General features: G+C 33.8%; 4 protein-coding genes, 4 long non-coding RNA genes and 1 pseudogene across 8 annotated transcripts; 3 read left to right on the forward strand and 6 right to left on the reverse strand.

Annotated features, from left to right (window-relative positions):
- Positions 1–5,907: 5,907 nt before the first annotated feature.
- On the reverse strand, positions 5,908–6,552 carry LOC142241209 (uncharacterized). The gene is made up of 3 exons (XR_012723530.1): positions 6,384–6,552; positions 6,200–6,298; positions 5,908–6,113 (listed from the first exon to the last, which is right to left on the reverse strand). It is a non-coding gene; the product is annotated as an uncharacterized LOC142241209 (long non-coding RNA).
- A 17,890-nt stretch (positions 6,553–24,442) lies between these two features.
- On the forward strand, positions 24,443–48,336 carry LOC142241279 (acetylcholinesterase). Its single transcript, XM_075313011.1, has 4 exons — positions 24,443–24,816; positions 24,889–24,981; positions 45,584–45,751; positions 46,053–48,336. The coding sequence occupies exons 1-4, from the start codon at positions 24,688–24,690 to the stop codon at positions 47,772–47,774; spliced, it is 2,112 nt and encodes a 703-aa protein (XP_075169126.1). The 5' UTR covers positions 24,443–24,687; the 3' UTR covers positions 47,775–48,336.
- A 13,763-nt stretch (positions 48,337–62,099) lies between these two features.
- Polr1A (RNA polymerase I subunit RpI1) lies at positions 62,100–74,524 on the forward strand. The gene is made up of 16 exons (XM_075313620.1): positions 62,100–62,575; positions 62,633–62,999; positions 63,063–63,417; positions 63,476–63,834; positions 63,890–64,230; positions 64,287–64,510; positions 64,635–64,718; positions 70,365–70,535; positions 70,672–70,997; positions 71,058–71,343; positions 71,403–72,126; positions 72,197–72,418; positions 72,474–72,672; positions 72,730–72,959; positions 73,026–73,207; positions 73,906–74,524. The coding sequence occupies exons 1-16, from the start codon at positions 62,233–62,235 to the stop codon at positions 74,464–74,466; spliced, it is 4,974 nt and encodes a 1,657-aa protein (XP_075169735.1). The 5' UTR covers positions 62,100–62,232; the 3' UTR covers positions 74,467–74,524.
- On the reverse strand, positions 65,148–66,217 carry LOC142237704 (innexin inx5-like; annotated as a pseudogene).
- Positions 74,504–75,737, reverse strand: LOC142241793 (splicing factor YJU2). The gene is made up of 3 exons (XM_075313621.1): positions 75,625–75,737; positions 75,000–75,568; positions 74,504–74,938 (listed from the first exon to the last, which is right to left on the reverse strand). The coding sequence occupies exons 1-3, from the start codon at positions 75,646–75,648 to the stop codon at positions 74,560–74,562; spliced, it is 972 nt and encodes a 323-aa protein (XP_075169736.1). The 5' UTR covers positions 75,649–75,737; the 3' UTR covers positions 74,504–74,559.
- A 23,658-nt stretch (positions 75,738–99,395) lies between these two features.
- Positions 99,396–233,653, reverse strand: Ptp52F (Protein tyrosine phosphatase 52F). The gene is made up of 19 exons (XM_075309066.1): positions 233,474–233,653; positions 165,348–165,496; positions 162,143–162,281; positions 161,957–162,069; positions 132,764–133,039; positions 131,891–132,070; positions 131,675–131,830; positions 129,177–129,446; positions 128,672–129,099; positions 128,428–128,584; positions 119,184–119,501; positions 118,768–119,106; positions 118,555–118,712; positions 114,714–114,960; positions 114,466–114,649; positions 113,216–113,415; positions 100,491–100,561; positions 100,301–100,435; positions 99,396–100,245 (listed from the first exon to the last, which is right to left on the reverse strand). Exons 2-19 carry the CDS (start codon positions 165,469–165,471, stop codon positions 99,595–99,597), a joined length of 4,146 nt encoding a protein of 1,381 aa, XP_075165181.1. The 5' UTR covers positions 165,472–165,496; positions 233,474–233,653; the 3' UTR covers positions 99,396–99,594.
- Positions 170,806–171,199, forward strand: LOC142241607 (uncharacterized). Its single transcript, XR_012723725.1, has 2 exons — positions 170,806–171,063; positions 171,157–171,199. It is a non-coding gene; the product is annotated as an uncharacterized LOC142241607 (long non-coding RNA).
- Positions 233,654–277,035: 43,382 nt separating the features above from the next.
- LOC142241437 (uncharacterized) lies at positions 277,036–277,509 on the reverse strand. The gene is made up of 2 exons (XR_012723637.1): positions 277,307–277,509; positions 277,036–277,249 (listed from the first exon to the last, which is right to left on the reverse strand). It is a non-coding gene; the product is annotated as an uncharacterized LOC142241437 (long non-coding RNA).
- A 10,202-nt stretch (positions 277,510–287,711) lies between these two features.
- Positions 287,712–288,218, reverse strand: LOC142240730 (uncharacterized). Its single transcript, XR_012723367.1, has 2 exons — positions 287,983–288,218; positions 287,712–287,925 (listed from the first exon to the last, which is right to left on the reverse strand). It is a non-coding gene; the product is annotated as an uncharacterized LOC142240730 (long non-coding RNA).
- Between the last annotated feature and the right edge of the window lie 140 nt (positions 288,219–288,358).

Raw genomic sequence — 288,358 nt, forward strand, 5'->3', positions numbered from 1 at the left:
ATCTTTTCTTATAAAAACCCTATTTTGATGTAATTTTTCAAAATACTAATCCAAATAAGAGAACTGCAGAAATAGACGTACAAAATTCATACCAACCAATATTATGTAAATTTAACGTTATCTTAAACTTCCTTTTGTTACTTTAATGAAAAATGCGTCGAAAATTAGCTCGAGAAATTAAATAGATGAATTCCATTAGATTAGTGATGTGTTTTTAATCACAATAGACTTTATATTCGAATACAATCCGGTTCGATTAATACTAATTTTGATACTAACATATTGACTAATTATAAAATGATTGTATATTGTGAGTAATGCATTCTGTATAAATTAATTTAGCCTGGAAAATTATGTTTCGCCACAAAATCATTAAAATGTTGAGACTTTGTTTTTATTAAGATCAACCGGTTATAATTCGATCTTCATCACTACGATGAATATGACAAGATGTAACGACATGTGTTGCCACCTTATCACTAAAAACGCATGATAACTATAATAGTGTTATTAATGATTAATGAATACCTATTTTTATATAAGGCTTATAGAATAAAAAGAGCGTAATAGCTATCACTGGTTTAGAGTGGACGTTAATGATTTTTTATGAATAAGGCCGTAAGAATTTATAAAATGATACAAATTATTTAAATTTTGACGAAAAAAGAGCTCACTCTAGAAAACTTGCGAGTGTTCGAAAATATTTGATGTCAAACGTTCCGAAACGCGTTAGAATGCATTAAAAATCATGAAAAATTTTAAAATTTATTTAAATAAATTTGACAAACATTATTTCCCTCTGTTGGTTAAGCTACACTTGTAGTTTGGTCAATGCATGGTTTTAAGCTGAAATCAAAAACAACAAAATGTATTTATTTTTATTATTATCACATAATTTCTTAATTCACATCCAAAACACTGAATTCGCATCATACCTTAAGAAGTTATGCAAATTAAGTGCAACAGCTGTTGAAATGATGGACATCCGTCCTATGACAAGCCTATGTTAAATTCATCGCTTCTGCGTCAATTTTGCAACACTTCCGGATGCAAAAAGAACATTTTCACTACTTTTTTGGCGACGCTTTTTTTGCTGGGTAGTTCTACTGTGTGGTTAAAATAGTCATGATTTGGGGCAAATAATTTTCTGATTTACTTTTAATTTATTTTTTCTTCTATGAGAGGGTGTAATTTCGTGAGTTGTAGTTGAAAAGTACAATAGGGCATTAAATTTTCCTGGTTTTAAAAACGCTTTGTGGAAATCTCAAAATGTGGAGTATAATTTAGTTCAATTTTCGTACGACGTAGGTCATTCTTGCTATTAAACAGTTTACTTTTTTTTCTGTGTAATAGTTCACATTGAAAACTCTACGTTGAAGCGGGTTGATAATATATAGAATTTCAGGGGGGTTTGATGATAGATATATTTACGAGAAGAAAAATCTGAAAATGTTACTATCGGTTTTAAGAAATTTTCATGATCAGTGTGTCTTTATACCCTCAAGAAGTGAAATCGGTCTAAATGCAGGTCCTACGGTTTACGGTTTCTAGAAGCCTAAGAAGTAAAATCGGGAGATCGGTCTATATGGGGGCTATACCAAAGATGGACAGATACGCCCCATTTTCGCCACACCTATTTACGGTCCTAAAATACCTCTAGATGTAAAATTTCAGGCAAATCGGATTGAAGCCCTAGAACTAAAATCAGGGGATCGGTCTATATGGGGGTATACCAAAACATGGACCGATAGGTACCATTTTCGGCACACCTATTTCTAGTCCTCAAATACCTCTAGATATCAAATTTCAGGCAAATCGGATAGAAAATACGGTTTCTAGAAGCCCAATACCCCAAAAAGGGGTTCAGTTTATATGGGGCTATATCAAAACCTGGACCGATATAGCCCATCTTCAAACTTGACCTGCCTGCAAACAAAAAACGAATCTGTGTTAAATTGCAGGACGAGATATCCATTATTGAAAGCTGTAGTGTGATTACAACTGACAGACAGGCGGACATGGTTATATCGTCTTAGAATTTCTCCCTGATATAGAATATATATACTTTATATAGTCGGAAATCGATATTTCGATGTGTTACAAACGGAATGACAAAGTTATTATACCACCATCACCATTCTATGGTGGTGGGTATAAAAAGTAACATATGTTTCGCCAGCGAACCATAAACCAATGGGTTTAGTCTTGCGCGAATTTTATAGTGAACGTGGTTTTTGCAGAGCTTAAATTTTGTCCTGATAGTGTTTTTGGAAAAATATTACTCATACACACTCACCCACGGCCTCCCAGCAAAAAATCTTCCTAAGTCATTAATTTTCTTTTAGAGGTGATGTATAAAAATTCTTTATTTTACTCAGTTCTCGGGTATAAAATACAGTAAGGACAAACAAAATAATGAAATTTCCAAAAAATATTTAAAAATATATCTATTTCTCGGCCGACGTGGAATTTGCTGTCAAATATTTGCTAGCATAATTAAAAACGCCTTTACGTACACTTAGAAAAAAAGTGACCCCTTCTTTAACTAATTAACTAATTTTAAAGAAAGTTGAAAGTAATTTTCGTAGAAATTAGGAAAAATGCATTCTATATACTATTTGTTAGCAGTTTTCTATATTTATTTTTTTTTCTTTTTCGAATTTTCCTATATTTAACAAAATTGAATTCATATATTGAACTTTTCTCACTCATGTGGACAACTCTTACATATTTGTGGTAAACCTTTTACTTCAAAATAAGAACTGCTTACTTACGTTTTTAAATACAGTTTTATTTATTTATATAGGCACATATTTTTCAATAAACGACATGTGTTATCAATATATTTAATATATTTATTAAGAATCAACCGCACCGAAAGGCCTTGAAATATTAGTTTATTGTTCCAGTATTTCCTTCTAGTTTTAATCACCCAGAAAAATATGTGTTCGAAACTAAACGAAAAAAATGTTCATCAATTTAGTTTAGCCATTTTCTATCCATTAATTAAATTTCTGTTTAAAATAATACAATTTACTTGTTAAAGTAAAAAAATCCTAAACAGAAAGCGGTTTGAAATAGTTCATTAACTAGAATAAGGTATGGAATTTTACTAATGCTGATTTCCCCTCGTGGTATAAAACCAATATTTTTTTCCACAAAAGGTTAGCGTCACTGAATGTTACCTGATAAATGAAGATACCAAAATGAAGTGGTTGTTAGTCTGCTGGTGTTCTCTTTTTATAAAGTTGCTTTATACACCATCACGCACATTGATAGACTTATATTGATTTGTTATTGATTTTCAATAATTTTCAAAAAACGGAAAATTTACACTAAACATGCACACAAAAAAAGTGAACTCTCTCTTTCACTAAAGCCAATTTAACTTTATTTTAGTTCATGGAATTATTATGTTTGGAGAAAGTTTCATTTACTCTAATAATTTTTTGCGTATGTTAGTTAAATGAACTAAAAAACGGGAAAAAATTATCCTCAAATTAAGCAAAAGGATTTACTAAATTCGCGCTTCCCACAAAATATTTCATTATTTCTTTAAATTTGTAAATTTTACCAAAAATGCGTTCATCATGAACTTCGTATGTCACTAAAGACATTCTTGCATTTTTTAACTCCAATTTTTCCTTCAAACTACAAAATGTTCTTTGACAAGTGAAAAAAATTAATTATGTCTAATAAATTTTCTTGCATTTGTCGAAAAATATTTACTTATTTTTGTGATATCGGCGACATGTCAGCGTTTGTAATACTGTTAAGTTAAAATTTTCTAAAAATATTCAAAATTTTCTAAAATTGACCAAAAATTTTCTTCCTGGTGGGTTCACTGTTTTTTCAGTGTGAGTACTATGTTTTTGAGTTGAAAATCAATTTATTTTCGCGATTACTTTTCTTGAAATAATAAAAATTATAAATGAAAACTAAAATACTTCTGTAAAGTCTTGCCGAAATCTAGAGGAACAAGAAGCTGCGCACCAATTGAGTTCTGCTTTATATTGAACTGTTTTAATAAAGTAACCGTGAAAATTTCAACGCGAACATAGTACTGACCTTAATTTAAAACAACAAATATTTTATTTGTATTTTCCAAACACGATTCCAACTGAAACAGAAAACAACCCACGCGCAAACATATCGATTACATCGATAACAGGTAGATGAAAGAAATATAGGAAAATTGTCTTTACTCTCACAAGTGTGTTTCCTTAAGTTTTGAATGGATTGAATACTTCTTAGTACGAGTGAATTAAAAGATTTTTCTATGCTAAGTCTTATTCACATATATGATAAACTTTCTATAATAAAGAAAGTCAGATTTCAGATGTGGACCACATATCGTCCACATCCATATCTTCCAATTCGGGCTATAAAAACTGCCTGATCGGCCTCATTTTGGAAAAATACTGCCCGATGATGCCGCCAGCCCATAAACCGCACCAAACAGTCACTCTTTGTGGGTGCATTGGTTTTTCGACAATCACTCTTTGATTCTCATTCGCCCAAATGCGGCAATTCTGTTTATTGACGAATCCAATGAGGTGAAAATGTGCCTCATCACTGAAGATGATTTTCTCCGAAAATTGATCATCCACTGTTGCCATTTCTTGGAACCATTCTGCCCATTCACGACGTTTGGATAATGCATAATGTTCATCAACGACGAGCGTGAGAGGTGCAATTGTTGGGCACGACGACGAGTTGAGGTGGACGGCTCTTCAGCCACACTATCGCGAATAGCAGCAATATTTTCTGCAGTACGAGCTGTACGAGCATGCACTGGTGTTCTCACATCTTCTACAGACCCGGTTTGCTCGAATTTTTCCACGATTTTTGCGATTGTACGCACATTTGGACGATCAAATTGAACAAAAAAATCACGAAGTGCACGATATGCATTGTGATTTGAACGCCCATTTCCATAATAAGTCTGGATAACTTTATCACGTTGTTGGATTGTGTATCTCTCCATGGTTCAAATTGAGTAAGTCTGAAATAGAGAAATGTCAAATAAAATTCGGAAAAAAGACTTGGCGTTTAGGTGTGGTTCACATTCAACATCGGCCCTTACAATTTAACCACCAACTAAAACTAAATGGAAATAAAATGGGTAAACTAAATTGATTAACATTTTCCCATTAGCTTCGAAGACACTTTTTTGATTGTTGGGATACCACTAGGAAAAATTAAAAAGAATTTTATTTTTTGTTTGTCTTATTTTTTAATAAAATCCGAAATACTGAAATATCATCATACTTTAAGAAATAATGCGAAATCAATGCTGCTTAAAAAATATGAATTCTGCCCAATGACATGTCCATGTAAAATTTATTGCAAACATTTTCATACGCTTTTTTGCTGGGAAATTTTAACTTTTTTAATTTGTTTATTATGGAACTTGGTCTCATGTTATTGCATTTGAGACATACACCGAAAAAAAAGTTTACTATTTTTTATGAAAAATGAACTAACCCATAGTAAGAATGACCATGATTTGGCGCCAAAGATTTTTTTCATTTAGATAAGTTCATGATTTTCTTATAAATTAGTTCATGTATTACATCGTATTTTAGTTCATTATTACTATGCTGTGGGAAGAATATAGTTAAACTCATTCAAAATATTCCTGCTATCCGGAAAAATTAACAATTTTTTGGGAAACCTGTATTAAGAAATTGGTTTGAAATAAACTGTTTGTCGGTATAATTTTCAAAAAAGTAGAGAAATTGAGGAATCAAAAGTACAAAAAGCCTGTATACAACTAAGAAATTTTTCGTACAAAACAAGTCAATTTTCTATAACCACCAGTATTTTATTTCAAAGAATTATTATTATATTACACAAAACTATGGCTTATGATATACAACAAAGGAAATATTTTTATTAGTACGTTGGACGCATTTACTTGTCGGTAGTTAGTAATTGCTTCTTCAAAAGAGTAATATTCTATGTTATTAGGACTAAACTAATTAATTTAAATTTCCATGTTTTCTATCCATATGAAAGATATATGTGGCATAAGTTGCTATATTCAATTGAATTGTCCAATTTCATCGATTTTGGCTAACTTTTGTTGGGCGGATTTGGCTTATAAGCATCTGAAATTGCAAAGTTATACAAAATATAAGAAAAATATTATTAATTAATTAATTAATTCTATCGTTCATATTGATCTCTAACTTACGGTTTTCAAGAGTATTTCCTAGAGTCAATAAGGATATCAGCTTAATTAGTATTAAACAGTAAGAATATTCAAAAAATTACCATTACGAGACCTGTCTACCTGCAAGTGAAAACAATAATTTTTAATAAATTGAAATTTTGGTTTTATTAAAAACGGACAAAATACCGTTTATAGAAAAACTTACCACATTGAAAAATCCATCCAGTAGGTACATTATTGGAATCATATCCATGGACAAATGGGACGTTATTGAAATTATTCTCAGAATATATTTGAAATAAAAAATATTATAAAATTAGACATAATTTCCACTTGTCAGTATAGCATTTAGTATTTAAGGTGGATATTAAGTTCGAGTTTAGCGGCTAAAATTACAATTTCCATGATAAGTTTTCTTTAATAATCCATTATAAAAAATAATCTTTATAAAAAACTTGATTTGGGCTATTCTCCATCAAGTTATATTTAAATTTGTATCGAAGACGTATAATTTTAAACTTTGCTTAGTGATTTATTTTTAATTTTAGCGGCTAAACTCGAACATTGTACTCATCTGTAGGAATTGCTGTAACATAAAAAATATAGATTCAAAAAAATGGTTGCTTCTCAACCTGTGATCCAGATGTAGAATAAATATAAATCATCCTATTACCACTCATATTGTATATTTTTTATGTAAATCAATTTAAAATCCGCACTAATTTTAAACTAACATATTAACAGAAATATACAGTTCCTTAATCTGTTATTTGTATTTATCAATAAAAAGCGTTTTTGATTCCTCTAACATCACATCATTCACTTCTCAGTTTCTAAAATGTTTCGAAATAAATGTATTTTCATTAATAAACACCAATACCGCACGTACAATTTTGCAAAATTAAATCCACGTGTGCACTTCATAAATGCATCAACATAACTGAATGCAACAATAAAACTCAAAGACACAAATAGTCATAAGGGATACATACCTGCCGTAAAGAAAAACAACTCCACACACACGATCCCTTTCTGATCTTGCTATTGCAAAAAAACAACTCTCACCACAAAAGATACCAACAACACACAAGGAACATTCCATTGTCTCTAGAATCAAAACAACCAACAACAGCATAAATGACGCAATAACAAACACAAACAATCATACGAGATATACACAAAATGTCTCTAAAAACTCCCTCGCATGATGCACTCACATTTTCCAGTAGCACGTTTATTGATTAGCAGGAATTCTATCTATAAGTTAAGGTAAAATATATACCAAATCTATGAGGAATCTATAAAAATTATATACACCTGTCAAGGATTATATTAAATAATTTTTATTCTATTTTAACTAAAATTTTCAATGTGAGTAAAAACACTCCAACATATAATAAAAAGGGAAATAATCTGTAGGTAGTCATCGTACGAATCGGTAATGTCGTTAAGTTCATTTTTACTAATAAATTTTTTTTCCATACAAAATTTTGTCTTAGTAAATTGTCCACATTTGTAGTAAGATTTTTATATTGCCCATGTATTTTTATAATAGAATCAACGATGCATTAACTACTGTGTTGGAAATTTATTTAAGGAAAAATCATTTCCATTTCGTAGTTAGTGAACTAAAAAACATTTACTGAATTTTTATAAGTTTTGCTTTAGCTAAGTTAATTTTCGTTGTGGTTACGAAAAATGAACTATATTACAGTAAATTTGTTGAACTATGTGGAAGTCAAAATGGTCCTTAAATTTACAAGACACTTTTTTTTCTGTGTAGGCTAGCGATTATTGCTCGCCATATTCATCTAAATCAAAGATGTAACATTTTCAAACTTCTGTTACTGCAAAAAAACTAAATCGACTTAATACGTAATAAAATTATGGTATCTACGTATGTGACTTTTGCCACTTTGAGATGGTTATTGAATTTAAGAAAGAAGAATTAAAGAGTCGAGAGAGAGCAAGAAAAGTTTCGAAACAACTGTCAAATTATAAGAAAGCCTCAGACGAGACCACTTTCAAATGAAATTAAAATGTGCATTGCGCTCCACAAAGAAATCGAAACTTTAACGGAGCAATATTCAACATGTTTTCTCCTAGGAGGATAACAAGCACCAGTTAAAAGATATGCTTGCAGTTAAAACATCACACTCAAAAAAAAAAGTGAACTCACTATTTCACTAAAGCCAATTTAACTATATTTTAGTTCATGAACTTATTATATTTGGTGAAAGTTTCATTTATTCTAATAATTTTTTGCGTACGTTAGTTAAATGAACTAAAATACAGGAAAAAATTATACACAAGTTAAGGATAGAGATTTACTAAATTCGTATTTGCCATAAAACAGTTCATTATTTCTTCGAATTTTAAATTTTACTACAAAAGCGTCCATGATGAACTTCGTATGTCACTAAAGACATTCTTGCAATTTTGAACTCCAATTTTTTCCTTCAAACTACAAAATTTTCTTTAAAAAGTGAAAAAAATTACATGTGTCTAATAAATTTTCTTGAATTTGTCGAAAAATATTTACTTATTTTTGTGATATCGGCGCGATGCCAGCGCTTGTAATACTGTTTAGATAAAAATTTCTAAAAATATTCAAAATTTTCTAAAATTAATCAAAAGTTTTCTTCCTGGTGGGTTCACTGTTTTTTCAGTGCACAATGCCTTATATTGCATATGCAAATTTAAACGTGCGTGGAAAGTAAGACAGTTAGTGAAATTATCTTTACGAAAAACACAGAAGTTAATAAGCAAATCATAATTAACTTTTAGTTTTCTAATACACTAAAAAAAAGTGAAAGTTTCCTTTACTCTAATAATTTTTTGTGTACGTTAGTTAAATTAACTAAAACCGAGAAAAAAATATTCTCAAATGAAGCATAAAGATTAATTAAATTCGTGTCTTCAACAAAATAGTTCTCATTTTTTTTTAAATTTGTAAATTTTACCAAAAATGCGTCCATCATGAACTTCGTATTTCACTAAAGACATTCTTGCAATTTTGAACTCCAAGTTTTTCCTCCAAACTACAAAATTTTCTTCGACAAGTGAAAAAACTTAGTTATGTCCAATAAATTTTGTTGAATTTTTCGAAAAATATATACTTATTTTTATGACATCGGCGTGAAGCCAACGTTTGTATTACTGTTTAGTTAAAATTTTCTACAAATATTCAAAATTTTCTAAAATTAACCGAAAGTTTTCTTCCTGGTGAGTTCACTGTTTTTTTCAGTGAATCCACATGAGAACGTTCAATTGATTTCATTACATAATTGGTTGATTCGTGCAAAAATTGTATATTTGGGTATCAATCTCTAAAAAAAATACTCAAAGCGAAACGCATTACAAACATTACATGTTTATGACACATTTTTGTAATATTGGAAATTATATTATCATATTAAAATGTGAGTTTTAACGATGACATAATTCAGCACATTAACACTATAGAATCTCAATATGTCTTAACGTCATCGATTGTTTTCTTCACACACAGAAAATATCGTGAACGTCTCGCAACATACTGTATCAATCTAATAACTATAACCATGTGTTGTCAAAACAACAACCAACGTTCATGATCTGAAAAAGTAATGGTTACGAATTTGTAATCAGACATGCACGATTTTACTGTTAATACCAAACAAGAGCTATGAAGTCTTTTTTTAATCCTATTATGAATACTAAATAACACATTTTAATTTTTACCCCAAATTTATATTACAAATTAATCTATTTATACATCTAAAATTGTTTCTGCTACAGTAACCTAGATTGTCTCCTACATACGCGTTAACAGTCGGCTTTGCACATTGTACCACCGACGGAGTTGTCATAACAACGCCTAACGATTATTTCAAGACTTTTCGAGCCAAAGAAAACCAAACGCCGTCCATGAAATCGTGAACGCCAGTGGACGAAACCGTGGACATTCCATTTTAATTTTTCGTGAACACCCAGAAAAAATCGATAAACTTTTCAATGAAGTCGTTTTGTCTTTATAGTTAAGTAATTCGAATTAAAACTAGGTATCTTAACAAGAAAGGAAATTGTGTTTGGCTACAATCAATTCAAAATTAATGAAATTCTCTTTAAATTTGTGACCTTTTCTTTTTCAACACTTTATTCTCGTTTTTTACTTGAAACATAGCATAATTTCCACTTAAAATCGAGTCTGAATTTGGAAATTTAAGGTATTAAAAAAACGAATAAATTGTGTCTTAAATGTATCCTTACTTCACTTCCTTTGAATAAATACCAAAATGCTTTCTTTTTCAGTGTATATGTATAAATTAGGTTTTTAAACTGGAATTTATTTGCACGCGAATATATCGCAAAAAGGGAAGAAAATTCAATAATTCAAGTTTTCATCCTAATTTCAATTTTATAGAACCTAGATTTAGATTTAAAGCTAACAATCTTCTTAAAAATGTCTTAATATTAAAAATGCCGCATTATTGCCCGGAACCAAAATCCTTAATAGAAGGTCAAAATCTTTGAATGCAAGTAAGCTTTTTATTGACTGTATTAGTTCTGAGCTTCCTTGGTGGATTCAAATTATAAAAAATACTTCTAGTAAAAAATGTTTTCCTAATTTCAAAGAGACTTTATGCCAAGGATCCAAAATTCTCAAAAAAAGTAGTGGCTTATTTTTGAAGCCTTTTTATCTTTAATCCAAAGATTCAATATCACAGTAACTTTAAAGATTACGTTAGTTTACAAAATAATTATTTTTCATGTACATTTGATGAGATGTGGCTTTTCTTATGTATTCTGCTGAATTCGAAAACATTTTTAAAAATTTTTTTATGGAACAGTTTTTTACTTTTTCGTTCTTTTTTCACTAATCAATTTATATCTCGAGTTAGAAATGCCCGTAAATTGCGTATCCTAAAATTTAGGTTTTCATTGAGCTAAAGATACACTCAAAAAAAAGTTTACTTGGTTCCATAGATTTTGACCTTCCGTTAAGGATTTTGGTATTGATTCCAAGCCAAAGATGCGGCTTCCTTAAAATAAAGACATTTTTTACGGACCTCCCTGGATTTAAATCTAGGATCGATAAAATTAAAATTGGATACAGATCTCATTCATCGAATTTTTATTCTCTGTTTGTGATATATTAATAAAAGTATTCATGTACAATCAAATTCCAGTTTCAAAATCCAAATTATGCCAAGTACTTCAAAGTAAAAACTTTAAACCAAAGATGCAAATCCTTAAAATAAGTCTTAGCCTATATTTGAAGCGTTTTTATCTTAAATTTAAAAATTCAATATGTCAGGTGAGTTAAAGAATGTTTTTCTTTATTTTAAGGAAAATTTGCCTTACTTCAAAGATCTACAACTTCAACAGAGTGACACAAAATTTCAAGATTTGTGTCCTAAATTTAATGAAAAAAATTTTTGAGGCAAGGATTATAAACTTTCTTTTAAATAAAATGTCATTATTTTAAAGAATTTTGTTGCATAATCTTCGATATTAGATCAATATTTTTTCAGTGTAGAATCGGGTAACACTCACTAGGGAAGATCACCTCATGTGGTATCACAATGGACTGAATAGTCTAAGTGAGCCTAAAATAAGAAGCTGTCACTATACTTATTTTTTCGAAAAAAATCTTGTAAATTCAAGATTTGCTTGAAAACTAAAAATTTCCTACATTAGCCACCGTGGTGCAATGGTTAGCATGCCCGCCTTGCATACACAAGGTCGTGGGTTCGATTCCTGCTACGACCGAACACCAAAAAGTTTTTCAGCGGTGGATTATCCCACCTCAGTAATGCTGGTGACATTTCTGAGGGTTTCAAAGCTTCTCTAAGTGGTTTCACTGGAATGTGGAACGCCGTTCGGACTCGGCTATAAAAAGGAGGTCCCTTGTCATTGAGCTTAACATGGAATCGGGCAGCACTCAGTGATAAGAGAGAAGTTCACCACTGTGGTATCACAATGGACTGAATAGTCTAAGTGAGCCTGATACATCGGGCTGCCACATAACCTAACCTAACCTAACCTAACCTACATTATATATTTGTGGTGTTTTGGTTACAACCCCCGGCATACTCTTTACAAATTGAGTAAATTACTTAACAAAAGCCAATAGAGTCATGGACTTTGGTTTTATAGCAAAAAGAATTCAAGTACACAGAAAAAAAAGTGTCTTGTAAATTTAAGGACCATTTAAACTTTCACATAGTTCAACAAATTTACTGTAATATAGTTCATTTTTCGTAACCACAACGAAAATTAACTTAGCTAAAGAAAAACTTAGAAAAATTCAGTAAATATTTTTTAGTTCACTAACTACGAAATGGGAAGGATTATTCCTTAAAAAAAAATCCAACACAGTAGTTAATGCATCGTTGATTCTATTATAAAAATACATGGGCAATATAAAAATCTTAGTACGAAATGTGGACAATTTACTAAAAAAAATTTGTATGAAAAAAAAATTTGTAGTAAAAATTAACTTAACGACATTACCGATTCGTATAATGGCTACCTATAGATTATTTCCCTTTTTATTATAAAGTGGAGTGTTTTTCCTCACATTGAAAATTTTAGATAAAGTAGAATAAAAAGTAGTTAATATAATCCTTGCCGGGTGTATATCATTTTTTATAGATTCCTCATAAATTTGGTATATATTTTAACTTAACTTATAGATAGAATTCCAACTAATCAATAAACGTGGTACTGGAAAATGAAGTGAGAAATCATTGCATCATGTGAGGGAGTTTTTGGAGACATTTTGTGTATATCTCGTATGATTGGGTTTGTTATTGCGTCATTTCTGCTGTTGTTGGTTGTTTTGATTCTAGAAATGGAATGTTCCTTGTGTATTGTTGGTATCTTTTGTGGTGAGAGTTGTTTTCTTGCAATAGCGAGAGTAGAAAGGTACTTAAAGAAAGTACCAAAAAGGTATTTTTTTGAGCGAAAAGGTACTTTTTACTAAATTTCAATAAAAACTTCACTGGAAGATTTTTGTCAAGAGCTCCTTTAGACTGAATTTTAAAGAAAATAAAATATTTGATAAAATATTCTATAGAAATAAAATTTTGCAAAACATTTTTATAGAAATAAAATTTTGCAAAAATGTTCTATAGAAATAAATTTTTGCAAAAATTTTCTATAGAAATAAAACTACGGTACACTATGTGTACTTCGTACAGACAACCAGTCTAAATGCGCATCACAGATGATATATGCATTTAGAAATAAAATTTTGCAAAAATTTTCTATAGAAATAAAATTTTGCAAAAATTTTTCTATAGAAATAAAATTTTGCAAAAATTTCGTGTAGAAAGAAAATGTTTACAAAATTTTCAATTGAAATAAAATTTTGACAAAATTTTCTATATAAATTAAATGTTTCAAAAATTTTATATGGAAATAAAATTTTGACAAAATTTTCTACCGAAATAAGAAATCGATAATATAGAATCGCATGCTTTTTTCGACTAAAACATTCTTGAAATCCAATAAAATCGTGTTTTTGGCTTTTACAAAATCAAGATTTTCTTCCCGCATGAACTTGTCTGTTTTGCCATATTTGTAAAATACTATTAGCAAATAAGGTCGATAAAGACTTTCTCAAAATATTAAAATATTTTGTCAAAGCTATTGTACCATAAATCTGATATCGACTCGAAAATGTCTACACAAAAGGTACTAAATCATTCGCGGGGGTACTACGGTACTGACCGGGTTGAAAAAGTATTGAAAAAAGCACTATAGTACTGTATCTACATCTGGATCATAGGTTGGAGATGCAACCAGTTTTTGAATCTATATTTTTTATGTTACAGCAATTCATACAGGTGAGTACTAAGTTCAAGTTTAGCCGCTAAAATTAAAAATAAATCTCTAAGATAAGTATAAAATTATACGTCTTCGATACAAATTTAAATATAACTTGATGGAGAATAGCCCAAACCAAGTTTTTTATAAAGATTATTTTTTTATAATGGATTATTAAAGAAAACTTATCATGAAAATTGCGATTTTAGCCTCTAAACTCGAACTTAATATCCACCTTAAATACCAAATGCTATACTGACAAGTGGAAATTATATCTAATTTTATAATAATTTTTATTTCAAATATATTCTGAGAATAATTTCAAAAACGTCCTATTAGTCCATGGATATGATTCCAATAATGTACCTACTGGATGGATTTTTCAATATGGTAAGTTTTTCTATAAACGGTATTTTGTCCGTTCTTAATAAAACCAAAATTTCAATTTATTAAAAATAATTATTTTCACTTGCAGGTAGATAGGTCTTGTAATGGTATTTTTTTTTAATATTCTTACTGTTTAATGTTAACATAGCTGATATCCTTATTGGCTCTAGGAAATACTCTTGAAACCCATAAGTTAAAATCAATATGAGCGATAGAATTTTATAATATTTTTCTTATATTTTGTATAACTTTGCAATTTCAGATGCTTATAAGACAAATCCGCCCAACAAAAGTTTGCCAAAATCGATGAAATTGGGCAACAATTCAATGAATATAGCAACTTATGCCACATATATCTTTTATATGGATAGAAAACATGGAAATTTAAATTAATTAGTTTAGAATAGCAGGAATATTTTGAATGAGTTTAAGTATATTCTTCCCTCAGCATAGTAATAATGAATAGCAGGAATATTTTGAATGAGTTTAAGTATATTCTTCCCACAGCATAGTAATAATGAACTAAAATACCATGCAATACATGAACTAATTTGTAAGAAAATCATGAACTTATATAGATGAAAAAAATCTTTGGCGCCAAATCATGGTCATTCTTACTATGGGTTAGTTCATTTTTCATAAAAAATAGTAACCTTTTTTTTCGGTGTAGATGGTATGTTACAAAAGATGCAAAATATAAAGAACCAAACTGTGGTAAATTTGAATGGTATTGACAACTGGATTACTGAAAATCGCTATTCATCCCTTATATGTTATGCTAGTTCGCATAGGTCAAGGCTTGTGGCCGTGGGCATATCAATACAAACAACAATTAAGTCATTGGTAATATGCAAGCTCATGAAAACTCAGATTTCAATTCTATTGTCACCCGCCAGCGAACTCAAAATCTTACCAATTGACAATCATGCATTTCACTTCCATATCATTCCCTTATCGCTTGTATAGCAAATGAAAACCCACCAACTCTAACTGCGCATTAGGAACCACGCATGAGAGATTTACAACTGACGAGAAAACGATATTCACCACTAACAAATTATTGAAAATTCCCATATCTATCTACCAAATGTTGGAACTTTCTATCATGGGCTACAAGTGCATAAAATATGTATGTACGCTCATATAAATAATCCATCATTGATGTGCATATTCAACGTTTATAATTTCTAGTGGAGTCTCATATAGCACTGACATAACCATGTAAAGCATTTCAAATAAAAGTGAAAACAACATCTGTGGCCGATTAAGACCAACAATAATTGAATGATCGTAGTCCCCATTGATTCACATCTGCACAACCACAACATTATACTACGCTACACTCAAAAATGTTGTTATTCATAACAGCGAGAATTAGCTAAAAATAATTTTTTGTCTGCCGAAAAAGGGAGAGGAGGAGTCATTGTAAAGGGTGATACGGTCAAAATTTGGTCAATATAAACTTGACGTATTTCTTTCAATTTTGCATTTAAAAAACCTGAACACCCCTCATTTTGAAGGTGTGTGTGTGTGTGTAGAATGTTGCTCCTATTTTGATTTTGGAATTCACTCTTCAGTTGTCAATATGCCGTCCAAGAAAGAAGAGCAGCGTATCAAAATTTTCCTCGCGCATCGCAAAAATCCGAGCTACTCGCACGCAAAGCTGGCAAAATCGCTAAAAGTTGCCAAATAAACCGTTACAAATGTAATTAAAGTGTTTGGGGAACGTGTGTCGACAGCCAGTAAGTCTGGATCGGGGGAAATCGAAAACCGGAAGCCACTGAGACGACAAAGAGAGTTGCAAAACCCTAACATCTCTCTCCGAGATGCCGCAAATAAGCTGGGTGTATCGTCTACAACCATGCATCGAGCAAAAAAACGAGCCGAACTATCGACTTACAAGAAGGTAGTGACTCCAAATCGCGATGATAAACAAAATACGACGGCCAAAGCGCGATCCCGGAGGCTGTACACGACGATGCTGACGAAGTTTGACTGCGTGGTAATAAACGACGAAACCTACGTCAAAGCCGACTACAAGCAGCTTCCGGGACAGGAGTTTTATACGGCAAAAGAAGGGGAAAGGTAGCAGATATTTTAAAGCACATAAAACTGTCAAAGTTCGCAAAGAAATATCTGGTTTGGCAAGCCATCTGTACCTGTGGCTTGAAAAGCAGCATTTTCATAGCTTCCGGGACTGTCAACCAAGAAATTTACGTGAAAGAGTGTTTGAATAAACGTCTGCTGCCTTTCCTGAAGAAACACGGTTGTTCCGTACTGTTTTGGCCGGATTTGGCATCTTGCCATTACGGTAAAAAGGCCATGGAGTGGTACGCCGCCAACAACGTGCAGGTGGTTCCCAAGGACAAGAACCCTCCCAACACGCCAGAGCTCCGCCCAATTGAGAAATACTGGGCTATTGTCAAGCGGAACCTAAAGAAGACCAAAAAAACTGCTAAGGACTAGCAGCAGTTCAAGGCAAACTGGCTTTCTGCGGCGAAGAAGGTGGACAAGGTGGTTGTATAAAATCTGATGGCAGGTGTCAAGCGTGAGGCCCGGCAATTCGGATTTGGAAAAGCGAAAGCCTAACTGAATATTTTTCCTGAATTTTATACTAATTGAACTTGAAAAAGAAATTTAATTTGATTTTTTAAATAAACGATTTCACCGATTTACACGCGTTTTCCATTGACCAAATTTTAACCGTATCACCCTTTATGTGTTTCTACTAACATCCTTTTAGCTAAAGCAGCAAACAATTTTCTGCTGGGATTAAACACATACTGCTAAATTTGTAAACATGTTTATTAAAAGTTTTCTTTTTAACAAATATAGCTGCTGTAATAGCAAATGTTTGTTGTTTAAGTAACAAATTTAATATTTTTCAGAAATTTGGACATATAACCCATAAACGATTTGATTAACTGATATTTTCGATATTATGAGGTAAATGGTGATGATCAGTTTGTAACAATTTTTAATAAATAATTGAGGAAATCGGGCCAAATTTGGATAAGCTGCATTTATGGATCCCATTTACGCAAATTCGACAGACAGCCCCCTGGCTTCAGGATTAGCCTTTCTTGTTGCTATTAGCAACTTTTTTCCAATCCAATATCCGACCTTTCATTATCAATTTAGTCAATGAAAATTTGTACAGGCGCACCCTAAGATATAGATCCCGCAGACTTGGCAACCGAAACCATATTTTCAATCTTTATTTTTTGCTACTAGAGGTTTTGGTAGTCAGCTTGGTCTCGTAGGTACTAAATAATACGATATCAGAGTGTCAGGTTTTAAGCCTGTTACATCAATTTGAAGTTGGCTGTTCGTACTTCTAAGACCATCTTTCCGCCAAATGTGAGGAAAGCTGTTTGGAACAAGTGTACACTGAAAGCAGATTTCTTTTCTCTGGAACGAAATTTTCCTTTAAGAGCAACCGAAACATCTTAAACACGCATACATCTCTTGTTATAAAGTTTGGTAAATTTGATCTTAGAGATAAAATTTAATACATCGTGGTAAAGGGGAAAAAACTAATAAGGGCACTGTGCACTGTGATATTGAAGATGCTGTGAAAAGGATTACAAAAGCATTCCGCATTTCACTGATAGGTTACATTTAAGACACAATTCTTTTCTATAATTGAGTTCGGTTTACTTGGTTTTAGGAAACAAATTTCAACTTCTTAGTTTTTTCAAATCCTTCAAAAATGCGTTAACGACAATTAAAATTTCCAAATTCAGACTTCGACTTCATGTGGAAATTATGCTATATTTCAAGTAAAACGTCTTTAAAATAAAGTATTGAAAGACATTTCATATTTTTGAAGGCGTTTTTGCTTTGTAGTCAAGATACAAAACGTGAACAAATTTAAAGACTGTTTTCGAAAATTTTTTCAGAATTATTAAAGCCCAGTTGACCTTACCCGGGTATCTTTTGGTATCTTTTCATGTAAAGATACCCATTTTAAGACGAATCACTTAACAATAAGGACAAAATGACTTAATTGAAAAGTTTTTCGATATTAGAGAAGTGTGTTTTCTACGTTAAGCCAAATTAGTATTTGCATTTTAAGGAAAAGAAATCTTTGGCCGACAATATTTTTTTCAGTGTAGGAAGGTTAAGAGGGTAAAACTCGACTGCTACACGCAGAAATAATAATTCTTTCCTCTCAAACGAAATTTTAGACAAACAAATATCGATAATCATTTGCTTTTCGCCGTAAAGGCCGGTACTATGTTCATTCTTGCGAAAAAAAATTTTATAGAAACCATTATTTCGCACATAGAAAGCGGCGTTTATTTAGGTAACAGGGAGCGCTATTTAAGAGGGAGCTATTTTGAACTAACTTGGTGGTTGCTGCTTGCTATTACAAATTTAACATTTTATTTTTCCTTGAGCAACTAATCTGCTACTCCTTTGATCCTTTGTATATTTTCGGAACAAAAATATGATTCGTGTTTGCGTTATAAACCCACACAAATAGTTTTAATAAATAAACAATTTCTTAATTCACATTGCAAATGGCGCCATGCTATAAACATCAGTTTTTCAACTCGAAAAAAAAACAAAGTACCACAAATGGAAAAAATTTCGCTAGTTTTTCGCATTTTATGGTTTTGTATGGAGTTTCAACTCGAAAACCGAACAGAGTACCGGCCTTACGGAAGTACTGACTTTTTGTGACAAATGTTGCCATATTACATGATGTGAAAGCAATTTAATACAGCCCTGCCAGCATTTCAAAGTTCCATTTCATCCTCATCGCTACCACAGACTCGTATGTGACACTGCAACAATCGCCAACTGTGATAGTATTTTGCCATCACTATTCGCATGAAAGTATTTTGCCATCACTATTGTTACAGGAGCCATTTTATATTTTGTGAAACACCAAGCACAACTAGCTTCTTATAATTTATTTAAATAAAAACGATAATGAAGTGCTGAAAACATAGTTATTTCGCTTAAAATTGTGAAAGGTATATTACTGAACAATTTTTGACTTTCCAAATGGAATAAAGTGATAGTTTTTCAAATATTTTTCCAGACACGCTGCCTCCATTGGGAATAAAAGCACTGGCTGATAGACGCTACAACATGTAACTTGGAACTTGAAACTCAACTTCAATCTTTTATTAAAGCATAAAAATATGTTAAATGTGATGTGATAGTCGTATAATTGTTATATTTATGAGAATTTATAAATGTTTAATAAAATTAATAATCATCTAAACAATCGTGTTTTACTTGACCACAATGATTCTTTTACAACTATCTTAAAATGCACTTTCTCTTATTGTTTGAAGGGGCTCTTATTGGCGTCTTTCTAAATGTATCCAGAAGGGCACCTAATAATTGCACTCATGCGATACTTTTTTGTAGTAACTTGATGTGGTACAACTTCTCAATAGAGACGGCGCTTTTCCGAGGAGTTTTGGATATCGTATACGACTGTTTTCGACGTAGTGGGGATTCTCAGAAGCGCCCCCAAATTCAACAAATATTGGCAGGGAAATTACAATTTTTTCTTTTAATTGCATATCTTCCCTCATATATTTCTCATGTTGTTGTTTATTTAGTTCTCAGCACTGTAATACAAACATTGTAGAAGCAATTATTCGATTTTATAAATTTTTAAAATTTTACCTCTCTACTGGGCTACGTACCTGTTATTGTCCTCAAGATATAATTATCGCTGTAGAAAAGTAACGCATACAGTCAAACAGTTGTATATATAAAGCACAGATTTGGGCGTCCACAAGCCGATGCAAACAAACTATGTTTACCCCTAGACAATCGTCCTTCGTCAAAATTACGACGCTTATTTTTATTTTCGATCTAAAGTGTTTTTGGTCGATTTGCAAATTGCAAATTTAAAGTTATTCTAATTCAAAGATTTTATGAATTTTTGTTTAATATTAATTAAAAATTAACTGAATAAAAAATTAAACTAGATATTGGTTCTCATGTTCGCTCATGATAAAACGCCTTAAAATAGGCCGTAGTCAAAATGACGAAGGATGACGTTAGTGTACACAAAATAAGGATGACTTTCCAGGGTTAAGAGAAACATAACCTGTAGTCGGTTCAGACAAGCTATGCAAGCTTAGGAAACAGAAATAATTTAAAGTTACACACATACCACGCTTTACATATAGTAGATATCAGATATTTATAACGAAAACTCAAAATTTTAAATTTTGTACCAATTGATTTTGGTGACAAAGGTTTGGTATTTTAAAAAATACAAAAAACTAAAACGAAATAACAACGTTTGGAAAGAAACGTTTTATATCTTTGCGTGTAGGTGTTATTGATGTAGGTCGGATGGCATTGCAAATGCGCCATACCGGACCACTTTTCCTCCGATTTGGTTGAAATTTGGTACGTGAGCTAAGTATATGATTTCTCACTACACTGAAAAAAAAAGCTTACTAGGTTCCAAAGATTTTGTCTTTACTTTAAAAAATTTGGTATTGATTCCGAGCCAAAGAAGCGGAGAATACAAGTAAGGATACTTTTAAGACACAATTCTCTTTTAAATTTAGGTTTTGTGTACTTGCTTCTAGGAAGAAAATTTTAATTTTTCGCTTTCTCAGCTTTTTTTCTTCATATCCCAGCAAAAACTCTCATTACCCGGTAATCTTGTAGGTAAGCCTATTTAAAAATTAATAACCACTTATTAATTGGCATCACTTCGGATTACATTTACATACGCATGTCCTAGAAGGAAAGTACTTCTCCCCAGGCATACTTTCGGCCATAAAATAAGTAGTGCATTTAAAGCATATAATCACCTAATATGTAATGACTTATTCGTAGATACACCAAAGCTTGCAAAATAGCCACTTATTGTCTCAGGCAACCAAATCTCGAAAATATTGATTTCTATCGCCGATTACAATGAATCAAAATATGGCGAGTGATGCTGTAATAGAAGAACTACTTGAATAGAAACGAATATTGTATAAATAAAAAAATCTAATAAATAATCTAAATAAGATGCAAATTAATGTCACACTTAAAATAGAAATAAATGTAGGTTGTTTAAGGGAGTTGGATTCGTGAATTACGTTATAATATATCCAATAGCCAATTCACATAAGGTTCAAAATCTACTAAAAGTGGATTTTAAGTCTCTTTTTTATAAGGCAAATGGCATTCGAAATTTAGTTTAAGCGCATTTTGGAAGTGTAATGCGAATGAGGTATAAGAAAGCATTTATTTTATAACATAATATGACAATGTCATTAAACACAATTATTATGAAATATTTGTGATAAAAATTTCTTAACGGAAAAATTTTCAGAATTACCGTTATAAAGGGTGATTCTTTTGAGGTTAGGATTTTCATGCATTAGTATTTGACAGATCACGTGGGATTTCAGACATGGTGTCAAAGAGAAAGATGCTCAGTATGCTTTGACATTTCATCATGAATAGACTTACTAATGAGCAACGCTTGCAAATCATTGAATTTTATTACCAAAATCAGTGGCAGAAAATCCGCTTTTTTATCGACAAATTTTGTTCAGCGATGAGGCTCATTTCTGGTTGAATGGCTACGTAAATAAGCAAAATTGCCGCATTTGGAGTGAAGAGCAACCAGAAGCCGTTCAAGAACTGCCCATGCATCCCGAAAAATGCACTGTTTGGTGTGGTTTGTACGCTGGTGGAATCATTGGACCGTATTTTTTCAAAGATGCTGTTGGACGCAACGTTACGGTGAATGGCGATCGCTATCGTTCGATGCTAACAAACTTTTTGTTGCCAAAAATGGAAGAACTGAACTTGGTTGACATGTGGTTTCAACAAGATGGCGCTACATGCCACACAGCTCGCGATTCTATGGCCATTTTGAGGGAAAACTTCGGAGAACAATTCATCTCAAGAAATGGACCGGTAAGTTGGCCACCAAGATCATGCGATTTGACGCCTTTAGACTATTTTTAGACTTGACGTAGGTCAAGTCTAAAGTCTACAGAAATAAGCCAGCAACTATTCTAGCTTTGGAAGACAACATTTCCGAAGAAATTCGGGCTATTCCGGCCGAAATGCTCGAAAAAGTTGCCCAAAATTGGACTTTCCGAATGGACCACCTAAGACGCAGCCGCGGTCAACATTTAAATGAAATTATCTTCAAAAAGTAAATGTCATGGACCAATCTAACGTTTCAAATAAAGAACCGATGAGATTTTGCAAATTTTATGCGTTTTTTTTTTAAAAAAAGTTATCAAGCTCTTAACAAATCACCCTTTATTACATATTCTTTTTGATTTTTTTTATGTAAGCGCTCGATTATGTGAATAATTATACCTAATGGTACTATCATTTATTCTATTTTATTAATTCGTTAAATACAACTGCATAACATTTGAGAATAACAATTCGAAAATTACCGAGAAGTATTTATTTTTGTCATTACAAGTTAGTCATTATAACTCGCCGCAATGTAATGCAACGTGTAATGACAGCTTTACTCCTGGCAATGTCAATTGTAATGAGATGTGGTTACCTAGTTTTTGCTGGGATGCTATCAAAGTCCTTTAAAAACGAGTTAACGGCAACTTTATTTTCCAAATTAGGACTCGACTTCCAGTAGAAATAATGCTATGTTTGAAGTAAAAAACTTCTTTAAAATAAAGTTTTGAAAAACATGTCCTATATTTGAACGATTTTTTGCTTTGTAGTCAAGATGCAAAAAGACAACAAATTTAAAGACAATTTCATTAAATTTAAAGAATTTTTCTGAATTATTAAAGCCAAGTTGACCTTAGCCTATACATTTTTTCTTTCATGTTAAGATACCCAATTTTAAGTCAAATCACTTAATTATAAGGACAATACGGCTTCATTGAAAAGTTTATCGACTTTTGGACAAGGAAAATAACTTTATTTTAGAGAAATGCGTCTTCTATGCTAAGCAAAATTTGTATTCGTATTTTAAAGACATGAAATCTTTGACCTCACGACAATATTTTTTTCAGTGTACCATTCTAAAATTAGTCCATATGGATCAATAATTATATATAGCCACTATATAAACCAATCTCCTCTTAGGAGAGCAAATTTCATCCGATCCGGCTGAAATTTGGTAAGCGATGTAAACATATGCCTCTAAACAAGCTGCAAAAATTTGCCCATTATTATATATCGACCCCATATATTCCAGGCCCTCTAATTACCATGCGAAAATTGGTATTATTTGTAGACTCCTCTATATAAACCGATCTTGAACTAAAGAACCATTTTTAACATAAACCCCATATGGACTAACTTGCAATTTAGAAGACAATGAAAAGAAATACAACTATACTTTGTCATCGGCAATTGTTACCACAATCCAAGTAATTATATTGTGGGTGGCAGTCTTGATTAGAACTTTTTACGCAAGCTACTGTGGAGGGTACATATGATTCGGCCCGGCCGAACTTTCGGACGTATGTTATATCCATGTTTCATTTTAGTAAAGAATTCTTTTTTATGAGGGTTTAAGGTGAATCTTTTCTATTTGACATCATTACAATGAACTTTTATTGAATTAAAAATTATTTAATATAAAGAAGTTTGCCCTTAGTATAGTGTAAAGTGTGTGTCGTAAATTTTAGATTATATAATCTTTCATATGAGGTTAATATCTTTATCAGTTTTGGAATATCTTATACGAACAGCTTGGCCCAACTAACCACTGACCTACCTTCAGTTTTTCAATGCATCTTTATGTATCCCAAATGCTAAACTAGAAGTTTCGAGTTAGAACTTTTCAAAAAAAAGTTTCGAACATTTTTGCGTCATCATAACATATAATGGATGAATGAAAATTCCTCTTTCATTTCCATATCAGTCCATGGCAAATGAATGTGCCACCACCTATCGTAACAAATGACCAACCACGTTCAAACTTCTGTCACTTCAGATTAGTTTGATTTTGGATTCTCATGAACGATTTTTCAATAACATCATGTGTGGGGAGTTTGCTTGTTTGGTTTTCCCCTCATCAACACTGCTCCACCATGATGTGATTGCCATCTGCAGTAAACCAACGTCCAGAATTTTTCATTTGAAATTAGTTTATGGAAAACCGTCGAAGTAAAAACACCAAAGTCACCGTCATCCCTATCAACCACAAAGAGTGTCACACCACTTGTCCCGCTCGCTAAATTTTACCCACCAACCTTAGTATCTGAATTTTAATTAAGCGTAACGTTTGCCGTCTAACTCCACGCTCGGAGAACAACGCAATATGAAAGTAATTGAAAATTCACAACAAAAATAGCCAGTATAAAAGAATTTCCATAGCGATGTATTTGAAAATAAAGCAGAACATGTTCATTGGATTACTCATAGGCTATGTGGTGATCGCAATATGGAGTCCTCTCACGGTGGCTCAACAGACCCATATAAATTTGAGACAGGGGACCTTAGTTGGGGTATAAATCTAAAAAAGTTTCTATTTAGCTGACCTATTCTAATGATTCTCTATCTTTCCACAACACTTATAGTTAAAAGTATTTCCTGATTCTGCACGCTCTGCAGTATACGCATTTTTGGGAGTACCATATGCTCAGCCTCCAGTTGGTGAACTTCGTTTTGCTGTGAGTATATTCTTGATAGATTTCTTCCATTGATTCGTAGTAGATTTCTTAATCACATTATGCGAAATTATTTGACGATACGATATTGTGTTATAGTACACCCTACAAAAAAAACTTTTCTCTGGAACGAAATTTTAGACAAACGTAAAGTATGTTATTTTCCTTCAACGCAAATAAACCCCAATTTGTGACAAGTGATACAATAATTGTCTCTAATCTGTTTTATTTGTGTTTAAAGAACAGTGTTTAGTGTTAAAAGAAACATTTGCTTGTGTAGAATTTCGTTCCTCAGAAAGAAACCCCTTTTTCAGTGTATAAAATAAGATTTATGTTCGACCAACAAAGTATACTGCAAGGGTTTTTTCCCTAGAACGGAATACCGGGAATTTGTTATTTTTTCGCTCCGGGAAATTAAGTGCGGAAATTCCCTGGATTTTTTCTTTACAATATTTTTTTTTTATATAATAAGGGTTTTATAGCCCATTCACATTAACCTCGAAATCTACAAAAGTGGATTTGAAATCCCTTTTTATATTTGGATTTTGGAAGTGTAATGTAAATGACTATGGTATCAAGTAGTAGTAGTTGTCTTGTGCGACATACATAGTTGTGGGTTCTAGCCCAGATTCCAACGGGCTCCCAATTGTTAAAAAGAAGGTTGCTCTTCCTAATTTATGATTGTCGTATTTCTGTAAACCAACGTTCCGATAGATTGGTAGACTGAGTAAACCTTTATAAACAACGGGACATTTTACCTTATGTAACCCACGTTTGAAACTGCATAATTTCATAATTATTGCAAGGATGTTTTTATGAAATATGAAAACCTGAAAAATGAAAAACCAACCTTTATTAAAATAGTGCATAAGTGACCCCGTTTTACGATGATGAAATCGAAATAAGTTTCTTTCATTTCCAAATTTTTTATGTTACAAAAACTCCCCCATTAATTAATAAACCGGAAAAGATAGTCTTAACCATTGTATTTTTCGTATTTTAGTATGATTTACGGCTGATGTAAGATATCAAAAAAAGAGAACCCTCTATTTCACTAAATCCAATTTAACTTTATTTTAGTTCATGGAATTATTATGTTTGGAGAAAGTTTCCTTTACTCTTTTTTGCGTACGTTAGTTAAATGAACTAAAAAATGGGGAAAAAATTATACACAAATTAAGCACAAAGATTTACTAAATTCGTACAAAGTAGTTCACGATTTCTTCAAATTTGTAAATTTTGAACTTCGTATGGCACTAAAGACATTCTTGCCATTTTACACTCCAATTTTTTCCTTCAAGCTACAAAATTTTCTTTAACAAGTGAAAAAATTAGCTATGTCTAATAAAATTTCTTGAAGAATATGCCTTAACAATGAAATGCATATAGAATGCGGCTCCATGGTTGTCCATGTGGGATATATCTAAGTAAGATGGAACTTTAAACTAAATTTCAAAAGCACGCTCTGAAGCTCAAATCTGACGATCGCCTGATATTATGCTATTCCAATTACTCTGAGGTTGAAGGAAACATATAAACTTTAATTTTTGTAAACATTCTTTACATTGTCAAATTTGGATCTGTCTGTATTGTGTCCGAATAAAGATCTATATATCCACATTTGCTAGCTTAAACCAGCTGTGGCACAAATAAGCTTACTTATGTGGGCAAAGAATAGTAAGACTTTTAAATGTAAATGTCCTGCGAAAATCAATATGTCGTTATATGGTATGGAATGACTGTCAACGACATCTGTGCCAAATGTCCGCTCAAAGTAATCATTATTATTATACCCACCACCATAGAAAAAATTTCTTGTGTTTGTCATTTCGTTTGTAACACATCGAAATATCGATTTCCGACTATCAGGGATCAGGGAGAAATTCTAAGACGATATAGTCATGTCCGTCTGTCTGGCTGTCTGTCTGTCTGTTGTAATCACGCTGTCTGTTGTAATTTCGCACAAACTCGTCTTTTGTCTGCAGGCAGGTCAAGTTCGAAGATGGGCTATATCGGTCCAAGTTTTGATATAGCCCCCATATAAACCAACCTCCCGATTTGGGGTCTTGGGCTTATAAAACCTTAGTTTTTATCCAATTTGCCTGAAATTGGAAATCTAGAGGTATTTTATGACCACAAAGAGGTGTGTCAAAAATGGTGAGTATCGGTCCATGTTTTGGTATAGCCCCCATATTGACCGATCTCCCGATTATGTTTCTAGGGCTTCTAGAATCGATAGTTTCTATCCAATTCGCCTGAAATTGGAAATCTAGAGGTATTTTAGCACCATAAAGAGGTGTGCCAAAAATGGTGACTATCGGTTGATGTTTAGGTATAGCCCCCATATAGACCGATTTCCCGATTTTACTTCTTGGGCTTCTAGAATCGGTAGTTATTATCCAATTTGGTTGAAATTTGAAATCTGGAGGTATTTTAGGACCATAAAGAGGAGTGCTAAAAATGGTGAGTATTGGTCCAGGTTTTGGTATATCCCCCATATAGACCGATCTCCCGATATGGGGTCTTGGGCTTATAGAATCCGTAGTTTTTATCCAATTTGCCTGAAATTGGAAATCTAGAGGTATTTTAGAACAATAAAGAGATGTGTCGAAAATGGTGAGTATCGGTCCATGTTTTGGTATAGCCCCCATATAGACCGATCTCCAGTTTTTACTTCTTGGGCGTCTAAAATCTGTAGTTTTTATCCAATTTGCCTGAAATTAGAAATCAAGAAGTATTTTAAAACCCTAAAGAGGTGTGCTGAAAATGATGAGTATCGGACCATGTTTTTATATAGCCCCCATATAGACCGATCTCCAGATTTTATTCTTGGGCTTATAGAAACCGTAGTTTTTATCCAACTTGCCTCAAATTGGAAATCTAGAGGTATTTTAGGACCATAAAAAGGTATGCCGAAAATGGTGAGTATAGGTCCATGTTTTGATATAGCCATCAGATAGACCGATCTCCCGATATTACTTTTTGGGCTTCTAGAAACCGTAATTGTTGTCCACTTTGCCTGAAATCGAAAATCTGGAGGTTTTTAGGAATATAAATAGCTGTGCAAGAAATGATTTTATTTTTTAGGCTTCTAGAATCCGTAGTTTTTATCTAATTTGCCTGAAATGAGAAATCTAGAGGTATTTTAGGACCTTAAATATGAGAGCCGAAAATGGCGTGTAGTGGTCCACGTTTTGGTTTATCTCCCAAATAGACCGATCTCCCGATTTTACTTCTTGGGCTTTTAGAAACCATAGTTTTTTTTTCAAATTTGCATGAAATTTTAAATCTAGAAGTATTTTAGGAACATAAAGAGGTGTGCCGAAAATAGTGAATATCGGTCCATGTCCATGCACTGATAATGAAAATTGCTTGAAACTGAATTATAGTTTCCAGATTTAATCATTTAAATAATGGGGGTAAAAATCTACAGATGTTACATTTTAAATCAAGGCGTTATTTCATCGTTTTCATGCACACGATGTTTATGATTCCTCTAAAACTCAACAAATATGGTTCTTATAAATCCAGAATCTGATCTAGTCTTCATAGGTAAAATGTACAATATAGAGGGTCGAGAACGCATTGACGACGTCATGTCATGATCAAATCGAAATAGTTTGGAAATAAAAAAGTGATATTTTATCATGATACCATGATGTATTGTCACATTATATTTGGCTACTACAGGTGTGCTCGTAAGTAATATTTTACTCACGCACACTCACAACGGAAAAATCTTATTCACGCACGTTATTGTTTCGTAGGAAGAAAATTTTTACTCACGCATACTCTCGAACGAAAATGTCGTGACTCACGAAAAATACCATGACTCATGTAAAGTATCGTGAGTCACGAATAATTTTATGAGTAATTTACCTTAGCGCCGTGTCTGAAAACATGAACATGATTAAAATCGAGAGCGTTCTTAACATCCCAGATGTCACTAAAATTGTAAATGAATGCAATTCGAAAGCGTTTTATGTTCGTGGGCGGGATTATTTTCTTTAGCGTATTTTTCCGAAATTCATTACTCACGCACGCTCACGAAGAAATTATTTTCGTGAATCACGCTCACGAACAACATTTGGTTTATTAATCACGCACACTCATGCTGTTGCCATTCGTGAGTCACCACAATTTCATGTCCTTGCACACCTCTAATCTCTACCATATTTCATATACATGAGAGACATTTCTATAGAAATGCAAAAATTTAGAAATTAATTGGGAATCCATTCATGAGTGTGTGTGAGTAATTTTTTAGTAAATCATGCTAACCAGCATATGCCCTTGAACTAACGCATAGCTACAATCAAACTCGGACTTGCGAAAAGGGTTAAAACATAAACATGATAAAAATCATATCCACGAAAAATCATGTCGCCCTCATACGAAGTTCATGATGGGCGCATTATTGGTAAAATTTACAAGTTTGAAGAAATTTCGAACTATCCCTGCCAACAATTTTTGAATTTGACGGCGCTTCTGAGAATCCCCACCACGTCGAAAACAGTCGTATACGATATCCAAAACTCCTCGCAAAAGCGCCGTCACTATTGAGAAGTTGTACCTCGCCAAGTTACCATAAAAAAGTATCGCATAAGTGCAATTATTAGGTGCCTGTTTAGATAAATTTAGAACGACGCCAATAGGAGCCCTTTCAAACTATCAGAAAAAGTGAATTCTAAGATAGTTGTAAAAGAATCATTATGGTCAAGTATAACACGTTTGTTTAGATATTTTTTAATTTGATTAAACATTCATAAATTCTTATAAATATAATATTTATACTACTATCACATCACATTTAACATAATTTTTTCCAGCGTGTCTGGAAATATATCTGAAAAGCTATCACTTTATTCCAAGTCAATTTTAAGCGAAATAACTATATTTTCAGCACTTCATTATCGTTTTTATTTAAATAAATTATAATATCTAGTTGACCTTGGTGTTTCACAAAATATAAAATGGTAACAATAGTGATGGCAAAATACTTGCATGTACATTTCATACTTTTTGATACGCTTCCCCATCACAGTTGGCGATTGTTGTAGTGTCACTTACGAGTCTGTGGTAACGATGAGGATGAAATGAACTTTGAAATGCTGGCAGGGATTTTGTGGGAGACAGGAATTTTGTAAATATTTATTCTTCATTTGTGTATAATGTTCACCCTTTTTCAGTTCATTTAACTAACGTACACAAAATATTATTAAAGTCAAATTAAAACTAAAATAAATTGGCTTTAGTGCCATATAGGGTTCACTTTTTTGAATGAAGGCATCAGAAAATGAAGACTTAGGTGTAATGTTATAACAGTGTTTCATTGCAAACCTAAAAGTGATGTTTGATTGTTACTATTACAGTAAATATATACTTGGATGTGCCCGTGAGTAAATTTCACTCACGCACATGTGCGTGTGATTTTTTGTGTCTCTGTTTAACCGTGAATGTGAATTTTACCGTGAAAGTGCATTTTATTGTGAACGTGAATTTTATCGTAAATGTAATTTTTTACTGTAAGCGTGATTTCGAAAAAATGTTGCTCACGCACAATCACGAACTCAATTTGATTTTCACTCACGCTCACGCACGACATATTTTGGTCTGGTCCAAATCAGGAGATTTAGTTTAAATCACGCGTTATTCACGAAAGTGTTTTATTTTTATGTTTTGGACCCAAAGTACCAATATTTGTGCTCAATATAATCAACCAGTATATGGTTAAGAAGGCCGATATCTACGGTTTTTCTCTATTTTACGATTCGTTCATCGCCGCATTCCTCATCACTGAAACATCCCGATCGAAGTTCAAAATGCATTCAATATCTTTAAAATGTTCATTGCCCAAAGTTGCCCACAGGCAACTTGACAACTTTAAAAATTACTTACCTGCTTTTTTGATTTGACTTCCACAAATATTTTACTTGCACCCAGAAAAAAGTGCCTACGGAACTAAAGGAAAAAATTTTCATCAATTTAGTTTGGCCAATTTATTTTCATTAAGTTAAATTTTTGTTTAAAATAATGTTTTCTTGGCTGGGTATAAGAATTTACTACTGAACAAAAAAATTTTATTCACTGAGAACATAACAAAGCATTCGTAAAAATAAACAAAAAACGAACTAAAACCAAGTTTCCTCAAATTTAGTAAAATTTATTATAAAATGATAATTCTGACTTCCTTTATTATAGAAAGCTTATCATACATACGAATAACACTTGGCATAGAAACATATTTTAGTTCATTCGTACTAAGAAGTATTCAATCCTTTCAAAACTTAAGCAAACACACTTTTTAGAATATATGTTAGGAAATGTTCCTATATTTCTTTTATCTACCTGTAATCGATTCCTGTCATCGATGTAATCGATATGTTTGCGCGTGGGTTGTTTTTTAGTTGGAATCGCGTTGTTATGGAGCGATTGTTATAAAATAATTACTATATTATATAATAATATAATAAAAAACAAATAAAATATATAAAATATTTGTTATTTTAAATTAGTGAGAAAAATTTTGGTTTTTTGAAAATTGGTTTATAAAAAAGAAAACACCAGCAGAATAACAACCCCTTCATTCGTCTTTTTTGGAATCTTCAATTATCAGGTAATATTCAGTGACGCTAAGCTTTTGTTAAAAAATTGGTTTAGGATTTTTTTGTTTATATTTGTAGGTATTGAAATTGTAAAAAGTGGACAAAATTGCTAGGCAGCAACTTATTCAAAGTGAAAGGCACTAGAAGAAGAAAAAAATATGTTTTAATATTTCAATGCCAGTCGATGCTGTTGATTCTAAATAAATATATTTAATATATTAATAAAATATGTCTTTTATTGAACAAAATGCTTATATAAATACATAAAATTGTATTTAAAAACGAAGTTAAGCAGTTTTAATTTTGAAGTAAAAGGTTTACCACAAATATGTAAGATTTGTCCAAATGAATGAAAAAAGTTCAATAAAATCATTCCATATGAGTTAAATTTTTTCATTCTGTAGTATAGTGTTACATAAATATAGGAAAATGTTAACTAATATATGGAATGCATTCTACCTAATTTCTACGAAAATCATATCGTTCAAACAAATAAAAATGTCTTTGGCGCTATACGAAGTTCAATTTTCTTCACAATGAGTTCATTTTAACTTAAAGAAAGGGTCACTTTTTTCTGGGTGTACAAGTTATATTTATATAGCATAGTTTACGGCGTCCACGAGCCGATGAAAATAAAACATTATTTAACAGAAACATACATTTGTTGGTCAAGTGGAGCAACAGTTAGCATGTCCGCCATACATTTAAAGAGTCGTGGGTTCACTCTCTGCTCCGACCGAACACCAAATATTTTCTTTTACATTTATTTTTACATATATTCCAAAAATTCCAAAAAGATGTTCGACATTACATATTACTATCTTAAAATTTTACAATGAAACTTCGAAATGTGGGTTATTAAAGATTTACAGCCAGAAAAGAACAGTGCTTGATTTTTTATTGCAAAAATAACAATTTTGTAACCAAAAAAGGTTTTTGGTATAAAAGTTTGAAATTTTCGAAAAAACTCAAAAACTCTATCGAAAGAAGAACGTGAGGTTGAGTATAAACATACATAATTTTACAATATACGCATAAATTTATTTAGGTGTGAACTATTTTTAACTAGCATTTAACACCATTTTAAATGCATTTACAATTTATAGTATTTAGAAATACAAATAAATATGAGATTAACGAATAATTTTGCACTTAATTTCATTTTTACCTTTAAGGCCGGCATTAAGTTGGCATTATCGCCCCAAAATGACCATGTTTTCACGTTTACTTTTTTATACCCTGCGCCACACTGTGGAACAGGGTATTATAAGTTAGTGCATATGTTTGTAACACCCAGAAGGAGGCGAGGTAGACATATGGAGTATTTGGCAATAATACTCAGGGTGGTTCCCTGAGTCGATATAACCATGTCCGTCTGTCCGTCCGTCTGTCTGTGAACACATTTTTGTGATCAAAGTCTAGGTCGCAATATAAGTCCAATCGCCTTCAAATTTGGCACGTGTTCCTTTTTTGGGTCAGAATAGAAATCGGTTCAGATTTAGATATAGCTCCCATATATATCTTTCGCCCGATATGCACTTATATGGACCCAGAAGCCAGAGTTTTACCCCAATTTGGTTGAAATTTTGCACTAGGAGTACAATTAGTAGTGTAGTCAAGTGTGCCAAATTTTATTGAAATCTGTTCACATTTAGATATAGCTCCCATATATATCGTTCGCCCGATTTACACTCATATGACCACAGTGGCCAATCTTTTACTCCGCTTTAATTGAAATATTGCACAAGGAATAGAAATATCATTGTAGCTATGCGTGCCAAATTTGGTTGAAATCGGTTCAGATTTAGATATAGCTCCCATATATAGCTTTCGCCCGATTTACACTAATATGACCACAGAGGCCAATTTTTAACTCCGATTTGGTTGAAATTTTGCACAGGGAGTAGAATTAGCATTGCAGCTATGCGTGCCAAATTTGGTTGAAATCGGTTCAGATTTAGATATAGCTCCCATATATATGTTTTTCTGATTTCCACAAAAATGGTCAAAATACCAACATTTTCCTTGTTAAATCGCCACTGCTTAGTCGAAAAGTAGTAAAAATGACTCTAATTTTCCTAAACTTCTGTAACATATACTCCCAAACATATTTTGCTTCAAGCATATAAATTTTAGGGTATTGCTCAAACATTTATATGTTTGATTTCTTCCAATATATAATATGTTTGAAAGCATATTGGTCTAAACAATATAATATGTTTGGGTAGTCTAAGTTCCAAACATTTTGTATTTTTCCATCCAAATTCAATAATGTTGTCTTCCAAAAAACTATACATTCTTATGTGAACATATAATATGTTTGGAAACATTTTGAACCCAAAAATATTATATGCTTAGAAGAATTTTCTCCCAAAGAAGATTGTGCTCAATTTTTTTTCTGCCTAATTGTATATTCCCTCACATTTTTCTCACTTTTTCTGTAATACAAACATTTTAGAAGAAATTATTATATTTTATTTTTTTTTTAATTTTACCTTTTGCCGGACGGGGATTCGAACAGCGGACCACACAGTTTGTAAGCCAGCACACTAACCACTGGCCTACGTAGCTGTTATGGTCATCAAGAGATAATTATCGTTATAAGTTATATTTATATAGCATAGCTTGCGGCGCCCACGAGCCGATGCAAACATAACATGGTTTAACAACATAACATTGTTAAACATACATTTGTTGGCAGCGTGGAGCAGAGGTTCGTCCGCCTTGCGTGACAGGGGACCTGGGTTCGATCCCTGCTTCGACCAACACCATTTTTTTTTTAATATATTTTTTAACATATATTCCAGATACGTTCGGATGTTCCCGAAAAGGTGTTCAGCATTACATACTATTATATTAAATTTTTACTACGAAATTGTAAAGTGTGTTTTATAAAAGACTTAAAGTCAGAAAAGAAAAGTGCTTGATATAAACGAAATGGACTGAGTTCAAACCAAATATTATTTTTTTATTGCAACAATACACTGAAAAAACAGTGAACCCACCAGGAAAGATAACTTTCGATTAATTTTAGAAAATTTGGAACTTTTTTAGAAAATTTTAACTAAACGGTATTACAAGCGCTGGCATCACTCCGATATGGCAAAAATAAGTAAATATTTTTCGACAAATTCAAGAAAATTTATTAGACATAACTAAATTTTTTCAGTAGTTGAAGAAAATTTTGTAGTTTTAAGAGAAATCTTGGAGTTCAAAATTGCAAGAATGTCTTTAGTGACATACGAAGTTCATGATGGACACATTTTTGGTAAAATTTACAAATTTAAAGAAATAATTAACTATTTTGTAAGAAATACGGAATTAGGAAATCTTTATGCTTTATTTGTGTATAACTTTTTCCCGTTTTTTAGTTCATTTAACTAACATACGCAAAAAATTATTTGACTAAAATAAACTTTTTCCAAACATAATGATTCTATGAACTAATATAAAGTTAATATGGCTTTAGTGAAATAGAGAGTTCACTTTTTTTTGAGTGTAAAAATTGTGTAACAAATAAAGGTTTTTGTATACAAGTTTAAAATTTTTCGAATAAATTCAAAAACTTACAAAAGAAGAACGTGAAGTCGAGTAATTTTAAGACAGCACATAAATTTATTTTGGTGTGAACAATCGTTTGCTAGCATGTAACACCATTAATTTAGAAATACAAATAAATATGAATTTTTATTAACGAATAATTTTGTACTTAATTTAATTTTTAAGGCCGGTATAAATTGGCATTATCACGTTAAAATGGCCATGTTTACCCTTTTACTTTTCTTTAATAATTTCTTTTAAGAAAATAAACTTATTCAATTGTTGCTTTGGATCTTTCCCCAACATGTTATAATACAATTTACCGGAAAAAGTTGTAATGTTATTCTGGTTTTGCCGCTAAAATGAGAAATAATTTTAGCGGCAAAACTCGAACTCAATGCCTGCTTTTATTTTCGAAAAAATCCGTCAACTCTTCTTGGACTACTCATTAATAAAGAGGAACCAATCTTTGTTTTTATAGATCTTACTGTTTAATTTTTCACTGTTTCCCCCTGTTTTCATTTTACTTTCACAACTCTCAAATCATTAAAAAAAATTATTAAAAAATAGGATATGTTTTCCAATACTTTATTTTAAAGACATTTTTTACTTGAAACATAGCATAATTTCTACTGGAAGTCTTGTTTTTAACGGACATTTTATAGCATATGAAAAAAAGCTGTAAAAGCGAAAAATTGAAATGTGCTTCGTAGAGTCAAGTACACAAAACCCCATTTAGAAGAGAATTGTGTCTTAAAAGCATCCTTACTTGTATTCTCCGCTTCTTTGGTTTGGAATCAATATCAAAATTGTTAAAGTGGACACACAATCTTTGGAAACGGACATGCTTTTTGTTCAGTGTATAGTGCCCTTTCGTTAGTTTTTATGAAGATCCCTTTAATTACCTTTGTTTGAATATTTTGACTTACTCGTCCTACGTTCCGATTTGTTTTGACGAAACAAAAAAATTGTGCCCGTAATGCGAAAATGATAAACAAAACTCATTCTCTTTTTATACCCTAAACCACATAGTGGTCAGGGTATAATAAGTTTGATCGGCCAAAAAATGTGCCTACCAGAAATATTGATTTTAGACCCCATAAAATATATACCGATCGACTCAGAATCACCTCCAGAGTCGATCTAGCGCTTGGTGTCCGTCCGTCCGTCCGTCTGTCCATGTATTTGTTGTTCACAGGATTCCGGTCGCAATTATTAACCGATTTTGATGAAATTTGGTACAGGGAGTTTTTTGGGCACAAGGACGAACGCTATTGAATTTGGAAGAAATCGGATCAAATTTAGATATAGCTCCCATATATATGTATCGCCCGATTTCAACAAATGGGGTCACGTTGCGCGTTTTTTCAAACGGATCGTCACCAAATTTCGGTTCAGATTTAGATATAGCTCTCATATATATGTATCGCCGGATTTTCCCAAATTTGGCCACAAAACCTTTATTTATCAACCGATCTTACTCAAAGTTGGCTAAATATAATCTTCTATAGCACTAACGATATGTGCAAAAAATCATCGAAATCGGTTCAGATTTAGCTATAGCTCCCATATATATGTACCGCCCGATTTTTCTAAATTTGGCCATAAAACCCTTATTTATCAAACCGATCTTACCCAAATTTGGCTAAATGTAGTCTTCTATAGCACTAACTATATGTGCAAAAAATCATCGAAATCGGTTCAGATTTAGATATAGCTCCCATATATATGTATAGCCCGATTTTCCCAAATTTGGCCATAGAACCCTTATTTATTAACCGATCTTACTAAAAGTTGGCTAGATCCAGTCCTCTATAGTACTAACTATATGTGCAAAATTTCATCGAAATCGGTTCAGATGTAGATATAGCTCCCATATATGTATCACCCGATTTTGAAAAATTCGCCCCTAATAACCTTATGTTTGACCATACAGGCCTCATTTCTTAACTGATCTTACCCAAATCTTGCACAAGGTAACCTTTCGTGGTATTAATCAAACCCGCAAAATATTATGCAAATTGGTTCAGATTTAGATATAGCTTCCATATATAGGCATCGCTCGATTTTCCCAAATTTGGCCATAGTACTCTTATTTATTAACCAATGTTACCCAAATTTTAAATTTTGATGTACTAGCCGATCGCACTTATACGTACTTGTAGCTCTTACATAAGAATATTGCTCGATTTTTACAAATTTGTATTTATTACCCACACTAATTTAACGATTTTCTCTTTTTTAATAATGGGCTCAATATTAGTGGCATACTAACTCCGTAGGCGCAATATCAACACAGCCAGTGTTGCTAGAAGTGGGGGAATTCCCTATAAGTAGGGTTTTTCTAATATATAGCGTCTTGTAGGGACGTAGGGCCACAATGTAGGACATTTTCACTCAACACATTTTGTAATAATTTTTACATTTTGGTGGCTCTAGAGGAGGATATTAGAAGCCGGCAAGGCTTGATCTTTAACAATGTGTGGTAAACTTTATTCCTGTAGAGAATTTTGTCAACATTTTATTTCTATAGAACATTTTGTCAAAATTGTATTTCTATAGAATTTTTTTTCAAAATATTATTTCTATAAAAATTATTCTCAAAATTTTATTTCTGTGGAATATTTTCTCAAAATTTTATTTCTATAGAATTGATTGTCAAAATTTTATTTCTATAGAAAAATTTCTCACAAAATTTTGTTTATAGAAACTTTTTCCAAAATTTAATTTTTATAGAGATTTAACAAAAAGATTACTAATTTGGGTAGAATTCTACCAACTGTGGCAACCGTGGTGGTAATACAAATTTATATGCTAAGTTATATACGTTGCATATTCATGTATTAAGATAATAAAGTACTGAGAACCATTTTTGTTTTGTAAAATTTTTTAAATTTAACGAAAAATATAGTAGGGAAAATAGTTTGGGAATGTATGGGAAAGTAGGGAACTTTTTTTGTCCTTGTAGGGTAAACCGAACATTTTCCGTGGCAACATGGACTATGAGCTATAGTCAGATTGACACAAAGCACCCATAGACATGTACCCCTTAATTTTTTTAAATATGCAACTGCGGTTTATCTCCCAGACCTATATGTTACCCCACAAATGCTTATGACTTACTAATTCTGTAATGGTGGTTTAGGGTATGATATAGTCGGCCCCGCCCGACTTTCTACTTTACTTACTTGTTTTCAAATATATTTTATCTTGGTTCCGAATGAATTTTCTCTCCGAATACTCATTTTAATATTTTACTTAAGCATATACAATTTTTGGCGAAGTCTTATATCACAACATATATATGTTTACTCATAATATGTAAATTTATACTTGTTTATATTCACACATAGTATTTTTCCTATATTTAATGAAATTTTCTTTGTGTATATATATTTGTAATGCGCCAATTGGTTACTTTCATTATTTTACTTCCAGCATACACTTTGTCTCTCTTTGTAAACACATATATGTTTATGGGCTATTTCTAAATTAATATATGTTTGCATCCAAGCATATTATATTTACAAACATTTTATGTCCCAAACATAATATGTTCTTACATATTAACATATATGTCCCAAACATATTATGCTAGTTTATGAACATTATATGTTAGCTCTCAAAAATATTGTGTTTAAAAATTTGAGTTCCAAACATATAATGTTTATACCCAAACATATGAAAAACAGTCTTTTTCGTCCGTACAAAGACATTTTTATTTGTTTGAACGATGTGATTTTCGTAGAAATTAGGTAGAATGCATTCCATATATTAGTTAACATTTTCCTATATTTATGTACCACTATACTACAGAATGAAAAAAATTAACTGAATTGAATTCATATATGGAATGATTTTATTGAACTTTTTTTCATTCATTTGGACAAATCTTACATATTTGTGGTAAACTTTTTACTTCAAAATTAGAACTGCTTACGTTCGTTTTTAAATACAGTTTTATTTATTTTTATAGGCATTTTTTCTTCAATAAAATACATGTTTTATTAATATATTAAATATATTTATTAAGTATTACCAGCATCGACTGGCCTTGAAATATTAGTTTATTATTCCAATATTTCCAATTTCCATGTAATGTCATCAACTGTAAAACGCATTTTTCATTCTTCTTGTACCTTTCACTTTTAATAAGTTGATGCGTAACGATTTTGTCCTCCTTTTACAATTTCAATATCTACAAATAAAAAAAAATCATAAACCAATTTTTTCACAAAAGTTAGCGTCACTGAATGTTACCTGTTAATTGAAGATTCCAAAATGAAGACGAATGAAGGGGTTGTTATTCTGTTTTCTTTCTTTACACACCATCACGAACATAATTTTTTCTAATTTAAAATAACAAATATTTTATATATTTTATTTGTTATTTATTATTTTATTTTACTATATTATTTTTTAACAATCCCTCCGTATACCATAACAACGCGATTCCAACTAAAAAACCGTAGGTTCAACTTTGGTGAGTTTTGAGGCAGTAGAAACCTCCTCTCGCATACGGTTTCTATCCATGTCTGCATCTTTGGTATCTCCCTCAACTTCGCAAGAGGATCCGCTTACTTCTGATTCAGACAGAGGTATGTCCATTTCTGAATCCTTTAGCTGATCGCTTTTATATACCTTCATTTGGATTTAATGAAAGCCATAACATACACGGCCCTGAGACTTTGCTAGATGTGGCAAAGACTGAGTGTTGAATATAAACACTGCATGCCGTCTTGGCCCATCCACTTCATCCAAACGGCCAACCTTCCAATCATCTGTTGGAAGATCTGGATTGCATTGTTTCAGTCTATTTAAAATAGATTCAGGGCCAGGAGGGTTTGCAGGTATCCACGAATGTGCTCTAGGTCTAGCCGGTATGTCTTTCTTCTCGACTAACTCTAGAGCAGCTCCTTCCCAAACTTCACCAATTGGTGTCGAGGATCTGGGTCGGGCATTCTCAATTTCCCCCCATTTTTGCTTTGGAACCATGCCGTCCAATGCTCCTTTATTAATGATAGCCATCACAAGGCTATCTATAGCAACTGAGGCAAACGATCGTTGATCCCTTTTGGAGGATGGCATCTCATCCGGTGATCGTTCCCTTTTTCCAGCCTCAAGAATTCCTTGAACCCATTTTAAGGAATCGCTTTGTTTAGCCGACAACGTTCTTGGGTCGACTGATCCTAATTTCTTTAGGATAAACAAAGCATTTCTGCGTTCCTTCAATCTCTTTCGTGAGGGATTACCTCCTTTTGATGTCGTTACCTTGGAAAAGGTTCGACTTTTCAAAGTGTCGCCACTTGTCGACCCGTCTACAGGTCGACTAATTGGGCCTCACTCTTGTTCATTGCCCAAATTTATAACTCCAGTCGATACCCGTCCACTGGGCCCTCATGAGTATATCAGCTATTAAAAAAACACGTCCGTTCCGTTCGACGGTTGAATGATGATCGGTAAACAAAAAACGAATGTGGTAATATACACAGAGAGTATTAAGAAAACAAGAGAACGAAACTGTCAAGCGCCAGTAGGTGGCGTCATGAGGAAAATGTATCTAATAGCATGCAGGTTTTGTCGACGCTTCTCTCAAATATATACAGTTTGCGTCGGCGTCACCCAGTTCAGTTCTCTGCCGGCTTAATGAAACTTAAGGAAAATATGATTTAGAACCTAATTTGTAATAACAAATGTTCTTTTATATAAATCTTTTCATTCTATTAAATTTTTTGGCAGACAAATTGAAATTATAACTGCCGATGCCTTAATAAAGAATTTATCAAAAAAGTGCTTCGACCGCAACGTCGGTTATACCAAAGCTGCAGGCATTGTGCGACATCTACACGGTTGACATTTGTTGTTTTTTTAGAAGAGAAATTTTCGTCCTCTTGTTTGCTTAATACTCCCTGGTATACATACACTCATAGACAATATAATGTACACACAATTTTTTTTTTTAATTTTTTAATTGAAATGTCTTTAATCACGAAAATGATGGTATCAATCACCCATTTTGATTGAAACCCAACACGATTTTCAATTAAAAATTAATTGACGTTTGTCACGGAATCAATTAATTGTGTGATTGAATCAATTAAAAGCAAGATTGATTTTTAACATAAAATTAAATCAAAATTTTAATTGAATCAATTAAATTTCATTCAAAAAATTTATATATTGCGCCCCCAAATTTAGTTTTATCTGAAATAAAAGAAAATATGTGTTTCTTATAAAACATATTCTATATTTTATTATTTTTTGAATTATGCAATAGACAAGTAAATTTGGTTTTTCTCATTTGTGTGTTTTATTCTAACATAACTTATACATACAATTACTATCAATAACAACTATAGGGTGAAAAAATAAACTATATAAATCATTATCTTCCTTATCATAATAACCATGTCAGCATGTTCCTTCTAATATGTAGATGCGCCTAGATTTCCAATAAATCAGCTAAATTAGTTTTTCTGAAAGTAAACAGAGTAATTCGAATTGAATTTTGTTCAATTAAAAGTTAATTTTATTAAACATTACCTGCATAGAATATCATGTTCAATTCTTAGTTCCAGGTTGCAGATTTATAACCTTATTTTGCAGTTGTAGTCTTTTAGCATAAAAAGGTGTATTAAGATGCTCGGTAATTTAATTTTAGTAACAATTCCTTTCCAAAATTTCCACACATTGAAATCGTCTATTAAAATTTGAACCAATTAAAGACAAAAATAATGGGAAAGCAATGCAATATTTGGTATTATATTGATGATACTTTGCAAATTCTGAAAATAGAAAAATATATAAATGGAAAGTACATATTTTTATTATTTTCGGATATTTTTCATATTTTTAAATCCGAAAGAAAGAACTTTTTTACCATTACATAATTCAGCTCATTAGTTTATAAATCAGATATACTGCTCTCTACTTGGGTTCAAACTGAAAAAGGCAGGTAAAACAAAAATGCAATTTAATGCCTACGCTACTTCGCAATTTGAAGGTGAATCTTCCAACAAACCCATACCGCTCTAGTTTTCTAGGAGTGAAAAAAAATTTATAATTTTAAAAGATCAATACGGTACCCACCTTTTGATTGCAAACATATTCTTATATATTATTTTAGTCCGTTTAATGTAAACAGGCTTCAATGGAAAACGGTATTCACATTTCACAATTTCTTACCTTCAATAAACGTAGATTGTTTTCCATTTTTACAATACCACAAAACACAAACACAGGTAATTTCAAATGCGTTTTGTCATATATTTTTTCAAACCTTTACCACGTGGCCATTTGTTGTTGCACACTTTATTTATTTCAACCCTTTGCTATGATTTGTTGTTGCATTCAAAATATTTATGCACACATTTTGAATGCAGCAGTCAGTTACGAGTTACTTCCACAGACTGATCCAGTGATGCCAGGAAGTTTTTTTGAAAATTCCCTACGCGGCTCCTAAAAATTCCATTTTTTCCCTACGCCCAAAATTTTTTTCCCTACATTTTTCCCTACGGTACTAAATTCAAACAAATTTGGCAAGAAAATGGCAAATATTTTATATTGATTTCAATTTCTTTAAAATTAATAGTCAGAGATTATATCCTTCAATAAAGGGACCAACTGTTTAATAATATGAATATTGACATTTTTATTCGGATTTCGAGCATTGCAACATCATTGCTCATTTTTAACACTACCAACATTTTTCTTGTGGACTTTAATGGCCGCGTGTTTCTTCGGGTCAGATTTCTGCAATTTACGAACTTTCCACGATTTTATTTTCCACGGTTTTATTTTCTTCACTAGACGACATTAAAAACTGTTGTGAATGTAACAGTTGTAAAACAGTTTTTGAAGATATTCCGGAATAAAAATCCTACATTTACTATTTTTATGTTAGCCTGACACCAATGCAGGCCGGTTTAATGTCCAAGTTATTTAAACTACATATTATTACAATACTTATTCGAGCTTATTGGACAAGTTCTTTTCAGTAATAAGGTGGGTATTAAGTTCGAGTTTAAGGTGAGTACTATGTTCGGCTTTTTCACCAAAACACTTAATTAAAAGTACAAATATATTTATGAAGACTATTATATTTTGATCGAGTCTTGCCAAATAATGGATGGAAAAGATCCAAGGAATTGATTCCAAATAATTTTATCTTTCTAAATTAGTTAATTAAAAAAAGTAACCATGAAAACAAGCTGGTTTTCAGCTTGAAAACTGAACATAGTACTCAGCTTTAGCCGCTAAAAACGTAATTTTTTCACGATTACTTTTTTTTAATAATCCATTTTAAGGAATACAAACTTTGTGAAAATTTGCTTTGGGCTTTTCCCCATCAAGTTATAATAAAATTTGCAACAAATATGTATAATTTCATGCATTTTTCTTACTGATTTAGTTTTTACTTTAGCGATTTTAGCGGCTAAACTCGAACTTCATTAACGGTGAATTGCGTATTCCATTCGTTGAAGCTTTGACTACCATATATTTTGGATCTTCAAACATCTGGAATATTAAGGAAAAGTACTCTTCTTGTTGCAAAATGTAGTAAACTCTGGAAATTGGAAAAATGCCCTACATTTGTAGAAAACTGAAAAATCTGTCCTTTTTTCCCTACAGATGTAATTTTAGGAAAAAATCCCTACAAAAAAGGATTTTCCCTACGCATGGCATCACTGGACTGATCTCTCCATCATACATTATTGAACAAATACCCATTCTCTTGTTCTCTTTTCGCTCTTTCCATTGCTCAAAATTACTCAATTTCAATCACAAAGGTGATTGAATCAATCACATGTGTAATTGGAAACGGAAAATTTTTCAATCACGTTTGTAATTGAAAATTATTTCCGAATCGATTAACAAATTGATTGAATCAATTAATATTTTAATTGGAAACGTAGCAAATATCAATCATTTTTTAAATTGGTTTTTATTCGGATTTGATTAAATAATTAATTGAATCAATTAACATATTAATTGAATCCGTTTCCAAATTCAATTAAGTGTTTAATTGAAAAAAAAATTTTGGTGATAATTTCTTGTGTGTATAGATGATCCACTATTCCCTTTAAAAAATGTGTCAGTTCCAAAAATTAATTTTCTGACATTTCGTTTTGATTTTTTTCGTATAGAGTCAGTCCCAAACATTAATTTTCGTGCATTTGCTTTTGTGTTGTTCGTAAAGAGCAATGCTGCTCAAAATTGAATTTCGTATTTTCGCGGTTTTGGTCACAATTTTTTATTCAAATATGAACTTTTAATATATTAATTTATTTATAAATCCTCTGGTGCATCATGAACGTTCTAATTTTGTGTAAAATTGACAAACTACAAAAAGGAAAACGAAAGAGAATGCAAGTGTGCTCTTATTTTCTTCGTTTACTCTTAATCTTCGAACAGTCAAACATAGTTTGACACCCACGGCTCATCTATATGTATTATAATGTCTATGGAGATATGAGGTAACCAATTTGAGTGATTGTTATTTTAAGTTGTTTTCGAGAGACCAACACTCATACTAACAACCACCGACAGCCGTCGGCTGCGATGGATTTTAAGATTGCAAATATTAGCGTTTACAAAATAAACTGGTCGGTCGCGGTAAATAGCAGCCGTTCTCTGATACAGATCTCATTTATCAAATTTTCATTCTCTTTTCCCGGTTTATTAATAAAGGTACTCACGTACAAATAGATGTCAGTTTAAAAAATCCGAATTATAACGGATAATTCAAAGTAAAAACTGTTTTCTTAATTCAAAAAAAAAACTTTGGTTTAAAAGATGCTAAATCCTCAAAATAAGTCTTAGCCTATATTTGAAGCGTTTTTATCTTAAATCTAAAGATTCAATATTTCAGTTAATTTAAGGACAATTTCTTTAAATCAATTTAAGGAAATTTTAAGGAAAATTAGACTTAATTCAAAGACATGGGACTTTAACTGAGGGACGCAAATTTACAAAATTTTTGTCCTAAATTTAATGGAAAATTTTTTGAAGCAAAGATAAAAAACTTTATTTTAATTAAAATTTCATTATATTAAAGAAATTTAGGTTGTGTAATCTTTAATATCACGTAATATTTTTTTCAGTGTATGAATGATGAACATTTAATGTGTTACCCATCTTAAAATTAACAAATATACGGAATAGAAAATTAATTTTGAAATGTGGAAAACTCTCAAAAGTCACATTAAAACTACCTCCCTTAGTTTAGGTTAGGTTAGCCTGATTTGATTCGGGCTCACTTAGACTATTCAGCCCATTTTGAAACCACATTAACTAAAAGTACATATTACATAAGTACCTAAGTGGACACGTCACAATTTTGGAAAAAATTTAGGTGATCATTGTTGTCCCCTTCTGAGAGGTTTCATTGTATTTATTTAGTTCGGAGTATATCACAACTTTGTATTTTATAATACCTTCATTATTTGAATCAATTACAGTCGCCCAAACCACATATGGGATGGAACAGAACATTGCAAGCCATGAATATGAAACCCATATGTCCGCAATTGTCGAATACTATTTATGACGAGACTCCGGATGAATTGATAGCCCGACCAGCGGATATGAGTGAGGATTGCTTGTATTTGAATATTTGGGTATCAGAGGTAAGTTATGGATATGTTTACTATAAAACCAATAAATTTGAACGTCCTTCGTCTTTGTCAATAACTATAAACTCTAAATTAAAAACAGTCTTTTTCAAAAGAGAAATAAATATAAATAAAATCTAATAAATATTAATTAAAATCTGTTGATAATAAGGTATACTCATACTTATCTTTGAAAGGGTCATTCTTCCGTTATAGACGCTTGTCTAACTAAAACAAATTGCCTTCGATGTAAAGAAAAGCAATATGAAGGCCATATTCTATCGTCAATTGTAATTTTTATTCCATTTCATTACAGAATGGATTACGCTATGGAAATCTCCCCGTATTGGTGGTACTTACCGGCGAAGATATGTCTTACGATTGGCCACGCAACAGAGTTACTGGTCTAGATATAGCAGCAGAAGGATTCGTCGTAATTACTATTCAATATCGAACTAACATTTTCGGTTGGATTAATGCTCCCGACAATAACGGACTCAATGGAAATTATGGTTTACAAGATCAAACCTTAGCTCTAGAATGGATACAAGATAACATTAAAAGTTTAGGTGGTAATTCCAATCAGATAACATTGATGGGCCATGGTACCGCTGGAGCCTCCTGTGCATTCTTGCACTTTATACAAAGTCAGCAATCGTCATATCCTATTGCCCCTCTATTCACCCAAATGATTCTCATGTCGGGAGGAAATATTGAGAAACAAGTACCAACATATTCGTCGGTGCAAAGCGCTTCACAAGTCCTAGTTCAGAAATTGGGTTGTCAATTTGAAGGAAATGGCAAGCAGATGGTGTCTTGTCTACGCTCCAAAAGTGTTAGCGATGTTTTAAAGGCTTTCGAGAGCATCTATGATCATGGTAATGGTACCTTTCGCCTGGGTCCAAGTGTTACATACAATCTAAGTGATATTCTTTTCAATTCGACAATAATGGCCAAATTGCCTGCTACCATGATTGGCATAACTTCAAATGAGGGAGCTTTCATGCAAGATTATTGGCTAGAATTAGCAAGAGAGAGCTATGCGAACTTAAGATCCTATGTGAACTACACACTTTTGAAAAGCTTCGTAGACACAGGGGCTCCTCACAATGACAACATCCGCCATATCTTGGATGCATTAAATTGGCGTTATTTTAACACAGACACGGACGAAGATCGCATTCAATTGCTGGCTTCAATACAAAAATTCATGTCGGAATATGACTATGAAATACCATTCTATCGTCTATTGAATCAAATTTCCAATACTTCCGTGGCTAGCGAGGTCTATGCCTATGTCTATAATTTTTCTAATTCAATGGATATGCGTGGCAAGGTAAATCTCTTTGGGGGAGCTTCTCACTCTTCGGATCTGCCTTTAGTATTCGGTCCTTCATTATTTCAACAAATATCGCGACGCCGTTTCACCATCGACGAAGAAAAAATGTTTCGCAAAATTCGAACTCCTTTCATTAATTTTATAAAGAGTGGCAACCCCAATCCTGCCCGCATCTATGATGGCTGGCAACCTTATACGCAAAGGGTTAAAACTATATATAGTTTGGGAGAAATATGGACAGCACAACAAGGGGACTCTGTGGTTGTGGATGTACTAAATATTCCGAAAATTGAACAGCTGCTGGACATCGAGAAATCCATATCGATTCGATCGCGCCCAAATCGCAATCAGTTTAGTAATCCATATCAAATTCCAAACGATAAACGTTCCACACAAAATTCAACTCTGAATGCGATTTCAAATCGAAACTCAGAGTATGCTATACATTTGAGGAAAGTCTATGGCTACTGGCAGGTTTTCTTACCGCAAACATTCTCTGCAAGTGGCACTTATTCGGACGACATGGTCACCCAACGTCTTCTCTACATGGAAGCCTCAGCCGATGCGGCCCGTTATAAACATGGCTTCTTTGTCATGTTAATCTTGGTATCGGTTCTCATGGCCCTGTTGGGCCTATGTATCTACTTATTGAAGCGTGATCCCTTGGATTCTTCACCTCACTTCGATTGTGATTTATGACATAAGTGGTGGCTTCGGCAAACATTTTTCAAATGTTGCACCTCCATACGAAGAAGCTCAAATTCTGGCATGACCCATGAGTTCAGCCAACCTGTAGCATCTGGAAATTGGTGCAGAGAATCTCGCTTGCCGAAGCATCCTCCACAACCAGCCCCGAAGCCTTTCGATTATAGACACCGTCAAAGACGACAATCCATTGAGATTCCAACCACAACCAATAACAACAACAGAAGGTCGACTCGGAGCGTAGTAAAACCAGTAGTTGAGATTGCCAAAACTACTCCAACGCCAGCATCAAAGTTAAAATCGATAACCACAACGTCGATAATTGTCCAGCAAAATGAAAGAAATCTTCCACATTTCACCGATCCCGAAGGTATTCGTAATTGGCAATATCAACTGACATGCGAAAAGCTGTAATGTTCAAAAACAAATTAAAGATATTCCTTAGATCATACATTTCCAAAGAGAACACCAAAGAATAGCTTTAAACAAATCTCTTAACGACGAATAACTGGTAAATTATAACGTTATTCACCAATAAAATTCAATTAATTGTAAATTCTGCTTTTTATTCGCACACAGGTTTAATTCAAATTTATTTCTATATTGGCTTCCCTGAAGTAATATGCTTGTTACGTTAATTAACTTGAAAAATATAAATTTTAATAAATAATTTATATAAATGAATTCAATAATTCGCTTCTCTTTAAGGGAAAGAGTGTAACTAAACTAAGTGTACCACATTGTATTTCGATGGTCATTCAAAACGCAACCATAGACATTAATATAGTACATAGAGGATCCACTATTCTCTTTAAAAAATGTGTCAGTTCCAAAAATTAATTTTCTGACATTTCGTTGTGATTTTTTCGTAAAGAGTCAGTCCCAAACATTAATTTTCGTGCATTTGCTTTTGTGTTGTTCGTAAAGATCAATGCTGCTCAAAATTGAATTTTGTATTTTCGCGGTTTTGGTCACAATTTTTTGTTCAAATATGAACTTTTAATATATTAATTTATTTATAAATCCTCTGGTGCATCATAAACGTTCTAATTTTGTCTAAAATTGGCGAACTACAAAAAGGTAGTTCCTAATCTTCGGAACTGTCAAACATAGTTTGACACCCATGGCTCATCTATATGTATGTAGAGTGGATACTAGGGCTGTCACTCGGGATAAATCCCGTCCCGAAATCCCGGGATTGATAAAATTGTGGTTTTTTAAGATTGTTTAGTAATAAATTGAAGTCTTCACTCAGTGTAAACGGCCCTTAGATTTCATAACCGACAAATTGAGTTAATAAACATCTTGAGTAAGAATTTATTATACATGAGGTATACTAAAGAGCACAATTTCATCAAAAATCGAAATAAACGAGAAGGACCTTTGAATAATGAGTTCATGTGAAATGGAATTCGTGCCACATAAAATAAAAAGCAATGATAAAAGGTCCGTCGAAAATATGACAAGATCGCGATTATCTGACAAAAATTTGGATGCTGCGATATTTTTACTTAAATCGAAGTACAAAAGGATTATCACAAGTATACGAAAATACGCCTAATCTAACCTAATCCTTAAAATGTTTGCTGAGTAAGATTGCGATAAGAAATGGCTTTTTTCATTTATTTTTTTTTCGCTAAGTATGATAGCAATTTAAAATTGCTTTTAAATTTACTCTTATGTTCTTTTGTTGTTAATAAAATTGAATTAATTAAATAAATTGGTTTAATGTACAACAATTTTTTGGCGCTGTAAATTGTAATTAATTAATATATTTAAAGAATCCCGAAAATTTCGGGATCCCGAAAAAAATCTCTAAAAATCCCGGGATCCCGGGATTCAATATTTTGAAATCCCGAATCCCGGGATTTTTAAAAATCGATCCCGAACGACAGCCCTAGTGGATACACTCAAGTTGTTGTTAGTCGCAGTCGGAAATGATTTATTTACTTTTTAAGTTATTCTTTTAAGCATAGTTGGCCTTGATTTTGAAGAAGAAAATAATAGAGACATCAAAGAGGAAGTTGCTGTGTGAAAGTCGTTCAATTAAGAAGTGCCTGAAGTCGGTGACATTTTCTTGAATTTTCTGTCACAATATTTTATTTTCATCATTTTGTAATTACATTTTTATACGTCAATAAAGGATATTTAAATCCCATCTTTACATTTGGGGCTCAACCGAAATAGAAGACACAAAAAAGAAGACAATTTGGAACTTTTTGGAGGTAATGTTCCTAAGAAGTATGACGGATCCTAGAAGAGACCCAGCATTAAACGAGGCTAATTCATTTACATCTACCACGTCGGATACAAAAAAGAATGAAGGGAAGAAGACTGCTAAAGGCGTTGGTACCATGAAAATGCAAATGAATCAATTGTTACAGCTGTTATCTTGGAAATTCCAACAAGATGAGAATAGGGAAAATCCTATTACTGCGGACAATTTTGAAAAGGTGGTATGTTCTTTTGATGGATATTCGATGCCAGTAAAGAAATGGTTTGATATATTTGAGAGTAACGGGGATGCATATGAATTAACCGGCAAACAATATGTGCAAGCTAGAGGTAAAATGTGCGGAGCAGCACCAGGGCTGTGGAGTCGAGCCAATTTTGCTCGACTCCGACTCCGACTCCGACTCCAGCATTTTTCATCAGCTCGACTCCGACTCCGACTCCGGAGTCGACTCCGGGTAATATAACTAAATCTCATTTTAGTACCACTAATTTGTAGTTCTATTGAGGGGATTTATATGGGGTATATATATGGATCGATATAAAGTATCGTATTTATTTATGTGTGCAAGAAAGGTCTTAATTTCGCATTTATACCAATTAAACTCTTTATTTCAAATTTAGGGCAATGTTTAATAAATAAAATAATGATATAAATACCCATCATAATATGAGAAGATACCGACAGTATATGTATTTGTGGACGAAAATTATTATAAAGGGTTATATTCCCATATGCATGAATTTGAATCTGAATCGATTTAGACAAAATTGTATATACTTCTAGAAAATCTTTGTACCTAAAATTTAAATCTAACGTTATGGGACGTAATACAATTATAGCAAAAAATAAAAATGCAAAGAAAGTCTAAAGTCGGGCGGGCCGATTGTAACATACTCTGCACAACTTTGTATTTAGATCAACATTTTGATAAAATCTGAAATCAGACTTCTACAAAATCTCGTGCAATATTTGGGAAACATTCATAATTTTTTATATAGCAAAATTTGAGTCACTTTTACCAGTTTTCGACTTAGCAGTGAGTATCAGTAAGAAAAAAAATTTGAGAAAATTTGCTACATAAATAAAATCTTGACAAATTGTTTTATAGAAATAAAATTTTGAAAAAAAATATAAATAGAAATTTTGGAAAAATTTTTGTGTAGTAAATAAAAGTTTGCAAAATTTTCTATAGAAACAAAATTTGAACTAAATTCTCTATATAAATAAATGTTTGAGAAAATTTTCTATATAAATAAATTTTTACCAAATTTTCTATAAAAAGACTATAGTAAACAAATTTTGACAAAATTTTCTATAGAAATAAAATTTTGAAAAAAATATCAATAGAAATTTTTGGAAAATTTTTTGTGTAGTAAATAAAATTTTGCAAAATTTTCTAAAGAAATAAAATGCTGCAAAATTTTCTATAGAAAGAAAATTTAGACTACATTTTCTATAAAAATAAAATGTTGACTAAATTTTCTATCGACATAAAATGTTGTATAAATTTTGTATAAAAAATCTATAGTAACAAAATTTTGGCACAATTTTCTATGGAAAAAAATTTGAAAAAATTATTAATAGAAATTTTGGAAAATTTTTTGTGTAAATAAAATTTTGCACAATTTTCTATAGAAGCAAAATTTTGGCTAAATTTTCTATAGAAATAAATTTTTGACAAAATTTTCTACATAAAAATATTTTTATACCCACCATAGAAGAATGGTGACAGGGGTATAATAAGTTTGTCATGTCGAAGATGAGCTAGATCGGTCCAGGTTTTGATATAGCTCCCATATCAGCCGATCGCCCGATTTGGGGTCTTGGGCTTATAAAAACCGTAGTTTTTATCCAATTTGCCAGAAATTGGAAACCTAGAGGTATTCTAGGGCTTTAAGGAGGAGTGCTGAAAATGGTGATTATCGGACCATGTTTTAATATAGCTCCCATATAGACAGAACTCCCGATTTTATTTCTTGAGCTTCTAGAATCCGTAGTTTTAATCCAATTTGTCTGAAGTTGGAAATCTAGAGGTATTATAGGACCATTACAAGGCGTGCCGAAGATGGTCACTATCGGACGAAGTTTTGATATAGCCCCCTTTTAGACCGATGTTACGAGTTTACTTCTTGGAATACTACAATCCGTAGTTTTTATCCAATTTGCCTGAAATTTGAAATCTGGAGGTATTCTAGGACCATTAAGAGGTGTGCCGAATATATTGTGTATCGGTCCAGTTTTTGATATAGTCCCCTTATAAACCGGTCCTCCGTTTTGGGGTCTATATTCTAGAACTACAATAGATGTGCTGAATACTGTACGTATCCTTCCATGTTTTTGGCGTAGCCCCATTAGTCCGATTGACCAAAATAGACCCAAAAAATTATTGAAGTTGGTCCGATGGTCAGACCAAATGGAATTTTTCTGCAGAAATAACATTTGGACAAAAATTTCTATAGAAATAAAATTTTAACAAAATTTTCATAGAAATAAAATTTTAACAAATTTTTCATAGAAATAAAATATAGAAATAAGCTTCTTAAAAAATTTTGGGATACAATATTATGCAAAAATTTTGTACAAATTTCTGCTAAATATGTAATAGAAATACAATTTTGGCTAAATTTTTTACAGAAATTAAATTTTGGCTAAAGGTTCAATAGAATTAAACTTTGGCTACATTTTCTATAGAAATTAAATTTTGGCTAAATTGAAATTTTGGCTAAAATGAAATCTATTGAAATAAAATTTGGACCAAATTTTCTATAGAAATAAAACATGGACTAAATTTTCGATAGAAATAGAATGAGGTCAACATTTTATATAGAAATAAAATTTTGAAAAAAATTTCCTTCGAAGAGAAATTTTAGAAAAATTGTAACTTTTAAATTATTTTAATTTAAATTAGAAAACTGGTCCCCTGGTACGAATTTTGGAAAAATTTGGTCCAAAATAAAAATTCGTTGTTGCAACGCTGGTAAGGCCTCCATATAGACCGATTTCAGATATTGAGGGTACAGAAGGTGCATTTACCATAAATGTAAATTTGCCAGATATTACTTCTCGTAATCATAAAACAGTTGGTGTACTATAGATTTTAGATTTCAAATCAAGGTATTTTTTCTTAATTTTCTTGCACATTTACAGGATATGTTTATGATTCCTTTAAAACTCAAACAAAAATAGTTCTTATAAATCCGGAATCTGATAGGTAAAATCTTTGCATTTATTTTCGGGATGCGAACTGGTTAAACTGATCTGTCATCAAACCCCCATGAAATTTTCTAAGGAAATTAGTATATTTGATTCATGGTGGTGGGTATTTATGATTTGGCCCGGAAGAACATACTGCTGTATATACTTGTTTTATTTTTTATTTTCTATAGAAATAAATGTTGACTTAATTTTCTATAGGAAAAAAATTTTCTATAGTAATAATATTTCGAATAATTTTTTTATAGAAATTAAATTTTGACAAAACATTCCATATAAATACAATAGTGACAAAATTTTCTATAAAAAACAGCTTTGACAATTTTTTCTGTCATATGTGTGTAGGTATATAGCCTTAAAATAAAATTAAAAACAATAAATTCGAATTATTGTTCGAATTATTTCAAATAAATTGATATGGGGATTAAAATGGATCGATCCAGCCCATTTGCTAGTCTAACATTCTAGGAAACATAAAATGATAGCCGTAATTGGAAGTTGATTTTTATTTCCAATCGTGGTGTACATTGATCGAATGCATAACGCATTGGAAACTAATTTGCGTAAAAACTTTTTTAGTTACAAAAATGTGAAGTGTTTTAAAAAATTTGGTTTAGCCGGAGTCGGAGTCGAGCAAAATTTTTACGACTCCGACTCCGACTCCGACTCCAGCCAAATCTTCAGACTCCGACTCCAAGACTCCGACTCCGACTCCGACTCCACAGCCCTGAGCAGCACAGCTATTTCTGGAATCAGAGCTAGTGAGTAACTATGAAGAGCTAAAGAGTGCGCTTATGGCCGAATTCGAATCCAGTGCAAATAGAGCGGATATACATCAGCGATTAAAAGAACGGAAAATGAAAAATGATGAGAGTTTCCATGAGTATATTTTGACTATGAAGAAGATTGCGAGTGTCGGAGGAATAGAAGAGGCTGTAGTTTTGAAGTATATTGTTGATGGACTGAACATTAAAAGTGAGTATAAGTATAGCATGTATGGATGTGCTAACTACAAGGATTTAAGGAAGCTATATGAACTTAATGAACATCTGTTGAAATCGGACAATGAAGAGTCTTTGTCAACTAAGAACCTTTTTGTTGCGCAACCAAAACCAAAAAAAGAATACTGCTTCAATTGTGGATCACCCGATCACAAGCGAAGATACTGCGATTATGGTATGAAATGTTTCTCATGTAGTGAGTCCGGACATATTTCAAAAAATTGTCCAAAAAAATCTGTTGGAGATGTTCGTTTTGTTGCTAGAAATAATCGTGCGAAAAAAATATTCAAAGCTTGGTGCATACAGGATCGGATGTTACATTAGTAAAAGAGTCAATTGTAAAGCAGCACTCTGTGATAAGGGAGAAGTTCGCCAATGTGGTATCACAATGGACTGAATAGTCTAAGTGAGCCTGATACATCGGACTGCCACCTAGCCAAATCAAACCAAATCAAAATATATTTAGATAATTCGGTTGCTACTCTGCGGGGCTTTGGTAGAGGCTTAAGTAAGCCTGTTGGGTCTTTTGTTGCCGAAATATGAGAGGATAATTTGACGACAACTCAAGAAGTTATGGTCATCGAAGATGGTTACATGGACTATGATGCTATATTAGGTTATGATTTCATCCAAAAATTTAGTGTTTATTCTGATGTCAATGGATTTAAATTTAAAATGAATAATACCGAACAACTTCAGGAAGATATTGATATGCCGTAATAAAGACATTTATGTGTACTATTGAAAAATTTGAAATTTGAGTAACATTGGTTATTAAATAACAGTATTATGATCAAATTTGGGAAAATTGAGTGCTGCATATATATATATATAGAAGCTATATCTAAATCTAAACCGATTTGCATGCTATTTTGCTGGTTTGGTTAATACCAAAGAAAGTTAATTTGTGCTAAATTTAAATAAGATCGGTTAATAAATAAGGCTATTATGGTAAAAAATAAGATTAGGGGCAAATTTTGCAAAATCGTACGATAGATGCGATACATAAAGGGTGGTTAAAATTTCAAGGGCCGATGTTAATTTTGAATAAAACACAAATTATTTAGGAAATTATTGTAATTTTATTTTATTATGATATATTGGTATTACTCAATTATGTATGGAACAAAATATCGGCCAAATGGGCGCCGCGACCTCGGTGGCACACCTTCATCCGATGGTCCAAATTTTCGATGGCGCTGAGGCATAATGGAGGTTCTATGCCGTTAATGTACCGAATTATCTCATCCTTTAGCTCTTGAATTGTTGCTGGCTTATCGACGTACACCTTTTCTTTCAAATAACCCCAAAGAAAAAAGTCCAACGGTGTCAAATCACATGATCTTGGCGGCCAATTGACATCGCCATTACGAGAGATAACACGGCCATTGAATTTGTTGCGCAAAAGAGCTATTGTTTCGTTAGCTGTGTGGCAAGTGGCACCGTCCTGCTGAAACCACATATCGTCCACATCCATATCTTCCAATTCGGGCCATAAAAAGTTCGTTATCATCTCACGATAGCCAACACCATTTACAGTAACTGCCTGACCGGCCTCATTTTGGAAAAAACACGGCCCGATGATGCCGCCAGCCCATAAACCGCACCAAACAGTCACTCTTTGTGGGTGCATTGGTTTTTCGACAATCACTCTTGGATTCTCATTCGCCCAAATGCGGCAATTCTGTTTATTGACGAATCCAATGAGGTGAAAATGTGCCTCATCACAGAAGATGATTTTCTTCGAAAATTGATCATCCACTGTGGCCATTTCTTGGAACCATTTAACACGTTGTTGGATTGTGTATCTCTCCATGGTTCAAATTGAGTAAGTCTGAAATAGAGAAATGTCAAATAAAATTCGGAAAAAAATTTGGCGTTTAGGTGTGGTTCACATTCAACATCGGCCCTTACAATTTAAGCACCCTTTATATATAAAACTAGAAGTGCCGTTATGTAATAGGTACTTTTAGTTAATGTGGTATCACAATGGACTGAATAGTCTAAGTGAGCCTGAAACTTAATCGGACTGCCACTTTAACCTAACCAACATATATATGGGAGCTACATCTAAATGTGAACCGATATCCACGATTTTTTGCACGATTAGTTAGTACTATAGAAGATTAGATTTGGACAACTTTGAGTTCGATCGGTTTATAAATAAGGGGTTTATGGCCAAATTTGGAAATATCGGGCGATATACATGGGAGCTATATCTAAATCTGAAACGATATGGATGAAATTTTGCACACTTAAAGGGTGGTAAATTAGATTATCTTGTTCCAAATTTGACGCGTCCACTGCGTTCACCTTCCTCCGTGCTCATTTCATCACGCTTGAATTGTGCATACCAATAAATTATTGTTGATTTCCCTGGGGCAGAGTCCGGAAACTCATTATCAAGCCAAGTTTTTGCTTCCACCGTATTTTTTCCCTTCAGAAAACAGTATTTTATCAAAACACGAAATTCCTTTTTTTTCCATTTTTTTCACAATAACAAAAGTTGCTTCACAAAAGACGCTCTATCTCACAAACTAAATGACTTACAGACGTCAAATTTTGACACGAATCATTTGAAGGTTGGTACTATATAAAAATAATATGCATTTAATACTAGCGACGCCATCTATGTGTCTGACCGGGGATTTATCAGCCAACCTGTTAGGAATACAAACTTTGTGAAAATTTGCCTTGGGGTATTCCCCCATCAAGTTATAATAAAATTATGCCTTTTCTAACTGATTTAGTTTTCAGTTTAGATATTTTAGCGGCTAAACACGAACTTAATACCCACCTTAAAGGAAAAAAATTATAAATAAATAAACAATAAATAAAATAAACAATAATCAATTGTTTATTTCTTATTATTATAGTATTTGTTTATTTCTAATTAATTCTGTGATTTATACTATAATTTTTGTGATTGGAGAAATTTCAATTAAAAAAATAATTGGTATATATATATACCAATTATTTTTTTATACCGGGATTTAAAGATATTTAAGCAACCAGAACTAATGCTTTGGTTTGGTCTATTTGCTGTGTCTACCAGTAAATTTATTTGGGTGTATAACTGTAGTTAATAAACAAACAATGAACTTTTGACAAGGGCCAACTATTGATGATAATGTGTGGAACAATACCGAACATTTCGAAACATCGTTACTTTTACTTTTTTATATAAGGCGGATGCACCTCTAATGAAATTTCCGCTACCCATAAGAAACGCATTGCCACATTCACTGGCGAAAATTAAATGAGGCGATGTTATTGGCACGAAAACGAAATTTCCGGTAGAGGTGCATACCGGGCTTTAATAGCAAACAGCCATTATATTTTAAGTTGGTAATCGAAACGGTAATAATTCTAAAACTAAATGGTATGGATGGGTTTACATCAGACTAGCATCTCTATGAAAATGAAATATATGTCGATATATTTCATATAGGGCTGTCATTCGGGATCGATTTTTATAAATTCCGGGATTTGGAACTCTTAAATATTTTATGTAATAACAATCTACAGCGCCAAAAAATTGTTGTACATTAAACCAATTTAGTTTAATTAAATTTTATTAACAAAAAACAAAAGAACATAAAAGTTAATTAAAAACCAATTACAAATGCTATCATACTTAACGAACACTTAGTTCAAGTGAACAATGTAAAGAAAAGAAAAACAGAAAATAATGAAAAAAATAAATTAAAACCCAATTTCATATCGCTATCTTACTCAGCAAACATTTTAAGGATTTTGATTAGATTAGGAATATAGTCGTACACTTGCATAAATCCTTTCGTACTTCATCGTTTTAAGTACACGGTTGAAAAAGACTGTTTTTCATATGTTTGGCTATAAACATTATATGTTTGGAACACAAATTTTTAAACACAATATTTTTGAGTGCAAGCATATAATGTTCATAAACTAGCATAACATGTTTGGGACATATATGTTAATATGTTAGAACATATTATGTTTGGGACATAAAATGTTTGTAAATATAATATGCTTGGATGCAAACATATATTAATTTAGAAATAGCCTATAAACATATATGTGTTTAGTAGCTTGGAGCGCTATTTAACAGGGAGCGATATTGAATTAAGTTGGTGGTTGTTGCTTGTTATTACAAAATTAACATTTTATTTTTCCTTGGGCAATTGATCAGCTACTTCTTTGATCCTTACAAACTGTGTGGTCCGCTGTTCGAATCCCCGTCCGGCAAAAGGTAAAATTAAAATAAAAAAATCATACAATTGAATAATTTCTTCTACAATGTTTGTATTACAGAAAAAGGTGCTAAGAACTAAAAAATGTCGTGGAAGTGAGAAAGATGTGGGGGAATATACAATTGGGCAGAAACAAAATTTTGAGCATTCAGGTCGAAAACCTATGTTGTCAGCACCTATATTACCTGTTTATTTTCATAATTCATTATGGTTGTAAATATATAAATAAATAAATAAAATTTTGAGAATTTTTTTTTAAGCATATAATAATTTTGGGTGCAAAATGCTTCCAAACATATTATATGTTCATATAATAACATATTGTTGTTTTGGAAGACAACATTATTGAATTTGGATGCAAAAATACAAAATGTTTGGAACTTAGACTACCCAAACATATATTGTTTAGACCAATATGCTTTCAAACATATTATATATGGGAAGAGATCAAACATATAAATGTTTGGGCAATACCCAAATATGTATATGCTTGAAGCAAAATATGTTTGGGAGTATATGTTACAGAAGCGATTTTTTGTGAGCGTGTAGCTTCTTAAAAATATCAAGGCATCCGATATTGAGCTCCATGATGATGTATAGGCTAGTTTGTGGGGTATTCCATGCTCTGAATTGATATCTAGGATTAGGATAAATGTTCCTTTTAGGGCATCTAGGAATTACCAGTTTCTTTTCATTGATTTTCAACGTTCGAATTATGCTTCTGTGGGGCCTATTCGTAGGATGTGCACTAATTTTAATTCAACCTATCATCTAGTTGACACTAACTTAAGTTTTGAAATGGTGAAGTCCACAATTTTAGCATATTTGGATAACTAACATTTGTTTTATTGAATAACCTAATATTTGGTCTTGTGTTGTAATATATCCGGCTGATGAGTCCTTCTCTGTAGCTGGTTAAATCCCTCTGCCTCCACCCCGCTACGGTCCGGATCATGGTGTTACGCTGTCCCTACGTCATGGGGACGAGGCCCTCACGGTCGGAAGGGGCGGGAAAGTGGGCGGAAAAAAATACAAATTTTTATCAGATAAACGTGATCTTTCCATATTGTCGACGGACCTTTTATCATTGCTTTTTATTTTATGTTGCACAAATTCCACTTCAAATGAACTCATTCTTCAAAGGACCTTATCGTTTAGTTCGATTTCTTGATGCAATTGTGCTTTTTATATTATACCTCATGTATAATACATTCTTACCCAAGGTGTACCATAAATGTTTATTAACTCAATTTGTCGAGTATGAAATCTAAGACTCCAATTTATTAGCAAATAATGCTAAAAGCCACCACCCTGCCAACATTTTTTGAATTTGGGGGCGCTTCAGAGAATCCCCACTACGTCGAAAACAGTCGTATACGATATCCAAAACTCCTCGGAAAAGCGCCGTCACTATTGACAAGTTGTACCACGCCAAGTTACTACAAAAAAGTATCGCATGAGTGCAATTATTAGGAGCCCTTCTGGATACATTTAGAAGGACGCCAATAAGAGCCCCTTCAAACAATCAGACAAAGTGCATTTTAAGATAGTTGTAAAAGAACATTGTGGTCAAGTAAAACACGATTGTTTAGATGTTTATTAATTTTATGAAACATTTATAAATTATCATAAATATAACATTTATACGGCTATCACATCACATTTAACACATTTTTATGCATTAATAAGAGATTGATGTTGAGTTACAAGTTGTAAGTTAAATGTTGTAGCGTCTATCAGCCAGTACTTTTATTCCCAATGGAGGCAGAGTGTCTGGAAAAATATTTGGAAAACTATCACTTTATTCCATTTGGAAAGTCAAAAATTGTTGACCAATTTACTTTTCACAATTTTAATCGTAATAACTATGTTTTCAGCACTTTATTTTCGTTTTCATTGAAATAAATTATAATAAGTCAGTTGCGCTTGGTGTTTCACAAAATATATAATGGCTCTTGTAACAATAGTGATGGCAAAATACTTTCATGCGAATAGTGATGGCAAAATACTATCACAGTTCGCGATTGTTGCAGTGTCACTTACGAGTCTGTGGTAGCGATGAGGATGAAATGGAACATTGAAATGCTGGCAGGGCAATAAAACAAATTGGAATTAGTATTTCGGGATCCCGAAAAATCCCAGGCGGTATCACCTCTAGCGAACATTTTACTACTCATATTTGCTAGAAAAAATTTCCCTATGACCACGGTATAGATTGTTCGCTTTTTCTCCCGTAATAAATACATGGTACATGATGTACAGTATCGACATGTATCCATAGACGTTACATTTATTGAATAATTAACAATAAAAGGGGTGTTGTTTATGTTGGGTAATTCTTCATTACATCTAAGAAAGTGTTGTCTTTGATTAACTGTTTTATCGATACACAAACGATCTCGAGCACCGATATGGACTTCTACCTAAAATTTCGCTACCCATAAGAAAACTGTGACTATTTATGCATTCGATAAGATAATGTTATAAAGGGTGATTTGTTAAGAGCTTGATAACTTTAAAAAAAAAAAAAAACGCATAAAATTTGCAAAATCTCATCGGTTCTTTATTTGAAACGTTAGATTGGTCCATGACATTTACTTTTTGAAGATAATTTCATTTAAATGTTGACCGCGGCTGCGTCTTAGGTGGTCCATTCGGAAAGTCCAATTTTGGGCAACTTTTTCGAGCATTTCGGCCGGAATAGCCCGAATTTCTTCGGAAATGTTGTCTTCCAAAGCTGGAATAGTTGCTGGCTTATTTCTGTAGACTTTAGACTTGACGTAGCCCCACAAAAAATAGTCTAAAGGCGTCAAATCGCATGATCTTGGTGGCCAACTTACCGGTCCATTTCTTGAGATGAATTGTTCTCCGAAGTTTTCCCTCAAAATGGCCATAGAATCGCGAGCTGTGTGGCATGTAGCGCCATCTTGTTGAAACCACATGTCAACCAAGTTCAGTTCTTCCATTTTTGGCAACAAAAAGTTTGTTAGCATCGAACGATAGCGATCGCCATTCACCGTAACGTTGCGTCCAACAGCATCTTTGAAAAAATACGGTCCAATGATTCCACCAGCGTACAAACCACACCAAACAGTGCATTTTTCGGGATGCATGGGCAGTTCTTGAACGGCTTCTGGTTGCTCTTCACTCCAAATGCGGCAATTTTGCTTATTTACGTAGCCATTCAACCAGAAATGAGCCTCATCGCTGAACAAAATTTGTCGATAAAAAAGCGGATTTTCTGCCAACTTTTCTAGGGCCCATTCACTGAAAATTCGACGTTGTGGCTCGTTAGTAAGTCTATTCATGATGAAATGTCAAAGCATACTGAGCATCTTTCTCTTTGACACCATGTCTGAAATCCCACGTGATCTGTCAAATACTAATGCATGAAAATCCTAACCTCAAAAGAATCACCCTTTATATTGTTTACATTATTATGTACGTTTTGAAACTTGTTGCAAAATTTTTGCCACATATACCGGGCTTTTGCTAGAAATGATGGAAGACAAACCATCGAATTCAAATCGTTTTCAAATAGATCTGTAGTGTAATATTTCCACCCCAAGTTCCATCACTGTTAAAATCGATAACATAATAAAATCAGATGTGATTTACCATCACTAAAGTTGTTGCACGTGTTTAATTCATCGATTTACTTTTGTTTTGTTAAGAGTTCTCCTTTGTTTTTCTTCAACTTTTCAATAAAATTCTTTCGGAATTAGAATTTCTTGTTTTAAACTAGCTCAATTGGCTGAACGATCAGAATGGGGACCATGAAAACGTTTGATATCGATATGTTTCCATCTGATTTGGAATTCTCCGTATTTACCGGCGATGAAATCAAGCGGTTGAGTGTGGTCAAAGTCATCACCGGACTTACATTTGATCCATTGGGTCATCCACTGCCAGGGGGATTATATGATAGTCAAATGGGTACGTTCGGTAAACGCATGGAGCCATGCGCTACCTGTTTAAATATACAGGCATGTCCTGGACACATGGGCCACATTGAACTAAATGCATTGGTGTATAACCCATTTTTCATTAAATTCGTCCAAAAAATATGCAACGTATCCTGTATGAATTGCTTTAAGATGCAAATAAAACGTGAGTATACAAGTGTATACTACACAGGTTGGTCGTAATACAAAACTTTAATTTCAGAACACGCCATGGATATAATAACCCTGCAACTACGTCTTATAGAGGCGGGATACGTCGTAGAAGCTCAGGAATTGGAAATTTTTAAATCAGAAATTGTATTCAATAGTGAGGAGACCAGAGTTAAGTCCGAGGATGGGGAGTATGTGCACCCTCGCATAGCTGAAATGCAACAGCTCTTAGCCAAGGGACAAAGCAATCAAGTGAATGTAACGAAAACATCGCGAGCTGTGCGATCTGCAATAGTAAATGCTGCCTTGCAACGTCCAGGCTCCAATAAATGTCACCATTGTCACCAGAGCCTAAAAACAGTTAGATATATGCATCATAAACTTGTGTATTATATAAGTATGGCGGAAATGAAAGCTAGGTAGGTAGTATAACTGCATTGAAGACAATTTACACTAAGAAACATTTATCGCTCTTGGTTAAGGTTCAATGATAAAGAAGATGTTTCTGGCCAACATAAGGTTATATTAGCTGATGAATGCCGAAAGTTTTTGCGACAAGTTTACGAAAACTATCCAGAATTGTTGCATTTATTTTTCCCCGTACTCACAATGGTTGGTAGATCGAATGAGAGTGGTTTCTGCCCAGTGGATATATTTTTCATGGACACAATACCAGTGACCCCACCTAAAGCTCGCCCATCAAATATATTGCACGACCAAATTGTAGAGCATGCCCAAACAGGCCTATACAGGGGTATAATTGAAAACAATGCTGTAATGAGGATAATAATGAAGCATATTAAAGGCGATACATCAGATATTCCCGAAGAAGCACTGGTATAGGAATCATGATATACTATTATAAAAAACTTTGATTAAAAATGTTTTATTACAGAATGTTTTTAATGGGGCCAAAGGATCGAACGCTTATGAAAAACTCTACAATGCATGGCAAGCTTTACAAACGTCTGTTAATGTTTTGCTTGATGTTACAATGTCTCGAGATGCTCAAAATTCGACTGGCCTAAAACAAGTTTTGGAAAAGAAAGAAGGTCTTATACGCAAACACATGATGGGTAAACGTGTTAACTATGCCGCCCGTACCGTCATAACTCCTGACCCTAATATAAATGTCGAAGAGATAGGTATACCGGATATATTTGCACGCAAATTATCATACCCTGTACCGGTAACCCCATGGAATGTAGCCGAACTACGTAAAATGGTTATGAATGGGCCGGATGTCCACCCTGGGTATATAACAATGCCTGACATTGTTGCAAATTGTTAATTCTTCTTTATATTACAGGGCAAATTACATTCAAGACGAAAGAGGCTATACAACATACATTCCCGCTAATAATCCCTCAAAAAGAGAAAGTATGGCCAAACTATTGTTCAACTACCCCGAGAAGGGTATAAAAATAGTTCATCGACACGTTTTGAATGGTGATATTTTGCTCTTGAACCGTCAACCCTCGCTGCACAGACCATCAATAATGGCACACAAAGCTCGTATCTTACAAGGAGAGAAAACTTTCCGATTACATTATTCGAATTGCAAGGCATACAACGCTGATTTTGATGGTGATGAAATGAATGCTCATCTTCCTCAAAGTGAGGTAGCAAGGTCCGAGGCTTATAACTTGGGTAAGGTTACATATAAATCCCGAAGTATTTTAAATTAATTCTCTCTCCTCTACTAGTAAATGTGGCCAGTAACTACTTGGTACCCAAAGATGGTACACCTCTTGGTGGTCTCATACAAGATCATGTCATTTCAGGTGTCAAACTTTCCATACGTGGTCGTTTCTTTAATCGCGAAGACTATCAACAGCTTGTGTACCAAGGATTGTCTCACATAAAAACAAATATAACTTTATTGCCACCGACTATTATTAAACCGATACAATTGTGGTCTGGGAAACAGGTAATATTAACATCGAAATAACTTTTAATTTTTAATTGAGAAAACTAGAAGATACAAATTAGAGATTATAGTGCATAAATAAATTAGGGGTTTCGTTTAACCGACATTGTTGTTAATATTTCAGATATTGTCTACAATTATCATTAATTTAATTCCTGATGGATATCCGGCCATAACTCTTAACTCCGTGGCTAAAATTGCTTCAAAGGTAAGAGAAAGCGTATTATTATTTTGTAACTCAAATTCGTGTACTATTGGCTTCAAACAATTCTTGAAGGGTATTCTTCTTTTCCAAAATAATGCAAATTGACTGAGAAAACTTTTTGCAGTGTTTATTGTCGCTCGGTGCGGTCATCATTATTATTAGATTTCCTAATAAATGGGTTTATTTTTGTAAAATAGTTGCTTCAATGAGATTTATGGTTACAAAGAGATATATAACAGAAAATAGTAGATCTTCTTATAGTTCACTGATCTCGAAATATTTGAATTTTGATGGAATGAAATGGAAGAATATGTAATACAAAAATAGTAATAGATATCTATCATATTCGTAAGTCCAGTTTTTTTTGGAAAATAAAAAAGAACGTAATCAAAAATCAATGAAGTAGTCTCAGAACAGCTTCAACTTGTATATAATACTTATAGTTTAATATTTAGTTACTTAAATTATAGCACTCAAATGCATGATAGTCTTCTAGTTAGTTCTCTACATACATACTTAGCACGTATGTAGGAATATTAATAACCTAGGCTATCATAGATCTTACATCTAAGAAACAAAAATATATTTATTAACTTCAATACCAAGTAGTTCATTTTTACAAAAAATAAATAACGAGAAATCAAGAGGGTATTTTCCTCAGATCTTTAAATCCATAGGCTTTTTTGCATTACATTTTTCGTAAAGATCTTGGATAAGGTCTCGGAATACAACAGGATTTATATTTCTACTCACCTTGAAGAGAACAAACCAGTCACCAAATGAAAAGTCCGAAATAACATTCCTTATGTAAGATCTGGGCATGAAGCGAGCACGACAATGTAACAAATGTAAACGAAAGGACGTATTGTATATCTATACATAACGATAAATTAGATTAATACCCGACATAGCACACATTACAATAAACCAGCAATACAATAAAGTGAAAATTTGTTCATTCAAAATATTCAGTGGTAGTAGACACAAACTATCAAAAGTTGTCTTGCCTCCAGAAGGTCCAGTTTTGGCCATCATACATTTAGATATTTTCGGAAATACATTCGATGTTGTGGCATTCCAACGTTCCCAATTGTATTGTGGCAAAGCAGCAATAGCAAGGCTATATTTTGCCCAAAATCCATTAAGAAATAGATCCAAGAACAATACGTTGATTATGCTTATAGCAAAAGTAAGTGTCTCGCAGAAGATATATCGAGCAATATAACATAAATGTACATGTTTATAATCGGCACTGAAATATGTAAGCAAACTTTTTCTCTTTGATAATTATCATCGGGTAATAAAGAAGTTCCTATACTAGAGCATAATTCATTTAATCGCTGACCCTCCCAAATTTTCCATAGGAACGATGGAAAATAAAAGACAAATGACTGGATAAGCAATAAAATAGCAACCCATTGATAGTAGCGCATGTATACACGTTCAGATTTATTAATAATTTCTGGTCCAACTCCTTCTGCTGTTGTTGTTGTTGTAACAGTTTATTGTGATCTCATCCATTTCATGTTATACGCTTGGTACATCAGCTTGTTGGCAGATCAAGGAACTCTGCGACTAAGATGGGGTGTGTCCAGAGTGATCTGGTGGTAAGTCGGGTTGGTTTGGCTGGGCAAGAGAAAAGATGGCGCGTGTCGTGTGGCCCTTGGTTGCAAATTGGACAAACGTCAGCTACGCTGCTATCAATCACCGATAAGTAGGAATTGAGGCGGCTGCACTTGCCTGATCTTAATTGGGCCAAAACTACCCTAGTCTGCCGTGGGAGGTCTCTTTCCTCCGGTGCTATGGGCGGTGGTCGGACTCCAAGAACAGGATTAACCTTGTAGCTTCTCACCGCTTCAGCTACAGTATCCTCATGAATCCTGTTCAAACCTGCCTGGTACGCTGCTTGATCTAGAGGCTCTCTTTTATAGCGCTGGATCTCGCGCTCTAGATTATGTATATCAACCCTTACGTTCCTGGGTGGTGGTTGTGTATCCATAAGATGGTGGTTTGGATGATTACTGCGATAACAACCCAGGAGATACTGCTTTGACAACATGTAGTTGTGTCTTCGCACAGGGATGATCTTTGTCTCCACATAAAGGTGATCCAGGGGTGTGCTGCGGAGACACCCAGTCGCAGTTCTAAGAGCAGCGTTCTGGCAGGTTTGTATGTTATTCCACTGCGTATCACTGGTCTGCGGTGTCCACACTGGCGCTGCATAGTTTACCACTGACCGGCCAATTGCCTTATAAGTAGTTAGCAAGGTTTCTTTGTCCGCACCCCAAGTACTGCCGGCTAGTGACTTGAGGACCTTGTTTCTACCACGGAGCTTATTACAAATTGCAGTGGCATGGGCAGATGACCTAAAAAGGCTGTCGAATGTGACCCCAAGAATCTTGGGGTAATTTGTGGTCGGAATTATTACTCCATCGACTCTGATATTCAACTGCCTGCGCACTTCTGCCGTCCGTGTAGTAAATAGTGTGGCTGAGGATTTGGTGGGGGATATCCTCAAGTTTCTCGCAGTGAAATAACTGGTAAGATTAGCTATGTAGACGTTCAACCGATCGCAAATGTCATCAACATTGGGCCCAGATGCCAAGATTGTACAGTCATCCGCATATGATACAATCTCGACGCCGTCAGGAGGGGGTGGAATCGAGGACATGTAGAGGTTAAACAGTGCCGGAGATATCACCCCACCTTGGGGAACTCCCTGTTTAACTCTACGCGGTCTTGACTTTCTGTCCCTGAATTCCACGTACGACTGGCGTCCACACATATAATTCAGCACCCAACGCTTCGCTCCTGCCGGTAGGGACGTATTTTCGATGTCCTCAAATAATGTGGCATGGTTGACCGTATCGAATGCTTTCGATAGGTCAAGCGCCACGAGGACCGTCCTGTGACACGGCCTGGGCTGGTTAAGTCCCTTATTAATATGTGTCGAAATGGCATGTAAGGCTGTTGTCGTACTATGTACCTTACGGAATCCATGTTGATGGTGGGCAGCTGGAAAATTCTCCACAAGGCTGGGGAGGAGTAATGCCTCAAGTGTCTTGGCTACTGGCGAAAGAAGGGATATCGGTCTGTACGATTCACCTTTGCTCGAATCTTTGCCCGGTTTCAGTAGTGGAATCACCCTTCCCATTTTCCAGACATCGGGTATAATGTGTGATTCCAAAGACAAATTGAGGAGTCTGGTCAGGTACTCAACTCCCAGTATTCCCAGATGCTTCAGCATTAGCATTGAAATTCCGTCAGGGCCCAGCGCCTTAGAAGGTTTCGCGCTGTTGATGACATTGGTAACTTCGGCTACAGTAAATTGTGGTGTGTCATCGGCTCGGAGACCACGTACACGACGGGTGGCTCTCCTTTTCGCTCTATCACTCTCGGGATGCTCGACAAACTGTCGGTTGAAGTATTTGGCGCACCTCTTCGGATCAGTCACAGTCACGTCGCCAAATGTGACTGAAATCCCATCATCCCTTGTGGAGGGGTTCGAGAGGGCTCTAACTATTGACCACAATTTACCAGTTCCTGTTCCTAAGTTACATTGCTTCAGGTGCTCTAACCACGTGTTCCGCTTGTGCTCGTCGACTATCTTACTAATCTCTAGATTTAGTTCTCTGATTCTAGGATCAGCAGGGTTAGTACGACGGCGTTCATCACGCTCGTCTGCGAGTCCCGCCGCTTCGGCTGGGAAGTTGGGCCTCACCTGGGCAATTCGACCAGCGGGTATGTAGCGAGCGGCTGCTGCGTTGATGATGTCCCGGAACTCCCTCTGGGCAACATGAACATGTGAGGGGGACGGGAGCTCACTGAAGCGGCGATCGGTGTATTCTCTGAAGCCTTCCCAGTTGGCTTTCTTTTGATTAATAAACGTCCGGCGTTCAGAGGTTATGAAATCGGAGGGTCGGTTGATGGTGAGAATTATGGGGAGGTGGTCCGAACCCAATGAAATGACGGGTTGCCAGGAGACGTCATTTATCAGACCAGGCGATGCTAACGATAAATCTGGCGAACTGCTGCAGTCACCCATAATTCTCGTGGGGGCCTCTTCGTTCACCGTGCAAAATGTGGAGTCGTCTATCTGCTCTGCCAAAGCTATGCCCCTCTGGTCATTACCCAGGAGAGAATGCCAAAGTTCATGGTGGGCATTAAAATCTCCTAGAACCAATCGGTTATGCCCGCTCAACAACCACTCAATGTTTGGGCTATAACCAGGAGCACAGCTACCAACCGGCGGTATGTACACATTGTATAGCTCTATCTCGGCAGCCCCACACTTAACTGCTACCCCCATACATTCCATGTACGGGTCATTAGTGTCTAGCACAAGCGTGATAGGTCTATACTGCACGGAACGGTGTAATATGAAAGCCAGGCCACCACCTCCATTTCTTGTGCGATCCTTCCGTAGGACATTGTACCCATCACAATGTCGTAGGCTGCAGGTGGGATTCAGCTTTGTTTCCTGGATCGCCGCGACCCTTATCCTTTTCCGATTCATAAAGTCTACGATCTCACTAATCTTACCACGGAGCCCGTTGCAATTAAATTGCAAAAATGATGCACTCTCCGGAACTGGTACAACAATATTCGGTGTAAGATGCTGCGGCGGAGAATATTGTTGTGCGGGAGAAGTCGGTGGGGTCACATAATCAGATGACCCACTGCTGCTGTCATTGGCACAGCATCCTGCCACGAAGTCAGTTTGACTATACTCCCGCAGCGATGTTAGGCCGGAGCAATTCCGGAAGTGCACCCATTCCATGCACCGGTTACACCTCACCGAAACCGAGCGATGGTGAATTCGATTTCGGCAGACGGCACAGTACCATGGTCCGGGGTTTTCCTCTATCCCGGCTCGGACCAAAAGCAGGCGGAGAAGGCTCCCCGGGATGCACCTTCTCCAACACGAAAAAATGGACGAGACAACACGTACACTGAGGTGGCAGCCGCTGGCCGATGGCTGGTATCCATCGGGTCAATCCGGTGCGTAGAACCCGCCGCCGTGGGATTGACTCCTTCTGCTATTTCCATTGCCTTCATCCGAACTTCGAGTTTGGTACTGTTTGACAAATACGCAAAATATTCTTCTATATCGTAATAATTCAAAATATATGTTCCCATAGTCCAGCAATAGGAATTCACATAATCCAACTGCTTCTAGTCACTAATACAATTGATTGGTTCTCCAAAATATTGTTTGGCCGAAAGGAGTATGGTACATGTCAGTAATATGACCACCCTGCATTTGGAATGCAACGTAAAGATCAAATCATATGTTCTCACAGACTTAAATTGTAAATATTTTGATAGAGGCTTCACTGCGTCAAACATGGTCTTTCAAAGATTTGTTCAGGAAAAATTATATTTTCTAATGAAAGACAATTTTTTAAAGAAAAAAACCGTGTTTTGGCGGACATTCCGTGCAATAAACAATAAAACTTCAAAATTATAACGGTATCAATAGGATAAGAAGATCTACTATTTTCTGGTATTTTTACTCGACTACTTTGCTTAAAATTGGCTTAAAAACAAGATAAATGTGAACTAAAACAATAATAAATAAATATTGTAGACAAAAAAATATACCCGTTCGATTTGATTTTCACAATTGTATGTTTCTTTTGTGTTTAGCATTGGAATGTTAATAAAGGACGCATGGCCTTGGCTGGAGGCACCCAATTAACCGAAAATCAAATGTCTGAGAGCCAGGTAATAATACGGCACGGAGAACTTTTGGCCGGTGTATTGGATAAACAGCAATACGGTGCTACAACGTATGGTCTAATTCATTGTATGTACGAGGTGAGTGTTTGAACATAAAGTATATGTAGTAAATATTCTTTTAATTTAAAAAAAAAAACACTTAAATGGTCAAGGGTATCAATGAATGTAGCCTCATTCTATTTTCAATTACTTTAACAAATTTATTCGTACACAGCTCTATGGTGGCAATATATCAACATGTTTGTTGACGGCATTTACCAAAGTTTTTACATTTTTCCTTCAATGGGAAGGTTTTACATTGGGTGTAAAAGATATTCTCGTCACTGCTGAAGCCGACGAGGAGAGACGAAAAATTATTCAAGAAAGTAGAGAAATTGGCAATGCCACATTGGCATCCGCTTTGGATTTGGAAGATGTTCCTACCCTAGATGTTCTCTCAGAGAAAATGGAAGAAGCCTATATTAAAGATCCTAAATTTCGAGTAATTCTTGATCGAAAATACAAGTCTATGTTGGACAATTATACCAATGATATTAACAAGTAAGTAGAGCTGTTCTTGAGTCATATGTTAAAAAAAAATTAATTTGTCAATTTTTAAAGAACATGTCTGCCAAATGGATTGATTACCAAATTTCCCGACAATAACTTGCAATTAATGGTGTTGTCTGGTGCTAAAGGTTCTATGGTCAACACGATGCAAATTTCTTGTATGTTGGGTCAAATTGAATTGGAAGGTAAACGTCCACCTCTCATGATATCCGGAAAATCGCTACCCAGCTTTACCTCATTTGAAACCTCCCCAAAGTCTGGAGGTTACATTGATGGACGATTCTTGACAGGCATACAACCTCAAGACTTCTTTTTCCATTGTATGGCTGGTCGAGAAGTAAGTTCGAATAAAAAATATACCCTGACGAATAAATAAATGGTTTTGATTTCTTGCAGGGTCTTATCGATACAGCTGTAAAAACATCTCGTTCGGGTTACCTTCAACGTTGTCTAATTAAACATCTGGAAGGTTTATCTGTGAACTATGATTTGACTGTACGTGACAGTGATAATTGTATTGTGCAATTTCTATATGGCGAGGATGGTCTCGATATTCTAAAATCAAAATTCTTCAATACAAAGTTCTGTACAGAATTTCTCACGGAAAATGCTTCCGTTATTGTTCGTCCTCAAGAAATTGCAACTATTAAGATAGAGGAGGAAGTACATAAAGTTCATCGTAACAATAAGAAAATTCGATCATGGCTGAAGAAGCACAATGGCTTAGGAAATTCTAGTGTTAAACATATCTCTCCATTTACTCACTTTTCTGCTGAGTTACGCGATGAAATCGAAGTTAACAAGCCTAATAAAATAAACTCAAAAACTGGCCGACGCCGTATAGATGACGCTATTATAAAATTGTGGCGAAAGGCTGATAATGATAGCAGAACTTCATATGAAAAAAAATACTCCCGTTGTCCAGATCCCACCAATTCTATTTATCGACAGGATTCAACCTACAGCTCAGTTTCGGAGAAAGTGGAACAAATTATAGCCGATTATGTGGCAAAACATCCTGAGCGCAAAGACGCTGTTACAGATGTAATGTATGTAAAAAACGCTAAAGCTCTGGCCGCTCCAGGCGAGCCTGTTGGCTTACTGGCTGCCCAATCTATAGGTGAGTGCTTTGGTTCTTGGTCTTTGATTATTATTTAATATTCATTTTAATTTAATCCTCTTTTTCGAAGGTGAACCCTCCACTCAGATGACATTGAATACCTTTCACTTCGCCGGTCGTGGTGAGATGAACGTTACTCTTGGTATACCTCGTCTGCGTGAAATTCTTATGATGGCATCGGCAAATATTAAAACTCCTTCAATGGATATACCCATCAAACCTAATCAGGCAAAAATGGCAGAAAAGTTACGTTTATCATTGAATAGAGTAACATTGGCAGATGTTCTGCAATGTAAGTTTGTCGTTCCGTAGTCCTAAACTATGTTCTTAATCTTATTAACCATCAGATGTCAACGTCAAGACACAGTTAGTTCATAAACCTACAAGAGCTCAGAAGTATGAGTTAACTTTCCAGTTTCTTCCGCGAGAGGCCTACAGTGATGATTTCTGTGTGAAGCCAAAACAAATAATAAAATTTTTGAGTAAGAAATTCTTCTCCCTACTCTTCCGGTCGATTATAAGATCAAACACGTCGAAAGCTTCTGTGTAAGTATAACTTTTTAGCTTTTTATAATATTTTATTATGTACTATTGTTGTTTTAGTATTGAAATGGGTGAAACACAAAAAGATGATGCTGCCCATGATGACAAACTCGATGCTGGCGACGATACGACAAAGTCTCAGAAAGAATCTCTGAACAACAATGACAATGACTCATCGGATGATGAGCAAGGTGAGGTTGATAATGACGCGACTGGTGTCAAACTAAAGTCTAGGAAAATGGACGAAACTGAATACGATGATCCCGATGAGGCCGAAGAAATCAATGATGGTATTGTATTTAAACAGCACTACATTGTAGAAGATGTTTAACGCTTCTTCTTCTTTTTTGTTATAGCAAATGTGGAAGATGATAATGATGATTCCTTAGAAACAGTGACTAATGAAAATAAGGATGGGGAGAATGAGGAAACATCCGATAAAACGGATAACCTAACGGAGAAAGTTTTAGATAACTCTATGGTGGAGAGTTATGTATATGACAAAAAACATCACCTGTGGGCAAAATTGACTTTCAATGTAAGTTGATTCAAAAGATAATAATTATGACAAGAATGTATTAGTCTACTGCCTAAGGAATGGAGAAACCATTTTATACCATTTCATTACTATAAATAGTAAGAAAGGACTAAAATCGATTCTAGCTCAAAGTAATACTGTGCCCAATTGTAGCACTTATTAATTGAAGAAAATTGAGCATGGAAGCTATAACTGCACCGACATTTTCCAAATTCGCCAAAAACGTAAAAACAGAATTTCATTTGGATCGGATAAAACTGGGATCTCCATCTTGACAGCAACAAATGGATGGGATATTAATATATCTCACCAATTGTGATTAAACAATGGTTCTGTCTTGGCTAGGTTATAACGGCAGTTTGCTTCCGGCTCACTTAACCATTAAGAAAAATTTTGATACTATATTGACTAGAACTACAGATTTCTACTTTTTCATCATTAAACCTACTAATTTAAATCTTATGTTGGACAAAAATTAAGATCTGGCAGTTTTCTAAAGCGATACATTTTCAACGAGCTTACTTGCCCATCTGTATATAAATTTAATTTTATTTCCGGGATTCCATGTATACCATAATTCACTATTGGAAATCTATTTTCCAATCCTCGCTTTTCCGACAGCGGAAATTGCGCGTACCAAATTTCGCTCATGTTTTTCATTTGTTTAAACAATTCTTAATTTGCTATTTTCTTTACAGTTGGAAATGAAATACCGGCAGCCAAATATTTCGACAATTATCAAAGATCTAGCTGCAAAATCCGTTGTGCATCAAGTGGACAATATAAAACGTGCCATTATCTACAAGGGCAATAATGACGAGTTGACTCTTAAAACTGATGGCATTAACATTGTGGAAATGTTTAAGCACAACAAAGTGCTCGATATAAATCGTTTCTATTCCAATGATATTCATGCCATTGCACGCACATATGGAATTGAGGCAGCCGCTCGAGTTATTGTTCAAGAAGTAACGAACGTGTTCAAAGTTTATGGCATTACAGTGGATCGTCGCCACTTGTCGCTGATTGCAGATTACATGACATTTGATGGTACTTTCCAACCTCTGTCCCGTAAAGGAATGGAGCATTCAGCATCTCCCTTACAGCAAATGTCATTTGAGTCATGTCTACAGTTCCTAAAAAATGCAGCGGGAACAGGATGTGCTGATGAACTGAATTCACCATCTAGTCGTCTTATGGTGGGTCTTCCAGTGAAAAATGGTACAGGTGCCTTTGAACTCCTGACTAAAATTTGCTAAATGTGCTGTGCATAAGTTTTGAACGTTTTAAAATAAATTTTGTATAGGTAAAGAATAAGATTTTATTTTCATACATAAGGCTTAGAAATGTCATCAATTTGAGTCTTCCGAGCTGTCTGAGTAGGTGGATAAAAGGGACAAGCCGCCGCCAGTATTTGAACTGCTTACTTGCTTGCTACTTGTGGCGGCTTCTTCCGCTTTATTCAGTACTGTTGGCTCACCAGTCTCTGGTTGAGATTTCTGTTGGGCTTGTGTCATTTTTGGCTTTATTACCACAAGAGGTTGTTTGCGTTTCACTAAGTTATTTAAAGCATTGTTGTTCCCCGTAGGTTTCTTAAATGTTATAAATGATTCACTAGCCTTTTGTACTTTGGCGGGCGTGGGACCATCCTCCTTTATTTCTTCAATTATTTCCTCTGCAACAATTTTCTTGCTAGCACCATCGGGCATTTTATTCTTGAAATTAACTGACCTGGAAATATACATTTGTAATGTTCATGTTCGAAGCTTACAAGAGTATAACAAACACATACTTTATATATTCTTCATCCTCTCTTTCTTGCCTTTCCAAACGCTCCCTTTCTGTTTCTTTATTGCTATATTGTTGCAACATTGTTGCATAGTCAACGGTTTCTTGTCTACGATTCAAATCACGCAACTCTTCCAGTGATTCCAACATTTCTATCTCATTCCTTGATTGTTGGGTTCGGTTTTCTAGCATCTTCATCGGGTTACTGGCTTCTTCTTCGCGAAGTTCCTCTTCTTCTCTACGGGCCTGTTCTTCAGCCATTTTCAGTGCCATGAAATTCCTTGTTGCTCCAGCCTCTATTTCATAGTCGGTGTTCTTGGGATCAGTCTTGAATGAAATTTCCTGCAGACATCGGGTACATTTTATGTAGAATCGGTAAATTCGAATGCCCAGATAAGTTTCGTGTTCCACATCTTCCTTCCGGGCGTTAAACTTCTTACCCTTGTAAATGTATTCACCGCATGTTTTGCAACGCATATTGAATGGAGCCATCAAACGAACCGTGTATTGCCGATTTTTGGACAATTTCATGCGCGGAATTTTCGATGGATCGAAATCCGGGGGATAGTATTTCTACATGGAAACATGATTTTAAATAAGCAACATCATTTCAAACACTCCATACTTACATTTAAGACTTTTCGTTCCGACATTTTTACAAAACAAAAACGATGAAATACAAACGAACAACAAAACAACCAAAATAATTGTGAAGGAAAATTGCAGACAACTTTGTCCGCAATCGATGACAATAATAAGTCAGTTATCGGACATTCAATTATCGATATATTACGCTGTGTGTGAAATCTACTATTATGCAAACCAGTGCTGCGGCTCAATCGAAGTATTTTGCTTCGTTTTCACTAAATTTACTACGTCACTCCTTCTTCCAAAAATCTGCTTCACTTTTTGTTCTGCTTCAAATTTTTAAATTTTTCCCCATATTACCTAATTGTTTTTCCTATTCCTTTAATTTCGATAAACATAGTTTTAATCATTGAATTATTAACCGATGTGTACCAATTTTTGCATAGTTTTTAGAGACCATATACTTACACCATGTACCAAATTTCAGCCGGATCGGATGAAATATGCTTCTCTTAGAAGCTCCGCAAGCCAAATCGGGGGATCGGTTTATATGGGGGCTATATATAATTATGGACCGATGTGCACCAATTTTCGCATGGTTGTTAAAGATCATATGCTGACACCATGTACCAAATTTCAGCCGGATCGGATGAAATTTGCTTCTCTTAGAGTCCCCGCAAGCCAAATTTGGGGGTCCGTTTATATGGGGGATATACGTAAAAGTGGACCGATATGGCCCATTTGCAATACCATCTGACCTACATCAATAACAACTACTTGTGCCAAGTTTCAAGTCGATAGCTTCTTTCGTTCGGAAGTTAGCGTGATTTCAACAGACGGACGGACGGACGGACATGCTCAGATCGACTCAGAATTTCACCACGACCCAGAATATATATACTTTATGGGGTTTTAGAGCAATATTTCGATGTGTTACAAACGGAATGACAAAGATAATATACCCCCATCCTATGGTGGAGGGTATAATAAAATGAATTCTATTGTTTTGTTTTCAAAAATGTATGCTACTTCAATTTTATTCAATCTACTCCACTTTTTTCCAAAATCTACTTCACTCAATTTTTCACTAGCGGCAGCACTGATGCAAACCCATGCAATCAGTGGTGCCAACTTTGGGCTGGAAATCGTCAATTTGTAAACTATTTTTCGTCAAAATCGTCAATTCGTTCCAAAAAATTCTTCAAAAAATCGTCACCCACAAAAGAACCGAAAACAATTATTTAGGAGCAAAATAAAAGTTTTATTCAAACAAAAATAAAAGAAGAGGCCAAAAATTTTGCAAAAAATCGTCACACACAAAAGAACTGAAAACAATTATTTAGGAGCAAAATAAAAGTTTTATTCAAACAAAAATAAAAGAAGAGGCTTTAATTCATGAATAATACCATTTAAATCTCTGATTCAGTAATGTAGCTTCCAGTTTTTTTAAACGTAGATTACGTTTTAAGATATGACCAGACTATACTATATTTCTGATTGTGACTACATTTTTCCTTTTTCCATGCGAATCTAAATCCTTATTACTTGCTGATGTATAATTTTTATTATTATTACTATTTATGTGAATAACTTGGCTTATGCGCTTTACAGATTATCAGATATTGCGGACGACAGTGCTGGTGTCGAACATATCCCATATATTGTGAACATTATAAGTTAAGTCCGAAGGCACACCCAAAGAAATTTGTTAGTAGGGACAGCATAAAAGTATGCTAAAACAGCAGAAAGTCTGCTGAAAAAGGGACAGCAGTCACTGTTTGCTGAAATAGCAAACATTTCCTGCTATTTTTGAAGCTCGATAAAACTAAAACATGATTTATTTTGGCTAAAACAAATAAAAATGTCAACTTAGGAGCTATCCTAACAACAAGGCATATTAAAGAGGTAAAGTCATGCAATCAGGTGACTAATATCGACATTCATCTTGTCAAAGGCTTTGTTTACGTTTTGTAGGTTTGTTTACATTCTTTGTGTACATAAATATTGCTCTTATTTACATTGTGTTACAATACAACAACACTACACATACACAAAATGTCAACTTAAGTGACCTGCCATTTTAGTTTGACTTTCTAAATATCATGGGGTGTACACACGTTTGCTCGTGACTTTACCTTTAATTAATATGCCTTGTCCTAACAATTAAAACAATGTTTTATGAATATCTATAGTATTTGACAAAAAATCTGAATATTTATCGAATTGAGGCATAACAGCAAACAAAATGTTTGCTGATCGTATTTAGGCAAGGCATATTAATTAAAGGTAAAGTCACGAGCAAACGTGTGTACACCCCATGATTTTTAGAAAGTCAAACTAAAATGGCAGGTCACTTAAGTTGACATTCTGTGTATGTGTAGTGTTGTTGTATTGTAATATTTATGTACACAAGGAATGTAAACAAACCTACTAAACGTAAACAAAGCCTTTGACAAGATGAATGTCGATATTAGTCACCTGATTGCATGACTTTACCTCTTTAATATGCCTTGGTATTTAGGAGCTTGTAAGTATATTACAGTGCAACAACCCTACCAGCATTTCAACGTTCCATTTCATCCTCATCGCTATCACAGACTCGTAAGTGACACTGCAACTATCGCCAACTGTGATGGGGTAAATATATCAAAAAGTACAAAATGTACATGGAAGTATTTTGCCATCACTATTGTTACAAGAGCCATTTTATATTATGTGAAACACCAAGCACAACTAGCTTCTTATATTTTATTTAAATAAAAATGATAATGAAGTGCTAAAAACATAGTTATTTCGCTTAAAATTGTGAAAGGTATATTGGTGAACAATTTTTGACTTTCCAAATGGAATAAAGTGATAGTTTTTCAAATATTTTTCCAGACACGCTGCCTCCATTGGGAATGAAAGCACTTGTAACTCAACATCAATCTTTTATTAATGCATAAAAATATGTTAAATGTGATGTGATAGTCGTATAAATGTTATATTTATGAGAATTTATAAATGTTTAATAAAATTAATAATCATCTAAACAATCGGGTTTTACTTGACCACAATGATTCTTTTACAACTATCTTAAAATTCACTTTTTCTGATTGTTTGAAGGGGCTCGTATTGGCGTCGTTCTAAATTTATTAAAAAAGGCACCTAATAATTGCACTCATGCGATACTTTTTTGTAGTAACTTGGCGTGGTACAACTTCTCAATAGTGACGGCGCTTTTCCGAGGAGTTTTGGATATCGTATACGACTGTTTTCGACGTAGTGGGGATTCTCAGAAGCGCCCCCAAATTCAAAAAATGTTGGCAGGGAATATACCAAAAACTACTTTTGGTTCTTAAATATGCTTTGGGGAAAAATATATTTAGAACCTAAAAATTATAACCTAAAAATTTTATAAATTGTTGTTCATTTGGCCCTAAAGTACAAAAATATAACAGCAGACATCGACTGCTGTTTTTAGCAGACTTTTTTCTATGAGTGCATCATCGATACTGCTGCATGTTTATGGGATCGATAACACATTTACCGATTATTTAGTCATCGCCGACAAGTCGTATCGATCCGACACACTGTAAGATTCTTTACAAACTGATAGTCTTTAAAGCGCATTATCGGCAATAGCTTTAAATAGTTTTTTGGACAAAAGGATACCTTGTAAAGTTGAAGTTTCAAAGGAATTCCGAATTTTTGTTTTATTTATATTATTTGCTGTTAATTTCTTTCTACATTGGAGACGAACGAGAGCAAGCTAGACACAAATTGTCATAGCATTGAGACTAAAAAATGATTGTTTACTTTACAACTTATGAAAAATCGTCAACTTGTAACTACGTTACTTTGAAAAAATCGCCAAATCGCCATAAAAAACGTTAAAGGAAACACTCGAGTCGAACATTTTCAAAAATCGTCAACTCATAACTACGTGTCTTAAAATCATCGTCACATCGTCACAGGGAAAATTTACCATTAAAAATCGTCAAAATGACGAAAAATCGTCAGAGTTGGCACCGCTGCATGCAATACAGTGATTTAAATTACAAGCGTTCATATTTAGTATTTCTGTTTGACCCCGATATGTAGTTTTTACGAAAATTCCAATTGTATGCCAGTTAGGTAGTTTGGCTTAAATCTACTTTAGAACAAGTGGTCCGATTGGTCCAAGTTATGGCCAGCATGTAGACTTTTCGATTCTAAACACAACCACTTTGGGTTCGCGTTAGCCTTCTGTAGACCCTGTCCATAGGAGAAAGTCTCAAACGCCGGTTGAGGGCCAGCCACCTATACCCCAATTTTCAAGGGAGATACCTCGAAAACTACGCTCTTCCGACAAAATTTTTACTTAATTTTTCTCTTTAAAATATACAATTTTTACCAAAAACGCAATTTAATTTATCTCATGAAAAATTGTCAGACTTAACAAATATATAAAGGAAAATACCGATTTTTTCTCGATAGCTCGAAAGCTAGGCTTTTCCGACAAATTTTTCACATTTTCGCTTTAAAATCCCTTTTCCCACACTCAAAAAAATTTTGGTTTGTTTTAAACCACTTTTGCTAAAGTAGATTTGTTCCGATAGTTTTGCCGTAAATTCTAAAAAAATGATGCATTCAAACAATAGTTTTGCCATTTATTACTTATGAGAACAAAATGTAAAAATCGATAACAACGTCTCACGAAATTTTGATTAGCAAATATAGCAATGCATTACTTACCCAGCAAAAAACAAGCAAGTAAAGTCTAAAGTCGGGCGGGGCCGACTATATTATACCCTTCACCCCTATGTAGGCCAACATTTGTGTTACCATCTCAACTACTTCAAATTTGCTGGAGACAATTTTTTTTACTTCTACAAAATCTCTAGCATTAAAATTTAAATCGGCTAACGCTATCTAGTTAATTGCAGGAAACTTCTACTGAAAATGGGTCTAAAATGTGTAACAGTCTACCATATTTCCCCAACTCTGGTGTACGTATATATGGGAGCTATATCTAAATCTGAATCGATTTTGACCATATTTGGCACGTACAATAGTATCGTTAAAAGTACCGCTTGTGCAAAATTTGAAGTATGTCAGGGCAAAACTCTTGCTTTTGAGACCATATAAGTCCAAATCGGGCGAAAGATATATATGTGAGCTATATCTAAATTTGATCCGATTTCAATCAAATTTACCAAGCATTGGTAAAATGCCAATTCTACCCTCTGTGCAAAATTTCACGAAGATCGGTAGTAAACTTTGGCCTCTGTGGTCATATGAGTCTAAATCGGACGAAAGATATATATGGGAGCTATATCTAAATCTGAACCGATTTGGCTGATATTTTGCAAGATTTTCGAGATGCATAAAATATTTGGATGCACGGTATTTCAAGAAAATCGGTTGATAAACACGCTAACTATGACCAAATCGGGGATAAATATATATGGCAGCTATATCTAAATCTGAACCGATTTTTTCCAAAACCATTAGCGATTGTCTCTGTCCCAAAAAATGGCCCTATGCCAAATTTGAGGACGATCGGACTTAAATTGCGAGCTGTACTTTGTGCACAAAATTACACCCAGAAAAAAGTGACCCCTTCTTTAAGTTAAAATGAACTCATTGTGAAGAAAGTTGAACTTCGTATAGCGCCAAAGACATTTTTATTTGTTTGAACGATGTGATTTTCGTAGAAATTAGGAATAATGCATTCCATATATTAGTTAACATTTTCCTATATTTATATACCACTATACTACAGAATGAAAAAATTTAACTAATTTGAATTTATATATGGAATGATTTTATTGAAATTTTTTCATTCATTTCGACAAATCTTACACATTTGTGGTAAAACTTTTACTTCATAATTAGAACTGCTTACCTTCGTTTTTAAATACAATTTTATTTATTTCTATAAGCAATTTTATCTTCAATAAAAGACATGTTTTATTAATATGTTGAATATATTTATTAAGAATCAACAGCATCGAATCTCTTTGAAATATTAGTTTATTATTCCACTATTTCCAATTTCCGTGTGATATTATCAACTGTAAAACGCACTTTTTCTTCTTCTTGTGCTTTTCACTTTTAATAAGTTGCTGCCTAACGATTTTGTCCTCCTTTTACAATTTCAATACCTACAAATATAAAAAATCATAAAACATTTTTGTTGCAAAAGGTTAGCGTCACTGAATATTACCTGATAATTGAAGATTCCAAAATGAAGACAAATGAAAGGGTTGTTATTCTGCTGGTGTTTTCTTTCTTTATACACTATCACGAACATTGATAGATTTATTTAAAAAAACGAAAATTTTTCTCACTAATTTAAAATAACAAATATTTTATATATTTTATTTGTTATTTATTATATTATTTTACCATATTATTTTTTTAACAATCTCTCCGTATACCAAAACAACGCGATTCCAACTAAAAAAAACAACCGACGCGCAAATATATCGATTGCACCCACGCGCAAACACATCGATTACGATGACAGGTATCGATTACAGGTAGACAATAGAAATTTAGGAAAATTTCCTATATTCTAACAAGTGTGTTTCCTTAAGTTTTGAAAGGATTGCATACTTCTTAGTACGAATGAACTAAAATATTTTTCTATGCCAAGTGTTGTTCGTATGTATGAAAAACTTTCTATTATAAAGGAAGTCACAATTATCATTTTATAAGAAATTTTACTAATTTTGAGGAAACTTGGTTTTAGTTCGGTTTTTGTTTATTTTTACGAATGCTTTGTTATCGGTGAATAAAATTTTCTTTTTCAGTAGTAAATTCTTATACCCAGCGAAGAAAATAGTATGAGTAAAATTCCATGCCTTATTCTAGTTAATGAACTATTCCTAACTGCTTACAGTTTAGGATTTTTTTACTGAAACGAGTAAATTTTATTATTTTTTAACAAAAATTTACCTTAATGGAAATAAAATGGATAAACTATATTGATGAAAATTTTTTCCTTTAGTTTCGAAGGCACTTTTTTCTGGGTGTACATATACAGACAGACGGACGGACAGACAGACAGACGGACATCGCTAAATCGACTCAGAATTTAATTCTAAGCCGATCGGTATACTAAGAGATGGGTCTATGGCCACTATTTCTTGGCGTTACATACAAATGCACAAACTTATTATACCCTGTACCACAGTAGTGGTGAAGGGTATAAGAATAGAAGTTGTTCCACAAACATTTCTGTTTAAGAGCATCACGGGCTCCTCCATCAAATTTTTTCACTTCCTATGAAGTTCTATCCCTGCCAGCATTTCAAAGTTCCATTTCATCCTCATTGCTACCACAGACTCGTAAGTGACACTGCAACACTGTGATGGGGAAGCGTATGAAAAAGTATGAAATGTACATGAAAGTATTTTGCCATCACTATTGTTACAAGAGCCATTTTATATTTTGTGAAACACCAAGCGCAACTAGCTTCTTATAATTATTTAAGTAAAATCGATAATGAAGTGCTGAAAACATAGTTATTTCGCTTAAAATTGTAAAAGGTATATTGGTGAACAATTTTTGACTTTCCAAATGGAATAAAGTGATTGTTTTTCAGATATTTTACAGACACGCTGCCTCCATTCACAATAAAAACACTGGCTGAAAGACGCTGCAACATGTAACTTGCTACTTGTAAATCAACATCATTCTATAATTAATGAAAAAAATTATATTAAATGTGTTATTATAGTGGTATAAATGTTATATTTATAAGAATTTATAAATGTTTAATCAAATTAATAAACATCTAAACAATCGTGTTTTACTTGATCACAAGGATTCTTTTACAACTATCTTAAAATGCACTTTTTCTTATTGTTTGAAGGGGCTCTTATTGGCGTCGTTCTAAATTTATTAAAAATGACACCTAATAATTGCACTCATGCGATATTTTTGTAGTAACTTGGCGTGGTACAACTTCTCAATAGTGACGGCGCTTTTCCGACTTTGACTTTTACACTTCCATGGAAGTTTTTTTGAGAATGTATTACAACTTACGAAAATTTTCAAGTTTTAGTTAGTTTAAATCCAAAAAATATTTCTTCAAAAATATATGCCGAAAATAAAAACGATGTAAAACTTGAAAAAAAAATCTTTTGAAAAAAATATTCGATAAAAAATTACCGCTGGTGAGTGTTACGTTAGGTTAAAGTGGCAGCCCGATTAAGTTTCAGGCTCACTTAGACTATTCAGTCCATTGTGATACCACATTAACTAAAAGTACCTATTACATATGGGCACTTCTAGTTTTAACCGCTGAAACTTCTCGATTATTTCCTTCTGTTGAACCAACCAGATTGTTCCAAACACATTAGAAGACTGCTTAAGTTAACGTTTTTCAGGTCCGCCAGTAATCTAAAGCTATATACACCCTAAAATTACACAAAAAGCAGGACACTCACACAAGAGGTGTTTAATTGATTCCTTTTCCTCCGCTTCATGACAGCTCATACCGTAGTTAATATTCTTCGCGCCAATAGTTTTTGCAAAATCGCCTATCAGGCAGCGACACGTTATATAGAAGTGAAATCTGACGTCTTGAGAACACTAGCACATCTAGTGCGCGATTCAAGTTTAAATGTGGCCATATTGGCTTGCAATTCTCCCATCGAACATTTGCCATCATAACAGCATTCTCCATTGCACCACGGAGCCACCGTGGTTAGCATGCCCGCATTGCATACACAAGGTCGGGGGTTCGATTCCTGCTTCGACCGAACACAAAAAAGTTTTTCAGCGGTGGATTATCCCACCTCAGTAATGCTGGTGACATTTCTGAGGGTTTCAAAGCTTCTCTAAGTGGTTTCGCTGCAATGTGGAACGTCGTTCGGACTCGGCTATAAAAAGGAGGTCCCTTGTCATTGAGCTTAACATGGAATCGGGCAGCACTCAGTGATAAGAGAGAAGTTCACCAATGTGGTATCACAATGGACTGAATAGTCTAAGTGAGCCTTATACATCGGGCTGCCACCTAACCTAACCTAGCAACATTCCAAAGAAGAGGTGATAGAACTCCTCCTTGGGGAGTGCCTTTGTTCACATACCTTTGTATGCTTGCTTGTCCTAGTGTGGCTGAAATACGTCTCTTTATTAGAAGTTCGTCTAACAGCCTAAGTATACCTGGATCAACATTCAGATTTGCCAGTCCATTTAATATTGAGTTCGGATGGACTTTATTGAGTGCCCGTTCGATGTCTAGAAACGCCACGCTACCAGTTATTAGTGTCACTACTTCCCCAAATACTATGTTGTGCATTTGCATCACATCCCATAATGAGTTTTGTGTTTGTTTTAAGTGACTCCTCCACCAAGGTCTTAACGGCACATGGAGGCATCTCCCTATCATGTCCCATGTAGACCGAAGATACCCAATATTTGCATTGGCTATCTCTAGACTGGCTACGACAGTGTATACATTGCTCAATGAAGAAAGCAGAAATAAGTTTATACCTCATTCACATTATACTTCCAAAATCGACTTTACACAGATTTCAAATATCATTTGCCTTATAAAAAAGGGATTTCAAATCTACTTTTAGTAGATTTTGAGCCTAATGTGTATAAACTATTAGTTAGTTTTTGGCAATTACACAGGCTCGATTTATATCTTTATTATTCTTATATACATATGGTTCTTAAATAAGAACTATATCTACGTCTCCTTTCATCAGGAGAACTTTTAAGGCAGCACAAGCAGCCTTACAATGTTGAAGATTTATCTGGAGGAACCTTAGAACCATCCAAATTTTCAACCACCATCACATCAGCCGTTTCGATTGAGTCATCAAGGGCTTCCTCTTCACAGTTCTCGTTGACTCTCGCAACAATCCGCGGTTCAGCTTTGGAGAGGTTTGAGCCTGTAGAAGCTTCCCGCATACGATGTTCGTCAATGTCTGCAGTTTTTGTGTGTCTTTTGGCTTCGCAAGGAGACTTTTTCACTTCTGACTCTAACGGAGGCTTGTCCGTTTCAGAATCCTTTGACTGATCGCTTTTGTATACCATCATATGGATATCATGATAGCCATAACTTATACGTCCTTGGGTCTGGGCTAGATGTGGCAGCGACTCATTGTTCAATATGAACAACGCATGTCGTCTTGGTCCATCCACCTCACCCAAACGACCAAACTTCCAATCGGCAGTTGGAAGGTCTGGGTTACATTCCTTTAGTCTGTTTAATATTGACTCAGGATCAGGAGGGTTTGAAGGAATCCATGCATGAGCTCTAGGTTTATCCGGTATGTCTTTTTTCTCGACTAACTCCAAAGCAGCTCCTTCCCAAACTTCATCAATTAGCATCAAAACAGCAATCCATAGACCTCTGGTCCTCAAATGCGATTAACTTAAATCGTCCTTGATACCATCCAGCATCTTGCCGTCGAGGACTTTTTTCGCACCTCTGAGTAGACACCAGACATTGCGTTCTCAATTTCCCCCCATTTTTGCTTTGGAACCATACCGTCCAATGCTCCTTTATTAATGTTAGCCATCACAAGGCTGTATTTAGCAACTGAAGCAAACGATCTTTAATCCCTTTTGAAGGATGACAGCTCATCCGGTGATCGTTTCCTTTTTTCAGCTTTAAGAATTCCTTGAGCCCATTTTAAGGAATCGCTTTATTTAGCCGACAACGTGCTTGGTCGACTCATTCTAATTTCTTTAGGATCAGAAGTTAGCAACCCAGTGGATGACTTTGAATTTCGCTGCATGATGGCTTAATATCCAACCACACTTGAAATTCTTAGTAGATATCTGACGTCTTGAGAACACTAGCATGTCTAGTGTGCGGTTCAAGTTTAAAAGGGGCCATATGTGCTTGGTGCCGTTACAACCCGTCATGATGGCAAATGTTCGATAGGCCTTCTCACGCATTAAGAGCTTGCAGGTTGCCAGAGACATACCAAGAGATTCTAGTTTCCCTGGAATATGTAAGGTAGTTCCTAGCCTTGCTAACTCATCTGCTTGACAGTTCCCCGGTATGTTCCTATGGCCAGGCACCCATATTAGGTGAATAACAGGTTGGCTGATAAGTCCCCGGTCTGACACATAGATGTCGTCGATAGTATTAAATGCATATTATTTTTATATAGTACCAACCTTCAAATGATTGACGTCTGTAAGTCAATTAGTTTGTGAGATAGAGCATCTTTTGTGAAGCAACTTTTGTTATTGTGAAAAAAATGGAAAAAAAGGAATTTCGTGTTTTGATAAAATACTGTTTTCCGAAGGGAAAAAATACGGTGGAAGCATAAACTTGGCTTGATAATGAGTTGCCGGACTCTGCCCCAGGGAAATCAACAATAATTGATTGGTATGCAAAATTCAAGCGTGGTGAAATGAGCACGGAGGACAGTGAACGTAGTGGACGCCCGTGGTCAAGGCCGTATTCAGGGGGGGGGGATGAGGGGGATCAAACCCCCCCGAAATGAATGAATATTTTTATATAAAGAAATATATATTTTTAGCTGCATAGGTTTTATTATATTACATGTTAGCCTGATACCGAAACAGGCAATTGACGTCCAAATGCATTATATCTAATTATACAATTATTATTCGAGCTTTATGGACAGATATAGATTAAGGAACATGGTTAATAGAGCCATTGAAAAGAAAACGCCAGATACAAATCTATACACGCCTGGACTGTACATGTTTCGGTTCGGGCGAATGAACCTTTCCACAGCCTTTAGTATAGATCTGGCTGGGAGAGATAACTCAATTTTGGGCCCTTTATGCTAACTCCTTATGGAGAAAACATTTGGGAAATTTCCTCTTACAAATTTTGAAAAACGCTTACCTATAAAACTTGCACAAATCATAGAATACTAGTTGAAAAGCCCGTCAAACGACGGTCGAAAAAAACAAATTGTTTTTTTTTCTCGCGCCACAAATTTCATTTTTGGAAAATGTATTTCTGCTTTTTATGTGTGTTTGTTGTTCTTTTTGTGCACATGACTCGCTTTGGTTGGCCATAGCAACAACAACGAAACAGCCAAACACACATGTGTAAATGAAATGGCGCAAAACCTGCGAAAAGAACCTGCCTAATTCAGCGATGGAAGCACTTGGAGAGTGCAATAAAGAGATATTTCTAAACGTGCATATTCTTTTAAAAATTTTGGTCACTTTGCCAGTTACTCAGGGATGGAAAATACAATTTTTAAGAAAGTACAAAAAAGGTATTTTTTGAGCGGAAAGGTACTTTTTACTAAATTTCAACAAAAATTTCACTGGAAGATTATTGTCAAGAGACTGAATTTTAAAGAAAATAAAATTTTGACAAAATTTTCTATATAAATAAAATTTTGCAAAAATTTTCTATAGAAATAAAATTTTGCAAAAATTTTCTATAAAAATAAAATTTTGCAAAAAAATTCTATAGAAAAAAAATTTTGCAAAATTTTTTCTATAGAAATAAAATTTTTCAAAATTTTCCTATAGAAATAAAATTTTTACAAATTTTTCAATTGAAATAAAATTTTGACAAAATTTTCTATAAAAATAAAATTTTGCAAAAATTCTATATAGAAATAAAATTTTGACAACATTTTCTACCGAAATAAAAAATCGATAATATAGAATCGCATTCTTTTTTCGACTAAAACATTCTTGAAGTTCATACAAATCCTGTTTTTGACTATGTCTTTTACAAAATCGAGATTTTCTTCCCACATGAACATGTCTGTTTTGCCATATTTGTAAAAGATTATTAGCAAATAAGGTTGATAAAGACTTTCTCAAAATATTAAAATATTTTGTCAAAGCTATTGTACCATAAATCTGATATCGACTCAAAAATGTCTACACAAAAGGTACTAAATCATTCGCGGGGGTACTACGGTACTGACCGGGGTGAAAATATTGAAAAAAGTACTTTCGTACTGCATTTTCCATCTCTGCAGTTACTACACACAAAAAAAATTTTTTCTGATTCAATCACGAAATTAATTGATCCAATTAATTTTTAATTGAAATGTCTTCAATCACAGAAATGATAGTATCAATTAAAAAATTAATTGAAGGTCACTTAAAAAGTTAATTGATCCAATTAAAAAATTAGTTGATACTATTATTTTTGTGATTGATTTTTGTTTCAATTAAAAAATTTGTTATATCAATTAAATTTTTAATTGAATATTTTTTAAAACTCAATTAAAATTTTAATTGGAAAAATTTTCGTGAAATTTTTTTGTGTGTACGTGCTTGTTGTGATTGCGAAATAAAACACGGATAGTTTTGCTTGATGTACTTTATTGTTGAAGAGTTATAAAAAGAAGAAAGGATATGATATGTAACGGAAGTTATTATTTGATCGAAAAGATAACGTCAAAAAGCATACAATGTAAAGCTGACAGTATTGCCAGATTTTTCTTATTTCAACACCTCCACTAAAAGCTGGCTATATGAAAGTCAGCCCTAACATCGTTGCACACATTCTATGCCTTTCTTTTGTTAGTGGTTTTGTTAAAAAATCAGCAACCATTCTCTCTGTGGGCTCAAACTGCAATTTTATATGTCCATCTTGAACCCTTTCTCGCACAAAATGATGTCGCACATCGATGTGTTTTGAACGACTATGATACGCTGTAGTCTTTGCCAAATTAATTGCACTTTTATTGTCACATCGCAATACGATTGAGTTATCACACAGATCCGCAAAGAATTCATTTTGAAATTGCCGTAGCCATTCAGCTTCTTGCACTGCAGCAGCCATTGCCATGTATTCGGCCTCTGTGGTTGAAAGTGCCACTGTTGTCTGCCTTTTGCTATTCCAGCTTATGGCTCCTCCTTGCATGAAAATATATCCAGTGCACGAACGTCTGTCTAGAGTATCGCCTGCATAATCCGCATCACAAAAACCATTTATTAAAAGACTGTCGGTTTTCTTGAAGACTAGAGCAGCATTTAGTGTTCCCTTTAAGTATCTAAACACTCTCTTTACTGCTGACCAGTGACAACTGTCATGTGAATTATTAAACTTGCTCAAGAAATTGACTGCATAAGCAATATCAGGACGTGTACCTTGAACCAAGTATAACAAACAGCCAATTGCTTCCTGATAAGGCACATTTTCTAATATTTTCGACCCAGTCTTGGTATTTTGCATTTTAACATTAGCATCGAAAGGTGTAGAGATAGGTTTGCAATCTGACATGTTGAAACGTCGAAGAAATTCCTTTGCATGAATGGCCTGATTAACATATATTTCGCCTTTTTCACGATTCCTCATTATGTGTAGGCCAACACAATTACTTACTGCACCCAAATCCTTCATGGCAAATAGTCTTTGTAACTCTGTTTTAATCATGTCCTTCAATTCGTTATCATTTGAGAAAATCAATATGTCGTCGACGTAGATTGATATGAAAAATATTTTGATACCATTAATTTTGTAATAAATACATGGATCCATTTTTGATTGCTGCAACTTTAAATCTTTTAAGGCAGCGTCTAATTTTTTGTTCCATTGGCGACTCGCCTGCCTTAGGCCATAAATTGCTTTATTTAGTTTGCATACCTTGCCTTCAAAGTTGCCAGACAATCCCTCTGGTATATCCATGTATATTGTTTCCTCAAGATCACCCTGCAAAAACGCTGTAACAGCATCCATCTGTTCGATATCTAAATCGAATTGAACAGCGATTGATAGTAAATATCGAATTGAACTATAGCGTACTACAGGTGAGTATGTTTCTTGAAAATCAATGCCAGGTTTTTGAGAGCAACCTTTAATTACCAAACGGGCTTTATGTTTAACGATTTTTCCATCACCATCTCGTTTCCTCTTAAAAACCCATTTATTTTTTATTGGCTTTATGTTTGGTGGCATCTCTACTAAATTCCATGTGTTATTGTCCATTAAAGATTGATACTCACTATTCATGGCTTGCCTCCACTGTTTCGCTTCGACATCATTGAGGGCCTCTTCTACAGTTAATGGGTCATCAACGCCACTGGCCTCCACTAAATATAAATGGTAATCAGTCATATTGATTGGCTTCGGAATACGTGATGAACGTCTAACTGTGCCATCACTATTTGATGAATTTATCTGATCAAATGCGCTGCCATCACTATCTGTTGTGCCATCAGGTTCATAAAATTCAGCAGAATCATCACTTTCGTTATCCGTTGTGGGATGGTTACTTTCTCCATTCGTACTACTACTCGTCTCAGCTGTTTCATTCTGCACATATCTCATGCCATCACTAGTATCATATTCAATGATATTGCCATCACTTTGTATTTCAACGTATTGTTTATAAAAACAACCCTCATTGTTTGTCTCAACATTATTAAAGCAGAATTCATCTTCAAAAAATACAACGTCTCGACTTTTTATGAGACAAAAAGTGTTGGGATCAATAAGACGGTATCCTTTTGTGTCGTCACAATAACCAGTGAAGATGCACTCTTTTGATTTTGCGTCCCATTTTCGCCTTTTTTCCTTTGGCACATGACAAATAGCGCGACATCCAAATACTCGGAGATGAGATACATCAGTTTTAACACCGCTCCAAAGTTGTTGAGGTATATTTTTTGCAATTGCGGCAGAAACGGAGCGATTGACAACATGAACGGCATTTGCAACAGCTTCAGCCCAGAACTTCTTTGGCAAATTGGCATGTAACAACATATAGCGCGCCCGCTCCACAATTGTGCGGTTTGTACGTTCCGCGACGCCGTTCTGTTGGGGGCTGTATGGTACCGTGGTTTGATGTTGTATTCCACTCTTTTTCAAAATAGCCAATAGCTGCCTGTTGCAATACTCGGTGCCGTTGTCTGTACGCAAGCATTTTATATGTTTACCAGTCTCATTCTCTACTCTGGCCTTGAACTGTTCAAATAATGCTGGTACCTCCGTTTTTGCCTGCAAAAAATATACAAAAACTTTGTGACTATAATCATCTATAAATGTCAGAAAGTACTTAGCTCCATTTATTGACGATTCCTCCATCGGTCCACACAGATCTGAATGTATTAGCTCAAGTATTTCACCAGATCTGCTTTCGGATGTTTTAAATGGTTTTCTGGACATTTTCCCCTTTAAACATGATGTACAGGTTTTTGTATTTTCTTGTCGTGACGTCTCCATTTTCATACCATCGACTTGTTTTTCTGTCCTCTTCATGTCAGCTATGTTTAAGTGGCCCATTCTCGAATGCCAAATAGCAACGTCGTTTATACTGGCTACCATACACATATGACTGGTGTTGCATTCCAATTTAAACATATTGCTTACAAGCTTAGCTTTGGCAAAAACCTCGCCATCTCTTATTATCTCACATTTGTCATTTAGAAACTTCACAGTGTAGCCTCTTTTGCTGATCTGACTCACGGATAACAGATTTACGGTCAAATTTGGGACATAAAGAACATCGTGAATTGTTATATCAGTACTTTTGCCATTCACATCCAGACTGATTTTTATATTTCCAACACCTTCAACAGTCAATTTCTCTCTGTTGGCCACAAAAATCTCATTCACGGTTGATCTTCGGATCTCACTAAACCATTCTTTACGCATTGACATGTGCATACTTGCACCAGAGTCAATGACCCAATCCTTCTCATTTATGGCACCTGCTGCATAAACCGTACAAAATCCGTGTTCTTTTTTATTTACTGGCTTCTTTTTTAAGCAATCGGCTGCTATGTGGCCAATACGATTACAATTATAACATCGTATTTTTTTCTTGTGATTCTTCTTCTTCTCTGCTGCAAAAAATGCGCCGTCGTTGTTATTAGACTGTTTTATATCTTGAAGAAGTTTGGTTTTAATGGAATCACAGGAAATCTTGACTCCAGAACTCTCTATGCCCATAATCATTGGAGCATATTCTTCGGGAAGACCCGCCAAAAGAAGAGTTCCCACCCACTCGTCACTGACAGGCATGTCCACTTCTTTTAGTTTATGAGCCGTAGATACGATTTGACTTACATATTCCTCTATACTCGCACACGATGAGAAATTCGTTGTAATGAGTTGACGCAACAATCCAACTCTACGTGTAAGTCCGGAATCTTGAAAGGCAGACTTAAGCTTGTCCCATACCTCCTTTGATGTCTCCGCATCCTCAATATGAACATAATTTATTTTGTCCACCAACAAAATAATTTTTGTCTTCGCCTTCATGTCTACTTTTGGGTCTATGCCAGTTGTGGGATACTTTCCCTGGACGGTGTCCCACAGCTCTTCATGCTGCAACAGATTTTTAACAGCAAACGCCCATGTTGTGTAGTTCTCACGACCAATTAATTTTTCAACTACAAAATTTGTGGATGCAGCCATCGTTTTCTTCCAACAACTATTTATAACTCTTTTTACTTTTAAAACAAAACTATTGAGCGCAATCTGGGCCCATAACCTGTTGTGATTGCGAAATAAAACACGGATAGTTTTGCTTGATGTACTTTATTGTTGAAGAGTTATAAAAAGAAGAAAGGATATGATATGTAACGGAAGTTATTATTTGATCGAAAAGATAACGTCAAAAAGCATACAATGTAAAGCTGACAGTATTGCCAGATTTTTCTTATTTCAACACCTCCACTAAAAGCTGGCTATATGAAAGTCAGCCCTAACATCGTTGCACACATTCTATGCCTTTCTTTTGTTAGTGGTTTTGTTAAAAAATCAGCAACCATTCTCTCTGTGGGCTCAAACTGCAATTTTATATGTCCATCTTGAACCCTTTCTCGCACAAAATGATGTCGCACATCGATGTGTTTTGAACGACTATGATACGCTGTAGTCTTTGCCAAATTAATTGCACTTTTATTGTCACATCGCAATACGATTGAGTTATCACACAGATCCGCAAAGAATTCATTTTGAAATTGCCGTAGCCATTCAGCTTCTTGCACTGCAGCAGCCATTGCCATGTATTCGGCCTCTGTGGTTGAAAGTGCCACTGTTGTCTGCCTTTTGCTATTCCAGCTTATGGCTCCTCCTTGCATGAAAATATATCCAGTGCACGAACGTCTGTCTAGAGTATCGCCTGCATAATCCGCATCACAAAAACCATTTATTAAAAGACTGTCGGTTTTCTTGAAGACTAGAGCAGCATTTAGTGTTCCCTTTAAGTATCTAAACACTCTCTTTACTGCTGACCAGTGACAACTGTCATGTGAATTATTAAACTTGCTCAAGAAATTGACTGCATAAGCAATATCAGGACGTGTACCTTGAACCAAGTATAACAAACAGCCAATTGCTTCCTGATAAGGCACATTTTCTAATATTTTCGACCCAGTCTTGGTATTTTGCATTTTAACATTAGCATCGAAAGGTGTAGAGATAGGTTTGCAATCTGACATGTTGAAACGTCGAAGAAATTCCTTTGCATGAATGGCCTGATTAACATATATTTCGCCTTTTTCACGATTCCTCATTATGTGTAGGCCAACACAATTACTTACTGCACCCAAATCCTTCATGGCAAATAGTCTTTGTAACTCTGTTTTAATCATGTCCTTCAATTCGTTATCATTTGAGAAAATCAATATGTCGTCGACGTAGATTGATATGAAAAATATTTTGATACCATTAATTTTGGGGACTTCCCGAGTACGATGTTCGTCAATGTCTGCAGTGTTTGTGTCTCCTTCGGCTTCGCAAGATTTTTCTTCTTCTTACTCTACCGGCTTTTTCGTTTCGGAATCCTTTGGCTTATCGCTTTTGTATACCTTCATATGGATGTCATGAAAGCCATAACTTACACGTCCTTGGGTCTGTGCTAGATGTGGCAATGTTCAATATAAACACCGCACGTCGTCTTGGACCATCCACCTCATCCAAACGCCCAACCTTCCAATCGGCGTTTGGAAGATCTGGGTTACATTCCTTTAGTCTGTTAAGTATTGACTCAGGATCAGGAGGATTTGCAGGTGTCCATGCATGTGCTCTAGGTTTAGCCGGTATGTCTTTTCTATCGACTAACTCCAAAAAGGCTCCTTCCCAAACTTCACCAATTATCATCAAAGCAGCTTTAAAGCAATCCATAGACCTCTGGTCCGCAAATGCTATTAACTTATATCGTCCTTGATACCATCCAGCATCTTGCCGTCGAGGACTTGGTCCGGGAAACTTTTTTCGCACCTCTGAGTAGACACCAGACATCGCGTTCTCAATTTCCCCCCATTTTTGCTTTGGAACCATACCGTTCAATGCTCCTTTAATAATGATAGCCATCACAAGGCTGTCTTTCCCGTTTAGAGGATGGCAGTTCATCCGGTGATCGCTCCCTTTTGCCAGCTTCAAGAATTCCTTGAGCCCATTTTAAGGAATCGCTTTGCTTAGCCGACAACGTGCTTGGGTCGACAGATCCTAATTTCTTTAGGATAAACAAAGCATTTCTGCGTTCTTTGAATCTCTTTCGTGAGGGATTACCTTCTTTTGATGTCGTTACCTTAGAAAAGGTTCGACTTTCCAAAGTGTCGCCACCTGTCGACCCGTCTACAGGTCGACTAATTGGGCCTGACTCTTGGTCACTGGCCAAATTGATAACTTCAGTCGATAGCCGTCCACTGGGCACTGAAGTTAGCAACCCAGTGGATGACTTTGAATTTCGCTGCATGATGGATTAATTTTCCACCACACGTGAAATTCGTAATAGGTACCTATTACCATGAAATAATCCGCTATTAAAAAACACGTCCTATAGTCGCCATTAATATTCCCTTACGAGGCGCGTCACGGTAATCAGTGTATATTACAACGAGTCACCACCAGGAACACCAACCCGCAACAAACGAACCCATACCGCTCTTGGTTTTAAGAAAACTAGGAGTAAAAAATTACAATTTGAAAAGATTAATACGATAACCCACTTTTGATTGCAAAAATATTCTTATACGAGTACTAGATGATTTTTTATTAAAATGATGGATTGCCCAATTTCAAGAAATAAAATTGATTTCTAAAGGAAATGAATAAAAAAATGTATTATTTTAGTCCGTTTATTATAAGCAGGCTTCAATGGAAAACTGTATTCACATTTTACAATTGCTTACCTTTAATAAATGTAGATTGTGTTTCATGTTTATAATACCTCAAAACATAAACGCAGGTAATTCCAAACGCATTCCTTTACCGCTTGGCCATTTGTTGTTGCACACTTTATTTTTTTCTACCCTTTTATTTGACTTGTTATTGTATTCAAAATATTTATGCACACATTTCGAACGCAGCAGACAGAATCTCGCCAATCATGTTTTTCAATTTACGCGAAAAACAAAAACCCCGAAAAAAACGTTCGTTATGAGTTACTTCCACAGACTGATCTCTCCATCACGTGTTGTTGAAAAAATACACATTCTCTTGTTCTCTTTCTCTCCATTGCTCAAAATTATTCAATTTCAATCACAATGGTGATTGAATCAATCACATGTTTAATTGGGAACGGAAAGTGTTTCAATCACGTTTGTAATTGAAAATTATTTCCGAATTGATTAACAAATTGACGGAATCAATTAATATTTTAATTGGAAACGGAACAAATATCAATCAACTTTTTAAATGGATTTTATTCGGATTTGGTTAAATATTCAATTGAATCAATTGACATAGTAATTGAATCCGTTTCCAAATTCAATTAAGTGTTTATTAAAAAAATCGGTGATAATTTTAATAATTTTTTGTGTGTACCATCAAAGAAAATGTGAGAAATATCTTGCAAGTGGCTACTTGATATTTTTATTCTAGTTGAAGAAAAATTATTAAAAATATGTAATTTTTACTGTTGTTTCATGTTTCGGAGGAAAAATTTTAGTTAATATTTGCAAAACTATCCTTCGCGACATGCAAAGGTCACAATTAATGTAAAATTTACTAATTTTAGAAAATGAGAAGGGGCAAAAAATAATAAAAAAAAATAATTACAAAATAATTTCGTAATTTCCATTTTAGATCAAATATTTTATTAATTAAATGGACTATGAGATTTTTATACATATTTGTGCTGGTATACAATCTGTAGTGTGTTCGTAAAAATATCCGAAAGTTTATTTGGTAGTCGCATATATTGTTGATATACAAAAGGCTGATTTTATTTCATATTCATTTAAATGGTAGTAATAATAGCCATAGCAAAGCCAAACTCGATGGAGTTCTTCTAAAAGGAAGAACTGCGCCGAATTGACAACCACAGTTGACAAATATTTTCGAGAGATATCCCCAAAATTTCGAAAGAATATCCCCCAAAAATCCCCAACCGAAATATTTTTTCCCATGAAAAATGCTTATAATAATTTTGTGTGTGTAAGTTTCATTCTACAAGGTTAGGTTAGGTGGCAGCCCGATGTATCAGGCTCACTTAGACTATTCAGTCCATTGTGATACCACATTGGTGAACTTCTCTTTTATCAGTGAGTGCTGCCCGATTCCATGTTAAGCTCAATGACAAGGGACCTCCTTTTTATAGCCGAGTCCGAACGGCATTCCACATTGCAGTGAAACCACTTAGAGAAGCTTTGAAACCCTCAGAAATGCCACCAGCATTACCCACGACCTTGTGTATGCAAGGCGGGCATGCACCAAGAAAAAAGTGCCTTCGGAACTAAAGGAAAAAATGTTCATCAATTTAGTTTAGCCAATTTATTTCCATTAAGTTAAATTTTTGTTTAAATAAATAAAATTTACTTGCTTCAGTAAACAAATCCTAAACTTAAAGCAGTTAGGAATAGTTCATTAACTAGAATAAGGCATGGAATTTTACTAATACTGTTTTCTTCGCTGGGTATAAGAATTTACTACTGAACAAGAAAACTTTATTCACTGACAACAAAGCATTCGTAAAAATAAACAAAATATGAACTAAAACCAAGATTCCTCAAATTTAGTAAAATTTCTTACAAAATGATAATTCTGGCTTCCTTTATTATAGAAAGCTTATCATACATACGAATAATACTTGGCATAGAAAAATATTTTAGTTCATTCGTTCTAAGAAGTATTCAATCCTTTCAAAGCTTAAGGAAACATATTTGTTAGAATATAGGAAATTTTCCTATATCTCTTTTGTCTACCTGTAATCGATATGTTTGCGCGTGGGTTGATTTTTAGTTGGAATCGCGTTGTTATGGTATACGGAGGGATTGTTAAAAAATAATATAGTAAAATAATATAATAAATAACAAATAAAATATTTGTTATTTTAAATTAGTTAGAAAAAATTATGTTCGTGATGGTGTATAAAGAAAGAAAACAGAATAACAACCCCTTCATTCGTCTTCATTTTGGAATCTTCAATTAACAGGTAACATTCAGTGACGCTAACCTTTTGTGAAAAAATTGGTTTATGATTTTTTTATTTGTATATATTGAAATTGTAAAAGGAGGACAAACTCGTTACGCATCAACTTATTAAAAGTGAAAGGTACAAGAAGAAGGAAAAATGCGTTTTACAGTTGATGACATTACATGGAAATTGGAAATAGTGGAATAATAAACTAATATTTCAAGGCCAGTCGATGCTGTTGATTCTTAATAAATATATTTAATATATTAATAAAACGTGTATTTTATTGAAGAAAAAATTGCCTATATAAATAAATAAAATTGTATTTAAAAACGAAGGTAAACAGTTCTAAGTTTGAAGTAAAAAAGTTTACCACAAATATCTAAGATTTGTCCCAATGAATGAAAAAAGTTCAATAAAATCATTCGATATATGAATTCAATTCGGTTAAATTTTTTCATTCTGTAGTAAAGTGGTACATAAATATAGGAAAATGTTAACTAATATATGGAATCCATTCTACCTAATTTCAACGAAAATCACATCGTTCAAAAAAATAAAAATGTCTTTGGCGGTATACGAAGTTCAATTTTCTTCACAAGTAGTTCATTTTAATTTAAAGAAGGGGTCACTTTTTTCTGGGTGTGCCTTGCATACATAACCATTGCACCACGGTGGCAAAAACATCCTGATATTATCGAATTCTTCAATAGGGACTTTAACAAGTCTGTCAGGTGGTCAACAGTTGATGTGTGTTTTGCTATAAAGATGCCCATTTTATGTAAATATTCTTTGAAAAGTTTTTCTTTAAAAACTCACTTGTAATGAAAACTTATACAAGTTTTACTTATAAAAGGTTTACTATGTTTTATTGAAAACAATTAACATAATTACCGTATTTTTATATTTATGTTTTATTTCTTCCCAATTTATTTTTTTTATTTTCTGATAACCAACAATAGGAACAAAGGAAAGCGAAAACAACACTCAAGAAACAGTGAACTCAACAGGAAGGAAAATTTTTGTTAATTAGGATAATTTTAGAAAATTTTACAAACGCATATGTCACACGGATTTAAGTAAATATTTTTCACCAAATTCGAGAAATGGAAAATATCGGATAGAGTATCCCTGGATGTGCTCAAAAAGAAACCAGTTTTTTGATGCTTCGATATTCAACTGTCATTTAGAATACAGAAGTCATTTTATTTGGAGAAAAAACTCGTATTGAAATATGAACTGTTCATTTAGCAAACTACAATGTTATTAGCAGCAAGTCTGATGTTCACAAATTGCAAATGTAAATAGCAAAGATATTTCTATGAGTGTATAGAACACTAACTGAAGACATATTAAAATTATTACCCGAAAATCCGACTCCATTTTCCATTCATCTAACCTAAGCGTAGCACGGTTGACAAGCATTTCGATTGCAGTAGAAAATTAGTTTTCTCGTTGTTCCACCAAGAGAAGTGTTGTACATGTTTGAGGTTTATTGGGGGCGGATCATTGAATATCTTTCAATCAACCAATAATAAATCTTGATAAAATTCGCTTTATATTTCTTTTTATTATTTAACATAGACACAGTAAAATACGAATAAATATTTTTGTTTTATATACACATTGAATTAGAAGAATTTGTATATGTTTCCTTGTATATAGTGTTATATAAATTTATGCATATATGTACATTTTATCACCAAGAAAATACTTTATTGTTTATGCTTTCATTATGCGGCGAAATTTTTACATAAAACTTTCGCTATTATCTTCCATGATCACTCGCCTTTCGACAGCATTCTGCCGGTGATTACTAAGAGAACTCATATCGGAAATATTTCGTGAGGACTGATTTGCATTTCTCAAAGTAGTCCCAATAGTTTCGGGATCACTATCCACACTGGTATTTTGTGCATCAATACCTTTCCGAATGTTTCCTTTGTTATCTTTGTGTTTGACCAACTCGTAAGTACAGGTGTATAGGAAAGTGTATTGAGCTAAGCTCTGGACCATTTTCATACGCTGGAAACGTAATTTCTTAACTGTCTCATAGATATTGATTTTTGACTCATTTTTGAGACGTTGCATGATAATATCGAGACCAATAAATGTCCCCGTACGACCCACACCGGCACTACAATGTACGACGATTGGAGAATAACTGGGGATTTTTTCAGCTTTGACCTTCCGCACAAATGTTATCAAATGCATGGGATCCGTGGGACAACCATGATCAGGCCATTTCTTGAAATAGAAATGAACTACCTTCTGTTTGAGACCAAACATTTCGTGAACCACCGACAGTTCAGTGCGATCATAGAGATCAAAAGAATCCTTTTTCTTTTCGGTCACATTGATACCCTTCGATTTGAAGGGATAGTATTCATGACATTTTACCTGAAAAAAAAACATCCTTAATATTGCATTATCATTACATCTTAGGCATACTAACCACATCGCCCTCTCGGAATTGTGTTACCATAACTATAACTCGCACATTATGCTGTAATACCATACGCCAAAAATCTGTAGCACTTTCAGGTTTTGGTCCTTGTGTTGCGATATATTCCTTACGCCTTCTATAGCCCTGCAAATGATATGATATTAGTGAATTATATCGTAGATAACTAACCTATACTTACATCGATGAAGGAAGCATTAATATAATCGGAACCATCGGCATCAATATCCAATATAACGCGATTTTTATCATCTGAAATTAGAGGAATACAATGAAGTTAGTAGTTAGTTAGATTGTTATACTTAACATATAGCTATATGACTAACCTAATGTATACTATCCCGACTGCTCTAAACAACTGATGACTTTCTATCTAAAGATATTGTCAGACACAAATAGTGGAAATAAAATCACGTAATATGTCGGGGAATATTGAATGAGTGGCTAATGGTGTGGGTCCACCAATATCAGATGGTGTGGAATTACTTGTTTTGTGTGAGCATGAATTTATAAATGTGTAAACGGTTAAACTTAAAATTTTAAATTGTAGCAAACACTGAAAGAATAGTTTTCTTTTCTGAGGAACGAAATTTTTAACAATCGAAAGTTTCTTTTGACCGAAAGAATTTTTTTTTAGAAACAAAAAATATTAGATGAAAAGGGAATTCAGTTTGTCTAAAATATCGTTCTGGAAGAAAGTATTTTTCTTTGGGTGTGCGTTTAGAATTCCAGCAAAATGGAATTTCTGAGAAAAACTTTTAAAGAAATTATTGATATAATTGCTATTTTGTACATCAAAAATTAAAAAAAAAAATCTATTAGCTTTCTAGTTTGCACAATTTTATATTATCTGATCTCCAAACATAATATATTATAGTGTGACAAGCATGGTCTGGCCAGAACCGGAGGCAGTGGAGAAAGTGGGTGATTCCGGAGGAGACAAGATACTTCTCCCAAGAATCCGAAAATACTTTCGCCATGAAGCTGAATACCACATTTTCGTTCAACCATTCCTGGGTGGCTCACCTATCAAACTTGCTAAATTCAGCAAGGAACTATATGGTGCGCACGCCGACATTGAAATTTACTACATATCAAAGAAAAAGTTACGAATTACAACAAAAGCTTTGGAAACTACCAATAAAATCGCCGCTGACCCTACATTAAGAGCAAATTATAGCATATATATCCCCACGGAACTATGTGAAGCTCTAGGAGTCGTTAACATACTTGCACGGATGAAAAAGACTGTTTTTCATGTGTTTGGCTATAAACATTATATGTTTGGAACACAAATTTTTAAACACAATATTTTTGAGTGCAAGCATATAATGTTCATAAACTAGCATAACATGTTTGGAACATATATGTTAATATGTTAGAACATATTATGTTTGGGACATAAAATGTTTGTAAATATAATATGCTTGGATGCAAACATATATTAATTTAGAAATAGCCTATAAACATATATGTGTTTAGTAGCTTGGAGCGCTATTTAACAGGGAGCGATATTGAATTAAGTTGGTGGTTGTTGCTTGTTATTACAAAATTAACATTTAATTTTTCCTTGGGCAATTGATCAGCTACTTCTTTGATCCTTACAAACTGTGTGGTCCGCTGTTCGAATCCCCGTCCGGCAAAAGGTAAAATTAAAATAAAAAAAATCATACAATTGAATAATTTCTTCTACAATGTTTGTATTACAGAAAAAGGTGCTAAGAACTAAAAAATCTCGTGGAAGTGAGAAAGATGTGGGGGAATATACAATTGGGCAGAAACAAAATTTTGAGCATTCAGGTCGAAAACCTATGTTGTTAGCAGCTATATTACCTGTTTATTTTCACAATTCATTATGATTGTAAATATATAAATAAATAAATAAAATTTTGAGCACAATATTGTTTGGGAGAATTTTTTTTAAGCATATAATATTTTTGGGTGCAAAATGCTTCCAAACATATTATATGTTCACATAATAACATATTGTTTTTTGGAAGTCAACATTATTGAATTTGGATGCAAAAATACAAAATGTTTGGAACTTAGACTACCCAAACATATATTGTTTAGACCAATATGCTTTCAAACATATTATATATTGGAAGAGATCAAACATATAAATGTTTGGGCAATACCCAAAAATATATATGCTTGAAGCAAAATATGTTTGGGAGTATATGTTACAGAAGCGATTTTTTGTGAGCGTGTGTGGATGATGATCTCACTGAAGAATTTATTTTCAATAACCTATACATACGCCAATCTGAAGAGTATCAACCTCTACCAGATTACGCCAAAATCACTGAAATAAGACGTTTCACAAGAAAACACAAAAATGGATTACAACAACTGGACACCGTCACTATTACGGTAGCAGACAGAACACTCCCATCGCACGTCGTGCTCCTTGGAGTAATTTTTGTTGTGAAACCATACATAGAATCGGTAGTGCAGTGTAAAAAATGTTGGAGATTTAACCACTCTGAAAAAGTTTGTAGCAGAATTACCCCCATTTTCAAGAAGCTCCGTTAGTGTTACGTTAGCTAACGAACTTTTAAACCGCTCTATGAGCATATCTGCCATCTTTCCTATATATTCCATATTGCAGTTAGGAACTTAACAGTTGAAAATTGTTCAGTTAAAGTTAACGGGAAAGAAGATATTTGCAATTTAATTTCTGTTAACTGGCAGTTAAAGCCTAACGGAGCTACATGAAAACGGCCGTTAAAAAGGTATGCCACAACTGTGGCAAAATACATAACGACGCCTGTACTGAAACTGCAATGTGTGTAAATTGCAAACAATTACATGGAGCAACCTCCCATATCTGTGAAAAAAGAGTTCAACTAAAGAAACTAAACATTGAAAAAGCCAAGTCTATGGCACCAAAGAAAAAAGAAGTGATATTAAACTTACCAACAACATTTGTTTTCAACTCCAATGATTTTCCAACAATAGGTAATAAAAGACGTAGAGCTGAGGATCCTAAAACACCAAATAGTGTTCAACCAAACATTCACTCAACCCAAATTGAGGAAACGGTTTCACCGACCCTAGAAGCTGGAAACATTCCAGAAATCCCTGATACGCCGCAGGCTACAACAGCTATCAATAATAATGACTCAAGTCATACTGACTCAGTATTACACTCTTCCCTAGAAGAAGAATCTAATTTAGATCTCAGCCTTAACTCTGATATGTCTATTGACGCCCAACTTATTGCCAAAGAGGTAAAACTAATTGCAAACAACCAAGACTTCGAACAATTCCATTCCACATTTATTTCAGAAAATTCAACAATAGATAATGGACATAAAGATCCTGCAATTTAACTCCACTAGCGTCAGATCAAAACAACATCAAATAACCAGATTTCTAAATGACAATAAATACTCAATAGCCTGCATTAGCGAGACATTTCTACAACCAGCTGACACATTCAAAATAGCTAATTACAATATCCTAAGAAAAGATCGCCCATCCTCAAATAGGGGAGGTGGCGTGGCAATTTTCATTCATTCTTCAATAAAATATAAAACCGTTCACCAACACTATTCGCAAGCAGGTGTCGAATACCTAGCTTGTGAAATTTTCTTCCAATTAGGTTCAATACTAATACTATCTTTCTACATTCCACCAAATATTAAATACAAAGCGGATGACATCAAAAGAATTATGGACAACTACACCAATTATGAATATATACTTATATGTGGCGACTTTAATGCCCATTATCAAGATTGGGGTAATTCTTTCAATGATCCAAAAGGCCGAGAGATGAAACAGTTTTCAGAAGATTATAATTTTGCAATTCTGAACGATAATTCACGGACTTATTTCGGATCTCGCGGACATTCGGCAGTAGATTTGACATTAACTTCCAGCAGTATTGCAAACATAACATCATGGAAAACTCTTAGAGAGACAATGGGCAGCACCCACTGTTGTATCGAAATTAAAATACACGCATCGCAAGCAGAAAAAATGGGATATGAGAAATTCTACTTGCCAAAAGCTTTAAACAAAGCCACTATTAACAAAGCGGTCTTCGAGGTACTTCAAGACGAACGATTTTTAGCAGCCGAGGAACATGCAAAATGCGACAAATTTGCGCGATTATTATTTGAACGATGTAAAAAAATGCGGAAGCGGAAAAACAGAAAACATACTGTCTGGTGGAATAGTACATGCAATAAAGCTGCAGCAAAGCAACGTCTCGCGGCCTCCAAATTCCAAAAAGAACTATCACGTCAAAATCTTAAACATTTAGAAGACTCTCGAAAAGAGTATTTCTATATTATAAGGAAACAACGAAATCTTGTATGGAAACAATATTGCGAAGAAATAAATTGCGACATCACAGCTGCTGAACTGTGGAAGAAAGTGAAACAATTTAAAGGATGGAAGACGACGACACATCTAATAAGCGAGCATATACTCTCGCAATTTATGGACTCAATAACAGGACCCTCGGGACCTACAGGAGAGCAGATTATGCTACAACATATACCAGATATTAATTACGATCCACCAGTGAACTGGAATTAGCTATAATATCGTCTAAGAACTCTTCACCCGGACTTGACGGCATACGCAATGATCATATTAAGTCTCTTAATGCAAAAAATAAAACAGCCCTCCTTGAAATATACAATAAAATCTGGAAAACGGGTGTCATTCCTGATAATTGGAGAAAATTTAAAATAGTTCCTATTCTAAAAAAGAATAAACCACCACAAGAACCATCTTCATATAGATCTATAGCATTAATATCATGTTTAAGAAAGATATTTGAAAAAATGATAAAATCCCGGATAGAACACTTCCTAGAACGAAATGACAAACTCATGACACAACAGAATGGTTTTCGCGTTGGTCGTAGCACGGCTGACAACATCGCCACTCTGTGGTCCCACATAAAACTCAAAATGGAAGAAGACGAATTTACTGTTGCCGTCTTTGTAGACATTAAAAATGCATTTGAAGGTGTAAACATCAGTATCTTACTAGAAAAAGTAGAACAAATCGGTATATCAAGACACACTAAGCTAGTACTACAAAATCTACTATTATTTAAAGAATTGATGATAGAATCTTCGAACGAATGTTACAGCAGAAGATCTTACACAGGAACACCACAAGGGTCTATCATAAGCCCTCTCCTCTTCAACATATACGTTAACGACATCACCAACAACTTGTCTGCATTTTCCCTCGCATATGCAGATGATGTTGTTATTTATACGTCACACACAAGGCCGTAGCCAGGATTTTAATTCGGGGGGGGGGTTCAACTTTAAAAAAAAAATTATCATATAATCTCATGTGTAGAAAATTTTATTTATGCATAGGTATGTATACAATATTTTTATACCCTCCACCATAGAATGGTGACGGGGGTATAATAAGTTTGTCATTCCGTTTGTAACACATGGAAATATCGATTTCCGACTATATAATGTATATATATTCTTGATCAGGGAGAAATTCTAAGACAATATAACCATGTCCGTCTGTCTGTCTGGCTGTCTGTTGTAATCACGCTACAGTCTTCAATAATGAAGCAATCGTGCTGAAATTTTGCACAAACTCGTTTTTTGTCTGCAGGCAGGTCAAGTTCGAAGATGGGCTATATCGGTCCAGGTTTTGATATAGTCCCCATATAAACTGACCTCCCGATTTGGGGTCTTGGGCTTATAGAAATCGTAGTTTTTATCCAATTTGCCTGAAATTTGAAACCTAGAGGTATTTTATGACCATAAAGAGGTGTGCCAAAAATGGTGATTATCGGTCCATGTTTTGGTATAGCCCCCATATAGACCGATCTCCCGGTTTTACTTCTTGGGCTTATAGAAACCGCAGTTTTTATTCAATTTACCTGAAATTGGAAATCTAGAGGTATGGTCCTACAATACCATACAAATACGTGTGCCAAAAATTGTGAGTATCGGTCCATGTTTTGGTATGGTCCCCATATAAAACGACCTCCCGATTTGGGGTCTTGGGCTTATAGAAACCGTAGTTTTTACCCAATTTGTCTGAAATTGGAAATCTAGAGGTATTTTAGGACCATAAAGAGGTGTGCCGAAAATGGTGAGTATCGGTCCATATTTTGGTATAGCCCCCATATAGACCGTTTTCAAGATTTTACTTCTTGGGCTTCTAGAATCCGAAGTTTTTATCCTATTTGCCTGAAATTGGAAATCTAGAGGTATTTTCGGGTCATAAAGAGGTGTGCCGAAAACGGTGAGTATCGGTCCACATTTTAGTATAGCCCCCATAAGAACGATCTCCCGATTTAACTCCTTGGGTTTCTAGAAACCGTAGTTTTTATCTGATTTACCTGAAATTGTAAATATTCACAATACACAAAAACGTGTATCGGATTAAGTTTTTATCGATACATTTAGTAATGCCTCCATATAGACCGACTTCACTTCTTGAGGGTGTAGAAGGCGCACTGATCATGAAAATTGCTTGAAACTCAATGTAAAATTTCCAGATTTTACTTCTACAGATTTAAGATTTCAAATCAAGACTTTATTTTATAATTTTCTTGCACACTTACAAGAGATGTTAATGATTCCTTTAAAACTCAAACAAAAATGGTTCTTATAAATCCAAAATCTGATATAGTCCTCATAGGTGAAATCTTTAAATTTATCTTCGGGAATATCCTCAAGTCCTCAAGCCCTCCTGAAATTTCAAAGGAAACCCTAATATTTGGTTCATGGTGGTGGGTATTTAAGATTCGGCCCGGCCGAACTTAGTGCTGTATATACTTGTTTTAATATTAAATTGAGCCGACGGGCTTTTTGGGCAGCAAATAAATCAATGACTTCTTCAGTCGGCACATTTATTCGGCGATGAACCGACATTAATGCCAATCCTTTGAGTCTACTCTCGCTAGTCGAATTTCTAAGATACGTCTTTAATCTCTTCATTGTTGAAAATGAACGTTCGGATGAGCACGTAGTAACTGCAGGGATGGAAAATGCAGTACTTTAGTACTTTTTTCAAACCTTTTTCACCCCGGTCAGTACCGTAGTACCCCCGCGAATGATTTAGTACCTTTTGTGTAGACATTTTTGAGTCGATATCAGATTTATGGTACAATAGCTTTGACAAAATATTTTAATATTTTGAGAAAGTCTTTATCAACCTTATTTGCTAATAGTCTTTTACAAATATGGCAAAACAGACATGTTCATGTGGGAAGAAAATCTCGATTTTGTAAAAGACATAGTCAAAAACAGGATTTTATTGAACTTCAAGAAATTTTATTTCAATTGAAAATTTTGTAAAAATTTTATTTCTAAAGGAAATTTTTGCAAAATTTTATTTCTATAGAAAATTTTGTCAACATTTTATTTCAATTGAAAATTTTGTAAAAATTTTATTTCTAAAGGAAATTTTTGCAAAATTTTATTTCTATAGAAAATTTTGTCAAAATTTTATTTTCTTTAAAATTCAGTCTCTTGACAATAATCTTCCAGTGAAATTTTTGTTGAAATTTAGTAAAAAGTACCTTTCCGCTCAAAAAATACCTTTTTTGTACTTTCCCCCTCATCCCCCCCTGAATACAGAGATATTAGTGTTGCATTATCTACAATACAAAGTAACCTTGATATTCTGACGGAAAATCTAAAACTAATTAATCTGGATCTCTCACCAACAAAATCTAAAGCGGTAATTTTCTCCAAGAAATCGAAACAAATACCTCCATCAAACGATATATACGTCGCCGGAACACCAATAGAATATGTTTTATCGTTCAATTTTTTGGGATTTACCCTGCACGAAAATCTTGACTACAAACCACACGTCAAAAGCGTTAAAAATAGCTGCAATAATTTCACAAATATTTTGAGTACATTATGCGGAGTTTCCTGGGGTTCTGATCCACAGAACTTGCTAAAGATTTATTCAGCTGTCATACGCCCTAAAATTGAATACATGGCTTTTATCCCTCTAGACTGTCCAAAAAATGTACTTCTGACACTGCAGAGAATACAATACAAGTGTCTACGCATCTGTCTAGGGGCAATGTGTTCCACACATGTTCTTAGCCTTGAACAAACCGCCAATACTATTCCCATCCCCGACAGAATTTCGTATTTAGGAGAACGTTTTGCAAATAAGTTATGCTCCCAGCCAAATCATGGGACAATGGCTAACATACGCACTTCTCTGGACAAAGGATTCACAAAAATTCCGAAATGGATGGTACAAGTAAAACGTAAAATGGAAATAGATAACATGATATCTTACTGTCCACATCCAAAATTTCAGATAGATTTTGAAGCAACTCATAATAAAGTAGTTGTCGAATTTCTCAAAGTGACGAAGAATTTTACTTCTCACGAAGAAATACGAGCTAAGTTTCTACAGGTCACAAATGGAAGATGGAAAGACTTCGAACAATTATACACAGACGGTTCAAAAACTACAGAACGGGTCACATCAGCCTTTTGGCATCCAAATGGTGGAGAACAAATATCAGCTCAATATTTACTGCAGAAGAATTCGCAATACTCAAAACACTAGAATATATAAAATATTGGCCGAGCAACAAGTTTCTTATAATGTCAGACAGTCGATCTACACTAGAGGCAATAAAATCTACTACACGGAATAAACACCACCCATTCATCTACAAAATAAAACAATTAATATTTGATTTACACACATATGGCAAAAGTGTTCACCTATTATGGATTCCAAGTCACTGTGGTATTACAGGAAACGAAAGAGCCGATCGTATTGCAAACAACGAATACGTACGGGCACATACCAGACAGGTATTCCACAGGGATATTTGTCAGTCTGACAAGATAAACGCAATCGCTTCATGGCAACACCGCTGGGATACAAGTGTATTTGGAAGAGCCCTCTTTCAAATGGAACCAAAGGTCAACAAAAGTCCGTGGTTTAAAGATACCCAACTGCCAAGACACACAATCACAACAATCAACAGACTAAGATTTGGACATAACCAACTAAGATCCCATCTTCACAGGATAAATATATCGGATACTGACCTATGTGACTGTGGTCTTATCCAAAATATGCATCATATCGTTTTTGAATGTGAACTGATAAGTGACGACATAAGAAGTGAACTCCGGAATGGCCTAACACAACTCGGGATGAACACTCACAATATCGGCGACATTTTAAAGACCCGAAACGTAGAAGCATATAAAAAACTTTACAAATTTTTTACAAGATCCAAGATACAAATATAATATTATATGTATACCTTTGTATAGCTATATAGATATGTATTATAATTGTTATAGAACTAGACGGTAATGTCAACAAAACAAAAATAACGATTCGATTAAGTGTCTCATGTTATTTTTTACTTAAATCTGACATTGCATCGGAAATGTCAGCAATAAAGAAGAAGAAGAAGAAAATGGAATTTCTTCCAAAGGCATAACTTTAAAAACACTTCCAAAAATGCCCTCCCAAAGATGTTCTTTATATTAACTACACAGGAAGTTCTTTTGATCCAATTGTCTTAAAATTTCCTTTTTTCATATTTTTAATAAGAAATTTTAAATTACTTTTTTCAAATAGGTTAAAAAGAGAGTAAGAATTAATAAAATTGTACAAATTATTTAAATTTGTCGAAAAAATTCTAAATCCATTGTAGAAAAATTGCAAAATTTTAAAAATATTTGAGGTCAAACGTTTTAGACAAGCCATAGAATGCATTAAAAATTATACAAAATTATAAAAATTATTTATTTGGCAAAATATCACACAAATTTATAATTCACATCAAAAACATTAAATTCGGAATACACCTTAAGAAGTGATGCAAACTCAGTGCAACGACTGCTGAAATGGTGAACATCCGTTCTATGACAAGCCCGTGTTAAATTCATAAGTAAGCCTTAATTAATTAAATAAATTGTATTCATACGAGTATGTTTCTAAAATTAGTAAATTTTGCTTAAATTGTACCAGTTTGCGAGGTTTAAGCAAACTTGGGCATTTTGAAAACCGAACACCTATCAAAAGTGGAATATTGTCGTCAGACGTTTGCCATATTAACACATGAAAATTAATCTCTTATAACTGAAACCTTCTGAGAGGTTTCACTTAAAGTGTCCAAAAACCCGTTTTTTCAAAAGTCGGTCTTTGGTTTATCCAAATATCCCAATTTTTAAAATACCGGTTTTCGGTTTTTATTTTGCTCAAATAACAGGTTTTGAGTGAACATGAGTTTTAAACACACATTTTATTCTAAAATAAGTAAGGAAAGTCTAAAGTCGGGCGGGGCCGACTATATTATACCCTGCACCACTTTGTAGATCTAAATTTTCGATACCATATCACATCCGTCAAATGTGTTGAGGGCTATATATAAAGGTTTGTCCCAAATACATATATTTAAATATCACTCGATCTGGACAGAATTTGATAGACTTCTACAAAATCTATGGACTCAAAATTTAAGTCGGCTAATGCACTAGGGCGGAACACAATGTTAGTACAAAAATATGGGAAACATTTAAATCTGAAGCAATTTTAAGGAAACTTCGCAAAAGTTTATTTATGATTTATCGCTCAATATATATGTATTAGAAGTTTAGGAAAATTAGAGTCATTTTTACAACTTTTCGACTAAGCAGTGGCGATTTTACAAGGAAATTGGCCTCTGTGGTCATATGAGTGTAAATCGGGCGAAAGCTATATATGGGAGATATATCCACATCTGAACCGATTTCAACCAAATTTGGCACGCATAGTTACAATGCTAATTCTACTCCCTATGCAAAATTTCAACTAAATCGGAGCAAAAATTGGCCTCTGTGGGCAAATGAGTGTAAATCGGGCGAAAGCTATATATGGGAGCTATATCTAAATCTGAACCGATTTGGCTGATATTTTGCAAGTTTTTCGAGACACATAAAATATTCGGATGTACGGAATTTTAGGAAGATCGGTTGATATACACGCCAATTATGACCACATCGGTGCAAAATATATATGGGAGCTATATCTAAATCTGAACCGATTTTTTCCAAAATCAATAGGGATCGTCTTTGAGCCGAAACAGGACCCTATACCAAATTTTAGGACAATCGGACTAAAACTGCGAGCTGTACTTTGCACACAAAAATACATCAACAGACAGACAGACAGACAGACAGACAGACGGACAGACAGACAGACAGACAGACGGACATCGCTAAATCGACTCAGAATTTAATTCTAAGCCGATCCGTATACTAAAAGGTTGGTCTATGATTACTCCTTCTTGGCGTTACCTACAAATGCACAAACTTATTATACCCTGTACCACAGTAGTGGTGAAGGGTATAAAAACAAAGAGTTAACAGTTCATTGTAATTAAGTGAATACTTTAAAACAAGCTAAGGATTAACACATCATAGTTTGTATCCCCAATTTGTGATTCGGAAGTATTGCAAACGTGGATCATCTCCAATGAATTTTATATGGGCTTGTCATAGGACAGATATACTCCGTTTTTGGATCCTTGCATTGTTTTAGAAATTGTACCTTGGAAATTCATTTGAATGAAGAAATTCAAAAAAAAAAAATTGTTTCATTTCAATTTTATTCATTACACTTTTATTTTCTTATTATCTAATTTTTACAATTTGATAATCTTTTTCGCTCCCACCAAGGGTTAAACCTGGGCTTTTGGCACCATGACAGAAATATTTTTCGATTTCAACTTGCACTCAAGAAGTTAATTAGGGAGATCGGACTGTATGGGGGCTATACCAAAATATTCACCTTGTATGTGTGGGGCCAAAACAATAATGTGTTATAAATTTCAGGCGATTCTGATGAAAATTGGGGCTTCTTTACCGTCAGGAAATCAATTCGTGAAATTGGCTATATGGGGGCTATACCAAAAAATGGACTGCTACAAATCTCAATTGACGCATCTATTTGTGGGCCCAAAGGATTATATATATAGCTCTTCAGGCAATCTACTAAATATTTAGGCTTCTATGTCATCAAGGAGTAAAATCAAGAGATTGGGCCATATGGGGGTCATATCAAAACATAGACCAACTTTTAATACAGCCTATACATTCAAAAGCCCGTTACTTAACGGGAAACAAACATTCAGTAAAAATTAACACGCAGCGAAAATATATTAAATTTACGTTTTTTTTAACTGGAAGTTAAAGCGTAACGGATTTACATGAAAATAGCCGTAAATTGATTTTGTTTTATCGGTACACATTTTTTAGTCTTCATACCTTTCAGAATAACTTTAATTTAAGTTTTAATTCATTTATTTATTTCTTATTTTTGCTTGAGGCCCTTTTCTAATTTTTAATTGTCAATTAACCTTCTTTAGGAACGGAGGAAAATTTTCTCTTTTTTCTTCTTTTTGTTAATGTTTAAAAAAGTTATGTTACGTAAAAATTTAAATTCCCCGTCAGAAGACTGAAAGATTGAACAATTAAATTTTACATTTAATCAAAACTCATAAAACTATTTAAAAAGACATCAAGCCGAAATAAGAACTAAACAAAAAAAATAAACTATATAATTTTTTTCTGCTTTTGCTGATTCATTTTTGATTTTAGCTGCTAAGCTTAAGGAAAAATACTACACTGAACGAAGAGTTTTTTTCTGAGGAACAAAATTTCAGACTTCAAAAACAATACAACATTTTAGAGACAATTGTTGAATCACTTATCATAAATTCGGATAAAAATGATTTTGCATTTTTCCTTTTCTTTCTTCTCTAATTATTGCCACATTTTTGTCTAAAAAAGCCAGAGAAATTTCCTAGCTCCGCCAATGATTGGAAGAGAAGAAATTTTGCTTTAGATCTCCCGTAAATATTAATACTTTCCGGCATATATATGCGTTTGTAAACTACAGATACAAATGACTTACATGGAAATATATCAGCATAACGATTTTTATTGTATCCCATTTCAGATGCAGAATAACTAAGATCTAAAGCCACCGCAGTGAGTTCTTTAAATTCTCTAGCAATTTTTTCTGGTTTCGATAGATCATTATAAAATATTGCAAACTTTTTGGATGCAATATCACCAAAGGAGTCTTCGATACCATGACCAGATTCACGTTGCCTACAATAGCAAAAACATTACGTATGAGTATATTACAGACAGTGTTGCCAGTATTGGGGATTTTCCCCCAAATTGGGGATATTTTTTTTGTGAATGGGGACGAAATTTTTTAGTTGGGGACTTGGGGATTTGGTGGCGAATTTCCATAAATTTGGGGATTTTTGTGGGGATTTTTTCGAGAAATCAGTTTAATAATTTTTAACAAAATAGTATTTCTATAGGAAATTTTGCCAAAATTCTATTTCTATAGACAATTTTGTCAAAATTTTAATTCCATACAAAGTTTTGTCAAAATTTTATTTCTATAGAAAATTTTGCCAAAAGTTTATTTCTATATAGAAAATGTTTATAAAAATTTTATTTTTATAGAAAATTTTGTCAAAATTTTATTTGTATAGAAGTTTTTATCAAAATTTTATTTTTGTAGAAAATTTTGGTAAAAATTTTATTTTTATAGAAGATTTTATAAAATTTTTTTTTTATAGAAAATTTTGTCAAAATTTTATTTTTATAGACAATTTTGACAAAATTTCATTTTGATAGAAAATTTTGTGAAAATTGTATTTTTATAGAAGATTTTATGAAAAAATTTATTTTTATAGAAAATTTTGTCAAACTTTTAGTTTTATAAAAAAATTATCAAAATTTTAGTTTTATGGAAAATTTTATTAAAATTTTATTTCCATGGAAAATTTCGTGGAAATTTTATTTCTATAAAAAGTTTTATTAAAATTTTATTACTATAGAAAATTTTGCCAAAAATTTTGTTTCTATATAGAAAATTTTGTCAAAATATTATTTTTATAAAAGATATAATCAAAATTTTATTCCTATAGAAAATATTGTTAAAATTGTATTTCTATTAAAATTTTTGTCAAAATTTTTTTTCTATATATATTTTTTTGTTTTTTTTTTTTTTTTTTGGGGATTTTTGTGAGGAATTTAACTTATAATTGGGGATTTTTGGGGACGAAAACACCATAATTTGGGGACAAGAGCCAAAAAAAATACTGACAACACTGATTACGGACACTGAAATTAGATTCCTACCATTTAATGCGCTTGGTAATCCAAAGATAAACGAAACCAGCCACAAATGCCAGTAATAAACAACTGGAGACTCCAGCTAAAATGATTGTCAACTCTATCAAAGCTTCTGTTCGAAAATCTAATAAGGCTGCATCATTATAACCCGATTTGGTGAATAATCGTATAACCAAATCATACTCAGTATCTGAAAGAAAATAAGTCGGTTAATTTTTTTTTAATTAAGTTAAAAATTCATGTAGTAGACTTGCCTGGCTTAAGAGGCCCATTGCAAATTCTTGTAGTTCCAGCACAATCGTCTGTACCAATGACAAATTCTATTTCGTTTGTAGATCTGCTGTTTGAATCTGTTGGCTTCCAACGCACCGGTGTCGTCTGGTATTGCTCAATGCAATCGGAATTCCTGTTTCCATAAACTTCACCCCAAGACTTTACGTTTGGCCAATTCATTGCAGTGTCCATAGCACCAAACTTTAGTTCTGGTTCTTGATTGCAGTTCTACAAAATGAGATGATAAATTCAAAGGAATTGGACACAAAAAATATCACCAAAATTTTCCCAATTAAAATTTTAATTGAATTTTAAAAAATATTCAATTAAAAATTTAACTGGTTCAACAAATTTTTAGGTTTATACAAATTTGAATCACAAAAATGATTTTTTAATCGGAACAATTAAGTTTTTAATTGAAGTTGGTGATTGATACTATCATCTCTGTGATTGAAGACATTTCAATTAAAAATTAATTGGATCAATTAATTTGGTGATTGAAGATAAAAAATATTATTTGTGTGTAATTATTTAATTGTTGGAAAAACTATTATAAAGTATAGCACTGCCGTTCACAATCAAACACTCATAGACGAATTACTTAGAAGTTTGAATTCTTTCAATGGCATACCAATTTTCCGCTAGGATATTAATAACTTTGAAATGTGTCCAAAGTTGTGTACTAAACAATTAGGATATATAATCTTATATGTCAATATTTTTCAGTGTAAGAGCAAATATGGTGGAAATTTGGTTAAATGGGAAAAATGAGCAATTCAGATCAATTTATATATATTTGTATATCTATATCTAATTTTATCTAATGCTTTAGGAAACATAGGGTCTTTTCGGAAACGCAGTGTTGCGCTGCAACTGCTGCGCACCACATTCATAATTGCAACATATGTTCTAAAAGCGTCATATGTTCTAAAATGCAGTAGAGGTGGATTCCAAAAGCACCAAATTAAATTAAAGTGCACGTTTGGACATGGAGGGAGAATTTGCGTCAGGGAGAAAAAATCTGTATTATGTAGCAAAGTTGAAGAAAAATTAATGAACAGAAACCTGATTTCAAGCTCAAGAAGGAGCAGAGAAATAGAAAATTCATAAATTCGCAAACAACATATAAAAGAATAAAAAAGTGAAACAAGGAAACCAAAAGAAAAGCGATATTGATTGACGGCTTCAAAGTATTTTGGAATTCTTCGTATCGCCCTGCAAACTTGTGGCAATAATAAATTTCGCTTTTTATACCCTCCACCATAGGATGGGGGTATATTAACTTTGTCATTCCGTTTGTAACACATCGAAATATTGCTCTAAGACCCCATAAAGTATATATATTCTGGGTCGTGGTGAAATTCTGAGTCGATCTAAGCATGTCCGTCCGTCCGTCCGTCTGTCCGGCTGTCCGTCCGTCTGTGGAAATCACGCTAACTTCCGGACGAAACAACCTATCGACTTGAAACTTGGCACAAGTAGTTGTTATTGATGTAGGTCGGATGGTATTGAAAATGGGCCATATCGGACCACGTTTACGTATAGCCCCCATATAAACCGATCCCCAAATTTGGCTTGGGGAGCCTCCCGGAGCAGCAAAATTCATCCGATCCTGTTGAAATTTGGTACGTGGTCTTAGTATACGGTCTCTAACAACCATGCAAAAATTGGTCCATATCGGTCCATAATTATATATAGCCCCCATATAAACCGATCCCCAGATTTGACCTCCGGAGCCTCTTGGAGGGGCAAAATTCATCCGATCCGATTGAAATTTGGTACCTAATGTTAGTATACGGTCTCTAACAACCATGCAAAAATTGGTCCATATCGGTCCATAATTATATATAGCCCCCATATAAACCGATCCCCAGATTTGACCTCCGGAGCCTCTTGGAGGGGCAAAATTCATCCGATCCGATTGAAATTTGGTACCTAATGTTAGTATATGGTCTCTAACAACCATGCAAAAATTGGTCCATATCGGTCCATAATTATATATAGCCCCCATATAAACCGATCCCCAGATTTGACCTCCGGAGACTTTTGGAGGGGCAAAATTCATCCGATCCGGTTGAAATTTGGTACCTGATGTTAGTATACGGCCTCTAACAACCATGCAAAAATTGGTCCATATCGGTCCATAATTATATGTAGCTCCCATATAAACCGATCCCCAGATTTGACCACCGGAGCCTCTTGGAGGAGCAAAATTCATCCGATCCGGTTGAAATTTAGTACGTGGTCTTAGTATACGGTTTTTAACAACCATGCAAAAAGTGGTCCATATCGGTCCATAATTATATATAGCCCCCATATAAACCGATCCCCAGATTTGACCTCCGGAGCCTCTTGGAGGGGCAAAATTCATCCGATCCGGTTGAAATTTGGTACCTGATGTTAGTTTACGGCCTCTAATAACCATGCAAAAATTGGTCCATATCGGTCCATAATTATATATAGCCCCCATATAAACCGATCCCCAGATTTGACCTCCGGAGCCTCTTGGAAGAGCAAAATTCATCCGATACGGTTGAAATTTGGTACATTTTGTCAATATATGGCCTCTAACAGCCATGTAAAAATTGGTCCATATCGGTCTTTAGTTATATATAGCCGATGACTTATTACACAAAAATTGGTCCATATCGCCAAAAATAATCTACCAAAACTTTATTTCCATAGAAAATTTTGTCAAATTTTATTACTATAGAAAGTTTTGTCAACATTTCATTTCTATAGAAAGTTTTGTCAACAGTTTATTTCTATACAAATGTTTGTCAAAATTTTATTTCCATAGAAAATTTTGTCAAAATTTTATTTCTATAGAAAATTTTTGTAATCTACCAAAACTTTATTTCCATAGAAAATTTTGTCAAATTTTATTACTATAGAAAGTTTTGTTAAAATTTCATTTCTATAGAAAGTTTTGTCAAAAGTTTATTTCTATAGAAATGTTTGTCAAAAGTTTATTTCTATAGAAAATTTTGTAAAAAATTTATTTCTGTAGAAAATTTTGTCAACATTTTATTTCTATACAAAATTTTGTCAAAATTTTATTTCTATACAAAATTTTGTCAACATTTTATTTCTATAGAAATTTTTGTCAAAATTGTATTGCTATAGAAAATTTTGTCAACATTTTTCTTCCATAGAAAATTTTGTCAACATTTTATTTCTATAGAAAATTTTGTCAAGTTTTTATTTCTATAGAAAATTTTGTCAAATTTTTATTTCTATAGAAAATTTTGTCAAAATTTTATTTCTATAGAAAATTTTGTCAAGGTTTCATTTCTATAGAAAATTTTGTCAAATTAGATTATATACGTATTTAATCGGCCTTTTTTTGTTTAATATATACCCCGTATGGGCTAACTTACAATTTAGAAGACAGTGTTAAAAAGTTTTACGATACCTTGCCATTGGCAAGTGTTATCGCAACCCAAGTAATTCGATTGTGGATGACAGCCTTTAGTAGAAGTTCCTACGCAATCCATGGTGGAGGGTACATAAGATTCGGCCTGGCCGAACTTACGGCCGTATATACTTGTTATACTTCAGATGTCTTTTTTCTGTAAATAACATAGCTTTGACTCATTTGAAGAGTCATTTAATTTATAAATAAAATTTATTATTTTTGCGTTCTAAATTGCAAACAAAATATGCAACAAAAAAGCAGATGCAAAATATGATCGGCAAAAGCTGCGCAACAAAATCAAAGTTGCAAGCAGTTGCAGCGCAACCCTGCGATTCCGAAAAGCCCCATACATGCATAGCCTTCACGAGCAAAACTTATAGAATAAAAATTAGAAAAATATTTACCTTTTGTGATAATAACAAAGCCACATAGAGTATGGTACCATAATCGGAAGAAAGTATTTCAGCAGGAAACCTTACAACGGCTATTTTCGATGGATTGCTATTCTGGTGAGCTTCCACACGTGCTCGTTCCAATGTTTCATTATCCATACTTCGTGGAACTAAATGCTTCATATTTAAGATTAATGTGTCCAAGGAAATTATTTTGTTACTCACTTCCGGCAGGGGATTCAAATGAGACGGATGCATGGTCACTGTAAGCATCCACACTATTAATTTTCACCGATACATTTACTGAGTAATTGTATTCAGGTTTCAGTTCCGCTTCATTGTATGTTATAAGACCTTTCTCATTAAAATGTGGTTCGACTGTGCGCTGAAAGATGTGATCATCGAACCCAGGACGGATGCCATTGAAATGGACAAGAAAATGAGTAATATCTCCATTTGATTTACATGGTGATTTCCAGTTAAGTAACACATTCGCTTTGTATTCCAACTCTGTCTCAGAAGGCCCTTCAGGTTTAGATCTCAACTCTGTCACGGGATCGGAAACTTTGTACACAAAAAATGAGGAAAACATTTACAAAAGGATCTAGACTAGTTACTACATCTATTTTTGTTTTTCTTACTCCATGGCTTAGTGGTAATCATGGTGGGGGAGGTACATTCACTGATTCCAAATTCATTTTTAGCTGCCACTTGAATACTGTATTTAGTATAAGGTTGTAATTCATTGAATGACATCTCCAGCAAGGATATTTCTTGAGATTTCAAATCGGGACTGGAAACACTACAATCTTCTGGTATGAAGTATGCTGCTTCAACGCGTTGGAAATATGTAATGTACAAATTAATATTGCCATTTGGGTATTTTGGTGAATTCCAAACAATGTGTAAAGAATGGTTTGTCCGTGAACTAACCATAACATTTTCCGGCTTGTCAGGAACTAATCAAAAAGAAACATTGTGAGATAATGTAAAGTTCGGGAAGATTAAGGGCATAAACAAAATATTTATAATTTTTATTAGTTTATTTAAAATCAATTTGCTATGATGATGAAGATACATATGTAAGGCCAGGAGAAGTATGTCATATGGGATAGTCAGGAATTTTAAACGTTCGTCGATATATTAAAAGTACAATTCCAGGGGTTGTAATTGTTGTTGCAATTTCATTTCATTACATTTTTCTGAATTACTTAAAACTCTATATATCTAAAAAACGACGCAATATATTTGCAAAATTTCTTTTGTTATATTTTATGAATAAACTGGGGGAAAATGGGTTACATTGCTAAACAAAAGATTCTAAAATATTCTTGGAATAAAACATAAAATAATGAATTTTGCAAAGTTATTGACTCCCTAACCCATTCTGCTTCAAGCTTATATGTTCGCAGAATTTGTTCGCCTAAAATGTTGTTTGTACTCTATTATGTTGGAAAATATTTGTAGTAGATCGTCCAATAAAGGGAAATGATGATGACGTGGAAATCCGAAACATATGTCTTCCCAACCATTTTGGACTAGAATTTTCTAAAATGTTCCTAAAATATCATAAAATGTTTGGGACACATTTGTATGTTAATATGTATATTTGGAACACCTACACACTCAAAAAAAAATCGCTTCTGTAACATATACTCCCAAACACATTTTGCTTCAAGCATATACATTTTTGGGTATTGCCCAAACATTTATATATTTGATTTCTTCCAATATATAATATGTTTGAAAGCATATTGGTCTAAACAATATAATATGTTTGGGTAGTCTAAGTTAAAACATTATGTATTTTTCTATCCAAATTCAATAATGTTGTCTTCCAAAAAACTATATGTTATTATGTGAACTTATAATATGTTTGGAAACATTTTGAACCCAAAAATATTATATGCTTAGAAGAATTTTCTCCCAAAGAAGATTGTGCTCAATTTTTTTCTGCCTAATTGTATATTCCCTCACATTTTTCTCACTTCCATGAGTTTTTTTAGTTCTTAGCACCTTTTTCTGTAATACAAACATTGTAGAAGAAATTATTAAATTTTATAATTTTTTTAAATTTTACCTTTTGTCGGACGGGGATTCGAACAGCGGACAACACAGTTTGTAAGCCAGCACACTAACCACTGGGCTACGTAGCTGTTATGGTCATCAAGAGATAATTATCGTTATAAGTCATATTTATATAGCATAGCTTGCGGCGCCCACGAGCCGATGCAAACATAACATTGTTAAACATACATTTGTTGGCGACGTGGAGCAGTGGTTGGTACGTCCGCCCTGCCAAGGGTCCTGGGTTCGATCCCTGCTTCGACCGACACCATTTTTTTATTTTTTTTTTTACATATATTTTTTTACGTATATTCCAAATACGTTCGGAATATCCCAAAAAGGTGTTCAACATTACATACTACTATATTAAATTTTTACTACGAAACTGTAAAGTGTGTCTTATAAAAGACTTAAATTCAGAAAAGAACAGTGCTTGATATAAACGAAATGGACTGATTTCAAATCAAATATTATTTTTTATTGCAAAAATAAAAATTGTGTAACAAATAAAGGTTGTATACAAACAAGTTTAAAATTTTCGAAGAAACTCAAAAAACTCTTACAAAGGAAGAATGTGAAGTCGAGTAATATGTAAATATTTTTCCATCGAATCCTAAAGTTAACGATAACCATTCAAAAACACATTATATTTAAATTCGAAACAATAATTTTACAACCAACACATAAATTTATTCAGGTGTGAACAATTTTTTGCTTTCTTTAATAATTTATTCTAAAGAAAATAAACTTATTCAATTGTTGCTTTGGATCATTCCCCACCAAGTTATAATAAAATTTGGCTAAAAAAGTTATAATGTTATTCTGGTTTTACCGATGCGGGTTTTGCCGTTAAAATGAGAAATAATTTTAGTGGCAAAACTCAAACTCAATGTCCGCTTTTATTTTCGAAAGTATCCGTCAACTCCTCTTGGACTACTTATTAATAAAGAGGAACTAAACTTTGTTTTTATAGAACTTACTGTTTAATTTTTCACTGTTTCCCAATGTTTTCATTTTACTGTAACAACTCTAAAAAGAGTACACTGAAAAAAATATTGTCGTGTGGCCAAAGATTTCATGTCCTTAAAATAAGAATACAAATTTTGCTTAGCTTAGACGACGCATTTCTATAATATAAAGTTTTTTCCATGTTCAAAAGTCGATAAACTTTTCAATGAATTCGTGTTGTTCTTACAATTAAGTGATTTGACTTGAAAATAGGTATCATAACATGAAAGAAAAAATTTTGAACTAAGGTCAACTTGACTTTAATAATTCAGAAAAAAATCTTTAAAACAAATTAAATTGTCTTTAATTTTAAAGACGTTTTTACTTGAAACATAGCACAATTTCTACTGTCTTGTTTTTAACGGACTTTTTATAGCATATGAAAAAAGCTGAAAAAGCGAAAAAATAAAATTTGCTTCATAGATACACAAAACCCACATTTAAAAAAGAAGTGTGGCTTAAAAGTATCCTTACTTGAATTCTCGGCTTCATTGGCTCGGAATCAATACCAAAATTTTTAAAATTGAGACACAATCTTTGGAACCGGACATGCTATTTTTCAGTGTATAGTGCCCTTTCGTTAGTTTTTATGAAGATCCCTTTAATTACCTTTGTTTGAATATTTTGACTTACTCGTCCTACACTCAAAAAAAAGTGAACTCTCTATTTCTCTAAAGCCAATTTAACTTTATTTTAGTTCATAGAAATATTATGTTTGGAGAAATTTTTCTTTACTCTAATACTTTTTTGTATACGTTAGTTAAATTAACTAAACCCGAGGAAAAAAATATACTCAAATGAAGCATAAAGATTAACTAAATTCGTGTCTTCCACAAAACAGTTCAGAATTCCTTTAAATTTGTAAATTTTACCAAAAATGCGTCCATCGTGAACTTAGTATGTCACTAAAGACTTTCTTGCAATTTTGAACCAGGGATCCGGAGCGGAGCGGAGCGTGGAGCGGAGCGAAGCAAGCCCTTTTTTTGCCGGAGCGGGAGCGGCATTTCTAAAATCCGGAGCGGAGCGGGAGCGGAGCGGTTTCCAAATGAAAAACCGCTCCGCTCCGAATAAAATATTACTTGAATGAAATGTGTAACTTTGAAATTACACTGTGTAGGTAATTTCAAATTTAGCTAGTACTTAGCGTAGTGTGAGTAAACGTTTAAAATGTCCCTCCAAACATTCTGAGAGTCTTAGTATGATTGATCATTGGAATGACTATTTTAAGACTCCAACTGATGTTCAATTATGGATTAATTATAATCATGAGTAATTTTTTACTCTTTAGTTATTCAAAAATGTGACGTTCTCACTTTTATAACTCATTTTGTAGAATATTTTCTTAATCACTCAAGATTGTGTGATGAAACTCATTAAAAAGTAAATTCTTAATCATTTTTGTTTCAATATGCTGATTTCCATATGGGCGAAGCCTAAAAGAATTATTAAAAAGTCATACTTATGATTGATAAATCATCGTTTGTTGTTTCCTTTGGTTTGGCAATTTGTATGTCTGAGAAATAGAATACATATTTTTTCAGTTGAATAAAATATGCTAACACAATAAGACTATATAATTTATGATGCATTTTACGGACATGAAACAAAACAATAATTACCATATTTCTTCAATTTTTTTTCTTATTTTATTTGTAATAATACAAAATATTAGATAATATAAACATTAAAAAAAAAGAAAAACAGAATACTCATATTTGACTCCCAAATGTATATAGGGAAGGAGTGCTAAATCAATCACAAAAATGATTATTTAAAGAGTCACTGAGGCAAATCGTTTTGAAAGTGTGCCCTCTTTCTTTATGCAGAATACTCATATTTGACTCCAAAATTATATCATATATGATTGATTTAATCAGTTGGAAGAATCATTTTTGAGTCAAATGTGATTGCAAATGTTTGAAGGGGTACGATATGTATTTTTGTACGTACGTACATGGGGAAAACACAACGTGTTTTTTTAGTAATTGTTTTCAAAAACGGCAAATGTCAAAATATATCTCTAGTATGTGTTGTAAAAGTAACAACAGTACTTTCGATCAATTTCATCCCGTATTACTACAAAGATGTTTGTAATGAACGTCAAATAAATGCAATTAAACGATCTTATTTATATTTAATTTTTTAGTTTTCTACACTGAAAAAAATATTGTCGCGAAGTCAAAGATTCCATGTCCTTAGAATAAGAATGCAAATTTTGCTTAACATGGAAGACGCATTTCTCTAAAATAAAGTTTTTTTTTTCTTGTCCAAAAGGCAATAAACTTTTGAATGAAGTTGTAATGTCCTTATAATTAAGTGATTTTACTTAAAAATGTGTATCATAACATGAAAGATAAAATTTTTGAGGTAAGGTCAACGTGACTTTAATAATTAAGAAAAATTCTTTAAAATTAATAAAATTGTCTTTAAATTTGTTTCCTTTTTGCATCTTGCCTACAAAGCAAAAAATCGTTAAAAAATAAGACATGTTTTTCAACACTTTATTTTAAAGACGCTTTTTACTTGAAACATAGCATAATTTCTACTGGAAGTCGAGTCTTAATATGGAAAAAAATAACTCGTTAACTCGTTTTTAAAGGATTTTGATAACAACTGACGAAAAAAATCTAAAAAAGTGACAAATTAACATTTGCTTCCTAGAAGCAATTACATAACCCCCCAATTTAAAAGAGAATTACGTCTTTAAAGTAAAGGGTGATTTGTTAAGAGCTTGATAACTTTTTTTTTTAAAAAAAACGCATAAAATTTGCAAAATCTCATCGGTTCTTTATTTGAAACGTTAGATTGGTCCATGACATTTACTTTTTGAAGAAAATTTCATTTAAATGTTGACCGCGGCTGCGTCTTAGGTGGTCCATTCGGAAAGTCCAATTTTGGGCAACTTTTTCGAGCATTTCGGCCGGAATAGCCCGAATTTCTTCGGAAATGTTGTCTTCCAAAGCTGGAATAGTTGCTGGCTTATTTCTGTAGACTTTAGACTTGACGTAGCCCCACAAAAAATAGTCTAAAGGCGTCAAATCGCATGATCTTGGTGGCCAACTTACCGGTCCATTTCTTGAGATGAATTGTTCTCCGAAGTTTTCCCTCAAAATGGCCATAGAATCGCGAGCTGTGTGGCATGTAGCGCCATCTTGTTGAAACCACATGTCAACCAAGTTCAGTTCTTCCATTTTTGGCAACAAAAAGTTTGTTAGCATCGAACGATAGCGATCGCCATTCACCGTAACGTTGCGTCCAACAGCATCTTTGAAAAAATACGGTCCAATGATTCCACCAGCGTACAAACCACACCAAACAGTGCATTTTTCGGGATGCATGGGCAGTTCTTGAACGGCTTCTGGTTGCTCTTCACTCCAAATGCGGCAATTTTGCTTATTTACGTAGCCATTCAACCAGAAATGAGCCTCATCGCTGAACAAAATTTGTCGATAAAAAAGCGGATTTTCTGCCAACTTTTCTAGGGCCCATTCACTGAAAATTCGACGTTGTGGCTCGTTAGTAAGTCTATTCATGATGAAATGTCAAAGCATACTGAGCATCTTTCTCTTTGACACCATGTCTGAAATCCCACGTGATCTGTCAAATACTAATGCATGAAAATCCTAACCTCAAAAGAATCACCCTTTATCTTTACTTGTATTCTCCGCTTCTTTGGCTCGGAATTAATACCCAAACTGTTAAAGTAAAGACAAAATCTTTGGAACCGGGCATGCTTTTTTTCAGTGTAAGGACATTCATATTTGCTTTACTATTGTACTATATCCTAGCATTCTCTTATTTCTGATATTAGTTCTCGAAAATTTAATTAAAATTATGGATAGTTTCAATTTTGGTTGAAAAATGTGCGCATATACATTTATTATACAATAAAGGGGAAAAAAGCGAAATTAGGTAACACTAGATCTGGGTAAGAATATTCGTAGGTATACCACGGACTGATGTCGATGGAGGTTGTTGCAAACATAAACATACACACACACATTACAAATATAATAAAACCTCTTCTCTACGTCTGTTGCAAAACAAAAAAAAACTTTCGGAGAGTAGTTACTTCTACTCTGTGTATAGACTTTCAATTCCAATCAGCGTTGCCGTTTTGGTCCGATCGGACCAAAATTGGTCCAAAAGATTTCTAATTTTTAAATTTGGTCCGATGGTCAGACCAAACAGAATTTGGTCCATTTTGGTCCATTTTGGTCCATTTTGGTCCATTTTCATAAATTTGGTTTCTATCACATATTAAATAGTAGATGGTGCACCGCAAAGAATATTGTCGGGAGGCCAAATATTTCACATGCTTAAAATACGAATACGAATTTTGCTTAGAATAGAAGACGTATTTCTCTGAAAAAAAGTTTTTCCTTGTCTAAAAGTCTCTAAACTTTTCAATGAAGTCTGTTTGTCCTTATAGCTAAGTGATTCGACATAAAAATGTGTATCCTAACATGAATGCAAATTTCGTTTTAATGAAGTCAAAATGGATTTAATATTTCTGAAAAAATCTTCAAAATTAATAAAATATTTCAACACATTGTTTTAAAGTCATTATGCCCTAAACCACATAGTGGTTAGGGTATAATAAGTTTGATCTGCCAAAAAATGTGCCTACAAGAAATATTGATTTTAGACCCCATAAAATATATACCGATCGACTCAGAATCACCTCCTGAGTCGATCTAGCGCTTGGTGTTCGTCCGTCCATCCGTCCGTCTGTCCATGTATTTGTTGTTCACAGGATTTCGGTCGCAATTATTAACCGATTTTGATGAAATTTGGTACAGGGAGTTTTTTTTGGGCACAAGGACGAACGTTATTGAATTTGGAAGAAATCGGATCAAATTTAGATATAGCTCCCATATATATGTATTGCCCGATTTCGACAAATGGGGTCACGTTGCACTTTTTTACTAACCGATCGTCGTCAAATTTAGCACAAAATAATCTTCTGTATCACCCTTTAAGTCTGAAAATTTCATCGAAATCGGTTCAGATTTAGATATAGGTCCCATATATATGTATCGCCCGATTTTGTCAAATTAGGTCATAAAACCCTTATTTATCAACTGATCTTACTCAAAGTTAACGAAATGTAATCTTCTATAGCACTAACTATGTGTGCAAAAAATCATCGAAATCGGTTCAAATTTAGCTATAGCTCCCATATATGTACCGCCCGATTTTTCTAAATAAAATAAAACTCAATTGAACAAATAATACAATGTTTGTACTATAATTTTCTCGAAGAGGAGCGGAGCGATTTTTTTTTCTCGGAGCGGTTTTTTTTTTTCTCCGGAGCGGGAGCGGAGCGGAGCGAAAAAAATGGACCGCTCCGGATCCCTGTTTTGAACTCCAAGTTTTTTCTTCAAACTACAAAATTTTCTTTAACAAGTGAAAAAACATAGTTATGTCTAGTAAATTTTCTTGTATTTGTCGAAAAATATTTACTTATTTTTATGACATCGGCGTGATGCCAACGTTTGTAAAAATGTTTAGTTAAAATTTTCTACAAATATTCAAAATTTTCTAAAATTAACCGAAAGTTTTCTTCCTGGTGGGTTCACTGTGTTTTCAGTGTACGTTCCGATTTGTTTTGACGAAACAAAAAAAAAGTGCTCGTAATGCGAAAATGATAAAAAAAATCCTGCTTTTTTTTTAAATGTCTTTTCTCTTGGTTCCGAATGAATTTTCTCTCCGAATAATCATTTTAATCTTTTTACTTAAACATATACAATTTTTGGCGGTCTTATATCACAACATATATATGTTTACTCCAAATTTGTAAATTTATACTTGTTTATATTCACACATGGTATTTTTCCAATCTTTAATGGAATTTTCTTTGTGTATATATATTTTTAAGGCGCCAATTGGTTACTTTCATTATTTTACTTCCAGCATACACTTTATGTCTCTCTTTCTAAACATATATATGTTTATAGTCTATTTCTAAATTAGTATATGTTTGCATCCAAGCATATTATATCTACAAACATTTTATGTCCCAAACATAATATGTTCTAACATATTAACATATATGTCCCAAACATATTATGCTAGTTTATGAACATTATATGCTTGCACTTAAAAATATGTTGTTTAAAAATTTGAGTTCCAAACATATAATTTTTACACCCAAACATATGAAAAACAGTCCTTTTCGGCCGTGTATGTTTCATAAATATCATATGTGTGGATGTAAACATATACTAATTTAGAATTTTCAAGTTAGCATATTTATGTTGCGATATCTTATTAAGAGAGGAAGAAAGAGTATAGATAAAGAAATAGAGACGGAAACCGAAAAAGTTGGTAAAGATGTCAACATTAGATGTTGATGTGAGATGCCTTGTATATTGTTGCGGAAAACTGTGCTTGCATGAGTGTATTCGTTTTGGCTATGCGCTTGACTTGTTAATGATATGCTTACGTCCAAATATTATTTCATTTGAACTTTAAAATGTGTATTCGAAGAGAGTATGTGTTTTTGTATTGAGAGCAGCATTTGTAGTGTGCGTGTTTTTTTTATCTACATCGGCATTATATTTTTCTCCATGTGGCGTCAAAACAAAACAAGATGCCTGTGAAGTAACTCATAATTTTCTGACAACGAAAATAAAAACAAGAGAATACAGAAATTAAATTTTGGGGTGTCGGTTTATATGGGAGCTATATATAATTATGGGCTGATATGGAAACATTTTTGTAATTTGCTCTTCTAAGAGGCGGTGGTCCGATATGACCCATTTACAATACCTATTCTTAGTTTCAATTCACATAATAAATACTTACAATAAGCCTCAGTCCTCTTCACAAATGTTTTATTTGGTGACCATCCGCCGATGTTGTATAAAGCAGCACTGCAGAAATATTCAGTGTAAGGCGATAAAGGTCCAATGTCAGTGTTGAAGAGGATCACTAACTGACCTTTGACATATTTCTCAGCTTTCTGAAAGAGCAAAGCGTAAAATATATTTACCCGAACAAATTAAATGAATTTTCAATAAAATGCAAACGAATATCCTGTTAATCCTACCTTGATTGGAGCATCACTGCGAGCTTCGCATACAATCCTCGCAAAAATTGTTTCACATTTATTATTCTTATCCGATTCTCTGGCACTAATGGCAAAACGATCTGGATATGTGCCTAATACATCAACATCGGGAGCTTCCGACGCCTTGGATTGAGTTTCACTTTCAATATGCAAAAAATTGCCATCATTCATGGATGCCGTAGTGGGTATTATTTGTATGGTGTATGTGACACAGGCTTTAAGTCCTTCGATTCTTATACTGGTATTGGTGGTCTTTTGATCAAAAGCCGTCACCACATTATCTTCATCATCCCAACCGGACAAGCGGTAACCTGTCACACACAAATCGGCAAATGTAGGTGGATCCCAGGATATATCAAGGGCAAACGGTTCAGCTTTAACTTTTTGATTACTGACGGCAGAAGGTTCTTTTCAAAAGATAAACATTTATGAAAATGCCAATTTGTATATTAATTTTTACAAGGCAATCTAAAATCATACATACTTCCCTCTTTCATATTGAAAGTATTACTGAAGGCATCCCCTCTAGAACCATTAAGTGACTGAGGAACAATAGTGTAATTATATACTCCACATGGTTGCAGGCTATCAAAGGTTGCATCAGTTCCAGAAATGTTATACGATGAATTATCTGGTCCCTTAATTTCCACATAATAGTAGTTGACACATTTTGGATTCAATGAAGGTGCATTCCACACAAGATTTACCGTTGTACTTTCCGTATCAGTTGAATTTATAGTAATTGCTCCTGGAACTAAAGAGTACACAAATTGAAAATATAAAAAAATCTGTGCTTTCACTTCAATTCCAAAGCGAAATATAAATAGATGTGTTGCAGCACGCTTGTATGAATTATCCATTTTTTATACCCACCACCATAGAATGGTGATGGGGGTATAATAAGTTTGTTAGTCCGTGTGTAACACATCGAAATATCGACTTCCGACTACATAAAGTATATATATTCTTGATCAGGGAGAAATTCTAAGACGATATAAGCATGTCCGTCTTTCCGTCTGTCTGTCTGTTGTAATCACGCTACAGCCTTCAATAATTGCGCTATCGTCCTGAAATTTGGCACAGATTCGTTTTTTGGTTGCAGGCAGGTCAAGTTTGAAGATGAGCTATATAGGTCCAAGGTTTGATATAGTCCCCATATAAACCGATATCTCGATTTGGGGCCTTGGGCTTATAAAAAACGTAGTTTTTGTCCAATTGGCCTGAAATTGAAAATCTAGAGGTACTTGAGGGCCATAAAGAGGTGTGCCGAATGGTGCCCATCGGACCATGTTTTTTTTGCTTCTTGGGTGTCTAGAAACTGTATTTTCTATCCGATTTACCTGAAATTGAAAATCTAAAGGTATTTTAGGACCATAAAGAGGTGTGTCGAAAATGGTCCGTATCGGTCCATGTTTTGGTATAGCCCCCATATAGACCGATCTCCCGATTTTGCTTCTTGGGCTCATAAATTCAGAATCTAAGCTGGTCTTCATAGGTAGAATCTTTAATTTTCTTCGGGAATCGTACTGGTTGAACTGATTTGCTTGGGAGAAGATTTGTCATCAAACCCCCTAAAATGCTATATATTCAAATTCAAAGTAAACTATTATATTTGATTCATGGTGGTGGGTATTTAAGATTCGGCCCGGCCGAACTTACTGCTGTATATACTTGTTTCTAATATTTTAGTTTTTTTATTGCAATTCAATAGTATTTCAAAAATTATGCGATTTATACTATTTCAATCATCTACCAAATGAAATCTTTTAATTACCATTGTATGAAGTGAAAAGTTGTTGAGCTATATGAGAGGTACCCAAAAAAAAAAAATAATTCTTTCCTCCCAAACGAAATTTTAGACAACCAAATATCTAATTATACAATTATTTTTCGAGCTTTATGGACAGATATAGATTAAGGAACATGGTTAATAGAGCCATTGAAAAGAAAACGCCAGATACAAATCTATACACGCCTGGACTGTACATGTTTCGGTTCGGGCGAATGAACCTTTCCACAGCCTTTAGTATAGATCTGGCTATACTCAATTTTGGGCCCTTTATGTTAACTCCTTATGGAGAAAACATTTGGGAAATTTCCTCTTACAAATTGAATCATCTTTTCTCCCACTGTACATCATCTTTTCATATAACTTACAAGTCCCTTAATCTTTATTTTTATTTCGTTTTGTTACATAGTAATGCAACAACACGAAATTTATTTTTAGAAAGCTAATTTGTTAGAATTCACCTAAGTGGCGAACAGCCGAACAATGCTTATTGTTTCTACAGTCAACTAGGTTAGTCAACTAACCTAACCTAACCTACAGTCAACTACAACAACATGTGACAACTTACAGAAACTGGTTTCCAGGATACAACATCAATTCTAACGCGTACAGTAGTCGTGTTTTTCCTAGTTAGAATTGTTGTTGTATCCTGGAAACCAGTTTCTGTAAGTTGTCACGAAATTGGTAAAAATATTTAAACCTTAATTGAAACAAAAAAGTTAAAATTATATATATATATATATATATATATATATATATATATATATATATATATATATATATATATATATATATATATATATATATATATATATATATATATATATATATATATATATATATATATATATATATATATATATATATATATATATATATATATATATATATATATATATATATATATATATATATATATATATATATATATATATATATATATATATATATATATATATATATATATATATGTATAAAAACAAACAAAAAATATATATAAAAAATTACAGTAACGACAAAAAATTCGAGATGCTGTCATTAAAAAGTTAAACAAACATGCCTGATTATAAAATGCAATGAATGCCAATATGGAGAATATTTGCTTTACTAGCTTTGAAGGCATTTATAGTAACTTTATCATTTGGATGAAAGAAACCAAATCTTAAAAAAGCACCCCCCAATGATATACTCACCTTTTTCAGGTGATACAAAAGTTTGATTTGTTTTCGCTATATCCACATTGTTTATATACAACTCAATGTCATATGGTTCGCAACCTTGAAGATCACTGATGATATAGTCCTTAGCCGTCGGTTCCGTTAAATTAGTGAACCACACGCATTGGGAAACTGAAAAATAGACAAAAATTATGAATGAAAGGGCATAAAATATGACGACTGTTGTCTTACTACGTCCTTCAACTGGTTCAAGTGGATCGTCAGAGATATCTGCATCATCCAAATTACAGTCCAGAAGTGTCCATTTAAGGTAATAGAAATTAACGCATGTCGTTGGAGATTCCAACTCCCAAGAAACTTTCGTCTGTGCATTTGTATGCTCGGAAATATTAAGTTTCGCATTCCCCGGTTCTGAGTAAGTAAAAATCAGTTGCTATTTATTATCAAAATTTTAGAAAGAAATTTTATATAAAGCTTTAGATATACACAAAATACACCTGGCGTAGCGAGTATGAGCATAGATGATCCGATGTGTCAGGTCCAAAGTTTAATTTTTTGACATTTAGTTTTGATATGAGATTCAAATAGTTAAATAGCTTTTGTGTCGTTCGTAAAGAGCAAATCCAATCAAAATTTAATTTAATGTTTTCGCGGGTTTGGTTGCAATTTTTTAACCATCTATGTGATTATAACCTACGATTCAACTCAATGTATATCCCAATATGAGCAACTATTGGGATATATTCTCTCGCTAGTACTCTTTCTTTGATAACTATTACAACATGTTAAGAACAATCAAGCTTTAGATTAAAACTTAAGCCCATGATTCATTCCTTGGGGCTCGATTAGATTACACAGTCTCACACAAGTTTACATACGATTAAAGAATTTGTATTTTATTGAAATAATAAAATATTATAAACTATGCATATACATGCTTTAATTTTTGTAAAATAATTTGAAAACATAGTATTTGTTAATTTTTAACAATATTTTTTTAGTGTGGTTTATAAAAAACAACAAGAAAGATGTTTGGTTAGTAGGTTAAAAACTCAGGGGTATGTAAACTTGTGTAAGACTGTGTACTTGTAAATAAGAAATTACCCTTGTACTCAGTTCGAGCTGCCTGTGTGCTGTTGGAAATTAAATTATTGCTGACATTGTACGTCTTCAATTGGATGGTGTATTCTTGACACGGATGTAATCCCTCCATTTCAAGGAAATTATTTTCATTTGTTACTGTCCATCTCAGTGTCTGGGAGTTGTCAGCAGATTTTGCCTCTATTTGAAAATTCAAAACACAAGATCGATGTTCAGTTTCCCACGTCATATTAATCGATTCAGTGAAGTTTTCAATGTCTGTTATTATGGTGGAAGGCTCTGAAACGAATAAAGAAAATAGGTGATTAGAATATATTTCCATAGGGCGTATTGAAATATTTGGTCCGCAAATTACTTCCACGGAACATAAAGTTCTTTTCTGATAACACGAGGGTTGCCTTTCATATTTCTGGATTGGGCAACCCTAATGTTGCAATCTGCCAACTGACAGCTCTATCGGAAAGCTCAAAATTTTTGAGGTTATACGTACTCAGAACGTTTTGCCACACAAGTGCTATTTGTGCTGGTTTCAGCAACATAAAATATTTCGGAATATTTCGAACACCAATAAAGCGTTTCTCGATAATTTATATTTGTTCTCTAATCCCGAAATATAAATGGCAGCCCTCGTGTTTACATTTACCTTTGTCGCACAGCAAAATAATTATTTGGTTTAGTTTAACTTTATTATTTTTTTTTCGAAATTTTCCACATTCCAATGCAATTTTACTTATTCGAAGTATATATCAAAAATTTAATTAACTAAATGTGGGTATAAAATTCAATGACGGTACAAATAATATCAATATAAACTAAAGCTGAAGAAAAAGAAATGGTACGATTGTCAGAAATCGTAAGAATGAACTACTACGAATACGATTACCTCCTAGAGCAAAATGTTTTTATTGGAAGGCACAGGCGTAGAAATGTCTCCGGGGAGGGGACTGAGCGTCGCCAAATAAGTAGTGATAATGTTTTTTGGATCCGGAAGTGGTGCCCAATTGGCGCAGAATTGATGAATTTAACATGGGCTTGTCCTAAACTGGATGTCATAATTTCAACAGCCGCTGCACTGAATTTGCTTCACTTTTTATGGTGTGATCCGCATTCAGTGTTTTGAATGTGAATTAAAAAATTTTGTGATATTTTGATAAATAAATAATTTTTAGTTATTTTTATGATGATGTTTGCCCTGATTTTTATAGAATGCATTTACCATTTTTTTGCAGTAAAACTCGAATAATTTGTACCATTTTTTTAATTCTTACTATATATTTAATCAATTAAAAAAAAAAAACAAAATATTACCCATAAAAATATGATAAAAGAGTTATAAAAATTGAATTAACAAAAATTCCTGTATAGTTTAAATAATGACCTTCTTTGTGAGGACATTTTTGGAAGTGATTTTTAAGTTGTGCCTTTAGAACAATTTCCAATATTTGTTCCTGGGAATATATGATAAAGTGTGTAACTACTTTCAGTTGCTTTATTATAAATTAATTGTGTGGTTATGCTGAAGTATGATTTTTTTGTTCTGTTTTATTAAATATAACATTAATTGAACTCGTAACTTCACTCTATAAATTTTTAGCTAGGGGGACTATAACCCCCCTAGCTATATGTTGCAGAGGCGATTTTTTTAGGGTTGTGCACGGCTAAAACGGAGAAGGTGTAATTTCGTAAATGGTAGTAAAAAAGATTGTCCCATTATTATATTGTCCTTGTTTTTACAACACTTTGTGGAAATCTCAAAAATTGGAAAACAATTAAGTTTAATTTTCGAACGACGTAGTTCATTTACTTTTTTCTGAGTATTAATAAAACAGATGCAAACAAATTCAAAATTATTCGAAAATTCAGGTTTTATGTAGTGATAAATTTTCGTTGTCAGTACTAAAAGTTATTTCAAACGTTTATTTCCAAATTAGTACGAACATATTTCATAAAAAATAATGTAAGGGTATGGTCATACTAGGCAAATATTTTACCAAAATGAGTGTGAAACTTATTTCCAGGACCATTTTCGTAATATCTGGATAACGTTATTGGAAAGTTCACCAATGTGGTATCACAATGGACTGAATAGTCTAAGTGAGCCTGATACATGGGGCTGCCACCTAATCTGACCTGACCTAACGTTATTGGAATATACTCCCATCGCGATGTTATATATCGAATATGAGCTAAAAATATTGGCTGGTGTGACTGGGGCAACGAATTAATTTTTGATTTCTATCAAATAAGTATTTGCACAATGTAACCGGACCGTAGGAAATAATTTCATAGAAAGTACAAATAGTATTTGTTAAAAGTATGAAAGTTGTTCATATCCAGCAAAAGTGAATTTAGCACAAAAAATATTTTCACACCAAACATATGTTATTATTGGTATGTGTAACACTTTGTGTCAGCTACTCTATAATTCATAGACACGAGATTAAATGACAAAAATGGGAGAGTAGCCACAGTTGGCAAAATTCTACCAAAAAATGGTACACCAGTAAAAATACTGTTTGGTAGATTGGTAGAATTCTTTATGTTTTGGTAGATTTTGCAAAGAGGAGAAATAAACTTTTGACAAAATTTTCTATAGAAATAATTTTTTACAAAATTTTCTATAGAAATAAACTTTCGGCAAAATCTTCTAATATATAAAAATAAGTCGTGTTTTCCTTCCCGACACAATAACTCCAGAACGCACGAACCGATTTCCACGGTTTTGCATTCGTTGGAAAGGTCTCGGGCTCCTTGAGGTTTATAGCAAAGAAAATTCAAGAAAAGTTTCAACGGAAGGGCGCGAAAATATTTTTTTATATACAGCGCACATTACAAAAATTTATAATTTGAATTCATCACCGTTGCTTTTGTTATAAAATAATTTTATTCTTTCACATGAAAAATATTCGGAGAACGTAGAGAGTAATCATGTGGTGAAAATGGGGTACCTCATTTTTTGATATCTGATGGGGGAGGGGGAATCCCCCTTGCCCGACTGTTTCAAAATTGGGCCATAGTTCTCCGATTTGGGTGAAATTTTCAAGGAAGATTAGGTGTGATGTCTAGACCCGCTACTTTTTTTAGTTTTGTTTAAAGTACAGTAAAAAAAACAACAATTCTGATTTACTTGAGATTTACAGAGAACACGCCGCACAGACAGGTATTTTACCAATCTGGGCGCCCAAAATTCGATTTTTCAAAAATCGATGTTTTTAATAATTACCGATTGTATGGTAAAGAGAATAGAATGCTTAACTAAATTCCGTTATTTTTTCATTCCTTTTTGCTTACATTCGTTTTCTACACGCTTTCAACGTTTATAGTTGCAGTGTTGCCTGGTTAGTAAGCCCGCTTTATAAATTGATATACATATTGTATTATTACATCCATAGAAAAAATAATTTCCTCAGGGATGAAATTTTGAACAAACGAAAATTTCTTTTTTTTTTAAGTATTTTCTTAAATAGCAAATTTTATTTTTTATTTACTTCAAACGAAAAAAAAAAATTAGCATCAAAAGAAAACTTAGTTTTTCTAAAATTTCGTTTCCCAGGAAAGAAGTCTTCTTTCAGGATATATATTTGTGTTAAATTTAATTTTAAAAGTGTATCACTACAGGATTTTTTTCACGTAATTTTGGGACCACTTTTTGTACTTTTATACTCTGAAATTTTTTGGGGGTTTTTGAAAAAAGCTTAGACCAATTTAGGGGTTTTTTTCTTAAGATTTGGGTGGAAGAATCAAAAATCACCTGGCAACACTGTCTAGTTGCTAATTGTGCATTTACTATTTTGTTGCGTTCAAGTAAAGTAAACGTTTAAGCAGGCTGTGCGAAGGCTGTATTCTTTCAACTGATATAAATATAAAATATAAATAAAATGGAAAATTGTAAAGCAGGTAAATATTATTTAATCCAATTAGCTAAATAAAATTAGAACTAGTAAAGCAGCATTGAAAAATATGGTATTTTAGTAAATTTCAATGGGTACCAAAAGCGAACTCTGGTCAAAAAGTTATGCCCCACCACACGGACGAAAAAGACTGTTTTTCATATGTTTGGGTATAAACATTATATGTTTGGAACTCAAATTTTTAAACATAATATTTTTGAGTGCAAACATATAATGTTCATAAACTAGCATAATATGTTTGGGACATATATGTTAATATGTTAGAACATATTATGTTTGGGACATAAAATGTTTGTAAATATAATATGCTTGGATTCAAACATATATTAATTTAGAAATAGCCCATAAACATATATGTGTTTGCAAAGAGAGACAAAGTGTATGCTGGAAGTAAAATAATGAAAGTAACCAATTGGCGCATTACAAATATATATACACAAAGAAAATTTCATTAAATATAGGAAAAATACTATGTGTGAATATAAACAAGTATAAATTTACATATTATGAGTAAACATATATATGTTGTGATATAAGACTTCGCCAAAAATTGTATATGTTTAAGTAAAATATTAAAATGAGTATTCGGAGAGATAATTCATTCGGAACCAAGATAAAATATATTTGAAAAAAAGAGCATGAGGTTTGTTGACCATTTTCGCATTACGGGCACAATTTTTTTGTTTCGTCAAAACAAATCGGAACGTAGGACGAGTAAGTCAAAATATTCAAACAAAGGTAATTAAAGGGATCTTCATAAAAACTAACGAAAGGGCACTATACACTGAACAAAAAGCGTGTCCGGTTCCAAAGATTGTGTCTCCACTTTAACAATTTTGGTATTGATTCCGAACCAAAGAAGCGGAGAATACAAGTAAGGATGCTTTTAAGACACAATTCTCTTTTAAATGGGGTTTTGTGTACTTGACTCTACGAAGCACATTTCAATTTTTCGCTTTTTCAGCTTTTTTCATATGCTATAAAATGTCCGTTAAAAACAAGACTTCCAGTAGAAATTATGCTATATTTCAAGTAAAAAATGTCTTTAAAATAAAGTATTGAAAAACATATCCTATTTTTTAATGATTTTTGCCTTGTAGTCAAGATGCAAAAATGCAACAAATTTAAATACAGTTTCATTAATTTTAAAGAATTTTTCTGAATTATTAAAGTCAAGTTGACCTAAGTCCAAAAATTTGTTCTTTCATGTTATGATATCGACCTTTGAACATGAAAAAAAAAAAACTTTATATTAGATAAATGCGTCTTCTAAGCTAAGCAAAAGTTGTATTCTTATTTTAAGGACATGAACTCTTTGGCCTCACGACAATATTTTTTCAGTGCACTCTTTTTAGAGTTGTGAAAGTAAAATGAAAACAGGGGGAAACAGTGAAAAATTAAACAGTAAGATCTATAAAAACAAAGATTAGTTCCTATTTATTAATTAGTCCAAGAGGATTTAACAGATTTTTTCGAAAATAAAAGCGGGCATTGAGTTCGAGTTTTGCCGCTAGAATTATTTCCCATTTTAGCGGCAAAACCAGAATAACATTACAACTTTTTCCGGTAAATTGTATTATAACATGGTGGGGAAAGATCCAAAGCAACAATTGAATAAGTTTATTTTCTTTAAAAGAAATTATTAAAGAAAAGTAAAAGGGTAAACATGGTCATTTTAACGCGATAATGCCAATTTATACCGGCCTTAAGAATTAAATTAAGTACAAAATTATTCGTTAATAAAAATTCATATTTATTTGTATTTCTAAATTAATGATGTTACATGCTAGCAAACAATTGTTCACACTAAAATAAATTTATGTGCTGTTGTAAAATTACTGTTTAGAATTTATATATAATGTGCTTTTGAATGGTTATCGTTAACCTTAGGATTCGATGGAAAAATATTTATATATACTCGACTTCACGTTCTTCTTTTGTAAGAGTTTTTGAATTTCTTCGAAAATTTTAAACTTGTATACAAAAACCTTTATTTGTTACACAATTTTTATTTTTGCAATAAAAAAATAATATTTGATTTGAACTCAGTCCATTTCGTTTATATCAAGCACTTTTCTTTTCTGACTTTAATTCTTTTATAAAATACACTTTTCAATTTCGTAGTAAAAATTTAATATGATAGTATGTAATGCTGAACACCTTTTCGGGAACTTCCGAACGTATCTGGAATATATGTTAACAAATATATTTAAAAAAAAAATAAAATAAAAAAATGGTGTTGGTCGAAGCAGGGATCGAACCCAGGACCCCTGTCACGCATGGCTGACAACCAACCACTGATCCACGCTGCCAACAAATGTATGTTTAACAATGTTATGTTGTTAAACAATGTTATGTTTGCATCGGCTCGTGGGCGCCGCATGTTATGCTATATTAATTTAACTTATAACGATAATTATCTCTTGATGACCATAACAGCTACGTAGCCCAGTGGTTAGTGTGCTGGCTTACAAACTGTGTGGTCCGCTGTTCGAATCCCCGTCCGGCAAAAGGTAACATTAAAAAAAATTATAAAATTGAATAATTTCTTCTTCAATGTTTGTAAAGGGTGATTTGTTAAGAGCTTGATAACTTTTTTTTTAAAAAAAACGCATAAAATTTGCAAAATCTCATCGGTTCTTTATTTGAAACGTTAGATTGGTCCATGACATTTACTTTTTGAAGAAAATTTCATTTAAATGTTGACCGCGGCTGCGTCTTAGGTGGTCCATTCGGAAAGTCCAATTTTGGGCAACTTTTTCGAGCATTTCGGCCGGAATAGCCCGAATTTCTTCGGAAATGTTGTCTTCCAAAGCTGGAATAGTTGCTGGCTTATTTCTGTAGACTTTAGACTTGACGTAGCCCCACAAAAAATAGTCTAAAGGCGTCAAATCGCATGATCTTGGTGGCCAACTTACCGGTCCATTTCTTGAGATGAATTGTTCTCCGAAGTTTTCCCTCAAAATGGCCATAGAATCGCGAGCTGTGTGGCATGTAGCGCCATCTTGTTGAAACCACATGTCAACCAAGTTCAGTTCTTCCATTTTTGGCAACAAAAAGTTTGTTAGCATCGAACGATAGCGATCGCCATTCACCGTAACGTTGCGTCCAACAGCATCTTTGAAAAAATACGGTCCAATGATTCCACCAGCGTACAAACCACACCAAACAGTGCATTTTTCGGGATGCATGGGCAGTTCTTGAACGGCTTCTGGTTGCTCTTCACTCCAAATGCGGCAATTTTGCTTATTTACGTAGCCATTCAACCAGAAATGAGCCTCATCGCTGAACAAAATTTGTCGATAAAAAAGCGGATTTTCTGCCAACTTTTCTAGGGCCCATTCACTGAAAATTCGACGTTGTGGCTCGTTAGTAAGTCTATTCATGATGAAATGTCAAAGCATACTGAGCATCTTTCTCTTTGACACCATGTCTGAAATCCCACGTGATCTGTCAAATACTAATGCATGAAAATCCTAACCTCAAAAGAATCACCCTTTATTACAGAAAAAGGTGCTAAGAACTAAAAAACTCATGTAAGTGAAAAAAATGTGAGGCAATATACAATTAGGCAGACAAAAATTGAGCACAATATTCTTTGGGAGAAAATTCTTCTCAGCATATAATACTTTTGGGTCCAAAATGCCTCCTCCTATATTCACATAATAACATATAGTTTTTTGGAAGACAACATTATTGAATTTGGATGGAAAAATACAAAATGTTTGGCACTTAGACTACCCAAACATATTGTATTGTTTAGACCAATATGCTTTCAAACATATTATATATTGGAAGAAATCAAACATATAAATGGTTGGGCAATACCCAAAAATTTATATGCTTGAAGCAAAATATGTTTGGGAGTATATGTTACAGAAGCGATTTTTTTTTGAGGGTGCACTTCAATCTGTGATTAAATGTTATGGTGTTTTCTTTTCTGAAAAAAGTGCTTTGCCTTCATTTTGTCTGTACAGAATGCGCATTTTTAAAATGTTACCAGCAACCTAAAAAAATGCTATCATTTCAGCGGGCAGAAAAGAATTCAAAGGAGGAAACAGGGCAATCGCAGCACTCTCGTTTGTTGGCAGTGCTGAAAATGCCCGTAATTTGCCTCTAATGGTGGCGCTATTTTCACAACAGAATTCGAAGCCTTTTCGCACTTTTGCCTGTTTTTTTAGAAAAGAATCTAAAGAGTACATTTTCCGGGCAAAATGCAAAAAAAGTGTGCATTTTTTACAAGAAAAGAAAACGCCATTAAACATTGTATTGGGCACATGGGGAAAACATTGCGGGTGTTTGCGGTTTTGTATTTTATAGCCATTTAACATACCTTCTGCGGAAAAATATATCATAATTTCTGCTGCTTTGCAGTATATTGTTTTGTATATTGAAAATACTTCATGCTCAAGTGATGACCATATGTCCGAATAATTAAGTTAACTCTGAATAACAATTATATTTAAGTTGTAAGTTCTTGTATTTTTGAAAATATGCCAAACACTTATTTAAAATAAACGTACACAGAAAAAAAGTGTCTCGTAAATTTAAGAAGATTTTTACAATAATTTATTACAAGAATTTTAGTTCATCATACGATGGAAATTTCCTTAAAAAAATTCTTAACTGGTAGTTAAAAATTCGTTTGTCATGCTATAAAACTACTTGTGAAATGTAAAGTACTTTCTAAATAATAAATGCAATTTACTATAATATTTTTTTGTATGAGAAAATATTTTTTTACGAAAAATGAACTTGAAAGTGGATAGAAATTTCTTACTGACAATGCCTATAGTTACTAATTGTTGGTAGAAAATTACCCAATGAAATATTTTTAGTTCACATGTAATTAAATTTATAGACATTTTCGTCAAAAATGGTAGATAACATTTCATGAAGTTTTTGCAAATTTTAAGCTAAACGTTTCATCGTTCATAAAGTGGTGTGCCTTTACGAATATTATTCTTAGAGTAAATTGTCAGCAGATGCGATGAACTAATGCATAGTACAGAGATCTTTATCGGCATAATGGAATTTGATTAATGTTGTTACTTGAGTTTTGTTGTGTATACATGAGCGTGGGGTTGTTTTTATTTTGGTTCATTTAGTGGTTTGTGTGCGTGTTTGTTATTCGCGGATGGTTTATTTGGCTGGATGAGGTGCTGTTTTCAATAAAGACACATGTGTTTTTGTTGATGTAGGAATGTTTTGGCTTTGCTTGGTTTTGTTTGGCATGCTTCAGTTGTATAGTTGGCGTTGGCGTGGGCTGTTGCATCTTTTAGGCAGGTATGCAACAAGGGAATATTTTGGATTTTTGAGACATATATTGTTGTTTGTTTATTAAATTTATCGGTAGTGTATTGCAATTGTTATTATTCAATGAAAAAATTAATATTCAATTCCAGATGAATTTGGAAAATTTTTGTTATAAAGGGTGATTTGTTAAGAGCTTGATAACTTTTTTTTAAAAAAAACGCATAAAATTTGCAAAATCTCATCGGTTCTTTATTTGAAACGTTAGATTGGTCCATGACATTTACTTTTTGAAGATAATTTCATTTAAATGTTGACCGCGGCTGCGTCTTAGGTGGTCCATTCGGAAAGTCCAATTTTGGGCAACTTTTTCGAGCATTTCGGCCGGAATAGCCCGAATTTCTTCGGAAATGTTGTCTTCCAAAGCTGGAATAGTTGCTGGCTTATTTCTGTAGACTTTAGACTTGACGTAGCCCCACAAAAAATAGTCTAAAGGCGTCAAATCGCATGATCTTGGTGGCCAACTTACCGGTCCATTTCTTGAGATGAATTGTTCTCCGAAGTTTTCCCTCAAAATGGCCATAGAATCGCGAGCTGTGTGGCATGTAGCGCCATCTTGTTGAAACCACATGTCAACCAAGTTCAGTTCTTCCATTTTTGGCAACAAAATGTTTGATAGCATCGAACGATAGCGATCGCCATTCACCGTAACGTTGCGTCCAACAGCATCTTTGAAAAAATACGGTCCAATGATTCCACCAGCGTACAAACCACACCAAACAGTGCATTTTTCGGGATGCATGGGCAGTTCTTGAACGGCTTCTGGTTGCTCTTCACTCCAAATGCGGCAATTTTGCTTATTTACGTAGCCATTCAACCAGAAATGAGCCTCATCGCTGAACAAAATTTGTCGATAAAAAAGCGGATTTTCTGCCAACTTTTCTAGGGCCCATTCACTGAAAATTCGACGTTGTGGCAGATCGTTCGGCTATTCATGATGAAATGTCAAAGCATACTGAGCATCTTTCTCTTTGACACCATGTCTGAAATCCCACGTGATCTGTCAAATACTAATGCATGAAAATCCTAACCTCAAAAGAATCACCCTTTATCTCAGCGTATAGTTTAGTCATAAATTGGTAAGCATTTTTTTAACCCTGGACAGTCATCCTTATTTTTTGTACATTAACGTCATCCTTCGTCATTTTGACTACGGCTGATTTCAAGACGCTATAATTTTCATCGTGAGCGAAAAAGTGAACCAAACTTGAATTTATTTTCTTATTCAATTTGGTTTTAATTAGTATAAAACAAAAATTCATAAAACAGTCTAATTAGCATAACTTAAATTTACCATTTCCCAATCGACTAAAATGTATTTTAAATCGATAATTAAATTACGTGTCGCCATTTTGACGAATGATGACTTTCTAGGGTTAACCACAATATTTTTATGCATATTATTATTTTTTTCATTCTTTGGAAACCTATTTAATAATTTTAATTAATGTAAAAAATAAATATTTAATTTCAGAGTAACCCAAATAAATTTGGACAACTTTTTATATTTCCCCTCAGCGTACAATTTAATAGAGAATTTGTAAGTTTTATATTAAAACTTTGTCTTTCTTTCAACTAGAATATTTATTTTATTATATCCTTCATATCGATAACAACACAGTTTTATGAGTTTATATAGAATACTTCATTATTTCTCTAATTGTTTCTGGTACAAATTTTATGAGATACGTTTTCCAAAGAAAAGTTGAATTCCTGACACCATTTGATAAAAAGCCCCCAAATATGGTAAGTTACAAGCTAAAATGAAGAATTAAACCAGTAAGGAAAGTCTAAAGTCGGGCGGGGCCGACTATATTATACCCTGCACCACTTTGTAGATCTAAATTTTCGATACCATATCACATCCGTCAAATGTGTTGTGTACTGAATATATAGAGGTTTGTCCCAAATACATACATTTAAATATCACTCGATCTGGAAGAATTTGATAGACTTCTACAAAATCTATAGACTCAAAATTTAAGTCGGCTAATGCACTAGGGTGGAACACAATGTTAGTAAAAAAATATGGGACACGTTTAAATCTGAAGCAATTTTAAGGAAACTTCGAAAAAGTTTATTTATGATTTATCGCTCGATATATATGTATTAGAAGTTTAGGAAAATTAGAGTCATTTTTACAACTTTTCGACTAAGCAGTGGCGATTTTACAAGGAAAATGTTGGTATTTTGACCATTTTTGTCGAAATCAGAAAAACATATATATGGGAGCTATATCTAAATCTGAACCGATTTTGTTGATATTTTGCAAGTTTTTCGAGACTCATAAAATATTCGGATGTACGGAATTTGAGGAAGATCGGTTGATATACACGCCAATTATGACCAGATCGGTGAAAAATATATATGGCAGCTTTATCTAAATCTGAACCGATTTTTTCCAAAATCAATAGGGATCGTCTTTGAGCCGAAACAGGACCCTATACCAAATTTTAGGACAATCGGACTAAAACTGCGAACTGTACTTTGCACACAAAAATACATCAACAGACAGACAGACAGACAGACGGACAGACAGACAGACAGACGGACATCGCTACATCGACCGCATGTTATGCTATATTAATTTAACTTATAACGATAATTATCTCTTGATGACCATAACAGCTACGTAGCCCAGTGGTTAGTGTGCTGGCTTACAAACTGTGTGGTCCGCTGTTCGAATCCCCGTCCGGCAAAAGGTAACATTAAAAAAAATTATAAAATTGAATAATTTCTTCTTCAATGTTTGTAAAGGGTGATTTGTTAAGAGCTTGATAACTTTTTTTTTTAAAAAAACGCATAAAATTTGCAAAATCTCATCGGTTCTTTATTTGAAACGTTAGATTGGTCCATGACATTTACTTTTTGAAGAAAATTTCATTTAAATGTTGACCGCGGCTGCGTCTTAGGTGGTCCATTCGGAAAGTCCAATTTTGGGCAACTTTTTCGAGCATTTCGGCCGGAATAGCCCGAATTTCTTCGGAAATGTTGTCTTCCAAAGCTGGAATAGTTGCTGGCTTATTTCTGTAGACTTTAGACTTGACGTAGCCCCACAAAAAATAGTCTAAAGGCGTCAAATCGCATGATCTTGGTGGCCAACTTACCGGTCCATTTCTTGAGATGAATTGTTCTCCGAAGTTTTCCCTCAAAATGGCCATAGAATCGCGAGCTGTGTGGCATGTAGCGCCATCTTGTTGAAACCACATGTCAACCAAGTTCAGTTCTTCCATTTTTGGCAACAAAAAGTTTGTTAGCATCGAACGATAGCGATCGCCATTCACCGTAACGTTGCGTCCAACAGCATCTTTGAAAAAATACGGTCCAATGATTCCACCAGCGTACAAACCACACCAAACAGTGCATTTTTCGGGATGCATGGGCAGTTCTTGAACGGCTTCTGGTTGCTCTTCACTCCAAATGCGGCAATTTTGCTTATTTACGTAGCCATTCAACCAGAAATGAGCCTCATCGCTGAACAAAATTTGTCGATAAAAAAGCGGATTTTCTGCCAACTTTTCTAGGGCCCATTCACTGAAAATTCGACGTTGTGGCTCGTTAGTAAGTCTATTCATGATGAAATGTCAAAGCATACTGAGCATCTTTCTCTTTGACACCATGTCTGAAATCCCACGTGATCTGTCAAATACTAATGCATGAAAATCCTAACCTCAAAAGAATCACCCTTTATTACAGAAAAAGGTGCTAAGAACTAAAAAACTCATGTAAGTGAAAAAAATGTGAGGCAATATACAATTAGGCAGACAAAAATTGAGCACAATATTCTTTGGGAGAAAATTCTTCTCAGCATATAATACTTTTGGGTCCAAAATGCCTCCTCCTATATTCACATAATAACATATAGTTTTTTGGAAGACAACATTATTGAATTTGGATGGAAAAATACAAAATGTTTGGCACTTAGACTACCCAAACATATTGTATTGTTTAGACCAATATGCTTTCAAACATATTATATATTGGAAGAAATCAAACATATAAATGGTTGGGCAATACCCAAAAATTTATATGCTTGAAGCAAAATATGTTTGGGAGTATATGTTACAGAAGCGATTTTTTTTTGAGGGTGCACTTCAATCTGTGATTAAATGTTATGGTGTTTTCTTTTCTGAAAAAAGTGCTTTGCCTTCATTTTGTCTGTACAGAATGCGCATTTTTAAAATGTTACCAGCAACCTAAAAAAATGCTATCATTTCAGCGGGCAGAAAAGAATTCAAAGGAGGAAACAGGGCAATCGCAGCACTCTCGTTTGTTGGCAGTGCTGAAAATGCCCGTAATTTGCCTCTAATGGTGGCGCTATTTTCACAACAGAATTCGAAGCCTTTTCGCACTTTTGCCTGTTTTTTTAGAAAAGAATCTAAAGAGTACATTTTCCGGGCAAAATGCAAAAAAAGTGTGCATTTTTTACAAGAAAAGAAAACGCCATTAAACATTGTATTGGGCACATGGGGAAAACATTGCGGGTGTTTGCGGTTTTGTATTTTATAGCCATTTAACATACCTTCTGCGGAAAAATATATCATAATTTCTGCTGCTTTGCAGTATATTGTTTTGTATATTGAAAATACTTCATGCTCAAGTGATGACCATATGTCCGAATAATTAAGTTAACTCTGAATAACAATTATATTTAAGTTGTAAGTTCTTGTATTTTTGAAAATATGCCAAACACTTATTTAAAATAAACGTACACAGAAAAAAAGTGTCTCGTAAATTTAAGAAGATTTTTACAATAATTTATTACAAGAATTTTAGTTCATCATACGATGGAAATTTCCTTAAAAAATTCTTAACTGGTAGTTAAAAATTCGTTTGTCATGCTATAAAACTACTTGTGAAATGTAAAGTACTTTCTAAATAATAAATGCAATTTACTATAATATTTTTTTGTATGAGAAAATATTTTTTTACGAAAAATGAACTTGAAAGTGGATAGAAATTTCTTACTGACAATGCCTATAGTTACTAATTGTTGGTAGAAAATTACCCAATGAAATATTTTTAGTTCACATGTAATTAAATTTATAGACATTTTCGTCAAAAATGGTAGATAACATTTCATGAAGTTTTTGCAAATTTTAAGCTAAACGTTTCATCGTTCATAAAGTGGTGTGCCTTTACGAATATTATTCTTAGAGTAAATTGTCAGCAGATGCAATGAACTAATGCATAGTACAGAGATCTTTATCGGCATAATGGAATTTGATTAATGTTGTTACTTGAGTTTTGTTGTGTATACATGAGCGTGGGGTTGTTTTTATTTTGGTTCATTTAGTGGTTTGTGTGCGTGTTTGTTATTCGCGGATGGTTTATTTGGCTGGATGAGGTGCTGTTTTCAATAAAGACACATGTGTTTTTGTTGATGTAGGAATGTTTTGGCTTTGCTTGGTTTTGTTTGGCATGCTTCAGTTGTATAGTTGGCGTTGGCGTGGGCTGTTGCATCTTTTAGGCAGGTATGCAACAAGGGAATATTTTGGATTTTTGAGACATATATTGTTGTTTGTTTATTAAATTTATCGGTAGTGTATTGCAATTGTTATTATTCAATGAAAAAATTAATATTCAATTCCAGATGAATTTGGAAAATTTTTGTTATAAAGGGTGATTTGTTAAGAGCTTGATAACTTTTTTTTAAAAAAAACGCATAAAATTTGCAAAATCTCATCGGTTCTTTATTTGAAACGTTAGATTGGTCCATGACATTTACTTTTTGAAGATAATTTCATTTAAATGTTGACCGCGGCTGCGTCTTAGGTGGTCCATTCGGAAAGTCCAATTTTGGGCAACTTTTTCGAGCATTTCGGCCGGAATAGCCCGAATTTCTTCGGAAATGTTGTCTTCCAAAGCTGGAATAGTTGCTGGCTTATTTCTGTAGACTTTAGACTTGACGTAGCCCCACAAAAAATAGTCTAAAGGCGTCAAATCGCATGATCTTGGTGGCCAACTTACCGGTCCATTTCTTGAGATGAATTGTTCTCCGAAGTTTTCCCTCAAAATGGCCATAGAATCGCGAGCTGTGTGGCATGTAGCGCCATCTTGTTGAAACCACATGTCAACCAAGTTCAGTTCTTCCATTTTTGGCAACAAAATGTTTGATAGCATCGAACGATAGCGATCGCCATTCACCGTAACGTTGCGTCCAACAGCATCTTTGAAAAAATACGGTCCAATGATTCCACCAGCGTACAAACCACACCAAACAGTGCATTTTTCGGGATGCATGGGCAGTTCTTGAACGGCTTCTGGTTGCTCTTCACTCCAAATGCGGCAATTTTGCTTATTTACGTAGCCATTCAACCAGAAATGAGCCTCATCGCTGAACAAAATTTGTCGATAAAAAAGCGGATTTTCTGCCAACTTTTCTAGGGCCCATTCACTGAAAATTCGACGTTGTGGCAGATCGTTCGGCTATTCATGATGAAATGTCAAAGCATACTGAGCATCTTTCTCTTTGACACCATGTCTGAAATCCCACGTGATCTGTCAAATACTAATGCATGAAAATCCTAACCTCAAAAGAATCACCCTTTATCTCAGCGTATAGTTTAGTCATAAATTGGTAAGCATTTTTTTAACCCTGGACAGTCATCCTTATTTTTTGTACATTAACGTCATCCTTCGTCATTTTGACTACGGCTGATTTCAAGACGCTATAATTTTCATCGTGAGCGAAAAAGTGAACCAAACTTGAATTTATTTTCTTATTCAATTTGGTTTTAATTAGTATAAAACAAAAATTCATAAAACAGTCTAATTAGCATAACTTAAATTTACCATTTCCCAATCGACTAAAATGTATTTTAAATCGATAATTAAATTACGTGTCGCCATTTTGACGAATGATGACTTTCTAGGGTTAACCACAATATTTTTATGCATATTATTATTTTTTTCATTCTTTGGAAACCTATTTAATAATTTTAATTAATGTAAAAAATAAATATTTAATTTCAGAGTAACCCAAATAAATTTGGACAACTTTTTATATTTCCCCTCAGCGTACAATTTAATAGAGAATTTGTAAGTTTTATATTAAAACTTTGTCTTTCTTTCAACTAGAATATTTATTTTATTATATCCTTCATATCGATAACAACACAGTTTTATGAGTTTATATAGAATACTTCATTATTTCTCTAATTGTTTCTGGTACAAATTTTATGAGATACGTTTTCCAAAGAAAAGTTGAATTCCTGACACCATTTGATAAAAAGCCCCCAAATATGGTAAGTTACAAGCTAAAATGAAGAATTAAACCAGTAAGGAAAGTCTAAAGTCGGGCGGGGCCGACTATATTATACCCTGCACCACTTTGTAGATCTAAATTTTCGATACCATATCACATCCGTCAAATGTGTTGTGTACTGAATATATAGAGGTTTGTCCCAAATACATACATTTAAATATCACTCGATCTGGAAGAATTTGATAGACTTCTACAAAATCTATAGACTCAAAATTTAAGTCGGCTAATGCACTAGGGTGGAACACAATGTTAGTAAAAAAATATGGGACACGTTTAAATCTGAAGCAATTTTAAGGAAACTTCGAAAAAGTTTATTTATGATTTATCGCTCGATATATATGTATTAGAAGTTTAGGAAAATTAGAGTCATTTTTACAACTTTTCGACTAAGCAGTGGCGATTTTACAAGGAAAATGTTGGTATTTTGACCATTTTTGTCGAAATCAGAAAAACATATATATGGGAGCTATATCTAAATCTGAACCGATTTTGCTGATATTTTGCAAGTTTTTCGAGACTCATAAAATATTCGGATGTACGGAATTTGAGGAAGATCGGTTGATATACACGCCAATTATGACCAGATCGGTGAAAAATATATATGGCAGCTTTATCTAAATCTGAACCGATTTTTTCCAAAATCAATAGGGATCGTCTTTGAGCCGAAACAGGACCCTATACCAAATTTTAGGACAATCGGACTAAAACTGCGAACTGTACTTTGCACACAAAAATACATCAACAGACAGACAGACAGACAGACGGACAGACAGACAGACAGACAGACAGACGGACATCGCTACATCGACTCAGAATTTAATTCTAAGCCGATCCGTATACTAAAAGGTTGGTCTATGATTACTCCTTCTTGGCGTTACATACACCCTCAAAAAAAATCGCTTCTCTAACATATGTTCCAAACATATTTTGCAGGAAGCACATATATTATTGGATACCGCCGAAACATTAATATGTTTGTTTTATGTGAGCATATTATATGTTTGGAAGCATTTTGAGTCCAAAAATAGTATATGCTTGGAATAATTCCTCAAAGAAGATTGTGTTCATTCCCTCACATATTTTTAACTTCCACGAAATTTTTGAGTTCTTCGCATCTTTTTCTGTAATACAAATATGCTGTTTTTTTCTCAAATGTCTATTTTCTTGGTTCCGAATGTCTATTCTCTTTATTCCGAATACTCAATCTACTATTCAAATTAAATAATATTTAGACTTAAGCATACCAAATTTTTGGCCATATTATAAAACAGTTTTCCGAAACAACATACAAGCGGTTTCACAGAAATTGCTCTCATTTCATTCTCTCGCTGTGTTATGTTGATATCTTTTTATTCAACCCTCCCGGTTTCCATCTCTATTTCTTTCTCTATACTAACTCTCTCTCTCTCTCTGTCGCTCTCTGAATAAAGTATCACAACATATATATGTTTACTTGAAATTTGTAAATTTATATATGTTTACATTCACGCATATTATTTTTATGAAACATTCATGCCCCAAACATAATATATTCTAACATATTAACATATGTGTCCCAAACATTTTGTGTTAGTTTAGGAACATTACATGTTTGCACTTAAATATATTGTGTTTAAAAATTGTGCCCGAAACACATTTTGTTTATATCGGAACATATGAAAAACATATTTTTCTAACAGTGTACAAATGCACAAACTTATTATACCCTGTACCACAGTAGTGGTGAAGGGTATAAAAATTATATTTCATTACATGGTGTTGATTTTTAACAATTTTCATTATTTTCCAATTGATAATTGTTGATTTTCATTATTGCTTCCATTTTTTTCCAGCAAGATATGTTAAAGAAATACCTACGATGAATAAAAAAAGGAGAAGTCAAAATGTCCAAACAGCGAGTTCAAATGAACTACTCTCTGTTCCACGTGATCATAATTTTTATTCACCAAAAACATTGTATTAAGAACTTTCATCATAAGTTTTTATAATAAAGTACTTTTGCTTAAAGAAAGTTTAATTTTAATGTATGAAAATGTTCATAATAGTAAAACGGTTTGTTGTTCCTTTAATTATTTAATTTCTCTGTACTGTGGAAGGATTGATTTAAGAATAGTTTAGTTGTCAACATTTTAAAGAGACTGTTAACCAATTTTTATTATCGGGTTTCCCACAAAATAAGCAAGTAAACCAAAATAATATTGACTTTTTAACTTGGTAGGGGTATATAAATCTTATGGTGTTGTAAAAATCAACTAAAATACAATGTTATAGATGAACTAAAATTTAAGAGAATTATAAACTAGACAAGTTGAAAAAAATCTTAAGGGCTAAATCAGGGTCAATATTACTACAGTTTAGTTCATTTTGCAATGGAAAAGGGTTCACTGTTTTTTTAGTGTACCATATTTGGGGACATTTTATCAAATGGTGTAAGGAATTCAACTTTTCTTTGGAAAACGTATCTCATAAAAGTTGTACCTGAAACAATTAGAGAAATAATGAAGTATTCTAAATAAACTCATAAAACTGTGTTGTTATCGATGTGAAGGATATAATAAAATAAATATTCTAGTTGAAAGAAAGCCAATGTTTTAATATAAAAATTGTACGCTGAGGGGAAATATAAAAAGTTGTCAAAATTTATTTGGGTTATTCTGAAATTAAATATTTATTTTAAATATTTAAAATTATTAAACTGGGTTTCAAAAAATCTAATGAAAAAATAATAATATGAATAAAAAACCAAATATTCTTGATAACCCTAGACAGTCATCATTCGTCAAAATGACGACACATAATTTCATTTTCGATTTAAAATACATTTTAGTCTATTGGGAAATGGTAATTTTAAGTTATACTAATTCGACCGTTTTATGAATTTTTGTTTTATACTACTTAAAACCAAATTGAATAAGAAAATAAATTCAAGTTTGGTTCACTATTTCGCTCACGATGAAAATTATAGCGTCTTGAAATCTGCCGTAGTCAAAATAAGGATGACTGTCCAGGGTTAAAAGAAAGTTAAAGAATCCTTACTAATTCACTATTAAATTACAAGCAGAGGAGTACTAAACATTTTTCCAAATTTTTAAGGGGTTATTCTGAAATTAAATATTTGTTTTTTACATTAAAAATATTACATTGGTTTCCAAAAAATTTGATTAAAGAAATACTAAAATAAGGTATTAAATACCTGTAATTTTGATGATAAAAAGGTCATAAAAACGTAAATATTCTAGCTGAAAGAAAGCCAATTTTTAAAAGAAAACTTACTAATTCTCTATTCTTTAAATTTATTCGAATCCATCTGGAGTTGCTCTGAAATTAAATATTACTTTTGCAACAAAGAAAAACAGTAAACTGGTTTCCAACAAAATTAATTAACAAATAATAATATACATAAAAAATATTATTTTTAAAAGAAAGCCATATTAAAAAAATACTTACCAATTTATGACTAAACTATACGCTGAGATATAACAACAATTTTCCAAATTCATCTGGAATTGAATATTAATTTTTGACATTGAATAATAAAAATTTCAATACACTTTCAATTTTAACATATTTTCCGAAATATTCTTAATAACTTTTTTCTAAACTACCGATAAAATATTAATAACTTTCATTTAAAAGGTTTAATAAACAAACAACAATATATGTCTCAAAAATCTAGTATTGGGCATTATAGTTCAGTGTAGTGATCGCTCACTTCAGCTCCTTTCCGATCAACGAACTAGTTCGGTCAGTTAGTTAATTTTCGGTCAGTGACCGGTTCATTTCAACTTATGTTGTTGCTTTCTTCCAGTACCAACATAAATGAAACACATTAGCCTTGCGTTGATTTATTCATCCCAAAAATCACATGCGAAAAGAATCCCGAACAGCTTATGTGCAAAAAAGATCGATATGAGCGTAAAGGCATAAAATTGTCCAATTATTACGAAAGCGAAAATAACTGAGTTAACAAACTGATAAAATGTGCTTAGTTAGCTAAACTGACATGGTGAACGGAAAAGAACAATAGATGTGAACTAGTTCAGCTCGCTCATTTCAGTGAACCGTTCAAATGAACTAGTTCGTTCGCGAACTACCCAACTCTACAAAAATCCAAAATATTCCATGCCTTTATATTCCCTTGTTGCATACCTGCCTAAAAGATGCAACAGCCCACCCCAACGCCAACTATACAACTGAAGCATGCCAAACAAAACATTCCAAAGCCAAAACATTCCTACAACAACAAAAACACATGTGCATTTATTGAAAACAACACCTCATGTGCCTTTATTGAAAACAACACTTCATCCAGCCAAATAAACCATCCGCGAATAACAAACACACACACGAACCACTAAATGAACAAAAATAAAAACAACCCCACGCTCATGTATACACAACATACCCAGCCCTCGCTACCATTTCTCATTAATGCAATACAATCACTCAAACAAAACTCAAGTAACATCATCTTTACATTAATCACATTCCACTATGCCGATAAAGATCTCTGTACTATGCATTAGTTCATCGCATCTGCTGACAATTTACTCTAAGAATAATATTCGTAAAGGCACACCAGTTTATGAAACGTTTAACTTAAAATTTGCAAAATTTTCATGAAATGTTATCTACCATTTTTGACGAAAATGTCTATAAATTTAATTACATGTGAACTAAAAATATTTCATTGGGTAATTTTTTACCAACAATTATTAACTATAGGAATTGTCAGTAAGAAATTGCTATCCACTTTCAAGTTCATTTTTCGTAAAAAGATATTTTCTCATACAAAAAAAATCTTATAGTAAATTGCACTTATTATTTAGAATGTACTTTACATTTCACAAGTAGTTTTATAGCATGACAAACGAATACCAGTTAAGAAATTGTTTAAGGAAATTTCCATCGTATTTTGTATGCCATGAACTAAACGATTGCTACTTGGAATTTGTTAAATTTCCTTTCGAGTAGTTAAATAATTTTCATTGAAGATACGAAAAATGAACTAAAATTCTGGAAAATTCTTGTAATAAATTATTGTAAAGATCTTCTTAAATTTACGAGACACTTTTTTTCTGTGTGGTCGGGAAGGGGGACCTCCCCCTAGCCCGACCTTTTGAAAATTGGAGCAAAATTATCCGATTTGCTTGAAATTTTCCGTGAAGGAGGCATCTAGGCAGCCCCTTTGTCCGACTGTTTTTAAAGTACAGTGAAAAAACTAAAATTTGTCGACTTACTGAAAGTTTACGGAGAACTGGGAGGATATTATGAAATTTATAAGAGGTATATGATTTTTGAATATTTGGTCGGGGAAAAAAATAAAATTTACTTGAAATTTACAGAGAATGTGGGGTAGGTTATATTATTATAATGGATATTTTATTTTGTGATATTCGGAAGGGAAGCGGGCCTCCCCTTGCCCTGCTGTTTAAAAATTGGGCTTATAATTTGCTTGAGATTTTCTAAAACTGAAAAAAACTAGAATTCTCAAGTTTATTTTAAATTTACAAAGGCTGTAGGGGAAGGTTATGAAATCAATATGGTGTATGTTACATGAGTTTTGGCTATTTGTGCGGGAATCTTATCCTTGCCCCACACTATGAAACTTGAAGGAAAGTTTACAGATTTTCTTGGAATTTGCAGAGAAAGTGACGGCCCTTTATAAAAAATAGAGCAAAATCCAACCTTCTTCGATTTAATTTAAATTGGGAGAATATGATTAAATTTATACAGGGTACATGATTTTTCGTTGTCTGGTTGAGGAAGGAGAATAGTGAAGTTGGGTATTTTGTGAAGTGAATACAGGGTACGTGAATTTACGATATCTGGTCGGGGAGGAGTTCCCTTTTGCCCGATTTTTTGAAAATAGAAAGTAAAGGATTCTCGATAAAGTGGAACACGGTACATATATTTAAGTTTTTTTACTTTTTATACCCTCCATCATAGGATGGGGGTATATTAACTTTGTCATTCCGTTTGTAACACATCGAAATATTGCTCTAAGACCCCATAAAGTATATATATTCTGGGTCGTGGTGAAATTCTGAGTCGATCTAAGCATGTCCGTCCGTCCGTCTGTTGAAATCACGCTAACTTCCGAACGAAACAAGCTATCGACTTGAAACTTGGCACAAGTAGTTGTTATCGATGTAGGTCGGATGGTATTGAAAATGGGCCATATCGGTCCACTTTTACGTATAGCCCCCATATAAAGGGACCCTCAGATTTGGCTTGTGGAGCCTCTAACAGAAGCATATTTCATCCGATCCGGCTGAAATTTGGTATATGGTGTTGGTATATGGTCTCTAACAACCAAATTTCATCCGATCCGCCTGAAATTTGGTACATGATATTGGTATATGGTCTCTAACAACCATGCAAAAATTGGTCCACATTGGATCATAATTATATATAGCCCCTATATAAACCGATTCCAGATTTGGCTTGCGAAGTCTCCAAAAGAAGCAAATTTCATCCAATCCGGTTGTAATTTGGAACATGGTGTTAGTATATGATCTTTAACAACCGTGCCAGAATTGGTCCAATCACACAAAAATTGGTCCATATTGGTTCATAATCAAGGTTGCCACTAGAGCCACAAATAATCTACCAAAATTTTATTTATATAGAAAATTTTGTCAAAATGTTATTTCTATAGAAAATTTTGTCAAAATTTTATTTCTAGAGAAAATTTTGTTAAAATTTTATTCGGTTCATAATAAAATTTTCATCATTGTCAAAATTTTATTTCTATAGAAAATTTTGTCAAAATTTTATTTCTATAGAAAATTTGTTCAAATTTTATTCGGTTCATAATCATGGTTGCCACTCGAGCCAAAAATAATCTACCAAGATTTTATTTCTATAGAATATTTTGTCAAAAGTTTATTTCTATAGAAAATTTTGTTAAAATTTTATTTCTGTAGAAATTTTTGTCAAAATTTTCTTTCTATAGAAAATTTTGTCAAAATTTTTATTTCTATAGAAAATTTTGTGAAAATTTTATTTCTATAGAAAATTTTGTTAGAATTTTATTTCTGTAGAAAATTTTGTTAAAATTTTATTTCTGTAGAAAATTTTGTCAAAATTTTATGTCTACTTTGTCAAACTGAATTATATACGTATTGGATCGATCTTTTTTGATTTAATATATACCACGTATGGACTTACATACAATTTAGAAGATGGTGTTAGGAGGTTTTAATATACCTTGCCATCGGCAAGCGTTACCGCAACTTAGGTAATTCGATTGTGGACGGCAGTGTTTAGAAGAAGTTTCTAAGCAATCCATGATGGAGGGTACATAAGCTTCGGCCTGGCCGAACTTACGGCCGTATATACTTCTTTAAATTTTCTATAGAAATCAAATTTTCTATAGAAATAAAATTTTGACAATATTTTCTATAGAAATAAAGTTTAGCAAAATACGATTTTTTGTTTGGTAGTTTTTGGTAAATTTCCCCCAATTTTGGTAGATTATTTTTGGCTCGAGTGGCAACCGTGGAGAGTATGCATATATTTTTAAAGCTAAATTTCCACCCGTTGTGTATTTTAATGACAATTACGAAATATTAACAAGAGTCTGATAACTAGTTCAGATATAATTGGAATAAGTTGTTGCTATCATTGCAATCAAATCGATTGTATTGTAAATAAATAAAGGGAGGTTAATAATTTGATTATTTGCAGATATCAGATTGTATATGTAAATAAGTTCCCTCCCATGTTTATCGATATATGATATTAGTGGAATTTCTATTGTATAGCAGATAAAACGACGCATATTTGTCAAAGGTGAATTGTATATTTATGGGGACCGGTTTATATGGCCAATGATTGCGTACCAAGTTCAACAGGAGGCTCCAAAGGTCGCACAGTGGTTCCAAATCGCTTTTTTGGAAATAATTCTGTAACTTTTGAACGATAAAGATATCAACATATTTTTTTCTTTGTGTGAAAGCTGATGTGTTTTCCTCTATGTTTACTTAGATTTCCTTGAAGTTTTGCACGAAGAGTCTAATTAGTAGTAAAGTCAAGTGTGCACAATTTGGTGGAAATCGTTTCAGATTAAGATAGCTCCCATATACATATATCTATTGTCCGATATACACACAGTAAAAAAGTCTGTTGTAAAACTGATGCTAAAATGAACTGTTATATATTCCAAAAATATTATTTTGATTTAGTTTATTTTTAAAATGTTGTAAGAAGTTTTCCCCAGCCCAACTATTTTTTCTTTATTCCAAGTATGTCTCAAAATTTTTATGAACTAAATGGCAGTAAAATTTCAATGACATACATTTAGTTCAATTGTAAATAAAACAGAAGAAGTTTTTCGTACACTTTTTCTGTGCACTTACATGGCCACCAGAAACTAAATTTTCAATCCGAGACCACAGTTTTACTCCGATTTACTTGATTTACTTGCATTAACATTCTAGCCGAGTTTGGTTGAAATCGGTTCAGATTTCGATATAGCCCCCATATATATATTACGGCCGATATGCATTTATATGGCTCCAGAAGCCAGATTTTTTGTCTTCAAGAAGTATATTTGACAGTACCGTCAAGTGTGCCGAGTTTGATTTAAATCGGTTCAGATTTAGTGTCGTTTAGCAACTTTTTGGCGCATTTGGCTAAGCACGGATCTACATATAATACATCGTTGCAAAGGTATTTGAGAGAGCTTTAATTCTATCCAATTGAAAAGAACAAAAATTACGAAACTTTGAAGTTTTTGGGGCACGAAACAATTTTTTTTTCAAAAATTCCGGTTTTACTTTTTGCAATTTGCATAATTCTCAACTGTTTACTGGTAGGATGTTGAAATCTTTTAAGTTAGTTAGTGGACACATAGGGCTTTTTGGAATCGGCTTAGTAATCGATGCTTTGCCAAATGAGAATTTTTGAAAACAATTTTTTTCTTTTTAAAAAATTTCCGATTTTGGGAGGAAAGAACTCATATTCTACTTGACCAAAATGGCGATAAAGGCTTAAAACATAACCTGGTGTTCTATAAGAAACAAGTAAAAAAACATTGGGAGAAATATATAAAAAAACCATGTTACGACGGAAAGGATGTACACCCAAAAAAAGTGAACCCACCGTGGAAGAAAATGTAGGTTTATTTTAGAAAATTTTAACTAAAATAGTTTTCCAATTGCAACATGTTACAAATAAGGTAATACTTTTTGTCAAATTGAAGAAAAATTATTATAAATAATTAAATTTTTTCTGTAATTTAAGAAAATTTCATATGTTGAAAGAAAAAATTGGATTTAAAAAATGTTAAAATGTCTTTAGCGCTGTACGAAGTTCAAGGCAGTTACAATTTTAGTAACATTTATTCATTTGAGAGACTTATGAACCCAATTTTAGCAAACTTCTGCCATTTTAGGAAAATATGAACTATTTAATTTTTTAGTAAAATTGTGCACTATATTTGTATACAACTTTTTTTCTTATTTTTAGTTCACGTCACTAAAGTTAGCAAAAAATATTCAAATAAGGAACATTTACTCATATTGTGCAAAATTTAACTAAAATCAAATAATCTTCATGAACTAAAATAAAGTTTAGTTGGCATTAGAGCCCCTTTTTCTGGGTGTATGTGTCTTTTTCCAAAAAAATGGTCAAAATTCGATATTTTTTGAAATTCTAATTTGTGGACTTTACAACTTTTAATCTAAAGCACATAGGTACACATTTTTGTTCTTCTAGAATTGGTAGAATTTTGTAGGGAATGAAGAAAAATTGCGGATCCACTCAAAAACGTAACTTCTAGGTTCAAAATACTGACCCCACTTTGTCAAAAGTTTGCATCAAAATAAATTGTGGGACCCATATCTGCCGAACGGTTAAAGATAATTGCACACGCACGCGAACTTGTAGAGTTTTACAAGTTCTATCTAGCAAAGAAAAAGTCATCGAAATCGGTTGAAAACTGCGGAGTTGACAGCTAACATAAAACAAAATTGCATACCCCGAGGTGACCAACTTTCAACGCCTACAGGTCAGCCCGTGGACCCACTAGGGACCCACAAATTTTCAAACATAGAGAAAAACACCTCAGCCTTCACACAAAGAATTAATTATGTTGATATTTTTATCCATTCAAAAATTGTAGAATTATTTAAAAAAAAAAACGATTTGAATCACTGTGGGTCGGTTTATATGAAGGCTAGTGTTCCGATATTGTCCATTTAAAAGAGAATTTTGTCTTAAGGATTTCCTTTCTGCTAAGACAACATCTGTGGATGTTGTCTTAGCAGAATATTGCACTTGTGCCAATATTCAAACCGTGATTTCAAAAGACAGATGGACTGACAACCCCAAATCGTATCAAAATTCCACCATCCTGTGTGGAGGTTAAAAAAGGCCAACTAAAATTATGTTATAACCGAAAGAACACAAAAGATTCCAAAAGCGTACTCATTTATAATTAGAAGAAATTTGTTTTACTTAAAGGTCGGTACTACGTGGAGCGACTACCCGAATCGATAAATGTTGTATATTCATAAGTTCTGTCATGAAATTGTATATTCCATATCAATAACGTTTTGTGATCAAATAGGAAGGAACTAAACATCGAGTACAGCTGTGAAATTTTCAATTGACCCAATTTACATGGCCAGGGATCAGGAGTAGAGTGCCCATTTTCTCACTGGGAGCAATTTTTAATATGCCCATATAGAGACTTTTAGTCAAAGAAGTCAAATTGGTGATTCGGTTTATATGTCTATACTCGTAAGCTATACAGTGTTGCATAAAGTGATGATTTTTCGCTATTCTGACTATTTTAGGAAAAGTGAGAAAGAATACGAGAATTTATGACTTTGACCAAACATTGGATCATATTTTTGATTTTCACGGAATATTCTTATTTTAATACAAAATTATCTATTGATTAAACTTGCGTCATATCAAATGTTGCATTTACCATGTTAGTTCCATACATGTTTGTAATTTTTTTATTTGTTGTTCGTTTTTATTTTTTAAATGAAAAACTTAATTTTCTTAATGAAACAATGTTAAATTTTAGGCAACAAAAAATATTACATTTCCTTCTTTATGGAAATTTATTTCTTGCATTTAATTTCTTTTTATTTGCATTTTAATGCTATGTCAATATTGTCGTGTACGCGTTTGGTTCGATAAACGTAAAGTATGAAACTAAATGGTTTGATCTCCTCAGTAGCCAATTTCCTATCTTCCTAAAGTTTATTGTCTTTGACTTAAACGGCAGTACAGTAGATGTTGAACGACATTTTGTTGTTATCCTCTACGAGACAACTGAATTAAAAGTCTACTGTAAACAATCGAGATTTGAGCCGAAATCTACTTTGAGGAGATTTTGGGCATAGTGTGCAAAGATTATAAATTACAGAAGATGTGAGATTGGCTACTGAGCACATCAAACCATTTATCACATTAGTTTAATACTCGAACCAAACGCGTGTATGACAAGTATACGCAACTAAAAGATTACAAACATGTATTAAACTAATCTGGTAAATGCAACATTTGGTATGACGCAAGCCAATCTCCCATCTTCCTCAAATCTATAATCTTTGATAATGTGAACGTAGCATACGATTGGATAAAATGCAACACTACACTCAAAAAAACGTGAATCCTCTATTTCATGGAAATATTATGTTTGGAGAAAGTTTCATTTAAAAAAAACGGGGGAAATATACATAAATGAAGCATATAAGAATTTAGAGAAGTAAGAATTTAGTAAATTTTTACTAAATTCTTACTTCTCACAAAATAGTTCATTATTTCTTTAAATTTGTAAATTTTGCTACAAATTCCCCATTTTGAACTTCAAACTATACAATTTTCTTTAACAAGTGAAAAAAATAACTCTTTCTAATAAAATTTCTTGAAATTGTCGAAATATATTTACTTATTTTTGTGAAGTCGGCGTGACATCTGCATTTGTAATATTGTTTAGTACACATTTTCCAAAATTAACAAAAATTTATCGCTCCTTTTTATATGTGAAGGTTATGAGAGGGAGTTTTTTCATTCGGAAAGTAATTTGTTTAGTAATAATATATTAATAATAAGTTGGTAAGTATATGGACATCAAAAAGTAAAATTTTATACTTTTGCAAAAGTCGATTTATCGATTTATTTAAAATGTGAAAAAGTCGACATTCCACTAATCGACTTTTACAAAGGTTGATTTATCATATATTTCCAAATTTGCCGACTTTTGATTTTTAGCATAAAAAGAGTTACGATAAATCACATTCCCCTTTAAAATCATATTCGACTTTCCATATTTTTCGTTAAAGTTCGATTAGCCGATTTTACTATAAAGATTCGATTAGTCAATTGTGAGAAGTCGATTAGTCTTGGTTTGACTCGATTTTCAAAAAGTTCAAAGACGGTTTTTTGAAGAATACAAAAAGTCGATTAAAAATTTCGAGTTTATGTTGTTGGTTGTAGTTTTTCATGTAAGAAGTATCTAAACGTAGTTTTTTTTTTAAATTATTTTACCAAATTTCATGCATCTGTATAGAATTGAGACAATATGTAATTAAGTAAAATGACCCGTCTTGCATTCACAATTTCATGCAGATCAAATGAGCATTAAAAGTAGACAAAAAATATTGTATCTATGTAAATATAAAAAATGTATAGTTTCTAATCATCTTCACACCACTATGTGTTTAAAAATTTAAGTCGTACCAGCATAATCTGTCTTCTCGTCCTGTGTTTTCTCCAGTATTGGCGAAATTTCACTGTTGAGATTTTTTATTGTAAGGACTGAAAAATATGTCGAACATGGATCCAGATTTTCGCTACAATGAAACAAATAAATATTTTTGCAATATTTCGAATTTTTGAAAGCATCATCATTACATTAATACTTACCATACATTATCGTCATTACTGACAATCTCCACATTATTTTTGTTTCTACAGGTAACATTCTGCAACATGAAATTTTCAGTATCAACCACTGAAAATGCCAAACTGAATGGGGTTCTCTCTACACGTATTTCAATCGACTCTGTAAAACATAAATGAATTTATTACAATTTTGTTCAAACCAATGCGATGAATGACAATTAATAACTGTATATAGCACAATATCAGGTATCTCCCATGTAAAACCAGTTGTCCAAATTTGTCATACATATATATACTATTTTTATACCCTCCACCATAGGATGGGGGGTATATTAACTTTGTCATTCCGTTTGTAAAACATCGAAATATTGCTCTAAGACCCCATAAAGTATATATATTCTGGGTCGTGGTGAAATTCTGAGTCGATCTAAGCATGTCCGTCCGTCTGTTGAAATCACGCTAACTTCACGCTAACCGAACGAAACAAGCTATCGACTTGAAACTTGGCACAAGTAGTTGTTATTAATGTAGGTCGGATGGTATTGAAAATGGGCCATATCGGTCCACTTTTACGTATAGCCCCCATATAAAGGGGCCCTCAGATTTGGCTTGTGGAGCCTCGAACAGAAGCATTTTTCATCCGATCCGGCTGAAATTTTGTACATGGTGTTGGTATATGGTCTCTAACAACCATGCAAAAATTGGTCCACATCGGTCCATAATTATATAGCCCCTATATAAACCGATCCCCAGATTTGGCTTGCGAAGCCTCAAAGAGAAGCAAATTTCATCCGATCCGGCTGAAATTTGGTACATGGTGTTGGTATATGGTCTCTAACAACCGTGCAAAAATTGGTCCACATTGGTCCATAATTATATATAGACCCCATATAAACCGATCCCCAGATTTGGCGTGCGAAGCCTCAAAGAGAAGCAAATTTCATCCGATCCGGCTGAAATTTGGTACAAAGTGTTGGTATATGGTCTCTAACAATATATATATAGCCCCCATACAAACCGGTCCCCAGATTTGGCTTGCGAAGTCTCCAAGAGAAGCAAATTTCATCCAATCCGGTTGTAATTTGGAACATGGTGTTAGTATATGGCCGCTAACAACCATACCAAAATTGGTCCATATCGGTCTATAGTTATATATAGCCGATCTCCAATCACACCAAAATTGGTCCATATCGGTTCATAATCATGGTTGCCACTCGAGCCAAAAATAATCTACCAATATTTTATTTCTATAGAAAATTTTGTCAAAATTTTATTTCTATAGAAAATTTTGTTAAAATTTTATTTCTGTAGAAATTTTTGTCAAAATTTTCTTTCTATAGAAAATTTTGTCAAAATTTTTATTTCTATAGAAAATTTTGTGAAAATTTTATTTCTAAGAAAATTTTGTTAAAATTTTATTTCTGTAGAAAATTTTGTCAAAATTGTATGTCTATTTTGTCAAACTGAATTACATACGTATTTGATCGATCTTTTTTGATTTAATATATACCACGTATGGACTTACATACAATTTAGAAGATGGTGTTAGGAGGTTTTAAGATACCTTGGCATCGGCAAGCGTTACCGCAACTTAAGTAATTCGATTGTGGATGGCAGTGTTTAGAAGAAGTTTCTACGCAACCCATGGTGGATGGTACATAAGCTTCGGCCTGGCCGAACTTACGGCCCTATATACTTGTTTTGTTTTATCGAGGTAGTGTTTTTCTTCGCGAGCGTAAATTTTTCCGTTAACGTGATTTTGAAGAAACGTGCGTGACTAAACACATTCGCAAACAAATATATTCTGTTTCGTGTCTACAATACGGCTCCTTGTATTCTAGTACTATGAATCTTCGGTTTCGGTATTCGGGTGATGCGGTTATGCGTATACTCATAGAAAAAACTCTGCTAATGATAACAGACGTTTGAAGGCAGTGGTGTCAATTGCCTTTAAATGTGTGTCAACCATTATGAAATATGTGTCTACAATTAAATTGATTGATTGATTAAAGTTTTCAATTAGTATTATTGCTTTGATTTCAGCTTAAAACCATGCATTGACTATATTGTTTTTTTTTTTTTTTTTTTTTTTTAATTATGGCAAAGCTTGCCAACATTATTGCCTTAACAACGATAAACAATATTCTACAAAGTTTATGAAAATTTTCATCCTAAAAATATGAATAATTATGAAAACTTCTGGTTCAAACGGAAGTTAAAAATTATTGACGTGTAGAGAATAAAAATCTTGTTTTGTAGAACTGGCGCTACCTCTTTTATTTTATCAACTCAAATTTTCGGCAAACATGTTCCATGTTCACAGTCCAAAAATTATATTTTGCTCTTGAAACATGTTTGGGGTGATCATATTCCTTCCCTGAGTGTGAAGAAAATTGATATTTTGAAGGAACAAATTAAAAATGGTTAAAATGTCTTTAGCTCCATATGATGTTCAAGACAGGCACAACTTAAGGAAAATTTACACATTTACGAAATTGATTAACGCAATTTAAATAAAATTCGACCTTTTTGGGAAACTATGAACTATTTTCAAATTTAGTAAAATTGTGTATTTCATTTGTATGTCATTAAAGTAAGCAAAATATATCTCAAATAAGAAAAATTTTCTAACATTTGGGAAAATTTAACAAAAACCAACCAATTTTAACGAACTGCAATAAAGTAAAATCGGCTATAAAAACTTTCGTTCACTTTTTTCTGAGCGTATGTGTACCTCTTTCACAGAAAAAAATTTCACGAAAATTTTTCCAATTAAAGTCTTAATTGAATTTTAAAAAATATTCAATTAAAACTTTAATTGATTCAGTAAATTTTTCAATTGAAAGTAATAGTAACAATTAATTTTTTAATTGGATCAATTAAGTTTTTACTTGACTGTCAATTAATTTCTTAATTGATGCTATCATTTCTGTGCTTGAGACATTTCAATTAAAAATTAATTGGATCAGTTAATTTCCTGATTGAAGGCAAAAAAATATTTTTTGTGTGTTGTTAATAAAGTACAAAAAATTTTCAAATTTGGTGTGGTATTACACTGGACTCATTATTTAAATGCGCCCAAGAAACAGCATACCACTAACAATATCTAATAAAAAACATTCTTCTACAAATGGGAAGTGTAATTGTTTTTATCCGGTTTCTCTAACTAAATTTAAGTTAATATTAACCCCTCTATAAAGAAAATAAGATTATTGTAAATACTAACCAGTAATATCTTCGCCGCTTCCTTCTGCCGTGACAAAGCAGAGTAGACCAATTACAATGAGGAATCTAAGCAGTAGCGATAGGAACGGTGGCTTCCAACGCCTTCTCAAATGGAATTTATCCATAGCAACGATTACATACTAGGAGATGCTGTAAATAATAAATAAAATTTTAATCACAAATTATATTTTACAGGGTTGAAATAAAGTTAAATGAATGTATATTAAACGTCAATATAAAAATGTTTCCATACAAATTTCAAGGCGCTACCACTAAAATACCCCCGTAAAAAAATTATATGTGCAACGTGTAAATTTATGTTCTACACTGAAAAAACAGTGAACCCACCAGGAAGAAATGTTTCGGTTAATTTTAGAAAATTTTGAATATTTGTAGAAAATTTTAACTAAACAGTATTACAAACGTTGGCATCACGCCGATGTCATCAAAATAAGTAAATATTTTTCGACAAATTCAAGAAAATTTATTGGACATAACAAAGTTTTTTCACTTGTTAAAGAAAATTTTGTAGTTTGAAGGAAAAACTTGGCGTTCAAAATTGGAAGAATGTCTTTAGTGATATACGAAGTTCATGATGGACGCATTTTTTGTAAAATTTACAAATTTAAAGAAATTCTGAACTATTTTGTGGAAGGTACGAATTTAGTTAATCATTATCCTTCATTTGAGTTTAGTTTTTTCCTCGGTTTTAGTTAATTTAACTAACGTAAACAAAAAATTATTGGAGTAAAGGAAACTTTCTCCAAACATAATAATTCCATGAACTAAAATAAAGTTAAATTGGCTTTAGTGAAATAGAGAGTTCACTTTTTTTTGAGTGTAGTCTTATAAAGAACTTTTATTGAAAACATTTTTTTCTTATTTTATTCACACTTTTGTACGTTACTAAAATACATAAACTAAATCTTTACTTAAAGTTTGCTTTGACAGAAAATACATACTTAAATGGTTAGGCATAGAAAATATGTATATGTGCAAAATTATATTTTAGCTATATGTCAAAATAAAATTAAGATAGTTCGATTAACTAATACGATGTAGTATTGCCCTTGTTTATTAGAACTGGCTGTAATCGGTGAGGCATAGAACATACCAAGTTTTTCAGAGATGCCATATCGATTTTCCCATTCTGCCGTAATTGCAGACTTGTGTGTTGCATATTGCTTGGACATCGCAAATACCTTAGCGGATAATATGCCCCAGAGATCTTCTATAAGATTTAGATCTGGACAGGCTCACTTAGACTATTCAGTCCATTGTGATACCACATTAACTAAAAGTGCCTATTGCATATGGGCTCTTCTAGTTTTAACCGCTGAACCTTCTCGATTATTTTCTTCTGTTGAACCAACCAGATTGTTCCAAAAACATTAGCAGACTGCTTAAGTTAACATTTTCCAGGTCCACCAGTAATCTGAAGCTATATGCCTCTAAAATTTGCTAACGCCTTACACAAAATGCAGGACACTCACACAAAATGTGTTTTATTGATTCCTCTTCCTCCGCATCATGACAGCTCATACAATAGTCATTATACTTCGCGCCAATAGTTTTTGCAAAATCGTCTATCAGGCAGCGACCCGTATTAGCAGATATCAGGAGTGATATCTGGCGTCTTGAGAACACTAGTATATCCAAAGACAATAAACTTGAGGAAGACAGGAAATTGGCTTGCGTCATACCAAATGTTGCATTTACCATGTTAGTTCCATACATGTTTGTAATTTTTTTATATATTTTTCGTTTTTATTTTTTAAATGAAAAACTTAATTTTCTTAATGAAACAATGTTAAATTTTAGGCTACAACAAAAAAATTACATTTTCCCCTTTATGGAAATTTATTTCGTGCACTTAATTTATTTTTATTTGCATTTTAATGCTATGTCAATACTTGTCGTATACGCGTTTGGTTCGAGTATGAAACTAACACGGTAAATGGTTTGATCTCCTCAGTAGCCAATTTCCTATCTTCCTAGAGTTTATTGTCTTTGAGTATATCTAGTGTGCGGTTTAAGTTTAAATGGGGCCATATTTGCTTGGTGTCGTTACAACCCTTGCAATTCTCCGAACATTTGCCATCATAACAGCCTTCTCACGCAGTATGAGCTTGCAGGTAGCCAGGGGCAAAGATTATAGATTACAGAAGATGGGAGATTGGCTAGTGAGCACATCAAACCATTTACCACATTAGTTTAATACTCGAACCAAACGCGTATACGACAAGTATTGACATAGCATTAAAATGCAAATAAAAAGAAATTAAGAGCACGAAATAAATTTCCATAAAGGGGAAAATGTAATTTTTTTGTTGTTGCCTAAAATTTAACATTGTTTCATTAAGAAAATTACATTTTTCATCTAAAAAATAAAAACTAAAAACAACTAAAAGATTACAAACATGTATTAAACTAATCTGGTAAATGCAACATTTGGTATGACGCAAGCCAATCTCCCATCTTCCTCAAATCTATAACCTTTGGCCAGGGGCATACCAACAGATTCTAGTTCCGCTGGAATATGAAAGGTAGTCCCTAGCCGCGCCAACTCATCCGCTTCGCAGTTCCCCGGTATGTTCCAATGGCCAGGCCATTTTTTGGAACATTACTTCTCTTTTTTCCGACCACAGCGATAGCTCGCGCAACCGCACAGCCGTTGTTGCAGCTGACTGTTTGGCCAAAATGTCTAAAGGCAATAGATGCAGCATGACATTAAGGGAATTTGTTCCTGTCTTGCTGAATGCGCCTGAGATACACAAGCACGCCATACGCTGAACTTTATCTAAACTTGTCGGATGATGAAGTGCCGGCCACCAGACTACAAAACCATATAGAATTATAGGTCTAACCACTGCCGTGTATAGCCAATGCACAATTTTTGGTTTTAGTCCCCACTTTTTTCCTATTGCCTTTTGGCACGAGTACAAAGCTACCGGTGCTTTCCTCGCCCTTTCTTCAATATTAAGCTTAAAGTTCAGCTTCCTGTCCAAAATAACGCCAAGGTATTTTGCACACTCACCAAAGGGAATTTCAATACCACCTAAGGAAATGGGCCTAACCATGGGAGTTGTGCGATCTTTGCAGTACATGACTAGTTCTGTCTTTGCAGGATTTACCCTAAGATCATTATCTTTCGCCCATTTCTCAGTCATCCGGAGGGCTCTCTGTATAATATCTCCCCTGACTGCTAGCGCTATATCATCTGCGTATGTCACCACTTTTATCCTTTCTTTTTCTAGGGAAACCAGAAGGTTGTTTATAGCAACATTCCAAAGAAGAGGTGATAGAACTCCTCCTTGGGGAGTGCCTCTGTTCACATACCTTTGTATGTTTGCTTGTCCTAGTGTGACTGAAATACGTCTCTTCGTTAGAAGTTCGTCTAACAGCCTAAGTATACCTGGATCAGCTTTCAGAGTTGTCAGTCCATTTACAATCGAGCTCGGATGGATGTTGTTGAACGCCCCTTCGATGTCAAGAAACGCCACGATTGAATATTCTTTGACAGATATTGAGCTTTCAATAAAGTTGACCACTAGATAGGGTCACGAAAAAAAATTGATGCGGTAACCCCCCAGTTTGTAGCATATTCGAAGACAATTTCAGAACACCAAAACGTTTTTTCCGTGCACCCTACGACCTCCCGAAATACAATTTATTGTGCTGTGTCGTCATTTGAATTCCGATTGAAAAAGAAATAAAAAAATTAAAAATTAAAAAATTTCAAATTTTCAAATTTGACGTCGGAGTCAAAAATGACCAATGCACGAAATATAGCCCCTGATCAACCACGAACAAGGATATGCGTTTCTTTTCGATCGGATTTCAAATGACGACACAGCACAATATATTGTATTTCGGGGGGTCGTAGGGTGCACGAAAAAAAAAGTTTTGGTGTTCTGAAATTGTCTTCGAATATGCTACAAAACTGGGGGGTGACCGCATCAACTTTTTTTTTCCTTTAGGCCGTGACCCTATCTACTGACCAGTTCATGTAATGCGGTCTCAGTAGAACTGCCCTTCGAGTATGCATGTCGTTTCGAGAGCAAACTTGATTCGACGCTAGTTCTAAGATAAATATCTATCATCCTCTCCAGAGTCTTAAGTAGGAATGAGGATAAGCTGATTAGTCGGAAATCCTTCGCAATCGATATAGAGGATTCTCCCGCTTTAGGTATGAAAACGACTTTTGTTTCCCTCCATTTTCCTAGGATATATGTTAAGTTGATACATCGTATATATATAGCCGACAACCAAGGGATGATTCTGTCAGTCACTGCTTGTAACTCCGCCGGAGTAATTCCATCAGGTCCGAGGGATTTGAATGATCCAAAGCTATTTAACGCCCATTATATTCTAGATTCCGATACAATTTCCTCGATAGGAAACGACCGCCAGTTTTCCTGATTTCCAGGAAAATGTGTGTCCAATAGTACCTCCAGCGTCTCCTCACTGGACGTTGTCCAATTACCCTCCGATGTTTTAATGAAACCTGGAGCGGAGTTAGTGGATGCTCGTACCTTCCGTAGTCTGGAAGCCTCGGACGTATTTTCAATACTGCTGCAGTAATCATTCGGAGAGTTATATTGAGCCTTTCTCAGTTCTCGCTTGATACATCGTATATATATCGCCGACAACCAAGGGATGATTCTGTCAGTCACTGCTTGTAACTCCGCCGGAGTAATCCCATCAGGTCCGGGGGATTTGAATGATCCAAAGCTATTTAACGCCCATTTTATTCTAGATTCTGATACAATTTCCTCGATAGGAAACGACCGCCAGATTTCCTGATTTCCAGGAAAATGTGTGTCCAATAGTACCTCCAGCGTTTCCTCACTGGACGTTGTCCAATTGCCCTCCGATGTTTTAATGAAACCTGGAGCGGAGTTAGTGGATGCTCGTACCTTCCGTAGTCTGGAAGCCTCGGACGTATTTTCAATACTGCTGCAGTAATCATTCCAAGAATTATGTTGAGCCTTTCCCAGTTTTCGCTTGTATCCTCTCAGATTCTTCTTGTAAGCGTCCCAATCCACAGTAGCTCTGGTGGACTTTGCTTTCACACAAAAAATTATCACCAAAATTTTTTCAATTAAACACTTAATTGAATTTGGAAACGGATTCAATTAATATGTTAATTGATTCAATTAATTATTTAATCAAATCCGAATAAAATCCAATTAAAAAAATTATTGATATTTGTTACGTTTCCAATTAAAATATTAATTGATTCAATCAATTTGTTAATCAATTCGGAAATAATTTTCAATTACAAACGTGATTGAATTTTTTTCCGTTTCCAATTACATATGTGATTGATCCAATCACCTTTGTGATTGAAACGGAATAATTTTGAGCAATGGGAAGAGCGAAAAGAGAACAAGAGAATGGGTATTTATTCAACAATGTATGATGGAGAGATCAGTCTGTGGAAGTAACTCGTACCGAACGGTTGGGTTTTTGTTTTTCGCGTAAATTGAAAAACATGATTGGCGACATTTTGTCTGCTGCATTCAAAATGTGTGCATAAATATTTTGAACGCAACAACAAATCATAGCAAAGGGTTGAAATAAATAAAGTGTGCAACAACAAACGGACACGTGGTAAAGGTTTGAAAAAAATATATGACAGAACGCATTTGAAATTACCTGTGTTTGTGTTTTGTGGTATTGTAAAAATGGAAAACAATCTACGTTTATTGAAGGTAAAAAATTGTGAAATGTGAATACCGTTTTCCATTGAAGCCTGTTTACATTAAACGGACTAAAATAATATATTTTTTATTCATTTCTTTTAGTGACCAATTTTATTTCGTGAAATTGACCAATCAATCCCATCAACTCCATCATTTTATCAAATATATAATAATATGTTTGCAATAAAAAAGTGGGTACCGTATTGATCTTTTAAAATTATAAATTTTTTTCACTCCTAGTTTTCTTAAAACCAAGAGCGGTATGTGTTTGTTGGAAGATTCACCTTGAAGTTGCGAAGTAGCGTAGGCATTAAATTGCATTTTTGTTTTACCTGTCTTTTTCAGTTTGAACCCAAGTAGGTATATAAACTAATGAGCTGAATTATGTAATGGAAAAAAAGTTCTTTCTTTTTGATTTAAAAATATGAAAAATATCCGATAATAATAAAAATATGTATTTTCCATTTATATTTTTTTCTATTTCCAGAATTTGCAAAGTATCATCAATATAATACCAAATATTACATTGCTTTCCAATTATTTTTGTCTTTGATTGGTTCAAATTTTAATAGACGATTTTAATGTGTGGAAATTTTGGAAAGGAATTGTTACTAAAATTAAATTACCGAGCTCCTTAATACACCTCTTTATGCTAAAAGACTACAACTGCAAAAGAAGATTATAAATCTGCAACCTGGAACTAAGAATTGAACTTGATATTCTATGCAGGTAATGTTTAACAAAATTAACTTTTAATTGAACAAAATTAAATTCGAATTATTCTGTTTACTTTCAGAAAAACTAATTTAGCTTACAGGCTGCTGAATTATTGGAAATCTAGGCGCATCTACATATTAGAAGGAACATGCTAACATGGTTATTATTATAAGGAAGATAATGATTTATATAATTTATTTTTTCACCCTATAGTTGTTATTGATAGTAGTTGTATTTGTACGTTATGTTAGAACAAAACACAAATGACAAGAACCAAATTTATTTGTCTATTGCATAATTCAAAAAATAATAAAATATTAAATATGTTTTAAAGGGTGATTCTTTTGAGGTTAGGATTTTCATGCATTAGTATTTGACAGATCACGTGGGATTTCAGACATGGTGTCAAAGAGAAAGATGCTCAGTATGCTTTGACATTTCATCATGAATAGCCGAACGATCTGCCACAACGTCGAATTTTCAGTGAATGGGCCCTAGAAAAGTTGTCAGAAAATCCGCTTTTTTATCGACAAATTTTGTTCAGCGATGAGGCTCATTTCTGGTTGAATGGCTACGTAAATAAGCAAAATTGCCGCATTTGGAGTGAAGAGCAACCAGAAGCCGTTCAAGAACTGCCCATGCATCCCGAAAAATGCACTGTTTGGTGTGGTTTGTACGCTGGTGGAATCATTGGACCGTATTTTTTCAAAGATGCTGTTGGACGCAACGTTACGGTGAATGGCGATCGCTATCGTTCGATGCTAACAAACTTTTTGTTGCCAAAAATGGAAGAACTGAACTTGGTTGACATGTGGTTTCAACAAGATGGCGCTACATGCCACACAGCTCGCGATTCTATGGCCATTTTGAGGGAAAACTTCGGAGAACAATTCATCTCAAGAAATGGACCGGTAAGTTGGCCACCAAGATCATGCGATTTGACGCCTTTAGACTATTTTTTGTGGGGCTACGTCAAGTCTAAAGTCTACAGAAATAAGCCAGCAACTATTCCAGCTTTGGAAGACAACATTTCCGAAGAAATTCGGGCTATTCCGGCCGAAATGCTCGAAAAAGTTGCCCAAAATTGGACTTTCCGAATGGACCACCTAAGACGCAGCCGCGGTCAACATTTAAATGAAATTATCTTCAAAAAGTAAATGTCATGGACCAATCTAACGTTTCAAATAAAGAACCGATGAGATTTTGCAAATTTTATGCGTTTTTTTTTTAAAAAGTTATCAAGCTCTTAACAAATCACCCTTTATAAGAAACACATATTTTCTTTTATTTCAAAAGAAAAAAACTAAATACGATTTTGGGTTCGCAATATATAAATTTTTTGATCGAAATTTATAGCCAATTTCAATTAATTATTTAATTGAATGAATCAAATAGTTGATTGATTTTTGTCGCGAAATTAATTAAAATTTTAATTGATTCAATTAAAACTGTGATTGAATTTTATGTTAAAAATCAATCACGTTTTTAATTGATTCAATCACACAATTAATTGATTCCGTGATAAAAGTCAATTAAAGTTTTAATTAAAAATCGTGTTGGTTTTCAATCAAAATGGGTGATTGATACTATCATTTTCGTGATTGAAGACATTTCAATTAAAAAAATGATTGAATCCGCGATTTTCGTGATTGAAATCAAAAATTTTTTTTTTTGTGTGTTGTTAAAGAGCTTTGTGCAGGATTTCCTCATATTACTTAACTCCGTAGACCACCATGGTGGTCGACTTTTCCCCCTTGGCTTCCGTCTAGGGCATGCAGCTTTTAGTGAGATGTTGAAGGCCTGCGTGTTCGATACAAGAGCACAGGGCTCATATTTGTCTCTGGTATTTCCGGTATCATCATATTGAACGATTCCCTATACCTATTCCAATCAGCTTTCCTAACATTTGGCAGAAATATGGTCTTGGTGGTATGGTGGTATCAAATTTGAAACTGATGTAGCGATGATCTGAGAAGCTATGTTCACTTAAAACCTGCCAATCAGATATCATTTCATTCAGTTCTTGCGAGGCCAAGGTGACGTCCAAAACGTCTTCCCTGTTTTTAGTGACAAAGGTTGGGGCATCTCCCTTATTGCAGACTACTAAATTACTACGCAAAATAAACTCTAGGAGTGACTCTCCTCTTGCATTAATGTCACCACTTCCCCATATACTATGTTGTGCATTTGCATCGCATTCCATAATGAGTTTTGTCTTTTTTTTCAATGACTCCTCAACTAAGGTGTTAACGGCACATGGAGGCATCTCCCTATCATGTGCCATGTATACCAAAGATACCCAATATTTGCATTTGGCTAATTCTAAACTGGCAACGACAGTGTCAGTATTGCACATTGAAGGAAGCAGAAACAAGTTGGCTCGTGTTTAGCAATTATACAGGCTCGATTTACATCATTACCAGTATACTGCAATAGTTTGAACCCCGGAGTACTTAATTCGCATATTTTGTTTCTATAAACATATGATTCTTGAATAAGAACTATATCTATGTCCCCTTTCATCGGGAGAACTTATAAGGCAGCACATGCAATGGTGAAGATTTATCTCGAGGATCCGTAGGACCATCGAGATTTTCAACAACCGTCACATCAGCCGTTTAAATCGATGACAATCAAAAATGTCCACTTCAGAGATCTCGGCGACTCTCGCAATTACTATAGGTTCAACTTCGGTGAGTTTTGAGGCTGTAGAAACCCCCTCTCCCATACGGTGTCTATCCATGTCTGCATCTTTGATATCTCCCTCGACTTCGCAAGACGATCCGATTAATTCTAATTCAGGCAGAGGCTTGTCCATTTCCGAATCCTTTAGCTGATCGTTTTTATATACCTTCATTTGCATATAATGAAAGCCTGGGACTTTGCTAGATGTGGCAAAGACTGAGTGTTCAATATAAACACTGCATGCCGTTTTGGTCCATCCACTTCATCCAAACGGCCAACCTTCCAATCAGCTTTTGGAAGATCTGGATTGCATTGTTTCAGTCTATTTAAAATAGATTCAGGGTCAGGAGGGTTTACAGGTATCCACGCATGTGCTCTTGGTCTAACCGGTATGTCTTTCTTCTCGACTAACTGTAGAGCAGCTCCTTCCCAAACTTCACCAATTAGTATCAAAGCAGCTTTAAAACATTCTATAAATCGTCCTTAATACCAACCATAAATCGTCCTTACCAGCCTCTTGGTGTGGAGGATCTGGGCCGGGAATCTTTTCCAGCACCTGTGAGTAGACCCCACACAAAGCATTCTCAATTCCCAATTTTATAACTCCAGTCGATACCCGTCCACTGGGCCCTGAAGTTAGAAACCCAGTGGATGACTTTGAATTTCGTTGCACCACACCACCACACTTGAAATTCGTAGTAGCTACTTATAACGATGAGTTAGTCCGCTATTAAAAAAACACGTCCCTTCCGTTCGACGGATGAATGACCATCCCCATCCAGTAAAGGTATATCACGAGATTTAAAAAAAAATTGTGTGGCGTTCAACATGGATGGCAGTATTATGTTGTTGGAAACTCCAAACTTCACCATATAACTCATCTGCAAAATCTATTAAACTGTTCTCCAATAAATCGACATATATCTCTGCGTTCATTTTAGTGGGGACCAAACGTATTTTAGATTTTCCTCGTGCTCCAAAAGCTGTCCATACCATAAGAGATCCACCCCCGTGTGTGCGTTTATAGCAAGTTTGACGAGGGTACCGTGAAACTCGCCAATATTTGTGATGACCATCGGGACAATCCAAATTGAATTTCTTTTCGTCGCTAAATATAACCGTTTCGAATTCTTCGTCCCAAAACTTGTATTTTTCAGAAAAAGAAATACGAGCATTTTTATGGTGTTGTATTAACCGCGGTTTAGGAATTTTATTTTCGTATTTTAGTCCTATATCGTGGTTGATAATTTGCTGAATTCGTTGTCTAGTCCCATTCAGACCCAATTCTACTTTTATATCTATGCATCTCATATTTTCATTGGCAGCAAGTTGGCGAATATGTCGCTTTGTCCTTTGGTCATCGGTTGGAATGCGCCCACTGAGTTTAGCATAACCATAGTTTGTGGGATTTTTTTAAAAAAATTGCTAATCGTATTGCGGTGTCGATTTGTATTTCTCCAATTTTTTTTGCCAGCTAGGTCCATTCCGATAATTTTTCCGCGTTCATCCTCTGAAAGTTCACTTTCTCTAGGCATTTTTAACTAAAGATTAAAAATGTGCGCTAAATTTCTTCTGAATACATAAAAAGAACATAAATGTAGTATGAGTGTTGGTCTCTCGAAAACACCGTAATATGTTAAAGTAATCACACAAATTGGTTACCCATATCTCACCAGTTTGGTATTCTCTTATTTGGTACTCTCTCAATTCTCTTGAGCCAACTGCTGGTAATTGTTGTTGTTGAGTGCAATCACGCTTAAGTGCCGCACACGTTTTTTGTGTACCGATCGTTGTTACGATGTCGATTGGTTTAAGATTGCAAGACACTGTGTTTTTATTCTCGCATTTGTATCAATGTAAAAGATCGCATGGTAATTGGTGTCTTACTCACTGCCACCGACATTTTGTGGGTAAGATTGCAATACGGAAAAAAGCCACCGGTTGCAGTTCTCTGGTACCTGTGTCCAACTATAAATTGTATAATTTCAACCAAATCGAGTGAAAAATGCAAAGCAAGAGAATCACGAAGTCAAATCTGGAGATTAGGGCTATATCAAAAAGTGGAACGCTATGGCCGCATCCTGTGGTGAAGGCTATAAAAATGTCTACTGACGATTTGATTGATGATCAACATAATTTTTACGATAAGTCGGATAATTAATATTAGGTATTTTCGCGTACTTTTCCAATAAAAAATATCCAGCAAAAACTAGCAAGAGAGAAGAGTGTATTTGCTTAAAACTGCATCCAGTAACTATTTGCACATTAAAAATTTCAGCTTCTAAAACATTAAAAACAAAAACGCATCCTATTTTTTAACCTCCAATTACAGTGGCAGGACGTGTACATTGTACTGGTGCATTGTTTGTTATCAACAACCAGCTGGCAACGTAAAAACTTACGACTTCCGGTAAAAATTTGTGATAATTATCAAAAATTATCGGTTTCTCGAACGGAGCTATTATTTCTAATGGATAGCAGTTCTCCTCCGACCAGACTAAATTCTATCGGCTCCATCGTTAAGCCGCCGTCGAGTTTAGAAATTTAGTAACATACTCAACCTAAAAGAATAAGTCAGTTTAATTTTCTCCGGAGAGACTACTCTAACGAAAACGCAGATTGACAATAAAGGTCTGGTTATGCATACAAAAACGGTTCGTAAGCGAACCGTTGTGTCAGCTGTTTGTTTTTGATATACGACAGCCCAAACAAAGATTTCCCAACGATAGCAAAACGTAAACGTTTCGTAAGATTCAGAAAAAAGAAACATTTACGTCTCGTTTTCATATCAGCTCATGAAAAAACAAGCATCATCGATTGAAAGAAGAAAAATGTGATTATCGTGAAATAAATTTCACTACCTTACATTTTTAGGCCTTAAATTTAAAAAAATGACTCAGTTGTTCAATATAACGTTGGTCGATTAACCCTTTCGACCCTAAAGTTGCCTGTGGGCAACTTTTTGTGTTTTGAGACTCACTGTCAGCGTTGTTTTTGTTTTGGTTCATAAAACTGTAACGGTATCGAAAGCTACAAGTGTTTTCTTCAAGTTGAATGAAAAATCAGCTAATTTGGTTGTCAATTAGCAAAACATTTTTTCATTAATACGCACGTACCTCAAGAAAAAAATATTTGCGAATTTAAAGAGGTTTTTATACATGTGACTTTTTTCAAAAATTACAACTAAAATGTTGAAAGTTTTTATTAAATCTATTGTAGTACATGTCAAATAAAATATTTCTGGAAGTCAAATCTTAGAATTGCAAAAAAACAACAGATGGGAAATTTTTAAAATTGAAAAGTTGCCTGTGGGCAACTTTGGGCAATTGTTGTAGTAAAATTACATATTTTTGAACATAAGACCTGGAGAAAAAAGGTTTGAAAAACAATGATTATGAACAAATTTTGAACTTAAATTGGGATGTCCCAGTGACGAGAAATGCGGCGATGATGTGGAAAACATATCTGCAGTGCAATGTCGAATTTGGAAGGAATCGTAAAAAGGGAGGAATCCACTTCTTGGCAACATACTAGTGGATTATTTGCACGAATATTGGCGCTTTATAATACTTTGGTTTTTTACACCGCCAGTTAAATTGACATGGGTTAAAAACAAAAAAAAAACAAAAACATTTTCGTGAGTCACGCGTGATTCACGCGAATCCGTGAATAAAATTTAAACGAAATCTCGTGAATGAAATTTAAACGAAACCTCGTGAATGTGCGTGAACGGGATTAAAGAAAAATGTGTGGCGCGTGAGCGTGAGTAAAAATCAAATTGTGTTCGTGATTGTGATTGTGAGTGAGTAAACTTTCTCCAAAATCACGCTCCCGATAAAAATTTACTTTTACGATCCAACCCACGCTTACGATCCAACTCACGCTCAAGATAAAATTCACGTTAACAATAAAATTCATATTCACGATAAAATTCGCACTCACGGTAAAACACACACAAAAGTCACAATCACGAACAAATTCACGTTTACGATTAAATTCAAGCTCACCGATTTTAATCACCTTTACATATTTAACCACGCTTAAGATTTCAATAGCGTGAGTCACGAGAAATTTCGTTAATTACCAGAATTTTATTGAGCCACGAAAATTGTCGTGTTCCGAAAATATTCGTTACTTACGAGATTTGTCGTGAATTACGGAAATTGTCGTGAATCGTGCGAAAGCGTGAGACATAAACATTGTTCATGTGTGAGCGTGTGCGAGTATGACTTTTCATTTCGTGACCGTGAATTCCTACCCACATGGCATGCGTGAGTATGCCATGTGGGTAGAATGGGCGTGGCGACCCGAAATTTTGGCTAGACGCTTCTTAAATGACTTCAACATGATTAAAAGTAAAAAAAAAAATTTGCGATACCTATAAAAATTCGGGGTCGAAAGGGTTAAAAGGATTAGAAATTCTATATGCAGGGCTTTTTTAGTTTGCCTGGTGTCATAGTGTACATATTCTAAAGTGTTAAATCGCATTATCACAGTGGCCCATTGTGTTCACACCTTCGAGAGATAACCAGGTTCGTCAACTTCTCTCGTAAAAGAGCTATGAAATGGAAGTGAACGTTGTCCGTACCAATACCAAACCATCCTATTCCCTCCATAAAAAATAATTAATTAATTCTCGATTACAATCCATTCCCCTTCACAATTGACTTAACCCCATATCCGAAAAATTAAGGTCCAATGACCCCGCCATAAAGCGCAACAAAAAGTCACACGGTGAGGATGCAAAGTTTTCTCAACTACAACTCTTGGGTTTACCAAGTCCCATATGCGACATACTCTAAGGAATTCGAAATGTATATTTAGAAGTGATGATAGTCGACTATAAATTGACTCAGAAAATAAAATATTTTTTTGAAAATCTAAATTTTGTTAAAAAAGTCAAAAAGGAATAATTCGATATGAAGATCTATATTGCTTTTTCAAATTTTGGAATAAACCTTCTGTGATGGAACATATTTTTATTAATGAGATCAATGAAATACGTAACTCCATTAAAGTCGCAAGTCCTTGGAGTAAGACAAATATACCTTCAAATAAAGCAAAACACATTCAATTTTTAAATATTGAATCTTTGGAGTAACCTAACCTAACCTAACCTAACCTAAGGCTTGTTTTGATTTTGCGTCTTTCGGTTAAATTATTTTGATATTAAAAAAATATTTTTAACTACGAAGTCTCTGTTTTAAAATTGATTTTTAACGAGTCATTTATTTGTACGTGAATAAATGTGTTAATATTTTTATTTATGTCAAAAATAAATAAAAAATACCTGAAATCAAAGATGTTTACCTTCCTTAAAGATTTTTGTATTGATTCCGAGCCAAAGATGCTGCTTCTTTAAAAAATTACATTTTGTGGGGACTATTTAGCTCTAAATCTGCACCGAAAAAAAGTGAACTGTTTTATGGGAAGAATGAACTACCTCGCACGAAAATTGAACTAAATTAACTCCACATTTTGAGATTTCTACAAAGCATTTTTGAAACCAGGAAATTTTAATGCCCGTTGTACTTTTTAACTGCAGTTCCCGAAATTACATCATCTCAAAGAAGAAAAAATTAACTAAAAGTAAAGAAGAAAATCATTGGCGCCAAATCATTTTAACCATACAGTAGTTCATTCTTACTATTTTTGGGAATCGTACAAAAATCTTCTTTTGCTTTAGTTCATATTGAACTTATGTGTACGGTCATTGAACTTTATACTCACGTTTAGTTCATAAAATTTTTGGGACATACTTAAAAAAAGTAAGATTTCATTAAACTGTGGAAAATTTCGATAAAAATAATAAAAATTAACTACAAGCAAATAAATTTTTTTTCAATAAAAATAAGTTAAATTTAGCGTTAGTTTAACTACGGAAATTTTTTTCTGTGTAGGCCTTATAAAATAAAAATTAGAATAGACGCAGAAAAAAATATTGATCTAATATGATATGTAACCCCAATTTTAGGACACGCACTTAGCACAATATTAACGACAAATATCTTTAAAATAAAATCATTAATCAAATGAACTTCTCATAATTTTTACTTCAAAAATTGTTTTTAAATAGGGACACATAGCTTTGAAATATGCGTTCCTAAAGTCGCAAGCTAATTTTTTTCTTAAAAAAAAGCCATTTTTGATTTAAATAATCTTTAAGTTAATTGAGATATTGAATGTTTCATTTAAAGATAAAATACTTCTGCCCATATGCAAAACAATTTATTGAAAGTTTATAGAATGAATTTATATGGGAAAAGTATACTTGAAGTTTTCTTTAACTTTGTTGTATATATATAGTCTTTTAATTAATAAAACTTTTTTTTTTGTAAATTTTGGTAGTTATATGTACACGAAGGAAAAAGTGTGTTTTTTATATGTTTGGATAAAAAAATAAGATGTCTGGGACAAAAACAAATTAACACAATATGTGTGGGTACAAGAATATTGTGTTTGAAAACTAGTATATTATGTTTGCAATCGATATGTTAATATATTACAACATAATATGTTTACGTGAATACATTTTTTAATACAAAAAATGTTTGCACAGAAGCATATAATTCTTATCAACGAAAGTCCAAACACGATATTTTTGGGAAAGTTACACTAACAATAGAAATAATACTTACCGCGTTAAAATATAATTTTACGACATTTAAAACATACATTTTATGTTTTCAGTAAAATTAAACTTAATACCCAGTTTTTCAACCTACTCCAATTAGAAATTATTATTTCCAATTTAGTGGTTGTGGTTGTCACCAATACTTTTGGTTTAATTATTATTTTTCATTTCGAAGATAATAAGCTACAATATGCATTATTCCCCTATTTTTATTATTAACATCGTCTTTGCATCTAACCTGGAAATTACGTACAAAATCTAGAAGTGATTGGAAAAATAATATGTGGTTATATAAACAAATATAAATTTACAAATTTGGAGTAAACATATATATGTTGTGATATAAGACTTCGCCAAAAATTTGATATCCTTAAGTGAAAATATTATTTAATTTGAATATTAAAATGAGTATTCGGAGAGAATACTCATTCGGAACCAAGAGAAAAGACATTTGAAAAAAGAGCATGCGTTTTGTTTTTGGCATTATGGGCACAATTTTTTTTTTGTTTCTTAAAACAAATCGGAACGTAGGATGAGTAAGTCAAAATATTCAAACAAAGGAAATATGAAAATTACAAAGGGATCTTCATAAAACTAAAGAAAGGGCACTACACACTGAAAAAAAACATGCCCGGTTCCAAAGATTTTGTCTCTACTTTAACAATTTTGGTATTGATTCGGAGCCAAAGAAGGGAAGAATTCAAGTAAGCATACTTTTTAAAACACAATTCTGTTTTAAATTTGGGTTTTTTGTACTTGACTCTACGAAGCAAATTTTAATTTTTCACTTCTTCAGTTTTTTTTTCATATGCTATCAAATTCAGTTTCCAGTAGAAATTAAGCTATGTTTCAAGTAAAAAATGTCTTTAAAATAAAGTGTCTTATTTTTGAACGATTTTTTGCTTTGTAGTCAAGATGCAAAAATGCAAAAAATTTCAGACAATTTCATTAATTTTAAAGAATTTTTCTGAATTATTAAAGTCAAGTTGACCTTAGTCCAAAATTGTTTTCTTTCATGTTATGATCCCCATTTTTAAGTCAAATCACTTAATTATAAGGACAACACGACTTCATTGATAAGTTTATCGACTTTTGAACAAGGAAAAAACTTTATATTAGAGAAATGAGGCTTCTAAGCTAAGCAAAATTTGTATTCTTATTTTAAGGACATGAAATCTTTGGCCTCACGACAATATTTTTTCAGTGTACTCTTTTTAGAGTTGTAAAATGAAAACAGGGGGAAACAGGGGGAAGTTTGTTGGAAGACAACACTATTGACTTTGGATGGAAAAATACAAAATGTTTGGAACTTAGACTACCCAAACATATTATATTGTTTAGACCAATATGCTTTCAAACATATTATATATTGGAAGAAACCAAATATATAAATGTTTGGGCAATACCCAAAAATTTACATGCTTGAAGCAAAATGCGTTTGGGAGTACATGTTACAGAAGCGATTTTGAGGGTATACATGAATAGTTTTGTTAATACCATATATCGCAGTAAGAAATTGATAATTCGGTGAATGAGATCCTAATTTTAAAAAGTTTTTACTTTAAAGAAGTCCCATCTTTGGCTCAGAATCAATGCGCCAAATCTTTAAGGTAAGGTCAATATATTTGAATTCAAATAAAAAATTTTTGAGTGTTCTAATACCATTAAAAATACAACATTGAAATATAACTTCCTTTCAAAGAATTGGACTTTTGCTTTAGAAAAATAGTCAAAAATGACGTGAAAAAATATAAAAGATTTTTTTTTGCTGTCGCTGATTTTATTTGCGGATAACTTGCATTTAATTATGGGAAATATAACTTCCTTTCAAAGAATTGGACTTTTGCTTTAGAAAAATAGTCAAAAATGACGTGAAAAAAACTATAAAAGATTTTTTTTTTTGCTGTCGCTGATTTTATTTGCGGATAACTTGCATTTAATTATGGGATAAATAATAATATCTTGGTTTTGTGGGAAATGTCAACGAATGAGCAAAATGAGTGTATTTGAACATAGCATTGCCCCTCCCAACAATTCAATAATTAAAGATACCATAAAATCCCGCCCAAGAAATAAGTGTTTAATATTTTGTTTTATTTCGAATTCCAATGTCAAAGTTTCCTAAATTCTTCGGAATTGATTAAAAGTGTATATAACACAATTACTATCTTATCATATTTCTTGGAGTGATTTCACATTTCACATTTTAGTAATTCGTTATGTGCCATTTCCCCACAAATCCGTAAGCCATGCGATAACCGATTAATTATAAGTTTATTTCTCTTTGTCCCATTCTAACACTACGTATTGCCAATTTACATACGTATTATTGAACATTTGCGTTGCAAAGATTAGCTTGTTATCCTTGCAAGTAGATCATGCCAAATCTGTTAGCATTCTTGAGCGTTCATAGGTATTCTATACGGGAGAAGATAAGTTCACCAACAATGGTAGACCGTGAACTAATTAAAACCAAGAGTTCACGTTATCGAAAATGCTCACGTTAGTGAACCTCAGCGAATTTCAGAACAAAGCATCGCCATATTCGGGAGTTCTAGCCTGATAGTCTTTTATTTTTGTTATTAGTAATATTAAAAACTTAATTTAATTTCATGAAAAGGTTTAAAAAAAGAGATCGGGAAAATATAAGCGGGTATGGCATTATAAGGCAATTTAAATTAATAATTAAAATTCACGAAAATGCCAAACTAGATCACTAAAAAATGTCGTAAGTGTATTTGAAATTGTATTTGATATTGTAAATCTGTCTTTAACGTCAAATTTCATGTTTGTCAGCGTAACAGGTTGGCTGATAAGTCCCCGGTCTGACACATAGATGGCGTCGCTAGTATTAAATGCATATTATTTTCAAATGATTCGTGTCAAAATTTGACATCTGTAAGTCAATTAGTTTGTGAGATAGAGCGTCTTTTGTGAAGCAACTTTTGTTATTATGAAAAAAAGGAATTCTGTGTTTTGATAAAATACTGTTTTCTGAAGGGAAAAATACGATGGAAGCAAAAACTTGGCTTGATAATGAGTTTCCGGACTCTGCCCCAAGGAAATCAACAATAATTGATTGGTATGCAAAATTCAAGCGTGGTGAAATGAGCACGGAGGACGGTGAACGCAGTGGACGCCCGAAAGAGGTGGTTACCGACGAAAACATCAAAAAAATCCACAAAATGATTTTGAATGACCGTAAAATGAAGTTGATCGAGATAGCAGAGGCCTTAGAGATATCAAAGGAACGTGTTGGTCATATCATTCATCAATATTTGGATATGCGGAAGCTCTATGCAAAATGGGTGCCGCGCGAACTCAAATTTGACCAAAAACAACAACGTGTTGATGATTCTGAGCGGTGTTTGCAGCTGTTAACTCGTAATACACCCGAGTTTTTCCGTCGATATGTGACAATGGATGAAACATGGCTCCATCACTACACTCCGTCTCAGAAGCGTGGAGATACTCAAAAGTCCGCTGGCAAAGTAATGGCCTCTTTTTTTTGGGATGCGCATGGAATAATTTTTATCGATTATCTTGAGAAGGGAAAAACCATCAACAGTGACTAATTTATGGCGTTATTGGAGCATTTGAAGGTCGAAATGGCGGCAAAACGGCCCCATATGAAGAAGAAAAAAGTGTTGTTCCACCAAGACAACGCACCGTGCCACAAGTCATTGAGAACGATGGCAAAAATTCATGAATTGGGCTTCGAATTTCTTCCCCACCCATCGTATTCTCCAGATCTGGCCCCCAGCGACTTTTCTTGTTCTCAGACCTCAAAAGAATGCTCGCAGGGAAAAAATTTGGCTGCAATGAAGAGGTGATCGCCGAAACTGAGGCCTATTTCGAGGCAAAACCGAAGGAGTACTACCAAAATGGTATCAAAAAATTGGAAGGTCGTTATAATCGTTGTATCGCTCTTGAAGGGAACTATGTTGAATAATAAAAACGAATTTTGACAAAAAAAAAAGTGTTTTTCTTTGTTAGTCCGGGGACTTATCAGCCAACCTGTTAGTAGTTAGTGTCAGAAACAGCGTGTTCACGTTAGGCGGTGTTCACGTTACCGTGAGTGCATAACAGTTTCGATACATTTTTGAATCTTTCTTCAAGATCTGTCGCTATTTACAAATTTAAATATATGTGGTATAGGCTACTTTTAGTTGATTTTTTAAATTATTTCATATGAAAATAATACAAAGAAGAGAAGATTAAAATTCAAAATATTTATCAATTAGGCAACTGTAGCATTTGGTTTGGACCCACACTCAAAAAAATTGAACTCTCTATTTCACTAAAGCCAATTTAACTTTATTTTAGTTCACGAAATTATTATGTTTGGAGAAAGTTTCCTTTACTCTAATATTTTTTTGCGAACGTTAGTTAAATTAACTAAAAAACGTGAAAAATTATACACAAATTAAGCATAAAGATTTACCAAATTCGTATTTCTCCTTATTATGTCTAATAAATTTTCTTCAATTTGTCGAAACATATTTACTTATTTTTGTGATATCGGCATGATGCTAGCGTTAGTAATACTGTTTAGTTAAAATCTTCTAAAATAAAGCGAAAGTTTTCTTCAAGGTGGGTTCACTGTTTATACCCTTCACCACTACTGTGGTACAGGGTATAATAAGTTTGTGCATTTGTATGTAACGCCAAGAAGGAAAAGTCTGAGACCCATTAAATTCTGAATCGATTTAGTCGATCCGTCCGTCTGTCTGTATATGTAATTTTGTGTACAAAGTACAGCTCGCAATTTAAGTCCGATCGTCCTGAAATTTGGCACAGAGTTTTACATTGGCTCAAAGACAATCGCTATTGATTTTGAAAAAAAATCAGTTCAGATTTAGATATAGCTGTCATATATATTTATCACCGATCTGGTCATAATTGACGTATTTATCAACGTATTTTCTCAACATTTCGGGCAGCCAAATTTTTTGGGGCTTTCGTCAGATATGCAAAATATCAGCCAAATCGATTCAGATTTAAATATAGCTCCCATATATATCTTTCCTCCGATTTGAACTTATATGGCCTCAAAAGCCAGAGTTTTGCTCTGATTTGCTTCAAATTTTGCACAAGGAGTACGTTTAATAGTATCGTTAAGTGTGCCAAATTTGGTTGAAATCGGTTCAGATTTGGATATATCTCCCATATATATCTTTCGCCCGATTTACACCCATATGACCACGTAGGCCAAAATTTTTCTCCCATTTACGTTTTTTGCTGAGATATCAGTATTATTATTCTAACTATGCATTTCAAATTTGGTCAAAATCGGTTCATATTTAGATATAGCTCCCATATATGTACGCCAGAGAAGGGGAAATAGGGTACAATGTTTCATATTTTGGACCCATTTTCAATGGGAGTTTTCTCCAATTGACTCGATAGTTTCCACAGAGAATACATTTAATATGCTATTTTAGTGTGTCATCTTATCTAATAAAATACCCACATTTTACACAAAATTCTGTGATGATTTCCCCATATCGTAGTCATATCCTACACACTGTAATGTCAAACATTCCACATAATGGTCGACTTTTAAATATAGCTCCGACTTGTGGAAATATCGCCCGAATTGGCCAAATAATATATCAAAACCACAATTGACCACATATCTTGGCGAGATTTAACCAAAATGCTTGTAAAATTGCAACTGCTGAGAAGCAAAAATTGTAAATATTACTCAAATTGTCCTATATCTCGAATACACATGTATAGCCTAATAAATCATAAATGCTCTTTTGTACAATTGCAGCAAAATTGCTCTAGCTTTATATTTCCCATATTTATACCCTGCGCCACACTGTGGAACAGGGTATTATAAGTTAGTGCATATGTTGACCACACCCAGAAGGAGACGAGATAGACACATGGTGTCTTTGGCAAAAATGCCATGTCCGTCTGTCCGTGAATACATTTTTGTAATCAAAGTCTAGGTCGCAGTTTTCCAAGTCCAGTCCAATCGACTTCAAAATTGGCACAAGTATGTGTTTTGGTTCAGAATAGAACCCTATTGATTTTGGAAGTAATCGGTTCAGATTTAGATATAGCTCCCATATATATATTTCGCCCGATATGGACTTATATGGCCCCAGAAGCAAGAGTTTTACCCTAATTTGCTTAAAATTTTTCACTAGGAGTACAATTGTCAAGTGTGTCAAATTTTATTGAAATCGGTTCAGATTTAGATATAGCTCCCATATATATCGTTTGCCCGATTTACACTCATATGACCACAGTGGCCAATCTTTTACTCCGATTTAATTGAAATTTTGCACAGGGAGTAGAATTAGCATTGTAGCTATGCGTGCCAAATTTGGTTGAAATCGGTTCAGATTTAGAGATATATATGTTTTTCTAATTTCGACAAAAATGGTCAAAATAACAACATTTTCCTTGTAAAATTGCCTCTGCTTAGTCGAAAAGTTATAAAAATTACTCTAATTTTCCTAAACTTCTAATGCATATATGTTGAGCGATAAATCATAAATAAGCTTTTGCTTCAAATTTAAATGTTTCCCATATTTTTTACTAACATTGTGTTCCACCCTAGTGCATTAGCCGACTTAAGTTTTGAGTCTATAGATTTTGTGGAAGTCTATCAAATTCTGTCCAGACCGAGTGATATTTAAATGTATGAATTTGGGACAAACCTTTATATATAGCACCCAACACATTTGACGGATGTGATATGGTATCAAAAATTTAGATCTACAAGGTGGTGCAGGGTATAATATAGTCGGCCCCGCCCGACTTTAGACTTTCCTTACTTGTTTTGTAATTGGTTTAGTGTCGTTAAAACGAGATTCACGAAAATTTTTATGTTTTCATATCCATTGCAGTTTTGAAGGATTTTTATCCAACTTAAATCCGTCTATTCCAACCAAAAATTGCTACCCTCCCCCACTAATTCAGATAGTTCATCGACGTTTTCCTCATTCAACTGAGAAAGACACATGCTCCACATAAGAACGAAAACAATCCATTGCCTCAGGGGCACCACATTCATCGGCCAGAGGTTTTTCTCTTGCATCGGACAAATTCCCACCTCAACAAAATCATAGTATTCTCTTTGCTTGTCATTAAGTTATGTGAAATATAATGAACTTCATAAAAATATATGTTCCGAAATTATCTTCGATTCTTTCCGAGCCAAAAAAAAAACAAGTAAGGAAAGACTTAAGTCGAGCTTATATTTAAATATGGCACGTACATGAATGTTGCAAAGTTTCACGTAAATCGGAGTAAAACTTTGTCCTCTGTGGTCTTATGTGTATAAATCGGGTGAAAGATATATATGGGAGTTATATCTAAATCTGAACCGATTTAAACCAAATTTAACATGCATAGTAAGAATGTAAACTCTACTCTCTGTTTTTTCTTATTTGCTTTTTCACGTATGGTAATAAAAAAGCCATTAAGTGCCAAGTCAGGACTAAATGGCAGATGACCCTTCAAATCGATGATTTGAATGCTCAAAAATGCCGATGAACTGCTATCTTTCAAAAGGGATACAAGATCGTGTGCCTCAGTTACAAAGAACAGTCTTGTGATGGCTATTGTTAACAGTGAACGATATGGTCCCAAAGCACAAGCGGCCCAGATCCTCGACACAAAGAGGCTGGTTGGTATGAAGGGCGATTTAAACAAATCGTCTATTGATTGTTTTAAAAGTGCTTTGGTACCACTTGGCTAGACCTAGAGTGCATGATCCTGCTGAGTAGCAAAAATTGTAGGTTAGGTTAGGTTAGGTGGAAGCCCGATGTATCAGGCTCACTTAGACTATTCAGTCCATTGTGATACCACATTGGTGAACTTCTCTCTTATCATTGAGTGCTGCCCGATTCCATATTAAGATCAATGACAAGGGACCTCCTTTTTATAGCCGAGTCCGAACGGCGTTCCACATTGCAGTGAAACCACTTAGAGAAGCTTTGAAACCATCAGAAATGTCACCAGCATTACTGAGGCGGGATAATCCACCGCAGAAAAACTTTTTGGTATTCGGTCGAAGCAGGAATCGAACCCACGACCTTGTGTATGCAAGGCGGGCATGATAACCATTGCACCACGGTGGCTCCCAAATGGGAGTATAACTTTGGCCCCCGTGGTCATATGAGTGTAAATTGGGCGAAAGATATATCTAAATCTGAACCGGTTTCAACCACATTTGGTTCACATACCGATACTATTAAACGTACTCCTTGGGCAAATTTTGAAGCAAGTCATGAATTTTGAGGCCATATAGGTCCAAATCGGACGAAAGATATATATGGGAGCTATATCTAAATCTGAACCGATTTTAATCAAATTTACCAAGCAGTGGTAGAATGTCAATACTACTCTCTTCACGAAAATCGGTAGCAATCTTTGGCCTTTGTGGTCATATGAGTCTAAATCGAACGAAAGATATATATGGGAGCTATATCTGAATCTGAACCGATTTGGCTGATATTTTCCGAGTTTTTTTCGAGGCTCATAAAATATTCGGATGTACGGAATTTGAAGAACATCGGTTAATAAACACGCAAATTATGACCAGATCGGGGATAAATACATATGGCAGCTATATCTAAATCTGAACCGATTTTTTCCAAAATCAATAGCAATTGTCTTTGAGGACCAAGGCCGTATTCAGGGGGGGGGATGAGGGGGATCAAACCCCCCCCCCCAGAAATGAATGAATATTTTTATATAAATAAATATATATTTTTAGCTGCATAGAAAAATCTTATCGAAGATGTTGAAGAAAAGCTGGAGGTTTTATTTTGAAAAACGCTTACCTATAAAACTTGCACAAATCATAGAATACTAGTTGAAAAGTCCGTCAAACGACGGTCAAAAAAAAACAAATTATTTTTGTTCTCGCACCACAAATTTCATTTTTGGAAAATGTATTTCTGCTTTTTATGTGTGTTTGTTGTTCTTTTTGTGAACATGACTCGCTTTGTTTGGCCATAGCAACAACAACGAAACAGCCAAACACACATGTGTAAATGAAATGGCGCAAAACCTGCGGAAAGAACCTGCCTAATTCAGCGATGGAAGCAATAAAGAGATTTTTCCAAACGTGCATATTCTTGTAAAAATTTTGGTCACTTTGCCAGTTACTCAGGGATGGAAAATACAATTTTTAAGAAAGTACAAAAAAGGTATTTTTTGAGCGGAAAGGTACTTTTTACTAAATTTCAACAAAAATTTCACTGGAAGATTATTGTCAAGAGACTGAATTTTAAAGAAAATAAAATTTTGACAAAATTTTCTATAGAAATAAAATTTTGCAAAAATTTCCTATAGAAATAAAATTTTTACAAAATTTTCAATTGAAATAAAATTTTGACAAAATTTTCTATAAAAATAAAATTTTGCAAAAATTCTATATAGAAATAAAATGTTGACAACTATTTATACCGAAATAAAAAATCGATAATATAGAATCGCATTCTATTTTCGACTAAAACTTTCTTGAAGTTCAATAAAATCCTGTTTTTGACTATGTCTTTTATAAAATCGAGATTTTCTTCCCACATGAACATGTCTGTTTTGCCATATTTGTAAAAGATTATTAGCAAATAAGGTTGATAAAGACTTTCTCAAAATATTAAAATATTTTGTCAAAGCTATTGTACCATAAATCTGATATCGACTCAAAAATGTCTACACAAAAGGTACTAAATCATTCGCGGGGGTACTACGGTACTGACCGGGGTGAAAAAGGTTTGAAAAAAGTACTAAAGTACTGTATTTTCCATCCCTGCAGTTACTACGTGCTCATCCGAACGTTCATTTTCAACAATGAAGAGATTAAAGACGTATCTTAGAAATTCGACTAGCGAGAGTAGACTCAAAGGATTGGCATTAATGTCGGTTCATCGCCGAATAAATGTGCCGACTGAAGAAGTCATTGAATTTTTTGCTGCTCAAAAAGCCCGTCGGCTCAATTTAATATTATAACAAGTATATACAGCACTAAGTTCGGCCGGGCCGAATCTTAAATACCCACCACCATGAACCAAATATTAGGGTTTCCTTTGAAATTTCAGGAGGGCTTGAGGACTTGAGGATATTCCCGAAGATAAATTTAAAGATTTCACCTATGAGGACTATATCAGATTTTGGATTTATAAGAACCATTTTTGTTTGAGTTTTAAAGGAATCATTAACATCTCTTGTAAGTGTGCAAGAAAATTATAAAATAAAGTCTTGATTTGAAATCTTAAATCTGTAGAAGTAAAATCTGGAAATTTTACATTGAGTTTCAAGCAATTTTCATGATCAGTGCGCCTTCTACACCCTCAAGAAGTGAAGTCGGTCTATATGGAGGCATTACCAAATGGATCGATAAAAACTTAATCCGATACACGTTTTTGTGAGCCTAAAATACCAGAATATTTACAATTCAAGGCAAATCAGATAAAAACTACGGTTTCTAGAAACCCAAGGAGTTAAATCGGGAGATCGTTCTTATGGGGGCTATACTAAAATGTGGACCGATACTCACCGTTTTCGGCACACCTCTTTATGACCCGAAAATACCTCTAGATTTCCAATTTCAGGCAAATAGGATAAAAACTTCGGATTCTAGAAGCCCAAGAAGTAAAATCTTGAAATCGGTCTATATGGGGGCTATACCAAAATATGGACCGCTACTCACCATTTTCAGCACACCTCTTTATGGTCCTAAAATACCTCTAGATTTCCAATTTCAGACAAATTGGATAAAAACTACGGTTTCTATAAGCCCAAGACCCCGAATCGGGAGGTCGTTTTATATGGGGACCATACCAAAACATGGACCGATACTCATAATTTTTGGCACACGTGTTTGTGGTCCTACAATACCTCTAGATTTCCAATTTCAGGTAAATTGAATAAAAACTGCGGCTTCTATAAGCCCAAGAAGTAAAATCGGGAGATCGGTCTATATGGGGGTTATACCAAAAATGGACCGATACTCACAATTTTTGGCACACGTATTTGTGGTCCTACAATACCTCTAGATTTCCAATTTAAGGTAAATTAAATAAAAACTGCGGTTTCTATAAGCCCAAGAAATAAAATCGGGAGATCGGTCTATATGGGGGCTATACCAAAACATGGACCGATAATCACCATTTTGGGCACACCTCTTTATGGTCGTAAAATACCTCTAGGTTTCAAATTTCAGGCAAATTGGATAAAAACTACGATTTCTATAAGCCCAAGACCCCAAATCGGGAGGTCGGTTTATATGGGGACTATATCAAAACCTGGACCGATATAGCCCATCTTCGAACTTGACCTGCCTGCAGACAAAAAACGAGTTTGTGCAAAATGTCAGCACGATTGCTTCATTATTGAAGACTGTAGCGTGTTATATTGTCTTAGAATTTCTCCCTGATCACGAATATAAAGGGTGATTTGTTAAGAGCTTGATAACTTTTTTAAAAAAAAAAACGCATAAAATTTGCAAAATCTCATCGGTTCTTTATTTGAAACGTTAGATTGGTCCATGACATTTACTTTTTGAAGATAATTTCATTTAAATGTTGACCGCGGCTGCGTCTTAGGTGGTCCATTCGGAAAGTCCAATTTTGGGCAACTTTTTCGAGCATTTCGGCCGGAATAGCCCGAATTTCTTCGGAAATGTTGTCTTCCAAAGCTGGAATAGTTGCTGGCTTATTTCTGTAGACTTTAGACTTGACGTAGCCCCACAAAAAATAGTCTAAAGGCGTCAAATCGCATGATCTTGGTGGCCAACTTACCGGTCCATTTCTTGAGATGAATTGTTCTCCGAAGTTTTCCCTCAAAATGGCCATAGAATCGCGAGCTGTGTGGCATGTAGCGCCATCTTGTTGAAACCACATGTCAACCAAGTTCAGTTCTTCCATTTTTGGCAACAAAAAGTTTGTTAGCATCGAACGATAGCGATCGCCATTCACCGTAACGTTGCGTCCAACAGCATCTTTGAAAAAATACGGTCCAATGATTCCACCAGCGTACAAACCACACCAAACAGTGCATTTTTCGGGATGCATGGGCAGTTCTTGAACGGCTTCTGGTTGCTCTTCACTCCAAATGCGGCAATTTTGCTTATTTACGTAGCCATTCAACCAGAAATGAGCCTCATCGCTGAACAAAATTTGTCGATAAAAAAGCGGATTTTCTGCCAACTTTTCTAGGGCCCATTCACTGAAAATTCGACGTTGTGGCAGATCGTTCGGCTATTCATGATGAAATGTCAAAGCATACTGAGCATCTTTCTCTTTGACACCATGTCTGAAATCCCACGTGATCTGTCAAATACTAATGCATGAAAATCCTAACCTCAAAAGAATCACCCTTTATATACATTTTATAGTCGGAAATCGATATTTCGATGTGTTACAAACGGAATGACAAACTTATTATACCCCCGTCACCATTCTATGGTGGAGGGTATAAAAATATTGTATACATACCTATGCATAAATAAAATTTTCTACACATGAGATTATATGAATATTTTTTTTTAAGTTGAACCAAAATAATATCTTCGTGAGTGTGCGTGAGTAAAGAATTACACTCACGAAAATATTCCTGCTCTCCACCATAAAACTCTTAAGAGTTAAATTCAATTACAATTTTAGTGACATCTGGGATGTTAAGAGTAGAGGTCTGCACAATTCCATTTGTAAATGAAGAGTACACGTGTACTTGCTACATGAGTACATCTATTTGAGAGAGTCGCAAAACAATTGGTACACATTTTGATGAACACCAAAAGCCACGAGTAACTTCTTGTTGCTACTCTGATGTCTTCACTACCAACAAACACATATTCCTCTTTCTCTCTTATTGGAGTGTACTCAGAGTGATCACGTCCAGCGGTGCCAACTCTGACGATTTTTCGTCATTTTGACGATTTTTGATGGTAAATTTGGCCTCTGACGATTTGACGACCATTTTAAACAACGTAGTTATGAGTTGACGATTTTTTAAAAGGCTCGACACAAGTTTTTCTTTTTAACTTTTTTATGACGGTTTGACGATTTTTCAAAGTGATGTAGTTATAAGTTGACGATTTTCATAAGGTGAAATGAAAACAAGCTTTTTTAATCTCAAAATATGACAATTTATATGTAGCTTGCTCCAAACCGTCTCCAATGTGGAAATAAATGTCAAAGCAATCAATATAAATAAACCTAAAATGCGGAATTCCTTTGAAACTAAAACATTGCAAGGTATTCCTTTGTCTTGGTTTAGTTAAATTCACTTTATTCATTACCGATAATAGAAATAATAAAAATTATACACGAGCCAGTAATAAGGATTTAACTTCGCTTGGAGAATTGGAAATTTTTCTGTCAAGAAAATTTTGGTAAAACAATGTAGTACATGTAGTCACAATCAAAAATATTACTTTTAATTAATTAAAAAAATATTTTAATTGATCTTCGTTTAAAAACTGGAAACTAGATGACTCAATTAGAGGGTTAAACGGCATTATTCATGTTTTTTAATAAAACTTTTAATTTGCTCCTAAACCTTTTTTCAGCTGTTTTATGGATGACGATTTTTTGACGAATTTTTTGGGACAAATTGACGAAAAATATTTTAAAAATTGACGATTTTCAGCCCAAAACAGTTGGCACCACTGATCACGTCGAGTATGTTGCGAGAACAAAACTTCATAGAGTACTCCATGTACCACGTGCAGTTTCAGAAATATAAGAAACCAGTTACTCTCCATAATGTATGTTTTCGGATTGATATAAAGAACGGCAAACGTGAAGGTAAGTGTGTGACATACATAAATATATGAAATATGTGACATACATACATATCTATGACTAATAATAATGGAAAGTTTTGCTTCGCACATAACTGAGCAATACTTGTGGTACCACGTGAAGTGAAGAGAATCCATGTTGTACTTTTTCTCAAGTACTTACATTTTTATTGTTCCTTTTTTTCGGAACACATATTTTTTCGGATAAGTACTTGGTGGTATTTGACAAGCAAGTGTTCTCTTCACTTCACTACTTGCGCTCTGAGAGAAAGACAGTGTATGTACTATATTCGAAAGCGAATTGCATACATGTAGTGAAAAGTTATTCGATGCAGACCTCTAGTTAAGAGTTTAATAACACTCTCGATTTTAATAATTCTCATGTTTTCAGACACTTCGGTAAGGTAAATTAATCATAAAATTAAATTAATCATACAAATTTTCTTTTTGTGAGTGTGCGTGAGCGTGAGTCCTACCAAAAAATATCGTGCGTGAGTGTGCGTGAGTATGATTTTTCAGTCGTGAGTGTGCGTGAGCGTGAGTAAACTATTACTCACGTGCACACCTCTACTATATACCTGTTATGGTCATCAATTGATAAATATCCATATAAGTTATATTTATATAGCATAGCTTGCGGCGCCCACGAACCGAATAAACAAAGTTTATTTAACAGAAACAAACATTTAGTTTGGCACCGTGGTGCAGTGGTTGCTACGTCCGACTTGCATGCCAAGGGTCGTGGGTTCGATCCCTGCTTCGACCAAATTTTTTTTACATATATTCCAGATATGTTCGGAAGATTCCGAAAAAATGTTCAACATTACATTGTAGAATATTAAATTTTGAACTGTAAAATGTGTCTTATTAAAGACCTAAAATCAGAAAAGAACAGTGTTTGATATAAACGAAATGGACTGTGTAGTTGTTTCAAAAATAACTTTTTTTTATTGAAAAAATAAAAATTTTGTAACAAACGAATTTTTTTGGTGATAAAAGTTTAACATTTTCGAAGCAATTCAAAAAACTCTAACAAAAGAAAAACGTTTTCGGTACACGTTTTCCAAACGTTTTTTTTCTTTGCGTGTAGATGTCCCAATTTCTATCATATTTAAGTTTTAGAATTATTGTGGATTTTAATAATTTGTGTTTAGAAAAAAAGCATATCAGCAGTTGCTGGAATGCATAGATATCTTATGGCAGAGATTTGCAACGTTTTCATCTCATTTGGGTATATAGTAAAAAGTTCTTCCATGTCTTGGAAGAGACCATATGTTAAAGTTATTACGAGCGAATCTGTAACAGTGGATTTCAAGGCAGTCAACACGGTAGCATAATCAAATGGTGAATATAAGACCTTAAGGTCCTTCAGCTATCAGCGGCGAGGGGCTCTTGATGTTGTTGAGAGAATAGCAGCTGCAAAATGGTTTTTAAAAGGATTCTCTCAAAGACTTAGTTTAGCTTAGGTTAAAGTGGCAGCCCGATTAAGTTCCAGGCTCACTTAGACTATTCAGTCCATTGTGATACCACATTTAACTAAAAGTACCTGTTACATATGGGCACTTCTAGTTTTAAGCCAACCAGATTGTTCCAAAATATTAATAGGCTGCTTAAGTTAACGGTTTCCAGGTCCGCCAGTAATCTAAAACTATATGCCCCTAAAATTCGCTTACGCCTTACACAAACTTCAGGACACTCGCATAAGAGGTGTTTAATTGATTCCTTTTCCTCGGCATCATGACAGCTCATACAGTAGTCATTATACTTCAAACCAATAGTTTTTGCAAATTCGCTTATCAGGCAGCGACCTGTTATAGCAGGCATCAGAAGTGATATCTGACGTCTTGAGAACACTAGCATATCTAGTGTGCGGTTCAAGTTTAAATGGGCCATATTTTCTTGATGTCGTTACAACCCTTACAATTCTCCCATCGAACATTTGCCATCATGACAGCCTTCTCACGCAGTAAGAGCTTGCAGGTAGCCAAAGACATACCAACAGTTTCTAGTTCCCCTGGAATATGTAAGGTAATTCCTAGCCTTACTAACTCATCTGCTTCGCAGTTCCCCGGTATGTTCCTAAGGCCAGGCACCCATATTAGGTGAATATTGTACTGCTCAGCCATCTCGATGAGAGATTTACGGCAGTCGATGGCCGTTTTCGAAATAAGCAACATACGCTGAACTTTATCTAAACGAATCGGTTTCTGAAGTGCCGGCCACCAGACTACAACACCATATAGCATTATAGGTCTAACCACTGCCGTGTATAGTCAATACACAATTATCGGGTTTAGTCCCCACTTTTTTCCTATTGCCTTTTTGCACGAGTACAAAGCTACCGGTGCTTTTCTCGCTCTTTCTTCAATATTAAGCTTAAAGTTCTCCTTCCTGTCCAGAATAACGCCAAGGTATTTCGCACACTCACCAAAGGGAATTTCAGTACCCCCAAGGATATGGGCTTAACCGTGGGAGTTTTGCGATCTTTGCATGACTAATTCTGTCATTGCAGGATTTACTCCAAGACCATTCTCTTTCGCCCATTTCTCAGGCATCCGGAGGGCTCTCTGTATAATATCTCTGATTGTGGATGGGAATTTTCCCCTGACTGCTAGAGCCGCATCGTCTGCGTATGCCACCACTTTTATCCTTTCTTTTTGTAGGGAAACCAGAAGGTTGATTATAGCAACATTCCAAAGAAGAGGTGATAGAACTCGTCCTTGGGGAGTGCCTCTATTCACATACCTTTGTATGTTTGCTTGTCCTAGTGTGGCCGAAATACGTCTCCTAATTAGCAGTTCGTCTAGCATTCTAAGTATACCTGGACCAACATTCAGAGTTGCCAATCCATTTAATATAGAGCTCGGATGGACGTTATTGAATGCCCCCTCGATGTCTAGAAACGCCACGATTGTGTATTCATTGACAAATAGTGAGCTTTCAATAAAGCTGGCGAGTTCATGCAAAGCGGTCTCAGTAGACCTGCCCTTCGAGTATGCATGCTGTCGTTTCGAGAACAAAATTGAATCGACGCTAGTTCTAAGATAAATGTCTATCATCCTCTCCAGAGTCTTAAGTAGGAATTAGGATAAGCTGATTGGTCGGAAATCATTCGCACTCGAGTGAGAGGCTTTTCCCGCTTTCGGTATGAAAACGACTTTTGTTTCCCTCCACTTTTCTGGAATATATGCTAAGTTTATACATCCTTTATATATCACCGTCAACCAAGGGATAATTCTTTCAGTCACCGCTTGTAACTCCACCGGGCTAATTCCATCAGGTCCTGGGGTTTGAATGGTCCAAAGCCATTTAAAGCCCATTTTATTCTAGATTCCGATACAATTTCCTCGATAAGAAATGACCGCTGAGCCTCTGTTACACCGCCAGAACATGGTTCAATCGTCTGATTTCCAGGAAAGTGTGTGTCCAAAAGTACCTCCAACGTCTCCTACCTGGACGTTGTCAAATTGTCCTCCGATGTTTTAATGAAACCTGGAGCGGGGTTAGTGGATGGTAGTACCTTCCGTAGTCTGGAAGCCTCGGACGTATTCTCAATGCTGCTGTAGTAATCATTCCAAGAGTTATGCTGAGCCTTTCTCAGTTCTCGCTTGTATCCTCTCAGATTCTTCTTGTAAGTGTCCCAATCCTCAGAAGATCTTGTGGAGTTTGCTTTGTTAAAGAGCTTCCTGCAGGATTGCCTCATATTACTCAACTCCGTAGACCACCATAGCGGTCGATTTTTTCCCCTTGGCTTTCCACTAAGGCATGCAGCTTCAGGGAGATGTTGAAGACCTTAGAAATCCGCTCCACTGCGTGTTCGATATCTTGCACAGTGCTCATATTTGTCTCTGGTATTTCCGGTATCATCATATTGAACGATTCCCTATACCTATTTCAATCAGATTTCCTAACATTTGGCGGAAGTATGGTCTTTGAAGTACACAGAGCCAATCTGAAACTGATGTAGCGATGATCTGGGAAGCTATGTTCCCTCAAAACTTGCCACTCAGATATCTTATCATTCAGTTCCGGAGAGTCCAATGTGACGTGCAAAACCTCTTGCCTAATTTTGGTGACGAATGTTGGTGCATCTCAAAATAAACTCTATTAGCGAAGATACCCAATATTTGCATTTGGATGTCTCTGGACTGGATACCACAGTGTCTGCATTGCTCAATGAAGGAAGCAGAATCAAGTTTAGTTCGTTTTTAGCAATTATACATGCTCGATTTATATCTTTACCGGTATTATGCAAAAGTTTGAAACCCGGAGTGCTTAATTCACAGATCTTGTTTTTATATATGTATGGTTTTTGAATAAGAACTATATCTATGTCTCCTTTCATCAGGAGAACAGCACAAGCGGCCTTACAATGGTGAAGATTTATCTGGAGGAACCGTAGAACCACCCAAATTTTCAACCACCGCCACATCAGCCGCTTCAATTGAGTCATCAAGGGCTTCCTCTTCACAGATCTTGGTGACTCTCGCAACAACCCGCGGTACAGCTTTGGTGAGGTTTGAGCCTGTAGGGACTTTCCGCATACGATGTTGATCAATGTCTGCAGTTTTTATGTCTCCTTCGGCTTCGCAAGATTCTTCTTCTTCTGACTCTACCGGAGGCTTGTTCGTTTCGGAATCCTTTGGCTGATCGCTTTTGTATACCTTCATATGGGCTAGATGTGGCAGTGTTTCAATGTTCAATATAAACACCGCATGTCGTCTTGATCCATCCACCTCATCCAAACGACCAACCTTCCAATCGGTGGTTAGAAGATCTGGTTACATTCCTTTAGTCTGTTTAGTATTGACTCAGGATCAGGAGGATTTGCAGGTATCCATGTGCTCTATGTTTAGCCAGTATGTCTTTTCTATCGACTAACTCCAAAGCGGCTCCTTCCCAAACTTCACCAATTAGCATCAAAGCAGCTTTAAAGCAATCCATAGACCTCTGGTCCGCAAATGCTATTAACTTATATCATCCTTGATACCATACAGCATCTTGCCGTCGAGGACTTGGTCCGGGAAACTTTTTTTCGCACCTCTGAGTAGACACCAGACATCCCGTTCTCAATTTCCCCCATTTTTGCTTTGGAACCATACCGTCCAATGCTCCTTTATTAATGATAGCCATCACAAGGCTGTCTTTTGCAACTGAGGCAAACGATCGCCCCCTTTTGCCAGCTTCAAGAATTCCTTGAGCCCATTTTAAGGAATCGCTTTGCTTAGCCGACAACGTGCTTGGGTCGACAATCCTAATTTCTTTAGGATAAACAAAGCATTTCTGCGTTCTTTGAATCTCTTTCGTGAGGGATTACCTCCTTTTGATGTCGACTTGCCAAAGTGTCGCCACCCGTCTACAGGTGGACTAATTGGGTCTGACACTGGGTCCTGAAGTTAGCAACCCAGTGGATGACTGAATTTCGCTGCATGGTGGTTTAATTTTCCACATGTGAAATCCGTAAAAGGTACCTATTACGATTAAATAATCCGCTATTAAAAAACACGTCCGTTCAGTTCGACGGTTGACACCACAATGACTTGCAGAACCGTCAATTTAACTTTATATTTCCATATAATTAAATGAAAATAAGTCGACCCTTTTTATTTAAAATTCTTTTTATTTTATTCACTAAAGTTCACAGTGTTCAAACATATATGCAAGTACACAGAAAACAAAGTAAACTGTTTTATAGAGAAAATGAACTACCTCGTGCGAAAATTTAACTAAATTACATCCTAAAAGCGTTGTTAAAATCAGGAAAATGTTTCGCCCTGGTGTACTTTTCAACTGCAATTCACGAAATTACACACTCTCAAAGAAGAAAAAATGAACAAAAAGTAACGAAAACTCGTTGGTTCCTAATCATGACTATTTTAACCATACAGTAGTTCATTCTTACTATTTTTGGGAATCGTACGAAAATTTTCTTCTGCATTAGTTCACGTTAAACTTATGTGTATGGTCATTGAATTTTATACCTACGTTTAGTTCATAAAATGTTTGAGACATATTTAAAAAAAGGAATATATCATTGTGCTACGGAAATTTTCGCAAAAAATTATAAAATTTAACTACAAACAAATATTTTTTTGCAATGAAAATAAGTTAAAATTAGCGTTAGTTTAACTGCGGATATGCTTTTTGGTGTATTGACATATATACCGAAACTTTCTATAGTCGTTATAAGCTATCGATAGTGACGCCAAAAAATAACTAGCGATACTTTTACAACTCTATCACTAATAGAGTTTATCTTGCGTACTAACCTGGTAGATTGCAATAAGGGAGATGCACCAACCTTCGTCACCAAAAACAGGCAAGAGGTCTGGACGTCACCTTGGCCTCTCCGAAACTGAATAACAAGATACCTGAGTTTTGAGGGAACATAGCTTCTCAGATCATCGCTACATCAGTTTCAAATTAGCAGTTTGTACTCAAAGACCATATTTCCGCCAAATGTGAGGAAATCTGATTGGAGTAGGTACAGGGTTACGTTCATTATGATGATATCGAAAATAAAGGGTGATTTGTTAAGAGCTTGATAACTTTTTTTTAAAAAAAAACGCATAAAATTTGCAAAATCTCATCGGTTCTTTATTTGAAACGTTAGATTGGTCCATGACATTTACTTTTTGAAGATAATTTCATTTAAATGTTGACCGCGGCTGCGTCTTAGGTGGTCCATTCGGAAAGTCCAATTTTGGGCAACTTTTTCGAGCATTTCGGCCGGAATAGCCCGAATTTCTTCGGAAATGTTGTCTTCCAAAGCTGGAATAGTTGCTGGCTTATTTCTGTAGACTTTAGACTTGACGTAGCCCCACAAAAAATAGTCTAAAGGCGTCAAATCGCATGATCTTGGTGGCCAACTTACCGGTCCATTTCTTGAGATGAATTGTTCTCCGAAGTTATCCCTCAAAATGGCCATAGAATCGCGAGCTGTGTGGCATGTAGCGCCATCTTGTTGAAACCACATGTCAACCAAGTTCAGTTCTTCCATTTTTGGCAACAAAAAGTTTGTTAGCATCGAACGATAGCGATCGCCATTCACCGTAACGTTGCGTCCAACAGCATCTTTGAAAAAATACGGTCCAATGATTCCACCAGCGTACAAACCACACCAAACAGTGCATTTTTCGGGATGCATGGGCAGTTCTTGAACGGCTTCTGGTTGCTCTTCACTCCAAATGCGGCAATTTTGCTTATTTACGTAGCCATTCAACCAGAAATGAGCCTCATCGCTGAACAAAATTTGTCGATAAAAAAGCGGATTTTCTGCCAACTTTTCTAGGGCCCATTCACTGAAAATTCGACGTTGTGGCAGATCGTAAGTCTATTCATGATGAAATGTCAAAGCATACTGAGCATCTTTCTCTTTGACACCATGTCTGAAATCCCACGTGATCTGTCAAATACTAATGCATGAAAATCCTAACCTCAAAAGAATCACCCTTTACTAGAAACAAATACAAGCACTGTGCAGGATATCGAACAAACCGTGGAGCGGATTTCAAAGGTATTCAACATCTCACTGAAATCTGCATGCCCCAGAGGAAAGCCTAGGGGGGAAATCGACCGCCCTGGTAGTCTACGAAGAAAAGTCATGTGAGGAAATCCTGCGGAAGCTCATTAACAAACCAAAGTCCACCAGAGCTCCGGAGCGTAATAACTATGTTTTCAGCACTTCATTTTTATTTAAATAAATTATAATAATCTAATTGCGCTTGGTATTTCACAAAATATAAAATGGCTCTTGTAACACTAGTGATGACACACTATCGAATTCAGCAGATCAAAATGCATAAGAAATGTCATCAAATGTACATTTTCAGTTTAAACTAGTGTAACCATCCAAAGAAGAAATATTACTAGCTTATTATACTAATCATTTTGGATTTAATCATTTGTATGTGAAGCCAACAATAGCATTTCATCATCCATGAACATGGCTATGGTTTCATTTCCCCGTAAACACTTAAAAACACCGAAACAGCGTGGATAGTGATTGATAGTAATATTGATTTTAAATTACTAAAAAATAATACTCTCGTAATGTTTTGCGTAAGGGGCGGAGGGAGCGAAATTTTTCCAGTGACATGAAAGGGTAATCGATAGTGGTATAATTGATTAATGTTTTATGACTGACAATTCAATATGTATTGTTACCACTGTACGATGACACCTGTTCGTATGTGAATAATAGCTTTCCGAATATACATTCAATTTAGAGATTGTTAGTGCACGCAGAAAGATAAAATGTTTGAAAATAGCAATAGCAATAATTTAATACTTGCAGAGAAAACAGAAGAGTGCCGTGACATAGTCAAAAAGTAAATTGGAGAATACAACATTTCCACCTGATCGTATTCGTCCATTAAACATTCAGTTAAGCAAATTCTTTTATATGTCACTTTGGTATATGACTTTTTTCGCGCATTTAATGGAATATGACTATAAAAAATAAGAAAACGACGATTTACTTTTTATTAAAATATTTTTAAATCCATTATAATATATCTGGTTAAAAATAAGATCTGAAGTTGTTTTATGATGTTGCCAACATTTTATTGTATTTTGGACTATATCTTAAATACACACAAAAAAATAAAATATGAATTTGTACATAAATGTGTACATTTTTGAAAATTATGGACTCTTTCATGAAATAGATGTATTTTTTTTATTCGTAAATACTTGTTATTAAATTAAGCAATTTTTAATAATGCGCATGGATTCTTTCATAGAATTAACAAAAACTTTACATAATATATCCAAAAATACTGGTTTTCTCTTAGCATGAGAGAGCCACAAAATAGAGTTACTCTCATATGTATACAATACAAGCATACAATACAAGACAAAAACCAAACATAACGTTTTTGAAGGCAACACGTGGCTTTGCTGTTTGTTTTTTCAGTTCAGTTTGAGTCGCCGTCGCGATTCGAAGATTATTTATTGCTGAAAAAGGTTGACGAAATAAAACAATTTTATTAATTAACTGGAAGCATTGTTTCTCATATTTATAAGTAATAAAAAATATTATAAAATGTTTTTTACTCGCAGGACTCTAATGCGGTTTTTAATAAATGGGTTCATACATTTTGACCAATTAAGAATTAGGGGAAAATCGAAAAGAAAAGAAGAGCTATATTTAAGGCATGACATTTTTAATATATATTATGTAAAAGTACATATTTTTCAATGTCGAAAATTATGTATACTTCATTTATAATATTACAAATTTCATTAATATTATATATACATTCGTAGTCAATGAAAACCTGTATTTTTTAATTTATGAACTTTTTTCATACAATTTATGAATTCCGTGTTTGGAAAATTTTTGGGAACACTACACTGTTAGAAAAATATGTTTTTCATATGTTCCGATATAAACAAAATGTGTTTCGGGCACGATTTTAAACCACAATATATTTAAGTGCGAACATGTAATGTTCCTAAACTAACACTAAATGTTTGGGACATCTATGTTAATATGTTAGAAAATATTATGTTTGGGGCATGAATGTTTCATAAAAATCATATGTGTGAATACAAACATATATAAATTTACAAATTTCTACTAAACATACATATGTTGTGATATTTTATTCAAAGCGACAGAGAGAGTATAGAGAGAAATAGAGATGGAAACCGGGAGAGTTGACGAAAGATATCAATATAACACAGCAAAAGAGTCAAAAAAGAACAATTTCTGTGAAACCGCTTGTATGTTGTTTCGGAGAACTGTTTTATGATAAGGCCAAAAATTTGATATGTTTAAGTCTAAATATTATTTAATTTGAATAAAGAGAATATACATTCTGAACCAAGAGAATAGACATTTGAAAAACAAACAGCTTATGTTTTCGCCTTGAGAGCAGCATTTTATGTATGTGTGGACATGTGTTTTGTTTATCATTTTGGCATTATGGGCACAATTTTTTTCTTAGTTCTTTAAAAGAAAACAGGGGTCTTCATAAAAATAACGAAAGGGCACTATACTCTTTTTAGAGTTGGGACAGTAAAATGAAATAAGGAGGAAATAGTGAAAAATTACACAGTAAAATGTAAAAAAACAAACTTTAGTTCCTCTTTATTAAAAAGTAGTCCACGAGGAGTTGACGGACACCATCAAATATAAAAGCGGGCATTAAGTTCGAGTTTTACAGCTAAAACAATTTAAAAAGTTTATTTTCTTTAAAATGAATTATTAAAGAAAAATAAAAGGAATTTTAGAGCGATGGTGTTAAATGCTAGTAAAAATTGTTCACTCCTAAATAAATTTATGTTTATATTATAAAATTATGTATATATGTTTATACTCGACTCCACGTTCTTCTTTTGTTAGTTTTTGAATTCCTTCCAAATTTTAAAGTTTTGTACAAAAACAGTTTTTTATTACAAGATTGTTATTTTTGCAAAAAAATAATATTTTATCCAAAAATCAGTCAATTTCGTTTATATCAAGCACTGTTACTGACTATAAATCTTTAATAACGCACATTTCGAAGTTTCATTTAAAAAAAAATAATATAGTATAAATATAAATGTTAAATTAAAAAAAAAAAAAACAAAAAAAAATGTTCGGTCGGAGCAGGGATTGAACCCACGACCCTTTGCATGCAAGGCAGACATGCTAACCACTGCTCCACGTGGCAAACAAATGTATGTTTCTGTTAAATAATGTTATGTTTGCATAGGCTCGTGGGCGCTGCAAACTATGCTATATAAATGTAACTTAAAACGATAATTATCTACTGGTGACTATAACAGCTACGTAGCCCAGTGGATAGTGTGTTGGCTTACAAACTGTATGGTCCTCGGTTCGATTCTCCGTGCAGGCGAAAGGTAAAATTTAAAAAAATTATAAAAGTGAATAATTTCTTCAACATTATTTGTATTACAGAGAAAGGTGCCAATAACTAAAAAATTTCGTGGAAGTGAAAATTACGAGTATGTTAGGGAATGAGCACAATCGTGTTTGGGAAAAAGTCTTCCAAGCATATAATATTTTTGGCTCAAAATGCTTCCAAACATATAATATGTTCACATAAAACAAACATATTAATGTTTCGGCAGTATGCAATAATATATGTGCTTCCTGCAAAATATGTTTGGAACATATGTTAAAGAAGCGATTTTTTTGAGGGTGTATTCATAAAATAAATGAATTATTTTTGTGTGTGTAGTCTATATCGATATCTTTCTATTAGTACTATAAAAATTGAATATATGCAAAAATATATATGGCTTAATGTAAAATCTTAGAAGGACAAATGATCTAACACCAAAAGCGAAGGGTTAGACTCGAAAGAGGGGTTGCTCCGCTTTCTAGAACGAAACGAATTTCCGATCATTTTTCTCTGAGGAGAAAAAAATTCCCAATTGGAGGATTTTAGCCCACGAACTGCATAGAAAAGTTATTTTCCACCTCAAGTAATGATATGAGCAGACATCACCGCCGATGGTCGTTCTCCTTTAGTTTACATCGACCCAATGTAAATCCGACATAACAATTGCCAATACATTCTGCAATTTTGATAACTCCTCCACATTTTTGTTATTTGAATCATTAACAAACATTTTCACACCAATAATAAATTGGTATCAATATAGAGGTTATTGATCATTTAAGACCCAAAATTTTTATTCTTTCATTCTTAAAATGACCTTAACCAGAGACGTAAGTTTTATTTATTTCGATGGACGGTAATATTGCACACAAAAAAAACATGTTTTGACATGGTTGCCACATCCATTTAATGTTTATCTAGAGCATGTAATTGTTGCGAAAACCATGTAACTACCTTGTCTTTGTGAAAACAAATTTATAGCCTAGAAAAATGTATAAGCATTTAGATAGAACATGTTCGCAAGTGTTGCAAACATGTTCTATCATTTAAATGATAGAATTTGAGACCATTACATGATCGAGAAAATCATTCATTTTTTTTTTGACTCTTTTGCAGGCAAGAGAAGTTTTTTTTATGGGTTACGTATTATACGTCTATATTGTATAATTTATTTTTATTTGCAGTTAGATGGTGTCTGCGTTTGTACATTTGATATAGAATGATTACATGTGCGTGAAGATAAATTGCAAATTTAACTAGCCAAGACACAAACAAGGTAGTTTTTGCCTGCCCACCTAATGGGGAGATAAAATATTTAATAAATCAGCACTTTTCACTACACCTGTGCAATATATTTTGGTACTAAACTAAAGATCTTGAAGAGTACTATAAATGCAAGAGGTTTTTATTTTTGAAAGCATCCCATAAATGTTAGTTTTGCTGCTATATTTTAAAAGTTAGTTTGCCCAACTTGAAATAAAGTTGAAATAAAGCACCCACCGTGCAAAACCTGCTCTACATTTTTGGTATCAAATGAAAGCTCTAGTACTCCTATAAATGCAAGTGGTTTTCGAAAGCATCCCAGAAATGTTGGTTTTTGTTATTTTTTTTTTTTAATTTAGACGCCACAATTCGAAATAAAATTCAAATGCGGCCACTGTGCAATACCTGCTCTACATTTTTGGTATAAACACCCAAGTGGTTTTCATATTCGAAACCATCCCAGAAATAGGGATTTTTATTAAAAAGAAAATTAATTTTTCAGAATTTCTAAATTCTGACATATTAATTATATTTTTGATAAAAATGGATATTTCTTTTGAACATGACAACTAGCACTCCGCTTTAATTTGATACCAAAAAAAGTAGAGCAGTTTTTGCACAGTGTGCGCGACAGCGACATTTTCTAAAATTTTACACGGTGAGTACAGTTAAACTTTATTTTAAAATACTTACTTTTAAAATAAAGCAGCAAAACTAACATTTACGGGATACTTTCGAAAATAAAAACCACTTGCATTTATAGTACACTCCAAGATCTTTCGTTTAACACCAAAATAGATTGCGCAGGTATAGTGGAATGTGCTGAATTTTATTAAATATTTTATCTCCCCAAATTGTAATTAACCCATTAGGTGGGCAGGCAAAAACTACCCGGTTCGTGTCTCGACTAGTTAAATTTACAATACTTTTCGTTCATATTGGTTCATAATTGAATATAGCTCCAATTTAAACCTATCCCATATTTTGGCTCCTTAAGCCTCATGAAGGAATAATTAATTAATTATCATGTGAAAATTGATTCAAATCTGCTCTTATTCCATTATAGAATTCTTTTTATAAACCTATCGAGAACTAAAGAAACTTATATTGGTATTTAATAATTCTTGTTTATATAAGTTTAAAGTGGCAGCCCGATTAATATTCAGGCTCACTTAGACTATTCAGTCCATTGTGTTTATATAACATAGATCTTACAATTTAGAAGACATCGTTAAGAAATAAAACTATACCTGGCCATCGGCAACTAAACGCAGAGAAGAAACATGATTGTCACGATCATAATCGAAGAAAAAAAAATAATATGATAGGAGCTATTGTCAGATTTTCACCTACAACCATGTTGGTTGAGTGAACATAGTTCTAAGAAAAATATAGTTGTTTAGATGAGGACAAATGTTATTATTATATTGATGAAAAGAATTTTAAAAGACAATGGTCAAGATCTAAAATGTTATGGTATTCGTCAAAAAAGTTTTTGTCCCAGTTAAAAGAACATGGTCACAACCTAAAACGTTTTGATAATTATGAAATTTGCTCCTCCTTACCGAAAAAAATATTGTCTTGAAGCCAGAGATTTCATGTCATTAAAATACGAATGCGAGTATAGAAGATGGATTGACTTTGCTATATAGTTTTTCTCCTTGTTCAAAATTCTGTAAATTTTTCAATGAAGTCGTTTTGTCCTTATATGGAAAAATTGATGTTGTGTTTAAATTTGTTGACTCTTTCTATCTTGACTACAAAGCTAAAAGCATTTAAAAATATGATATGTCTTTGTACACTTTATTTTAAAGACGATTTTTATTTAAAACATAGCATAATTTCTACTTGAAGTCGAGATTAAATTTGGAAATTTGAGTTGTCTTTGCTAGGACAAAACTCAAATTTCAAAGAGAATTGTGTCTTAAAAGTTCTCCGATTCTTTGGCTCGGAAACAAAACCAAAATTATAAGTAAAGGGTGATTCTTTTGAGGTTAGGATTTTCATGCATTAGTATTTGACAGATCACGTGGGATTTCAGACATGGTGTCAAAGAGAAAGATGCTCAGTATGCTTTGACATTTCATCATGAATAGCCGAACGATCTGCCACAACGTCGAATTTTCAGTGAATGGGCCCTAGAAAAGTTGGCAGAAAATCCGCTTTTTTATCGACAAATTTTGTTCAGCGATGAGGCTCATTTCTGGTTGAATGGCTACGTAAATAAGCAAAATTGCCGCATTTGGAGTGAAGAGCAACCAGAAACCGTTCAAGAACTGCCCATGCATCCCGAAAAATGCACTGTTTGGTGTGGTTTGTATGCTGGTGGAATCATTGGACCGTATTTTTTCAAAGATGCTGTTGGACGCAACGTTACGGTGAATGGCGATCGCTATCGTTCGATGCTAACAAACTTTTTGTTGCCAAAAATGGAAGAACTGAACTTGGTTGACATGTGGTTTCAACAAGATGGCGCTACATGCCACACAGCTCGCGATTCTATGGCCATTTTGAGGGAAAACTTCGGAGAACAATTCATCTCAAGAAATGGACCGGTAAGTTGGCCACCAAGATCATGCGATTTGACGCCTTTAGACTATTTTTTGTGGGGCTACGTCAAGTCTAAAGTCTACAGAAATAAGCCAGCAACTATTCCAGCTTTGGAAGACAACATTTCCGAAGAAATTCGGGCTATTCCGGCCGAAATGCTCGAAAAAGTTGCCCAAAATTGGACTTTCCGAATGGACCACCTAAGACGCAGCCGCGGTCAACATTTAAATGAAATTATCTTCAAAAAGTAAATGTCATGGACCAATCTAACGTTTCAAATAAAGAACCGATGAGATTTTGCAAATTTTATGCGTTTTTTTTTTTTTAAAGTTATCAAGCTCTTAACAAATCACCCTTTATAAAGACAATTCAATGGAACCGTGCATGAATTTTTTCAGAGCTATATATGATTATCGATATGGACCAGTTCTTGTATGATTCTTAGAGGACGTATACTTACATCACGCACGAAATTTCAATGAGATCGGATTAAATTTTGCGTCCAGGAGGGTCCGGTAATCAAATTTGGGGATCGATTCATATGACCCATTTCCGGCCTACATTAATAACACAAAGTGTTAAGTCGTTAACTTCACCCAGAAAAAAATGCCTTCGGAACTAAAGGAAAAATATGTTCATAAATTTAGTTTAGCCAATTTATTTCCATTAAGTTAAATTTTTGTTTAAAATAATAAAATTTACTTGCTTCTGTAAAAAAATCGTAAACTTAAAGCAGTTAGGAATAGTTCATTAACTAGGGCATGGAATTTTACTAATACTGATTTCTTCGCTGGGTATAAGAATTTACTACTGAACAAGAAAATTTTATTCACTGATAACAAAGCATTCGTAAAAATAAACAAAATATGAACTAAAGCCAAGTTTCCTCAAATTTAGTAAAATTTCTTATAAAATGATAATTCTGACTTCCTTTTATAGAAAGCTTATCATACATACGAATAACACTTGGCATAAAAAAAATTTTAGTTCATTCGTACTAAGAAGTATTCAATCCTTTTAAAACTTAAGGAGACACACTTGTTAGAATATAGGAAATTTTCCTATATTTCTTTTATCTACCTGTAATCGATACCTATCATCGATGTAATCGATATGTTTGCGCTTGGGCTGTTTTTTTAGTTGGAATCACACTGTTATGGTATACGGAGGGATTGTTAAAAAATAATATAGTAAATTAATATAATAAATAACAAATAAAATATATAAAATATTTGTTATTTTAAATTAATGAGAAAAAATTACGTTCGTGATGGTGTAAAAAGAAAGAAAACAGAATAACAACCCCCTTCATTCAGTGACGCTAACCTTTTGGGAAAAAATTGGTTTAAGATTTGATATTTGTACACTGAAAAAACAGTGAACCCACCAGGAAGAAAACATTTAGTTAATTTTAGAAAATGTTTAATATTTTTAGAAATGTTTAACTAAACAGTATTACAAACGCCGATATCACAAAAATAAGAAAATATTTTTCGACAAATTCAAGAAAATTTATTAGACATAATTATTTTTTTCCACTTGTTAAAGAAAATTTTGTAGTTTGAAAGAAAAAATTGGAGTTCAAAATTGCAAGAATGTCTTTAGTGACATACGAAGTTCATGATGGACGAAATTGTAGTAAAATTTACAAATTTAAAGAAATAATGAACTATTTGGTGAGAAGTGCGAATTTAGTAAAACTTTTTACTTCATTCGTGTATAATTCTTTCCGGTTTTTTAGTTAATTTAACTAACGTACGCAAAAAATTATTAGAGTAAACAAAACTTTCTCCATATATAATAATTCCGTAGGTATTGAAATTGTAAAAGGAGGACAAAATCGTTGCGCAGCAACTTATTAAAAGTGAAAGGTACAAGAAGAAGAAAAAATACGTTTTACAGTTGATGACATTACATGGAAATTGGAAATAGTGCAATAATAAACTAATATTTCAAGGCCAGTCGATACTGTTGATTCTTAATAAATATATTTAATATATTAATAAAACGTGTATTTTATTGAAGAAAAAAATAAATATATAATAATAAATATAAATATATAAATAAATAAATTTGTATTTAAAAACGAAGGTAAGCAGTTATAAGTTTGAAGTAAATAGGTTTACCACAAATATGTAAGATTTGTCTCAATGAATGAAAAAAGTTCAATAAAATTATTCCATATATGAATTCAATTCAGTTAAATTTTTTCATTCTGTAGTATAGTGGTACATAAATATAGGAAAATGTTAACTAATACCCTGCCAACAATTTTTGAATTTGGGGGCGCTTCTGAGAATCCACACTACGTCGAAAACAATCATATACGACATCAAAAACTCGTCTGAAAAGCGCCGTCACTATTGAGAAGTTGTACCACGCCAAGTTACTACGAAAAAGTTTCTCATCAGTGCAATTATTAGGTGCCTATTTAGATCAATTTCGAAGGACGCCAATCAGAACCCCTACAAACTATCAGAAAAAGTGCATTTTAAGGTAATTGTAGAAGAATCATTGTGGTCATTTGATTAAACATTTATAATTTCTTCTTCTTAATTTTCGGTTTATCTCATCACATTTAACATAATTTTTCATTAATAAAAGAATGATGTTGAGTTTTAAGTAGCAAGTTACATATTGCAGCGTCTATCAGCCAGTTTATTTATTTTCGATGGAGACAGCATGCCTGGAAAAATATTTGAAAAACGATCACTTTATTCTATTTGGAAAGTCGAAAATTGTTCACCATATACCTTTCACAATTTTAAGCGTAATATCTATATTTTCAGAACTTTATTTTCGTTTTTATTTAAATAAAATATAACAAGCTGGTTGCGCTTGGCGTTTCACAAAAAATAAAATGGCTCTTCTAACAGTAGTGATGGCAAAATACTTTCATGTACATTTTGTATATACTTCCCCCCATCACAGTTCGCGATGGTTGTGGTGACATTTACGAGTCTGTGGTAGCGATGAGGATGAAATGGAACTTTGAAATGCTGGCAGGGTATATGTAATGCATTCTACCTAATTTCAACGAAAATCATATCGTTCAAAAAATAAAAATGTCTTTGGCGCTATACGAAGTTCAACTTTCTTCACAATGAATTCATTTTAACTTAAAGAAGGGGTCACTTTTTTCTGGGTGTTGTTTCATTAGAAAGTTAGCGTGATTTCAACAGATGTTTGGGCGGATACACATCGCTATATCGAATCAGAATTTCACATCGACACAGAATATATATGTATAATTTATCAACATACACGCAAAGAAAAAACGTGTACCAAAAACGTTTTTCTTTTGTTAGAGTTTTTTGAATTCCTTCGAAAATTTTAAACCTTTATCACCAAAATAAATCGTTTGTTACAAAATTTTTATTTTTTCAATAAAAAAAATTATTTTTGAACCAACAACAGAGTCCACTGTTTTTTTCTGACTTTAAGTCTTTAATAAGACACATTTTCCAAAGATTTTGTCTTTACTTTAAAAAAATTTGGTATTGATTACGAGCCAAAGAAGCGGAGAATACAAGTAAGGATACTTTTAAGACACAATTCTGTTTTAAATTTAGGTTTTGTGTACTTGCTTCTAGGAAGCAAATTTTAATTTTTCGATTTCTCAGCTTTTTTTCTTCATATGCTATCAAAGTCCTTTAAAAACGAGTTAACGGCAACTTTATTTTCCAAATTAGGACTCGACTTCCAGTAGAAATTATGCTATGTTTGAAGTAAAAATTTCTTTAAAATAAAGTTTTGAAAAACATGTCCTATATTTGAACGATTTTTTGCTTTGTAGTCACGATGCAAAAAGACAACAAATTTAAAGACAATTTCATTAAATTTAAAGAATTTTTCTGAATTATTAAAGTCAAGTTGACCTTAGCCTTTAAATTTTAATTATATGGACAATATAACTTCATTGAAAAGTTTATCGACTTTTGAACAAGGAAAATAACTTTATTTTAGAGAAATGCGTCTTCTATGCTAAGCAAAATTTGTATTCGTATTTTAAAGACATGAAATCTTTGACCTCACGACAATATTTTTTTCAGTGTATGTAATGTTGAACATCTTTTCGGAATCTTCCGAACATATCTGGAATATATGTAAAAAGAAAAATCAAAAAAACTTTTTGGTGTTCGGTCGAAGCAGGGCTCGAGCCCACGACCCTTGGCATGCAAGACGGACGTAGCAACCACTGCTCCACGGTGCCCAACTAAATGTTTGTTTATGTTAAATAAAATTTGTTTAATCGGCTCGTGGGCGCCGCAAGCTATGCTATGTTAATATAACTTATATGGATAATTATCTATTGATAACAATAACAGCTACGTAGCTCAGTGGATAATTTGCTGCCTTACAAATTGCATGGTCCGCGGTTCGATTCTCAGTCCAGGCGAAAGGTAAAATTTTAAAAATTTATAAAATCGAATAATTTCTTCTACATTGTTTGTATTACAGAAAAAGATGCTAAGAACCAAAAAACCTCGTGGAAGTGAGAAAAATGTGACGGAAAATGCAATTAACCAGAAAAGATTGTTTTTTGAGTTAATCTTTATGAAATTGTTTTTAAATCCTGGAAAAGAATAAACGTTTATCATTAAAAGTATATACTTTTCTCCCAAAGAAACTTCCTTACAGCGAAAAGCAAATGAGAAACGAACTTTGTTTGTCTAAAATTTCGTTTGGGGGGAAAGAATTACTTTTTTGCGTGTATCGATGAGTTACAAAGGAAATGACAAAATTAGTACACCCCCATCCTATGGTGAAGGGTATAATAATTGGCGCTAAATTATGACCATTAAACTAAGATAGTTTTGTTTGGTTAGATTTTCTTCTCTGTAAGGTTACACAAACTTATTTGTCACAGATCTCGGTGACTCTCGCAACAATCCGCGGTTCAGCTTTGGTGAGGTTTGAGCCTGTAGAAACTTCGAAAATCATATGCGGGAAGTTTCTACAGGCTCAAACCTCACCAAAGCTGAACCGCGGATTGTTGCGAGAGTCACCGAGATCTGTGAAGAGGAAGCCCTTGATGACTCAATTGAAGCGGCTGATGTGACGGTGGTTGAAAATTTGGATGGTTCTACGGTTCCTCCAGATAAATCTTCACCATTGTAAGGCCGCTTGTGCTGCCTTAAAAGTTCTCCTGATGAAAGGAGACATAGATATAGTTCTTATTCAAGAACCATACATATATAAGAACAAGATCTGTGAATTAAGCACTCCGGGTTTCAAACTTTTGCATAATATCGGTAACGATATAAATCGAGCATGTATAATTGCTAAAAACGAACTAAACTTGTTTCTGCTTCCTTCATTGAGCAATGCAGACACTGTCGTAGCCAGTCTAGAGATATCCAAATGCAAATATTGGGTATCTTCGGTCTACATGGGACATGATAGGGAGATGCCACCCTGTGCCGTTAGGACCTTAGTTGAGGAGTCACTAAAAACAAAGACAAAACTCATTATGGGATGCGATGCAAATGCACATCATAGTATTTGGGGAAGTAGTGATACTAATGCAAGGCGAGAGTCGCTAATAGAGTTTATTTTGCGTACTAACCTGGTAGTTTGCAATAAGGGAGATGCACCAACCTTCGTCACCAGAAACAGGCAAGAGGTTTTGGACGTCACGTTGACATCTCCGGAACTGAATAATAAGATATCTGAGTGGCAAGTTTTGAGGGAACATAGCTTCTCAGATCATCGCTACATCAGTTTCAGATTGGCAGTTAGTACTTCAAAGACCATATTTCCGCCAAATGTTAAGAAAGCTGATTGGAATAGGTATAGGGAATCGTTCAATTTGATGATACCGGAAATGCCAGAGACAAATATGAGCACTGTGCAAGATATCGAACACGCAGTGGAGCGGATTACTAAGGCCCTCAACATGTCACTGAAAGCTGCTTGCCCTAGAGGAAAGCCAAGGGTGAAAAATCGACCACCATGGTGGTCAACGGAGTTAGGTAATATGAGGAAATCCTGCAGGAAGCTCTTTAACAAAGCAAAGTCCACCAGAGCCCCGGAGGATTGGGACACTTACAAGATGAATCTGAGAGCATATAAACGAGAACTGAGAAGGTCTCAACAAAACTCTTGGGATGATTACTGTAGCAGTATTGAGAATACGTCAGAGACTTCCAGACTACGGAAGGTAGTAGCATCCACTAACTCCGCTCCAGGTTTCATTAAAACATCGGAGGGAAATTGGACAACGTCCAGTGTGGAGACGTTGGAGGTACTTTTGGACACACTCTTCCCTGGAAATCAGACGGTTGAACCATGTTCTGGTGGTGTAACAAAGGCTCAGCGGTCATTTCCTATAGAGGAAATTGTGTCGGAATCTAGAATAAAATGGGCTTTAAATAGCTTTGGACCATTCAAATCCCCCGGACCTGATGGAATTACTCCGGCGGAATTACAAGCAGTGGCTGAAAGAATTATCCCCTGGTTGACGGTGATATATAAACGATGTGTAAACTTAGCATATATTCCAGAAAAGTGGAGGGAAACAAAAGTCGTCTTCATACCTAAAGCAGGAAAAGCCTCTCACTCGAGTGCGAAGGATTTCCGACCAATCAGCCTATCATCATTCCTACTTAAGACCCTGGAGAAAATTATAGACATGTAGCTTAAAACTAGCGTGGATTCAAGTTTGCTCTCGAAACGACAGCATGCATACTCGAAGGGCAGGTCTACTGAGACCGCATTGCATGAAATAGTCAGCTTTATTGAAAGCTCACTATCTGTCAAAGAATACACAATCGTGGCGTTTCTAGACATCGAAGGGGCGTTCAATAATGTCCATCCGAGCTCGATATTAAATGGACTGACAACTCTGAATGTTCATCCAGGTATACTTAGGCTGTTAGACGAACTTCTAATAAAGAGACGTATTTCAGCCACACTAGGGCTAGCAAACATACAAAGGTATGTGAACAGAGGCACACCCCAAGGAGGAGTTCTATCACCTCTTCTTTGGAATGTTGTTATAAACAACCTTCTGGTTTCCCTAGAAAAAGAAAGGATAAAAGTGGTGGCATACGCAGATGATGTGGCGCTAGCAGTCAGGGGAAAATTCCCATCCACAATCAGAGATATTATACAGAGAGCTCTCCGGATGACTGAGAAATGGGCGAAAGACAATGGTCTTGTTGTAAATCCAGCAAAGACAGAACTAGTCATGTACTGCAAAGATCGCAAAACTCCCACGGTTAGGGCCATTTCCTTAGGGGGTACTGAAATTCCCTTTGGTGAGTGTGCAAAATACCTTGGCGTTATTTTGGACAGGAAGCTGAACTTTAAGCTTAATATTGAAGAAAGAACGAGAAAAGCAACGGTAGCTTTGTACTCGTGCAAAAAGGCAATAGGAAAAAAGTGGGGACTAAAACCAAAAATTGTGCATTGGCTATACACGGCAGTAGTTAGACCTATAATGCTATATGGTGTTGTAGTCTGGTGGCCGGCACTTCAGAAACCGATTCGTTTAGATAAAGTTCAGCGTATGGCGAGCTTATGTATCTCAGGTTCATTTAGTGAGACAGGAACAGACTCCCTTAATGTCATGCTACATCTATTGCCTTTAGACATTTTGGCCAAACAGTCAGCTGCAACAACGGCTGTGCGGTTGCGCGAGCTATCGCTGTGGTCGGAAACAATGTACGGTCATAGTTCGGTCCTCAAAGTAATGCTAGATGTGCCTAACGTAGTGGATTACACCCTGACAAAACCACTTTTCGACAAAAAGTTTGAAACTCTAATTCCCAACAGTGAGGCGTGGTGTACACAGACCTCGGGGAATAAAAGATATATAGATTTCTATACTGATGGCTCCAAATTGAATGGACACGTGGGGCTCGGAGTATATTCTAAAGATCTGGAAATTCGAATAGCGAAAAGATTACCTAATCACTGTAGTATTTTTCAGGCTGAAATATTGGCAATAAGAGAGGTGGTGAATTGGCTGAGAAGTAATGTTCCAACAAATATTGGCATTAATATATACTCAGACAGTCAACCTGCAATTAAATCCTTGGACTCTGTGTTCCTTAACTCGAAAACGGCCATAGACTGCCGCAAATCTCTCAACGAGATGGCTGAGCAGTACAATATTCACCTAATATGGGTGCCTGGCCATAGGAACATACCGGGGAACTGCGAAGCAGATGTGTTAGCAAGGCTAGGAACTACCTTACATATTCCAGGGGAACTAGAATCTGTTGGTATGCCTCTGGCCACCTGCAAGCTCTTACTGCGTGAGAAGGCTGTTATGATAGCCAATATTCGATGGGAGAATTACAAGGGTTGTAACGACACCAAGCAAATATGGCCTGATATCTGCTATAACGGGTCGCTGCCTGATAGGCGAATTTGCAAAAACTATAGGTGCGAAGTATAATGACTATTGTATAAGCTGTCATGATGTGGAGGAAAAGGAATCAATTAAACACCTCTTGTGTGAGTGTCCTGCTTTTTGTGTAAGGCGTAAGCGAATTTTAGGAGCATATAGCTTTAGATTACTGGCGGACCTGGAAAACGTTAACTTAAGCAGTTTGTTTATGTTTTTGGAGCAATCTGGTTGGTTCCACAAAAGTAAATAATAGAGAAGGGTCAGTAGTTAAGACTAGAAGTGCCCATATGTAACACTAGGCAACAAATAACAAACTTTTCTCTGTGAATTGTTTCTAGCATATTTTTTCTTATTGATTATGACCTACTAAACACGAAAATGATTTTTAAAAAATTTTCTTTGTTGTCAGATTTCGTTAAGTAAGGGCTTAATTTCTTTGTAAAGATTCCAGCTACACGTAAAATAACAAAATTGCCGTTAGAAATTTTTTTATATTTTATATGAATTTTTATATGTTTTTTTGCCACATTTTTACATAAAAAACGCCGTTTTTTACCTTTTTAAGCCGCTAACATCCAAACTACTTACCCGATTGGATCAAAAAGGTCAAAGAAAACGAAAGATATGCTCAAAATTGTAGGTGTACCTCCAAAAATTAAAAAAAAAAATTATATCTCGAAAACCAATCGACAGAAAATTTAAAAAAAAAAATATTTTCGTGTTTAGTAGGTCATAATCAATAAGAAAAAATATGCTAGAAACAATTCACAAAATGGTTGTTGGCTAGTGTAATAGGTACTTTTAGTTAAATGTGGTATCACAATGGACTGAATAGTCTAATCGGTCTGCCACTTTAGCCTAACCTAACCTATTCCTATAGAAAATTTTCTCAAAATTGTATTTCTATAGCAAATTTTCTTAAAAATAAAATTTAAAAATTTTATTTCTATCGCAAATATTCTCAAAACTTTTTTTCTTTCTGGTGCTCACGGATACTCACTGCTAAGACGAAAACTTGTAAAAATGACTCAAATTTTCCACACCTCCAATTCATATTTATCGGCTGATGAATCATAAATGCATTTTTGAAAAATTACCTAAATATTATTAATATTATAAATATTTCCCACATTTATATCCTGCGCCACACTGTGCCCAAGATGTTGTAGAAGTCTGACAAAATATTGTCCAAATCGAGCCAGCCATTAATGGTTAATGGGAACTTTTTATAAAGGTTTTTACCTTTATAAAAAACACTCAACAAATTTGAAGGATTTTAGATTTTATCGATATGTAGATCTAAATACAAAGTTGCGCAGGGTATATTATAGTTGGCTCCGCCCGACTTCAGACTTTACCTATTTGGTTTTTACTAAAATTGTGTTTCGTCCCATAACGTTAGATTTAAATTTTAAGTCCATAGATTTTGTAGAAATGTATACAATTTTGTCTAAATCGGTTCAGATTCAAATTCATGCATATGGGAATATAAACCTCGCAACAAATTTAAAGGATTTGAGATGGTATCAATAATTTGACAATGAGCCCCGTTCGACTTTGAACTTTCATTACTTGTCTATAAATACATATACTGAAGACTGCTGGTATGAGCTAATATTGTGATGGGTATTTATATCATTATTTTATTTATTAAACATAGGACCGACATTGCCTTAAATTTTGAAATATACAGTTTTTTGCACACATAAATAAATACGATAATTTATATCGACCCATTTACGGTACCCCCTCATAATAGAACTACACATTAGTGGTATTAAAATTAGATTTAGTTATATTACTCGGAGTCGGAGTCGAAGTCGAAGTCGAAGTCGAGGCTGATGAAAAATGCTGGAGTCGGAGTCGAGCAAAATTGGCTCGGCTCCACAGCCCTGTTCAAAACCGTCCATCGTTGCATATATTTCTTATAAATACTGATAAATCGTTACACTATAGCTACACCGTGTAATTTTATAAATGTTAGTGATATTAGGTTCATTCCATACTTAATTGCGTCTATATCGACAAAAATGAGACCTCAGTAATCAACATTCGTTTATTGACAAACAATTATCAGCTTTACACCTGATTTTATGCCACTTGATTTCTTCTTATCTAAGGAGTGAACGATAGAAGTAAAAATTATAACGTCAACAACGAAACAAATTGCAAGTGGGTGATAAAAATGTAAATACGTTGAATCCCAAAAGGCCCTTGTGTGGGTTTTCATGGCACTTCAAATAATTTCATTGGCTTTTGAAAACTTATACGTAGGGTATTGGGTAGTTGTCAATTTGGGATAATTATATATCTTATTTTCCAATTTGATTACTGATCTATAAAGGATTCGTAATATTACCGAAATTTGTCAAATTTGTTTGTGGCTTGCCGATGGCAAGGTATCTTAAAACCTCCTAACACCATCTTCTAAATTGTATGTCCATACGTGGTATATATTAAATCAAAAAAGATCGATCCAATACGTATATAATTCAGTTTGACAAAGTAGACATAACATTTTGACAAAATTTTCTACAGAAAGAAAATATTAAAAAATTTTCTATGGAAATAAAATTTTCACAAAATTTTCTATAGAAATAAAAATTTTGACAACATTTTCTATAGAAAGAAAATTTTGACAAAAATTTCTACAGAAATAAAAGTTTAACAAAATTTTCTATAGAAATAAACTTTTGACAAAATTTTCTATAGAAATAAAATCTTGGTCGATTATTTTTGGCTCTAGTGGCAACCATGATTATGAACCGAATAAAATTTGAACAAAATTTTCTATAGCAATAAAATTTTGACAAAATTTTCTATAGAAATAAAATTTTGACAATGATGAAAATTTTGTTATGAACCGAGTAAAATTTTAACAAAATTTTCTCTAGAAATAAAATTTGGACAACATTTTCTATAGAAATAAAATTTTGGTAGATTATTTTTGGCTCTAGTGGCAACCATGATTATGAACCGATATGGACCAATTTTTGTGTGATTGGACCAATTTTGGTATGGTTGTTAGCGACCATATACTAACACCACGTTCCTACTTTGAACCGGATCGGATGAATTTTGCTCCTCCAAGAGGCTCCGGAGGTCAAATCTGGAGAATGTTTTATATGGGGGCTATATATAATTATGGACCGATATGGACCATGTTCCAAATTACAACCGGATTGGATGAAATTTGCTTCTCTTGGAGACTTCGCAAGCCAAATCTGGGGATCGGTTTATATGGGGGCTATATAAAATTATGAACCGATGTGGACCAATTTTTGCACGGTTGTTAGAGACCATATACCAATATCATGTACCAAATTTCAGGCGGATCGGATAAAATTTGCTTCTCTTTGAGGCTCCGCAAGCCAAATCTGGGGATCGGTTTATATGGGGGCTATATATAATTATGAACCGATGTGGACCAATTTTTGCACGGTTGTTAGAGACCATATACCAATATCATGTACCAAATTTCAGGCGGATTGGACAAAATTTGCTTCTCTTTGAGGCTCCGCAACTCAAATCTGGGGATCGGTTTATATGGGCGCTATATATAATTATGGACCGATGTGGACCAATTTTTGCACGGTTGTTAGAGACCATATACCAACATCATGTACCAAATTTCAGCCCGATCGGATGAAATTTGCTTCTCTTTGAGGCTCCGCAAGCCAAAATCTGGGGATCGGTTTATATGGGGGCTATATATAATTATGGACCAATGTGGACCAATTTTTGCATGATTGTTAGAGACCATATACCAACACCATGTACCAAATTTCAGCCGGATCGGATGAAATATGCTTCTCTTAGAGGCTCCACTAGCCAAATCTGGGGATCGGTTTATATGGGGGCTATATATAATTATGGACCGATGTGGACCAATTTTTGCATGGTTGTTAGAGACTATATACCAACACCATATACCAAATTTCAGCCGGATCGGATGAAATATGCTTCTTTTAGAGGCTCCACAAGCCAAATCTGAGGGTCCCTTTATAGGGGGGCTATACGTAAAAGTGGACCGATATGGCCCATTTTCAATACCATCCTACCTACATCGATAACAACTACTTGTGCCAAGTTTCAAGTCGATAGCTTGTTTCGTTCGGAAGTTAGCGTGATTTCAACAGACGGACGGACGGACGGACATGCTTATATCGACTCAGAATTTCACCACGACCCAGAATATATATACTTTATGGGGTCTTAGAGCAATATTTCGATGTGTTACAAACGGAATGACAAAGTTAATATACCCCCATCCTATGATGGAGGGTATAATAATTAATATTCAGTCCATTAGTTATACCACAAGTTGTGAACGCCTCTCTTATCAATGAGTGCTACCCGATTCTCTGTTAAGCTCAGTGACAAGGGTACGCCTTCTTATAACCGAGTACGAACGGTGCACAGTGTGCTAAATTGCCAATCTGAACCGACAAAAATCAATATATTTTGAACCATCAAAATACTTTCCTCAGGAACGAAATTTTAGACAAACAAAACTCCCCTTTAATGTGAAATATATTCTTAAAAACCAAATGAATTCGAATTAACGACAAACGGTTCAATTTTTATTTTTTGTAATCAATTTTATTTTCTGTTACGGAAAATATGTTAGAGTTAAAAGAAATATTTGTTTGTCTAAAATTTCGTTCTTCAGAAAAGAAAACTCTTCTTTCAGTGTAGCGCTGGACAATACTTCGATTGATTAGTCTGTTACCATTTTTTGTCGAAATGATTTCAAAAACATTTAATAATTCAAGCATTTTTTATGTGCGCTCCCTAAGACACATAAAAGAATTCGTCTTCTAGGTGCTGAGAAGCTAAAATCAACACTGAAAAAATATTGATTTATTGCCCTTAATACACGAAAACGAGTTTTGCTTATCATAGAAAATGCATTTCTCTGAAGTAAAAGTTTTTCCTTGTGCAGAAGTCGATAGATATTTCAATGAAGTCACTTTGTTCGTATTTAGATGATTTGATAAAACTACACGCAAAAAAATAGTTATTTCCTCCCAAACAAAATTTTAGACAAACAAAGATCGTTTCTCATTTGCTTTTTGCTTTAAGGAAGTTCTTAACAATCTTTTCTGGCTCATTGCATTTTGCCTCACATCTTTCTCACTTCCACGAGGTTCTTTAGTTCTTAGCACCTTTTTCTGTAATACAAACAATGTAGAAGAAATTATTGGATTTTATAATTTTTTTAATTTTACCTTTCGTCTGGACGGAGAATCGAACCGCAGGCCATGGAATTTGTAAGCCAACACACTATCAACTGAGCTATGTAGCTGTTATTGTCATCAATAGACAATTATTCATATAAGTTATATTTATATAGCATAGCTTGCGGCGCCCACGAGCCGATTAAACAAACTTTATTTAACATAAACATACATTTAGTTGGGCACCGTGGAGCAGTGGTTGCTACGTCCGCCTTCTATGCCGAGGGTTATGGGTTCGATCCCTGCTTCGACCGAACACCAAAAAGTTTTTTATATGTTATATTCTAGATATGTTCGGAAGATTCCGAAAAGATGTTCAACATTACATACTACTATATTAAATATTTACTATGAACTGTAAAATATGACTTATTAAAGACTTAAAGTCAGAAAAGAACAGTGCTTGATATAAACGAAATGGACTGTGTTCTTGGTTCAAAAATAATTTTTTTGTTGAAAAAATAAAAATTTTGTAACAAACGATTTTTTGGTGATAAAAGTTTAAAATTTTCGAAGCAATCAAAAAAACTTTAACAAAAGAAAAACGTTTTCGGTACACGTTGTCCAAAGGTTTTTTTCTTTGCATGTAGGTAAAATGTTCTTGAACTAAGTTCTTTAATAATTCTGAAAAATACTTCAAAATGAATGAAATCGTCTTTAAAATTGTTGATTTTATTTTATTTAAAAAGCGGTCTCCAAAATCAAAGCACAGCCTGCTACTAGTTTTTTTTTCATTAACTAAATTAATTGTATATTGGCTTTTTTGAGTGTGAGGTTTTATCAGGCCATAATTGAACGAAATATTTGCGGGACCAGGTTTGACTAACAGTTCGCTGTTGGGTCGGGCTTTAAGCCTTCAATACCAAAGTTCATTTGCATATGGTCAATATCAGATATGGGAAATATGGGTGTATGCTTTGATATAGGCCCCATATAGTTATCTCCAGAACAAAAGTTTAGAAAAAAGAAATTAGTCGAATTTATCCGACTTTATTACAAGTGACTTAACGATTTTCGCTGATCTGTTTTATTTGCTTTTAAATAATATTTTTTAAGAATTAAAGGAAACTTTGTCTAGACTTTCGTTCCTAAAACAAGAAATCTCTTCTTTGAGTGTATATATTTAATTCAACAATTTGGAATCTGACATATTGTAAAAGCCCTTTAACGATTAACATAACTAGCCCACATGGCACAGTGGTTCCAAATCGATTTTTGAACATAATTCCGCATCTTTTAAACGTATCAACAAGCATGTGGGCCCTAATGGGTCCACGAGCTGACCTGTAGGCGTTGAAAGTTGGTCACCTCGGGGGTATGAAATTATCTGTCAAATCCGCTATTATGAACCGATTTCGATGATTTTTTCTTTGCTGGATAGATATGGGCCCAATAATATATATTTTTTCCAAAATTGTAACAAAGTGGGGTCGTATGAAACTAGAATTTTTGTATGAATCTTTGTTCTCTTTTCTTCAATGCATTCCCTACAGAATTCTACGCGTTATAGAAGAAAAACTTGTGGACCTATGTGCTTTAGATTAAAAGTTGTGGTCACTACAACTTAGAATTTCAAAAAAATACCGAATTTTGACAAATTTTTGCGGAAATGGCACCTACTTATTTGTGTCGTAATTTTTTTTCTAAACTTTTCCCAACTTGATTGCGTTTTTTCTTATAGAAGGATACGTTTTAAGCTTTTATCGGCCATTTTGGTCAAGTAGTATATGAGTTCTTCTCATCCCAAATTTAAAAAAAAATGTTTTAAAAAATGTGAAGATGATGCACAGTGCACCCAAGGCAAAAATACTTTACTGAGGACCGAAATTTTAGACAAACGAAATTCCCCTTTAACGTAAAGTATTTCCTTTAAGACCATATAAATCCGAATTGGCGATAAACGATTCAATGATAGTTTCTAATCAGTTTTATTTGCTGGTAAAGAAAAAACTTAGAGTCAAAAGAAAAATTTGTTTGTCCAAAATTTCGTTCCTCAGAAAAGAAAACTCTTCTTTCAGTGTAGTGGTGACATATTTGGTTCAACTTGGGAGAAACGGTTCCCGTATGTAATTTTCATAGGAAATTAGCATATAAGACCCAAATTGAATCATCCCACCCAGCCAGATCTTACTATATACTATGGAAATGTGGATTGGCCGACATTGGACACACTGAAAAAAGCATGCCCGGTTCCAAAGATGTTGTCTTACTTTAAAAATTTTGGTATTGATTCCGATCCAAAGAAGCGGAATCAATACCAAAGTATATGAGTTCTTCTCATCCCAAATAAAAAAAAAATGTTGTTTTAAAAAATGAGAAGATGAGATGATGCCCAGTGGTGGTGACAAATTTGGTTCAACTTGGGAGAAACGATTCTCGTATGTAATTTTCATAAGAATCATCTCACCCAGCCAGATCTTACTAGATACTATGGAAATGTGGATTGGCCGACATTGGTCACACTGAAAAAAAAGCATGCCCGGTTCCAAAGATTTTGTCTTTACTTTAAAAATGTTGGTATTGTTTCCGAGCCAAAGAAGCGGCTTCATTGAAAAGTTTATCGACTTTTGGACAAGGAAAAAGTTGAATGTTGATTTCTATAGTTCCCGAACTGTAACTTCCACCTCTAAACGTGGTTTTAGTCTACGGCATGTATTTTATAATGAGGTGCTCAATAGTATCATGACAACAAAGACAAACGCTGTCGGTACTGTCTAAATCTGTCCAAAATTTGTCAAGCTTATTATTCCGAGTATACTTAAATACATTACTCATATTATAAATACTATTATAACAACTAGTTCATTTCCAACACTGTGGAAACTGGCCAAGATTATACCTGTTCCAAAGGGTGCCAACGTATTCCGTCCTATTGTGATTTTACCATTTATCTCGAAAGTGTTTGAAAGACTTGTTAATCTAGAAATTCTCAAATATTTGACTGAACATAAGATTATAACTGACCGTCAATCTGGATTCAGACCGAGGCATAGCTGTCTCACTGCCTTAGTAGACGTTGTAGAATCGATACGTAACAATCTCGATAAAAATAAATCTCTGAATCTACTGGATTGGGCGAATGGCAATGGCCTGGCTCTAAACTTCAATAAATCGAAGACAATTTTGATTCATAAGAAGTCCACAAGTGAGGGCAATGTTAACATATTTCTGGGTAACTTCGAAATAGAACTTGTCAAGAAAGTGAAGAATCTTGGAGTAACTTTCAATGAGAATTTAACTTGGTCTGATCATATTAATGCTAACTGCGGTGAAATATACGGTATGTTGCGTAATCTTTGGTATACTTATATATATTTATATATATATATATATATATATATATATATATATATATATATATATATATATATATATATATATATATATATATATATATATATATATATATATATATACAGCAATATTTCTTAAAACTAATTTCTCTGCAAAACGCAATAAAAGTTATAATAATATCGTAATATGTATATCAAAAGTTAAAGAGGTTTCAATTAATATTTTTCAATTCCTACCAAACATTGTTCCTTGCCTCAAATTTTCGTAAATTTCGATTATTTTTTGCTTTGCAAAATGCGCCAAAAATTTGCACTAAACCTCACTAACTTGAGTGAAATCGCGCATTTCTGCAAATTTAAGTTTATATGGGGGCTATATCTAAATCTGAACCGATTTCGAGCAAATTTGGCACACTGGATAATAATATCCAATATACTCATTGAAGCAAATCTGAGTAAACTCCTGGCTTCTGTGACAACATAAGTACAAATCGGGCGTAAGATATATAGATGAGCTATATTTATATCTGAACCGATTTCCACTAAATTCGGTACGCCTAGCTGGAACGTTAATTCTACTACCTGTGCAAAATGTCAAGTAAATCGGAGTGAAACTTTGGTCTCGCAGAAAAAAATTGGAATCCGTTGGTCATATAAGTCTAACTCGGGCGGAAGATTTGTATGGAAGCTATATATAAATCGATATCCACCAAATTTAGCACACTTGACTACATTACAAATTGTACATCTTGTGCAAAATTTGAAGTAAATCAAATTAAATAAAAAATTTAGTGCAAAATTTTAAGTAAATCAAAGTAAGACTCTGGTGTCTAAGGCCATACAAGTGAACTAACACCGTTTTTTCAGTATCCAATATGGCTCCAGAATACACAGTTTCACTCTGATTAGCTTAACGTTCGGTTCATAATTGCGGATTTGACAACTAATGCCTAGTACTAAGTTCGTTTTTGCGAAAAACGAATATCTTCATTTATCTCCGTAAATAGGGTCTCAAGCCCAGGGATGTTAACTTATTTATGCGAAATAATATACCTGCCTATTTTTTCGTGAGAAAAATCCAGGGTTGTATAAGTACACCCTCAAAAAAAATCGCTTCTTTAACATATGTTCCAAACATATTTTGCAGGAAGCACATATATTATTGCATACTGCCGAAACATTACTATGTTTGTATGTGAACATATTATATGTTTGGAAGCATTTTGAGCCAAAAATATTATATGCTTGGAAGAATTTTTCCCAAACACGATTGTGCTCATTCCCTAACATACTCGTAATTTTCACTTCCACGAAATTTTTTAGTTATTGGCACCTTTCTCTGTAATACAAATAATGTTGAAGAAATTATTCACTTTTATAAATTTTTTAAATTTTACCTTTCGCCTGCACGGAGAATCGAACCGAGGACCATACAGTTTGTAAGCCAACACACTATCCACTGGGCTACGTAGCTGTTATAGTCACCAGTAGATAATTATCGTTTTAAGTTACATTTATATAGCATAGTTTGCAGCGCCCACGAGCCCATGCAAACATAATATTATTTAACAGAAACATACATTTGTTTGCCACGTGGAGCAGTGGTTAGCATGTCTGCCTTGCATGCAAAGGGTCGTGGGTTCAATCCCTGCTCCGACCGAACATTTTTTTTTTTTTTTTAATTTACACATTTATATTTATACTATATTAATTTTTTTAAATGAAACATCGAAATGTGCGTTATTAAAGATTTATAGTCAGTAACAGTGCTTGATATAAACGAAATTGAATGATTTTTGGATAAAATATTATTTTTTATTGCAAAAATAACAATCTTGTAATAAAAAACTGTTTTTGTACAAAACTTTAAAATTTGGAAGGAATTCAGAAACTAACAAAAGAAGAACGTGGAGTCGAGTATAAACATACATACATAATTTTATAATATAAACATAAATTTATTTAGGAGTGAACAGTTTTTTACTAGCATTTAACACCATCGCTCTAAAATTCCTTTTATTTTTCTTTAATAATTCATTTTAAAGAAAATAAACTTTTTAAATTGTTTTAGCTGTAAAAGTCGAACTTAATGCCCGCTTTTATATTTGATGGTGTCCGTCAACTTCTCGTGGACTACTTTTTAACAAAGAGAAACTAAACTTTGTTTTTTTACATTTTACTGTGTAATTTTTCACTATTTCCTCCTTATTTCATTTTACCGTCCCAACTCTAAAAAGAGTATAGTGCCCTTTCGTTATTTTTATGAAGACCCCTGAATTCTTTTAACGAACCAAAAAAAAAATAATGCCAAAATGATAAACAAAACACATGTCCACACATACATAAAATGCTGCTCTCAAGGCGAAAACATAAGCTGTTTGTTTTTCAAATGTCTATTCTCTTGGTTTAGAAAGTATATTCTCTTTATTCAAATTAAATAATATTTAGACTTAAACATATCAAATTTTTTGCCTTATCATAAAACAGTTTTCCGAAACAACATACAAGCGGTTTCACAGAAATTGTTCTCTTTTGACTCTTTTGCTGTGTTATATTGATATCTTTCGTCAACTCTCCCGGTTTTCATCTCTATTTCTCTCTATACTCTCTCTGTCGCTTTGAATAAAATATCACAACATATGTATGTTTAGTTGAAATTTGTAAATTTATATATGTTTGTATTCACACATATGATTTTTATGAAACATTCATGCCCCAAACATAATATATTCTAACATATTAACATAGATGTCCCAAACATTTAGTGTTAGTTTAGGAAAATTACATGTTCGCACTTAAATATATTGTGGTTTAAAATCGTGCCCGAAACACGTTTTGTTTATATCGGAACATATGAAAAACATATTTTTCTAACAGTGTATGTGTTTGAAAATGCTCAAAACAAAGATTTCGCATTTATTCCGCGCTAACGTTTTTTATATGGAGTATAACAGTATTTCGTGCGAAAACGTTATCTTAGTACTAGGCTTAAAGCAAAATTTCATACCCCCTAGGTGACCAACTTTCAAACTTAGAGAAAAACATCACGGCTTCCACACAAAAGTTCAAAAGTTGCAGAATTTCCAAAATAAAAACGAAATTTTGTATTTAAGAGAAATATTTGCAGGAATAAGATTTCAATGAATTCTTCAATCGAACAATGACAAGAAAGTCGTGGTATAATATATGTATGTACCCTTCCGTGAATCGCAATATCGGTTTCAGATAATACAAAGTGTATATTCTCTTTCACGGTGAAATATAAAGGCTGGCACTATACACGCACAGGAAAACCATATTTGGACATGGTTGCCGCATTCATTTAATGCTTATCTAGAGCAAGTAATTGCCGCGAAAACCATGTATTTTGTCTTTGTAGAAATAGTTTTCGAGCGGAGCAAAATGTATGGTGGCAATAAGCATTTAAATGGTTCTCAAATGCCGCAAACATGTTCTATTATTTAAATGATAGAATTTGAGACCATTACATGGTCAGGAAAATCATGTACCTGACCATTCAATTTTTTTTACTTTTTTGCAGGGAAAAAAGTATTTGTATAGGTTACGTATAGTCATGTCTAGAACCATTACATGGCAAAAAAGACCATGTACATTGTTTTCGTGACCATTTACTTTTTTAACTTTTTTGCAGCGAAAAGAATTTTATAAAAACATTGAGCAGGTACACACGATTTTCATTTTGCGCGTCAGTCGTGTGTTGATTGTTTCTTGCAATGGACGGAGAATACGGATTTACTGTGTTTTGTGTTAATTTATTTATTCAGAAGTGGCACGTCGTTTTATGTGAACACAAAAAAGGAAAGTGTAATTGGAAAAATGTACCTGGTTTTTGTTCTGCATTTTGATATATGGTATAATTTATTTTTATTTGCAGTTACATGATGTCTGCGTTTGTACATTTGATGGGCACGATGTAAATATGGAATAATTACTTATTGTTGAAATTGAAATAAAATAGAGTGTGTAAAAATATATGATGTTTGCTTGAAGAGCATTATAAATACAAACAAACAATGAATTAGTTTATATAAAAAAAAAAAAACAAATAAATAAAGTTAATTTTGTGTTTTCTTTTCACAAGTGGCGTCCTTTTTTCGACGATGAAAAAAGTTTTTTCATAAAGATCAAAACATTTTAGGTTATGACCATATTCTTTTAACTAGAAGAAAAACATTTGTAATGAATACCACAACATTTTAAACCGTGACCATTGTCTTTTCATTCAAACAAAATTCTTTTTATCAATATAATAACATTTTAGATGAGGACAATTATATTTTTCTTAGCACTATGTTCACTGAGCCAACATGGTTGCAGGTTAAAATGTTACATGGTCGCCGCAAAAATAGCTCCTATCATATTATTTTGCTCTTCGAATATGATTGTGACAATCATGTTTCTTCTCTGCGTGTACCTAACATTATATATTAAACAGAAAAAAGTAACCCCTTCTTTAAATTAAAATGAACTCATTGTGAAGAAAGTTGAACTTCGTATAGCGCCAAAGACATTTTTATTTGTTTGAACGATGTGATTTTCGTAGAAATTAGGTAGAATGCATTCCATATATTAGTTAACATTTTCCTATATTAATGTACCACTATACTACAGAATGAAAAATTTAACTGAATTGAATTCATATATGGAATGATTTTATTGAACTTTTTTCATTCATTTGGACAAATCTTACATATTTGTGGTAAACCTTTTACTTCAAATTTAGAACTGCTTACCTTCGTTTTTAAATACAATTTTATGTATTTATATAAGCAATTTTTTCTTCAATAAAAGACATGTTTTATTAATATATTAAATGTATTTATTTAGAACCAACAGCATCGACTGGCCTTGAAATATTAAAATACATTTTATCTTCTTCTAGTGCCTTTCACTTTGAATAAGTTGCTGCCTAGCAATTTTGCCCACCTTTTACAATTTCAATACCTACAAATATAAACAAAAAACCTAAACCAATTTTTTTACAAAAGGTTAGCGTCACTGTATATTAACTGTTAATTGAAGATTTCAAAATGAAGTCGAATGAAGGGGTCGTTATTCTGCTGGTGTTTTCTTTTTTTATAAACCAATTTTCAAAAAAACGAACATTTTTCTCACTAATTTAAAATAACAAATATTTTATATATTTTATTTGTTTTTTATTATATTATTTTTTAACAATCTCTCCGTATACCATAACAACGCGATTCCAACTAAAAAAACAACCCACGCGCAAACACATCGATGTCAGGTATCAATTACAGGTAGATAAAAGAAATGTAGGAAATTTTCCTATATTCTAACAAGTGTGTTTCCTTAAGTTTTGAAAGGATTGAATACTTCTTAGTACGAATGAACTAAAATATTTTTCTATGCCAAGTGTTATTCGTATGTATGATAAGATTTCTATAATAAAGGAAGTCAGAATTATCATTTTATAAAAAATCTTACTAAATTTGAGGAAACTTGGTTTTAGTTCGGTTTTTGTTTATTTTTACGAATGCTTTGTTATTAGTGAATAAAATTTTATTTTTCAGTAGTAAATTCTTATACCCAGCGAAGAAAACAGTATTAGTAAAATACCATGCCTTATTCTAGTTAATGAACTATTCCTAACTGCTTTCAGTTTAGGATTTTTTACTGAAACAAGTAAATTTTATTTATTCACACAAAAATTTAACTGAATGGAAATAAAATGGCTAAATTAAATTGATGAACATTTTTTCCTTTAGTTTCGAAGACACTTTTTTCTGGGTGAAGAAACAAATAGATCGGGTTTACTTGCCAAAGAGGTCAAATGATCGTAAGGAGTATGTCACCATAAGGGCCGATGGTCGAACCCCGCACGTATTCATCTACCGTGGGGTCAAAATAAATACCGAATACTACAGTATTGGACATTCGAACAGGACTTAGAGCATTGCAACAGGACTGACTCTTGCACCTGGAGCATTTTGGAAAGTAAGATTGACACTAAAAGTATCGATCATCTCAAAAAGACGCTTCTCTGGGAATAAGTCGAAATAACGCAGAATAACTTTCTTGCTGTATGTGATGACTTTTTCGGCCGTTTGAAGGCCATGAGGTAGTCAATTGGAACAAATCTAAACCTTGAAGCATTCCAACAGGACTGAGCACGCGTCAACCACGAATGACTTAAAAAGGACTTTCTTCGCACAATGGACCCCAATATCTCCGGATCTCAATCCGTTGGACTTTTTGGAAAGGAAGATTGGCACTAAAAAATATCAAAGTATCGATCATTCCAAAACTGGGAATAAGCCAAAATACCGCAGAACAACTTTCGTGCTGTGTGTGATGACTTTTTCCGGCCGTTTGAAGGCCATAAGGTAGTCAATTGCAACAAATCTAAACTGATTCTAAAATTTTATCTTATATCCGATTTTTTGATTTTGAACAATAAACATGAAACAAATATAGCGATTAACTTTTTGTGTTACATATCAGCCCCCGTGTCAGGTCTTGTACGAGAAATAGAGAACGACAAAACTTGTTTTTACTTTTTGTTTTGAGAAAATAGTTCACATCTTCGTTTCTTTACTACATTAATGGACTATCAACTACACTATTCTTTAACTGTTGTAATTCACTTATTATTTAATTGTTTACAAATCAAAATAACACTGATAATATCACTCACTTCACATCATACTTCAATTCAAATACTTTACTGTGTTATCATATATCAATTTATTGAAATTAAAAAAGAAAAAAACAACATATGAAAGTTTGCAATCAAGGTTTTCTCTTATCTTTAATGGAAATCTATATCGATCTTGTTATTTCTGTTATTTTCATCACTTATCGCTCATATTTTTTGCGAAATTTTATTTTTATCTCCCGAACAAAGTTTTCACTCAAATTGGGTCATATATCCAATAATGATTACAATTCCAATGAGTTTATTCACTTCTTCAATATCGCATTAAACACACGTCACAAACTGATATCTCTTTCAGGGCTTATCCATCAATTCCACTCTTTGTTATTTCTTATCACACGCACTTACATTAAAATTTAATTCCAAACTATTGTTTTACTTGGGTTTGATTGATTGCTATTTTCGTCAATTTAAATATTCGCGTTTAAAAATTGAAATAAGAAATCGTTAAATTGTTTTCCTTTTTCCAGGCAATTTGAGAACCGTATCCGTTGAGAAGTGTTCGCCAACTAAAATAGAGTATTACGGAAACAACAAATTGGGACTAACTTCCTCTCTGTCTTACTAGAAAGAGGGAACTATACTGTATTCTCTATCGCCATCGAATTTGTAAAGAGAAGTGAGCAGAGGACAAAATATCGAAATCAACGCATGCCGAGACGACCAATGTACGAATGAGTGTTGTTGCATTTATTGAAGTGAACAATTTTGATAAGAAATCAAATTTATTTCTGCTGAGATAAATTTACACTAGAACAGAGTTGTAAACCCTTTATTGACAACTACACTCAACGAAATGCTGCCGGCGAGCAATTTGGCAATATTGATATTGATTGATGATGGTTCAGAATTTGTACTTCAACCAACTCTCAAGTTCATCAAAAAGATCGGTTCTAGATCAATGTGTGTGATCAATGCCAGTTTCGACCGAATGGTGACATTTCTGAGTGCTTTAAAGCTTCTCTTCAAAATTTCACGGCAATGTAAAACGCCGTTCAGACTCGGTTATAAAAAGGAAGCCCTTGTCATTGAACTAAACATCGAATCAGGATGCATTCATTAATAAGAGACTTGTGGTATCACAATGGACTGAATTGTCTAATACGGACTGAATAGTCTAATTCTCACCAAGCATGTTTTGGCGTTTGAAATGTTTCCCCTTTATAAGCATTTCAAAACGAGTCGTTTCCCCATATAAAAAATCAAGTCCAAAACACAAGTTTTCCTCAAAAACACGTAAATTTTAGAATGTGAACCCACCTAATTTGGAATATACCCCGAATAACATACCCTTTTCAAAATATATGTCAAAATATTGAAATAAGTTTCATAGAAACAAAGGAATAAACAAAGGCTTTGAAGAACATGGACATGTGCATATAACTTAAATTATTTTTTCCCTTTACGCTCGCGGTAATTATTTGAACATAACATACGTTGCATATATGTTAATTTCGAGTAAATGTGAATTTGAAGTTTCCATGGTAACTGTCAAACTAAAACATCACAACTTGATGTGAGTGGTGAATGGTGAAATGTTTTGGAAAAACGAATGAGGAAAACGAGTCTGTAGGAACATAGCAATAATAAAGAGCAAGCAAAAAACAATAAAGAGCAGCAAAAAACCCAACAAATAAATTTTGAGAAATAGAGAAGTTGTATTCTTGCTCACATAGAAAAAAATATCTCCAAAATATTGGTGATATTAAAAACTTTTTCAATTTAAAAATTAATTGATACTATTAATCTTTTAATCAAACTAGAAACATTAAGTCAATGATTGAATTTTTTAATTTTCAATTAAAAAATTAATTGATACAATTAACTTTTAATCAAATAGTTTCGTTTTTAATTAAAAAATTAATTGAATTTTGTAATCAACATCAATTAAAAATTTAATTGACAATTAAAAAATTAATTGAAATTTGCTAATGAAATCAATTATTTTTTTTAATAAAGTATTTTTTGATGCTCAATTAAAACTGTGATTGATACTATCATTTTCGTAACTGAAGACATTTCAGTTAAAAAATTAATTGGATCAATTAATTTTGTGATTGAATCTTATTTTTTTTTTACACCTTCTTGAATAATTTGAGAATATCATTACATAAGATAGCATAATAAGGACACCATAAACGATTCAACAAATTTACAACAACTTGAAAACTTTATTCTTGCAGCAAAAACGCAGTTTCGACCATAATTTAATAAAATATATAATTTAATTTAATAAAATATATAATTTAATAAAATATATAATTTTAATAAAATATTTAATTTTTTGCTTTTACTGATTCACTTTTGATTTTAGCGGCTAAACTAAATCTTTGGATACGGGCATGGTTTTTTTTTATACCCTTCACCACTACTGTGGTACAGGGTATAATAAGTTTGTGCATTTGTATGTAACGCCAAGAAGGAAAAGTCTGAGACCCATCGTTTAGTATACCGATCGTCTTAGAATTAAATTCTGAGTCGATTTAGCGATGTCCGTCTGTCTGTCCGTCCGTCTGTCTGTATATGTTATTTTTGTGCACAAAGTACAGCTCGCAGTTTAAGACCGATCGACCTGAAATTTGGCACAGAGTTTTACATTGGATCAAAGACAATCGCTATTGATTTCAATGATATTGAAATCGGTTCAGATTTAGATATAGCTGCCATATATATTTATCGCCGATCTGGTCATAATTGACGTATTTATCAACGTATTTTCTCAAAATTTCGGGCAGCCAAATATTTTGGGAGCTAAAGGGTGATTTGTTAAGAGCTTGATAACTTTTTTTAAAAAAAAAAACGCATAAAATTTGCAAAATCTCATCGGTTCTTTATTTGAAACGTTAGATTGGTCCATGACATTTACTTTTTGAAGATAATTTCATTTAAATGTTGACCGCGGCTGCGTCTTAGGTGGTCCATTCGGAAAGTCCAATTTTGGGCAACTTTTTCGAGCATTTCGGCCGGAATAGCCCGAATTTCTTCGGAAATGTTGTCTTCCAAAGCTGGAATAGTTGCTGGCTTATTTCTGTAGACTTTAGACTTGACGTAGCCCCACAAAAAATAGTCTAAAGGCGTCAAATCGCATGATCTTGGTGGCCAACTTACCGGTCCATTTCTTGAGATGAATTGTTCTCCGAAGTTTTCCCTCAAAATGGCCATAGAATCGCGAGCTGTGTGGCATGTAGCGCCATCTTGTTGAAACCACATGTCAACCAAGTTCAGTTCTTCCATTTTTGGCAACAAAAAGTTTGTTAGCATCGAACGATAGCGATCGCCATTCACCGTAACGTTGCGTCCAACAGCATCTTTGAAAAAATACGGTCCAATGATTCCACCAGCGTACAAACCACACCAAACAGTGCATTTTTCGGGATGCATGGGCAGTTCTTGAACGGCTTCTGGTTGCTCTTCACTCCAAATGCGGCAATTTTGCTTATTTACGTAGCCATTCAACCAGAAATGAGCCTCATCGCTGAACAAAATTTGTCGATAAAAAAGCGGATTTTCTGCCAACTTTTCTAGGGCCCATTCACTGAAAATTCGACGTTGTGGCAGATCGTTCGGCTTCAGTTCTTGCACGAGCTGTATTTTATACGGTTTTACACCAAGATCTTTGCGTAAAATCTTCCATGTGGTCGAATAACACAAACCCAATTGCTGCGAACGGCGACGAATCGACATTTCACGGTCTTCAGCAACACTCTCAGAAACAGACGCAATATTCTCTTCTGTACGCACTGTCCGCATTCGTGTGGTTGGTTTAATGTCCAATAAAGTAAACTGAGTGCGAAACTTGGTCACAATCGCATTAATTGTTTGCTCACTTGGTCGATTATGTAGACCATAAATCGGACGTAAAGCGCGAAACACATTTCGAACCGAACACTGATTTTGGTAATAAAATTCAATGATTTGCAAGCGTTGCTCGTTAGTAAGTCTATTCATGATGAAATGTCAAAGCATACTGAGCATCTTTCTCTTTGACACCATGTCTGAAATCCCATGTGATCTGTCAAATACTAATGCATGAAAATCCTAACCTCAAAAGAATCACCCTTTATATTTAAATCTGAACCAAATCGGTTCAGATTTAAATAAATCGGTTCATATTTAGATACAGTATATGTACGCCAGAGAAGGGGAAATAGGTTAAAATGTTTCATATTTTAGACCCATTTTCAATGGGAGTTTCCTCCAATTGACTCGATAGTTTCCACAGAGAATACATTTAATATGCTATTTTAGTGTGGCATCTTGATCTAATAAAATACCCACATTTTACACAAAATTCTGTGATGATTTCCCCATATCGTAGTCATATCCTACACACTGTAATGCCAAACTTTCCAAAGAATGGTCGAATTTTAAATAAAGCTCCGACTTGTGGAAATATTGCCCGAATTGGCCAAATAATATATCACAACCACAATTGACCACATATCTTGGCGAGATTTGACCAATATCCTTGTAAAATCGCAAATGCTGAGAAGCAAAAATTGTAAATATTACTCAAATTGTCCTATATCTCGAATACACATGTATAGCCTGATAAATCATAAATGCTCTTTTGTACAATTGCAGCAAAATTGCTCTAGCTTTATATTTCCCATATTTATACCCTGCGCCACACTGTGGAACAGGGTATTATAAGTTAGTGCATATGTTTGCAACACCCAGAAGGAGACAAGATAGACACATGGTGTCTTTGGCAAAAATGCTCAGGGTGGGCTCATGAGTCGATATAGCCATGTCCGTCTGTCCGTGAACACATTTTTGTAATCAAAGTCTAGGTCGCAGTTTTAGTCCAATCAATTTCAAAATTGACACAAGTATGTGTTTTGGCTCAGAATAGAACCCTATTGATTTTGGAAGAAATCGGTTCAGATTTAGATATAGCTCCCATATATATCGTTTGCCCGATTTACACTCATATGACCACAGTGGCCAATCTTTTACTCCGATTTAATTGAAATTTTGCACAGGGAGTAGAATTAGCATTGTAGCTATGCGTGCCAAATTTGGTTGAAATCGGTTCAGATTTGGATATATCTCCCATATAAAACTTTCGCCTGATTTAAACTTTATGACCACAGAGGCCAATTTTTAACTCCGATAATGTTGAAATTTTGCACAGGGAGTAGAATTAGCATTGTAGCTATGCGTGCCAAATTTGGTTGAAATCGGTTCAGATTTAGATATAGCTCCCATATATATGTTTTTCTAATTTCGACAAAAATGGTCAAAATAACAACATTTTCCTTGTAAAATCGCCTCTGCTTAGTCGAATTACTCTAATTTTCCTAAACTTCTAATACATATATGTCGAGCGATAAATCATAAATAAACTTTTGCGAAGTTTCCTTAAAATTGCTTCAGATTTAAATGTTTCCCATATTTTTTACTAACATTGTGTTCCACCCTAGTGCATTAGCCGACTTAAATTGTGAGTCTATAGATTTTGTGGAAGTCTATCAAATTCTGTCCAGACCGAGTGACATTTAAATGTATGTATTTGGGACAAACCCTTATATATAGCACCCAACACATTTGACGGATGTGATATGGTATCGAAAATTTAGATCTACAAGGTGGTGCAGGGTATAATATAGTCGGCCCTGCACGACTTTAGACTTTCCTTACTTGTTTAGTATAAGAAAGGGGAATTTGTTTGGGTGTAGATATGGCAACCCTATTGCCAATATGTTCCTGTGCCTCTGTCGCGGATTTAACTCCTAAAAATGAATTTGTCTCATTCTGCTTTTCTTTCCCCTTTAAGATATATGATGATTCGAGTTAAAAATAGGTATCCGTACATGAAAACAATATTTGTTGGACTAAGGTTAACCTGACTTTACTAATTCATTAAAATTATTTAAATAATTAAACTTCTTCAAAATTAATTAAATCGTGTTTATTAGTTTGTGGGCTAACAAGCGTTCCAAGATAGGTTGTTCTTAACACGTTTTTAAAGACTCTGACGGCACATGAGGAAAAATATCAGAAAAAAAAATTATAAATTCAAATTTGTATCCGAGCATGTTTTCAAAACTTCAATCAAGGCCTATTTAGGAAGGTATTTTCAAGCCTCAAGGTTTACAATTTTCTCATTTGAGCAAAACTTTGATTGTCTGTATTTGCTTAATGGCATAAATGGACGAAAAAGACTGTTTTTCATATGTTTGGGTGTAAAAATTATATATTTGGAACTCAAATTTTTAACATAATACTTTTAAGTGCAAGCATATAATGTTCATAAACTAGCATAACATGTTTAGCATAATATGTTAGAACATATTATGTTTGGAACATAAAATGTTTGTAAATATAATATGCCTGGATGCAAACATATATTAATTTAGAATTAGCCTATAAACATATATGTGTTTAGAGAGAGACCTACACCCTCACAAAAAATCGCTTCTGTAACATATACTCCCAAACATATTTTGCTTCAAGCATATACATTTTTGGGTATTGCCCAAACATTTATATGTTTGATCTCTTCCAATATATAATATGTTTGAAAGCATATTGGTCTAAACAATATATGTTTGGGTAGTCTAAGTTCCAAACATTTTGTATTTTTGCATCCAAATTCATTAATGTTGTCTTCCAAAAAACAATATGTTATTATGTGAACATATAATATGTTTGGAAGCATTTTGCACCCAAAAATATTATATGCTTAAAAAAATTCTCCCAAACAATATTGTGCTCAAAATTTTATTTATTTATTTATATATTTACAATCATAATGAATTACGAAAATAAACAGATAATATAGGTGCTAACAACATAGGTTTTCTACCTGAATGCTCAAAATTTTGTTTCTGCCTAATTGTATATTCCCTCACATCTTTCTCACTTCCACGAGATTTTTTAGTTCTTCGCACCTTTTTCTGTAATACAAACATTGTAGAAGAAATTATTCAATTTTATGATTTTTTTATTTTAATTTTACCTTTTGCCGGACGGGGATTCGAACAGCGGACCACACAGTTTGTAAGGATCAAACCAGTAGCTGATCAATTGCCCAAGGAAAAATAAAATGTTAATTTTGTAATAACAAGCAACAACCACCAACTTAATTCAATATCGCCCCTGTTAAATAGCGCTCCAAGCTACTAAACACATATATGTTTATAGGCTATTTCTAAATTAATATATGTTTGCATCCAAGCATATTATATTTACAAACATTTTATGTCCCAAACATAATATGTTCTAACATATTAACATATATGTCCCAAACATGTTATGCTAGTTTATGAACATTATATGCTTGCACTCAAAAATATTGTGTTTAAAAATTTGTGTTCCAAACATATAATGTTTATAGCCAAACATATGAAAAACAGTCTTTTTCATCCGTGTAGAGTGCATGCTGCAAGTGAAATAATGGAAGTAACCAATTGGCGCCAGAAAAGTATCGAAATAAATGGTCCTCATACACCCAGAAAAAAGTAACCATAGCCAAAGACATATAGCGCCACACCCTAAAAAAATCGCTTCTGTAACATATACTCCCAAACATATTTTGCTTCAAGCATATAAATTTGTGGGTATTGCCCAAACATTTATATGTTTGATTTCTTCCAATATATAATATGTTTGAAACCATATTGGTCTAAACAATACAATATGTTTGGGTAGTCTAAGTTTCAAACATTTTGTATTTTTCCATCCAAATTCAATAATGTTGTCTTCCAAAAAAACTATATGTTCTTATGTGAACATATAATATGTTTGGAAACATTTGGAACCCAAAAATATTATATGCTTAGAAGAATTTTCTCCCAAAGAAGATTGTGCTCATTTTTTTTTCTGCCTAATTGTATATTCCCTTACATTTTTCTCACTTCCACGATTTTTTTTAGTTTTTAGCACCTTTTTCTGTAATACAAACATTTTAGAAGAAATTATTATATATTTTATAATTTTTTTTTATTTTACCTTTTGCCGGACGGGGATTCGAACAGCGGACCACACAGTTTGTAAGCCAGCACACTAACCACTGGCCTACGTAGCTGTTATGGTCATCAAGAGATAATTATCGTTATAAGTTATATTTATATAGAATAGCTTGCGGCGCCCACGAGCCGATGCAAACATAACATTGTTTAACAACATAACATTGTTAAACATACATTTGTTGGCAGCGTGGAGCAGTGGTTGGTCGTCCGCCTTGCGTGACAGGGGACCTGGGTTCGATCCCTGCTTCGACCAACACCAATTTTTTATTTTTTTTTTTATATATTTTTTAAAATATATTCCAGATACGTTCGGAAGTTCCCAAAAAGGTGTTCAGCATTACATACTATTATATTAAATTTTTACTACGAAATTGTAAAGTGTGTTTTATAAAAGACTTAAAGTCAGAAAAGAAAAGTGCTTGATATAAACGAAATGGACTGAGTTCAAACCAAATATTATTTTTTTTTATTGCAACAATAAAAATTGTGTAACAAATAAAGGTTTTTGTATACAAGTTTAAAATTTTCCGAAGAAATTCAAAAACTCTTACAAAAGAAGAACGTGAAGTCGAGTAATTTTAAAACAGCACATAAATTTATTTTGGTGTGAACAATCGTTTGCTAGCATGTAACACCATTAATTTAGAAATACAAATAAATATGAATTTTTATTAACGAATAATTTTGTACTTAATTTAATTTTTAAGGCCGGTATAAATTGGCATTATCACGTTAAAATGGCCATGTTTACCCTTTTACTTTTCTTTAATAATTCCTTTTAAAGAAAATAAACTTATTCAATTGTTGCTTTGGATCTTTCCCCAACATGTTATAATACAATTTACCGGAAAAAGTTGTAATGTTATTTATTCTGGTTTTGCCGCTAAAATGAGAAATAATTTTAGCGGCAAAACTCGAACTCAATGCCCGCTTTTATTTTCGAAAAAATACGTCAACTCTTCTTGGACTACTCATTAATAAAGATGAACTAATCTTTGTTTTTATAGATCTTACTGTTTAATTTTTCACTGTTTCCCCCTGTTTTCATTTTACTTTCACAACTCTAAAAAGAGTGCACTGAAAAAATATTGTCGTGAGGCCAAAGAGTTCATGTCCTTAAAATAAGAATACAACTTTTGCTTAGCTTAGAAGACGCATTTCTCTAATATAAAGTTTTTTCCATGTTCAAAGGTCGATAATTTCAATGAAGTCGTGTTGTCGTTATAATTAAGTGATTTGACTTAAAAATGGGTATCATAACATGAAAGAACAAATTTTGGACTAAGGTCAACTTGACTTTAATAATTCAGAAAAATTCTTTAAAATTAATGAAACTGTCTTTAAATTTGTTGCATTTTTGCATCTTGACTACAAGGCAAAAATCATTAAAAAATAGGATATGTTTTCCAATACTTTATTTTAAAGACATTTTTTACTTGAAACATAGCATAATTTCTACTGGAAGTCTTGTTTTTAACGGACATTTTATAGCATATGAAAAAAAGCTGAAAAGCGAAAAATTGAAATGTGCTTCGTAGAGTCAAGTACACAAAACCCCATTTAAAAGAGAATTGTGTCTTAAAAGCATCCTTACTTGTATTCTCCGCTTCTTTGGTTCGGAATCAATATCAAAATTGTTAAAGTGAAGACACAATCTTTGGAAACGGACATGCTTTTTGTTCAGTGTATAGTGCCCTTTCGTTAGTTTTTATGAAGATCCCTTTAATTACCTTTGTTTGAATATTTTGACTTACTCGTCCTACGTTCCGATTTGTTTTGACGAAACAAAAAAATTGTGCCCGTAATGCGAAAATGATAAACAAAACCCATGCTCTTTTTTTTCAAATATATTTTATCTTGGTTCCGAATGAATTTTCTCTCCGAATACTCATTTTAATATTTTACTTAAGCATATACAATTTTTGGCGAAGTCTTATATCACAACATATATATGTTTACTCATAATATGTAAATTTATACTTGTTTATATTCACACATAGTATTTTTCCTATATTTAATGAAATTTTCTTTGTGTATATATATTTGTAATGCGCCAATTGGTTACTTTCATTATTTTACTTCCAGCATACACTTTGTCTCTCTTTGTAAACACATATATGTTTATGGGCTATTTCTAAATTAATATATGTTTGCATCCAAGCATATTATATTTACAAACATTTTATGTCCCAAACATAATATGTTCTTACATATTAACATATATGTCCCAAACATATTATGCTAGTTTATGAACATTATATGTTTGCACTCAAAAATATTGTGTTTAAAAATTTGAGTTCCAAACATATAATGTTTATACCCAAACATATGAAAAACAGTCTTTTTCGTCCGTACAAAGACATTTTTATTTGTTTGAACGATGTGATTTTCGTAGAAATTAGGTAGAATGCATTCCATATATTAGTTAACATTTTCCTATATTTATGTACTACAGAATGAAAAAAATTAACTGAATTGAATTCATATATGGAATGATTTTATTGAACTTTTTTTCATTCATTTGGACAAATCTTACATATTTGTGGTAAACTTTTTACTTCAAAATTAGAACTGCTTACGTTCGTTTTTAAATACAGTTTTATTTATTTATATAGGCATTTTTTCTTCAATAAAATACATGTTTTATTAATATATTAAATATATTTATTAAGTATTACCAGCATCGACTGGCCTTGAAATATTAGTTTACTATTCCAATATTTCCAATTTCCGTGTAATGTCATTTACTGTAAAACGCATTTTTTCTTCTTCTTGTACCTTTCACTTTTAATAAGTTGCTGCGTAACGATTTTGTCCTCCTTTTACAATTTCTATACCTACAAATATAAAAAAAAATCATAAACCAATTTTTTCCAAAAGGTTAGCGTCACTGAATATTACCTGTCAATTGAAGATTCCAAAATGAAGATGAATGAAAGTTCTCAGACCAGTTTCCCTTGAAATTGGTTTTAAAATTAGAAGAAACGGGCCTTGTAACTATTACCCCACCATCTTTTTTCTCCTTCAAGAATACAAACTGGTCAAATTTCAGCCGCGATCTTGAAGAATCTTCATTATACCTAATGCAACCAGTAAATAGAAAACTGCAGAATGGTGAAATAGGTACATTGATTGCAAACTTCACAACTACCTTCAGTTCCATCGCCGCTGATCACAGCGAGAGAGTGGAAGTAAAAAACCACAAGGCTTGAAAACCACGAGCGGACTTGATAAAATCCCAAACTTCTTATTGAAAAAGATGTCCAATGCAGCACTGAAGCTACACGGATGAAAAAGACTGTTTTTCATATGTTTGGCTATAAACATTATATGTTTGGAAAACAAATTTTTAAACACAATATTTTTGAGTGCAAGCATATAATGTTCATAAACTAGCATAACATGTTTGGGACATATATGTTAATATGTTAGAACATATTATGTTTGGGACATAAAATGTTTGTAAATATAATATGCTTGGATGCAAACATATATTAATTTAGAAATAGCCTATAAACATATATGTGTTTAGTAGCTTGGAGCGCTATTTAACAGGGAGCGATATTGAATTAAGTTGGTGGTTGTTGCTTGTTATTACAAAATTAACATTTTATTTTTCCTTGGGCAATTGATCAGCTACTTCTTTGATCCTTACAAACTGTGTGGTCCGCTGTTCGAATCCCCGTCCGGCAAAAGGTAAAATTAAAATAAAAAAAAACATACAATTGAATAATTTCTTCTACAATGTTTGTATTACAGAAAAAGGTGCTAAGAACTAAAAAATCTCGTGGAAGTGAGAAAGATGTGGGGGAATATACAATTGGGCAGAAACAAAATTTTGAGCATTCAGGTCGAAAACCTATGTTGTTAGCACCTATATTACCTGTTTATTTTCATAATTCATTATGATTGTAAATATATAAATAAATAAATAAAATTTTGAGCACAATATTGTTTGGGAGGATTTTTTTAAGCATATAATATTTTGGGTGCAAAATGCTTCCAAACATATTATATGTTCACATAATAACATATTGTTTTTTGGAAGACAACATTATTGAATTTGGATGCAAAAATACAAAATGTTTGGAAATTGACTACCCAAACATATATTGTTTAGACCAATATGCTTTCAAACATATTATATATTGGAAGAGATCAAACATATAAATGTTTGGGCAATACCCAAAAATGTATATGCTTGAAGCAAAATATATTTGGGAGTATATGTTACAGAAGCGATTTTTTGTGAGCGTGTACTAGCTATAATATTTAACAACTGTTCAAACAACGGCTATTTTCCATCATTTTCCATCCATTTCCTCGAGGATAATTCCAATAAAAAAGAAAAGTTCAGGCCTTAACATCAACGACTATCGCCCATTCTCTCTTCTCTCAAACCTGGGGAAAGTTTTTGAAGAGTAAATTGGACAAAGAATTCTCTAGAGCAGGTCATTCGACTCAACACGCTCTATTGAACTTTCATAATTATGTAACAAACAGCCTCAGGAAGAAGTGCGCAACAGTAGCCATCTCATTGGACATAGAAAAGGCCTTTGATTCTGCATGCCAAATGGGCATACTATATAAACTCATTGATCTTCAAGTAGACCCTTTCCTGATAAAAATCTTCAAGAGCTATTTCACTGATCTTCACTTCTGCATTGACATAAACGGTTCTTTATCAACCCAGCGGGAAAATTGCGAAGTACCGCAAAAATCATGCCTTCTTAACCCATGATTTTGGGATCCTTAACACCTTCCCATATGCCTTCTCATATCTTGCATGCTAAAAGGCCTTGCAGTTCCTTTCTAAAAAATGCCCGCAAACATTATTCTGTGCCTTCTTTGGGGATTGGAAAAAGAAGGACCTACATTGTTATTATAGGTTAGGTTAGGTGGCAGCCCGATATATCAGGCTCACTTAGACTATTCAGTCCATTGTGATAAGAACGAAAATTCAATTTGTTTATATAATCATCAAACAAACATTTGTATCAACATTTTTAACAGGACACGGTTTTAATCCGATTTGCCTCAAAACTAGAATTTGCTGTTATTTCGCAAGATGAATTATATTTAGATATTGTTCTTGATTTTAGTTCTAGAGCATGTAATGCGCTATTCTCATCCATTTGCCAGAAATTTGGAAATTAGTATACCTTCCCGCCTTCCAGTGTATTTAAAATAGAATATATCTTTATACCCTTCACCATAGGAACAAAAAAAGCAGTAGAAAAGCAGTGGAAAAGTGAAGTTTTGTATTCGAACCAGCGTTTCTGGCGATATCTTAAAATTTACGTATTTTTGGGATTAAGTTTACTTTTTTGGTTTTACTTTATACGTTTGTTTTGATCGTGATATTTCTATTTGTCTTCTATATTAGTTGTTGTTGTTATAATACTGTTTTGTAATGTTGTTGTGAGAGCATACACACAGAAAAATTTATTTGACTTCAAATCTTTTAACCTTTCCTTAAGGATTTCGTCCCTATTCAACCGTCGAACGGAACGGACGTGTTTTTCAATAGCGGATAAACTCATCGTAATAGGTACCTACAAAGAATTTCAAGTGTGGTGGGATATTAAGCCACCATGCAGCGAAATTCAAAGTCATCCACTGGGTTGCTAACTTCAGGGCCCAGTGGACGGGTATCGACTGGAGTTATAAATCTGGGCAATGACCAAGAGTTAGGCCCAATTAGTCGACCTGTAGACGGGTCGACAGGTGGCGACACTCTGCCAAGTCGAACTTTTTCTAAGGAGACGACATCAAAAGGAGGTAATCCCTCACGAAAGAGATTCAAGGAACGCAGAAATGCTTTGTTTATCCTAAAGAAGTTAGGATCAGTCGACCCAAGCACGCTGTCGGCTAAACAAAGCGATTCCTTAAAATGGGCTCAAGGAATTCTTGAGACTGGAAAAAGGGAACGATCGCCGGATGAGCTGCCATCCTCCAAAAGGGATCAAAGATCGTTTGCTTCAGTTGCTAAAGACAGCCTTGTGATGGCTATCATTAATAAAGGAGCATTGGACGGTATGATTCCAAGGCAAAAATGGGGGGAAATTGAGAACGCGATGTCTGGTGTCTACTCAGAGGTGTGAAAAAAGTTTCCCGGACCAAGTCCTCGACGGCAAGATGCAGGATGGTATCAAGGACGATATAAGTTAATAGCTTTTGCAGACCAGAGGTCTATGGATTGCTTTAAAGCTGCATTGATGCTAATTGTTGAAGTTTGGGAAGGAGCCGCTTTGGAGTTAGTCGATAAAAAAGACATACCGGCTAAACCTAGAGCACATGCATGCACAGAAAAAAAGTGTCTCGTAAATTTAAGAATATTTTTACAATAATTTATTACAAGAATTTTCCAGAATTTTAGTTCATTTTTCGTATTCAACGAAAATTAACTACTCGAAAGGAAGTTTTACAAATTCTAAGTAGCAATCGTTTAGTTCATGACCTTCAAAATACGATGGAAATTTCCTTAAAAAATTTCTTAACTGGTAGTTAAAAATTCGTTTTTCATGCTATAAAACTGCTTGTGAAATGTAAAGTATTTTCTAAATAATAAGTGCAATTTACTATAAGATTTTTTTGTATGAGAAAATATTTTTTTACGAAAAATGAACTTGAAAGTGGATAGCAATTTCTTACTGACAATTCCTATAGTCAATAATTGTTGGTAAAAAAATACCCAATGAAATATTTTTAGTTTACATGTAATTAAATTTATAGACATTTTCGTCAAAAATGGTAGATAACATTTCATGAAAATTTTGCAAATTTTAAGTTAAACGTTTCATCGTTCATAAAATGGTGTGCCTTCAGGAATATTATTTTTAGAGTAAATTGTCAGCAGATGCGATGAACTAATGCATAGTACAGAGATTTTTATCGGAATAGTGGAATGTGATTAATGTAAAGATGATGTTACTTGAGTTTTGTTGTGTATACATGAGTGTGGGTTTGTTTTTATTTTTGTCCATTTAGTGGTTTGTGTGTGTGTTTGTTATTCGCGGATGGTTTATTTGGCTGGATGAGGTGTTGTTTTCAATAAAGGCACATGTGTTTTTGTTGTTGTAGGAATGTTTTGGCTTTGCTTGGTTTTGTTTGGCATGCTTCAGTTGTATAGTTGGCGTTGGCGTGGGCTGTTGCATCTTTTTAAAGGGTGATTCTTTTGAGGTTAGGATTTTCATGCATTAGTATTTGACAGATCACGTGGGATTTCAGACATGGTGTCAAAGAGAAAGATGCTCAGTATGCTTTGACATTTCATCATGAATAGACTTACTAACGAGCAACGCTTGCAAATCATTGAATTTTATTACCAAAATCAGTGGCAGAAAATCCGCTTTTTTATCGACAAATTTTGTTCAGCGATGAGGCTCATTTCTGGTTGAATGGCTACGTAAATAAGCAAAATTGCCGCATTTGGAGTGAAGAGCAACCAGAAGCCGTTCAAGAACTGCCCATGCATCCCGAAAAATGCACTGTTTGGTGTGGTTTGTACGCTGGTGGAATCATTGGACCGTATTTTTTCAAAGATGCTGTTGGACGCAACGTTACGGTGAATGGCGATCGCTATCGTTCGATGCTAACAAACTTTTTGTTGCCAAAAATGGAAGAACTGAACTTGGTTGACATGTGGTTTCAACAAGATGGCGCTACATGCCACACAGCTCGCGATTCTATGGCCATTTTGAGGGAAAACTTCGGAGAACAATTCATCTCAAGAAATGGACCGGTAAGTTGGCCACCAAGATCATGCGATTTGACGCCTTTAGACTATTTTTTGTGGGGCTACGTCAAGTCTAAAGTCTACAGAAATAAGCCAGCAACTATTCCAGCTTTGGAAGACAACATTTCCGAAGAAATTCGGGCTATTCCGGCCGAAATGCTCGAAAAAGTTGCCCAAAATTGGACTTTCCGAATGGACCACCTAAGACGCAGCCGCGGTCAACATTTAAATGAAATTATCTTCAAAAAGTAAATGTCATGGACCAATCTAACGTTTCAAATAAAGAACCGATGAGATTTTGCAAATTTTAGGCGTTTTTTTTTAAAAAAAAGTTATCAAGCTCTTAACAAATCACCCTTTAGCTGGTATGCAACAAGGGAATATAAAGACGTGGAATATTTTGGATTTTTGAGACATATATTTGTGTTTGATAATTAAACCTTTTAAATGAAAGTTATTAATATTTTAGCAGTAGTTTAGAAAAAAGTTATTAAGAATATTTAGGAAAATATGTTGAAAGTGTATTGAAATTTTTATTATTCTATGTAAAAAAATAATATTCAATTCCAGATGAATTTGGAAAATTTTTGTTATATCTCAGCGTATAGTTTATTCATAAATTGGTGAGTATTTTTTTAATATGACTTTTAAAAAGAATATTTTTATGTATATTATTATTTGTTAATTAATTTTTTTTGGAAATCAGTTTAATGTTTTTCTTTGTTGTAAAAACAATATTTAATTTCAGAGCAACTCCAGATGGATTCGAACAAATTTAAAAAAATAGAGAATTGGTAAGTTTTCTTTTAAAAATTCCCTTTTTTCGACTAGAATATTTACGTTTTTATGACCTTTTTATCATCAAAATTACAGGTTTTTAATACCTTATTTTAGTATTTCTTTAATCAAATTTTTGGAAACCAATGTAATATTTTTAATGTAAAAAACAAATATTTAATTTCAGAATAAGTCCTTAAAATTTTGAAAAATTTTTAGTACTCCTTTGCTTGTAATTTAATAGTGAATTGGTAAGGATTCTTTAACTTTCGTTTAACCCTGTCATTTTGACTACGGCTCATTTCAAGACGCTCGTGAGCGAAAATGTGAACCAAACTTGAATTTATTTTCTTATTCAATTTGGTTTTAATTAGCATAAAACAAAAATTCATAAAACGGTCGAATTAGTATAACTTAAATTTTCCATTTCCCAATAGACTAAAATCCATTTCAAATCGAAAATTAAATTACGTGTCGTCATTTTGACGAATGATGACTGTCTAGGGTTAACCATAATATTTTTATGCATATTATTATTTTTTTCATTAGATTTTTTGGAAACCTATTTAATAATTTTAATTAATTTAAAAAATAAATATTTAATTTCAGAGTAACCCACATAAATTTGGACAACTTTTTATATTTCCCCTCAGCGTACAGTTTAATAGATAATTGGTAAGTTTTATATTAAAACTTTGTCTTTCTTTCAACTAGAATATTTATTTTATTATATCCTTCACATCGATAACAACAAAGTTTTATGAGTTTATATAGAATACTTCATTATTTCTCTAATTGTTTCAGGTACAAATTTTATGAGATACGTTTTCCAAAGGAAAGTTGAATTCCTTACACCATTTGATAAAATGCCCCCAAATATGGTAAGTTACAAGCTAAAATGAAGAATTAAAAAATTATATTTCATTACATGGTGTTAATTTTTAACAATTTTCACTATTGCTTCCATTTTTTTCCAGCAAGATGTGTGAAAAAATTACCTACGATGAATAAAAAAAGGATAAGTCAAAATGTCCAAACAGCGAGTTGAAATGAACTACTCTCTTTTCCACGTGGTCATAATTTTTATTCACAAAAGACATTGTATTAAAAATTTGCATCGTTAGTTTTTATAATAAAGTACTTTTGCTTAAAGAAAGTTTAATTTTAATGTATGAACATTTTCATAATAGTAAAACGATTTGTTGTTCCTTTAATTATTTAATTTCTCTGTACAGTGGAAGGATTGATTTAAAAATAGTTTAGTTGTCGACATTTTAAAGAAATTGTTAACCAATTTTTATTATCGGGTTTTCCACAAAATAAGCAAGTAAACCAAAATAATATTGACTTTTTAACTTGGTAGGGGTATATAAATCTTATGGTGTTGTAAAAATGAACTAAAATACAATGTTATAGATGAACTAAAATTTAAGAGAATTATAAACTAGACAAGTTGAAAAAAATCTTAAGGGCTAAATCATGGTCAATATTACTACAGTTTAGTAATATTTTGCAATGGAAAAGGGTTCACTGTTTTTTCAGTGTGGATACCGGCAAACCCTCCTGATCCTGAGTCAATACTAGAGAGACTAAAAGAATGTAACTCAGATCTTCCAACCGCCGATTGGAAGGTTGGTCGTTTGGATGAGGTGGATGGACCAAGACGACATGCGGTGTTTATATTAAACATAGAGTCGCTGCCACATCTAGCCCAGACCCAAGGACGCGTAAGTTATGGCTTTCATGATATCCATATGAAGGTATACAAAAGCGATCAGCCAAAGGATTCCGCCACGGACAAGCCTCCGGTAGAGTCAGCAGTGAAAAAATCTCCTAGAGAAGCCGAAGGAGACATAAAACCTGCAGACTATGGCGAAAATCATATGCGGGAAGTTTCTATAGGCTCAAGCCTCACCAAAGCTGAACCGCGGATTGTTGCGAGAGTCACCGAGATCTGTGAAGAGGAAGCCCTTGATGACTCAATTGAAGCGTCTGATGTGACGGTGGTTGAAAATTTTGATGGTTCTACGGTTCCTCCAGATAAATCTTCACCATTGTAAGGCCGCTTGTGCTGCCTTAAAAGTTCTCCTGATGAAAGGAGACATAGATATAGTTCTTATTCAAGAACCATACATATATAAGAACAAGATCTGTGAATTAAGCACTCCGGGTTTCAAACTTTTGCATAATATCGGTAACGATATAAATCGAGCATGTATAATTGCTAAAAACGAACTAAACTTGTTTCTGCTTCCTTCATTGAGCAATGCAGACACTGTCGTAGCCAGTCTAGAGATATCCACATGCAACTATTGGGTATCTTCGGTCTACATGGGACATGATAGGGAGATGCCACCCTGTGCCGTTAAGACCTTAGTTGAGGAGTCACTAAAAACAAAGACAAAACTCATTATGGGATGCGATGCAAATGCACATCATAGTATTTGGGGAAGTAGTGATACTAATGCAAGGGGAGAGTCGCTAAAAGAGTGTATTTTGCGTACTAACCTGGTAGTTTGCAATAAGGGAGATGCACCAACCTTCGTCACCAGGAACAGACAAGAGGTTTTGGACGTAGGTTAGGTTAGGTTAAAGTGGCAGCCCGATTAAGATTCAGGCTCACTTAGACTATTCAGTCCATTGTGATACCACATTAACTAAAAGTACCTATTACATATGGGCACTTCTAGTTTTAACCGCTGAACCTTCTTGATTATTTTTCTTTGTTGAACCAACCAGATTGTTCCAAAAACATTAGCAGACTGCTTAAGTTAACGTTTTCCAGATCCGCCAGTAATCTGAAGCTATATGCTCCTAAAAGTTGCTTGCGCTTTACACAAAATGCAGGACACTCACACAAGAGGTGTTTAATTGATTCTTTTTCCTCCGCATCATGACAGCTCATACAATAGTCATTATACTTCGCGCCAATAGTTTTTGCAAAATCGCCTATCAGGCAGCGACCCGTTATAGCAGATATCAGGAGTGATATCTGACGTCTCGAGAACATTAGCATATCTAGTGTGCGGTTTAAGTTGAAATGGGGCCATATTTGCTTGGTGTCGTTACAACCCTTGCAATTCTCCCATCGAACATTTGCCATCCTAACAGCCTTCTCACGCAGCATGAGCTTGCAGGTAGCTAGGGGCATACCAACAAATTCCAGTTCCCCTGGAATATGTAAGGTAGTCCCTAGCCTTGCCAACTCATCCGCTTCGCAGTTCCCCGGTATGTTCCTATGGCCAGGCACCCATATTAGGTGAATATTGTACTGCTCAGCCATCTCATTGAGAGATTTGCGGCAGTCGATGGCCGTTTTCGAGTTGAGGAACACAGAGTCCAAGGATTTTATTGCAGGTTGACTGTCTGAGTATATATTAATGCCAATATTTGTTGGAACATTACTTCTCAGCCAATTCGCCACCTCTCTTATTGCTAATATTTCAGCCTGAAAAACACTACAGTGATTAGGTAATCTTTTCGCTATTCGAATTTCCAGATCTTTAGAATATACTCCGAACCCCACTTGTCCATTCAATTTGGAGCCATCAGTATAGAAATCTATATATCTTTTATTCCCCGGGGTCTGTGTACACCACGCCTCACTGTTGGGAATTAGAGTTTCAAACTTTTTGTCGAAAAGTGGTTTTGCCAGGGTATAATCCACTACGTTAGGCACATCTGGCATTATTTTGAGGACCGAACTATGACCGTACATTTTTTCCGACCACAGCGATAGCTCGCGCAACCGCACAGCCGTTGTTGCAGCTGACTGTTTGGCCAAAATGTCTAAAGGCAATAGATGTAGCATGACATTAAGGGAGTCTGTTCCTGTCTTACTAAATGCGCCTGAGATACATAAGCTCGCCATACGCTGAACTTTATCTAAACAAGTCGGTTTCTGAAGTGCCGGCCACCAGACTACAACACCATATAGCATTATAGGTCTAACTACTGCCGTGTATAGCCAATGCACAATTTTTGGTTTTAGTCCCCACTTTTTCCCTATTGCCTTTTTGCACGAGTACAAAGCTACCGTGGCTTTTCTCGCCCTCTCTTCAATATTAAGCCTAAAATTCAGCTTCCTGTCCAAAATAACGCCAAGGTATTTTGCACACTCACCAAAGGGAATTTCAGTACCCCCTAAGGAAATGGGCCTAACCGTGGGAGTTTTACGATCTTTGCAGTACATGACTAGTTCTGTCTTTGCTGGATTTACACCAAGACCATTATCTTTCGCCCATTTCTCAGTCATCCGGAGAGCTCTCTGTATAATATCTCTGATTATGGATGGGAATTTTCCCCTGACTGCTAGCGCCACATCATCTGCGTATGCCACCACTTTTATCCTTTCTTTTTCTAGGGAAACCAGAAGGTTGTTTATAGCAACATTCCAAAGAAGAGGTGATAGAACTCCTCCTTGGGGAGTGCCTCTGTTCACATACCTTTGTATGTTTGCTTGCCCTAGTGTGGCTGAAATACGTCTCTTTATTAGAAGTTCGTCTAACAGCCTAAGTATACCTGGATCAACATTCAGAGTTGTCAGTCCATTTAATATCGAGCTCGGATGGACATTATTGAACGCCCCTTCGATGTCTAGAAACGCCACGATTGTGTATTCTTTGACAGATAGTGAGCTTTCAATAAAGCTGACTAGTTCATGCAATGCGGTCTCAGTAGACCTGCCCTTCGAGTATGCATGCTGTCGTTTCGAGAGCAAACTTGAATCCACGCTAGTTCTAAGATACATGTCTATCATCCTCTCCAGGGTCTTAAGTAGGAATGAGGATAAGCTGATTGGTCGGAAATCCTTCGCACTCGAGTGAGAGGCTTTTCCTGCTTTAGGTATGAAGACGACTTTTGTTTCCCTCCACTTTTCTGGAATATATGCTAAGTTTACACATCGTTTATATATCACCGTCAACCAGGGGATAACTCTTTCAGCCACTGCCTGTAACTCCGCCGGAGTAATTCCATCAGGTCCGGGGGATTTGAATGGTCCAAAGCTATTTAAAGCCCATTTTATTCTAGATTCCGACACAATTTCCTCGATAGGAAATGATCGCTGAGCCTCTGTTACACCGCCGGAACATGGTTCAACCGTCTGATTTCCAGGGAAGTGTGTGTCCAAAAGTACCTCCAACGTCTCCTCACTGGACGTTGTCCAATTTCCTTCCGATGTTTTAATGAAACCTGGAGCGGTGTTAGTGGATGCTAGTACCTTCCGTAGTCTGGAAGCCTCTGACGTATTCTCAATACTGCTACAGTAATCATCCCAAGAGTTTTGTTGAGACCTTCTCAGTTCTCGTTTATATTCTCTCAGATTCATCTTGTAAGTGTCCCAATCCTCCGGAGCTCTTGTGGACTTTGCTTTGTTAAAGAGCTTCCTGCAGGATTTCCTCATATTACTTAACTCCGTAGTCCACCATGGCGGCCGATTTTTTCCCCTTGGCTTTCCTCTAGGGCAAGCAGCTTTCAGTGAAATGTTGAAGGCCTTAGTAATCCGCTCCACTGCGTGTTCGATATCTTGCACAGTGCTCATATTTGTCTCCGGCATTTCCGGTATCATCGAATTGAACGATTCCCTATACCTATTCCAATCAGCTTTCCTAACATTTGGCGGAAATATGGTCTTTGAAGTACGAACAGCCAATCTGAAACTGATGTAGCGATGATCTGAGAAGCTATGTTCCCTCAAAACTTGCCACTCAGATATCTTATCATTCAGTTCCGGAGAGGTCAACGTTACGTCCAAAACCTCTTGTCTGTTCCTGGTGACGAAGGTTGGTGCATCTCCCTTATTGCAAACTACCAGGTTAGTACGCAAAATAAACTCTATTAGCGACTCTCCCCTTGCATTAGTATCACTACTTCCCCAAATACTATGATGTGCATTTGCATCGCATCCCATAATGAGTTTTGTCTTTGTTTTTAGTGACTCCTCAACTAAGGTCTTAACGGCACAGGGTGGCATCTCCCTATCATGTCCCATGTAGACCGAAGATACCCAGTATTTGCATGTGGATATCTCTAGACTGGCTACGACAGTGTCTGCATTGCTCAATGAAGGAAGCAGAAACAAGTTTAGTTCGTTTTTAGCAATTATACATGCTCGATTTATATCGGTACCGGTATTATGCAAAAGTTTGAAACCCGGAGTGCTTAATTCACAGATCTTGTTCTTATATATGTATGGTTCTTGAATAAGAACTATATCTATGTCTCCTTTCATCAGGAGAACTTTTAAGGCAGCACAAGCGGCCTTACAATGGTGAAGATTTATCTGGAGGAACCGTAGAACCATCAAAATTTTCAACCACCGTCACATCAGCCGCTTCAATTGAGTCATCAAGGGCTTCATCTTCACAGATCTCGGTGACTCTCGCAACAATCCGCGGTTCAGTTTTGGTGAGGCTTGAGCCTGTAGAAACTTCCCGCATATGATTTTCGCCATAGTCTGCAGGTTTTATGTCTCCTTCGGCTTCGCTAGGAGATTTTTCCACTGCTGACTCTACCGGAGGCTTGTCCGTTTCGGAATCCTTTGGCTGATCGCTTTTGTATACCTTCATATGGATATCATGAAAGCCATAACTTACGCGTCCTTGGGTCTGGGCTAGATGTGGCAGCGACTCTATGTTTAATATAAACACCGCATGTCGTCTTGGTCCATCCACCTCATCCAAACGACCAACCTTCCAATCGGCGGTTGGAAGATCCGGGTTACATTCTTTTAGTCTCTCTAGTATTGACTCAGGATCAGGAGGGTTTGCCGGTATCCATGCATGTGCTCTAGGTTTAGCCGGTATGTCTTTTTTATCGACTAACTCCAAAGCGGCTCCTTCCCAAACTTCACCAATTAGCATCAATGCAGCTTTAAAGCAATCCATAGACCTCTGGTCTGCAAAAGCTATTAACTTATATCGTCCTTGATACCATCCAGCATCTTGCCGTCGAGGACTTGGTCCGGGAAACTTTTTTCGCACCTCTGAGTAGACACCAGACATCGCGTTCTCAATTTCCCCCCATTTTTGCCTTGGAATCATACCGTCCAATGCTCCTTTATTAATAATAGCCATCACAAGGCTGTCTTTTGCAACTGAGGCAAACGATCTTTGATCCCGTTTAGAGGATGGCAGCTCATCCGGTGATCGTTCCCTTTTTCCAGCTTCAAGAACTCCTTGAGCCCATTTTAAGGAATCGCTTTGCTTAGCCGACAACGTGCTTGGGTCGACTGATCCTAATTTCTTTAGGATAAACAAAGCATTTCTTCGTTCCTTGAATCTCTTTCGAGAGGGATTGCCTCCTTTTGATGTCCACCTTAGAAAAGGTTCGACTTGCCAAAGTGTCACCGCCAGTCGACCCGTCTACAGGTCGACTAATTGGGCCTGACTCTTGGTCGATGCCCAAATTTATAACTTCAGTCGTTACCCGTCCACTGGGCCCTGAAGTTAGCAACCCAGTGGATGACTTTGAATTTCGCTGCATGGTGGTTTATTATTTCCACCACACGTGAAATTCGTAATAAGTACTTATTACGATGAAATACTCCGCTATTAAAAAACACGTCCGTTCAGTTCGACGGTTGAAGAGCAATGGACGTAACGTTGACCTCTCCGGAACTGAATGATAAGATATCTGAGTGGCAAGTTTTGAGGGAACATAGCTTCTCAGATCATCGCTACATCAGTTTCAGATTGGCTGTTCGTACTTCAAAGACCATATTTCCGCCAAATGTTAGGAAAGCTGATAGGAATAGGTATAGGGAATCGTTCAATTCGATGATACCGGAAAAGCCGGAGACAAATATGAGCACTGTGCAAGATATCGAACACGCAGTGGAGCGGAATACTAAGGCCTTTAACATTTCACTGAAAGCTGCTTGCCCTAGAGGAAAGCCAAGGGGAAAAAATCGGCCGCCATGGTGGACTACGGAGTTAAGTAATATGAGGAAATCCTGCAGGAAGCTCTTTAACAAAGCAAAGTCCACAAGAGGTCCGGAGGATTGGGACACTTACAAGATGAATCTGAGAGAATATAAACGAGAACTGAGAAGGTCTCAACAAAACTCTTGGGATGGTTACTGTAGCAGTATTGAGAATACGTCAGAGACTTCCAGACTACGGAAGTTACTAGCATCCACTAACACCGCTCCAGGTTTCATTAAAACATCGGAGGGAAATTGGACAACCTCCAGTGAGGAGACGTTGGAGGTACTTTTGGACACACACTTCCCTGGAAATCAGACGGTTGAACCATGTTCCGGCGGTGTAACAGAGGCTCAGCGATCATTTCCTATCGAGGAAATTGTGTCGGAATCTAGAATAAAATGGGCTTTAAATAGCTTTGGACCATTCAAATCCCCCGGACCTGATGGAATTACTCCGGCGGAGTTACAGGCAGTGGCTGAAAGAATTATCCCCTGGTTGACGGTGATATATAAACGATGTGTAAACTTAGCATATATTCCAGAAAAGTGGAGGGAAACAAAAGTCGTCTTCATACCTAAAGCAGGAAAAGCCTATCACTCGAATGCGAAGGATTTCCGACCAATCAGCTTATCCTCATTCCTACTTAAGACCCTGGAGAGGATGATAGACATGTATCTTAGAACTAGCGTGGATTCAAGTTTGCTCTCGAAACGACAGCATGCATACTCGAAGGGCAGGTCTACTGAGACCGCATTGCATGAACTAGTCAGCTTTATTGAAAGCTCACTATCTGTCAAAGAATACACAATCGTGGCGTTTCTAGACATCGAAGGGGCGTTCAATAATGTCCATCCGAGCTCGATATTAAATGGACTGACAACTCTGAATGTTGATCCAGGTATACTTAGGCTGTTAGACGAACTTCTAATAAAGAGACGTATTTCAGCCACACTAGGGCAAGCAAACATACAAAGGTATGTGAACAGAGGCACACCCCAAGGAGGAGTTCTATCACCTCTTCTTTGGAATGTTGCTATAAACAACCTTCTGGTTTCCCTAGAAAAAGAAAGGATAAAAGTGGTGGCATACGCAGATGATGTGGCGCTAGCAGTCAGGGGAAAATTCCCATCCACAATCAGAGATATTATACAGAGAGCTCTCCGGATGACTGAGAAATGGGCGAAAGATAATGGTCTTGGTGTAAATCCACCAAAGACAGAACTAGTCATGTACTGCAAAGATCGCAAAACTCCCACGGTTAGGCCCATTTCCTTAGGGGGTACTGAAATTCCCTTTGGTGAGTGTGCAAAATACCTTGGCGTTATTTTGGACAGGAAGCTGAATTTTAGGCTTAATATTGAAGAGAGGGCGAGAAAGCCACGGTAGCTTTGTACTCGTGCAAAAAGGCAATAGGGAAAAAGTGGGGACTAAAACCAAAAATTGTGCATTGGCTATACACGGCAATAGTTAGACCTATAATGCTATATGGTGTTGTAGTCTGGTGGCCGGCACTTCAGAAACCGACTTCTTTGGATAAAGTTCAGCGTATGGCGAGCTTATGTATCTCAGGCGCATTTAGTAAGACAGGAACAGACTCCCTTAATGTCATGCTACATCTATTGCCTTTAGACATTTTGGCCAAACAGTCAGCTGCAACAACGGCTGTGCGGTTGCGCGAGCTATCGCTGTGGTCGGAAAAAATGTACGGTCATAGTTCGGTCCTCGAAATAATGCCAGATGTGCCTAAGGTAGTGGATTATACCCTGGCAAAACCACTTTTCGACAAAAAGTTTGAAACTCTAATTCCCAACAGTGAGGCGTGGTGTACACAGACCCCGGGGAATAAAAGATATATAGATTTCTATACTGATGGCTCCAAATTGGATGGACAAGTGGGGTTCGGAGTATATTCGAATGATCTGGAACTTCGAATAGCGAAAAGATTACCTAATCACTGTAGTGCTGAAATATTAGCAATAAGAGAGGTAGCGAATTGGCTGAGAAGTAATGTTCCAAAAAATGTGGGCATTAATATATACTCAGACAGTCAACCTGCAATAAAATCCTTGGACTCTGTGTTCCTCAACTCGAAAACGGCCATCGACTGCCGCAAATCTCTCAATGAGATGGCTGAGCAGTACAATATTCACCTAATATGGGTGCCTGGCCATAGGAACATACCGGGGAACTGCGAAGCGGATGAGTTGGCAAGGCTAGGGACTACCTTACATATTCCAGGGGAACTGGAATTTGTTGGTATGCCCCTAGCTACCTTCAAGCTCATGCTGCGTGAGAAGGCTGTTATGATGGCAAATGTTCGATGGGAGAATTGCAAGGGTTGTAACGACACCAAGCAAATATGGCCCCATTTCAACTTAAACCGCACACTAGATATGCTAATGTTCTCGAGACGTCAGATATCACTCCTGATATCTGCTATAACGGGTCGCTGCCTGATTGGCGATTTTGCAAAAACTATTGGCGCGAAGTACAATGACTATTGTATGAGCTGTCATGATGCGGAGGAAAAAGAATCAATTAAACACCTCTTGTGTGAGTGTCCTGCATTTTGTGTAAAGCGCAAGCAACTTTTAGGAGCATATAGCTTCAGATTACTGGCGGATCTGGAAAACGTTAACTTAAGCAGTCTGCTAATGTTTTTGGAACAATCTGGTTGGTTCAACAAAGAAAAATAATCAAGAAGGTTCAGCGGTTAAAACTAGAAGTGCCCATATGTAATATGTACTTTTAGTTAATGTGGTATCACAATGGACTGAATAGTCTAAGTGAGCCTGAATCTTAATCGGACTGCCACTTTAACCTAACCTAGTATATGGGGAAGTAGTGATACTAATGCAAGAGGAGAGTCGCTAATAGAGTTTATTTTTCGTACTAATCTGACAATCTGCAACAAGGGAGATGCCCCAACCTTTGTCACTAAAAACATGCAAGAGGTTTTGGACATCACCTTGGCCTCGCAAGAGCTGAATGAAATGATATCTGAGTGGCAGGTTTTAAGTGAACACAGCTTCTCTGATCATCGCTACATCAGTTTGAAATTTGATGTTCATACCACCAAGACCATATTTCCGCCAAATGTTAGGAAAGCCGACTGGAATAGGTATAGGGAATCGTTCAATATGATGATACCGGAAATAACAGACACAAATATGAGAAATGTGCAAGATATCGAACACGCAGTGGAGCGGATTACTAAGGCCTTCAACATCTCACTGAAAGCTGCATGCCCTAGAGGGAAGCCAAGGGGGGAAAATCGACCACCATGGTGGTCTACGGAATTAAGTAATATGAGGAAATCCTGCAGGAAGCTCTTTAACAAGGCAAAGTCCACTAGAGCCCCTGAGGATTGGGACGCTTACAAGAAGAATCTAAGAGGATGCAAGCGAGAACTGAGAAATGCTCAACAGAACTCTTGGAATGATTACTGCAGCAGTATTGAGAATACGTCTGAGGCTTCCAGACTACGGAAGGTTCTAGCATCCACCAACTCCGCTCCAGGTTTCATTAAAACATCGGAGGGCAATTGGACAATGTCCAGTGAGGAGACGCTGGAGGTACTATTGGACACACATTTTCCTGGAAATCAGACGGTTGAACCAGGTTCTGGTGGTGCCACAGTGGCTCAGCGGTCGTTTCCTATCGAGGAAATTGTATCGGAATCTAAAATAAGGTGGGCGTTAAATAGCTTTGGACCATTCAAATCCCCCGGACCTGATGGAATTACTCCGGCGGAGTTACAAGCAGTGACTGTCAAATTTATCCCCTGGTTGTCGGCGATATATAAAGGATGTATCAACTTATCATATATCCCAGGAAAGTGGAGGGAAACAAAAGTCGTTTTCATACCTAAAGCGGGAAAAGCCTCTCACTCGAGAGCGAAGGATTTCCGACCAATCAGCTTATCCTCATTCCTACTTAAGACTCTGGAGAGGATAATAGATATTTATCTTAGAACTAGCATCGATTCAAGTTTGTTCTCGAAACGACAGCATGCATACTCGAAGGGCAAGTCTACTGAGACCGCATTACATGAACTAGTCAGCTTTATTGAAAGCTCACTATCTGTCAAAGTATACACAATCGTGGCGTTTATAGACATCGAAGGGGCGTTCAATAACGTCCATCCGAGCTCGATATTAAATGGACTGACAACTCTGAATGTTGATCCATGTATACTTAGGCTATTAGACGAACTTCTAATGAAGAGACGTATTTCAGCCACACTAGGACAAGCAAACATACAAAGGTATGTGAACAGAGGCACTCCCCAAGGAGGAGTTCTATCACATCTTCTTTGGAATGTTGGTATAAATAACCTTCTGGTTACCCTAAAAAAAGAAAGGATAAAAGTGGTGGCATACGCAGATAATGTGGCTCTAGCAGTCAGGGGAAAATTCCCATCCACAATCAGAGATATTATTCAGAGGGCCCTCCGGATGACTGAGAAATGGGCGAAAGACAATGGTCTTGGGGTAAATCCTGCAAAGACAGAACTAGTCATGTACTGCAAAGATCGCAAAACTCCCACGGTTAGGGCCATTTCCTTAGGGGGTATTGAAATTCCCTTTGGTGAGTGTGCAAAATACCTTGGCGTTATTTTGGACAGGAAGCTGAACTTTAAGCTTAATATTGAAGAAAGGGCGAGAAAAGCAACGGTAGCTTTGTACTCGTGCAAAAAGGCAATAGGAAATAAGTCGGGACTAAAACCAAAAATTGTGCATTGGCTATACACGGCAGTGGTTAGACCTATAATGCTATATGGTGTTGTAGTCTGATGGTCGGCACTTCACCAGCCAACAAGTTTAGACAAAGTTCAGCGTATGGCGTGTTTGTGTATCTCAGGCGCATTCAGACAGGAACAAATTCCCTTAATGTCATGCTGCATCTATTGCCTTTAGACATTTTGGCCAAACAGTCAGCTGCAACAACGGCTGTGCGGTTGCGCGAGCAAACGCTGTGGTCGGAAAAATGTTGCGGTCACAGTTCGGTCCTCAAAATAATGCCAGATGTGCCTAACGTAGTGGATTACACTTTGGCGAGTCCACTTTTCGACAAAAAGTTTGAGACTCTAATCCCCAACAGTGGGGCGTGGTGCACGCAGAATATATAGATTTCTACACTGATGGCTCCAAATTGGATGGACAATTGGGTTTCGGAGTATATTCTAATGATCTGGAACTTCGAATAGCGAAAAGATTACCTAATCACTGTAGTGTAGCTGAAATATTAGCAATAAGAGAGGTGGCGAATTGGCTGAGAAGTAATGTTCCAAAAATGATGCATTAATATATACTCAGACAGTCAACCTGCAATAAAATCCTTGGACTCTGTGTTCCTCAACTCGAAAACGGCCATCGACTGCCGCAAATCTCTCAATGAGATGGCTGAGCAGTACAATATTCACCTAATATGGGTGCCTGGCCATAGGAACATACCGGGGAACTGCGAAGCGGATGAGTTGGCAAGGCTAGGGACTAGCTTACATATTCCAGGGGAACTACAATCTGTTGGTATGCCTCTGGCTACCTGCAAGCTCATGCTGCGTGGGAAGGCTGTTATGATGGCAAATGTTCGATGGGAGAATTGCAAGGGCTGTAACGACACCAAGCAAATATGGCCCCATTTAAACTTAAACCGCACACTAGATATGCTAGTGTTCTCGAGACGTCAGATATCACTCCTGATATCTGCTATAACGGGTCGCTGCCTGATAGGCGATTTTGCAAAAACTATTGGTGCGAAATATAATGCCTATTGTATGAGCTGTCATGATGCGGAGGAAAAGGAATCAATTAAACACCTCTTGTGTGAGTGTCCTGCATTTTGTGTAAAGCGCAAGCAACTTTTAGGAGCATATAGCTTCAGATTACTGGCGGATCTGGAGAACGTTAACTTAAGCAGTCTGCTAATGTTCTTGGAACAATGTTGTTGGTTCAACAAAGAAAAATAATCAAGAAGGTTCAGCGGTTAAAACTAGAAGTGCCCATATGTAATAGGTACTTTTAGTTAATGTGGTATCACAATGGACTGAATAGTCTAAGTGAGCCTGAATCTTAATCGGGCTGCCACTTTAACCTAACCTAACCTAAGGATTTCGTTATTGAATCTGAGATATTGTTTTTTTAATATAAATCACTTTTTTGGAAGCTAACTAGCTCTAGATCTAGGCTCTGTGAATTTAAAGCTTGGATACAGGTCTCATTTATTGAATTTTCGTTCACGTTTTGCGACATAACCACACAGGTATACAGCTATAAATAAATTTCGAATAAAAATCCAAATTGTTTGTTCAAAATTTCAAAAAATTGGCTGAGTAATATGGGATATAAACTCAAATCGGTCGATTATATATACGGGCGCTATATATATACCTGAGACGATCTCTTTGAAAATTGACAGAGATACTACTATTAACAAGAGCAAACGTTTTGCCAAATTTCATGTAAATCGGTTGTTCCCTTGAATTAATACCAGTTTAGGGGTCAAATACCCCACTGTGCGACGGGATACTTTGTACAAGTAGCTACTATTTATGTAGGTCGGATGGTATTGCAAATGAGCTATATCGGACCACATTTAGGTGTAGCCCACGATCCTCTTGGAGGAGAGAATTTTAACACATCCGGTGGAAATTTGATACGTGGCCTGTAACAACCAGGCAAAAATTAGTCGAATCCGATCCCCCGATTTTATTTCCTGCGCTTTCTGGAGGTGAAAAATTTATTCGATCCTCTTGAAATGTGGTACGTGGTGTTAGTAACTGGCCTCTAACAACGATGCAAAAGTGGCCCATATCGGTCCAAAAATACATGTAGCCTCCATAAAAAGCAATTTCCATTATTTATTTATGTATCTATTTATTTATTACTTCCCGAGTAAAATCGAGAGATCTAATTTGATACGATTAGATATGACTAGATCCGAAAAATGGTAAGATCTAATCATATCTAATTACTATTGAATTAGATCTGATCAGATCTCAATATTGGCCTAGATCTAATGTCTTAGATATAATTATATCTATGCCTACATATAGTTGGATCTGATGTAATATCTCGTCATATATGGAATTATATATAATTATATCTTATTTTGTCTCATCATATCTGGGTAAATCTGCTTAGATCTAAAGGGGCCAATTTTGAGATCTAATCATATCTAATTAGATCCCCCAATTATTACACGGGTTAATTTATTATAATTACAAATTACAATAAACTTATTTATACAGGCACTAGCAACTAGAGGCTATCGGCCTAAGCAATTTCCATCTTTGGGGGAATATTTCATACGCTTCTGCAGGGGCATATTTCATACGATCCAATCGAAATTGGAAATTTTATGTTAACCGATCAAGAACTGATTTAGCTTATATAACATAGGTATTTTATCTACCTCCATGTACATTAATACATGGTGGATGGTCCATAAGACTCGGCCTGCCTGACATTACGGTCGTATTTACTTATTTGTATAGTGTGGTTAAATAAATAAACATAAATCTTTCTAAATAATTAATAATTAAATTAATAATAACAAAAATCTATATCTTTGCTTATGGTAGAATCTGTTCGAACCCACCAATGATTCCATACTCATTCTTTGTTGGCCGCCAAGCTATTAATTTGCTTATGTCTAGTTACTCCTAACGTTGGCCTTCTAGAAGACATCCTCTCTAACATATAAAAGATCCGATACCCATTATACGTTCACTTCCAACAGAAGGGAACGCGGAATGACCTCACGTGTAGCTTAAGTTTACCTTTTGGCGCCCACATCACATAAATGTGTCGTAGGCCAGTGGATGAGTGTAGGACTACCAATAACGAGGATCCCGGCTCAAATCCCGACGGATCAGAGAAATAAAAATACACTTGAGGTAAATATTAAAATCACATAAATAAGATAAACTGTATAGGAAAAGTAAGTCAAATTAAATTCTAACGTAAAAGGTATGAGGGCAAATGTTCAGTTCATAGACAACCTTGCCTTCAAAATATTTCTTTTATGCCTTCCTGTCCAGGCATTTTTATGAAGGCCTTAGTATGAAGGCCTGATAACATGGCATCGACGACACCACCTCTAGAAGGCATACGAATAGAAGCGAGAGGTAAGGCCTTGGTCTCCAATCCAATGTTATTTTGAAATGAACACGTAATGCAGCGCCCAGGCCTTATAGCTACCCGGACAGCACTTCCATCATCGATTGCACGTCGCGTCAAAAGCGGCGTTCCGCAAGGAAGTGTGCTCGCACCTTTCCTTTTTAACTTACTACTCTATGACTTCCCCCATGTGAGGGATCATACTAAAGCGATACTATATGCTGACGGCTGTATTATTTATGCTCACGATTCCTTTCCGATTAAAGCGTTAGAGGCGGCAGCAGATCATCTTAGTATTATTGCTGAGTACTATAGGAAATGAGGCATCAAGATAAACCCAGCAAAATCAGAGGCAAAGTAAAAACCTTTGCCTATCCCTTGGAGGCTCGGAGATCTCCTTCAAGTCAACTTTGAAATACCTACACGGAAAAAATAATTTTTTTCTCCCAAACGAAATTTTAGACAAACAAAGTTCGTTTCTTATTTGCTTTTCGCTGTAAGGAAGTGTATTTGGAAGAAAAGTATATACTTTTTGTGATAAACATTTTTTCTTTTCCAGGATGTAAAAACAATTTCATAAAGACAAACTCAAAAAAAAAAAAACATTGTTTTCTTGCTAATTGCATTTTCCCTCACATCTTTCTCACATCCACGAGTTTTTTTAGTTCTTAACACCTTTTCCTGTAATACCAACAATGTAGAAGAAAGTATACGATTTTATAAATTTTTAAAATTTTTTACCTTTCGCCTGGACGGAGAATCGAACCGCGGACCATGCACTTTGTAAGCCAACACACTAACCACTGAGCTATGTACCTGTTATGGTCGTCAATAGATAAATATCCATATAAGTTATATTTATATAGCATAGCTTGCGGCGCCCACGAACCGAATAAACAAAGTTTATTTAACAGAAACAAACATTTAGTTTGGCACCGTGGAGCAGTGGTTGCTACGTCCGACTTGCATGCCAAGGGTCGTGGGTTCGATCCCTGCTTCGACCAAAGTTTTTTTTTTTTACATATATTCCAGATATGTTGGGAAGATTCCGAAAAAATGTTCAACATTACATTGTAGTATATTAAATGTTGGACTGTAAAATGTGTCTTATTAAAGACCTAAAGTCAGAAAAGAACAGTGTTTGATATAAACGAATTGGACTGTGTTGTTGTTTCAAAAATAACTTTTTTTATTGAAAAAAAAAAATTGTAACAAACGAATTTTTTTGGTGATAAAAGTTTAAAATTTTCGAAGCAATTCAAAAAACTCTAACAAAAGAAAAACGTTTTCGGTACACGTTTTCCAAACGTTTTCTTTGCGTGTAGTTGTTTAATTTGACAATATGCTCAAATTCAACGGCCACGCCAGAGAAATGTTGAAAAAGGCTAAGAAAATCTGTGGATCATTTCACACCCTCCTAATCAACCGCTTTGTTCCTCAACAAACCAAAATACTCATTTACAAAGTGGCTATAAGACCTGCCCTTCTGTATGCATTCCCAATCTGGTTTTCAATTTCACCATCCATTGCAACGGAGTTGGAGATATTTGAAAGAAACATTTTCCGGAAATGCATAGGAAAGAATTATAAAATACCGACGAAACGTTACTCGAATACTTATCTCTACCGAAACTCTAAAATAGTCCCTATACTCAATCATGCTCTTTCATTACAAAGAAAATTTATCGATCGACTACACGCTCACAAAAAATCGCTTCTGTAACATATACTCCCAAACATATTTTGCTTCAAGCATATACATTTTTGGGTATTGCCCAAACATTTATATGTTTGATCTCTTCCAATATATAATATGTTTGAAAGCATATTGGTCTAAACAATATATGTTTGGATAGTCTAAGTTCCAAACATTTTGTATTTTTGCATCCAAATTCAATAATGTTGTCTTCCAAAAAACAATATGTTATTATATGAACATATAATATGTTTGGAAGCATTTTGCAACCAAAAATATTATATGCTTAAAAAATTCTCCCAAGCAATATTGTGCTCAAAATGTTATTTATTTATTTATATATTTACAATCATAATGAATTATGAAAATAAACAGGTAATATAGGTGCTAACAACATAGGTTTTCGACCTGAATGCTCAAAATTTTGTTTCTGCCTAATTGTATATTCCCCCACATCTTTCTCACTTCCACGAGATTTTTTAGTTCTTAGCACCTTTTTCTGTAATACAAACATTGTATTATATATATTCAATGATATGATTTTTTTATTTTACCACACAATTTGTAAGGATCAAAGAAGTAGCTGATCAATTGCCCAAGGAAAAATAAAATGTTAATTTTGTAATAACAAGCAAAAACCACCAACTTAATTCAATATCGCTCCCTGTTAAATAGCGCTCCAAGCTACTAAACACATATATGTTTATAGGCTATTTCTAAATTAATATATGTTTGCAACCAAGCATATTATATTTACAAACATTTTATGTCCCAAACATAATATGTTCTAACATATTAACATATATGTCCCAAACATGTTATGCTAGTTTATGAACATTATATGCTTGCACTCAAAAATATTGTGTTTAAAAATTTGTGTTCCAAACATATCATGTTTATAGCCAAACATATGAAAAACAGTCTTTTTCATCCGAGTAGAAAACCACTAAAATCCTGCGATGACTGATATATACAGGACTGAAAAATCTTCCAACTGGTCTAATCCCTCTTTCCTGTTGCCCGTAGGGATAGTAAATGAGAACCTGGACCTCCACCAGCCATACACGACTCCGTCATTTTTCGTCAAATCTACCCTTGGTTCACACAGAGGATAAACACCATCGGCTGTGATACTATCAAGTTTTTCTTTCATATTACTCACTTAGTTCTATGTTGTCACATAGTAACTTGCCGTTTAATTTCATACATATTAGCAGTTAGCAACCCATACATGCATATGTTTTTCATATGTTCCGATATAAACAAATTGTGTTTCGGGCACAATTTTAAAACACAATACATTTAAGTGCAAACATGTAATGTTCCTAAACTAACACTAAATGTTTGGGACATCTATGTTAATATGTTAGAATTTCCAACACAGTAGTTAATGCATCGTTGATTCTATTATAAAAATACATGGGCAATATAAAAATCTTACTACGAAAGGTGGACAATTTACTAAGAAAAAATTTTGTTCGGAAAAAAAATTTTGTAGTAAAAATTACCTTAACGACATTACCGATTCGTATGATGGCTACCTACAGATTATTTCCCTTTTTATTATAAGTTGAAGTTTTTTTCTTCACATTGAAAATTTTAGATAAAGTAGAATAAAAAGTAGTTAATATAATCCTTGATGGGTGTATATCATTTTTTATAGATTCCTCATAAATTTGGTATATATTTTACCTTAACTTATAGATAGAATTCCAACTAATAAATAAACGTGCAACTGGAAAATGAAGTGAGAAGAGAGTATTCACCCAGAAAAAAGTGACCCCTTCTTTAAGTTAAAATGAACTCATTGTGAAGAAAGTTGAACTTCGTATAGCGCCAAAGACATTTTTATTTGTTTGAACGATGTGATTTTCGTAGAAATTAGGAATAATGCATTCCATATATTAGTTAACATTTTCCTATATTTATATACCACTATACTACAGAATGAAAAAATTTAACTAATTTGAATTCATATATGGAATGATTTTATTCAAATTTTTTCATTCATTTCGACAAATCTTACACATTTGTGGTAAAACTTTTACTTCATAATTAGAACTGCTTACCTTCGTTTTTAAATACAATTTTATTTATTTCTATAAGCAATTTTATCTTCAATAAAAGACATGTTTTATTAATATATTGAATATATTTATTAAGAATCAACAGCATCGAATCTCTTTGAAATATTAGTTTATTATTCCACTATTTCCAATTTCCGTGTGATATTATCAACTGTAAAACGCACTTTTTCTTCTTCTTGTACTTTTCACTTTTAATAAGTTGCTGCCTAACGATTTTGTCCTCCTTTTACAATTTCAATACCTACAAATATAAAAAATCATAAAACATTTTTGTTGCAAAAGGTTAGCGTCACTGAATATTACCTGTTAATTGAAGATTCCAAAATGAAGACAAATGAAAGGGTTGTTATTCTGCTGGTGTCTTCTTTCTTTATACACTATCACGAACATTGATAGATTTATTTAAAAAAACGAAAATTTTTCTCACTAATTTAAAATAACAAATATTTTATATATTTTATTTGTTATTTATTATATTATTTTACCATATTATTTTTTAACAATCTCTCCGAAACAACGCGATTCCAACTAAAAAAACAACCGACGCGCAAATATATCGATTACACCCACGCGCAAACACATCGATTACGATGACAGGTATCGATTACAGGTAGACAATAGAAAAAATTTCCTATATTCTAACAAGTGTGTTTCCTTAAGTTTTGAAAGGATTGCATACTTCTTAGTACGAATGAACTAAAATATTTTTCTATGCCAAGTGTTGTTCGTATGTATGAAAAACTTTCTATTATAAAGGAAGTCGCAATTATCATTTTATAAGAAATTTTACTAATTTTGAGGAAACTTGGTTTTAGTTCGGTTTTTGTTTATTTTTACGAATGCTTTGTTATCGGTGAATAAAATTTTCTTTTTCAGTAGTAAATTCTTATACCCAGCGAAGAAAATAGTATGAGTAAAATTCCATGCCTTATTCTAGTTAATGAACTATTCCTAACTGCTTACAGTTTAGGATTTTTTTACTGAAACGAGTAAATTTTATTATTTTTCACAAAAATTTACCTTAATGGAAATAAAATGGATAAACTATATTGATGAAAATTTTTTCCTTTAGTTTCGAAGGCACTTTTTTCTGGGTGTTGAAATCATTGCATCATGTGAGGGAGTTTTTAGAGACATTTTGTGTATATCTCGTATGATTGTTTGTGTTTGGTATTGCAATGAATATAGCAACTTATGCCACATATATCTTTCATATGGATAGAAAACATGGAAATTTATTTATTTAAATTAATTAGTTTAGTCCTACACGGTTGAAAAAGACTGTTTTTCATATGTTTGGCTATAAACATTATATGTTTGGAACACAAATTTTTAAACACAATATTTTTGAGTGCAAGCATATAATGTTCATAAACTAGCATAACATGTTTGGGACATATATGTTAATATGTTAGAACATATTATGTTTGGGACATAAAATGTTTGTAAATATAATATGCTTGGATGCAAACATATATTAATTTAGAAATAGCCTATAAACATATATGTGTTTAGTAGCTTGGAGCGCTATTTAACAGGGAGCGATATTGAATTAAGTTGGTGGTTGTGGCTTGTTATTACAAAATTAACATTTTATTTTTCCTTGGGCAATTTATCAGCTACTTCTTTGATCCTTACAAACTGTGTGGTCCGCTGTTCGAATCCCCGTCCGGCAAAAAGTAAAATTAAAAAAAAATTATAAAATATAACAATTTCTTCTACAATGTTTGCATTGCAGAAAAAGGTGCTAAGAACTAAAAAATTTCGTGGAAGTGAGAAAGATGTGGAGGAATATACAATTAGGCAGAAACAACATTTTGAGCATTCAGATCGAAAACCTATGTTGTTAGCACCTATATTACCTGTTTATTTTCATAATTCATTATGATTGTAAATATATTTATATATAAATAAATAAATAAATAAAATTTTGAGCACAATATTGTTTGGGAGAATTTTTTTTAAGCATATAATATTTTTGGGTGCAAAATGCTACCAAACATATTATATGTTCACATAATAACATATTGTTTTTTGGAAGACAACATTATTGAATTTGGAAATTGAATTTTGAAAATTACGAGTATGTTAGGGAATGGGCACAATCGTCTTTGGGAAAAATTCTTCCAAGTATATAATATTTTTGGGCTCAAAATGCTTCCAAACATATAATATGTTCACATAAAACAAACATATTAATGTTTCGGCAGTATCCAATAATATATGTGCTTCCTGCAAAATATGTTTGGAACATATGTTAAAGAAGCGATTTTTTTGAGGGTGTGGTGCAATGTTAGCATGCCCGCCTTGCATACACAAGGTCGTGGGTTCGATTCTTGCTTCGACCGAACACCAAAAAGTTTTTCAGCGGTGGATTATCCCACCTCAGTAATGCTGGTGACATTTCTGAGGGTTTCAAAACTTCTCTAAGTGGTTTCACTGCAATGTGGAACGCCGTTCCGACTCGGCTATAAAAATGAGGTCCTTGTCATTGAGCTTAACATGGAATCGGGCAGCACTCAGTGATAAGAGAGAAGTTCATCAATGTGGTATCACAATGGAATGAATAGTCTAAGTGAGCCTGATACATCGGGCTGCCACCTAACCTAACCTAACCTACTATTAAACGTACTCCTTGTGCAAAATTTGAAGCAAATCAGGGCAAAACTCTGGCTTTTGAGGCCATATAAGTTCAAATCGGATGAAAGATATATATGGGAGCTATATTTAAATCTCAACACGATTTTCAATTAAAAATTTAATTGATTTTTGTCACGGAATCAATTAATTGTGTGATTGAATCAATGAAAAACGTGATTGATTTTTAACATAAAATTCAATCACAGTTTTAATTGAATCAATTAAAATTTTAATTATTTTCGCGACAAAACTCAATCAAATATTTGATGAAAAATGTATAGATTGCGCCCCCAATATCTTATTTAGTTTTATTTGAAATAACAGAAAATATGCGTTTCTTATAAAAAATATTCAATATTTTATTTTTCTGAATTATGCTATAGACTAAAGAATTTTGTTTTTGGTATTTGTGTGTTTTATTCTAACATAACTTAGACATACAATTATGATCAATAACAACTAAAGGTTTAAAAAAAATAAACTATATAAATTATTATCTTCCTTATATTAACGATGTCAGCATGTTCCTTCTAATTTTTAGGTGCGCCTAGATTTCCAATAAATCAGCAGTCTGTAAGCTAAATTAGTTTTTCTGAAAGTAAACAGAATAATTCGAATTTAATTTTGTTCAATTAAAAGTTAATTTTGTTAAACATTACCTGCATAGAATATCAAGTTCCAGGTTCCATATTTATAATCTTCTTTTGCAGTTGTAGTCGTTTAGCATAAAAAGGTGTATTAAAGAGCTCGGTAATTTAATTTTAGTAACAATTCCTTTCCAAAATTTCCACACATTGACATCGTCTATTAAAATTTGAACCAATCAAAGTCAAAAATAATAACAAAACAATGCAATATTTGGTATTATATTGATGATACTTTGCAAATTCTGGAAATAGAAAAAATATAAATGGAAAATACATATTTTTATAATTTTCGGATATTTTTCATATTTTTAAATCCAAAAGAAAGAACTTTTTATCATTACATAATTCAGCTCATTAATTTAATATCAGATATACTGCTCTCTACTTGGGTTCAAACTGAAAAAAGCTGGTAAAACAAAAATGGAATTTAATGCCAACGCTACTTCGCAACTTCAAGGCGAATCTTGAAGTTACGAAATAACGGTGAATAATTTAATAGTGAGATGTATAAAACCAAAGTTTAGTTCCTCTTTATTAATAAGGAGACCAAGATGTGCTGGTTGCCAATCGAAGATGTAAATTTTCAGCTGACCTCTTTCACGGATGAAAAAGACTGTTTTTCATATGTTTGGCTATAAACATTATATGTTTGGAACACAAATTTTTAAACACAATATTTTTGAGTGCAAGCATATAATGTTCATAAACTAGCATAACATGTTTGGGACATATATGTTAATATGTTAGAACATATTATGTTTGGGACATAAAATGTTTGTAAATATAATATGCTTGGATGCAAACATATATTAATTTAGAAATAACCTATAAACATATATGTGTTTAGTAGCTTGGAGCGCTATTTAACAGGGAGCGATATTGAATTAAGTTGGTGGTTGTTGCTTGTTATTACAAAATTAACATTTTATTTTTCCTTGGGCAATTGATCAGCTACTTCTTTGATCCTTACAAACTGTGTGGTCCGCTGTTCAAATCCCCGTCCGGCAAAAGGTAAAATTAAAATAAAAAAAATCATACAATTGAATAATTTCTTCTACAATGTTTGTATTACAGAAAAAGGTGCTAAGAACTAAAAAATCTCGTGGAAGTGAGAAAGATGTGGGGGAATATACAATTGGGCAGAAACAAAATTTTGAGCATTCAGGTCGAAAACCTTTGTTGTTAGCACCTATATTACCTGTTTATTTTCATAATTCATTATGATTGTAAATATATAAATAAATAAATAAAATTTTGAGCACAATATTGTTTGGGAGAATTTTTTTAAGCATATAATATTTTTGGGTGCAAAATGCTTCCAAACATATTATATGTTCACATAATAACATATTGTTTTTTGGAAGACAAAATTATTGAATTTGGATGCAAAAATACAAAATGTTTGGAACTTAGACTACCCAAACATATATTGTTTAGACCAATATGCTTTCAAACATATTATATATTGGAAGAGATCAAACATATAAATGTTTGGGCAATACCCAAAAATATATATGCTTGAAGCAAAATATGTTTGGGAGTATATGTTACAGAAGCAACTTGATTCAATATCGCTCCCTGTTAAATAGCGCTCCAAGCTACTAAACACATATATGTTTATAGGCTATTTCTAAATTAATATATGTTTGCATCCAAGCATATTATATTTAAAAACATTTTATGTCCCAAACATAATATGTTCTAACATATTAACATATATGTCCCAAACATGTTATGCTAGTTTATGAACATTATATGCTTGCACTCAAAAATATTGTGTTTAAAAATTTGTGTTCCAAACATATAATGTTTATAGCCAAACATATGAAAAACAGTCTTTTTCATCCGTGTACTTATTATTTATCACGAATGAATGCAACAGTTAAAAATGCTTTTGTAAGCTTGTAAAAAAAAAAACAATTTTTCTACACGGGCGAAAAAGACTGCTTTTCATATGTTTCGGTGTAAAAATTATATGTTGGGAACTCAAATATTTTACACATTATTTTTAAGTACAATTATATAATGTTCATAAACTAATATAACATGTTTGGGACATATATGTTTGGGATATTACTTTTTCTTAAATATAATGTCTATGGATGCAAACATATATTAATTTAGAAATTTCGTATAAACATGTTTAATAATAAATTAATGATTTTCAAGCTCGAGGTCCTGAAAATCAAAGAAAAAACATGTTTATGTTTAGAAACGGCAGAGTGAGCGAAAGAGAATATTGTAAAAGATAAAGGTGACGAGGGAGATAGATATCGAAAGACATGTAAAATAATGCAAGTTTAACTACGACAAAACTAACAGCCAATGCCAAAAACAGCTGGTTTTGTCCATCCTAGTCGAAGGAGAGGAATCGTTTCGGATATTAAAAATTGGCTGTAAGTGTATGTTGCTGAGTAAATGTTCAAGATTGCTTATCGACTATTTTGCTTTTGGGTGCATTAATCAAATAAATTACAATTAAATTTCTATCTGTATTCCAAAACAATTTTATATTGTACATTTTGCTGCAAGCAAACAGTTATTTAGAAACTGAAATGAACTATTTGGGGTCTTAAAAATATTTTGTTCGAACAACTTCTGCACATATATGTGCTCGTAGCAAAATCGTCTCTGTAGTATATGTTTAACATATACTACATAGGCGAGTTTTTGAGGGTGTACGAGAAAGAAAGTTCTATATTGGAATAACAACACTTTTGGAACTTTGCAATACACAGAAAAAAAAGTGTCTCGTAAATTTAAAAAGATTTTTACAATAATTTATTACAAGAATTTTCCAGACTTTTAGTTCATTTTTCGTATCTTCAACGAAAATTAACTACTCGAAAGGAAATTTTACAAATTCTAAGTAGCAATCGTTTAGTTCATGGCATACAAAATACGATGGAAATTTCCTTAAAAAATTTCTTAACTGGTAGTTAAAAATTCGTTTGTCATGCTATAAAACTACTTGTGAAATGTAAAGTATTTTCTAAATAATAAGTGCAATTTACTATAAGATTTTTTTGTATGCGAAAATATTTTTTTACGAAAAATGAACTTGAAAGTGGATAGCAATTTCTTACTGACAATTCCTATAGTTAATAATTGTTGGTAAAAAATTACCCAATGAAATATTTTTAGTTCACATGTAATTAAATTTAGAGACATTTTCGTCAAAAATGGTAGATACAATTTTATTGAAATTTTACAAATTTTAAGTTAAACGTTTCATCGTTCATAAACTGGTGTGCCTTTACGAATATTATTCTTAGAGTAAATTGTCAGTAGATGCGATGAACTAATGCATAGTACAGAGATCTTTATCGGCATAGTGGAATGTGATTAATGTAAAGATGATGTTACTTGAGTTTTGTTGTGTATACATGAGCGTGGGGTTGTTTTTATTTTTGTTCATTTGGTGGTTTGTGTGTGTTTGTTATTCGCGGATGGTTTATTTGGCCGGTGTTGTTTTCAATAAAGGCACATGTGTTTTTGTTGTTGTAGGAATGTTTTGGCTATGCCCCTGCACTGAAAAAACAGTGAACCCACCAGGAAAGATAACTTTCGATTAATTTTAGAAAATTTGGAACTTTTTTAGAAAATTTTAACTAAACGGTATTACAAGCGCTGGCATCACTCCGATATGACAAAAATAAGTAAATATTTTTCGACAAATTCAAGAAAATTTATTAGACATAACTAAATTTTTTCAGTAGTTAAAGAAAATTTTGTAGTTTTAAGAGAAATCTTGGAGTTCAAAATTGCAAGAATGTCTTTAGTGACATACGAAGTTCATGATGGACACATTTTTGGTAAAATTTACAAATTTAAAGAAATAATGAACTATTTTGTAAGAAATACGAAATTAGGAAATCTTTATGCTTTATTTGTGTATAACTTTTTCCCGTTTTTTAGTTCATTTAACTAACATACGCAAAAAATTATTTGACTAAAATAAACTTTTTCCAAACATAATGATTCTATGAACTAATATAAAGTTAATATGGCTTTAGTGAAATAGAGAGTTCACTTTTTTTTGAGTGTGCCAACATTTTTTGAATTTGGGGACTCTTTTGAGAATCCCCACTACGTCGAAAACAATCATATACGACATCAAAAACTCGTCGGAAAAGCGCCGTCACTATTGAGAAGTTGTACCACGCCAAGTTACTACAAAAATGTTTCGCATGAGTGCAATTATTAGGTGCCTTTATAGATCAATTTAGAACGGCGCCAATAAGGGACCCTCCAAACAATCAGAAAAAGTGCATTTTAAGATAGTTGTAAAAGAATCATTGTGGTCGAGTAAAACACGTTTGTTTAGATATTTATTAATTTGATTAAACATTTACAAATTCTTAAAAATATAACATTTATACCACTATCACATTAGATTTAACATAATTTTTGGCATTAATGATGATGTTGAGTTACAAGTAGCGAGTTACATGTTGCTGCGTCTATCAACCAGTGTTTTTATTCCATGGAGGCAGCGTGTCTGTAAAATATCTGAAAAACAATCACTTTATTCCATTTGGAAAATCACCAAATTGTTCACCAATATACCTTTCACAATTTTAAGCGTATAATCTATGTTTTCAGAACTTTATTTTCGTTTTTATTTAATTAAAATATAACAAGCTGGTTGCGCTTGGCGTTTCACAAAAAATGGCTTTTTTAACAGTAGGGATGGCAAATTACTTGCAAGTACTTTTTGATGTACCTTTTCATGATGGTTGAAGTGACATTTACGAGTCTGTGGTAACGATGAGGTTGAAATGGAACTTTGAAATGCTGGCAGGGTGCTTAGTTTTGTTTGGCATGCTTCAGTTGTATAGTTGGCGTGGGCTGTTGCATCTTTTAAGCAGTTATGCAACAAGGGAATATAAAGGCATGGAATATTTTGGATTTTTGAGACATATATTGTTGTTTGTTTATTAAACGTTTTAAATGAAAGTTATTAATATTTTATCGGTAGTTTAGAAAAAAGTTATTAAGAATATTGAGGAAAATATGTTGAAATTGAAAGTGTATTGAAATTTTTATTATTCAATGTAAAAAATTAATATTCAATTCCAGATGAATTTGGAAAATTTTTGTTATATCTCAGCGTATAGTTTATTCATAAATTGGTAAGTATTTTTTTTAATATGACATTCTTTTAAAAAGAATATTTTTTTATGAATATTATTATTTGTTAGATAATTTTTTTTTTGGAAACCAGTTTAATGTTTTTCTTTGTTGTAAAAGCAATATTTAATTTCAGAGCAACTCCAGATCGATTCGAACAAATTTAAAAAATAGAGAATTGGTAAGTTTTCTTTTAAAAATTGGCTTTATTTCAACTAGAATATTTACGTTTTTGTGACCATTTTATCATCAAAATTACAGGTATTTAATACCTTATTTTAGTATTTCTTTAATCAAATTTTGGAAACCAATGTAATATTTTTAATTTAAATTCAGAATAACCTCTTAAAAATTTGGAAAAATTTTTAGTACTCCTTTGATTGTAATAAGTGAATTGGAAATGATTCTTTAACTTTCTTTTAACCCTGGACAGTCATCCTTATTTTTTGTACATTAACGTCATCCTTCGTCATTTTGACTACGACTGATTTCAAGACGCTATAATTTTCATCGTGAGCGAAAAAGTGAACCAAACTTGAATTTATTTTCTTATTCAATTTGGTTTTAATTAGTATAAAACAAAAAAAATCATAAAACGGTCGAATTAGTATAATTTAAATTTTCCATTTCCCAATAGACTAAAATGAATTTTAAATCGAAAATGAAATGTCGTCATTTTGACGAATGATGACTGTCTAGGGTTAACCAGAATATTTGGTGTAAAAAATAAATATTTAATTTCAGAGTAACCCAAATCAGCGTACAATTTAATAGAGAATTGGTAAGTTTTATATAAAAACGTTGGTTTTCTTTCAACTAGAATATTTATTTTATTATATCCTTCACATCGATAACAACACAGTTTTATAAGTTTATATAGAATACTTCATTATTTATCTAATTGTTTCAGGTATAAATTTTATGAGATACGTTTTCCAAAGAAAAGTTGAATTCCTTACACCATTTGATAAAATGCCCCCAAATATGGTAAGTTACAATATAAAATGATGAATTAAAAAACTATATTTCATTACATGGTGTTAATTTTTAACAATTTTCATTAGTGCTTCCATTTTTTTCCAGCAAGATATGTGAAAAAATTACCTACGATGAATAAAAAAAGGATAAGTCAAAATGTCCAAACAGCGAGTTCAAATGAACTACTCTCTGTTCCACGTGGTCATAAGTTTTATTCACAAAAGACATTGTATTAAAAACTTGCATCGTTAGTTTTTATAATAAAGTACTTTTTCTTAAAGAAAGTTTAATTTTAATGTATGAACATTTTCATAATAGTAAAACGATTTGTTGTTCCTTTAATTATTTAATTTCTCTGTACAGTGGAAGGATTGATTTAAAAATAGTTTAGTTGTCGACATTTTAAAGAAATTGTTAACCAATTTTTATTATCGGGTTTTCCACAAAATAAGCAAGTAAACCAAAATAATATTGACTTTTTAACTTGGTAGGGGTATATAAATCTTATGGTGTTGTAAAAATGAACTAAAATACAATGTTATAGATGAACTAAAATTTAAGAGAATTATAAACTAGACAAGTTGAAAAAAATCTTAAGGGCTAAATCATGGTCAATATTACTACAGTTTAGTTCATTTTGCAATGGAAAACGGTTCACTGTTTTTTCAGTGTACATATCAGCCACACAATTCAAACGTGTGTGAAAATATTGTCTAATTGTTCGTACGAAAATAAATCATGACTTTTGAGCCATTCTTGATGTACACATTCTTTATGGGATCGTGTCTAGTTGGTAGTTCTTTGACTTCCAAAATGTTTGGCCGATAGTAAGTCGCTCAAAACTATTGGAGAATTGTCATCGGGGGTAACTGCAGCTCATCGCATCACTTGAGATAGAAAACTGCCTCGGGTGGCCAATTTGGGACTCCCAAATTGCTCGTTCGATTCTAACCTTTTCTCTTAATTTTATTTGAAACCGTGTATTTTTTGCAACTGTATGACTCATATATCACTACACACAAAAAAAATTTTTGATTTCAATCACGAAAATCGCGGATTCAATCATTTTTTTAATTGAAATGTCTTCAATCACGAAAATGATAGTATCAATCACCCATTTTGATTGAAAACCAACACGAAAACTAAATTGATTTCCAATAAATCAGCAGTCTGTAAGCTAAATTAGTTTTTCTGAAAGTAAACAGAATAATTCGAATTTAATTTTGTTCAATTAAAAGATAATTTTGTTAAACATTACCTGCATTAAACATTACCTTCCAGGTTGCATATTTATAATCTTCTTTTGCAGTTGTAGTCGTTTAGCATAAAAAGGTGTATTAAAGAGCTCGGTAATTTAATTTTAGTAACAATTCCTTTCCAAAATTTCCACACATTGACATCGTCTATTAAAATTTGAACCAATCAAAGTCAAAAATAATAACAAAACAATGTAATATTTGGTATTATATTGATGATAATTTGAAAATTCTGGAAATAGAAAAAATATAAATGGAAAATAAAGGGTGATTTGTTAAGAGCTTGATAACTTTTTTTTTTTTAAAAACGCATAAAATTTGCAAAATCTCATCGGTTCTTTATTTGAAACGTTAGATTGGTCCATGACATTTACTTTTTGAAGATAATTTCATTTAAATGTTGACCGCGGCTGCGTCTTAGGTGGTCCATTCGGAAAGTCCAATTTTGGGCAACTTTTTCGAGCATTTCGGCCGGAATAGCCCGAATTTCTTCGGAAATGTTGTCTTCCAAAGCTGGAATAGTTGCTGGCTTATTTCTGTAGACTTTAGACTTGACGTAGCCCCACAAAAAATAGTCTAAAGGCGTCAAATTGCATGATCTTGGTGGCCAACTTACCGGTCCATTTCTTGAGATGAATTGTTCTCCGAAGTTTTCCCTCAAAATGGCCATAGAATCGCGAGCTGTGTGGCATGTAGCGCCATCTTGTTGAAACCACATGTCAACCAAGTTCAGTTCTTCCATTTTTGGCAACAAAAAGTTTGTTAGCATCGAACGATAGCGATCGCCATTCACCGTAACGTTGCGTCCAACAGCATCTTTGAAAAAATACGGTCCAATGATTCCACCAGCGTACAAACCACACCAAACAGTGCATTTTTCGGGATACATGGGCAGTTCTTGAACGGCTTCTGGTTGCTCTTCACTCCAAATGCGGCAATTTTGCTTATTTACGTAGCCATTCAACCAGAAATGAGCCTCATCGCTGAACAAAATTTGTCGATAAAAAAGCGGATTTTCTGCCAACTTTTCTAGGGCCCATTCACTGAAAATTCGACGTTGTGGCAGATCGTAAGTCTATTCATGATGAAATGTCAAAGCATACTGAGCATCTTTCTCTTTGACACCATGTCTGAAATCCCACGTGATCTGTCAAATACTAATGCATGAAAATCCTAACCTCAAAAGAATCACCCTTTACATATTTTTATAATTTTCGGATATTTTTCATATTTTTAAATCCAAAAGAAAGAACTTTTTACCATTAAATAATTCAGCTCATTAGTTTAATATCAGATATACTGCTCTCTACTTGGGTTCAAATTGAAAAAAGCAGGTAAAACAAAAATGGAATTTAATGCCAACGCTACTTCGCTACTTCAAGGTGAATCTTCCAACAAACCCATACCGCTCTTGGTTTTAAGAAAACTAGGAATGAAAAAATTTTGTAATTTCCAAAGATCAAGATTTCGTATCTTCAACGAAAATTAACTACTCAAAAGGAAATCTTACAAATTTTAAGTAGTAATCGTTTAGTTGTTGTATAGTTGACCTTTTAGTGTAATTATTTGTAGAGTTTGTAAGGCTTGAGGTCATGTACTAATAAAACAAAATAAAATCTTAGTTTTTTATAGTGTTTTATTTTTGTTTTCTTTCCAATATTTCGAACACCATCGTTGTCCGTCTTCAGGGAAATTCACTTTAACAAAAGAAAGAAAAATTTAACACAAATTGCTCATTGGGAGCAATGCAATAATGAGAAATGGTAGCGAGTGCTGGGTATGTTGCGTATATCTGAGCGTGGAGTTGTTTTCATTTTTGTTCTTTCAGTGGTTTGTGTGAGTGTTTGGTGCTGTTAGCACCAAATATAATGCTTTTTGATTTCCAAAAAGCACCAAATTGCCTTTTTAGTGCCTTTTCAAAAAAAGCACCAACTTGGTGCTTTCTGGCATTTTCATTTAGTGTTTTTTTTTTTCAATTTGAACAGTATTAAGTTTAATTGACGATATCTTTTCATACAAAAATTCGAATTAGACTTTCAAAAGCTTAAACTCAACGACATTGCCAAATGTAGAATTTGGTTGTTATTAAGGTGGTATAGATTCTTTTTTTAATCACTATTGGTATTTAGGGTATTGTTTAGAACCAATTTGGCGCAGGCATATCTTCTATAATACATCTTAGGAAGTTTTTTAGTAGAGCATTGAATTTTATTTGGCTTTAGTAGTTTTTGTGGTGGGAGGTGGTATGTTAGAATTTATAATACAGTTTTGGTGCTTTTTGCCTTCCGGGTGTTTGTTATTCGCGGATGGTTTATTTGGCTGGATGAGGTTGTTGCTTGCAATGAAAGCACATGTGTTTCTGTTGTTGTAGGAATGCTTGGGTTTTGCCCGGTTTTGTTTGGCGTGCGTCAAACAAAACCGGGTATGCAACAAGGGAATGTAAAGAATGGAATATTTTGGTATTTTGAGATATATTAGCGTTTGATTATTAAACCTTTTAAGTGAGTTATTAATACTTTAGCGATCAGATGGACGATGGTGATCGGATGCTTAGAAAAAAGACATTACGAATTTTCAATATTTAATGCTGATATGGGAAGTATATTGAAATGGTCCTTTAGAAATCTAATTTAATATTATTCCATGTAAAAAATAAATATTAAATTTCAGAGTAATCCCAGATGAATTTGGAAAAGGATGCCAGATTTTGAAGAGGCAAAAAGAGCACATTCAGTTTATAAAAAGAGCACATACGAAAAAAAAGACAACACCTTTTCAAATAAAATAAAAACATTTAATTCCATAACAATTCATTTAAACATAAAAAGGTTCATACACCCAGAAAAAGGGGCTCTAATGCCAACTGAACTATATTTTAGTTCATGAAGATTAGTTGATTTTAGTTAAATTTTGCACAATATGAGTAAATGTTCCTTATTTGAATAATTTTTTGCTAACTTTAATGACGTGGACTAAAAATAAGAAAAAAAGTTGTATACAAATATAGTGCACAATTTTACTAAAAAATAAAATAGTTCATATTTTCCTAAAATGGCAGAAGTTTGCTTAAATTGATTTCATAAGTCTCTCAAATGAGTAAATTTTACTAAAATTGTACCTGTCTCGAACTTCGTACAGCGCTAAAGACATTTAAACAATTTTTAAATCCAACTTTTTCTGCCAACATATGAAATTTTCGTAAACAACAGAAAAAAATTAATTATTTTTAAAAAAATTTCTTCAATTTGACAAAAAGTATTAACTTATTTGTAACATGTTGCAATTAGAAAACTATTTTAGTTAAATTTTTCTAAAATAAACCTACATTCTCTTCCACGGTGGGGTCACTTTTTTTGGGTGTAACACACGCTCACAAAAAATCGCTTCTGTAACATATACTCCCAAACATATTTTGCTTCAAGCATATACATTTTTGGGTATTGCCCAAACATTTATATGTTTGATCTCTTCCAATATATAATATGTTTGAAAGCATATTAGTCTAAACAATATATGTTTGGGTAGTCTAAGTTCCAGACATTTTGCACCCAAAAATATTATATGCTTAAAAAAATTCTCCCAAACAATATTGTGCTCAAAATTTTATTTATTTATTTATATATTTACAATCATAATGAATTATGAAAATAAACAGGTAATATAGGTGCTAACAACATAGGTTTTCGACCTGATTGCTCAAAATTTTGTTTCTGCCCAATTGTATATTCCCCAACATCTTTCTCACTTCCATGAGATTTTTTAGTTCTTAGCACCTTTTTCTGTAATACAAACATTGTAGAAGAAATTATTCAATTGTATGATTTTTTTATTTTAATTTTACCTTTTGCCGGACGGGGATTCGAACAGCGGACCACACAGTTTGTAAGGATCAAAGAAGTAGCTGATCAATTGCCCAAGGAAAAATAAAATGTTAATTTTGTAATAACAAGCAACAACCACCAACTTAATTCAATATCGCTCCCTGTTAAATAGCGCTCCAAGCTACTAAACACATATATGTTTATAGGCTATTTCTAAATTAATATATGTTTGCATCCAAGCATATTATATTTACAAACATTTTATGTCCCAAACATAATATGTTCTAACATATTAACATATATGTCCCAAACATGTTATGCTAGTTTATGAACATTATATGCTTGCACTCAAAAATATTGTGTTTAAAAATTTGTGTTCCAAACATATAATGTTTATAGCCAAACATATGAAAAACAGTCTTTTTCATCCGTGTATATGCTTCCTCTTTTTTCCAATAGACTCATGAGTTTAGGTCCATACATGTATGAGAGAGTTGGAAAAAAATGGGTATGATGTTACGAATCTAAAAAAAGAAAATGAAGAATTTTCAATTTGGTTAATAGGCCTGTTTCTGCCACAGACTGAGGAGATCAAACCATTTTCCGTATTAGTTTCATACTCGAACCAAACGCGTATACGACAAGTATTGACATAGCATTAAAATGCAAATAAAAAGAAATTAAGTGTACGAAATAAATTTCCTTAAACGGGAAAATGTAATTTTTTTGTTGTTGCCTAAAATTTAACATTGTTTCATTAAAGGCCGGTATGCACCTCTAGCGAAAAATTTCATTCCCATAAGAAATGCATTGCTATTTATTCTAACGAAATTTTCGGTAGCGTTCAATTTCGTAAGCTGGTACGCACCTCTAATGAAAATAACAGGGTTATCAAAAGCATATTTTGGCAGCAAACATTTAATTTATTACAATCATTGTGTGCGTAAAAGTTTTAAAAGGTCTGTAAATAATAAACAATTTATTTGAGGAATATTTGGAACATATATTAACAATTTTTAAAAGTGATTAGCTGGTTTAAAATTTGTGTACACAGCCCTGTTTTTCGTTGTAGACTTAAATAAATTTTTGCTACCGAAAATTTCGCTAGAGGTGCATACCGGCCTTAAGAAAATTAAGTTTTTCGTTTAAAAAATAAAAACGAAAAACAAATAAAAAAATTACAAACATGTATGGAACTAACATGGCAAATGCAACATTTGGTATGACGCAAACCAATTTCCTATCTTCCTCAAGTTTATTGTCTTTTGTTTCTGCACTCTTTTCATTCAACATTTATGCCAAAAGAAATTACTTCAAGTAAATTGTGTTTATTTTTATTTTGTTGTGCCTTTATTGGTACCGTATCTTTACAAATTGCATTTCTTAATGATTTACATCTTAAGGTGGGTATTAAGTTCCAGTTTAGCCGTTAAAATTTTCATTTTTATCATCATATGATTATAAATAAACCATATTAATCATTATGTCTTGTATGGCAATGCAATTTGTAAAGATCGGTAGCAACAAAGGCACAACAAAATAAAAATAAACACAATTTACTTGAAGTAATTTATTTTGGCATAAATGTTGAATGAAAAAGAGTGCAGAAACAGGCCTAATAACCAAATTGAAAATTCTTCATTTTCTTTTCTTTTTTAGATTCGTAACATCATACCCATTTTTTTCCAACTCTCTCATACATGTATGGACCTAAACTCATGCGCCTATTGGAAAAAAGAGGAAGCATATAGACATCTTGTTAATTCAGATAATCTTTGCGTATACGATTGTTTTCGACGTGGTGGGGATTCTCAGAAGCGTCGTCAAATTCAAGAAATGTTGGTTACAGCCAACGGCATATTCAAGCAAACCAACCAATAAGAGCAATGGAATTTGATAAATGGATTACGGGCAAGCACACATACCATTGACCAAGCCGATATAAATTTGGTCATTCCCCCGCCAGCATTTCAACGTTCCATTTCATCCTCATCGCTATCACAGACTCGTAAGTGACACTGCAACTATCGCCAACTGTGATGGGGTAAACATAAAATGTACATGGAAGTATTTTGCCATTACTATTGTTACAAGAGCCATTTTATATTTTGTGAAACACCAAGCACAACTAACTTCTTATATTTTATTTAAATAAAAATTATAATGAAGTGCTGAAAACATTGTTATTTCGCTTAAAATTGTGAAAGGTATATTGGTGAATCATTTTTTGACTTTCCAAATGGAATAAAGTGATAGTTTTTCAAATATTTTTCCAGACACGCTGCTTCCATTGGGAATAAAAGCACTGACAGATAGATGCTACAACATGTAACTTGCAACTTGTAACTCAACATCAATCTTTTATTAATGCATAAAAATATGTTAAATGTGATGTGATAGTCGTATAAATGTTATATTTATGAGAATTTATAAATGTTTAATAACCATAATCATCTAAAAAGTCGTGTTTTACTTGACCACAATGATTCTTTTACAACTATCTTAAAATGCATTTTTTCTGATTGTTTGAAGGGGCTCTTATTGGGGTCGTTCTAAATTTATTAAAAAATGCACCTAATTATTGCACTCATGCGATACTTTTTTGTAGCAACTTGGCGTGGTACAACTTCTCAATAGTGACGGCGCTTTTCCGAGGAATTTTGGATATCGTAAACGACTGTTTTCGACGTAGTGGGGATTCTCAGAAGCGCCCCCAAATTCAAAAAATGTTGGCAGGGTCGGCGGCGGACCATTATCCATTATGCGCTTTACAGATTATCAGTTATTCCGGACGGAATGTCGGTGTTTGTAAAGAATCTTATAGTGTGTCAGATCGATACGACTTGTCTGCGATGACTAAATAATCGGTAAATGTGTTATCGATCCCATAAACATGCAGTAGTATCGATGAAGCCTTTGGACTTAACTTATAATGTGCACAATATATGGGATATGTTCGAAACGAGCACTGTCGTCCGGAATAACTGATAGTCTGTAAATGCGCTTTACAAATTATCAGTTATTCCGGACGGAATGTCGGTGTTTGTAAAGAATCTTACAGTGTGTCGAACCGATACGACTTGTCGGCGATTACTAAATAATCGGTAAATGTGTTATCGATCCCATAAACATGCAGCAGTATCGATTATGCCTTCGGACTTAACTTATAATATGGCCGATATATGCGATATGTTCGACACGAGCACTGTCGTCCGGAATAAAGGTTGAGTTACATATCATGCGTTAATCCGTGCGTTGATGGATGGGTTGATATTTTTCAGTTTAAAGCACTCTAACAAAACTGTTGCTTTCAAAGAGAAAATTCAACTCTTCAATCAACGGACGCATTAACGCATGGTATGTTAAGGTGGAATTACATACCATGCGATCATGCGTGAGTACGTTGTACTCGAATGCGTTGACGAATACGATTCTTCAATTGAATTACACAGCATGCGTCGCAATACCAATGAATTTGCTGATTACATTCCTTGCCTCTGCGCTTCTTGTTATGTTTTTGGATTCCACACTCCCTTCCAACATTTTTTGAATTTGGGGACTCTTTTGAGAATCCCCACTACGTCGAAAACAATCATATACGACATCAAAAACTCGTCGGAAAAGCGCCGTCACTATTGAGAAGTTGTACCACGTCAAGTTACTACAAAAATGTTTCGCATGAGTGCAATTATTAGGTGCCTTTATAGATCAATTTAGAACGACGCCAATAAGGGACCCTCCAAACAATCAGAAAAAGTGCATTTTAAGATAGTTGTAAAAGAATCATTGTGGTCGAGTAAAACACGTTTGTTTAGATATTTATTAATTTGATTAAACATTTACAAATTCTTAAAAATATAACATTTATACCACTATCACATTACATTTAACATAATTTTTGGCATTAATGATGATGTTGAGTTACAAGTAGCGAGTTACATGTTGCTGCGTCTATCAACCAGTGTTTTTATTCCATGGAGGCAGCGTGTCTGTAAAATATCTGAAAAACAATCACTTTATTCCATTTGGAAAATCACCAAATTGTTCACCAATATACCTTTCACAATTTTAAGCGTATAATCTATGTTTTCAGAACTTTATTTTCGTTTTTATTTAATTAAAATATAACAAGCTGGTTGCGCTTGGCGTTTCACAAAAAAATGGCTTTTTTAACAGTAGGGATGGCAAATTACTTGCATGTACTTTTTGATGTACCTTTTCATGATGGTTGAAGTGACATTTACGAGTCTGTGGTAACGATGAGGTTGAAATGGAACTTTGAAATGCTGGCAGGGCTTTAATGTATAGGACTTTATGTATTTTAACTTCAATCAATAATTTTTAGTCAATATTTTAAATTGTTTTTCGTTTCTTGATTTGTTTACATGTTGTTTAATGTTGTCAGGGCACCCGACGCATTGAAAAGTTAAAAG

This window comes from Haematobia irritans, chromosome 5 (assembly GCF_050003625.1).
Source record: "Haematobia irritans isolate KBUSLIRL chromosome 5, ASM5000362v1, whole genome shotgun sequence".
In the NCBI taxonomy this organism is placed as follows: domain Eukaryota; kingdom Metazoa; phylum Arthropoda; class Insecta; order Diptera; family Muscidae; genus Haematobia; species Haematobia irritans.

Excerpts from the sequence above, each read along its gene's own strand:
- LOC142241793 (XM_075313621.1), bottom strand. The coding sequence starts at position 75,648 with ATGTCGGAACGAAAAGTCTTAAAT. Across the intron at positions 75,569-75,624 it reads CGGAACGAAAAGTCTTAAAT|AAATACTATCCCCCGGATTT; the intron begins GTAAGTATGGAG and ends GTTTCCATGTAG. Across the intron at positions 74,939-74,999 it reads GAGGATGAAGAATATATAAA|GTCAGTTAATTTCAAGAATA; the intron begins GTATGTGTTTGT and ends GTATATTTCCAG.
- Polr1A (XM_075313620.1), top strand. The coding sequence starts at position 62,233 with ATGGGGACCATGAAAACGTTTGATATCGATATGTTTCCATCTGATTTG. Across the intron at positions 63,835-63,889 it reads GGGCCGGATGTCCACCCTGG|GGCAAATTACATTCAAGACG; the intron begins GTATATAACAAT and ends TTTATATTACAG. Across the intron at positions 64,719-70,364 it reads TGGCTAAAATTGCTTCAAAG|CATTGGAATGTTAATAAAGG; the intron begins GTAAGAGAAAGC and ends TTTTGTGTTTAG.
- LOC142241279 (XM_075313011.1), top strand. The coding sequence starts at position 24,688 with ATGTATTTGAAAATAAAGCAGAACATGTTCATTGGATTACTCATAGGC. Across the intron at positions 24,982-45,583 it reads TTGGTGAACTTCGTTTTGCT|TCGCCCAAACCACATATGGG; the intron begins GTGAGTATATTC and ends AATCAATTACAG. Across the intron at positions 45,752-46,052 it reads TGAATATTTGGGTATCAGAG|AATGGATTACGCTATGGAAA; the intron begins GTAAGTTATGGA and ends ATTTCATTACAG.
- Ptp52F (XM_075309066.1), bottom strand. The coding sequence starts at position 165,471 with ATGGATAAATTCCATTTGAGAAGGCGTTGGAAGCCACCGTTCCTATCG. Across the intron at positions 131,831-131,890 it reads TGAACCAGTTGAAGGACGTA|TTTCCCAATGCGTGTGGTTC; the intron begins GTAAGACAACAG and ends TCTATTTTTCAG. Across the intron at positions 118,713-118,767 it reads ATTTGAATCCCCTGCCGGAA|TTCCACGAAGTATGGATAAT; the intron begins GTGAGTAACAAA and ends TGAAGCATTTAG.